We start from the raw sequence: 207030 nt of genomic DNA, 5'->3' as shown, positions 1-207030 counted from the left end.
GCCAGGGCCTTGAAATGCTTCTTACGGAGCCCCTCCTTAGTTGCCCTGACTGTGTGTTTGGGGTCACTCTCATGCTGGATGCACGACCCATCTTCAATGCTCTTACTGAGGGAAGGAGGTTGTTTGCCAAAATCTCACAATACATGACCCCATCCATCCTCCGTTCAATACGGTGCAGTCGTCCTGTCCCCTTTACAGAAGAGCACCCCCAGAGTATGATGTTTCCACCCCCATGCTTCACGGTTGGGATGGTTTTCTTGGGGTTGTTCTCATCCTCTAAACATGGTAAGTGGAGTTGATTCCAAAAAGCTCTATTCTGGTCTCATCTGACCACATGACCGTCTCCCATGCCTCCTCTGGATCATCCAGATGGTCACTGGTGAACTTCAAACAGGCCTGGACATGTGCTGGCTTGAGCAGGGGGACCTTGCTGCTCTGCAGGATTTTAAACCATGACAGCATCATGTGTTACTAATGTAATCTTTGTGACTGTGGTCCCAGCTCTCTTCAGGTCATTGACCAAGTCCTCCTGTGTAGTTCTGAGCTTTCTCAGAATCATCCTTACCCCACAAAGTGAGATCTTGCATGGAATCCCAGACCGAGGGAGATTGACAGTCATCTTGTGTTTCTTCCACTTTCTAATAAATAATCATAACAGTTGTTGTCTTCTACCAAGCTGCTTGCCTGTTGTCCTGTAGTCCATCCCAGCCTTGTGCAGGTCTACAGTTTTGTCGCTGGTGTCCTTAGACAGCTCTTTGGTCTTGGCTATGGTGGACAGGTTGGAGTGTGATTGATTGAGTGTGTGAACAGGTGTCTTTTATACAGGTAACAAGTTCAAACAGGTGCAATTAATACAGGTAAAGAGTGCAGAATAAGAGGGCTTCTTAAAGAAAAATTAACAGGTCTGTGTGAGCCAGAATTCTTTCTGGTTGGTAGGTGTTCAAATACTTATTTGCAGCAGTGACATACAAATAAATGATTAAAAAATCATACATTGTGATTTCCAGATTTTTTTTTTTTGTTTTTTTTTTTTTTTAGATTATGTCTCTCACAGTGGACATGCACCTAAGATGAAAATTTCAGACCCCTCCATGATTTCTAAGTGGGAGAACTTGCAAAATCGCAGGGTGTTCAAATACTTATTTTCCTCACTGTATATGCAGTCCATTTACCATTTAGCTCATCCAGAAAGAGTTACAGGTCTTGGCCAAGGATGGGGAAGCGTGGGATGAGCTATTGCCGCCGTGCCCTGGATAAGTGGTAGAAAATGAATGAATGAATCTTAGAAAGATTGTTCTAGAAAAAAATCAACATCTTTTGTTATTACATTGTGAGAGAGAAGTTAAAAATGACTCCCTATGAATTGACTGAAAGAGTGATCATATCTTTAAGAGAAGGGGACCAAAAGAGCCTGTTCCATAAAATGATTTAAATGTACCATTTTTAGTGTGAAGGGAGAAAAGGGCTGATCTTGATACAGATGATGCTGTAATGAAGTCTTTTCAAAGCACTGCGGCCTTTTTCCCCCCCAAAAAATATGTGCACCTCGAACTGTACACTAGGGACATCTGCTGGTCAAAACAGGGTATGAGCAGAAACAGAGACCATAAAGTCAACATTGAAGCTGTGAATTTCTCTGATGAAAACACTCCGCACTTGGTACTTATATGGACTAGAGAAAAGGTTATCACTTAGACTGAGGAGGCTGTGGGTAGTTTACGTCATCCATGCTAAAAAAACAACAAAAATAAATCCTTGGAGAGCCTCCATCCTCTGGTGGTTGGAAAACATCTTTATGAATCTAAAATGTTTTGAGCACAGTGGGTCAAAAGCCCACTTTCACCGATGAATATACTTATTTGACGAAGCCAGTGCATTCGCCAAATTTTTTTAGAGGTATTTATTGCTTTGTGTGTGTGCATGTGTTTTCTTTCTATTGAGTAAATTGTCATATTAGGTAATAACATTATATGATTCAAAGCTGCCAGCTTTATACAGGGTTCAGCACATACAAAGCAAACAAAACTACAACAATATAATGAAAATTATCCTTCGCATAAATAAAGAAAAATAAGTTGACACCTATTTATTGTTTTAATCAATCTTATCTATGTTTTGTAATATCAGCAAAGTATGTCTTTACAACCTTTGTACACATGTGTGCAGTTTTGGGTGTGTGCATGTGTGTGTCTGTGTGAACAACATAACCAGTGTTGGTGGTCTCAAGGCCCATATTTTGATGCCTTGGCCTCAGCATCGTCTGCCCTTGAACAATAAGCCGAGGCCAGATAGAGGCAGTTTGTTTTTACCTATTTTTTTCACTGTTTACTTACTTCCCACCAAAAAAAACAGCAAACATTTACACATATGATGGTCTATACGCACATTGCTTGTTTTCTAGTCACCACAGTACTACATGCATACACATGCAAACACTACGTCTACAAGTGCTAATGTGCAAATTTTTTACGAAATAGCCTTGTCATTACCCAAGCATTATTATATTCCTTCACCCGGGTAATGTATTAATGTCTGTCATCCCAACACATTGGATCACGACAGTACGCTAAATATTATATTAGCCTGAATCCAACTCATTTTACTATGGCTTGAAATTACACAAGAGTCTATAGGAATGGGCCGTTGCAACGATGATAGACCTTGTATACTTGGCCTCAGCCTTCGATGCTGTGGCCTTGAGATGTTGTGACTCAGTGTTGTCCTTGACCTCTGACTCGGCCTTTACATCACAGGGCAGGTGAACTCGAGTACAACACTGAAACATCTCTGGAGTTATGAGGTCACTGGACACATGCCACATTTTTGTGCATATACACGCTTTACACATGAGGCCCCAGATCTTTCAGGTTTCGAGTTTCAGCTCCCTCCAAAGATTTTTGAAGTCTCATGTACAAAGACGTGCGTGGATTTCCTACTAAGACATGGCGTACACCAAAACACAGAATCTGGCATAAGCACAAAAAAAATCAGATGTATCAAAGTGTTCATAGGCATGGATCTACTCACGTTCTGTTTGTACATCCCAATCAATGTCGAAATGAGTGCACGCACCAAGTTCCTCCCTTACCACACCCCTATTCGAATATGCAAATCCATGTAAATAGGCCCTGTAGGTGGGATTCCCCATGCCGTCACATCAGTCAACATGAACATAGAAAAGAAATTATACTGAGTGAGAGTCACAGATGACTGGAAGTAAGGTGGACACATGCAGGGATAGTTTATTTGCCACCCGTTAAAGAATAAATTGGAAATATGTTAGTGGGAGTGTGTGTGTGAGACTGTAGCCGCAGTGAGCTCACAGCAGCGCACACACACAGAGGATAAGAGAAATATGGCGCTCCGCGGCTGAACAGAAAACATATTTGAATGCTCACATGCCCAAATGTACCTGTACCGGTTTTCGTGTGGAACAATTGCATGAATAAACTATTAGCAAGCAGCCACCCATCACACACCATGCCAGCCTATATCCTGTTCCCAACTCAATGTTCAAAGAATGAAAATGTTTCCTATTAATAGAAACAAATTCATCATGTGATGGCGCATTTATAACAATATGTGTGCAGTCAGTAGCTCCGATTACATTCAGGAAACTGGCTCTCGCTAGAAAAAGGGGTGTAATGTTGGAATGTATCTGGATGACATACAGATAATTGTGTCCCACACAGCTGGCATGGCTCAGCGCAAGGTTGACTGGCACACTCCTGACCGATTGCCCAGCTCCTGCTACAGTGCCCCTGTTGCTAGGACGCCCAGCGTGGTCAGCACCTGTGTGGGCTTCTTGCCATATTGTGGTCTGGAATGGCCGTAGTTCTGCACACACCTCCAGTAACAGTGGCTTTGGTAATTGAAATCAGCTCATGAGCCATTTATTGTCATTTGCAAGTAAATCCTTGTGTTCTCTGAATACATGCGCACATTGCACTATTTGTAAAGTCTTCTAACAAAGCTAATGCAGCCATTGTTAGTGCCATTTTACACATTACTTTGCACATGCTTTTATATCCACCCATATAATTCCAAATATGTGGATGTGTTAATTGTTCATCAGTTTGTGTCTCTGGTGTGCACATCACTGTGAGAACTTCATGTTTTCACACTATTGATGGTTCCCTGTGTCACCATGTGTCAGCAGTGGCAAAATAGTTGTGAAAACGTGCATACGCCAGCCAGGATTTTTGCATGACACACTGCAAATTTTCAGTCATTTCACTTTTGATACATCTGAACGTGGGTGTGGAGATAGGCATATGCACGCTTTGTACATGAGGCTCCAGGTCTGGAGACTGGCTAGGCCACTCCAGGACCTTGAAATGCTTCTTACGGAGTCACTTCTTAGTTGCCCTGGCTGTGTTTGGGGTCATTGTCATGCTGGAAGACCCAGACATGACCCATCTTCAATGTGCTTACTGAGGTCGTTTGCCAAAACCTCATGATACATAACCCCATCCACCCTCCCTTCAATGTGGTGGTCTTCCTGTCCCCTTTGCAGAAAAGCACCCCCCAAAATGATGTTTCCACTCCCAAGCTTCACGGTTAGGACGGTGTTCTTTGGGTTTGTCTCATCCTTCAGACATGGCGGATGGAGCTGATACCAAAAAGCTCCATTTTGGTCTCATCTGACCACATGACCTTCTCCCATACAGTTTTCCAAAGGTCACTTATCACACAAAACCAGGAAAACTTCACTAATTGGTGCAATTAATTATGAACACATGACCATGCTTTTAATACCTTAATTTTATGAATTCTATTTAGTTTTACTTTCTCAGGTGACATGAGTGTGTTCACCAAGCTGGGCATCAAAATGTAACAGCAACAGTGAAAAACAAACAAACAAACAAAAAAAAAACTTCAAAACAAGTGGAACATGTATTTGTTTTTAAGTATGGACCACTAGGGTCTTGAGAATGTAGGTTTTTTTTTTTAATCAATCTTTATTCTCTGAATAAAATCCTGGTCGCTCTTTTGCATGAAAAGACCCCCAAACTGTAATATATTGCCAAAATAATGATCACTGTCCAACAAAAGTGTCTTTATTCACAGATGATCAAAAGACACATTTCCAAATAGGTGTGGAACTATGCTAACTTCCTGCAGTTTCATTGATGCCAGTTGTTGCACCATGCAGCAGTGTGGGAAACAATGTGTTAAATTCTGATTTTTTAAACAGGTCCATTATTTCACGTGCTGTCAAAACAAAACCAGAAGAAAAAACTGTTTGAAACATGCCTTCTGTAGTGCCCAAGCCTCATGCAAGAGGTTTTGCTGGAAGGGGTATAGTTTTATGTAGAGAATGTGTTGAAATAACTGATTTTACACAGAATGGACGGTGGCTTTAAGGATTTACATGCAATTGAAAACGTCGTATTAAGCATCCAAACATACCTTGAAATGAAAACAAATTGAGAAGATATTAAAGAGTTATTTAGTGTAAACCAAAATCAAGATGGCTGCCATGGGGGCATCTTGATTATTGGAGCACACCACAAATCTATATGAAACATCCTTACCACCCTAACATACTTTTAGTACCCTGGTCTGCTTGAGGTTTCTTCCTCAGAGGGAGTTTTTCCTTTCCCACTGTTGCTCTGGGGGTTAGCAAGGTTAGACCTTACTTGTGTGAAGCACCTTGAGGCAACTCTGTTGTGATTTGGCACTATATAAATGAAAATAAATTGAAATTGAAAAATTAACTGAGAAAATGAAAACAAAAGGACTGGGCATTTTTAAGATTTATAAGGCAGAAAATAAAATCAATATGGCCACCATGCATGTAGTAGCCATCTTGATTTATCAGTGGGATGTGAATTTAAAGGGAAATCATAGCAGGATGTGCATATAAAGGAATCATCCTAAAACCAACCTCAGCACACCCTAGAATAATTGACACATGAATTTTTTTTACTTATCAAGTCAAATTTGACAAACAGCTTTTGAAAGAATGTGAGTGAAGGAAAATCAGGAAACTCATGGTGACTCACCTTCAGAAAGCTTTATAGAGTAGGGCTATATCTGTACAGTTCAAGATTTCCAGCCCAAATGAGGATTCTGAAGCCACTGATCAAAATAAACGTTTACAAATTGCACCCCGTGAGAGATTGCACTTAGCATGCACTCACTGAACTGCACTTGCATTGCTGCTTCATTGTAAAGTGGTATGTGAGGGGCCCTAAATTCAATGAAGCATAAACATGCAATAAGTACTTGACCAATTTCACCTTTAAAAGACAGGTTACTTATAATGACTAATAATATTAGACTGAGCTCCGGACTGTACATGGGACGGATGGACACTGTGACCAAAATGACTTCCATCTCTGAAACCTTCAATATCCCAAAGTTAAATATATGTGAATAATAAATCTTCACAAATTCTGATTTGAGTAAAAAATATCACCATCTATGTAAATTAGCAATGAATGAAGAAAAATGATCTCCAATATCATAAAAAGAACAAAATCAATGAGCCTTAAGAGATCTCGTCATGAAAAACTAAATGCAATTTGTGAAAAATGCACAAATATCTGTTGTAAACACTGTGACTATGCAAAAATTATACATACAAATGATACCTTTTCCATACAAATAGTGAACAGTACCAAAGGAAAAAATGTCCCACAAAATGACAGAAATGGCTCATTGGTTGTGGGGACTTGACCACTTGAATTTTTTTTTCCATGGATGTCATTATAGAGTATGCTTGTGGGAGGTCTTCATCACACTTAGGTCAACTTTTTTTTTTAATCTTCCCACAGAGAGGAGTAACATATAGCATTATGGATGGACACTGTGGGATGGAAAAAAATATGCCCAAAATAAAAGGACTACAGTATCAAATTCCAAAAATGTAATGAAAAGTTATTTTTGTCACCTCTTTCGATCAACCAATCGGTGTTGTGGGTACTTCCACAAGTTTTAACATGTGTTTTTTATCCACTAAATGCAAGGTGACCTGTGTGTACAGTAAATTTTGGTATTTTTGCATTATGCTTCATTCCAGAAAAACAGGACGGACCAGCTGCAATTGCCCTGAAAGTACTACATGCCATATATCAATGGAAACTAGAAACAATAAGGATGCTCTAAATATCTTAATGATTAATAGGTGTACATCTTATTACTGTCCAGCTGAATTTACTTTTTATCAAAGATGTTGCATTATTTTGGAAAAATAATCCTATTTTTGGGTCAATTAATGCTCAGTGTGGGACTATTAAACACACCAGCCACCTGGATTTGTCTTGACAGATTCCTAGGAGCAGTGGCAAAACAATAAGGCCATTAACTTCTTTGAAAAATGAGTTTTGTCTGTTTCTGAAACTTGAAGGTATTTGGTTTTGATGCCCAGCATTGTGAAGATGCCCACATGTGAATGTCAAGCAATGAATTAATAATTCACATTAAAGCATTGTACACTTTCAAAGCTAAATTAAATCAGGTTATCTGTGCTGCAGCACAGATCAGTGCTGTGGATGGAATGCCCCTACAGACATCTCTCTGAGGCCCTCTAGGGGCTGCAATCAGTCATTTTTTGGCACAGAAAGTGAGAACTTGTGTGCAACAGTCTTCAAACTAACTTAAGCAGCAGTCAGGATTTACAGATTTATTTAAGAACAGTGCAGAACGTAAACGTCGGCTCTGAAAGCAGAATTCCATCGATGTGCTGAGGATTTCTCCATGCAGAACTTTAACAGAAATTTGCTGATCCCAAATTTGGGCACAAACTTTAAAATGGCAACTGAAATCAATTTCCAATCTTCAAAAATGTGCTCAGTTGAAATACTGTCTATGCCTGAACAATCAAAAATACAGAAAACTACATATAATCCCGAAATAGCACGGCGGCTTAGGGATCCAATGCATCCTGTGGCCTTTCTGTGTGGAGTTTGCATGTTCTCCCTTTGTTTGCGTGGGTTTCCTCCAGGTGCTCCAGTTTCCTCCCACATTTAAAGAGATACAGGTTAGGTGAATTGTAAACTTAATAATTGTCTAGGTCTCCCTTGTAAAAGAGATCTCAATCTCTGAGTTTAACCTGGTTAAATAAAAGTTAAATTAAAATAGCATAGCTTTTCCTTAAAAAGTTCGCTCTGACTAATTCAGCATTGATGTCATTTCCGTCTCTGTGGAACCCAGCCTGAATGTTTGGAGGTGGGGGAGAACATAACCATTAAAGTGCCTTTATTCGACATTAATTTATTTTCTGTGACCTGGAAATCTAAACAGAACTCAATTAAAATCTAAGTCAGTTTTCAATTAAAAGTATTAATCTTCAATTACTCAAACAAGATCGACCTATACAACAGCTCAGTAAAATTCAAATTGAGACATCCATTGTAAGAATGAATGACTGGGATTAAACCAAACCAATTTCTTTTGAACATCAATCATTTGTGGATAAAACATTACAATCATGATGATCTAAAATTTGAGCACTCAGTCCAACAGGAATGTGAGAATAAGCCTCAAACCTGCGTAAATACAGCTAGGAGACTTAGTTTAAAAACAAACAAACAAACAAAAAACAACAATAACCAACAACAACAACAAAAAAACCCCTGTACAATAACTACAAAAACTACAGAAAAAAAGTCCGGGTTGGACAGGCATTCCTCAGTTTGTACAATTTCTTACAGTCTTATGTAAAATACTGGCTGCGACCAGCCATAAGGTGATGGGTGGCGTGGGGTACTGACAGTCTGAAAAACACAATAATCCAGAACTGTGTTACAATATCTGCCTTAAGAAAGGGTGTGTGGTGGGGGTCTGGTTCTGTGTACCTGTAGGTAACAACAAATAGTTGCAATTTCAATGTGGATAAACAAACAACTAAGAGTCCAGTTTGAGGAGGCTGTAGGGCACAAGCAGCTGGTGAGGTCTAAGATGTCTTACGAAAGCCTTTCAAGATTGGGTAGATGTTTTCAAATGCCTCGTGGATCTCGCCTCTCACTTTGGCACCTGAACACAAAGAAATATCTGAGGACAATATCCCAGTAAGTCAGTCCTTCCTGCTTTGTTCCAACTTATACATTTTTTATTTCTAATTAATCTACTGGAATATTTTCAACATTTCTCAGTATAAACAGAAAAATAACAGCACATGCTTCCGGCCATGATCTTTTGCTGTGGTCAATATCTTTACAGGACACATTTAAGCTCATCCTTATATGCCTTTTTGTAAAATTAGTGTGTGACAGAGACAGACAGACAGGTCTACCATGCTTAAGAACTGAGGGAAAGCTGCTGGCAACCTTGGAGAGCTTCTGATCATAAAGCGTGGAGAACCATTATTTAGAATGGCATGTCAAATTTTGAGTGATATAGGAAATATAACATCAATCAGGTGCATCTTAGATGGAAATACCCTGAATCGGCTGATGAGGCAGCTGACAGATGCCAAGTGCATGCTGAGGATTGTGTCTTTCAAATGGGCAAAACAGTGTCTACTGTCCATTTACTGTGTCTGCAGTTATCAAGATGTAATTTGGAGTTTGTCCAAGTTTGGAGTTTTGAGCGCATAAAATTGTGGGTAGGAACATGCAAATAAGTGAGGTTTGCACACACAACACGATTTATCAATTTCAAAAGGAAACTTCATGGGTGCTGATAGAGTCTGTATTTTGCACATTTTAAACCTTGGCTTAAACTGTGCTCGAAAGACTTCTTGTACATGGAATATATATATATTCAGGCTTCTTTAAAATTTCTAATGATGTTCTTTAAACTCGCAGTGAAAAACAAAATCTCTACAAAACTAAAATTCTAATACAATTACATTTGTTCCACAAGTCTGATTGGTTAATGGTGTGAGATTTCAAACGATAAAATGTTGAGTAGATGGCAAAATATTTGACCGTTTCACATTTGAAGTGTAACTCCATGCCCTGACTGCATTGCTGCGCAGGTGTCAATAATGGCGCCCTCAGCTGAGAGCGACAGAAACTAGTGCAGCAACAATGATGCCGAAATGCATGGATTTAACTGGATTGATTGATGGATTTACATCAATGCAGCTGACAAGATGGAGATATCTGTGGGTCTGCTCACATGAAGACGCTGTTGCTACGGTAAGCTTTGACGAGCCGACCCCACACTTTCATAACGATTCGCCAACCGAATTACAGAAAAATAAATTGCGCAAACAATGGAATTGGATTAGAATGGGAATAATCCTGTTGTCTCTGATGATATGCATTCATCAGGCTTGGGGAGTAACGGAATACATTTAACAGCGTTATGTAATTAGGATACAAAAAAAAAGGTAACTGTATTCCGCTACAGTTATAGAAAAAAAGACGTATTCAGATTACAGGTATATTTAGTAAAAATGGGGATTAGTTCGCAGGATTACAATTTTAATGCAATTTATGATATTATCCAGGGTTCTAGCTAGCGCAAACTTACGTTACGGCCCGTTACGCTATAATTTTGGACCGTTACGATTTTCAATACAGCATCTGTAGTCAACCGTTTCTACAGCGCGACTCCAGTTTGAAGCGTGAATTGAAACAATGCTTCGATTCAATGGCTCGTGGCTCTTTGATTCGCTGCTCTTCAGAAGTGGTAAGTCCGCTTCTTCACCCCTCTGAAAGCCATTAAAATATCATGAGTCACTTTTGTGTGGATTAAAGTCACTAACTGGGACTCTGGTCTTGTTGCAGTCGAGAAACGAGAATCAGCCTCCGTTTTGTCACAGCTTCAAATGCTGCGCGGCTCTCTGACTCTGTCACTCTGAGACAGAGTCCGGTTGGAATTAATAACTTCAAAACGAATTGCCGCTTTAAATAAAATGACACCTCTTACAAACGTTGCAATACAGACAATAAACTACAATCGACTAAAACGTTTTTTCCTCCCAAAATGACACGTCTTGCATTCTTTATAAACCTGACCTGCAGCACAGCTGCAAGAGCTCAGCTCATAGGTATGGAAAGACATTCATGCCAATAATGTCTGAAAGGAAATGCTTTTGACAAAAACTAACAGATTTTATTTCTGTTTATGTCCAGAGATCAAGGATCCACCATGTAGAGTTTATTATGTCCAGAGTTTAAGGATCCAGTAACCAATTTCATATTTATTTACTTTAAGACTCAATAAAATGTTGTTCAATTTCAATTTAATCAGCTTATAAAGCGCCAAATTACAACAAAAGCCGTCTCAAGGTCCCTCACACAGTTCAACATAAAAAATTACAATAAATAAATAAAAATAAAAAAAATCAAATACCTCATTAAAAACAGAAGAAAAAGAATAAAACATAAAATAAAAACTACTCATAAGAAAGAGAATAAAAATAGGTTTTAAGTCTTGACTTAAAAATGTCCACAGACTCCGACTGCCTCACTGAGGGCCATCTACTGGTAACCCAGAATGAGACTGCCCACTCAACAAACTTCCCCAGCCTTCTGGACATGATGAAGGAACTTAATACCTGGCTACCTGTCTTTTCCCTTTGGGTACCCCTAGAATGGCCAATTTTTAGCTTAAATTCTCAAAAGCTGCCCCCCTTCCGCACCCCCCGCTCCCTCGACATTACCACTACGCTGTTATCTGTATATATTTTTTTTTCTTTGAAATGAAAACGTCCCTTTGTGAACAGCGACATGACGTCTCCTAACTGGGCAAAATACTGATGAAGTACTCGGATGTTAATGCATTTTCAATGGAGATCCGTGACTGGACACACTCAGAAAAATGCTCGCAAAATATGTGTTAAAAAAATGCCATTTTGACCTGGATATTGAGCCAGTAAAATTAAATTACATTAAATTATGTCAGGAGTGTATTAAACTTACTCTGACACACACACATTCCCAAATATTAGTGTTGAAAGTTACACGGATCTGCGCTGTTCAAGCTGCTGAGCTGAGGCGTCCTGCAGCTGCTGTTCAACGCAGCTCCTAAAACCATTACAATACATTTATATACATATTATATTTTTACACAATTATCCTTTATTGACCGAGTTTCATACATGAAGTCAGTGGTGTGTGTACAAATCTCTATGTGTGGGTGTGACTGTGAGCGGCACAGTCATTATAATCTCATTATTTTAAGGTGCAAATTTAAAAAAAAAAATCCCCCGTCTCGAACAATTTTAATCACAAACGACAAGTATTTTAACTAGACATTGGTCTAGCAGTGGAAAATATCAACTAGACATAAGTGAAGAGTTAATGGTCCGTATCATCGGGCGACACAGGTACGGCAGGAAACATCAGCTGTTTATCATCCAAATATCACGGACAAAGTGACAAGAAGAACCAAAACCACTTACTTATGGAAGGAAATATTGTCTCCCTTGTTCCTCCGTTTGTGGCTTTGCCAACATGCGCAGCTTTCCGGCATATTCCACCTGTTTCTTGAACGTCTATGCACGCAAATCACTAACTTGCCCGGAATTAAAATGGCGATCACGCCTCCTTATTGACAGTATTTACTTAATGGTTTTCATTATGCTTTTGTTCTTATTTTGAAAGTTCAATAAGTGGACTGATATGTTAAACATGGTGCGAATTTACTGAACAAGTAGTAGACTTTTTTTTGTTTTGTATATTGTTCTGCAAGCCACTTTTAATTACAAATTCATCCACACACGTCTGAGTTTTCGTTATCCTTCATTTGTTTGGCATTTTTTGTTGAAAACTTAGCAGGTGAACACTGGGTGTGTTTAAAACAATATTGTGGCGCTCTTAATTCATAATGTGAAGTAAAACAGAGCATGCCATGTAAAAGAAACAGTTTTATTTTTGCTTAATAAACTGTACTATGTGGTCAAGACTATTTCTATTTAGTTTCTTTTGTCTGTATTAGCATATTTGATATTGGAGTAATCCAGAAGTAATTGAAAGTAATCAAATTACATTACTTTAATATGGTACTTGGATTACATTACTGACTACATTTTTCAACAAGTAACTAGTAACTGTATCGGAATACATTTTTAAAGTAACCCTCCCAACCCTGGCGGACGTTCATGCTGGATTTTACGGTCGCAAATTGAGTTTTAAACAATGGTGAGCAAAAGTATGAACACCTTTAAATGTAACAACTAAATCATTTTTATAGTCAGTTTTCTTTCGAGAAGTCAAAGGATAGATACATGAACATCTCCAAGTCACTGGATATGTCTTGGATTTCTGTAGGAAATACAGACCGTATGGTTCTGTGTGGTGAATCTGTCTGGAGGAGGCAGTTCTCAAAACAGTGACCATGCGAGAAGGAGACTAGTGAGGAAAGACACCAAGACAACTCTGAAGGAGTTATCAGTTTTTGTGAAGACACTGTGCACAGCACTACTTTGGTCTGTTGCATTACCACTCATAGCTTCACAGTGGAGTGGAGCAAAGAAAGACTTTCCCCTGAAGACGACAAGAAATTTCAGCAACAGTTTGCCAGAAGACACAGGAGAGGCTCAAGCCTGGATTTGATCAGTTTTATGAGCACAGTTGGAAGCCTCTGATCCTGTTATTTATCATGATTAACTCCATCAGACATGCATGTCAATACAGTGACACTGGCTTTTTGCCTTCCCCAATATGGCTAAGCAGTGACTTCATTTTTCAGACCAGCCCCTCCTAGCCAGTTCATTCAGAGCAGCGAGTGCACGCGCCCACAGGCAGCAGTGCACGTGTTAAACAGCTACTAGCTGTGATGTTCAAAAGCTAGCCCTGTGAGTGGGACATTGCTGACATGGCCAGTTGCTGCAGAGACAAGATCAGCAGCAGCTGTCACAGCTGCTGCTTCCAGACACGTAACCCCTTAAGAGGTCACCATTAATACTCAGTATACCAATGAATTAAATCATGACATACCTGTAAGCACAACTTTGCCAGAAACAAATATGAGTAAGACGATTCTAGGTTTGATCATTCTGTAGATCAGCCCCGGAAACAGCTCTGGCTCATAACTGGAACACACAGGTAAGTTAATTAGACTCATCAGCAGATATGGACAAACATCATTTCTATTTTTGAGAGTATTTGAGATCTACAGGAGGACACGAAGGAACATGAAATTACCTGCTGAACTGTTTGTGTGTGAGAACCAGACCCTCTAGCCGTATGGGAAACCTCACATCACAGCTGCCCACCATGTTTTGAATCTTGAAGTCCAAGAATTTAGCAGGAAACCCAAGCTTCTGGACCACACGTGCATACTTCCTGGCTGCCAATCTCGACTGCTCCTCACTGGACAGATGTTGAGTCAATATGAGCAGCTACGCAAAGCTGAAGAACATGTTACAAAAAAGTGCAACTGAAACTAAATGGTGTACAGACCTCTTGGCTCCAGTGCAGACCATCTTTCCTGAACTGAAGATGAGTGCAGTGGTTCTGGGCTCTCGTATTCTCATGATTACTGCAGCAAAACGCTTTAAGGAAAAGAAGACAGCATTAGAAAAATGTTGTGACAAGCGTGTGCCTGTGTACATGTAACCTTATATCCAATGTCTGGACAACTTACATGTCAAGTTAATTGTCACGGGTAAACATACAGTAGCTGTGTCACATCATTACCTTTGGGTTGTACTCTGCATTTCTGGCTCTCAGGGCAATAGTTTTCAAATCCAATTTGCAGCCCAGATTCACAGTAGATACAATGTTCCTGCAATTGCAGACAAAAGCAGACTCAAACAAAAAGAGTGAGGAATTAAAGTGCCAGGTCATGGCATTCAAGCAGGTTGAATCAGGTCAACTGGACTAGTTTAGTTCCTTGAAATGTTTTGCTCTTCATCCACAAAAGATGAAGAGTGAAATGTTTTCAAGGAACTGAACAAGTCCAGTTGACCTGATTCAATCTACTTGAATTCTGCATGTTCTCTGAGCAATTCAAAATGATGCTTGGTTGTATTGACATCATGGTAATATACATCCATGATACAATGTCTAGTGTCAGGCTAATCATTTAAAACAATTACAAAAATATGTAGCAGTTAGATATTTAACAACAGAGGATTCTGTTCACGGTCAATTCCTGTTACTGCATTGTTATCAAGTGACTCCTCTCAAAAGAAGTGCCATAAAATTATACTTTTTTGATTCAGTCTATTGAATCTGAACCATACTGTAGCTGTGGCACTATTCCAGAGCTCTCGGAGGCTGGAGTGGCTGGTGTGACAGGGGTGACGGGAGTCATTGGTGTGTTGTAGAGTGGCGTGTTCCCAGGCAGTGCTGTGGTAGTTGTGCCTGTTACTGTCTGGGAATGGAAAAGCTGAGGAGTCTGACCTGATGTTCCTGGCAGACCTGGAAAAAGAAAGATTGAATCAAATATTAAGATGGAAATATGTGTAGTTTACATACATACACAGGAACGGCTTCATGCTCATTCCGTGGTCGTTTCAACCCTCCTTTGCATAGCCTCAATTGAACAAGGTGCAGCACCCACCTTAACCATGGAGGCAGTGCAAAGAAAAAGCAACACCCAGCTGGAACAACAATGGAGTAAGTACTAAAGAACAACTTTAAACTTGTCACCCCAACCCCTGGAGATTTACTTGTCAACATGTCCACAGTGACAAAAAATATTTATCATAATAGTTGCCATGAGATTAAGCTTCTGGTCTTAAAGAATGCTTTGGCTCCAACCTCATGACAGATGAGAATGTATATACTTCCATTTCATTTTCAAGTATGCATAAGAGACCCTAATTAGGGATATCCCAATTAAGTTTAATAATAATAAAAAAAAAAAAAAAAAACCCGATCCCAGTTGAAGTCCTTTAACACAGAGTCCTCATCTGATACTTGTATAGTCCTAGAAAGTACATTTGCACAGGTACACTAAAGTCGAGCCAATACATGTGTGACAACTGAACAGCACTACAGTGAATTTTGGGGGGGGAGGGGGGGCTTACCTTCAATCCAAGCTACTCCATGTTTTTAAATTTACTTTAAAAAATAAATAAATAAATAAATAAACAGCATTTTTTTTCCAATTACTCTCAGTGCATCATTGTGGTAGTAAAACCCAGCAGTAATACTGATTGCTCTATATCAAAGGGTGGTGTCTGTGCTTTTAATTGTTAAAAAACAGAAACAAAAAAAAAATCATCCTCATTATTATAGGCAAAAATGTCTTTAAAACTGATCTTTCACCCAAAAAGGAAGCTCCTGCCAACTCTTCAACCCTCCTCTGGTTACAGGCCTGTATTGTGCCAGTTAGCAGGAGGAAAACACTGATTAGACAGGACAATGAGAAATCTTAAGTATTAGTACGATGTGCACCATGTGATTGGTCAGACTGAAGAGTACCATGTCTCATAAGTCATGAAGAGACTTGCTACATACTTGAAAGGAAACAGACTAATTGTTTTTAAAAATGTGTGGTGTTGCTGCTGGTGCAAGCAGAGTGCGCTGATAGAGCAGTGCCTACAGCTCCATCGGAGGAGTGTTTATGTAAGAGACTGAGAGAACCCAGACTGTCGGTGTGAGACTCCTGTTTGCTAAATCCAACCAATCAAAAATTGCTTTGATCAGGTCCAATACAGAGCGCTGCAAAAGGATTAGTCTTAACTGCATCCATGTATACCTACACCTGTCTTTTTAGTTTTTTTGTTTTGCATATCGTCCCTCCCATTAAAGGTGTGACGAAAGATCCAAGGCAAAGATGTAAACAAATAAATAAATAAAATAAAGATGAGTCAGTCTAGACTACTGAGAAATCCTTGCCTCACTAGCATTATCCATAGCAAAAACAGTTTATGACAGTTGGCAGTGCTGCACTCTGTTGTTGTCTGGGTTTGAAATCACTGGTGCACAAAAGTACTAAGTTGGTTTGCTTCATAACAATAAATGAGAAAAAAAGCAATGTTAAATGTAAATACTACATAATTCAAGTTATTGCTGTGTTGTACCTGTATTGGCCTGCTGTGCTTGTTGCTGCTGCTGCTGTTGTTGCTGCTGCTGCTGCCTCTGTTGTTCCTCCAGAATAGACAGACTGTTGGTGTTCTGGACAGGCTGGGGTGTCAGGCCTGAGCCGTATGGCATCATAGGACTGAAGATTGGCATTCCTGGCGTCATGGCACCCTAAACAGGAATGAACCACCGTAAAGGAGGGAAAAAAAATTGGGATCTAGCAGAAAAACTTTTTTTCTGTTACTCATCCCCTTAAAAGGGATACTTCACTGACAGTCTAGGAAAATTAAAAACCACAGTGTATGCACAGGCATTGAAATTTATCAGCTCCAAAAATATGGCAGTTTCCTCAATGGTTATTTTAAAATAATAGATTTGCACTACATCTTCCAGTGATGTAAAGACAGCTGTGAATCACCCATACAGTGATGGCCTCTATGTTATCAGGTTGTCCTAAAAGTTCCCTAAAAAGCCTTCAGTTAATTCAAAATGCTGCAGCTAGAGTACTGACGGGGACTAGAAGGAGAGAGCATATCTCACCCATATTGGCCTCTCTTCATTGGCTTCCTGTTAATTCTAGAATAGAATTTAAAATTCTTCTTCTTACTTATAAGGTTTTGAATAATCAGGTCCCATCTTATCTTAGGGACCTCGTAGTACCATATCACCCCAATAGAGCGCTTCGCTCTCAGACTGCAGGCTTACTTGTAGTTCCTAGGGTTTGTAAGAGTAGAATGGGAGGCAGAGCCTTCAGCTTTCAGGCTCCTCTCCTGTGGAACCAGCTCCCAATTCAGATCAGGGAGACAGACACCCTCTCTACTTTTAAGATTAGGCTTAAAACTTTCCTTTTTGCTAAAGCTTATAGTTAGGGCTGGATCAGGTGACCCTGAACCATCCCTTAGTTATGCTGCTATAGACGTAGACTGCTGGGGGGTTCCCATGATGCACTGTTTCTTTCTCTTTTTGCTCTGTATGCACCACTCTACATTTAATCATTAGTGATCGATCTCTGCTCCCCTCCACAGCATGTCTTTTTCCTGGTTCTCTCCCTCAGCCCCAACCAGTCCCAGCAGAGGACTGCCCCTCCCTGGGCCTGGTTCTGCTGGAGGTTTCTTCCTGTTAAAAGGGAGTTTTTCCTTCCCACTGTAGCCAAGTGCTTGCTCACAGGGGGTCGTTTTTGACCGTTGGGGTTTTACATAATTATTGTATGGCCTTGCCTTACAATATAAAGCGCCTTGGGGCAACTGTTTGTTGTGATTTGGCGCTATATAAAAAAAATTGATTGATTGATTGATGGAAGTGCCATTTCTTTCAATAATGTGGAGGGGAATGACCTCAAGTTGAGCCATGACATCAAAGCAGTGTTCCATGGGAAAGTGGAGCGAGGGCAATGGAGGTACATGATCCATTTAAACAAGAAATTGATGTCAGCACAAGATGAGAGGGAGGCTTGTTGTCTCCATGAACCTAATATGGAGTGCATCTGTTTATATTTTCAGTAAAGAGAAAAAAAAAAAAAAAAAAAAAAAAAAAAAAAGATGCACACCCAAAGTTTCTTCAAAATGCATGAAATTTACTGCTGTACTATTCAACAGCCATTGTAATTATAGACAGTAAAAAGCCATATTTTGTTTGGTGTGTATTAAATAAAAAAAAATGTACAGAAAAAGATGCTTACCTATAAAGTGGTGTCAGACTAAATTTTTTAGTAGCAGTTGTGATGAAAATTCATTCTTAAACTGTTACATTACTGTAACATCTTTCTTAAATAAAGGTGCAATAAAAAAAACATTAAATTGAAAGCATAAATAGATGAGATAAATTTTATACATACAACATGTACTTAACAGTGAGGACAGCAAGACTGATTATGACCTATACTTGTCATGTTCAGATGTTTGTTTTTAATGTGATTACACAAAACGCAATGCAAAATTTTCAGCCAGAATCAGTGATGTTCCTGGGTAAAACTGTTAGTGATCCAAATAAAATCTCTACAACATAACTAAAATCACAGAAACACTCATCATAAAAACAAAGGGCCTATTACTCCAATGTATGAACAACAATGACCTGTGCAGCCAGTCTTGACGCATGTTGTAAAAACTACTATTAGAGTATTTATGTGGATTATTGTTATTATTAATAGTATTATTATTATGACGATTGGGAGGAAACAAATGGACTGCATTATATAGCGCTTTTCAACTGCATCAGACGCTCAAATCGCTTTACAACAATAATGCCTCATATTCACCCCAATGTCAGGCTGCTGCCATGCAAGGCACCCACTGCACACCGGGAGCAACTAGGGGATTAGTGATTCCCCGGTCAGGATGGGATTTGAACCGAGGAGCCTCTGGTCTCAAGTCCAACACTTAACCACTACACCATCACCTCCCCTACAGTGGTGTGCTAGCTGTTTTTAAATCACAGTTTGGCAGTATGAAACAGTGAGACTGATGCACAATGTTGATCTAAAATAGACTTATTGCATATTCAAAGCAAAACAAGCACACAAGAAAAGCCCAAATTGAATGTGCACAGTAAAACAGTCCCACAACACTGTGGTATAAAATTCATGTTCAAGGACAAATGATGGGAATGACTGAGTTGCGTGGTGCACACAAATGCAACTGAACCCCCCCCAAGTAAATGCACACATGATTATGTTGTGTGTGACACGCATGTCTGACTAACAACCGTGCCACTGTGTTAGGTATCACATCCCTGACATCTTGCAAACAAAGTGACGGGAAACATGCACCTTTTTAGTGAATTATGTTTAATTTATCCTATAATGGCCAAAAAAAAAAAAAAAAAAAAAAAGACAACAAGGGGGAGGTGATGGTCTAGTGCAGGGGTGGCCAAGTTTGGTCCTCGAGAGCCACATTCCTGACACTCTTAGTTGTCTCCCTGCTCCAACACACCTGAATCCAATGAAAGGCTCATTAAAAGTCTGCTAACGAGTCTCATTGGATTCAGGTGTGTTGGAGCAGGGAGACAACTAAGTGTCAGGAATGTGGCTCTCGAGGACCGAACTTGGCCACCCCTGGTCTAGTGGTTAAGATGTTTGGCTTGAGTCCAGAAGATCATGGGTTCAAATCCCCGCCTGACTGGAAAATCACTAAGGGCCCTTGGGCAAGGCCTTTAATCCCCTATTGCTCCCGGTGTGTAGTGAGCACCTTGTATGGCAGCAGCCTGACATCGGGGAGTGTCTGATGCAGATGGAAAAGCGCTATATAAATGCAGTCCATTTACCATTTAACAACGCCTTTATCAACCAGAACAGGCCATCCCTTGTTTAAGTATATGCCCACTCAGGACTAGACATTGACCATTTTTTGATAAGTTACTGGCCCCACCAAAAATTCTACTGGCCGAGGCATGCATGCGTGACGCGAATTACAGCCTCCAAAAATGTAAAATTTTGATGCAATTTCGTGCATTCTAAGGCTGAAGTTAATGAACATTAAGACTGCTGTGGGGTTTCCACATTGGCAAGCTGGTTACACCTTTAAACTAGCTTCAACAGCCAGGGTCTACCAGGACCAAGGATATACTATACTTACTTGTTGGCATACCATGGGTAAGCCCTGCATATTGTGCAAAAAACTTAATTCTTCCCTTCGTCATAGCAAAACCACGACCATTTCTGTGGCCATGTGGGAACAAAGAATCTCTTTCCTTTATTTTTCTCACAGAACCTGTCTCTCTCCCTTAAGGTGCGTTTACACATAGGCAAGACATGTTACAAATGTCATTTGTGTCATTCTTGGCGCATTCCTGACATTCTTAACGTGACTTAACCTATCTGAATAGGCTTCTTAATAGTGCGTGTTGGTGATATTCGTGATTTTCATGGAGCAAGTTTATGGCTGTCAAAAAAATCTTCCACTAATGTCACGCACCACCCTCATTTCACCTCATGTCGTGGAGGTCACAACTGAGCGTGTTCATTTGTCTTGATTAGTGGTGATCTTTAATAGAGCAAAACAGCGTTCTTCTCTGACGTACGCACAATTAAACCCTGCTGCACCGCATTCAGTTTCATTGCTGCAGTATGGTGAAGGAGGACAGTTATGCCAAGTCAGCTAAAAGTTTTATTCCAATGCTCCTCAGCGCGCTCCTGCAGGTGTTCCACCTGCTGCTGCTGTGCCTGATGTTTGCTGTCTGTCTTCTCCTCTTCCTCCTATCTGCACCACTCCATGGCACAGAGCCCAACTAAACATGCAGTCACAAAGTTCTTCTGGTGTGGAGAAAACTGGAGCGATCTGAATTGTTTAGCAGCTAATGGATGAATATGGGTGTGTGTGTGTGTGGAGACAGTTCACCTCATTCACAACGTGACAGAAATTAACGATGCGCTGTTACACGCGATAGCGCGCAACAACACGGAAACTTATTCTTGACGTAATGGTTCCTGATAATTCTCCAGCAACACGTGCCATTAATCGTAACGCGTGGTAACAGGTTGCAGCAGTTCCTGAGGAGACCTGATGCCTCTGCCCCGAATCATCACTAATGTGATGATTCGGGGCAGAGGCGTCTTTATGTTCTCTAATGCCATATACCAACACAGTGCAGAGTAGCTACCTATACTCTGTAAGTGAGACAGAGTATCTCGTCAATAGTTTTACATCCTCATTGAAGACAACTTTGGATGCTGTAGCTCCTCTGAAAAAGAGAGCTTTAAATCAGAAGTGCCTGACTCCGTGGTATAACTCACAAACTCGTAGCTTAAAGCAGATAACCCGTAAGTTGGAGAGGAAATGGCGTCTCACTAATTTAGAAGATCTTCACTTAGCCTGGAAAAAGAGTCTGTTGCTCTATAAAAAAGTCCTCCGTAAAGCTAGGACATCTTTCTACTCATCACTAATTGAAGAAAAATAAGAACAACCCCAGGTTTCTTTTCAGCACTGTAGCCAGGCTGACAAAGAGTCAGAGCTCTATTGAGCTGAGTATTCCATTAACTTTAACTAGTAATGACTTCATGACTTTCTTTGCTAACAAAATTTTAACTATTAGAGAAAAAATTACTCATAACCATCCCAAACACGTATCGTTATCTTTGGCTGCTTTCAGTGATGCCGGTATTTGGTTAGACTCTTTCTCTCCGATTGTTCTGTCTGAGTTATTTTCATTAGTTACTTCATCCAAACCATCAAAATGTCTATTAGACCCCATTCCTACCAGGCTGCTCAAGGAAGCCCTACCATTATTTAATGCTTCGATCTTAAATATGATCAATCTATCTTTGTTAGTTGGCTATGTACCACAGGCTTTTAAGGTGGCAGTAATTAAACCCTTACTTAAAAAGCCATCACTTGACCCAGCTATCTTAGCTAATTATAGGCCAATCTCCAACCTTCCTTTTCTCTCAAAAATTCTTGAAAGGGTAGTTGTAAAACAGCTAACTGATCATCTGCAGAGGAATGGTCTATTTGAAGAGTTTCAGTCAGGTTTTAGAATTCATCATAGTACAGAAACAGCATTAGTGAAGGTTACAAATGATCTTCTTATGGCCTCGGACAGTGGACTCATCTCTGTACTTGTTCTGTTAGACCTCAGTGCTGCTTTTGATACTGTTGACCATAAAATTTTATTACAGAGATTAGAGCATGCCATAGGTATTAAAGGCACTGTGATGCAGTGGTTTGAATCATATTTATCTAATAGATTACAATTTGTTTATGTAAATGGGGAGTCTTCTTCACGGACTAAGGTTAATTATGGAGTTCCACAAGGTTCTGTGCTAGGACCAATTTTATCCACTTTATACATGCTTCCCTTAGGCAGTGTTATTAGAAAGCATTGCTTAAATTTTCATTGTTACGCAGATGATACCCAGCTTTATCTATCCATGAAGCCAGAGGACACACACCAATTAGTTAAACTGCAGGAATGTCTTTCAGACATAAAGACATGGATGACTCCCATATTGGCCTCTCTTCATTGGCTTCCTGTTAATTCTAGAATAGAATTTAAAATTCTTCTTCTTACTTATAAGGTTTTGAATAATCAGGTCCCATCTTATCTTAGGGACCTCGTAGTACCATATCACCCCAATAGAGCTCTTCGCTCTCAGACTGCAGGCTTACTTGTAGTTCCTAGGGTTTGTAAGAGTAGAATGGGAGGCAGAGCCTTCAGCTTTCAGGCTCCTCTCCTGTGGAACCAGCTCCCAATTCAGATCAGGGAGACAGACACCCTCTCTACTTTTAAGATTAGGCTTAAAACTTTCCTTTTTGCTAAAGCTTATAGTTAGGGCTGGATCAGGTGACCCTGAACCATCCCTTAGTTATGCTGCTATAGACATAGACTGCTGGGGGGTTCCCATGATGCACTGTTTCTTTCTCTTTTTGCTCTGTATGCACCACTCTGCATTTAATCATTAGTGATCGATCTCTGCTCCCCTCCACAGCATGTCTTTTTCCTGGTTCTCTCCCTCAGCCCCAACCAGTCCCAGCAGAAGACTGCCCCTCCCTGAGCCTGGTTCTGCTGGAGGTTTCTTCCTGTTAAAAGGGAGTTTTTCCTTCCCACTGTAGCCAAGTGCTTGCTCACAGGGGGTCGTTTTGACCGTTGGTGTTTTACATAATTATTGTATGGCCTTGCCTTACAATATAAAGCGCCTTGGGGCAACTGTTTGTTGTGATTTGGCGCTATATAAAAAAAAATTGATTGATTGATTGATAGTGATCAGCAGCCAAGAATGTATTACTTTGTGGCATTCATGACGTGCCGTCGTTATGTGTAAACACACCTTTAATTCTTCCTCATCTGGCTTCCTCTTATGGCCAATTCCTTTAGCATACATTTTTCCTGGCTGTTGTCCGGGTTTGGATGGTTATAATTTAAACATATTAGAGTTTCATTCATTCAAGGCGCTCTGTTCTGTTTGCCTCTTGTTCGTTTCCTCCAGCTTCCTTCCCCGAGAATTTAAAAATGCTCACGAAGACTGCCAAAGATCGGTAACAGAAAAGGCAGAATACACGCGCCACTTCTTTAGAGTTTATTAGTAGTTTGCAAACCAACACAGTGCATTACTGCCACCAACTGTTTGGGTGTGAAGCATTAATGGGTTCTGACATATGCTATATTAAAAAAATACTTGTGGAGGGAGAGAAGAAAAAAAGTGGTGGAAAATAACTATATTCTCTTGAATAACCCTGTTCAATGCACGCTTCATGCATGGACAACATACATTTCTTTGACCTGAAATCTCATTTCCTCAGCAGAGTGTGCACAATACTCTGCGGGAGTGTGGCGCGAGACAAAAACAAACATGGTGGACTTGCTGAGGTTTGACATGGAGATGTAAAGAAATTCGACTTTGCCGCCGGGAAAAAAAAAAGGTAAAATAAATTGAATTTTGTCAAGATTTGTAGTGGTCCGACGAGCCATTATTTTATAAATTGTACTAGCCCATAGTGGCCCAAATCACCGCCAGGCAAGCAGGCAAACGGCAGTGTCGAGCCATGCCAGTTCTGATCTAGTGTCAACAAGGTGCACACAAAATTTAACAAGGCTTCTTTTGAAAAAAATCGGTGCAGTAAAGCTTCACCCAGCACCCCCGGAACCACACAGAGTACATTCAGGAGGGGAAAACTGTCCTCAAAACAACTGTTGAGCATTTCAAGTGAGAGTATTCCATGTTTTTAGTTTTGTGCAAATCCTTTGCTGTATAACTGCATGAAAAAAAAAAAAAAAACCCTGCTTAATGTGCCTGGATTTGAGACATACCATGACGTTACAACTTTGATTCATAGGGAACCACGAGAGAGATGTGCTATTACATGTATTTACGAAGATGCACCTGTATATCCCATCTTTCTGGCTAAAGCCATTGCTGACACAAAGCGCACTTTGTTTGCAGTTTATGGACGTGTGTGCTGAACAGACTGTGTCTACAGTCCGATACGACAATATTTAGAGACAATGTTTCATACTTCAAAATTACAGCCTGAACAATAAACAACCAATGCTGGGTGTGAAACATGGGTGTCATCACATCTGTTCATTTGGGTAACATTATTAAAACACAAATACAGATAACTGTTCCCAACAAATCTTGTGATATTCAAAAGCCAATATGAATGAGAATACAAAATATACATTAGAGTGCATAAGATATTACTCGTTACTTTGAGATTATTTTAGTTTGTAAATGAGTTTCATCGGTGGAGTATCTCTTTCACAAGATTCTAAAGGTAAACGGTACAACAGATTACGTATGCTCATCAAAATCAGAATTGGCCATTGCACCATTGAAGGGTCCACACGTAACACATGAACATTTCTGTCAGCAGTTACCTGAGGGGATGCCAGCCCCTGAAAGGCTGGTATGCTGTTATTCTGGTCCATATCTCCAGACTCTTTCGGATACCTTTGCTCGCTTCAACTACAGGAGACTGGCAGTCAAACAGACTGGGCAAATTTACACAGCAGCTGCCTGGATGCTGTGAGCCCAAATTCAATAATTATGTACTGGATTCTGCAGACACCCTCACGCCAATTCCTTATGACAGGTCTGCCTAAAAGGAAAGGAGAAGCAGTTGTTAACAGAGACAATTGTTTGTTTGTTTTTTTACTTGTAATTCCAGTATATTAAGGATGATTATATAACAGCCGAGTGGATCCTTGTCATTTGATTGGTGCTTTGTATGTCACATGAAATGGATTAATTCATCCTATTTGTGTTGCATTGCATTTAGAGTGCAACTTGGTTCCATTTAAAGTGCAAATTTGGTTCCATTGCACTCTACACACGCACACATCCTCGCCATTCAGATTTCACCTCATGAAATATTTGTTCCATTGAACTCAAACATTCATTATTTGTACACCACTGTATCATGGTTGGTCAATGACAGGATCATCCAAGTGACACTAGAGCAACAATTCATTATTAGTCAGCTATAAAACTAATCTGCAACTCATCTGAGATACACAGAATAGACATTTGTCTATACGCAAATTTGAACTGCTGCAGTAGTGGCAGTTCTGTGTTTGAGAGTAGTCCGTTGTAGTTTAAAAGAGATGAAATAACGAAGACCTAGATTTTTATAATCCATATTTTATATATATATATATATATATATATATATATATATATATATATATTAGGGGTGGGCAAACATAAAGAATCTTAATCGCATTAACTCAATGGCTTTCTGTGATTAATCATGATTAATCGCATGGTATATGTGAAACCCAAAAATGAATTCAAAAGCCGCTTAAAAGCACAGTTTTATCTGAAAATGTAAATGAACATTGCATAAATTTGAAAATGTAAATTTCAACTGAAACACACTAATGAAATCAAATATAAAACCACTGGCAGGTCATTTGTTATCCTGTTTCATATCAAAATAACAATATTCATGTCCATGACTAAATGTACTAAAACAAATACATCACAATTGTACACATACCACAATTTGATATGTGTACATTTGTGATGTATTTGTTTTAGTATATTTAGATTTTGTTGTGATTTGGCACTTTATAAGATGATTAAATTGAATTGAAATTGAACATTTTATTGAGTCTTAAAGTAAATAAATATGAATTTGGTCACTGGATCCTTAAACTTTGTACATAATGAACTCTACATGGTGAATCCTTGATCTCTGGACATAAATAGGAATAAACAAAATCTGTAGTTTTTGTCAAAAGCATTTCCTTTCAGACATTGGCATGAATGTGTTTCCATATATCTGAGCTGAGCTTACAGCTGCTGTGCTTCACTTCAGGATGTAATTTGAAAAGAAAACAGCACGTTTCATTTTGGGAGGAAAAAAAAAATGTTTTAGTCGATTGTAGTTTCTTGTCTGTATTACATTTGGAAAGCGGTGTCATTTTATTTAAAGCAGCGATTCATTTTGAAGTTATTAATATCGACCGGACACTGTCTCAGCCGTGCAGCGTTTCGAGCTGTGTGAACGGAAGAGAGGACAATTCTCGTTTCTTGACAGCAACAAGACAAGAGTCCCAGTTAGTGACTTTAATCCACACAAAAGTGACTGACGATATTTTAATGGCTTTGCGAGGGGTTAAGAAGCGGCTTGCCGTTTCTGACGAGCAGTGAATCAAAGAACCAACGAGCTACTGGATCGAAGCATTGCTTCAATGGTTCATGGTTTCAAAGTGGAGCCGCGCTGCAGAAATAGATTATTACAGACCAAACCCTGAATATCCGACTTTATTTGTACGTCCATATGACTCTGAAACTCAGAAAAATCCGTATCATTTACAAACTATAGGTTGACATGAAAACCACCGAAAAGCTGTGTTCACCGCGGGGACACGTTCGGCTATTCGAGATTATTCAAGATTTTTTTTTACCGATGACGAACGATGCGTAAAAAAAAATTTGACCGATGCAGCTGCATCGGTCCAAACCGGTCTGGATCCGGGCCTGATCCTGTAGAACTTTGTACCGAAAATGTCCATTCAAAAGTTCAGCGTCTTTCTGCATTTTGTTTTGTTGTGCATTGCATAGCCTGTACTTTTCTCGATCCTCGTGTCATTTTCTGTGTGAACTCAGCTATCAGCAGGAAGCAGCAGCATAAGCTCGCCCCCGACTGACACTTTCAAAATAAAAGGCAACGAGCAACAGTCATAAAAGGCTAAAAAAAACAAAAAAAAAACAAACAAAAAAAAACATGCAGAGTTAAGGGGAGGAACAAAATTGTCGGCGATAATGACCTCAATAATTAACGCAACGTTAGCGTGTTAACGTTGCCCAGCCCTAATATATATAGCCTCATAGTATATAATGACCCCTGATAAAAGGCACCAGTCATCACGCTGCAACAGTGGAGTTTGCGGCAGGTCACACCAACTGCCAGAGGAGTGAATTAAATGATTAATTTATAGTTTAAAATAGGTGAAGTAATGAAGATATATCTTTGTATAATGTATACACACACACATATGTATATATAAGCAGTGTTACCACAGTTATTTTGAAAAAGTAATCCAATTACTGATTACTTCTTGAAAAAGTTACTTTAGCGATTACTCAATTTTAAAAGTAACTAAGTTGGATTACCTGTTACTTTATTAGTTACTTTCAGCAGCTGCCGACTAAAGGGCCTTTCACACTGAAAGCATCAGAAGCTTCAAAAAATCGGTCTAAAAAGCATTATTTTCAATGAGACGCGTTGCTTTTAAGACACGTCAGAAGCCGAGCTAAAACGACACTTCTGACGGGAGTGCGCACTGCTGCTTGTCGGCAGGCTGACGCTGTCAAAGTTCAATCCAATCCAACTTTCGACGCACTGAGCCGTGACGTAGCTTTGCGCTGTCCAATAGGAACGACGCGTCGGGTCGAAACACGGAAGACTAGTGGCAGAAATCACTGATCTGTACAAAACATTAACGCGTGACAGGACTGCTCATTTATAGAGCAGTTTTCTGAAGAAAAATCATTGGAAATGTTTTGTTGTTGTTTGTTACCTCAAAATTCCTGATTACTGTTAAAAAAAGTTTAAAAAGTTATTATTGCCGTTAGCAGCTCTCCCTGCATCCCACAATCAAGTTTTATGTCTTTTTTTTCCAGGACAACCTGTGCTTTCGGAATATATATGTTTTTGTTGTGTTTTATAAGTGTAATAAAGGTTTACAATCAAAAATAGGCAATGAAAAAATAAAGCGAAAAATAATTTTCCATACACATTTATTCAAAACACACAGCAAACTATAATAAACAACTGTTTTGACACTTTATAAAGGTAATTTGAGGTCTTGTGTGAAAAGGTTCAAACAATAAACACAAATGCACATTTTGAACAATATATACAAAATGGTCTATGCGTTTTGTTATGGTAAACAGTGCTTTACGCAGAGAAAGCAACAGAGTTATCCAGTAACATTCACATGCAAACTAGTGGAGCCATTCTGACAGTTACACACTCTGTGTGAGCACGTGAGATTGTCATCAGAAGCTCTCCATCTGCTCACTTTCGCTGTGCGTAATGGCGCAGGGTGCACTGAGTATGTACTAATAGTATGTACTCATTGGAGCACCCAGGGGGCTATTCAAACGGGCCAACTAGTAACATATCACTCCTGAAAACGATCTTTGGCTTTTCACGTGAGGTAAATCTGCCCTACGATTGGATTTTGGAAAACCATGTGACGGTGAACCAATTGCGATTGGACACTCACATTGCGCACGTCATCACACAGCTTCTTTGTGTGCTACAGTTTGTGTAAAGAATGCTGATATGAGATTTTAAACATAACCCGTTAATTGCTATCAATCAAACAGCAAATAAGCTACTCTGTAGGGTTCTTATGTTTGCAAATCTGATTGTGAAGTCAGTGCCTCACCAGCCATGAAGTCACCGCACATCCCTGATTTTTTATATTATATATATATATATATATATATATATATATATATAAGAGTAAACAACGATTAGTTAAATATATACAATTACAGAAACTGTTCACAGTTATATACAACCCCTGGCAATAATTATGGAATCACCGGCCTCGGAGGATGTTCATTCAGTTGTTTAATTTTGTAGAAAAAAGCAGATCACAGACATGACAAAACTAAAGTCATTTCAAATGGCAACTTTCTGGCTTTAAGAAACACTATAAGAAATCAGGAAAAAAAATTGTGGCAGTCAATAACGGTTACTTTTTTTAGACCAAGCAGAGGGGAAAAAATATGGAATCACTCAATTCTGAGGAAAAAATTATGGAATCATGAAAAACAAAAGAACGCTCCAACACATCACTAGTATTTTGTTGCACCACCTCTGGCTTTTATAACAGCTTGCAGTCTCTGAGGCATGGACTTAATGAGTGACAAACAGTACTCTTCATCAATCTGGCTCCAACTTTCTCTGATTGCTGCTGCCAGATCAGCTTTGCAGGTTGGAGCCTTGTCATGGACCATTTTCTTCAACTTCCACCAAAGATTTTCAATTGGATTAAGATCCAGACTATTTGCAGGCCATGACATTGACCCTATGTGTCTTTTTGCAAGGAATGTTTTCACAGTTTTTGCTCTATGGCAAGATGCATTATCATGTTTAAAAATGATTTCATCATCCCCAAACATCCTTTCAATTGATGGGATAAGAAAAGTGCCCAAAATATCAATGTAAACTTGTGCATGTATTGATGATGTAATGACAGCCATCTCCCCAGTGCCTTTACCTGACATGCAGCCCCATATCATCAATGACTGTGGAAATTGACATGTTCTCTTCAGGCAGTCATCTTTATAAATTTCATTGGAACGGCACCAAACAAAAGTTCCAGCATCATCACCTTGCCCAATGCACATTCGAGATTCATCACTGAATATGACTTTCATCCAGTCATCCACAGTCCACAATTGCTTTTCCTTAGCCAATTGTAACCTTGTTTTTTTCTGTTTAGGTGTTAATGATGGCTTTCGTTTAGTTTTTCTGTATGTAAATCCCATTTCCTTTAGGCGGTTTCTTACAGTTCGGTCACAGACGTTGACTCCAGTTTCCTCCCATTCGTTCCTCATTTGTTTTGTTGTTCATTTTCGATTTTTGAGACATATTGCTTTAAGTTTTCTGTCTTGACGCTTTGATATCTTCCTTGGTCTACCAGTATGTTTGCCTTTAACAACCTTCCCATGTTGTTTGTATTTGGTCCAGAGTTTAGACACAGCTGACTGTGAACAACCAACATCTTTTGCAACATTGCGTGATGATTTACCCTCTTAAGAGTTTGATAATCCTCTCCTTTGTTTCAATTGACATCTCTCGTGTTGGAGCCATGATTCATGTCAGTCCACTTGGTGCAACAGCTCTCCAAGGTGTGATCACTCCTTTTTAGATGCAGACTAACGAGCAGATCTGAATTGATGCAGGTGTTAGTTTTGGGGATGAAAATTTATAGGGTGATTCCATAATTTATTCCTCAAAATTGAGTGATTTCATATTTTGTTCCCCTCTGCTTGGTCTAAAAAAGTAACCGTTACTGACTGCCACAATTTTTTTTTTCCTGATTTCTTATAGTGTTTCTTAAAGCCAGAAAGTTGCCATTTGAAATGACTTTAGTTTTGTGTCATGTCTGTGATCTGCTTTTTTCTACAAAATTAAACAACTGAATGAACATCCTCCGAGGCCAGTGATTCCATAATTATTGCCAGGGATTGTATATATATATATATATATATATATATATATATATATATATATATATATATATATATATATATATATATATATGCTGATAAAAGACAGCTGTCAATGAGCTGCCATTCATGCAACAGCTCGCCTTAGGTTAGTCATTTGCAGTTTAACAGGTAAAATGACAAAGATCTGGTTATGTATAATAATACAATTCATACATATATGCAGGGCTGTGAAATGAAAATTGTGAAATCCAAGGAAAATTTGCAGGGGGTCTGCCCCCCTCCGAGGAGCAGGGGTCTAGGGCCTTGTGGGACCCCAAAAACCAAATTAAATTTTCATCTACTGATACATATTCAACATCTCCTAGAAGAACAAATCTCAAAATCAGTGCATATTTAAATGATCCTACATTCAACCTTTCATTTGAACCGTCAATGATCATGTTGAAATAACAGAATATGACGTGGAAGTAGGACCCGGTATGATTTTCCTTTTAATTGTAAACCAAATTATGCATTAACTCAGAACAATTAAACTATATGAAATTCATGAAGACTGAAAAGTCTGTTAAAGTATTTCAAAAACCACAGCTAAAGCTTGGAGAATATTTTAAAAATCAGGGTAAAATATCAATAACATACTTTATAGTAAAAAAGCCACACATTCTTGTGTAAATTCCTGTAAATCCACTCAAAGCCACAATGTCTTTTTCCCATGAAAAAAGTCTACATTAATAAAAACTAATTTACATTGTTGTGTAAATTCATGTAGCCTAAATTCATTCAAAGCCACAATGTCTTTTTTTTTCAATGAAAGAAAGTCTAGATTAATGAAAGAAAAAAGGCACATAATCTTTTCTGAAATTCTGTTTGAACAGCACAATGTTTATTTTCCAGAGAGAGAAAAAAATTCTTACCAGTTCACTTTTCCCGTTTATCTTTCAGGTGTGTTCATGAAGCCAGCAACCATTCCACGAATTCTTGTCCTTATCAGACTTTTTCAAACCGTCTTTCTCGCCATCTTCGCTCTGTCTGATGTCACAGAGTGACACAGACATGCTGTAAAATTCTTCTTTTAAAAACTTGAAAGTTCTAAAAGTTTGCGATGTCATATGCTACATTTAGCTAAGCTTCGCACAGGAGCCACACATTGTCACCGCAGCAACCAACCAGCCCCGCTTTACGACAACTGTCGCAACAGCCAGGCTTTGAGTGGCATTTATTCTCCTCGAAACTCTGCGGATTCAGGGAAGCTGATTTGTATCTGTAACACACAGATCAGTGTCCGCAGACTTAGTAAACTTGCATGATGTTGTAAAAAAGCTTTGCGATAAGCATTTTAAAAACTCAGTAATGATCATGATTAAAGAGTACAACACTAACACCCCTGTCCACCTCCCCATGATGAAATCCGCGGAATCCCACGGACCCACTGAGTTTTCACAGCCCTGATATATGGCAAGTGCCAAAATAGTTAAAGTTGTCGTGGCAAGTGGCGAAACACTGGCATCTGCCGTGGCAGGTACAGAAAACACTGGCATCTGTCGCGGCACATAAAGATGCCACCGGAAGTGCACAGTAAACATACCACTGTCAGACAATGTACTTGCCCCTGCTCAAAGAAAGACATGTTCATTTCAACAAAGGAGCTATCCAACCACAACTTCCTTAATATTTTGTCCAATGAAGGTGGCTTAGGTGTCATTTTCAATTTAGCTTGCTCTTACTAAAAACAGATTAAACAAATATCTAGAACACTTCAGTTTTTTGTTGTCATCCCTGTGGATCGTGTTTTCACTGCATGCCAAATGCAGTCACGTGAGTCTCACCAGAGGGATTCTGCGCTCTCCAAAATTCTGTAATCATCATCATTCCAAATATTCTTAACACAATGCTGCAGAATAACTAGGATATTCTGAGTCGAGGCGTGCATCCCCGAAATCCTGTTGATGTGACAGGCTGTAATAAAAACCTGTTGGCCCTCACCAACGTGTGCATCATCACGCAAAAGTCATCTGAAGCCGAAATCTCGCAGCTGCAACAGAGGGACGAATGCTAACTTCCGCACTTAGCTATAGTAATTTTGTGCGTTTATTCGTAGTTCACGAAGCATATTTGCTGTAAAAGCGCTTGTTAATAATAGGCCTACAGCTATGTTTTGACCACCATAGACATGCTAGCATTTGCCGCCAAGCTAGTGTTAGCAACATTAGCCAGCATTAGCATGAACAGCCAGATAACAGGAACTTCATCCAACAACACAAACGACTTTATGATTTAACAAAAAAAAAAAGCATTTCCAGTCTGATTTATACTTACAGTTAGTGACTTAAAATGTAACGACGTGCAAATCGATACCCCGAACGAGTATGCTGAAGCGTCTATGTTGATAACTGTCAACTGAACCGAACCTTCGTGTCGAAACTTGGATATTCAGGTTCGTGTTTAAGCGCCGCAGGGGCTGCTGGGTAAGGCAAGGCAAGTTTATTTATAGAGCACAATTCGTACACAAGGCAATTCAAAGTGCTTCACAGCTTCATAAAAATTACAAGATACAGATAAAATCGTAAAAACATAAATATCATTTCAAAACTACATTTAAAAAGAAGAAGGCAAATAGATGACTCTCAGTTCTCGTACGCCAAGCTGAAAAGAACAGTTTTCAGCCTGGATTTGAACATTGTCACAGATGAAGCCAGTCTCACCATTTCAGGGAGTTTAGTCCAGATTTTAGCTGCATGAAACTGAAACATTGCTTCTCCGTGTTTAGTCCTGACTCTGGGGACCAGTAAAAGATCAGTCCTAGAGGATCTCAGGACCCGCAATGGTTCATATGGCTCTAACATATCAGAGATATACTTTGGTGCTAAACCATGAAAAGACTTATACACAAGCAAAGCTGTTTTAAAGTCTGTTCTCTGAGGGACTGGAAGCCAGTGCAGAGATCTGAGCACTGGACTAATGTGGTCATATTTCCTGGTTCTTGTCAGGACTCGAGCTGCAGCATTTTGGATGTTCTGTAGCTGTTTGACAGCTCGTTTAGAGAGGCCAGTGAGTACACCATTACAATAATCCAATCTGCTGGAGATAAAAGCATGGATCAGCTTCTCTAAGTCCGATTTGGATACTATATTTTTAATCTTAGCAATATTTTTTAGATGGTAAAAAGCTGCTGATGTTATTGATTTGATGTGACAGTTTAAAGTCAGGTCTGAGTCCATGATTACTCCAAGTTTTCGAACCTGATCTTTAGGCTTTAGAGAGAGAGACTCGAGGTGACAGATGACTCTTTCTCGTTGTTTCTGTGGGCTAAAGACAATGGTTTCAGTTTTATCTGAGTTTAATTGGAGGAAGTTGTTTTGCATCCACAAACTAATCTGTTCGATGCAGTGACAAAGTAAATCTACAGGTCCCAGTTCACCTGCTGTCAATGACACATAGCTCTGAGTGTCATCTGCATAGTTATGGTAGGATACATTATTGCTGCGTATCAGCTGACCCAATGGAAGCATGTACAAATTGAATAAGAGTGGTCCCAGGATAGACCCCTGGGGAACCCCACAGGTCAGCGCCACTTTGTTCGAGACACAATTTCCAATTTCAACAAAGTATATCCTGTCTTCAAGATAGGACTTAAACCAGTTTAATGCAGTACCAGTGACTCCCATCCAATTTTCTAACCTTTGTAGTAGAATCCCATGGTCCACTGTGTCAAAGGCAGCGCGCAAGTCCAGCAAAACCAGGACTGAGACTTTGCCTGCATCTGTGTTTACATGGATATCATTTGTCACTTTAATCAAAGCTGTCTCTGTGCTGTGGTGTGGCCTAAAACCCGACTGGAAAGTGTCAAAAACCTTATTAGAAAGGAGAAAGTCAGTGAGCTGTTTGTGAACCACTTTCTCCAGGACTTTCCCTAAGAAAGGCAAATTTGATATAGGTCTGTAGTTGTTCAAAGGTAAAGTCATACTAACCGTGCATTCCCAGGAAGCACAAGTAAACGCACGAAAAAAAAAATAATAAAACCCCAAACACTGGCATCCTTTTAATATGTATATGTCGCGGACATGAATGAGCGAAGCTGCTCAGCATCTCACCATGTCATTTCCGGTTTGCGGCTTCTCTGCCATCTGGTTGTGGCTTTTTATAACAATGTCCGGTTTGTGGCTTTTTCTCACTGAACTATATTTTTCTCCACTGGGCAGATTTTTTTGTTCCATTTCCAGATGTGCTTTCGTCTACCATAGAGCGAGCTTCATGCCGGTGCGCAGCGCTTCGCTTGTATCAAAAGCCGTAAATAGCAGTATTAGAAGTCACAGTTTATCTGTGTATTAAAAGTATAAACCGTTAACCGTTTATAAGGTGAGCTGTTATTATTATTACTAATATATGTATATGTCATGGACATGACGACCGAAGCTCTTCAAGAACCATCGCACCGGGATTGTGTACGCCTGCCCATCGGCACGATGTTTCGTGGTTCGCTCATACGAGCTGTTTCGCCGCGAGTTGCCCTGAGTTGTACTTACTCGCACTGTGTGAAGGGGCCCTTAAAGGTGATGACCATGCTTGGGATTTTATTTTGTGTTTATTTTTCGTGCAGAATAATAATACGAGCTCATTCAATGGTAGACGAAGCCACAAACCGGAAATAGCACAAAAAAATCTTGCGAGCTCGCTCAGTGGTTGACTGGAAATGGAAATTGGAAACGGCACAAAAAATCGTTTCCATGGGATGAGGTGTGCCACATTGCCCTGCTGATGTGGAGAAAAATAAAATAAAAACCACCTATATAATTAGTGAATATCACTGGGTTGATATAAATAATACATAAAAGGGGACACAATACAGAAACCCGTGTTTAAATAACCCCGGTTAAATAAAATAAAAAAAATACCACAGGATTCAAACACATGCTCTGATTACCAGACGGAAACTTTACCACTGCACCACAATCACTGTCTTGTCACAGGAGTGTGAAATGGCTAAAATCTACAAACAGATAAATGTATTTTCTAAAAAAATAAAAAAGAGCTGTGATAACTGACCAAATGACGTTTGGTATGGCATATTTCTGCTGTCACATGACTGAAAGTGGCATATTTGTCGCACTGTTGGCTTGTCCTGCGGTGTGCCGCTCACAGCTCTCATGGCCTGACGTGTGTCCTGTCAGACGTGACATTCAGATCACCTGCTGCATGTCCAAATGAACTGACGGTCCGTTTCTCCAGCCCGTTGCAAAAGCGATATATGTTTTTATTTATTTCCACACAAGCACACATGCGCGTCCGTCAAAACATGGGACGTGTACTGCAGCTGTGATGTCCAGAACCAGGGACGACTCAACAGCTGTGGGCAGCCAGCCACACCCGCTGTCCTGTCAGCGCACAGACCAAGATGTCACTCTGTGATCAGATGAGAGAAGCCTCGCCTGTGGGGGGCAAACCACATGCACAGATGTGTTGGGGGGGGGCAGCGGGGAGCGTGTGAAACACATGCACACATGTTGTGGGGGGAGCTGACACTCTGGCACACCACATGTGCACTCGGCAACTTCACAGTCGTGGGGGTACTTAGACAAATTTCACTGCCAGCTCGACAGTGATTGTCTGCAGACTGTTTTCTTGAGGATACTATGAATGGCCACATGTTTTCTAAGTGCCATGTGAGTGGTGTTAGATGTTTGTGCGTCACCTGGAATTTGGCCGACACCTGCTGCGAGAGGGTTTGATGGGCTCACACAGCGCACACTCTTTCAGCCGCTGGTGTGCGCAAGTAGTTGTAGGAACAGGTGTACGAGGCGTTGGAAGCAGCTAAGATTTTCTTGTTTTGCACACAATTCCTGCTTCATGCACACTTTATGCGCAAATCGACCAAATTTGCACTATGTATGAAGGGGCCCAAATATATGTCGCGGACATGACGAGCGAAGCTCTTCAGTATCTCACCATGTCATTTACGTCCTTCAGACTTTTTTTTTTTTTTGCAAATGCTTTGGTAGAGCATGAGCATAGCTAAAACCCCAGACCCCCGCTCTTTTTAAACTTTTTTTGCCTTTCAGCTTGTGGGTGGGTGGGGGGGGGGGGAGCTCTGCCCCCAGACCTCCCCACCTTTTTAACCATTTTTGTTTTTTTTGCCTTTCAGCTTCTGGGAGCTCCATTCCTTAGACCCCCCACCCCACCCCCCCCACCCCCATTACAGCCCTTCTAACCCCCTGCCACTTTAAGCATTTTTTAACAGTAACTGTAGATATCCATTAATATATTCAAAGTTTTCAGCTCGTTGACAGTAGCTGATCAGCATGGCTAAAACCTTTCAGCTTCTTTTTAAGCATTTTTCTTTATTTGCCTACAATATGGCCAAATTATCATATCGTAATATTGTCATATCAGCATGATACAGGATATGACTATGATTTCACACAAAGTGCAGCAACAGTGAAAATTAAGCATTCTTAAGCAAAACAATAATAATACCACACTTATTTTGCACTCATCATAAGGTTAGGATACAGTGCCCTCCAAAAGTATTGGAACACTTTGTATTTCACATATTATATGTTCGCTGACATTAATGAGCGAAGCTCTTCACTATCTGTGTATATATCATCAAACAATAATTTAAAATTGAATAATTGTTGCAGAACCTACCATCGGTTTGTAGCTTATTACGACAATGTTGTCCAGTTTGTGGCTTCGTCTACCATGGGCAGAGTTTTTTGTGCTATTTCCACTTTGTGGCTTTGTCTACCATTGGTTTGCAGCTTTTTTACGGCTTTTTATGACAATGTTGTCCGGTTTGTGGTTTTTACCCCTATGGGAAGATTTTTTTGTGCCGTTTCTGGATTGTTTTGTGCCATTTCCGGTTTGTGTCTTCGTTTACCATTGAGCGAGCTTTGTGCCGCTGCGTGAGGCTTCGATCATATCAAAAGCAGTAAGTCGCAGTAATATGTATATGTCGCGGACATGACGAGCAAAGTTCTTCAGTATCTCACCATGTCATTTTTTTTTTTTTTGCCTTTCAGATTTTTGGTGTGATTTCCGGATTGTGATTTTTTTGTGCCATTTCCGGATTATTTTGTGTGCTATTTCTGGTTTGTGCCTTCACCTACCATAAGAACGAGCTTCACGCCGGTGCGCGGTGGTTCTCTCATATAAACTTAAAGGAACGTCTCACCCGTGTTGCGTTCATAAACATTACACAAACCAAAACAAACACATGAAAAATAAATAGATAAAAATGCTGACTTTTGAACTGTTTACATGCCGTTTTTGTCTACAGTGTAACTTATTGTGGCTCTTTAAGCTCTTGTGCTGCTTCAAAAACAGCGTCTTCTTACCATTGATCTGCATCGAACACTGGATAGCTCATTGGCTCACACACTCCGTACAAACCGCTGAAGCAAAATGGCGGCCATCTTACCACTTGCAAGATATGTGGACTGCACACAATTTTTTTCCCTTTATACCTCAGTGTTGTGTGGATCAACTAGATTTCTAATGGATCCAGCACCCCTGTATCCGTTGTAGCGGATCCATGTTGTGTGAAACTATTTTCCTTCAGCCATCTTTGTTGGCCGTATGCACTATTTCCGGTCGGCGTGTAATATGAATTTGTTGTCTACTCACAAAATAAAATGTTTTAAAGATGACATAATCTTGTTTAACATATAATTTTTGATAAAATACAGTATTTTCTGAGTTCGATCCACACAACACTGAGGTATAAAAACAAAACACCCCTTGTGTGGGGAGCAATATGAGCGGATCAAGTTCGTTGGGGATGGCGGAAGGATCACCTGCGCCTCCAGCTCAGGTGATCCTTCCGCCATCCCCAGCTCACTGGATCTGGTCACATTGCTCCCCAGACTGGGGATGTTTTTTTTTTATTGAACCTTTTAGGCAGTATGGTAGACTCTTGTCCAATCAGAGATGGGTGCACGAACATGACGTCATGCATATATTATAAATTTGCGCAGTTACTTTTCTTTTTGTGGCTTCCGAAAGTTTTAGAGGCTAGATCAAATCAAATCAATTTTATTTATATAGCACCAAATCACAACAAACAGTTGCCCAAGACGCTTTATATTGTAAGGCAAAAGCCACACAATAATTACAGAAAAACCCCAATGGTCAAAACAACCCCCTATGAGCAAGCACTTGGCGACAGTGGGAAGGAAAAACTCCCTTTTAACAGGAAGAAACCTCCAGTAGAACCAGGCTCAGGGAGGGGCAGTCTTCTGCTGGGACTGGTTGGGGCTGAGGGGAGAGAATCAGGAAAAAGACATGCTGTGGAAGAGAGCAGAGATCAATCACCAATGATTAAAAGCAGAGTGGTGCATACAGAGCAAAAAGAGGTGAATAAAAAGAAACACTGGGTGCACCATGGGAACCCCCCAGCAGTCTAGGTCTATAGCAGCATAACTAAGGGATGGTTCAGGGTCACCTGATCCAGCCCTAACTATAAGCTTTTTCAAAAAGGAAAGTTTTAAGCTTAATCTTAAAAGTAGAGAGGGTGTCTGTCTCCCTAATCCGAATTGGGAGCTGGTTCCACAGGAGAGGAGCCTGAAAGCTGAAGGCTCTGCCTCCCATTCTACTCTTACAAACCCTAGGAACTACAAGTAAGCCTGCAGTCTGAGAGCGAAGCGCTCTATTGGGGTGATATGGTACTAAGAGGTCCCTAAGATAAGATGGGACCTGATTATTCAAAACCTTATAAGTAAGAAGAAGAATTTTAAATTCTATTCTGGAATTAACAGGGAACCAATGAAGAGAAGCCAGTATGGGGAAGCCAGTATGGTTGAAATATGCTCTCTCCTTCTAGTCCCTGTCAGTACTCTAGCTGCAGCATTTTGAATTAACTGAAGGCTTTTCAGGGAACTTTAGGACAACCTGATAATAATGAATTACAGTAGTCCAGCCTAGAAGAAATAAATGCATGAATTAGCTTTTCAGCATCACTCTGAGACAAGACCTTTCTAATTTTAGAGATATTGCGCAAATGCAAAAAAACAGTCCTACATATTTGCTTAATATGCGCATTGAAGGACATATCCTGATCAAAAATGACTCAAGATTTCTCACAGTATTACTGGAGGTCAGGGTAATGCCATCCAGAGTAAGGATCTGGTTAGACACCATGTTTCTAAGATTTGTGGGGCCAAGTACAATAACTTCAGTTTTATCTGAATTTAAAAGCAGGAGATTCGAGGTCATCCATGTCTTTATGTCTGAAAGACATTCCTGCAGTTTAACTAATTGGTGTGTGTCCTCTGGCTTCATGGATAGATAAAGCTGGGTATCATCTGCGTAACAATGAAAATTTAAGCAATGCTTTCTAATAACACTGCCTAAGGGTAGCATGTATAAAGTGAATAAAATTGGTCCTAGCACAGAACCTTGTGGAACTCCATAATTAACCTTAGTCTGTGAAGAAGACTCCCCATTTACATGAACAAATTGTAATCTATTAGATAAATATGATTCAAACCACTGCAGCGCAGTGCCTTTAATACCTATGGCATGCTCTAATCTCTGTAATAAAATTTTATGGTCAACAGTATCAAAAGCTGCACTGAGGTCTAACAGGACAAGCACAGAGATGAGTCCACTGTCTGAGGTCATAAGAAGATCATTTGTAACCTTCACTAATGCTGTTTCTGTACTATGATGAATTCTGAAACCTGACTTAAACTTTTCAAATAGACCATTCCTCTGCAGATGATCAGTTAGCTGTTTTACAACTACCCTTTCAAGAATTTTTGAGAGAAAAGGAAGGTTGGAGATTGGCCTATAATTAGCTAAGATAGCTGGGTCAAGTGATGGCTTTTTAAGTAATGGTTTAATTACTGCCACAAAAGTTGTAGTCTTACACACCTCTCTGCAGCTTCTCTCCCCCTGCCATCCCCTCATTACCCCATCCCCGTAGAGACGGTGCCTGCTCTCAGACCACCAATAACCAGTAAAAATCTATTTAAGCATAAAAATTCAAAAAGAAAAAACAATATAGCACCTTCAACTGCACCACAGACTAAAACAGTTAAATGTGGTCTATTAAACATTCGGTCTCTCTCTTCTAAGTCCCTGTTAGTAAATGATATAATAATTGATCAACATATTGATTTATTCTGCCTTACAGAAACCTGGTTACAGCAGGATGAATATGTTAGTTTAAATGAGTCAACACCCCCGAGTCACACTAACTGCCAGAATGCTCGTAGCACAGGCCGAGGCAGAGGATTAGCAGCAATCTTCCATTCCAGCTTATTAATTAATCAAAAACCCAGACAGAGCTTTAATTCATTTGAAAGCTTGACTCTTAGTCTTGTCCATCCAAATTGGAAGTCCCAAAAAACAGTTTTATTTGTTATTATCTATCGTCCACCTGATCGTTACTGTGAGTTTCTCTGTGAATTTTCAGACCTTTTGTCTGACTTAGTGCTTAGCTCAGATAAGATAATTATAGTGGGCGATTTTAACATCCACACAGATGCTGAGAATGACAGCCTCAACACAGCATTTAATCTATTATTAGACTCAATTGGCTTTGCTCAAAATGTAAATGAGTCCACCCACCACTTTAATCATATCTTAGATCTTGTTCTGACTTATGGTATGGAAATTGAAGACTTAACAGTATTCCCTGAAAACTCCCTTCTGTCTGATCATTTCTTAATAACATTTACATTTACTCTGATGGACTACCCAGCAGTGGGGAATAAGTTTCATTACACTAGAAGTCTTTCAGAAAGCGCTGTAACTAGGTTTAAGGATATGATTCCTTCTTTATGTTCTCTAATGCCATATACCAACACAGTGCAGAGTAGCTACCTAAACTCTGTAAGTGAGATAGAGTATCTCGTCAATAGTTTTACATCCTCATTGAAGACAACTTTGGATGCTGTAGCTCCTCTGAAAAAGAGAGCTTTAAATCAGAAGTGCCTGACTCCATGGTATAACTCACAAACTCGTAGATTAAAGCAGATAACCCGTAAGTTGGAGAGGAAATGGCGTCTCACTAATTTAGAAGATCTTCACTTAGCCTGGAAAAAGAGTCTGAAAGGCTCATTAAACATCTGCTAACGAGTCTTTCATTGGATTCAGGTGTGACAACTAAGAGTGTCAGGAATGTGACTCTCAAGGACCAAACTTGGCCACCCCTGGTTTACAATGGGCTTGAGCAATAACAGGTGAAGTTGCTCATAAACTTTAAGTTTATTAAATATTTGTTACGGCCACTCTTAAAACTTAAGTTACCTTTCTAATTTTATTACTGATACATTTTATAATTGATTTGGGTGAAATATACTCTTTATATCACAGGAATATGTCACAATGATCTGAGAACTACTTTTTGCGCAGGAATTCATCAAGCACATCGGCCTCGGGGGCGTAACTAACACAGAATACCCAGAAACTGGACAGTTGTTCGGCCATAATGAGAGCGTCCACTTTTAGCTTACCATAAGCTAAGCTAGTGGCGCTCATGAGAGTGTGCCATACTGCCTGAAAGGTTCAGGAAAAAAAATTCACGGACCGCACATAGATGGCTTATTAGAACGACAACAGTTTAGGGTAATAACCGAGATGATTCTCTCATTTCCTTCTTTTTGTTCTCAGTTAATGTAACCTTCATTCCTCCTAATCTATGTCTGCCACGATTAGCTATTTGATGTATTTCCTTTCTTTCTTTTAGTACTTTGACACATTCTCCTCTTCGATTTCTATTTAATCCACTAGATGGCGGATGCAGCCTGTGAGCTGTTGCCAGGCAGCCGCCATCTTGCTTCGCGTTACTCCGCGTCGTCAGACATCAGTTTAAATAGAAATCTATGATGTGCTGACTTAAACTTGGGTTAAAGTCCCGAGTAGGACAATGTCCTACAAGGACCCTGTTGTAATTGTGCTGTTTATTATTAGGACCCGAGTAGGAAAAGGTCCTACGAGGACCCTATCGTAATTGCCCTGTTTATTATTATTATTATTATTTACACTTTTCAAATCCAAATTTCAGCCCTTTCCCATGCTCAAAAGCTCACCAAACTTTGCAAAGTTGTCCGGTGACATCCAAAATTCCATATTTTGGGGGTCGCGCACATGGTCGCAGCAAAATGGCAAAATAGCGCCCCCTAGAAATTTTCAAAACCCCCCTTTTTTTTGTCGCAGCCTCACGAAATTTGGTACACATATTTACCATGCTGGGACGCACAAAAAATTCTCTTAACGTCATGGTGAAATGTCAACAGGAAGTCGGCCATTTTGATTTTAAATTTCGATTTTGAGGTAATTTTTGCCATTTTTGGCCATTTCCAGTACTTACATTTGAACGAACTCGTCCTAGGGATTTCATCCATTTGTCTTCAAATTTGGTACACATCATCATGACCCCATGCTGATCAAAACTTATCAAAAGAATTTCTGTAGGTCAAAAGGCATGGCTGCTAAGGTTTGTCAAACTTTGGCGAGCGTTTTGGAGCATGCTGTTTTACTTCGAATCGCTGTCACGCCCACATACTTCATCGTAGATCCTTCAAACTTGCTGAACATGATGAGGGCTCCAACCTGAACGCATAGTGCCCCCCGGTGGTAACAGGAAGTATCCTATTTTTCCTATTTATCCTATTTTTAGGTACTGATGTCACATAGTTAACCCCATCAACTTTATTCCACTTCTAAAACATGCAGAACAAGTTGGTAAATGTAGGCAATGATCGCCATGAAGTTATGAGTAACGGCGTCCATGTGGCGGCGTGCCGAATATCGCCCCTTCACCATGAAATTACGTTCTTCCTTTTGACAGCTTTAATTTTGTCATATCTTCATGAAAATTGATAAACAGGTCAAGCATGACAACCTCTTACAATTCATAGGGGCGTCGTCCATGGGCGGGGCAAAATGCCTTAATAGTGCCCCCTTACAACTTTCAAAAACCCCTCCCCATAGGGGTTTTTTGGAGTAGGGGGATGAAAATTGGTACACATGTGACTTGCATAACCGTACAAAAAAGTCTCTTGCACCATTGGTCTTCTCCAAACAGGAAGTCAGGCATTTGGAATTTTTGTGTAAATTTGGTGTGATTTCCACATGTTGTATTTGAATGAACCCCTCCTCAGGATTTTGTCCAATGTACTTCAAATTTCTTTCACATCATCCAGAGATGATACTGATCAAAAGTTATCAAAAGCTTTTCTCTATGTTGAAGAGTGTGGCCGCTATGGCGCTGCCATTTTGAACCTTCGCCATGGAACATCAAATCATAATAACTTCTTCATGCTTTGCCTGATTGACTTGAAACTTCACATGTGTGATGACAGTTGGCCCCTGAACACACCTGGCCCCTCTCTTTGTGCTTTGAGCACTCCCTAGTCCATGAACGATCAACTTGTCATAACTCTTCAGGCATTACCTGATTGACTTTAACTTCACGTGTAATGAGGGTGAGCCCCTTAACACATCTGGCCCTTCTGTTTGTGCACTGAGCGCCCCCTAGTGGATGAACAATCAACTTCTCATAACTCCTTCATGCATTGTCTGATTTGCTTGAAATTTGAAGTGTGTGATGAGGGTTGGCCCATGTATGTGCCTGCCCACATCTAGTCACAAGGGGACACGCTGGCCTGGGTAGGCAGCCGCATGGCACGAGGGCCCGTATATGACTGCTTGCAGTCCTAGTTGTTATTATTATTCTCACTTTTGAAATCCAAATTTTGGCCTTTTCCCATGTTCAAAAACTCACCAAACTTTGCAAAGTCGTCCGGCCGGATCCGAAATTCGATATTTTGGGGGTCTCGCACATGGTCGCAGCGAAATGGCAAAATAGTGCCCCCTAGAAATTTTCAAAAAACTATTTTGAGGTCATTTTTGCCATTTTTGGCCATTTCCAGTACTTACATTTGAACGAACGCGTCCTAGGGATTTCACCCATTTGTCTTCAAATTTGGTACACATCATCATGACCCCATGCTGATCTAAAGTTAGCAAAAGAATTTCTGTAGGTCCAAAGGTGTGAAGCTATGAATAATGGCATCCGTGTGGCAGTGTGCCGAATATCGACCCTTCGCCATGAAATTATGTTCTTCCTTTTGACGGCTTTATTTTTGTCATATAATCATGAAAATTGATACACAGATCAAGCATGATAACCTCTTACAATTCATAGGGGCGTCACCCATGGGCACGGCAAAATACCTCAATAGCGCCCCCTTGCAACTTCCAAAAACCCCTCCTCACAGGGTTTTTTTTTGAGTAGGGAGATGAAAATTGGTACACGTGTGACTTGCATAGACTTACAAAAAGTCTCTTGCACCATTGGTCTACTCCAAACAGGAAGTCAGCCATTTTGAATTTTCGTGTAAATTTGGCGTGATTTCCACACGTTGTATTTGAACAAACTCCTCCTAGGGATTTTGTCCAATGTACTTCCAATTTCTTTCAGATCATCCAGAGACAATACTGGTCAGAAGTTATCGAAAGCTTTTCTCCATATCAAAGGGTGTGGCTGCTATGGCGCCGATTTGCTTGAAATTTGAACTGTGTGATGATTGTCTGCCCCATATGCACCTGACCCCTCTGTTTGTGCTCTGAGTGCCCCCTTATGAATGAACCATCAACTTGTCATAACTCCCTCATGCATTGTCTGATTTGCTTGAAAATTGAAGTGTTATGAGTGTCTGCCCCTGTACGCACCTGCCCACATCTGGTCATAAGGGGATGTGATGGCCTGGGTAGGCAGTGGCGCAGACACGAGGGCCCGTATATGACTGCTTGCAGTCCTAGTTATTTGTTATTTTTGTAGAGAAATGCTCCGTATAAGCGGTGCTGCAGGTGGGTTAAGAGCAGTCTTTAATATAAATATGTTTAATATGATGCAAGCGTGCAAAGCTCTTATTTTTGCCCCTGATTATTTCCTATCTTTAACTTAACTTCATAATGAAATGAATTAAGGATCAGACTAGTATGTGGTGTCGTGGCAGACTTAGTGTGTTTGACACACTGATGGTGTTATTTTGTATCCTGCTTCACATTTGGGCTGGGACAAATTCATTCAAGTCTATTATATAAATAGTCTGATCCTCCTCTGTATTTGTTTTGACAAATATTGTCTGTACAAATATATGTGGGACTGAGTTTGAATAAATGTAACAGCACGGAAAATGCACATTTATGGTGAAATGTTTCTGTGTAGACTCTCAGTTGTCCAGGTGGTTTCCATAGTAGAGAAGCTTGAATCTTCGACTGGACTGGGTTGCTTGACGTGAGGACGTTTCGCTTCAAATCACAGAAGCTTCCTCAGCTAAAATTTTTGCTCTGGTAGTCTGACTTCTGTCTTGACTCTTGTAGAGAAGAATAAACCAGAAGCCAACAAAAGCTGTAGTTTTTTAACCTAACCAGACCCCACCTACCGAGAGGCTGACTGCTATAGGCTACTAACTAAACAATAGCTGTAATTAGCAACTATTGTGCTCTAGTTAGCACTCTCCTAATGACAGAAGTCAGACTACCAGAGCAAGAATTTTAGCTGAGGAAGCTTCTGTGATTTGAAGCGAAACGTCCTCACATCAAGCAACCCAGTCCAGTCGAAGATTCAAGCTTCTCTACTATTTATGGTGAAACTGTATTGAAAACTTTGATCATGCCCATTGATTTCTATTCATGCCTGGTTATCAGATGCTAAGCAAGATGGCGGCGCTCTGGCAACAGCCATCGGATGGCCCGGTCTTGCAAGTTTTGTCTAATCATCAGTAAGCTTATATATATATATATATATATATATATATATATATATATATATATATATTAGCAAAATTAAGTCTGGATTGAAAAAGACGTTCCCGCTAGCTTGGCTAACGGGGAATTCCCCTTTAGCTGACCTGGTAGAGTTCTGGTCTTTGGTTCGAGCAGTCCGGGGTTCGATACCACCACCGTCCCGGCCACAAAGGTGCTCCAGTCACACACACACACCCCCACTCACACATATATATATCTACAAAAAGATATAACCCTTTTATTATTGCTATCATTTCTAAGAAAATTAACCCAGGTTTCTGTTTTTCAGGTAAATCATAGGTAAAGCTCCAAAGTTTTACTTCCCAGCTTCAATGGATCAAGCAACAAGATATTCCATGCAGGAGAGGACAAAGATTCTAGAGACCTGTCTCACAACGAAATTGCTTGTCCAAACTCAACACAATTTCGGCGGGAACTTCCAGGGAGAAACGCTCGAACAAAACTCACACTAAAGCGCCTCGAGAACAAATTCAAGGAGACTGGAAGTGTGCAGGATAATGTTAAAGGGCGCAGTGGCTGGCCATGATCAGTCAGGACAGAAAATCACATTGTGACTGTGAGACAACACTTGCAGCAGTCTCCAAGAAAATCCACAAGATGTTTGTCCCAGGAAACAGATCTTTCAAGGAGTTTAGTTATGTTCATAATGCACCAGGATCTTCACCTGTTTCCATATAAGATACAGATTTTACAATTTCAGACTGATTCAAATAAGGCTGAGAGACTTGCCTTTGGGCAAACCATCAGTCAGCAAATCGAAGATCATCCTGATTTCTTGGACTTCATTTTTTTTCAGTGACGAGGCAAATTTCCACCTTAATGATAATGTGAACAAACAGAATATGCACTTTTTGGCTCAGGTTCAGCCTCATGAACATCACTATCGTCCACTTAGTGTGGAGAAAGTGACTGTTTGGTGTGCACTGGGTCGTACTGGCATTCTTGGGCCATACTGGTTTGAGGATGCTGATGGACATCCAGTAACTGTGAAAACAGAGTGATACATTGAACTAATGAGAAGAAAATTCATACCGGCACTGAGGCGGAAGCAGGGAGTGGACATGAACACTTAATTTATCAGCAGGATGGAGCAACACCACATTGCTCCATTGCTTCAATTGAATGCCCCCATCGTTACTTCCCTGGAGACAGGCTCATCTCCCGTTGTACGGACCAACCTTGGCCTGCACATTCTCCAGACATGTCCCCCTTGGATTATTTTCTGTGGGGATACCTAAAAGACAGGGTCTATGCTAACAATCCCCAAACTATTGATGCACTCAAGAACAACATTCGAACAGAGATCAGGAGAATTCCCCATGACATGTTGGACAGAGTCATTACAAACTTCAATGTGCGAGTAGCCACAATGATTCAGTGCCAAGGAGCTTGGATCGAGCACATTATTAACGATTGAGCTGTATTCGCAAAATGGTGGTATGCAAGGAAAAAAAATACACCACACAAAACTTATGTATCTGTAAGACAGGTCTGTGAAAAAAATAGTAAAGTTTTCATTTCAATAAAAAATGCTACTTTATCAAAAAGGGATACGTCTTTTTGGACCACCCTGTGTGTATATATATATATATATATATATATATATATATCATCTTCAACCGCTTTTCCAGGTTGGGGTTGCGGGGGCAACAGCTCCAGCAGGGGACCCCAGACTTCCCTTTCCCGTGCCACATTGACTACCTCTGACTGGGGGATCCCGAGGTGTTCCCAGGCCAGTGTGGAGATGTATATATTGGTACCATATCATCAACAAACGTGAACAAGAACAAAAATTGATGGATAACAAAAGTCATGATGGATAATGTACAACCCCTGGCAAAAAGTATGGAATCACCGGCCTCGGAGGATGTTCATTCAGTTGTTTAATTTTGTAGAAAAAAAGCAGATCACAGACATGACACAAAACTAAAGTCATTTCAAATGGCAACTTTCTGGCTTTAAGAAACACTATAAGAAATCAAGAAAAAAAGATTCTGGCAGTCAGTAACGGTTACTTTTTTAGACCAAGCAGAGGAAAAAAATATGGACTCACTCAATTCTGAGGAAAAAATTATGGAATCACCCTGTAAATTTTCATCCCCCAAATTAACACCTGCATCAAATCAGATCTGCTCATTGACATTGACCCTATGCCATGACATTGATCCTATGTGTCTTTTTGCAAGGAATGTTTTTGCAGTTTTTGCTCTATGGCAAGATGCATTATCATCTTGAAAAATGATTTCATCATCCCCAAACATCCTTTCAATTGTCCAAAATATCAACGTAAACTTGTGCATTTATTGATGATGTAATGACAGCCATCTCCCCAGTGCCTTTACCTTACATGCAGCCCCATATCATCAATGACTGTGGAAATTTACATGTTCTCTTCAGGCAGTCATCTTTATAAATCTCATTGGAAAGGCACCAAACAAAAGTTCCAGCATCATCAGCTTGCCCAATGCAGATTCGAGATTCATCACTGAATATGACTTTCATCCAGTCATCCACAGTCCACAATTGCTTTTCCTTAGCCCATTGTAACCTTGTTTTTTTCTGTTTAGGTGTTAATGATGCCTTTCATTTAGTTTTTCTGTATGTAAATCCCATTTCCTTTAGGCGGTTTCTTACAGTTCGGTCACAGACGTTGACTCCAGTTTCCTCCCATTTGTTCCTCATTTGTTTTGTTGTACATTTTTCAATTTTTGAGACATATTGCTTTAAGTTTTACAACAACCAGCATCTTTTGCAACATTGCATGATGATTTACCCTCTTTTAAGAGTTTGATAATCCTCTGTTCATTCAGTTGTTTAATTTTGTAGAAAAAAAAAAAGCAGATCACAGACATGACACAAAACTAAAGTAATTTCAAATGGCAACTTTCTGGCTTTAAGAAACACTATAAGAAATCAGGAAAAAAAATTGTGGCAGTCAGTAACGGTTACTTTTTTAGACCAAGCAGAGGGAAAAAAATATGGAATCACTCAATTCTGAGGAATAAATTGTGGAATCATGAAAAACAAAAGAACGTTCCAACACATCACTAGTATTTTGTTGCACCACCTCTGGCTTTTATAACAGCTTGCAGTCTCTGAGGCATGGACTTAATGAGTGACAAACAGTACTCTTCATCAATCTGGCTCCAACTTTCTCCGATTGCTGTTGCCAGATCAGCTTTGCAGGTTGGAGCCTTGTCATGGACCATTTTCTTCAACTTCCACCAAAGATTTTCAATTGGATTAAGATCTGGACTATTTGCAGACCATGACATTGACCCTATGTGTCTTTTTGCAAGGAATGTTTTCACAGTTTTTGCTCTATGGCAAGATGCATTGTCATCTTGAAAAAGATTTCATCATCCCCAAACATCCTTTAAATTGATGGGATAAGAAAAGTGTCCAAAATATCAATGTAAACTTGTGCATTTATTGATGATGTAATGACAGCCATCTCCCCAGTGCCTTTACCTGACATGCAGCCCCATATCATCAATGACTGTGGAAATTGACATATTCTCTTCAGGCAGTCATCTTTATAAATTTCATTGGAACGGCACCAAACAAAAGTTCCAGCATCATCACCTTGCCCAATGCAGATTCGAGATTCATCACTGAATAGGACTTTCATCCAGTCATCCACAGTCCACGATTGCTTTTCCTTAGCCCACTGTAACCTTGTTTTTTTCTGTTTAGGTGTTAATGATGGCTTTCGTTTAGCTTTTCTGTATGTAAATCCCATTTCCTTTAGGCGGTTTCTTACAGTTCGGTCACAGACGTTGACTCCAGTTTTCTCCCATTCGTTCCTCAGTTGTTTTGTTGTGCATTTTCGATTTTTGAGACATATTGCTTTAAGTTTTCTGTCTTGACGCTTTGATGTCTTCCTTGGTCTACCAGTATGTTTGCCTTTAACAACCTTCCCATGTTGTTTGTATTTGGTCCAGAGTTTAGACACAGCTGTCTGTGAACAACCAGCATCTTTTGCAACATTGTGTGATGATTTACCCTCTTTTAAGAGTTTGATAATCCTCTCCTTTGTTTCAATTGACATCTCTCATGTTGGAGCCATGATTCATGTCAGTCCACTTGGTGTAACAGCTCTCCAAGGTGTGATCACTCCTTTTTAGATGCAGACTAACGAGCAGATCTGATTTGATGCAGGTGTTAGTTTTGGGGATGAAAATTTACAGGGTGATTCCATAATTTTTTCCTCAGAATTGAGTGCTTCCATATTTTTTTCCCTCTGCTTGGTCTAAAAAAGTAACCGTTACTGACTGCCACAATTTTTTTTCCTGATTTCTAGTGTATTGCAATAGAGGGAAATTAACTTAAAATGGCAAAAATGCTGGGAGCAGGAGACTAAGGGTAGACATTAATTTTCAATTGCAAGTAAAGTGAGATTCAGTAAAAAATGTAGAAGAAGAGGGTGGAAAAGAAAGGATGAAGTCACTATCTTGAACAGTGCCCTCGTCCTTCTAGGAAAACACCAGGATGGACAATTTTTGCCATAGACAGTGCAGTAATGTTCTCATGTACTGTAATAAATATTCCAGAGAAAGGCAAGAGCTTCTCTCAGAATTTAGAAGAATAGGCCTGAAACAAGTTTCTGTATGAAATATTTTAGACATAAGGTCAAGTGGGAAGGGGAAACGATGGCTTTTTAAATACTTGAAACATGCTGGATTCATCGAGAGGATTTAGTATTGCTATAACGGACTGGTGCAGCAGGTGGCAGCAATGTAAGCGTAAGGATGCCGACTGCCGTTAAACGCCATAGAAGAAGAAGACGAAGACGAAGAAGAACTCCGTAGAACAAAGATGGCGTCGCTGAGTGACAAATCAGTCTGGGACGAAGTGGAGGATGGAATCGGGGAAGAAGTGTTAAAAATGTCCACGGAGGAGATAGGGCAGCGGACTCGGCTGTTGGACAGCGAAATAAAGATTATGAAGAGCGAGGTGCTGAGGGTGACCCACGAACTGCAGGCTATGAAGGATAAAATCAAAGAAAACACGGAGAAGATCAAAGTGAACAAAACCCTGCCCTACCTGGTGTCTAATGTCATCGAGCTGTTGGACGTGGATCCCAATGACCAGGAAGAAGACGGGGCCAATGTGGACCTGGACTCCCAGAGGAAAGGGAAGTGCGCCGTCATAAAGACTTCCACACGTCAGACCTATTTCCTGCCGGTGATCGGTTTGGTGGATGCTGAGAAGCTGAAGCCCGGAGACCTGGTAGGTGTCAACAAAGATTCTTACCTGATCCTGGAGACCTTACCCACTGAGTATGACTCCAGAGTCAAGGCCATGGAGGTGGACGAACGTCCCACTGAGCAGTACAGTGACATAGGTGGACTGGACAAGCAGATCCAGGAGCTGGTAGAGGCCATAGTCCTACCCATGAACCACAAGGAGAAGTTTGAAAACCTTGGCATCCAGCCGCCTAAAGGAGTGCTTATGTATGGCCCTCCCGGGACTGGGAAGACGCTCTTAGCCAGGGCATGTGCGGCTCAGACCAAAGCCACCTTCCTGAAGCTGGCTGGTCCACAGTTGGTCCAGATGTTCATTGGAGATGGTGCCAAGTTGGTGAGGGACGCTTTTGCACTGGCCAAAGAGAAAGCGCCATCTATCATCTTCATCGACGAGCTGGATGCCATTGGAACAAAAAGGTTTGACAGTGAGAAGGCGGGTGACAGAGAGGTGCAGAGAACCATGCTGGAGCTGCTCAACCAGTTGGATGGATTTCAACCCAACATGCAGGTCAAGGTAATGCTGCTGCCCCAATTATAACGAATGACCAACACAGATTAACCTATAACGAATGACCAACACAGATTAACCAACTCTATAATTCACTCAATAACTGATTAGTAGAATAGTTCAGACAACCTATAACAAACACAAGGCCCTGGGGGCCACATCAGATGACTAATTCAGTGTGGTGTGTGAGCAAATACAGTCAAGTATATTAGTATGTGGACAGTGCCATTTTTTTGTAATTTGAAGTGGCCATTGATATGCTACTGTATTTCACCAGTTCAAAGGATTATTTTTTGTACTTGGATACCTTGTGTGTGTGTGTGTGTGTGTGTGTGTGTGTGTGTGTGTGTGTGTGTGTGTGTGCACGCGCACGCATTATAGCTAATATATATCGCTGACCCTGCGCGTTTATGTGTGCATGTTTGTTTGCTATGCACAGCCACAGTAATTAAGCAATCGACACCAAACTTGCTATGGTCACTGGGGGCACCAAGGGGGAGGTCACTGGGGCCTTTAGGTTGAATGCACAAGTGCGCAAGCACACACACACGGTCAGCCTTATATATTAAGGGCTCACTGGAGCCCTTATTTTTGCAGTTCACGCGGTACTCAGGTCAGGTAGCAAGCATCACACTTTACTTACTACGTAGTAGCAGGTGGCTAGTGCACTTTAATTACAATACGAATGGGCCAATTGAAAAAACATGCACCTGAACTCGCATGTGGTGTGCGTTTTTTCAATTAAAATGTACCTGCTGTGCATGGCATGCTAGACCATTGCAGTGATATATGACATGCTATCACCTTTTAGCATCATTCACTTGAGTCTCATGAATGTCTCAAATTGCTCTATCAAAATTAATGATGACAACATTCACACAGTGCAGTGCAACTTCCTACACCTTAACTAAAGTGACATGAAATATACAATGACATGGCTAAAATTCTTCTCTATTACCCATAACAGGTAACTTAGCTAGTATTAGATATATTAGGGTGCATCATTTTCTCCCTTTGTCATAGATTTCTATGTCCCACTTTAAAAATGTCACATTCTAGAAAATCATAACAATTGTGAATTTTGAGGTGATTTGGTTAATGTTTAGGGGGGCAACAGTGAGATTCTCATTCTCCGCAAATTTATGTTTGCAATTTTTATGATTGATGGTAGACTAGTGGCATATATGATCTTCAGATAAAATACATGGATACATGAACATGATGTAAATAAAGTTCAAGACATTCAGTGACTTGGAAATGTTCATGTATCCATCCCCTGACTTGTCTGAAGAAAACTGGCAATTAAACTGATTATTTACAGGTATTATACTAAAGGGGCTGATTACTTATGCAACCCATCATCTTGGCTTTTATATTTTTAATTCTTTTATATCCAGTTGTAGAGATTTACTTTCAGTTTGAGTCTAAGGAAGATAATTTTAGAAATTTTTATATTGAGAAGCCTGATTTACTTTTTGTATTTGAAACGCCATAAACAAATTAAAATGCGTGAAATACCAAGGGGCTAAATACTTTTGCAAGGCACTGTACATAATGAGCACATTGTGATTACTTAATTTTGAATTGATTTGACAGTAGCAAAATTAAAGGCATGAATCAATAAAATTGTTTTTAATCCACATGCGCTTATTTCCAGTGCAGAAGGTTCCCAGTTCAAGTCCACCCCTGCCCATTCTCCATGTAAAATTGAAAAACTAACCTTTCTTCTAATTTAAGTGTAATGACAGGGAACATTGATTTATATTATCACAGTGGATCTTAGCATGAGACATTTGAATTAGCTACAGTAGTCTTTTTTATTATTTTGTTTCAGGTGATTGCTGCTACCAACAGAGTGGACATCTTAGACCCGGCGCTGCTCCGTTCAGGCCGTCTCGACAGGAAGATTGAGTTCCCCATGCCAAACGAAGAAGCCAGAGCACGTATCATGCAGATTCACTCCCGTAAGATGAACGTCAGCCCTGATGTCAACTACGAGGAGTTGGCTCGCTGCACTGATGACTTCAACGGAGCTCAATGCAAAGCTGTGTGTGTGGAGGCGGGCATGATCGCACTGCGCCGTGGGGCTACAGAGCTGAACCACGAGGATTACATGGAGGGAATCCTGGAGGTCCAGGCCAAAAAGAAGGCCAACCTGCAGTACTACGCTTGAGGACACTGCCTGTGTCTGTGTTTGAGTATGTAGACTGTTGTTGTTAGAGGTGATAACTGACTGGTAATAAAAGGCAATAAAATGCGATCTGTGTTGTTTGTTCCTTTTTGTATATATACAGTCTATGATGAGGACTGACCCTGAAAATACCTCTCACTGTTCATGGTGTTGCAGAGTACTGGAACAGCTCTTATAAATTAAAATCTGGTGAAGGAAAAATATGCAAGTAGTTGGAAAGCCAGTGAATGAACCCAAAGCTTCTGGGCTATATTTGAGTCAAGTCAAAGGATTATGAAGAATATCTTAATCCCTTATTTCAGAGTTCCTGCAGTTCGTGTACTAGAGAATTTGCAATGCTGTTGTAGGTGAAGTAGTTGCATGTACATGTGCTATACATTTTAATGTTCATACATTCTTATCCAGAGTAAGTGATCTTAAATTAGTCTGTGTACTGACAATTGTTTTCAACAAAATTGCTTGTTTTCTTACAAGGGCTAACATGCAGTGTGAGGAAAAACAAGTAGCACTAAAAATGGGAGAAAGTATAATGGGTTACTTTCTAACACCTTTTATTAATTTTTTGAATGAAAAGTAAAAAAAAAAAAAAAAGAACTTTTTGATGTTCACTTGAATGACCATACAATTGAAACTTGTCACCAAGTTACTTCAAACTGTAATGTGATTTCCCCCCCCAACTTGGGGTGGCAACTTTTTTTAATGTATGATTTATTGAAGGTTTTTAAACAAATAGAAATATTCATCCCCTCACATTGTAACATAACACACAGGACAGAGAACAATGAAAAACGTGAGGTGGGTGCTGGTAAAAATTCAGTGATTGGACTCCAACAATAACAGAGAAAGAGAAGAAAAAAACTCCCAATGTTCCAAGCAGTAATGTGCTGCACACACATTGTGCATAAGCTGCTGAGATGGAAAAAATACCAACAAAAAGGGGGAACTCAGCCAGGAAATGCAGGGTAAGGTTAGTGGGGCTTTCAGCTGGTGGGGGCTGTAGTCAGAGTGACCCAACATTCCCCAGGAAGGGATGTCAACATATTTTAAAAAACTGCAAGAGCCATGGAGGGAATGCTTATTTTTCTCTAGTTTCATGAAGGATGGTCCATCTTTTATTCTGTGGGTAGGAGACAGGATGAGAACTCTTCCAGTGCATCAAAATAATCCGCCTCGCAAACTGAAAAACATGATGAGCAAAATGGGATGGAAGGACACCAAATAATACAACCACAAAGTGCAGCTAAGGGTTAGGGTCAGATGGTGGATGTGATGGCTGAGAATGAGACAAAGACAGACTTCCAAAACAGGACAGGACCAAAACCTGTGAGTGAAATTAGCTGGTCCAGAGAGGACTCATCACCACCACTTCTAAGTTCCCTGGCAGCCCTGTCCTCCTGTCAACAAAAGTTCTGAAGACAGCACTGAATAAAGTTTAAAGGCATTTCTCCCCCACCAAGGAAACTAATGTGGCCACATGATGTCCTAAGGGTTTTTTAGCCAACCATCGTAGGCATTGAGGTGACACCCCTGAATAAATATTTAATTTTGAGATCTTGAAAAGTAGAGAAAGCAGCACCATGTGAAAGTGTATTTAAACTTGAAAAATGTTGTGGGGGAAACTACAGTTAAAGATACTATGAAAGAAACCAGTCTGAAAATTATGCATCACAGATCAATTTCATTTCAGATTGTTTGCATCTTTGCATCAGTGCCTGGTTCAAGGATTTACAGCAGGAGAATAAAAAACAAAACTAAAGCAAGTTTGCTGCTAAGAAAATGCCTAGTGCATGCAACACAATAAAGTGCATGCTGTATCGCAAAGTGATATTGCTGGGCTGACCTGTTTCTCGGTAGAAATGTTGGTTTGGAACTTCAAAACATTTCCTGATATAATCAGGCAGGTAATTAGTTTACAGTATAGTTAAACCATTTAAACTTGTACCACATATAAAGTGGTGGTGGTTATTGCAGAAATCTGCAAATCTGCAATATGGTGGCCAAGCGGCTCGGTGCACTTGTTTCTAGTTACAAAAAGTACATTAATCGATGGATTTGTGCCAGGGGGTCCAAAAATGGGGCGCTTTTTGTGACAGGGAAACAAATTTATTTTGTGACAGGGCACGAAATGTGGGATGATGGGTAGGGCTGGGAGAGCTATGGTTAGGGTTAGGGGAGGGTAGACACTAACGCTGGTTATGGTTAGAGTTAGAAGAGGGCTAAGATTATAAATAGCATAATAATAAAAAAACAAAAAAACATGTCACAAAAATCGGGCGCTTTTTGTGATGGGGGCACGAAAAAAACAAAAAACGTGAGACTGGACTGGGAAGGTTCCAATTCAAACTCAAAACCTGCCCATTCTCCATATAATATGGATTTGTGTCAGTAAAACCTGTGCCAAATCAATATGCAGATCCTCCTCAGAGCTGCTGTGGCCACCGCGAATGAAAACATTGTAGAAGCTGAAGGGATTTAGTTGGAATAGATGACTACATCCACACTGTTTGAAGCAATTTTGGACTCAAGCATACGCTGCATCCGGAAAGTATTCACAGCACTTCACCTTTTCCACATTTTATGTTACAGCCTTATTCCAAAATGGAGTAAATCATTTATTCCCTCAAAATTCTACTCAGAACACCCCATAATGACAACATGAAAAAAGTTTTTTTTCCCCAAATTTATTAAAAATCATCATAATAAAAAAAAACTAAGAAAGCACTTGTACATAAGTATTCACACTCTTTGCTCAATACTTTGTTGATGCACCTTTGGCAGCAATTACAGCCTTAAATCTTTTTGAATATGATGCCACAAGCTTGCCGCACCTATCTTTGGGCAGTTTGGCCATTCCTCTTTGCAGCACCTCTCAAGCTCCATCAGGTTGGATGGAGAGCGTCACTGCACAGTTATTTTCAGATTCAATTGGATTCAGGTCTGGGCTCTGGCTGGACCACTCAAGGACATTCACAGAGTTGTCTTGAAGCCACTCCTTTGATATCTTGGATGTGTACTTAGGGTTGTTGTCCTGCTGAAAGAAGAATCATCGGCCCAGTCTGAGGTCAAGAACGCTCTGGCGCAGGTTTTCATCCAGGATGTCTCTGTACATTGCTGCATTCATCATTCACTCAATCCTGACTAGTCTCCCAGTTCTTGCTGCTGAAAAACATCCCCATAGCATGATGCTGCCATCACCATGCTTCACTGCAGGGATGGTGCCTGGTTTGCTCCAAACATGACGCCTGGCATTCATACCAAAGACTTCAATCTTTGTCTCATCAGACCAAAGAATCTTGTTTCTTATGGTCTGAAAGTCCTTCAACTGCCTTTTGGCAAACTGCAGGTGGGCTGCCATGTGCCTTTTACTAAGAAGTGGCATCTGTCTGGCCACTCTACCTTGCAGGCCTGATTGGGGGATTACTGAAAAGATGGCTGTCCTTCTGGAAGGTTCTCCTCTCTCCACAGAGGAATGCTGGAGCTCTGACAGATTGACCATCTGGTTCTTGGTCACCTCCCTGACTAAGGCCGTTCTCTGTTGCTCAGTTTAGACGGGCGACCAACCCTAAGAAGAGTCCTGGTGGATCCGAACTTCTTCCATTTACAAATGATGGAGGCCACTGTGTCCAAGAAGCCATCGCCCACTGCTTGTCCCTCCTGATCCACAGCCACCGTGAGGCTCTCTCTGCAGCCTCGGATGCTGCAGTGATGGCCTTTCTCTTGCGTGCTCCGGTGATGCCCAGGAGGCTGTAGGCCTTGCAGAGTGACTTTCCTGCAAAGCCCCTTCCTCCAACTTCGACGGGAAGGCACCTTGCACGCCACCCCCGTCTGCGACACTCCTCCACCAGCTCAGCATACTTCTCCCTCTTCCTCTCACTGGCTTCCTCCATTCTCTCCTCCCAGGGCACTGTAAGCTCCAACATAATGACCTGCTTGGATGACTCTGAGAACAGGACAATGTCTGGTCTAAGGCTGGTTTCCATGATGTTTTCAGGGAAACAAAGCTGTTTCCCCAGGTCCACCCTTAACTGCCAGTCCGTCGCGTTGAACCAGGTCCTGCCTTTCCTTGCCCTCAAGTTTGTTGTAGTGGATTGTTGGAATGGTTCCCAGGCCTGCCCGGCCAATTGCCGCAGATTCCACAAGTTCTTTGTGACGCAGCCGTGCTTCTGCCTGGTCCACAGCCTCCTGTGCCTTCCACTTTCTGCCAGTCATCACCTCAATGCCTGCTTGGGATACTTTCAGATCCTTGGATTCCCTGTATTGGAGCACCTCCCTTGCTCTGGTAACCCTAAACTCCTCAGTAAGGCTGTTGATAGGGAGTGTCAGCTTGGTCTTATTACCGTAGAGGGCGATGCTGCTCAGGCTTCAAGGTAAGCCCAACCAACATCGCAGGTGGCTGCTGATCCTCCTCTCAAACCCTTCCACAGTAGAGATGGGAAACTCGTATATGAGCAGTGGCCACAGTATTCTAGGCAGGATGCCATGCTGGTATAACCACACCTTGAATTTGCCCGGAAGACCTGACTTGTCAACTGTTGTCAGCCAACTCTCCAGTTGTTCACTGGTTGCCCTAATGGAGGCGGCATCCTTTAGGGAGCAGTCGAAGGTTTTTCCAAGGCTCTTCACAGGTTTCTCTGTGACTGATGGTATACGGGTACCTCCTAGAGAGAAGTGGAACCAGTCAATCACCTTCCCTCTCTTCAGAACCAGCGACCTGGATTTTTCTGGCTTAAAGCGCATCCGAGCCCAGGTGGTTAGTCTCTCCAAACCTTGGAGGATCCATCTGCATCCAGGGAGTCCATGGAGGATATGGCTGCACATGGCTTCTTTGTCTGTGGGTACTTACACTTTGTCCAGCAGTCTTCCAGGTATGCACAACTGCACAATTGCCCTGTATTTCACAACAGCAACATGGAGACAAAAAGACTACGGTAATTATTTTTGGTTTCTGCTTTGTTTATGGCTTCTCCATGTCCCTCTTAGTCAATGTTTCATATCAAATGAGCCATATAGCACTTTTCCAGATTCTAAGTTACAATATATACTGGATATTTCCAAACGTAACTGTTTTGGACATGGATACTCAATCATCTATGCAGTATTTTGGCAGAAAGATCACTATCTCTTTGGAGGTAACAAGATCAAACAACAACACACCAAAGGAAAAAATTAAAGATATGTTTTATACTTTTTATTATTCATACTATTACTAAGTGGTGATATCCAGGTCAATCCTGGATGATTTGCAAACGTTCATGCTGGATTTTACAGTCGCAAATTGAGTTTTACGGTGATGTGTTAGCAGAGCTGGTAAAACAGATATTTGCGATCATAATCCAGCATGAACGTCCACAAATCATCAGACACAACAGGGTTATTCCCATTCGAATCCAATTCCACTGTTTCCATAGTTTATTTTTCTTCAAGTAATTCAGTCGGCGAATCGTTGTGAAAGGGTGTGGTCGGCTCATCAAAGTTTACTGGAGCAACAGTGTCTTTATGCCAAACAGGAAATTCTGTGAGCAGACCCACAGATTTCTCCATCTTGTCAGCTGCATTGAGTTAAATCCACGGTAAATCCATCAAACAATCCAGTTAAATCCACGCATTTCAGCATTGTCGTCGCTGCACTAGTGTCTGTCGCTCTCAGCTGACAGCGCCATTATTGACACCTGCGTAGCAACGTGGTCAGAGCGCAGAGTCATACACCAAATGTGAAACAGTCAAATATTTTGCCATTGTCTACTCGATATTTTCTGGTCTGAAAACTCACACAATTAACCAATCATATTTGCGGAACAAATGTAATTGGTTTAGAACACTGCATTGCTGGAGTCCACATGGATTCTGGCAGGTGAGTGACTGCTCCAAACTAGTTCCTCAGCTGGACTAAATCACTGAAAGAAGCCGTATTATTACACCTTAGTATCTCCTCGGAAAACAATTGTAATCCAACCCTTTTGACCTGTATCATCACACCCCCCTCTGCAACAGGACAGATTCAACAAAAAATGGCCCACAACTGAGTAGGTGTCCAGTAAAAAGGTGTGAAACATTTTCAGTAAACCATGCTAAGGTAGAGGTGGATGGTCTAGTGGTTAAGCGTCGGGCTTGAGACCAGAGGATCATCGGTTCAAATCCCAGCCTGACCGGAAAATCATTAAGGGCCCTTGGGCAAGGTCCCCTACTTGCTCCTGGTGTGTAGTGGGTGCCTTGCATGACAGCAGCAAAGCGCTTTGAGCGTCTGATGCAGATGGAAAAGCGCCATATAAATGCAGTCCATTTAAAGGTGATTTGGGACTCAAAGAAAAAAACTGAAGGGTGTTACTGGTGGTCTTTTGAACCTACAAAGTAGATCAAATTCAGCATCTGCTAATGGAACAGAATAGAGCCTTTATTGTCATTGTACATACATATACATACAACGAAATTTGTCCGCTGCATTTAATCCATCCTAATTACAGTTAGACACAATCCAACCACTAGGAGCAGTGGGCTGCCACAGTCCAGCGCCCGACCAACTCCAGATGTAGAGACGCTGCCTTGGTCAGAGGCAGAGAAAGCAGCAGACCCTAAATAAACTTGGTTTCGATTGTGGGAGGAAACCTGAGTGCCTGGAGGAAACCCAAGCAGACACAAGGAGAACATGCAAACTCCACACAGAAAGGACGGGAAGCGATCCCATGACGTTCTTTCTATGAGGCACCATAGTGCTAACCACTAAGCAACCGTGTCACCCGAGATTGCTCCAACTTGGACGTTTTGGTCTTGAATGAAACCTGGCTGTCCAGACACCCTCCAACAACCATGACCGAAAGGAGGCGGAGCATTAAATTACATAAAGTACATTCTAAAATGCACTCAGGTTAACTTGGATACTTATGGATTAGAATGTCTAATTTTGAAATGTGGTTCTGTTAGTTGAAATGAATTTTAACATAATTATCTTGCATAATCCACCTAAACACAATGTAACATTCATTCATTCATTCATCTTCTACTGCTTAGTCCAATTAAGGGTCGCGGGGGGCTGGAGCCTATCCCAGCAGTCATAGGCGGGGCACACCCAGGACAGGACGCCAGTCTATCGCAGGGCCACAAACAGACAAACAAACACAGACACACCCACACACATACACTTAAGGACAATTTTAAAGATTCCAATCCACCTAACCCACGTCTTTGGATGTGGGAGGAAACCAGAGCACCCAGAGGAAACCCACGCAAACACAGGGAGAACATGCAAACTCCACATAGAAAGGCCACAAGAATTGAACCCACGACCTTCTTGCTGTGAGGCAACACAATGTAACATTCTATCAAAATTTTGATGATTTGCTTAAAGGACTAAATCATAGATCGGAAAACATTGTAGTTGGAGATTTAATATAAACTGGCTGGACAAAAACTCTAAACAAAAACTTAAAACAGTTATATCCAAACATAAACTGCATCTAATAATTAAAAAGCCAACCAGAATCTCTAAGGTAAGCAAAACTCATAGACGTTATCTTTACAAACCTGACAAAGTGTCAAAAACATATAATTTAACAGGTTTACCAGACCACAATATGATGCCTACAGAGGCTCTCCTTCAAACAGAATCATAATTATGTGCCAACAGGAATTCCTAAACAAAAAGTCAATCAATTTAAAAATTTCATTGTATATATATATATATATATATATATATATAGGCATGTACAATGACAATAAAGGCTCTATTATATTCTATTTAATCAGTATAAATACATTGGACCATTTTTGTATCAAAATCAAATCAAATCAAATCAATTTTATTTATATAGCGCCAAATCACAACAAACAGTTGCCCCAAGGCGCTTTATATTGTAAGGCAAAAGCCATACAGTAATTACAGAAAAACCCCAACGGTCAAAAAGACCCCCTATGAGCAAGCACTTGGCGACAGTGGGAAGGAAAAACTCCCTTTTAACAGGAAGGAACCTCCAGCAGAACCAGGCTCAGGGAGGGGCAGTCTTCTGCTGGGACTGAGGGGAGAGAATCAGGAAAAAGACATGCTGTGGAAGAGAGCAGAGATCAATCACTAATGATTAAAAGCAGAATGGTGCATACAGAGCAAAAAGAGGTGAATAAAAAGAAACACTGGGTGCATCATGGGAACCCCCCAGCAGTCTAAGTCTATAGCAGCATAACTAAGGGATGGTTCAAGGTCACCTGATCCAGCCCTAACTATAAGCTTTAGCAAAAAGGAAAGTTTTAAGCTTAATCTTAAAAGTAGAGAGGGTGTCTGTCTCCCTGATCTGAATTGGGAGCTGGGTCCAGAGGAGAGGAGCCTGAAAACTGAAGGCTCTGCCTCCCATTCTACTCTTAAAAACACTAGGAACTACAAGTAAGCCTGCAGTCTGACAGCGAAGCTCTCTATTGGGGTGATATGGTACTATGAGGTCCCTAAGATAAGATGGGACCTGATTATTCAAAACCTTATAAGTAAGAAGAATAATTTTAAATTCTATTCTGGAATTAACAGGGAGCCAATGAAGAGAAGTCAATATGGGTGAAATATGCTCTCTCCTTCTAGTCCCCATCAGTACTCTAGCTGCAGCATTTTGAATTAACTGAAGGCTTTTCAGGGAACTTTTAGGACAACCTGATAATAATGAATTACAATAGTCCAGCCTAGAAGAAATAAATGCATGAATTAGCTTTTCAGCATCACTCTGAGACAAGACCTTTCTAATTTTAGAGATATTGCACAAATGCAAAAAAGCAGTCCTACATATTTGCTTAATATGCGCATTGAAGGACATATCCTGATCAAAAATGACTCCAAGATTTCTCACAGTATTACTGGAAGTCAGGGTAATGCCATCCAGAGTAAGGATCTGGTTAGACACCATGTTTCTAAGAATTGTGGGGCCATGTACAATAACTTCAGTTTTATCTGAATTTAAAAGCAGGAAATTAGAAGTCATCCATGTCTTTATGTCTGAAAGACATTCCTGCAGTTTAACTAATTGGTGTGTGTCCTCTGGCTTCATGGATAGATAAAGCTGGGTATCATCTGCGTAACAATGAAAATTTAAGCAATGCTTTCTAATAACACTGCCTAAGGGAAGCATGTATAAAGTGGATAAAATTGGTCCTAGCACAGAACCTTGTGGAACTCCATAATTAACCTTAGTCCGTGAAGAAGACTCCCCATTTACATGAACAAATTGTAATCTATTAGATAAATATGATTCAAACCACTGCATCACAGTGCCTTTAATACCTATGGCATGCTCTAATCTCTGTAATAAAATTTTATGGTCAACAGTATCAAAGACTGCACTGAGGTCTAACAGGACGAGCACAGAGATGAGTCCACTGTCTGAAGCCATAAGAAGATCATTTGTAACCTTCACTAATGCTGTTTCTGTACTATGATGAATTCTGAAACCTGACTGAAACTCTCAAAACATTGCCAAATCTAACAAAACCCATTTGACAAGTAGCTTGACAGAACACCAATTCTGTCCACTGCCCACACCATCCCAAAATGCAATATGGCTGCCTCTGCTCTTCCCGGGTTGAATTCTAAAAGTCTTCTGATTGGTTGAAAGTCCATTCTCGTGGTGCAAACTGCGCATCTGTGCAATATGCACCACTGTGGAGTATATAGCCAGTGCACCCTTGGGGGGGTACTCAGCCACTAGGCCTGTTTTTTTTATTAACAATCTTTGAAAATTTGACACCAGAAGCCATAAAATGGCACCATTGCAAAATCATTGAGTAATACAATTTCTTGACTTTTTCTAACTTTATAAAATTCTCCTTTCTGAAAGTTGTGTTTAAGTGCGTAAATGGACTGGCACCACAAAAGTGATGCCTTAGATCTTTAAAAAGATAGAAATCTGTAGGACAATGACAAGAAGAACAACCAATCAAAACTGTAAAATTCGAAGCTGCAGAAGAACATTTGGCCAATCATCCCTCTCAGTGCAAGGTAGCACAGTTGTGGTTCCAGCAGCACAGTGTCTTAGGAGTTAGCACTGTTGCCTCACATCAAGAAGGTCATGGGTTTGATTCCCACCTCTGGCCTTTCCATGTGGAGTTTGCATGTTTTCCCCGTATTCGCGTGGGTTTCCTCCGGGTGCTCCGGTATTTAAAGACATGCAGGTTAGGTGAATTGGAAACTTTATAATTGTCCAAGTCTCCCTTCCAAAAGAGGTCTCGATCTCAGTGGGAGTAACCTTGTTAAATAAAGGTTAAATTAAAAAAAGGTACATACCTTTGTAATTCTTTACCTTCAGAAATTAAATTGCAAAGAGAAATGAAGAGGTTCAGTGTTTAAAGTAACATTGGCTCAGGCAGCAGAAATGTGAACATTAATTTCTTTCAAGCCATTTTCATTGCAATAGCACGAAAGTAGAGAGCAGGCAACCACTTTCGAGCTGGCTGTGTGAATGGCCCTGCATTTTCTAAGTGTCCGCAAGTGTGCCATTAATGGGCAACACAAATGGCGTGAGTATGTCCCCCACCCCCCACCCCCACCACGAGCCTATAGTTGAGGTACAGCTGAGGTTGCGAAGGCTCAAACGGTGGCTGCAGTGCAGTGCGATCGCTGTCAGCATAGCGTGCACAGCTGGATGGCTGTCATGTCCATGATGGAACAGCTGACAGCTGTGGAACACCATGGTATATCCGGCATGTCCTGCTGGAGGTGGATTCACTGGCCAGCAGCAATCCCACACTACCACAACAGAAATAAAAATAAAAACCCAGCCCAGCTGCATGTCACAGCGCCACTGTGCCATCTGACTGGACAGGCACGTCACGTGACATGCGATCGTAACATCCACACGGTCCATCCATCATATGACTGCCTGAGTGGCAGTCACAGAAAGATCAGCATGGGCAGCTCAATTGCCCCACAGCCTGGAGTCGTGAGCCCATGTATATGGGCGTGTTGCTTGTCGATGATGTGATGTCCATATTGACATGATCACACAGGCACACACCCACTACAGTTATGTGTTTGTCAGGGGACCATGGTTGACATGTAATCATGGGTTAGATGTCATTTGAAATCAAGCAGAGAGGGAGCTGATCATGACCCATGGCCAATGAATGTGTTCCTCAGCTTGTTTGCGCCACTCCAGCTGAGCTGCCAGCTGGACCAAAGCTGGGCAACACATATGTCACATGTGCTCCAACCACTTATGTGCAGGGCATAGTGGTGTATGAGTGTGTCCATATGATGACATGGGGAAAATAAAAACAAAAGATCATGCTTAGCGCATGGTGATGATCATGCAGTCAAAGCTGCACTTGACTGCATGCTCATCGCTGTCATCGCTACGCAGATCTGGTGAACACATATCATGCCATGCAGACCATCACCTCTCAACACACCACCGCAGCGCGCATGTATCAGCGGTCTCTCCTCACATGATAATAAATAAAAACACATATCACCTTTGCAACGTGGTCACCAGTGCCTTAGTGCCCACTGAACACCATCAGCCAGCTGCCCCATGTGAACATATCCATTTGATCATGTTGGGCAGTGAGCCAAGTCTCACATCCACCAAGTGAGTGATAGTCCACATGACACATTGTCCTTCGGCATGCCGTGCGCTGGACAGCTGGACACGCAGAGCTGGCTGATGTGTTCATCATATGAGCGCATGACTTTATTCATGAAAATTCAGTAAGGTATATCTTATATATTATATTCCAATTCTAAGGTGGAACTATGCCAGTATACTAAGGTATCTAAATATCTAAAAAGGAAGAGTAAAATAGAAGAGTAGAGCCACGTAGGTGCCTGGTCTTGAGAAGCAGGGATGGTAGGTTGAAAAGCTTTTTTATCCCATGGGAACTCTCTTTCATGTCAGTACAGTACTTCCTTGTTTACAACCATGGCCATGGATCATGCACATAAAGGAACAGAAGGAGGAAAATTCTTGTATGTCCACTCTTTATAACAGGAATTAAATATTTTAACAGACAAAACAGAATCCATTTGTTTCGTCATTTCCAACACATATCATCACGACATCAGGCATAAATTACACATAAGAATAACTTTATTAATCCCGAAGAAAATTGTTTTGCCAGAATGCTGAAACAGTATGCTTTTTTGTTATTTCTTTTGTTTTGTTTTTTTAGTGAGAACAGAATCATTACAAGCAACATGATTGTCTTACATTTAAACAGTACATTCATTTTTCTTAGAATGTTCTGTGCTCTGTTGTGAAAGTGTAGTGACATGGAAACCACAACAGGGGGCGCAAATGAATGGTCAATAGATGAGCCAAAAAGTAACAATTTAATGTTGTGAAGGTGCACAACGAATATACAAACAATCTCAGTATCTGATAACAGTCAATCCACAATGGTGACGTATGGGCAGGCTCGAGGATAGAAGACGTCTGTCCCGAGAAGAGCCGGAACCACACGATTTCCGCCGCCACCGAACCTGGTGAATACTGGAGCCGCCAAGTCCCGAATTCCCAGGTGATCACCGTCCCCGACTGTCGGATCTGGTACTGCTGGCGAAGAGCAAAGACAGTCAAGTGTGGGTGTGTGTACACCCCGTAACAACAACGGTGGGCATGCCACCTCCACCTCAAATCACACACTCGTGCAGCTCCTGTTTAACCACTTATCTGACGTAGGACGAAACAGTCGCGACCCACGCCGGTCCTCTGGTTGACAGCTGCAACACAATAGCACTTGGAATCAATCAATATAGGCAGAGAATGTTACCTCCATAGAAGTACGATATCTCGGCAACGAGGTGGAGATGACGTCTGGTCTTTATGGAGTGAGATGATGTAGAGTAGATGGGTGACAGCTGTCAAGAGATAATGAGTGACAGCTGTCACCCCTGGCTGTGTCCGTGGCGGCAGCGCCCTCTCGTGCCTGAAGCCCGCACTTCAAGCAGGGCGCCCTCTGGTGGTGGGCCAGCAGTACCTCCTCTTCTGGCGGCCCACACAACAGGCTCATTATTTTGTCCTTACACATTTTCATTAATTTATGTACATTTGTACAAGTGATTGCTTCCACTGGTGTGTGAGCACAATGTGGTATCACACCTCTCACATGCTTGCACTGTATTCGTGCGCGTGGTCACAAGCGTGCACAAAACCGTTGCAGTGGGATTGTTCACGCCTGTCTGTCTGTGTGTCCCTCCCAACAGTGGCTGGAATTTTTCAGTTTGCTAATTTTTTATTCCGCCTGTAGCAAGGTGAAGCCCAGATTGAAAAGATGTTCCTGCTAGCTTGGCTAGTGTGAGAATTCCCCTTTGGCTGACCTGGTAGAGTCTTGGTCTCGAGTGCAAGCAATCCAGTGTTCGAATCCCACCGCCATCCCTGCCACAAAAATAAGTCATCCGGTCACAAAGTGGCATTGTCGGCAGGATGTGGCAGTTGACTGGGTAGTCGCAGAACATGATTAAATGCACCTGTGACTTTGGGACTAAGTAAAAAATGGGGGGGGGGGGGGGGGGGGGTGAAATATGTAGCAAGATGAAGTCCAGATTGAAAAAATGTTCCTGCTAGCTTGGCTAGTGGGGGAATTCCCCTTTGGTTGACCTGGTAGAGTCTTGGTCTTGAGTGCGAGCAATCCGGTGTTGGAATCCCACCGCCATCCCTGCCACAAAAATAAGTCCCCCGGTGGTCCCCTGCAGTTCGCCTACAGAGCCAACAGGTTGGTAGACGACGCTGTTACCACTGACTTCCTGTCCAACAGAAAGCAGCATGTGAAGCTGGGAGGCACATCTCCAATACATGGCCCATCAGTACTGGTGTCGATGACTGAACGGCCCCCTCTAAAAACTGGTCTGCCCTGCCTTCACTGGGCATGCATCTGAGACTGACTCTGACTCTCTACACCCAAAGTGATCAAAGGGAATAATGTGATTATTAACCATCAGATGACAAAGTAAAACCAGTCAGTTTTAAACAGAAACAAGGCCGTTTTAAAGGACATGTCGCATGTATTTTAAAGTCCCAGTTAGCAACACAGCATCAAAGTACTCATGATTGTAATTCTCCCTGCGCACATGCGCTCATAATTAATGGTTTCTGATGTTTTTTAGCCCTCTCCCAAAGCAAGGAAACAGGTGCATTTCCAAAAAACGTCTCACTTGGCAATTCTCGGCATTTCTCTGCGTGTGACGCAGTTAAGTGCAAAACACAAACATCCCAGACAGAGACAGATAGAGCAAAACAAATGAGGTTATGCCCAATAATGAAGCTTCAGAGCTTTTCTTTGAAAGCAGTGGCTCAGATTTACACAAGAGACAAACAATTTCAATTTATTAATTTATACAGCGCCAACTCACGACAAAGTTGCCCCAAGGCGCTTCACACAATTCATAGCAACACAAATTAATTAAAATCAAAATTAAAAGCAAGAAAAGCACAATAAAAAGATAAAACACAGTAGAATAAAAATAAATTACAAAGCAAACACAAAAACAAATTAATGATAAGACAGTCTAAAAAAGTGGGTCTTCAGTCTTGATTTAAAAGTCTCCACCGTGTCAGACTGCCTAATAATAGCAGGTAGATCGTTCCAAAGAGTCGGACCACGGTAGGAGAAAGCTCTATACCCCACAGACTTCTTGTTCATCCTCGGAACACACAGAAGCTTTGCGCCCTGCGAACGCAAGGGCAGCGCAGGTATGTAGGGCTCAACCAAGTCCGCCAGGTAGGAAGGTGCCAGTCTGTGAACAATTTTATAAACCAACAATAAAACTTTAAAATCCGATCTGGCAGAAACCGGTAGCCAATGAAGGAATTGCAGAATGGGAGTAATGTGGCCCAGTAACATTTCTTTTCATGGGGCCCAAAATCCCTGGTGGCACCCCTGCATGTACCTGACCTATGAATCTGATGCAGTCTGGCGTCCCTGATGACATCACAAATGCTTGTCAGTCATACTCATAAAGTCGACCGCCCTCTGTTGGCTGGCGGAGGTAATGATTGCCATTATTGTGACTGCATCTTAAGTATCATCCCCAAGTGCTCGTCTGGTTGAAGACGACAAGTATTTTCAACAGTCGATGGATATTGTCTCCTTTTCAGCTAGGGTCTCCATCCTTACCAGGAGGAGTTGTGGAGGGGAGGAGAAATTCTCCTCCGGTTGAGATGGGACTACAAACCCGTTAACACCCACAGCCTCCTCCTTTTCCATCATGGCTCCATCAACAGAGAGGCACGGATACTGGGGATGGCCAACCTCAGCGCTGGACTGGTGTGAAGAAAACTATGTCGTCTCGTTTTACATCACAGAATTTTGTAAGTCCAAGCACAACGAGTCATTTACAGTGAAAATGGTGAACTGTGAGCTCTTTTAACGGCGTCAGTACCGTAACCTGTGGACCTACAGACGGCCGTGAACACCGGCGGTAATGTCCGCCGAAACACTTCAATCTGAAACTCTTAACTTTTTCAGAGTCTGTCGGATTCTGGAACTTAAAGTGTCATGACGCTGCTGTTTGTGCCACATCTGCTGGTTTACTGCTGTGGACATGCCTGGACATGCAGATACAGTAGTGTTCAGAATAATAGTAGTGCTATGTGATTAAAAAGATTAATCCAGGTTTTGAGTATATTTCTTATTGTTACATGGGAAACAAGGTACCAGTAGATTCAGTAGATTCTCAGAAATCCAACAAGACCAAGCATTCATGATATGCACACTCTTAAAGCTATGAAATTGGGCTAGTAGTACAAAAAAGTAGAAAAGGGGGTGTTCACAATAACAGTAGTGTGGCATTCAGTCAGTGAGTTTGTCAATTTTGTGGAACAAACAGGTGTGAATCAGGTGTCCCCTATTTAAGGATGAAGCCAGCACCTGTTGAACATGCTTTTCTCTTTGAAAGCCTGAGGAAAATGGGACGTTCAAGACGTTGTTCAGAAGAATAGCGTAGTTTGATTAAAAAGCTGATTGGAGAGGGGAAAACTTATATGCAGGTGCAAAAAATTATAGGCTGCTCATCTACAATGATCTCCAATGCTTTAAAATGGACAAAAAACAGAGATGCGTGAAAGAAAACGGAAAACAACCATCAAAATGGATAGAAGAATAACCAGATTGGCAAAGGCTCACCCATTGATCAGCTCCAGGATGATCAAAGACAGTCTGGAGTTACCTGTAAGTGCTGTGACAGAAGACGCCTGTGTGAAGCTAATTTATTTGCAAGAATCCCCCGCAAATAAAAGACGTGCAGAAGAGGTTACAATTTGCCAAAGAACACATCAACTGGCCTAAAGAGAAATGGAGGAATATTTTGTGGACTGATGAGAGTAAAATTGTTCTTTTTGGGTCCAAGGGCCACAGAGTTTGTGAGATGACCCCCAAACTGAATTCAAGCCACAGTTCACAGTGAAGACAGTGAAGCATGGTGGTGCAAGCATCATGATATGGGCATGTTTCTCCTACTATGGTGTTGGGCCTATATATCGCATACCATGGATCAGTTTGGATATGTCAGAATACTTGAAGAGGTCATGTTGCCTTATGCTGAAGAGGACATGCCCTTGAAATGGGTGTTTCAACAAGACAATGACCCCAAGCACACTAATAAACAAGCAAAATCTTGGTTCCAAACCAATAAAATTAATGCCTTGCAGATGTGAAGAAATCATGAAAAACTGTGGTTATACAACTAAATACTAGTTCAGTGATTCACAGGATTGCTAAAAAAGCAGTTTGAACATAATAGTTTTGAGTTTGTAGGGTCAACAGCAGATGCTACTATTATTGTGAACACCCCCTTTTTTTTTTTACTAATAGCCCAATTTCATAGCCTTAAGAGTGTGCATATCATGAATGCTTGGTCTTGTTGGATTTGTGAGAATCTACTGGTACCTTGTTTCCCATGTAACAATAAGAAATATACTCAAAACCTGGATTAATCTTTTTAGTCAGATAGCACTATTATTCTGAACACTACTGTATATGTCGCCTATTGTAAAAACTCAAAAGACGCTATTTTCAGGAACTAAATGGACTATCTAATCTGCCACGACCCTGACAGAAGTTGAGTTGAAGGCAGAGCTGCGATCGGACATTAAATGGTGGACCTGGGCATTATTCTGATCGATGAATCGCTGCTGATGCTCTGAAATGACACATGCGCGGTGAAAGCAGGGCGGACCGATTTTTAGGGAGGATGTTCAGTCAGTGACACCAGATCCCCCCAAGGCTGCTTTCTTTCTCTTCTACTCTTCTCCCTGTACACCAACAGCTGCACCTCCAGCCACCAGTCTGTAAAGCTCCTGAAGTTCACAGACGATACAATACTCATCAGACTCATCTCTGATGGGAATGAGTCTGCCAACAGACGGGAGATCGATCAATTGATGTCCTGGTGCAAACAGAACAATCTGGAGCTCAATGCCCTCAAGACAATGGAGATGGTTGTTGACTTCAGAAAGAATCCAGTCTAGGCCAACCCCATCACCCTGTGTGACTCCTCAGTCACCATTGTGGAATCCTCCGTTACCTGGGGATCACCATCACCCAGGACCTCAAATGGGAGCTGAATGTCAGCTCTTAGCAAGCGAACACGACAGAGGATGTATTTTCTGTGGCAGCTAAGGAAATTCAACCTGCCAAAAACGGTGAATTTCTACACTGCCATTACTGAGTCCATCATCTCTTCCATCACCGTCTGGTATGCTGCTGCCACTGCTAAGGACAGGTGCAGACTGCAGCATACCAGCCACACAGCAGAGAAAGTGATCAACTGCAATCTGCCATCCCTACAGGACCTGTACACCTCCAGGGCCCTGAGGCTATGGTGCATTACACAAAATGTTTTACTCAAATATAAAACTTATGATTTTAGTTGACCTTCGACCTCAATCCTTTTGGGTGCTGAAAGGTATCCCCATAGAACTGTTATATGAGAACTTAGAAGAGCCTTCAATGATGATTGGATTCTTTTTCACACCCTTAAAAAGTTCTAATTTTCAATTTCAATTTCTTTTCATTTAAATCACAGAAGAGTTGCCTCAAGGCGCTTCACACAAGTAAAGTCTAACCTTACTAACCCCCAGAGCAGCAATGGTAAGGAAAACTCCCCCTGAGGAAGAAACTTCAAGCAGACCAGACTCAAAGGGGTGACCCTCTGCTTGGGCCATGCTATAGAAACAAATTACAGAACAATTTACAAAACGAATATACAGGAAATGCTGCTGGTGCACAGGACAGGAGGGTCTCCTGCCCTGTGTCCTCCTCCTGTCCTGCAAAAGGTTTTGCACATTTTTTCATCATGAAATCACCAAATGTCATAACTTCAAACTTTTGATAGATTATGGATCCTATCATAAAGCCCTTTAATTTAGTGTATTACACAAGTTTTACTCAAATACGAATTTGACCTACTTTAGGTCATCGTTGATCTCAAGGTAAATCCTGAAGGTCAAGGTCAATCACTTATCCCAGATAATGGCTTATGGGCAAGACTATTCTCTATATTCATGCCAAATTTAGAGGCAAAATTTCAAAAACTGTGACCAGACAAGCTGTTTTGGTGATTTTAGTGTTTGACCTTCCTTTGACCTTGATCCTTTTGTGTGCTCAAAGGTATCTTCATAGGGCTGCTATATGTGAACTTGCAAGAATCTACCATGTAAACTATGTGTTCCACAGCAAGCTAAAAAACATGCATACCAAGTAATATATTTTGCAAAACACTGTTTTTGAAAAGATAAACAAACAGGACAGAAAACATAACCTCTGCTCAACCGCAGAGGTAAAAATGGGAGTCTTTAAAAACATTATGAAAAACCCAGAGGCAGACTTTCTGCAAATTTGAACAGTGCTCATCATTTTATTTCTCAGAATGGAAAAACTGATCTTGAAGCAGATCTCCAGATAGCAAAAAAGGGCGTGAAATTACCAACACACAGAAACAGTTTACCCTTAACTGGAATAAGCAGGTTTGTAAATTTTGTTTATTTAATAAAAAACAAAACAAAACAAAACAAAAACAGGGGGGAGTCAGTGAAGGGGAAATTAGCTAGCTCAATGTACTGAACCTTATTCAGGACAGATTTTGATGTATTGGGGCCACTGGAACAATGAATATGGAAATTGCGAGAAAAGGGGAAACATTCTTTCTCTCCTCAGTCTTTCCTCAGCGGCACTGTCTGCTCTTCAATCCCCTCTTTTGTGATGATGCAGATCTTAAGGGCATCCCCAGTGTAGACATCCCTTTCGGCAGCTGAGATGTAGACATCTTTAACCAGCTGAATCGCCTTGTCCTGAGTCAGAGGAACTTCTTCTACACCCTCCATGTTCTTAAAACCAATCTGGAGATGGCAAATTAGAGACAGCAGAAAGAGTTAGGGACACTTCAAAGATGACATTTTACATTAGCTAGCTAAAAACGATTTGGTTTTTAGGAGGCAGGTGAGTTTGTTAGCTGCAATGAACACAAAGTTCCTGAAGGAGGATACAGGAAAACTTCATAATGAAACTGTAAAATCCAAGGTAAGGGGAAGCCAACACCACAAAAACGGATTTATTTCAGAGGTCTCAAATTTGTTCCAAAAAGGACCAAGAGGGTGCAGGTTTTCTTTGCAACCACCCACTCCACCAGTTAATGTCACTGATTAACTGATTCCACCTGCTCAAAGTGATGTTAATCAGTGAAATCACCTGGTGGAGTGGGTGGTTGCAAAGAAAACCTGCACCCTTTTGGCCCTTTCTGGAACAAGTCCTCTGTTTAAGATGATTTGATATTATGAATAAGGTGCTATTAATCTGCATTTTCTGCCATTTATCTGGGTCACAGTGGTTGAAGACCAACCAGCTCAACCTACACTACATCATCCAACTCTTCCTAGAGGATCCCGAGTTCTAAAGCCAGCTAGAAGATATACCCTATCGGAGGGGTTTGAGGCCTCCAGTGATCCTGGGACCTGCCGGGAGCATTATCTCCTGGTAGAGCCACCCTTGGAAAATTGGTCCCAAGTGAGGAGACAGATAAAAGGTGATTAAAGAAGACCCTTCATGATTTACACTAGGAACGAAGGAGAGAGTCACCTTGCCCAGATGAGGACAACTGGGGTCTCTTCCTGGAGCCAGGCCTGGGAGCACGCCTGCAGCCAGGTGCCCGATGGCGCAGTCTACAGTCATGGGGTGCTCTCGGGCTTAGCCCAAAAAACAATATTGTACCATCTCCATGTGGGAATTTTTTTTTTTTTTCAAAATAAGTTTGCAACCTTAAATTTTTTTTTTTAAATAAAAGAGCAGGGTGGTGGTCAAGTAGCTAGTAAATTTGATTCCACAGCAGAAGGTTCCTGGTTCACAACCATCCGTTCTCCGCCTAATCTAGAGATATGTGAGAAAGGGCATCTGGTGTAAAAAAATGTAGGTCTATAAGAGAGCTCCTTGTGGTGACCACAAGTAGAAAAAGAAATGAAATACTGATGAAGATTTTACAGCTTGTGGGAAAAAAAGCAAACTAAATTGTAATGAAACCAAGTTATCACATTAGCCCAATTACAGACAGGTGACAAAGGAAAAATGTGAATAGGTGAGTGGATAAACAATGAATGCCCCATTCCTCTTGGGGTCACCGACTGATTTGGCGAATATGAAAATGATGAGATTCACACATTTTATGTTACAGTCTTATTCCAAAAGCAGGGGCAGTGCCCAAGTGGTTAGTGCACTTGGTTTCAGTGCAGAAGGTTCGCGGTTCAAACCTCTCCCCTGCCACACTTCTCTATGTATTGTGGAGACACATCAGGAAGGGCATCTGGCAAACAGTTCATCTGGAAAGTATTCACAGTGCTTCATTTTTTCCACATTGTTATATTACAGCCTTATTCCAAAATGCATGAAATACATTTTTTTCCCTCAAAATTGTACACACAATACCACATAATGACAATGTGACAAAGAGTTGTTTATTTATTTAGCGCAAATAAATGTACATAAGTATTAGCCTTTGTCATAAAGCTCAAAATTGAGCTCAGGTGCATCCTGTTTCCACTGATCATCCTTGAGATGTTTCCACAGCTTAACTGGAGTCCACCTGGGGTAAATTCGGTTAACTGGACAGGATTTGGAAAGACACACACCTGTCTACATACATTAGTGTTAAGAATAATAGTAGTGCTATCTGACTAAAAAGATTAATCCAGGTTTTGAGTACATTTCTTATCGTTAGATGGGAAACAAGGTACCAGTAGATTCGGTAGATTCTCACAAATCCAACAAGACCAAGCATTCATGATATGCACACTCTTAAGGCTATGAAATTGGGCTATTAGTAAAAAAAAAAAAAAAAAAAAAAAGGGGGGGGTGTTCACAATAATAGCAGCATCTGCTGTTGAAGCTACAAACTCAAAACTATTATGTTCAAACTGCTTTTTTAGCAATCCTGTGAATCACTAAACTAGTATTTAGTTGTATAACCACAGTTTTTCATGATATCGTCACATCTGCGAGGCATTAATTTTATTGGTTTGGAACCAAGATTTTGCTCGTTTACTAGTGTGCTTGGGGTCATTGTCTTGTTGAAACACCCATTTCAAGGGCATGTCCTCTTCAGCATAAGGCAACATGACCTCTTCAAGTAATCTGACATATCCAAACTGATCCATGATACCTGGTATGCGATATATAGGCCCAACACCATAGTAGGAGAAACATGCCCATATCATGATGCTTGCACCACCATGCTTCACTGTGAACTGTGGCTTGAATTCAGAGTTTGGGGGTCGTCTCACAAACTGTCTGCGGTCCTTGGACCCCAAAAAGAACAATTTTACTCTCATCAGTCCACAAAATATTCCTCCATTTCTCTTTAGGCCAGTTGATGTGTTCTTTGGCAAATTGTAACTTCTTCTGCACGTGTTTTATTAAACAGAGGGACTTTGCAGGGGATTCTTGCAAATAAATTAGCTTCACATAGGCGTCTTCTGTCACAGCACTTACAGGTAACTCCAGACTAGGGATGGGTATTGGTAAGATTTTATTGATATCGATTCTGCTTATCGATCTGATTCCTTATCGATACCTTGTGAATTCTGTACTAAAAGTAGGCTTTACAGGTTTTCTATGTATTTCATTGAGTCTTAAAGTAAATATGAAATTGGTCACTGTATCCTTGATCTCTGGACATAAATAAAAAATAAAACGGTGTTTCGCTTTGAAGTTATTAATTCCGACTGGACTCTATCGTTCTAACTTGACTCGGCTGAGAGCCGCGCAGTGTTTGGAGCTGTGTGAACAGAATGGAGGACGGTTTCTTTCTTGCAACAAGACAGGAGTCCCAGTAAGTAACTTTAATCCGCACAAAAGTGACTCATGATTGACATATTCAGGGATGAAAGTGGTGAAAAACAAAAAAAAAGCTGAAACCAAAAATTATCCCCCAACACCACCTGCATGAAAATGTTTCAATTCTAGAAGCTCTGAAATGCAATCTGGGACTATTCCAGACGATAAACTGGAATGAGTGCAGCATCCATTTAGGTGAGAGAGAGAGAGAGAAAAAAAAGAACAACTTTCCTTATTCAAATTTATTCCAGAAGTATTCTGCTCTTACAAGGATGCAGCAGTTTTCTAGCTTTGCAGATCGTTCTGGAGGAAATCACTGAAGAAATTAACACATTGAAAATATGGTTTGACCGAAACAAACTGTCATTAAACTTAAATAAGACAGGGATGAAATGGAGATGTAAGAGTCACTAGGTGTTCCTCAGAATTGAGTGATTCCATATTTTTTTCCCTCTGCTTGGTCTAAAAAAGTAACCGTTACTGACTGCCACAATTTTTTTTCCTGATTTCTTATAGTGTTTCTTAAAGCCAGAAAGTTGCCATTTGAAATTACTTTAGTTTTGTGTCATGTCTGTGATCTGCTTTTTTTCTACAAAATTAAACAACTGAATGAACATCCTCCGAGGTCGGTGATTCCATAATTTTTGCCAGGGGTTGTATATTTTCTGTTGTGTTTCTATTCAGGTTCTTTTTGTCTCTTTCTCTAAAATTGTATATAATAATCATTAGATTATTAATATATAAACAAAAATAAATTTAAAAAAATATTACAATTTGAAAACAAATGCACCCAAATGTGATGACAGCTGCAACTGCTTAATGCTAACTTTTAACATTGAAAATGCCATAGACATGCTAACGCGTTAGCATCGCTCCCGTTTTTAAGTTATAAAATACATCTATCAACTGTTTCAGAACACCATAACCAGTCGGTTTAACATAAAAAAAGGTAAATAATACTCAGACGTATGCTCTTTAGGGTTTTAGCAGGGGAAAATTAAGCGAAAGAAAGAAAGAATACACTAAGCAATAGATCGAAGCACTGCTTCAATCTGCGAACCACCGCTTCGATTGGTTCAAGGTTCAAAGCAAAGCCGCGCTGCAGAAAAGTTGATTACAGACCCGCTGCAGGGTCTGTAATCAATGTAGAGAAATGATCATTTTCCTGACAAACACCCCCCAAAATAACGGCCACTCTGAAGGACTGATAACAGAATCGTTAAGCAAAAAGCTTATTGATGTCGGTGGATCGAATAATTTCTTAACGATACCCGTAAGGAACCGGTTCTCGATACCCATCCCTACTCCAGACTGTCTTTGATCATCCTGGAGCTGATCAATGGGTGAGCCTTTGCCATTCTGGTTATTCTTCTATCCATTTTGATGGTTGTTTTCCGTTTTCTTCCACGCGTCTGTGTTTTTTTTGTCCATTTTAAAGCATTGGAGATCATTGTAGATGAACAGCCTATAATTTTTTTGCACCTGCGTATAAGTTTTCCCCTCTCCAATCAGCTTTTTATTCAAACTACGCTGTTCTTCTGAACAATGTCTTGAATGTCCCATTTTCCTCAGGCCACGCCCTCACAAGACAACGTTACCCGACACCAATGTATGATTCCTGCTGTGTTCCATTGTTCCTGAAGTATAAATCACATAGGATTGTTTTTATACCGTATACACAATGCAGTAAAACTACACACTCAAAAAAAGAGCAAAGAAAAAAAATGCTGATTGCAGCTGCTGCTCCTCGCTCTTCTTCTCTCACAAAAGTGACAAAAAAGTCACACGGCAATATGCCTACAGGCACAACCTGTCGACGTGATGCCATCGCCGCCTCGCTTCACATCTCCCTCTCTCATCTGGAAAATACAGACTCCTACATTAGGATGCTCTTTATCGACTACAGCTCCGCCTTCAACACGGTCGTCCCCCACAAACTGTTAGCCCTCGGACTTCACTCCTCCCTCTGTGACTGGCTTCTCAACTTCCTAGCTGGCAGGCCACAGTCTGTCAGGATCGGGAGAAGGACGTCAGTCCCCATCACTACCAACATGGGGACCCCACAGGGCTGTGTCCTGAGCCCCATCCTCTACATCAGGGGTAGGCAACCTGTTCCAGAAAGAGCCATGAGGGTGCAGGTTTTCTTTGCAGCCACTGACTCCACCAGGTGATTTCACTGATTAACTGATTCCATCTGCTCAAAGTGATATTAATCAGTAAAATCACCTGGTGGAGTCAGCGGCTGCAAAGAAAACCTGCACCCTCATGGCTCTTTCTGGAACAGGTTGCCTACCCCTGCTCTACATCCTTTTCACCCACGACTATGTTGCTTCCCACTCCAACAACACCAAGTTTGCCGACCACACCGCCGTGATAGGACGCATCACTGGCAGAGACGAGGCGGCCTACAGGAGGAAGGTGGACAGTCTAGTGACATGGTGTGGAGACAACCTCACCCTCAACACAGACAAGACCAAAGAGATGATAGTGGACATGAGGAAGGAAAGGAGGCCTCACCAGCCGCTGTTCATCTGAGGTCTTGAGATAGAGAGGGTGAGGAAATTCAAGTACCCAGGGTCAACATCAGCAATGACCTCAGCTGGACATTCAACAACACACAGGTGGTGAAGAAGGCTCAGCAGCGGCTGTATCTCCTGAGGAGGCTGAGGAAATTTGGGATGGCACCCAAGATCCTCAGCAACTTCTACAGCTCATTGAGTCAGTCCTGACCACCTGCATCACTGTGTGGTATGGCGGCTCTACTGTGTGGGACCTCAAACGCCTGCAGAGAGTGATAAGGACTGCGTCTAAGATCACCAGGACCCCACAACCCTCTCTACAGAGCATCTACCACCGCAGAGTCCAGGAGAGCTGTCTCCATCATGAAAGACCCCACTCACCCCGAACATGGACTATTCACACTCCTCCCCTCAGGCTGCAGGTTCAGGACTACATGGCAAAGGTTGTGAATACTTATGTACATGTGATTGCTTAGTTTTTTTTTTTAAGAAATTTCCAAAAATCTAAAACAAACAAACTTTATTCACATTGTCATTATGGGGTATTGTGTGTGGAATTTTGAGGGGGGGGGGGGAATCCATCCATTTTGGAATAAGGCTGTAACATAAAAAATGTGGAAAAAGATCAGCGCTGTGAATACTTTCTGGATGCAGTGTAAACTATTAGTTAACTCATAAGCCTTTAATATTATCCCCTATCTGCACAAATTATATCTAATTATTCATTTTGTGGATCATGATTTGCCCTGACATTACAAATGTAAACATGTAAAACCTTCCTGATTGTTCACAATGTTGTTTGTACAACACTTTTTTTAAACCACACAGTATGCCAGTTTTCAGGCTCCGATTGGGTATCCTTTTGTTTTTGTACCAAAAACATACACAGTCACATATTGGCAATGGAACCTTAGCTATGTTGGCTTCTCTAATTTTTCACCATTATGCATCTGTTTCTGTGTAGGCTCTCAGTTGTCCAGGTGGTTTCCATAGTAGAGAAGCTTGAATCTTCGACTGGACTAGGTTGCTTGATGCGAGGACGTTTTGCTTCAAATCACAGAAGATATTGTTTAGTCACTAGCCTATAGCAGTCTGCCTCTCAGTAGGAGGGGTCTGGTTAGGTTTAAAACTCCAGCTTTTGTTGGCTTCTGTTTATTCGTCTCTACAAGAGTCAGACAGAAGTCAGACTTCCAGAGCAAGAATTTTAGCTGAGGAAGCTTCTGCAATTTGAAGCGAAACGTCCTCGCGTCAAGCAACCCAGTCCAGTCGAAGATTCAAGCTTCTCTACTACGTATTGTGCATCTGCATACATAGTAATCCTAACATGTCAGATTAGACGAACTGTATAGGATTCTGTGTCTACACAAATCAGAATCCCTTGGTAATCTGACTTTGGTTATCAAATTCAATGAGAAAATGTTAAATTGGGACATTCACAATAAATCTATGCTGTTCAGCCACAATCTCTCCAGTAAAAGTAAATCACGCAAACACTGCATATTTATCTGCAGATGTACTGACAATGTCTAAATTGTATTGGCCACACATCAGCCTGTCTATGAGCATTATTTACCTGGTTGTCGAGTAGTGGTTGTAGCATTGCACTGGCTGATCCTGCAGCCTTGTAGCTGTCTCTCTGGTACGAACCCACTGGGTCAAAGCTATATACGGCTCCCTTGCCTACATTACAAAAAGTAAACAATTAAAAATTCTTGTTACACTATCAGACTTATACTTTCCAATCTTCAATGAAACAGTGACAATTTTATACAAAATAAAGAAAATGTAAGTAAATAGCAGAGCATTTAATATCTAATCACAAGTCAGAATGCAGCTACAACATCAACATACAACTTTCTTGTTTACAGATTCAGTGGATTTAAAAAGTGCGATGCATGCATTCACTCATCTTTGTAACACTAGTTTTGTACTGACCATCTTTGTCCAGTCCTCCAATTATGTTGTAGACATAGTATGGGAAAAACCTTCTGCTGTACAGGATAGTGGACAACATAGCCGCAATGGCTTCACTGGTCATCGTCTTATTGTGGGCGTGTTTGTACATCTGTGAAAGGTCCAGACCCATTATGTTCTTCAGGTCTTTTCTAGCAACATCTGACAATATGAAACACACATAGCCCAGCAAAGAATGGAAGGTAATTAAAACAAGGTAAATTTGTGGCAAGATGCCCTTGGATCAAGGATGAGTTGAGTAAATTTTAGTTTTATTTTTAACCCTTTCTTCTTTATTCCAAATCTGTCACAAAGATTTGATGAGAGGGTGCCTGGAATTCTGAACAGCTCCCCTCTGTATGTTTGCAGAGGCACAGAATGAGGCATGTGCCCTCCTAGTTTCACACAATGCACCATCGAGATGAGACAAATAAAACAGACAACCTATTTCACCAGGTCGTATATCTTGTGGTATAGTTTCTTTTCACTCTTGTCATTTCTCAGAATTCACTTGAGCATCATGTTCATATAGACGCCATGTCACAGACATGTATTCAGCTTTGGCACAAGCACAGGCAGGAATCCAAGACAGCTGATAGAAGAGTGAAAACACAAACTAATGCATTAGCCCACCTTTATTCTTGCATCAATGATTTTGGTCAGAGTCAGGCAGTCACCATGGAAACCACAGCAGCCAATGACAGTTTTGTCTGACCTGCAAAGTGAAACAAATGATGGGGGGGGGGGGGGTAGTCAGAACAATGCCCTTTTCACTCACCAATGATTTATGTGAGGATTATAAATAATTTTTTGAAGACTCAAGTGTAATGTGGTCACAGCAAACAACATCAAACAGACTTATGATTGTAAGCAAGTTGAATGCATCCATTTTTGTTCAATAAAACGTAGTGAGGACATCTGACAAACATTAACAGCAAAAACATAAGATAAATGTTAAAAAAAAGTGGGATGAAACAAAAGTAAAAAAACAGATCACAATAACAACAACGCTGCAAAACAACCTTCAGTTCTTTAATATGAGTCTTTATAGTCTTCCAGAAATAATTGGGATAAACAATATTATTGTCAAGTACATCCATTTGAAGAGCTATGAACTATTATCTCTTAACACAATGAGATTTTGCATCTCCCCTGAAAGGGATGGTATCTGTCTCATGCAGCTGGGTGAACAAAGACAAAGTGCAGATACAATGTCTTACCCAAGGTAACTATTGACTTTTGGGTAAGCAGTTCAACTTCTGAACTTTGATTTGATTCAGTGCCAGTAACACAGTATATAAAATAAGTAAGAATAACTAACAGGGAAAAAAAAAAAGACATAGACCTCATGTCTGGTCCCTGTGTCCCAGAAGAACCCCAACACATTTAATGACTACAGTCCCGTGGCCCTAACATCACATGTTATGAAGACACTGGAGAGGCTCATCCTGAGGCACCTCCACACAGTCACTGAATCATTGCTAGACCCCCTGCAGTTTGCGTACCAGCTCAACAGGAGACTGGAGGATGCCATCACCTTCATGCTGCACAGAGCTTACGCTCACCTGAAGGAGGCAGGTAGCACTGTGAGAGTCATGTTCTTCGACTTCTCCAGTGCGTTCAACACCATCCAGCCTGCCCTGCTCAGTGATAAGCTATGGGACATGAAGGTGGAGGCTCCACTGGTGGCCTGGAATACCAACTATCTCACAGGTCTCCCACAGTATGTAAGGCTTCGGGACATTACATCTGACACCATCAGGAGCAGCAATGGGGCACCACAGGTGACGGTCCTTTCTCCCTTCCTGTTCACTCTCTACACCTCAGACTTCAGGTTCTGGTCACAGTCCTGCCACCTGCAGAAGCTTTCAGACAACGCAACTATTGTGGGCTGTATCGGCAGTGACCAGGAGGCTGAGTACAGGAGTGTGATGAACAAGTTTGTGAAGTGGCACAGACTCAACCACCTGCAGCTCGACATATCTAAGATGAAGGAGAGGGTGGTGGACTTCAGAAGACCCGTCCAAATCCAGTTACCGTCAATGGAACAGAATTGGACAATGTGGACTACAAGTACCTGGGTGTCCACACAGACAACAAACTGGACTGGACTGGAGTGTAAACACAGATGCTGTGTATAAGACAGGTCAGAGCTGAATGTACTTCCTCAGGAGGCTCAGATCTTTCAATGTCTGCAGAAACATGCTGCAGATATTTCATCACTCAATGGTCTCTAGCGTCATCTTCTACACTGTAGTGTGCTGGGACAGCAGGCAGTGGTGGGCACAGTTCCGCTAATCCACTAATTATTGAAGCTAATGTTTTCATTATCGGATTATCTTTTCGGATAACTCTGAAAACCATCATCGGATCAATTATCTTCTGATAAATTCTGATCCAATTATCTTATGGTTAAAATTTTAACCAAACTAATTTCAGACAAGTTATTTAAATTATCATTATGTCTGAAGTTTTTAAAGCTGTTGCTTCCGATAAATTTTTGGGTGGTTTATTGGTTTCGCTTTATAAAAGATAACTTTTTGGTTAGCTGATTAGCTGTTATCGAAGCTAACTTTTTGGTTAGCTGTGCCCACCACTAACAGCAGGCTGAAGGCAGCCTATATTGAACAAACTCAACAAGCTCATAAGGAGAGCTGGCTCTGTCCTGGGGGTTGAGCTGGAATCTGTGGTGGAGGTGTCAGAGAGGAGGATGCTGTGGAAGCTGCTCAGCATCATGGACAACACCTCCCACCCCTTGCATGCCACACACTGATGTCCTGTCAGAGCACCTTCAGTCATAGACTGAGACCACCGAGGTGCACCACAGAATGCCACAGAAGGTCTTTCCTACCTGTGGCAATCAGACTGTATAACTCCTCCTTCTGCAGGATGAATACATAAACAGTTATTCAACTTAAGTGCAATATTAATCAAACATCTAGTGCAATATATCTTCCAGTCATTTAGCATAAATATGTTGTACTTCTTGTACTTTAGCATTTTAGGCACTATTCTAGGCTTGCTTTTTGTACTTGTATTCCAGTTGGCTTTGTTTTCGATTTAACTACTAACGCTTTCTTCAATTGTGTATTTAACCATTGTTTACAGTTTCTGTACACAAAATAACTTCCTTTGGGAAAATAAAGTTGATCTTTATCATATATATATATATATATATATATATATATATATATATATATATATATATATATATATATATATATATACACACATATATATATATATATATATATATATATATATATATATATATATATATATATATATACACACACACACACACACACACACACATACATACATAAGAAAATTGGTTATCACAGTAAAACATACAATTAACTGATATTTTGTTTGGCCTTTGTAAGCATTGATCTAAATTTTAACTTTTCTCTCCTTTCTTTCCCAAATTACTGGCATTCATGGTCCCAATTATATGGAGCTTCTTGCTACCTGGTCATAATTAGTGTGCACAGTTGGCTAGGCTAGACCCGAGCTCTTAATTGTTTGTACAGATAAGTGACTGAAACCCTACCCTTCCCTTCCCTGGGGTCAGGAGGACGTGTACAGACCATTTACACAGTTTCAGGAAAGGGTGACTGACGGGAAGAAGAGTGCACATTAGTGGCATCCCCTGCCATTCAGACCAAGGGGCAAGACAGGTATTTTTCCCCCACAACTACCACAGTTGCACTGACACTGACTCCCAAGTCCTATTTACTGTGCTGGGACCTGCTAGAGACTGCAACCAAATAGAAACTGGGATGAAGAGACACTGCAAAATAAATTTTCACAGGAAGGTAAAAGATTTTAGATTATTTTGATAGTTAGCCAATGAGGCACCATAAGTAAAAATACCATGGTGGAAAAACCTATGTTATAAAAATTTATTTCTATCCAAAATATGTCAAGTGTCGAGTGTAAATCACTCAAGCAGGGAAAGTAATTACACTCTCCTTTAGGGTTTTGTTGTTCTGACAATTGCTCGGGAAAATAAAATATCTGAAGGCTCGACCTTAGGTTATAATGCGAATAAATGTGACGTGGGAAATGACAAATGTGTGATTGATGGGCAGATGCACACTTACAGCTTGTAGCATTTGGTGGTGTCTCTGCTAAGGATCGAGTAGCCGTCACTCAGCCGGGTGTCTGAAGCTACAATGACAAAGTCTTCCCCTGCAACAGCTAGTACAGTCCTGCGGGTGATGAGGGGGCAACAAAAATAAGACATTTCTACAAACCCACTCATTTATCAGGCACTTGATAACAAGGGCGACAAATACGAAACCGAAAGAGTGGAAAACTATTTGCACATCGACATGAGACGGAGGTTAGCCCGACACACAGAAAACATTATTTCTTTTCACTTAGTTTTAAAAATATGCAGTCTTTCTTTACTAAGTATCATATTAAGTAAGCTCGTTAGCTAAACACTGTAAAGCTAAAGACTAGCTACCAAGCTGACTCGCCAAGTTTCAAGTCCCACTCACCCTCCATTGTAGGTGTATGGTGAGAATCGATGCTCTGCTGGCCCAGTGTAATGATAATCTTTCATTTTTTCCGTGTCTCCAACCATTTGCAGAAAAGGCATCATTGTGAAGTAAACAAAAATTCCCTGGCTAACTGCTAAACTCGCTGTATCACTGCAATATGGCAGCTTCTTCCTTTACTCTCATGACATCAGCGTATTCAGCTGCCGTCTGAACGTTACTGCCACCATCAGGCTGTTGCTTATAGCAACAACGGCCTTTTTCTTTAAATTAAAACTCAAGTCAAGGCTTGTTTTTGATTTGTCCGAGCTTTGAGTTTTGTGTGATCTTTGTAGAATTAATGGGGGCACTAATGGCAATACTTGAATAACTGAATGATGAATCTTGGTATGTGGGTTTGCAATTCTTCTGGAGCCAGACAAAGATCAGAGCTTTCAATTCTGTAGATGGTTAAAAAACAACAAAAAAAAAACAACTGAAACTTTGTACTTAAGTGCTGTTACACTGCTGAAATAATACTGAATTTCAAGTAGTGTGTTTAGTAGTACTTAATTAAAAGTACAAAGTACTCTTTTCAAAAACTGCTCATAGTACGAGTTACATTTTAAGCATTATTTAATGAATTATAAATAACCACTGAATGACATCAGAGATCCATGTAGGAAACAGCTATTTTTTTGTAATAAGACACATTTCTACCTTATTGATGAAGTGTATAAATACAACCTCAATTCCAATGAAGTTGGGACGTTGTGTGAAATGTAAATAAAAACAGAATACAGTGATCTGCAAATCCTCTTCAACCTATATTCAATTGAATACAACACAAAGACAAGATATTTAATGTTCAAACTTATAAACTTTGTTTTTGTGCAAATATTTGCTCATTTTGAAATGGATGCATGCAACACATTTCAAAAAAGTTGGGATGGGGCAACAAAAGACTGGGAAAGTTGATGAATGCTCAAAGAACACTTCATTGGAAACAGGTGAGTGTCATGATTGGGTATAAAAGGAGCATCCTCAAAAGGCTCAGCCTTTCACAAGCAAAGATGGGGCCAGGATCACCACTTTGTGAACACCTGCATGAAAAAAATAGTCCAACAGTGTATAATTGCAAGGAATTTAGGGATTCCATCATCTACAGTCCATAATATAATCAAAAGATTCAGAATCTGGAGAACTTTCTACATGTAAGCGGCAAGGCCGAAACCCAGCATCAAATGCTGTGACCTTTGATCCCTCAGGCGACACTGCATTAAAAACCAACATCGTGTAAAGGATCTTACCGTGTGGGCTCAGGAACACTTCAGAAAACCATTGTCAGTTAACACAGTTTGTCGCTACATCTACAAGTGCAAGTTAAAACTCTACCATGAAAAGCGAAAGCCATACATCAATAACATCCAGAAACGCCTCCGCCTTCTCTGGGCCTGAGCTCATTTGAAATGGACAGACGCAAAGTGGAAAAGTGTGCTGTGGTCTGATGAGTCCACATTTCAAATTGTTTTTGGAAATCATGGACGTCGGGTCCTCCGGACAAAAGAGGTTAAAAAACCATCCAGACTGTTACCAGTGCAAAGTTCAAAAGCCAGCATCTGTGATGGTATGGGGCTGTCAGTGCCCATGGCATGGGCAACTTACACACCTGTGATGGCACCATCAATGCTGAAAGGTACATCCAGGTTTTGGAGCAACACATGCTGCCATCCAAGCAACGTCTTTATCAGGGACGTCCCTGCTTATTTCAGCAAGACAATGCCAAGCCACATTCTGCACGTGTTATAACAGCGTGGCTTTGTAGTAAAAGAGTGCGGGTACTAGACTGGCCTGCCTGCAGTCCAGACCTGTCACCCACTGAAAATGTGTGGCACATTATGAAGCACAAAATACGACAACAGAGACCCCAGACTGTTGAACAACTAAGTCGTACATCAAGCAAGAATGGGAAAGAATTCCACCTACAAAGCTTCAACAATTCGTGTCCTCAGTTCCCAAACGCTTATTGAGTGTTGTTAGACGGAAAGGTGATGTAACACAGTGGTAAACATACCACTGTCCCAGCTTTTTTGAAATGTGTTGCAGGCATCCATTTCAAAATGAGCAAATATTTGCACAAAAACAATAAAGTTTATCAGTTTGAACATTAAATATCTTGTCTTTGTGGTGTATTCAATTGAATATAGGTTGAAGAGGATTTGCAAATCATTGTATTCTGTTTTTATTTACATTTTACACAACATCCCAACTTTATTGGAATTGGGATTTAGATCAAACTCAGGTTATTTGTGTTAACAAATAAAACAGGAATTTTGGCTGTTAAAAATGCTAAAAATATTTTTGAACTTGTATAAACAGCATGAAGTTTTCCCAGTGCACTACAAAAAGCTGGGCACTGGTGTTGCAGACTGAATGGTCCCCCCAGCCCGACAACCGACTATAAATTGGGCCGATACTGGCTTCCATTTTGGAGTGAGATTTCCCACTCCTGAACGAACAATAGGAGAGCAGCGGTCGTGCCACATCAAAGTAAGACTGATGAATGGGCTGATGTCAGCGTCTTGGCTGCCAACCAATCACAGGGTAGGGTAGAGGAAACCTGTATCTGCCCCAATTCAGGGCCGGTTGTCAGGCTACCCCCCCAACTAAAAACTGGTCCGCCCTGCCTCCACTGTGCATGTGACATTTCAGAGCTCAGACTGACTCTCTTCACCCAAAGCGATCAAATGGATTAATGGGATTATTAACATCAGATGACAAGGTAAAACCTTTTAAATCATTCTAAAGTCAGTTTTAAGCAGAAACGAGGCAATCATCGGTGACGCTTTGAAATGACGGAGGCGCAGTGAACGCAGTAGGAGCAGCTGTCATGGCTGTACTATCCCTTCATCTTTTATTATGAAATAATGCTGAATTTATGTGGAAATGATTGTTGTACAAAAGCTTCAGAAATCTGTCACTGAGATAAATGACTAGAGTGCAGTTTTAAGCAGAAATGAGACAATAATCGGTGAAATACTGCCGAAGCTCTGAAATGACGCATGCGAAGTGAAGGCAGGGCGGACCGATTTCCGATTTTTAGGGGAGACTGTTCAGTCGGCGACATCAGCCTTACACTCATGGATGTGCCAGCATGTCTTGGGACAATTTACTTATTGAACTTTGGTTGCATGCAGTAAAAGGCCAATCCAAATTCACGTGAATCTGTGAAGGGAAAGGACGAAGCAGTCAGGCAAAGGAAGAGCACTGTAATTGCATGTGCTGTACTTGTAAAGGCATTATTCACTTAGAGTGAGGCAAATAAGTATTTGATCCACTGTCTATTTTGCAAGTTTTCCCACCTACAAAGAATGGATTGGTCTGTATTTTTTATCATCGGTACGCTTCAACTGTGAGAGACAATCTAAAACAAATATAAATAAAAAATCAGAAAATCACATTGTATGATTTTTAAATCAATTTGCATTTTATTTTATTGCATGAAATAAGTACTTGGTACAATAGAAAAACAGACCTTAATATCACTCATCACTCATCTTCAACCGCTTTTCTGGGTTCGGGTCGCAGGGGCAACAGCTCCAGCAAGGGACCCCCGACTTCCCTTTCCCGTGCCACATTGACCACCTCTGACTGGGGGATCCCATGGTGTTCCTAGGCCAGTGTGGAGATATAATCTCTCCACCTAGTCCTGGGTCTTCACCAGGGTCTCCTCCCAGATGGACGTGCCTGGAATACCTCCCTTGGGAGGTGTAGAGGAGGCATCCTTACCAGATGCCCAAACCACCTCAGCTGGCTCCTTTCAACACGAAGGAGCAGTGACTCTACTCCGAGCCTCACACGGATGACCGAACTTCTCACCCTATCTCTAAGGGAGACACCAGCCACCCTCCTGAGGAAGCCCATTTCGGCTGCTTGTACCCGTGATCTAGTTCTTTCGGTCATGACCCAACACTCATGACCATGCTCCAATTTTAGTAAAAAATGCTGCAAATTGTTGACTGAGCTACTTGGATTAATAAATGTAATAGTTATGACTGTGTTGAATGCTTGGTCTCTAAAGGTCAAATAATGTTGACGTCCACTGAATTCTATGACGTGATTTGTTACCCTGTAACATAACTAAGCATGACACATGGTGCAAACTATTCCTTTTTGAAACCCTATTAACCAATAATTTGCATACCCTTTAAACAAAATTGGAGCAACTAACTTTTGACACCTGTACAAACTGAAACTTGTCACTATTCTTATTTTCACCCCATAACTCTATAGAATTCAGTCATAAGTAGTCCAAATTTTACATTTTTGGAATCTTTACAATCAGACAAATAATGTGGTATAATTTTCAATATGACTGAATTTTTATATTTTGATCCCTATGTAATTCTTCAAATGACCCCTAAGTAGCCGCCTACTGAAAATTCAAGTGGCCCGCCGGTTTTTCAAGAGTGATATCTAAGGTGTACGTTTGCCAAATTTGGTACTTGTATCACCATTTGAAGGATTCCTCTGTAAATATTCTGTTATGTGCTGCACTAAGATGTCTTTGGTATGTGGAGGATCCTTATGCACAGCTGGCATGACTAAAATAAGTAACATCACTTGCATTTTTTGCGAACATCAGCTACATTACAGCCTCGTGGCATTTCTCTGGATATTATCCAATATACAGGTGCCTCAGTGTTGAGGAGCTGCATAAGATCGACAGGAGATGTTTGTGACTGTGGCAGATAGATAGCTACTGTAAAAAGGTGGGGTTGGACCGGTTGCTTGCCACCAGTGTACCATCACAGCCACAGAAGCATATAAGTGTCTTGGTGACTTTCTTCAGTCGAGTTCATGCATGGTCACTCAATTTTTTTTTTCTTTTGAAAACTACGGACTCCAGTTACCATACTGTTTGTTTTACTTATTGACTGTCATGAAGTCCGAGGCATATTCGCTGACTTGGAAATGTTCATCTATCCACTTTTTTTGAAGAAGAAAATTGACTGTAAAAAAAGATTACAATGTGCACAAATGGCTGTAATTCCTCAATGGTTAATGCAATGCAGTACTGCAATATGCTAAATTAAAAAAAATCTGACACGTTGGTTCACAACCCCACCAGGGTGAAGTGTGTGTGTGTGTGTTTTTTTTTTTTCTTCCTTGGACTTCCTTGGATTAAAGTATTACATAATCATCAATGAAAATAAATTATATAGTCTTTCAGGTGGCTTTTATTGTAAAAAAGAAAAAAAAAGAGGCAAAATTCATTGGCTACTGAATCTATAAAAAATATTTCTTGAAGCAACTATTTGCAGTTTTAAATGTGCATTTCTCATTGGTAATATTAAAGAAAATACAGCAGAGTGCAACACACACAGTTACATGGGAGAAGAAATACTAATTTAGCAACAACTACACACATACTGGATCAATTTTCAGTAGAAATGTCTTTTTGGACACTACAAATTTCAGTTTTCAAACATTATACTTTCATATTCAACAGTTGAGTATCAACAACCATCAAGGCGATACAGTCGTGATCATAAATATCAACACCTACATTTCTAGTGCAGAATTTAAAATATGTTCAGAAATAAATGCAAATAAAACAATTATGTCTAATTAGAATTATATAATAAAATGCCCAAAGTTCATGAACAACAAAAAATGCTTTCATATAATGAAATAAAATATACAGACAAAATGTAAATGAGGCCAAATAATTGGCACCCCTGTTTTAGTTCACATTAAATTATTTTCACACAGTTAACCATAAAGGAATACAAAGAGTAAGGTACGTCTGTCTCGATCAAGTAGTCCTAATCCTCAGTGACTGACTACCATACAGCTTTATGGTGCAGTGAAACAGAGGACTTTAATCGAATAAAACAAAGCTTTTTTTTTGGGGGGGGGGGGGGGGGGGGGTAGTGGCCTAATAATTAGAGGGGCAACTTCGTGAGTGTAAGTTCAATTCCCAGAAGAGACAGGTAAATCAAGGTGCAGCTGAGTGCTTGCATGGCAGAACCATGTCACTGGAGTGTCACATGTAACGCGAAAGTGCTTTTTCAGCTGGAAATGCAGCAGAGAAGGTGTACTATACCCAGTTTCAATCACATCTACAGAAGCCCATAAGTCCTTCAGAGTTGTGTCTTGGTGGCTTACCTCACTAATCTCCTAGCATCATCACTCAGTTTTTGTCAACTGCCTACTCCAGACGTACTTACCATGTCAAAGCCATTCAACAAATATGAAATCTTCAGATTTCCATCCACAGACTTATCTAAAGAAAACTAGTTGTAAAAGTGATGATTTACATTCAAAGTGTCAATAACTCTGTCACATGTACATTTTATGTCTGAATCTTTATTTCACTATGAGAGTTTATATGGTTCAATAACTGGACATTTTATTAAACATATACAAAACTGTTTCAGTTGCATTTATGTCTGAAAATTTTTTAAGTTTTGTACTTCAAATGTAGGGGTACCAATAATTCTGATAAGGACTGTAACAATCTTTCTAAAAAAGGACAAATTCTGTAAACAGCAAAAACAACCTGAAAAACGAAGTCGTGAGGTCCGAGCTGACTGTGGGTTAATTTGTCCACAGTGAAGTCACCAAAAAGACTGCACAGGCTCACAAGCACCATATTATCAAGAAAAACAGTATTATTATTAAAACCAGAGTTGTCATTATTGGTTTAATCAAGTAAGTAATTAAAAAAAAAAAACAACAGATTAACACATTCCAAAATGAGTAACTTTTTGCCAACCCTGGTTGTTTCAGTAGGACAGGAACAAAAGCACCATTAGTTCACACAAAACAACTACCCAGACAAAGTATCACTGGTGGTGACAGTAATCTTATAGGTATGTGACAAATATGCGATCCACTGATTTACTGACAAAGAAGCCCTGACTCTGATAGTGGTAAGAAAATTCTTCAGTGCACCTGATTTGGATGAATTTAAATTCAGCCAATACAACTATTCACACATTTTTCACAGTTGCATACATTAATGTGTACAATTCCACACAAGTTGTCATAGTAAACACACATATACACAATCAAGTATATTTTAGCATACTCGTATGCCTACATTTGATGGTGATGTGGTCAGTGCACTTCCTTCTAAAACACAAGATTCCCAGTTCAAGGCCACTCGTGCTCACTCAGGACATCTGGCAAAAAACTTGTGTCAAACATGCGGATCCCTATAAAATCCCCAGTGGTGACCCAAAATGTAGAAAGGGCCAAGCCAAAAGAACTCACTGTTAACATACATTAAACGAGTTTGATTTTTATTTTTTTCACTTTTGTCACCAAGTGTCAATCAAATTATAGAATATTTAAGTGTGTTTGCAAATTAACATGTCAACAAAATGCATCTGGTAGCGCGCCTGAAATCTGAATTGTAGATTGGATAGTTAAACGTACTAGGCAATTTCTGAAACAATGGAAATGGTTGCTGGAGTGACAAAAATATGCCAAAACTCATGACTGGTCAAACTAAGACTTGAAGTCAGTTGCTTTGAAGATTGCTACACTTGCACCCCTATTTTCTTAAGGGTTTTAGAGCAAGACTAGACAACGAAGAGAAACCACTTTGATATATCTCACATTTCTCCTTGCTCCATTTCTGCATGAGTGCCATAAAGTTTCATAAAGTTTCACTGCTGCACCACCAAAAACATTGTTGAAGAGCAGTATTTGGATTTAATGTACGGAATGTTCATCGTAGAAGGGCCCACCAAATCAGCATCCACATGAAGTATAACTCAGGCATTGAGGTGAACAAGAATAATGATGATGTTAATCATTTCTGAGTTGACTTGGGCTGCTTGGGTGTTTTGGCTCCTGTTTTCTGCTTGGGTGTGCTGAAACCTTTGTTGCAAACCTCACATATCCAAAGACCTGAGGAGACATACTGTTCATAAGTAACCACAGAGGTCAAGCAAATGTAATAAAATGTGCATCTGTCAAGAAGGACCAGTAGCTCCTGAAATACTGATACTGTAAATGGACAAGTATTCAAGCACGTATTGACATCTGAATCCTCTCTGATTTCAGCCAGAAAAAAAGAAGTTAAAGAACGGTTCTCCCTGAACTGTCACAATATCGTCTTACCATACAATATATGGACATGATGGGATCATGTTACCCAAGCTCCATGTTGGCTCTTGTGGTTACATGTGTGCTTGTCTACATAAGAATATTAGCAAACTGGTAGTTACAGGGTGCCAGATCAAACAGCAGAGTTTCACTACCACTGTACAGTTATAGATTTTGGCACAGCATCTATGCCGAATGATTTGGTGGAAAAAAAAAATCTCATCTGAGACATGTTTTGCTGTTATTTAAGCCCCTGTCATACATAGCCCGAATGTGCAGGAAGCAGGCCAACACGGCAAAAATGGTCATAATCTGGATGCAGTCGGGAGGAAAAGAGGTGTGGTCAGCCATGTCAGAAGGCAGACAGACTGCCTCGTGCACACCTGTCAGATCGCATCCAACGCATATGTAGATGACACAGACTGCTGTCAGATGGCCATAAAAGGCGTTGAAGACTGCCCGATGTCCAAATGTTTGGATGGCAAACACGGGACGGAGTGGGAGGGAGCACTGTGTTCTCCCTTTGCACAGGATCTGTACTGGACATCAAAGAACAACCAACATATGAACTGGACTCACTCCCATTCAATCACTCCTTTGCTCATCATCTTTTTCCCAGGCTCACTGACCTCACGTGTGTGCGTAGAAGTACTGACATGAGGAAATGATCGCTCAGTGTGTGTGTGTGTTTTCATAATAAGCCGCTACGTGTGCGCATGTGCTCAGCTGTCACTTGAGAGATTTTGATGCTGAATTTTACTGCCAGCTAAACTTTGCTGCGTGTGCACACACCCATGTGCGTGCACATGCAGCGAACCTTTGCTGAGAGTCAAAGGACACCTTTGCTTAAACATTTGCAGTGAGCTTTCCCACTATTCGTCAGACACAGCATTTCTAGCAAACTTTAATCCCCCCCCCACAATGCAACACTACATCGTGATTTCTGGTTGGTTTATCACATAGGATTTATTTATGGCATTGTCGTTTCCAGCATTCCACCACAGACTGTGGTCCTGGCTCCTAATGCACTGCGAAATGCTCCTGGAGGTGAGATTCAGGTTTCATATGTTGTCATGGCAAAACTGTTCCACATCATGTTTGACATAATTAAATGTGATTAAGCAATAATTGCAATGAGATCCGTTCAGCTCTGAGCCTGTGGTGTGATGTGTGACAGAGTGCGCACCTGCCCGCCAGCTGCCACAGATCTGATGGGCACGATATTTCACATTATGTCACCCATGGGGAGGAATATTATCTGTACTGTAAGGACTATTATGGCTATAACAGCCTGTCCAGATCTGCAGCACCGTGCGCTGTGCCACACACTGACCCGCAGTGGACACGGTGCTTTCCCTTCGTTTGCGTTGTGTTCACATCCCCTGCACATGGATGGCTGTGTGCCACATACAATGGCTTGCAAAAGTATTCAACCCCTTGGTATTTCACACATTTTAATTTGTTTATGGCATTTCAAATGCAAAACGTAAACCAGGCTTCTCAATATAAGAATTTCTAAAAATCTAATTTCTAAAATCTTTCTTAAACTCAAACTGCAAGTAAATCTCTACAACCCGATATAAATTAATTAAAAATATAAAAGTCAAGATGATGGGTTGCATAAGTAATGGGCCCCTTTGGTATAATACCTGTAAATAATCAGTTTTATTGCCAGTTGTCTTCAGACAAGTCAGGGGATGGATACATGAACATTTCCAAGTCACTGAATATGTCTTGGACATTATTTACATCAATTTTAAAGAAATACAAACTGTTTGGCACTTTATGGTAAATCAATGTGGAGTAGACAGTTCTCAAAAACTGAGTGAGTGTGCAAGAAGTGGAATAGCGAGGAAAGCCACCTAGACAACCCAGAAGTTATAGGCTTCTGTGGCTGTGATTGGAGAAATTGTGCACAGTGCAAGTTTTGGATTTTATATCCCTAGTTATACAGCTTCACAATGAAGTCGAGCAGAGGAGGATTTTCGTAAAAAGAAGACCCGAAAGTTCACCTACAATTTGCCAGAAGGTACATCTGAGATGCAAGCCAAGATTTGATGTTTTAGTGAAAGAAAACCCTCGTCTATACCACTTCATCATGAAGCTTTATAACTGGAGATACAAAACGCAGAATTTGCACTATGCACAATTTCTTCAATCACAGCCACAGAAGCCTAAAATTTTTTCTGGGTTGTCTTGGGTGTTTTGATGGCTTTCCTCATTGTTCTCCTTCTTGCATAGTCACTCAGTTTTTGAGAACTGTCTACTCCACACAGATTTACCATAGAGTGCCATATTGTTTGTTTCTTCATAAATGATGTAAAAGTTCAAGACATACTGAGTGACTTGGAAATGTTCATGTATCCGTCTCCTGACTTGTCTGAAGAAAACTGGCAATTAAACTGATTATTTACAGGTATTATACCAAAGGGGCTGATTACTTATGCGACCTATCATCTTGGCTTTTATATTCTTAATTAATTTATATCAATTTGTTGAGATTTGTTTTCAGTTTGAGTCTAAGAAAGATAATTTTAGAAATTTTTATATTGAGAAGCCTGATTTATTTTTTGTATTTGAAACGTCATAAATTAAAATGTGTGAAATACCAATGGGCTGAATACTTTTGCAAGCCACTATACATATCAACGATCAATGGTTCCTTTGTGCTCTGGGGGTTGGGGGGGCAGTGGAGGTGGACATTATAAGAGGATAAGTGGCACGTGCAGGTCCTGCCAGTAGGCTCTGCCATGCCCGATCCATCTCATGCGCTCAAATCATTTCGGATCCTGTTTATGCTGCCTTCAGAATATGTAAATTGCGGTCAGATGGCGCTACCGCCATGGAATAGGTGTCCCATCTCAATGGCGCCCGGAGGGTTTTGAACATGTGCATCACACTTGGGGCCGCCAGCCGATTTTGACCGTGTGAACTTTCGCAGGTGGCTGTCAGAACGTTTTGGAACTGAAACCTGACACTTTTTGGATGTGGACCGATTCGTCATTCTGCATGATTCTGGCTGTTTGTGGGGGTATTATAGTTGTTTCTTGTGTGGTCTCGCCTGATCTTTGCATCTGAATTTCACCGTGAGCAGGGCATAGGCAGCTCCAGCATAGGTGTGCACTCAAAATAACAGCAACACTGAATCAGGTGAGGTGAAGATAGTTTGTTACTCGAGGCGAATGTGTGATTTTTTCCCCCAGCAACTGCATAATTCCAGCCACAAAGTGTTGAAGTATGTGTCAGAATGGACTTTGATAAGAACATGCCCTCCACAGTACCAGTATGAGAACCTTTGAGTTTAAGCTGAATGAGAGAGGCAAGGTAATTAACAAATTACCTAGTATGTTGACTTTGTTTAATGCAACCTTTCAAGAGTATTGCCTTTTGCAATATTTTATATTTAATAAATTAAGTGTGTAATTTAACAGGCCATGCTGAGGTAATTTTATTTTCTGTCTTAGTTTATTTTGTGTTTGACTCCTTTTTGACATTTCAAGATTTTTTTCCACATTCAAATTCCAATGTCTGAGTATTTGTAAAAATTAATAGTTCGCTGCTCTTTGAAAGGCTGTATTTGCTTAATCATTGGCAGAAAAAGCCTTAAAATGAAAATATCACTTATACCAATTATTTCTGGGATAGAACAACAAAAATAGTTATCATGACAGGTCTAGGTTGATAGATGAACTTAAATCCCAAATACCTATGTATGCAACATTTTATTGTTAATTATGTGGCTAAGACCACGGAACATGTTTCTATAGCTCCCACATCACAGCAGGAGGACAAAAAAAAAAAAGTCAGATCAGTAAAATAAGTGAATGACTGCAGGTGGGGGTCAGTGTGTAAATATCTGCCCTTTACTCTACACCCAGCCTCCTGTTTGGTTGCAGATGTAATGCCAGTCGGGGCTACAGCTAAAGAGTAACGTGGTTGTGATTAAGATGCAGCTCTCACGCATGTCCACTCACCAGTTGGTATGGAGCCCATGCCCACGCAGAATGTGTGGAATCCTCTGTCACATTTGTCACAAAACATCATCTCATCCTCATTGTGCGGCTGCTGGCATATGGTGCAGGACTTACACTCCATACATTGCCACAGGTATGTCTGGATCACACACACTAGCTCCTTGCTCATATCCAAGCATGATGGGTGGCCTAATTTACAGACATAGAAGCACATGCACAAAAGACAGCATGCATGTGCAAAACCAAAAACAGAAAATAAATACACAACACATCTCAAACGGCAGCTATCCAGACAGATGCAGTCTTTTTAACAGGCCACAGTCACACACGTGTCTAAACACATATCCCCCTGAAATTCATACAGCACAGAGATCAATCTGTGGAACTCAATGAGTTACCATTCTTAAGATACAACAATATACAGGTTTTCAGTCTTAATCTATTAATCAACCCTTTGTCTCCGTTTTCCAATGAGATTAAAAGGCACAATAAGGAATATCTGAAAATAAATAAAATTTTAACTAGCAGCTAGGACTGTCTACTGATACTAACAACCAAAGTCTATTTAAATAAAATCCTAAAAACTGCAGTCAGGTGAAGAAATGTAATGACATTCTTCTGAGCCACTGAGCATTTGTAACTACAGAGTCGGTATAATACATCAGAAGCATAAATTATTTTGTTTTGTTTGTTTGTTTGTTTGTTTTTTAGGATACCAACAGCATCAATCTGAAATCATTCACCTGAAAATACAAAATGTGCACAACAACAGTAACAGTACCCCCTCACCCGAGGACAGTGCTAAGAGGCAAATACTAAAGAAAGCATGGTTTCTATTTTCTTGATTTTAAATAAAAAATTTTAAACAGGTAAACAAGACACGACCATAGATTACTGCTAATTTAAAGGGACTGTATGGACTTACCACTGTTATCACACTGGGAGCAGTGAATGAGAGCCTCTGGTTTGCCTTTCTTGTTGGCTTCTTTACCCTTCTTGCAAATGCCACATATAGCATTGGGAATGACCTTAGGCTGCAAGGGCAGAGTAATGCTATAAAAACCAATCAGAAATGGGTACCCTATAGTAATGGACAGCACAGTGGATCAATATGTGTAACACGTGTGGCATAAACAACAAAAGGTCTGCACCTCAAATGAGACAAGGTTTTTCTAACTTTAGGGACGGTATCAAAGCTGATACCACTGACCACTGAGTCACAACGCACAAAACTGAAGATTCAGAAACACACCCTGACATGAGTGTGTTAAAGGAAGGTTTGCTAAAGCAACTGCTACAAGAAAGGCAGGCATAGTGCAGAAGGTTCTTTTGTAAGCATACTGCAGCACCTGTGGCCTGAAGAAGAAACAAAGTCAAAGTCGACTAATACAACCCCTGGCAATAATTATGGAATCACCGGACTCGGCGGATGTTCATTCAGTTGTTTAATTTTGTAGAAAAAAAAAAGCAGATCACAGACATGACACAAAACTAGTCATTTCAAATGGCAACTTTCTGGCTTTAAGAAACACTAAGAAATCAGGAAAAAAAAAAAATTGTGGCAGTCAGTAACGGTTACTTTTTTAGACCAAGCAGAGGGAAAAAAATATGGACTCACTTCATTTAAGAATGGCTTTGAATAAAAATACACATTTTTAATTAAATACAAATTTGTACACTGAAATGGAGTTCTTTGAATCCTTGTAGAAGTAGATTCTAATGAGCTTCATTTGTAATTTTCACTGTTTGTTGAACATACTGACCTCAAGTATCCAAGCCCACTGCATTTTGTGATATTTGATATTTAATATATTAATGAAATCTTGGTTCTTATGCTACAATGACCATTGGAATTTATGGAAAATCGGTTCATCCGAACGTGTCACTCAAATGCATCATGCTACAAAAATGTGACATTTAGTAAGAACTATAGATCACGATACCAAGTAAATTAATGCAATTCAAGGATTACAATAGCTATAAAGCAAATTCATTTCTTCCCATGGTCACTTTACAGATCATAAACTGCAGATTGAACAGAGGTATTGTGTGGAAGTTATTTGCTCATTTTGAAATGGATGCCTGCAACAAGTTTCAAAAAAGGGGACAGGGGTATGTTTTACCACTGTGTTGCATCACCTTTCCTTCTAACAACACTCAATAAGTGTTTGGGAACCGAGGACACTAATTGTGAGTGCAATGATTGGGTATGACAGGAGCATCCCCAAAAGGCTCAGCCATTCACAAGCAAAGATGGGGCAAGGATCACCACTTTATGAAAATACTGCATGAAAATAGTCCAACAGTTTAAGAACGATGTTTCTCAATGGTCAATTGCAAGGAATTGAGGGATTCCATCATCTATACAGTCCATAATATAATCAGAAGATTCAGAGAATCTGGAGAACTTTCTACACGTAAGCAGCAAGGCCGAAAACCAATACTGAATGCCCGTGACCTTCGATCCCTCAGGTGGCACTGCATTAAAAATAGACATCATTGTGTAAAGGATCTTACCGCGTGGGCTCAGGAACACTTTAGAAATCCATTGTTAACACAGTTTGTTGCTACATCTACAAGTGCAAGTTAAAACTCTACCATGCAAAGCGAAAACCATACATCAACATCCAGAAAAGCCGCCTCCTTACCTGGGCCCGAGCTCATTTGAAATGGACAGATGTAAAGTAGAAACGTGTGCTGTGGTCTGATGAGTCCACATTTCAAATTGTTTTTGGAAATCATGGACGTCGTGTCCTCCGGACATAAGAGGAAAAAGACCATCCAGCATCTGTGATGGTATGGGGGTCTGTTGGTGCCCATGGCATGAACAACTTATACATCTGTGATGGCAACATCAATGCTGAAAGGTACATCCAGGTTTTGGAGCAACACATGCTGCCATCAAGCAATGTCTTTTTCGGGGACATCCCTGCTTATTTCAGTAAGACAAGTCCAAGCCACATTCTGCACATGTTACAACAGCGTGGCTTCATAGTAAAAGAGTGCAGGTACAAGATTGGCCTGCCTGCAGTCCAGACCTGTCGCCCATTGAAAATGTGTGTTACGAAGAGCAAAATATGACAGAGACCCCGGAATGCTGAACAACTGAAGTCGTACATCAAGCAAGAATGGGAAAGAATTCCACCTACAAAGCTTCAACAATTAGTGTCCTCAGTTCCCAAACGCTTAGAGTGTTGTTAGACGGAAAGGTGATGTAACACAGTGGTAAACATACCACTGTCCCAGCTTTTTTGAAATGTGTTGCAGGCATCCATTTCAAAATGAGCAAATATTTGCACAAAAACAAAGTTTATCAGTTTGAACATTAAATATCTTGTCTTTGTGGCGTATTCAATTGAATATACAGTACTGTTCAGAATAATACAACCCCTGGCAAAAATTATGGAATCACCGGCCTCGGAGGATGTTCATTCAGTTGTTTAATTTTGTAGAAAAAAAGCAGATCACAGACATGACACAAAACTAAAGTCATTTCAAATGCCAACTTTCTGGCTTTAAGAAACACTAAGAAATCAAGAAAAAAAAATTGTGGCAGTCAGTAACGGTTACTTTTTTTTTTAGAGCAAGCAGAGGGAAAAAAATATGGACTCAATTCTGGGGAATAAATTATGGAATCACCCTGTAAATTTTCATCCCCAAAACTAACACCTGCATCAAATCAGATCTGCTCATTAGTCTGCATCTAAAAAGGAGTGAGCACACCTTGGAGAGCTGTTGCACCAAGTGGACTGACATGAATCATGGCTCCAACACGAGAGATGTCAAATGAAACAAAGGAGAGGATTATCAAACTCTTAAAAGAGGGTAAATCATCACGCAATGTTGCAAAAGATGTTGGTTGTTCACAGTCAGCTGTGTCTAAACTCTGGACCAAATACAAACAACATGGGAAGGTTGTTAAAGGCAAACATACTGGTAGACCAAGGAAGACATCAAAGCGTCAAGACAGAAAACTTAAAGCAATGTGTCTCAAAAATCGAAAATGCACAACAAAACAAATGAGGAACGAATGGGAGGAAACTGGAGTCAACGAACTGTAAGAAACCGCCTAAAGGAAATGGGATTTACATACAGAAAAGCTAAACGAAAGCCATCATTAACACCTAAACAGAAAAAAAACAAGGTTACAATGGGCTAAGGAAACGCAATCATGGACTGTGGATGACTGGATGAAAGTCATATTCAGTGATGAATCTCGAATGTGCATTGGGCAAGGTGATGATGCTGGAACTTTGGTTTGGTGCCATTCCAATGGGATTTATAAAGATGACTGCCTGAAGAGAACATGTAAATTTCCACAGTCATTGATGATATGGGGCTGCATGTCAGGTAAAGGCACTGGAGAGATGGCTGTCATTACATCATCAATAAATGCACAAGTTTACGTTGATATTTTGGACACTTTTCTTATCCCATCAATTGAAAGGATGTTTGGGGATGATGAAATCATTTTTCAAGATGACAATGCATCTTGCCATAGAGCAAAAACTGTGAAAACATTCCTTGCAAAAAGACACATAGGGTCAATGTCATGGCCTGCAAATAGTCCGGATCTTAATCCAATTGAAAATCTTTGGTGGAAGTTGAAGAAAATGGTCCATGACAAGGCTCCAACCTGCAAAGCTGATCTGGCAACAGCAATCAGAGAAAGTTGGAGCCAGATGAAGAGTACTGTTTGTCTCTCATTAAGTCCATGCCTCAGAGACTGCAAGCTGTTATAAAAGCCAAGGTGGTGCAACAAAGTACTAGTGATGTGTTGGAGCGTTCTTTTGTTTTTCATGATTCCATAATTGTTTCCTCAGAATTGAGTGATTCCATATTTTTTTCCGTCTGCTTGGTCTAAAAAAGTAATCGTTACTGACTGCCATAATTTTTTTCCTGATTTCTTATAGTGTTTCTTAAAGCCAGAAAGTTGCCATTTGAAATGACTTTAGTTTTGTGTCATGTCTGTGATCTGCTTTTTTTCTACAAAATTAAACAACTGAATGAACATCCTCCGAGGCCGGTGATTCCATAATTTTTGCCAGGGGTTGTAGTAGTGCTACATGACTATAAAGATTAATCCAGGTTTTGAGTATATTTCTTATTGTTACATGGGAAACAAGGTACCAGTAGATTCAGTAGATTCTCACAAATCCAACAAGACCAAGCATTCATGATATGCACACTCTTAAGGCTATGAAATTGGGCTATTAGTAAAAAAAGTAGAAAAGGGGGTGTTCACAATAATAGTAGCATCTGCTGTTGACGCTACAAACTCAAAACTATTATGTTCAAACTGCTTTTTTAGCAATCCTGTGAATCACTAAACTAGTATTTAGTTGTAGTTTTTCATGATTTCTTCACATCTGCGAGGCATTCATTTTATTGGTTTGGAACCAAGATTTTGCTTGTTTACTAATGTGCTTGGGGTCATTGTCTTGTTGAAATACCCATTTCAAGGGCATGTCCTCTTCAGCATAAGGCAACATGATCTCTTCAAGTATTTTGACATATCCAAACTGATCCATGATACCTGGTATGCGACATATAGGCCCAACACCATAGTAGGAGAAACATGTCCATATCATGATGCTTGCACCACCATGCTTCACTGTCTTCACTGTGAACTGTGGCTTGAATTCAGAGTTTGAGGGTCATCTCACAAACTGTCTGCAGCCCTTGGACCCAAAAAGAACAATTTTACTCTCATAGTCCACAAAATGTTCCTCCATTTCTCTTTAGGCCAGTTGATGTGTTCTTTAGCAAATTGTAACCTCTTCTGCATGTCTTTTATTTAACAGAGGGACTTTGTGGGGGATTCTTGCAAATAAATTAGCTTCACACAGGCGTCTTCTAACTGTCACAGCACTTACAGGTAACTCCAGACTGTCTTTGATCATCCTGGAGCTGATCAATGGGTGAGCCTTTGCCATTCTGGTTATTCTTCTATCCATTTTGATGGTTGTTTTCTGTTTTCTTCCACGCGTCTGTTTTTTTTGTCCATGTTAAAGCACTGGAGATCATTGTAGATGAACAGCCTATAACTTTTTGCACCTGCGTATAAGTTTTCCCCTCTCCAATCAACTTTTTAATCAAACTATGCTGTTCTTCTGAACAATGTCTTGAACGTCCCATTTTCCTCAGGCTTTCAAAGAGAAAAGCATGTTCAACAGGTGCTGGCTTCATCCTTAAACAGGGGACACCTGATTCACACCTGTTTGTTCCACAAAACTGACGAACTCACTGACTAAATGCCACACTATTATTGTGAACACCCCGTTTTCTACTTTTTTTTTTACTAATAGCCCAATTTCATAGCCTTAAGAGTGTGCATATCATGAATGCTTGGTCTTGTTGGATTTGTGACAATCTACTGGTACCTTGTTTCCCATGTAACAATAAGAAATATACTCAAAACCTGGATTAATCTTTTTAGTCACATAGCACTACTATTATTCTGAACACTACTGTAGGTTGAAGAGTTTTTGTAAATCACTGTATTCTGTTTTTATTTACATTTTACACAACGTCCCAACTTCACTGGAATTGGGGTTGTAATATCAAACCACAGACCATGGCCACATCACAAAGTTGATGTGAAATCAACAGGAATTAATATAATCAATGAGATTTTTGTCCACTTTTTACATTTCAGAATGGTTCATTCAAAGGTAGAAAATACTGCAGCAATATGAAATGCAAACCATGGCGAATGCCATTTTAATTCTCAGTACTGAGAACTAAGAAAATGAACAGCCAAAAATGGAGCTCAATCAGGAATTTATGGCAGTGAATAATATATATATATATATATATATATATATATATATATATATATATATATATATATATATATATATATATATATATACATACATACATACATACACACACACAGTGTGTGTGTGTGTGTGTATCCCAAAGATTGACTTTTTATCCCTGCTGCTGTGAAAAGGACTGCACTCAAAGAGAATTTCATTGTACAGCAATATCTAATGACAAAGAATAAAATTTTTTCAAACAACAAAACAGAGAAAACATTGGCTGAAGTTTCCCATGTGCCTTCTGACAAACCTGACCTGAAACTTTGCTTATTGTTAATAAATAAATACATTTCTTCTCTTTTCCACTCTACCATGAAGCTGTATAAATAGTGATGCAACAAGTAAATTAGAGCCCGACCAAGATATTGGCCGGCCAATATTATCAGCCGATATAAGCCCTTTTCAAAGTACTCACTATCGGCCGAAATTCTGCCGATAAACGCCGATAATTTCTCATAGAACAGTTACTGAAATAATGTTTGTGTAGGCAATGTAAAATGTCCTTGCACCATTTGTCCAGTAGATGGAGTTCTGACTCCATTCAACTGAGAACTGCTTACACCCCTGCTTAAATGTGTTCATCACCGGCCCCCGTAGTTCGCCGTCACACTGCACTGATCGGCTGACAAAAGCATACATGTTTATAAGGATGTTGTTTGTAATAATAATAATAATAATAATATGCGATTACATTCACCCCACATTTCTCCCGTTTCAGTTCAACTCAGTTTGATTAACTCAGTTTATGTAGTAATGTGTCAAATGTGCTTCACTGCGTCAGTCACGCTTTTTATTAAGCCCACATTGTGTAGACCTTATTTCTAGCATGAAAAACATCTTCACTGCTCAGAGGTTGAAACATTCAGATTCACTGGTCGTCTGGAAGGGTTCTGGGAATTACTGCCGTTCGCCATTAACCCTCTGGGGCCGACGCCGTCGTATACAACGGCTGGGACCAAGCTTTACTAAATTGTAAATAACTTTTTAATGATATGAGATAGAAACTTACTTTTTTTTTTTTGCTGAAAAGTTAACTCCGGAGTTTCGATCCACTGTCGGCCATCTTGGTACTCCTCATAGAAGATGTGTGATGATGTGCGATTTTAACATCCACACAGATGCTGAGAATGACAGCCTCAACACTGCATTTAATCTATTATTAGACTCAATTGGCTTTGCTCAAAATGTAAATGATAACCAGATCCTTACTCTGGATGGCATTACCCTGACCTCTAGTAATACTGTGAGAAATCTTGGAGTCATTTTTGATCAGGATATGTCATTCAAAGCCCATATTAAACAAATATGTAGGACTGCTTTTTTGCATTTACGCAATATCTCTAAAATTAGAAAGGTCTTGTCTCAGAGTGATGCTGAAAAACTAATTCATGCATTTATTTCCTCTAGGCTGGACTATTGTAATTCATTATTATTAGGTTGTCCTAAAAGTTCCCTGAAAAGCCTTCAGTTAATTCAAAATGCTGCAGCTAGAGTACTAACGGGGACTAGAAGGAGAGAGCATATCTCACCCATATTGGCCTCTCTTCATTGGCTTCCTGTTAATTCTAGAATAGAATTAAAAATTCTTCTTCTTACTTATAAGGGTTTGAATAATCAGGTCCCATCTTATCTTAGGGACCTCATAGTACCATATCACCCCAATAGATCGCTTCGCTCTCAGACTGCAGGCTTACTTGTAGTTCCTAGGGTTTGTAAGAGTAGAATGGGAGGCAGAGCCTTCAGCTTTCAGGCTCCTCTCCTGTGGAACCAGCTCCCAATTCGGATCAGGGAGACAGACACCCTCTCTACTTTTAAGATTAAGCTTAAAACTTTCATTTTTGCTAAAGCTTATAGTTAGGGCTGGATCAGGTGACCCTGAACCATCCCTTAGTTATGCTGCTATAGACTTAGACTGCTGGGGGGTTCCCATGATGCACTGAGTGTTTCTTTCTCTTTTTGCTCTGTATGCACCACTCTGCATTTAATCATTAGTGATTGATCTCTGCTCCCCTCCACAGCATGTCTTTTTCCTGGTTCTCTCCCTCAGCCCCAACCAGTCTCAGTAGAAGACTGCCCCTCCCTGAGCATGGTTCTGCTGGAGGTTTCTTCCTGTTAAAAGGGAGTTTTTCCTTCCCACTGTCGCCAAGTGCTTGCTCACAGGGGGTCGTTTTGACCGTTGGGGTTTTTACGTAATTATTGTATGGCCTTGCCTTACAATATAAAGCACCTTGGGGCAACTGTTTGTTGTGATTTGGCGCTATATAAATAAAACTGATTGAATTGATTGATTGATTGATGTGCGCAATGTGAGTGTCCAATTGGAATTGGTTCTCTGTCACATGGTTTTCCAAAATCCAATCGTAGGGCAGATTTACCTCACGTGATATGGCAAAGATCATTTTCAGGTGTGATATCTTACTAGTTGGCCCGTTTGAATAGCCCCCTAACTGCTCCAATTGCATTTTTGCATTTTTTGAACTTGAAAATTCTTCTCTGTTATAAAGTTAATCAGTATGAGGACAAAGCTTCAGCTTTTAGCTCATACCTTTTTTGTTAAGGGTCATTTTCATAAAAAAAAAATAATAGCCGATTTATTGATGATCGACATTTTTTTTTTCATCCAAATATCGCTATCGGCCTCAAAAAATCCATATCGGTCAGGCTCTAAAGCAAATGTTTTGTTAAGCAGTTTTACTAAGCCACAGTTTCCTGTAACACCTTAAGAGATGTCATGCATATCTTGGTGGCTTCCCTCACTAATGTCGTCCTTGCACGGCCACTTGGTGAACTGCCTATTCGAGATGTATTTACCATACAGTACAATACTTTTGGCAATGACTGATGCAAATGAAGTCAAAGACATTCATTATTTTGCAAATGTTCATGTATCATCCTTTAATAATTGAATAATTACATGTATTTTTATTACCTCTAAAAATGGAGGGACTATGTATTAAAATGGCTGTAATTCCTAAACAGTTATTGTGAAATTTTTGTGAAACCCCTTGAATTGAAGCTGAAAGTCTACACTACAGGAGTACCATGATTATTTCAACTCCATTGTGGTACACAAGCAAAATTACAAAAACTGTGTCACTGTAGTGTTACTTAGGTACCTGACTGTCTGAAATTGTATTTTACAGTATGCCTTGTATTTTGATTTTGTAAGATCTAAATCTGCCAAGATTGTATGCTAATGAACTGATGTGAGCTTGCTCAATGTAGTACAAACCCATGCATACAAGACAACTTGCAGCTCAGCTTGGCAAAAATGAGAACCAGGTCAGAAACCCTTCATTTCCACAAGATAACATTATACACACACATAGAACCCAAGCCAAACATCTGTCTGATATATTTAGTGAATAACAGTACAGCTCATGGTGTAAAAACAAAGCATATAATAGCAACATATACACTCAACATTAGGGATAAGTGCATTGTATTTCAGATATAAATGTTAAAATTATCTAATGTTAAAAGCAACTAGTTTTAAAGGGTAGCACAAATTATATACTGTTTACATTTTCTATATCAGAATAGCAAAACATGTCTTTTGAAAACAAAGGAAAACTAGCAGCCAAAACATCCACTTACTTGTCTTTGAAGTTATCAGTATTTGACAAGTGGGGACACACAAGAGGTATATTGAAGACATTCAAAACAAAAAGTCAAAAATTTAAAAGTTCAATTTGTCTTCGCAGAAAAAGTGTGGAAGTGCAGTGAAAGAGGAACAAACTGTTCCTATAAAATATCATTATTGCTCACAGTCTTACATGAAGAACAATGCCATGTGGCAATCATAAAACCAAAAACTGAAGAAAGGACCCCTAGTTGTGTATGCCTGTGTGGGATCATGTTATCCAAGGTGAAAAATGTTGACAAAACTCTAGAAGAGTAAAAAGTGGGGAGTGAAAAGGCTAAGGGGGTTCAAGGAGGGATGGAATAAGGGATTGGAAGTGGTAGAAAGAAGAGGAGGGTGTAGAAAAGTGCTGCTGCTGTTGTTGGAGAAAAGTTCAGGTGGTTTTGTCGTCTACCTTGTACCCTGGGGTGGAAGATGCTTTAAGGGAGACAGAATAGCGCTGGGTGCTGTCTTTGTTCGGTGTAGATGTCCTATCTTTGGCCTTGGACTTGTGCCCCTGCCCACCTCCTCCCTCTTGGCTTTCTACATCTGATGTGTTGCCCGAAGAACTTTCCTAGAGATAAACAACAGATGAGGGGGACAGCAGGCAGAAGGTTTGATACAGAGTGATGTACACATACACAAGGGTGCCGATCAGAAAACAGATTTTTTTTTTTTTTTTAACTGAACTTTCTTTTAGGGAATGAGAGGTAATGCTCAAGTTTATTTCATACATGCTTTTCCACACTCTGGCCAAAATCCTTCTGCTCTGCTCACATATACATATATGTGATCCCACTCAGTCTTAAAGACAACACAGCTCCTTTCGGGAAGGCTCCGTAAAGTCCTGGTTATGGATGGCAGAATCTTTTTTTCTCACCGAAATTCCATAAATTACAGCACGCATGTGAACATTACTGTCTTTGCCAACATAAAAATCCAATTTTGTTGAGGCATAACTGATAGACTACACTCTACAGGTACTGTAGGATTTAAAAGAAGCCCTACGAGTTTCCTTCCTTGCTATTCCATGACTTTTGTGCCCTTGCCCCATGCATGCAGCTGCCTCATGACAATGTGGATATACAGTAATGATGCTCAAGTACCTGTTAATAATAGGGTGATTCTTAGACTACGGGCACTTTTATGTCCCTTGATCATATTTTATGAAAAAAAGAAAAAAGGGGAAATTTCACACTTTTATAGTTATCTTTACAATGAAAGTGTTTGAAGAAATTTGTCCTAGTAGTCTATGATGACTTTTTCACCTTTTTTCAGCATCATTATATGCAAATATTGCCGTTTTGTGCTTGTCCCACACCCAGACTTATGATCTTCAATGATAAAAATGAATAGTAAACAAATGTTTTTTCTAATGTTTTAAAATATCTCTGAATAAAATATCAGTAAAATAATGAAAACATAACTGGGGTATTCAATGTCATACAACTGTTGTGCTTTTTTTTTTTAAACAAAATGTAGTTGTCCCACACTATTGCCGTAATTTCCACCACAACAATAATGTCCCTTTAAAAAGTTTGTATGAAAGATTGTGTGGGTAGTTTCTATGGAGATAAACAGTAACATCAGAGCACATGTATATAGCGCCAAATCACAACAAACAGTTGCCCCAAGGCACTTTATATTGTCAGGCAATGGTGTGGTGGAAATTACATTTACAAGGCCAATAGTGCCCGTAGTTAAAGAATCACCCAATAACAACAACGTATGGAATCCTCAATCCATGCAAATCACAATATTAGTACAGTGAACTAGGTCCATACTACGTATTATATTTTACCCATAGTAATGTCTTACAGATGAATTCTTGTTCTTTTTGTCTCCCTTGCCATCCTCTGCATCATCTGAATCAGGCTCAGAGTCCATCGCAGGGAGCTCAGGATCTAAGGGAGGCTCAAATAAAGCAGTGTTCAATGGCAGGTATCGTAGCTCATTGGGAGAATACCTGTAATGTGCAACACAATGCTACATCAGGGTAACTCACTCATAACAATGCAGAATGCTGGGAGATCAATCAAAAAACTAATTTTTGAAACAAAGGATTTAAGAAAGTGACATTCAACACAGAAGATTAATATTGTCAGTGAAAGCATTTATTCCAGTGTGTAAAGTATAGTACCTTTTGTAGTAATCTTGGAACTGCCCTGGTATGAGAGCCACTGGGTATGGCCCTGTTTTTGTCAGCTCTGGAGCGAGCACCTTAAATCTACCTTGGGGTACCTGGATTACCTAACAACACAACAGATACAGTCCATCTCAAAGCTACTCAAAGGAAGCCTCTATTTTACAATAACAGCTTTGAATCTAACTGAAGAGAACAAAAATATGACAAAAAACTAACAATTGAGCTCCACAGTGTCCTCATCCCCAATAAAGAGTGTGTATACATGTATGTACAATTTAACTTATTTACACACATACAGGAAATAAAGTAAAAACAACAATCATCTTCTGACTGATTTTTTTTTTAACGGCCAAATCATAAGCTGTTCACCATCTACCTTTTTATAGAACCTCTTGTGATTGTGTCGTAGGATTCAAGGAAAAACAAGATGGAGACAGATAAGAACACAATCAAAATAAATAGAAATCTTTTAAAATACAAAAGACTAAATATGAACTGTGTTTCTTTTTCCTGGTCAAAAAAGGATGAGCAGAAATTCAAAAAATTGTCTGATTGTTTTTCTTCATATTTAGAATAAGATAATAAAAAAAATAAAATCACTGGCAAACACACACACACACACACACACACACACACACACACACACACACACAATTTTCTCTTATTCCAGACATGTAAGTAGGGTGAGGTCAAAAAAAAAAAAAAGAGAAACTGTCAGACTGTGAGCACCAGTGCTAGGGAGGGTGTGGGAGGAGTTTATGCTCCCACAGGTGGGGGGTCTGGGGAGCCTCCCCCCGGAAAATCTTTTGAAAATGAGGTACCAAATGGTGCATTTTGAGCACAATTTTGAGGATAAACAGAACAACAACAACAAAAAAATCCATATTTTCACACAAAAATTGTGTATTTTACATATTTACACAAAATGAGGGTTGTGGTACCAAGAAAAAAAAAAAATAAATAATTAATTTCCAATCCAACAACCTTCCATTCATGACAGAAGTCGAGGCACAGTGAGGACACAATTATGCAAAATTTGAAACTGCACGGCAATGCATGTAAACTGACTGAACAATAGTCAATCAAAACTGATTTGACTCAAATCAACACTCAGAATTTAACTGTTTCATATTGTGTCTTACAGTGGGGAGGTTTGGTTATTTTCACTGCAAACAAAGTTTTGCTTAGTTGTAATATAGCCTGGCACACAGACAGCCTGGGGATGCTTAACATGCCAGCATGGGGAAGGGGGCCTACTGATGAACACAGTGACAAGACTAGGGTTAACATTGGATGAACATAATATGAACTCCCTCCCACCACACTCCTCTGACTAGAGTCCATTTGTACAGAGAGTTATGACATGACAAGCTGAAAAAATACGGTCACGTGACTCATGGAGCCATCTTGGGGCCAAATTCGCGTTCACTTTTTAGCTATCTGCATGTATAACGAGTTTATTCACTGAAAACGCCGGGTTGTTGTGCATATGGATGCACAAATAGACACAACAAGGGCTTCAAGATGTACACATTCCCTTCAGATCCCAACAGACGTAAAATCTGGAAAAATAAAGTCAGCAGTGTGGGATGGAAGCCAACGTCATCATTTTCATGCGGGTGTGTATGTATGCGTTTGCATGTGTATGTGATTGTTCCTGTACATGGATCTGTTGCTGGTTGTGGTTAACTGATTTAAAAAAAAGAAAAGGTGAAAAAGGTAAATTTACTGTGTGCATCAACCAAGAACCTGTGTGTGTGTGTGTGTGTGTGAGTGTGCATGTGTGTCTTCATGTGTTATGCTTGTATGTATGAGTTTACCGTCTCTGAAAACTCGTTAAATTTACTTTTTAAAGAAAAACAAAGTGTATTTTTAAAGCCCCCTCCTATCCCCTTAACTGAAACAGTTAATTACCTGAGGCCAAAATATGGGCATCGGGTATTGCGACAGCCTTGCGTCCTTCTGTTTGTCTGTGCTCAGCCTGAGTCCAGTCCTGTTACTGCCAGGGTCTTCAAGTTCACAGGGAACATTTTTGGGACACTTATGATGGCCCTTTTCACGTAACGGAAACGGGGGCAAAAACTTTGTGGTCGATATCAGCAGAAAAGCCAAATGCATTTTGGTGGAATGCCTCAAACCAGCCCACCTGGATCTGGTCCATCCCCCTCTATGGGGCCGCCCGCCCACCCACACGCTTAAAAAAACCTGTTCACACATAAATGTCAGCCACTCAAGCTTACACTGTGCTCCCTGCCTGACATGTTAATGAGCCAAGGCGCACATCCGTTTTCCCGGCAGGCCCCTGCCCGGTGATGTTCTGCTGATTGTTTCCAAAGATGTGTGGATAATATGTATCAGTCACTGCATTGTGCCAAGCTCAGACAACTGTTTTCACCCGCTGTTTATACCCCCGTCACAGATAGCCGGAATCACGCAGAATGGCGTCAGAATTATGAATCAGCTCACATCCGAAAAGTGGCAGATTTCAGTTCCAAAACATTCTGACAGCCATCTGTGGAAGTCCACACAGTTGGTCAAAATTGGCCAGCAGCCCTGAGTATCATGCACATGTTCAAACTACTCCGTGCGCCATCAGGATGGGATCCAACGGTGGTCCATGTGTAATCTGAGGACCATATGACAGCAATTTACATATACTGATGGCAGCAAAACGGGATCCGAAACAATTTAAACGCATACGAGGGAACCTCAAGATGGATCTGGCACGGTATGCCTGCATGTGCCACGTATAATAATGTCCTCCCCCACCCCCACTCAGAGCGCAAAGGAACTGTGGAAATGTATGTGACACACTTCATCATGATAACAATTATGAATTATCATGTACAGTGAATGTGAATAGCGGCTATAAAACCGAAAGCACCATGCGCTACTGTGCGCACGCCACCACAAATCTGAACAGGTTGTTACATCCACAACAGACCTTACAGTACAGATGTTGCTCAATGCTGTCAATGTTGCCCTTACCATGAGTGACTTAAGTTTCATGTTGGTACCATGAGTGAAATGTGTAGTGGCTTTAATGTCTTCAGCCACTGTCTGTCAAATTTAAAGCACCTACTTACAGTGGCTGCGTGTGCGTGCAGCTTCGATCAAGGACAAACAGCATGGCAAACAGCTGACATTTGCTGTTTGCCATGCTTATATATTGGGTCAAGGATGAATGGCGTCAAAACGGAACACTGATAGGACTAACAGTTTTGGAGAAACAACAAATATTAGCCAACATTACTGATTACATTTTGGACTCATGTGCCTTTCCAGCAGGGGGCAGTAAATCATCTTTATATCAAAAGCGTGAGTGTAAGTGCATATAAATTGTAAATACGTTAAAAATACATGGATGACACAAGAACGTGAAAACGCTTATTTCCATTGTGCTCCATTTAAAAAATCAATGACAAAATAGAAGTAATAATAAAATTAAAAAAATAATAGTGTGTACATGATAACCTAAACAATTTATAAATACATTAAGACAGTAAATTAACATTTCTGGATTGACACACCATTCCAACTCATTGCTTAATCTATTATCACCCTTGAAAAATGTCAGCTACTAATTTTGTAAACACTATCCAATCTAGAGCCCGTAGATACCCAAAGGCAATACACTAGTGTGTATGTGTATTATATACATGTTTGTTTGCACTGGTGTATGAATTAAACAAGCGCAAATTATAAAGAAGACAATAAGATCTTAATATGGGTGTAAATTTGCATCTTTTTTTAAACCAAAATTGGAGCCACTTTAACTTTTGACCCCTGTACAAACTGAAACTGACCTTTGTCACCATTCTTGCTCCTTTTACCTCATAACTCCATAACATTCAGTCACTGATTATCCAAACTGATCAGGCAAATAATGTGGTGTAGTTTTCAATATGATTGGAGCATCTTAATTTTGACCCCTGTGTAATTCTTCAACTGACCCCTACCTGGCTGCCTATTGAAAATTCAAGTGGCCAATCAGTTATAAAAAAAAAAAAAAGAAAAAAAAAAGTGTAAATGTCTATGGAGTATTTGTGCCAAATTTGATGTTTGTATCACCATTTGCAGGATTCCACTCTAAAGATTCTCTTATCTGCTGCACTATATATGCGATATAAGATGCTGCTCCTTACTGTTTCTCAATTTCCCTCAAAAGTATTGGAACACTAGGTATTTCATACATTTTAATTTGTTTATTTCATTTCAAATACAATTTTTTTTCTTCTAAAACTATCCTTCTTAAACTCAAACTGAAAGCAAATCTCTACAACTTGATATAAATGAATTAAAAATATAAAATCCAGCTTCCCGATGAAGTGGTGTAGAGGAGGATTTTCTTAAAAAGAAGACCCGATAGTTCAGCTACAATTTGCCAGAAAGTACATCTGAGATGCAAGCCAAGATTGGATGTTTTGGTCAAAGAAACGTTTGTATTTCTTCATAATTGATGTAAATAAAGTCCAAGACATATTCAGTGACTTGGAAATGTTCATGTTTCCATCCCCTGACTTGTCTGAAGAAAACTGACAATAAAACTGATTATTATTTACAGGTTTTATCAAGTTAGAGATTTGCTTTCAGTTTGAGGAAGATAATTTTAGAAATTTTTATTCTTTATTTTTTTGTATTTCTTGTATTTAAATGGCATAAACAAATTAAAATGTGTGAAATTCCAAGTGTTCCAATAGTTTTGAAGGGCACAGTATCCTAACCTTATGATGAGTGCAAAGTGAGTGTGGTATTATTACTGTTTTGTTTGAGAATGTTTAATTTTCACTGTTGCTGCACTTTGTGTAAAATCAGTCATATCGTACTGATATAGTATAGTACCATATCACCCCAATAGAGCGCTTCACTCTCAGACTAGAGGCTTACTTGTAGTTCCTAGGGTTTGTAAGAGTAGAATGGGAGGCAGAGCCTTCAGCTTTCAGGCTCCTCTCCTGTGGAACCAGCTCCCAATTCGGATCAGGGAGACAGACACCCTCTCTACTTTTAAGATTAGGCTTAAAACTTTCCTTTTTGCTAAAGCTTATAGTTAGGGCTGGATCAGGTGACCCTGAACCATCCCTTAGTTATGCTGCTATAGACTTAGACTGCTGGGGGGTTTCCATGATGCACTGAGTGTTTCTTTCTCTTTTTGCTCTGTATGCACCACTCTGCATTTAATCATTAGTGATTAATCTCTGCTCCCCTCCACAGCATGTCTTTTTCCTGGTTCTCTCCCTCAGCCCCAACCAGTCCCAGCAGAAGACTGCCGCTCCCTGAGCCTGGTTCTGCTGGAGGTTTCTTCCTGTTAAAAGGGAGTTTTTCCTTCCCACTGTAGCCAAGTGCTTGCTCACAGGGGGTCGTTTTGACCGTTGGGGTTTTTCTGTAATTATTGTATGGCCTTGCCTTACAATATAAAGCGCCTTGGGGCAACTGTTTGTTGTGATTTGGCGCTATATAAATAAAACTGATTGATTGATTGATATGACAATATTGAGATATGATAATTTGGCCATATTGTACAGCCCTACTGTCTTTGGCCATATTGTACAGCCCTACTGTCAACTAGCTGAAAACCTTTATTAATTTACATCTACATAAAAAAAAATGCTTAAACTGGCAGGAAGTTAAGAGAACTGTAATTGGGGGGGTCAGCTTAAAGGCAAAAAAAGGAAAATGCTTAAAAATAAAAAGGGGGGGGGTCTGGCAGGGGGCAGAGCCCCCTCAGAAGCTGCCAGGCTTCAGCCATGCCAATGCTCCCCTGAAGCATTTTACAGAAAAAAAAAAGTCTGAAGGACCTAAATGACATGGTTAGATGGTGAGGAGCTTCCAGGCATGTGAAAGGCAAATAAAGAAAAATGCTTAAGGGGGGGGGGGGGGGGGGGGGGGGGGGGAACAAAGCTCCCCCAGAAGCTGAAATGTTTTAGCCATGCTAATGCTCCCCTGAAGCATTTACTCAAAAAAAAAAAAAGTATGAAGGACATAAATGACACTGAGATGCTGAAGAGCTTTGCTCGTTCATGTCCGTGACATATACATATTAATTAATGTAAATAGCAACTGCATACTTATAGCTATGTACACACAATAACAAATCTAGCACCAAAATTAGGACTAGAAAAACAATAGACTAGAAGATGGGCAAAACATTTGAACTACAATTCACATTAATAACAAATGAAAGGGTTGAGCTCTTCTTTCTTTAACTGACTGAATAAAATTACTAAGTATTTTAAAACTTACCTTGTTTCTTTTGGCTAACCTTGACCTATTTTAAAAGGTTAAAAGGTCACATTCTATTTCCTATTTTTATGCTCATACAGTAGATGGTATTTTAACATTGTGTTATATTTTAAGTTACAAGCTCTACTTTGGTACATGTAGTATGTTCATTATTCTCTCCAGGCATAATGAGATAATATCAGTTATCAAGTTTTTCAATGAATATGGCTTTACACACCCTGAAGAAACCCATACACCCTTCGGCCTCAGGGTGTATGGTTTTCTGAAGGGTGTAAAAAGTCATATTCATTGGTAAAACAACTTGATAATTTTATCATATACCTATAACTGATAACTGTTGTATAGTTTTCTGAAGGGTATAAAAAGCCATATTCATTGGTAAAACAACTTGATAACGATTTTATCATATACCTATAAATGATAACTGCTGTATGGTTTTCTGAATGGTGTAAAAAGCCATATTCATTGAACAACTTGATAACGATTTTATCATATACAGTGGTCCCTCGTTTATTGCGGGAGTTACGTTCTAAAAATAATCCGCGATAGGCGAAATCCGCGAAGTAGTGTTATTTTTTTACAATTATTATAGATGTTTTAAGGCTGTAAAACCCCTCACCACACACTTTATACACTTTTCTCAAACAGGCATTAACATTTTCTCACTTTTCTCTCCTGTGTAAAGTTCAAACCTTAGTAGAAAAAAATAGAACGTTTTCCTATAATTATGATGGCTTTTAGAACTAACAAATTTAATTTTAACGATCAACCTACGAGGTTGGACACGTAAGAAATTATTTCACAGTTCTTCTGACCGCGCCTCTTCGTCGTGGCACCGCTCCGCTGTCCGGATTGGCTGATTACTCTGGTAGTATGAAAAATATTACCCGTCTGCGAAAAGGGTGTATTGCTATTTATTCTTTAGTGTTTTATCCAATCATATTGGCGTATCATTTATAGGTATATGATAACACAAATTATGTGGCTGCGATACTACGTGTGCTCTGATTGGCTGATTACCGGTCGGATATTTTCCCGTTCATTGTTTCGCCATCTCACGGTCCATGACTTACATGACAGGTCAGTTTAACACACCTCGTGAAGTATGGACAACAAGACAACATCAGGGCATGGCAGAAGTTCATCATAGGTGCTACACCTCTGCTAGATAACCCTTTCAACTTGGGAGAACGTGTCATCATATTTGCTTGTGAACACGCTGAATTGGCACCATCCACATCCTCGCTAGCCATTATTTATAAGCGCTGTGAGATGCTGGCAACTCTGCTGGCACCGTGGTGCATTCTGGGAAGTGCAGGGGGATTACGGTAAACTTTAAAGTACAGAATATCCGGACCGGTTACCATGACAATTGGCCCACAATGTACATTTTCGTTACAAACCAGGAAGCAAAAACGATTGAAGAAAAAAAAAAAAAAAACACTACTCAGACATGAACATACTCCATAAATATCTAAACAGTTGTTCATGAAGGTGAAGCAAATGGGTCTGACTATATATACACACACACACACACACACACTAGTGTTCAGAATAATAGTAGTGCTATGTGACTAAAAAGATTAATCCAGGTTTTGAGTATATTTGTTATTGTTACATGGGAAAAAGTACCAGTAGATTCTCACAAATCCAACAAGACCAAGCATTCATGATATGCACACTCTTAAGGCTATGAAATTGGGCTATTAGTTAAAAAAAGTAGAAAAGGGGGTGTTCACAATAATAGTAGTGTGGCATTCAGTCAGTGAGTTTGTCAATTTTGTGGAACAATCAGGTGTGAATCAGGTGTCCCCTATTTAAGGATGAAGCCAGCACCTGTTGAACATGCTTTTCTCTTTGAAAGCCTCAGGAACATGGGACATTCAAGACATTGTTCAGAAGAACAGCAGGTGCAAAAAATTATAGGCTGTTCATCTACAATGATCTCCAATGCTTTAAAATGGACACACACAAAAAACAAAACAAAACAAAAAAAAAAACAGACGCATGGAAGAAAACGGAAAACAACCATCAAAATGGATAGAAGTATAACCAGAATGGCAAAGGCTCACCCATTGATCAGCTCCAGGATGATCAAAGACAGTCTGGAGTTACCTGTAAGTGCTGTGACAGTTAGAAGACACCTGTGTGAAGCTAATTCATTTGCAAGAATCCCCCGCAAAGTCCCTCTGTTAAATAAAAGACGTGCAGAAGAGGTTACAATTTGCCAAAGAACACATCAACTGGCCTAAAGAGAAATGGAGGAATATTTTGTGGACTGATGAGTAAAATTTTTCTTTTTGGGTCCAAGGGCCGCAGACAGTTTGTGAGACGACCCCGAACTCTGAATTCAAGCCACAGTTCACAGTGAAGACAGTGAAGCATGGTGGTGCAAGCATCATGATATGGGCATGTTTCTCCTACTATGGTGTTGGGCCTATATATCACATACCAGGTATCATGGATCAGTTTGGATATGTCAAAATACTTCAAGAGGTCATGTTGCCTTATACTGAAGAGGACATGCCCTTGAAATGGGTGTGTCAACAAGACAATGACCCCAAGCACACTAGTAAATGAGCAAAATCTTGGTTCCAAACCAACAAAATTGATGCCTCGCAGATGTGAAGAAATCATGAAAAACTGGTTATACAACTAAATGCTAGTTTAGTGATTCACAAGATTGCTAAAAAAGTAGTTTGAACATAATAGTTTTGAGTTTGTAGTGTCAACAGCAGATGCTACTATTATTGTGAACACCCCCTTTTCTACTTTTTTTTTACTAATCGCCCAATTTCATAGCCTTAAGAGTGTGCATATCATGAATGCTTGGTCTTGTTGGATTTGTGAGACTCTACTGGTACCTTGTTTCCCATGTAACAATAAGAAATATACTCAAAACCTGGATTAATCTTTTTAGTCACATAGTACTACTATTATTCTGAACACTACTGTATATTATATATATATATATATATATATATATATATATACAAATTATTAACCTCGCTTGGTCTGTACGGGGACATCAGACAACACGTCGGTCTGATATTTCCCCGTACAGACGTCGTGGTCTGTTAAAAATCCTTTGCCATTAGTGCTACTATCATGGATAATTACATGTATTCTTAGTCATCAATCTCACTTCTTATTTGCTGCTCAATTTTTCAAACAATCCAATATCCCTTTACAGGCAATCTGTTATTGGCACTTATACTCATATACCTCTCAAAACAATTTCATTAAACAAAAATTAAACAATCCCACCCCCCCCCATGAAAAAAAGCAATCACTCAAAGTACTCCCTAACCTGTTTCATGTTCATGTAGTGACATTGCATTATACATGCATAGTTATAGTGCACTGTGCAAGCGTTGCTTCAGTAGTTCTGCATAATTTACCCCAAAATGGCAGCGTACGAGTATTTTCAGTTGTCACTACTCTCTGTATAAAAGGACTCTGTTACGAGCCCTCCCCTCCTCTCCGTGCAACAGCAGTTGGTTTAGACCACACTCCCAAAGAAGAAACCAGCATTTAATCTGTAAAATAAATCATTAATTCTGAATGTAACAGCAGTAATGAACACTTTTCTTCTTTATTCAACTTTGTTCTGAAATTTGAGACTGAATGAAGATGCACTCGAGAGAGACAGAGAGAGAGGTGTGCATCTATTCACTCTGACACAACACAGAGATGAGTGAGAAGGAAAGTGCACAATTAGACAAATGGGTTCATGTATCCTAAAACAGTCAATCAGAAAAACACCTCTGCTGCCGCACAAAACATCACTGAAATACGTTGATTTTTCACCAGATTTCATTCTAAATGTGGCTGAAAATTAACATGTCAAGCAAGTGAGGAGATGACAGCACCGTTCACTTGCCAGTGTCGAGAGGGCAAGTGTTACTGTAGAGCTCTGGCCTTTTGGCAGCCCAACTGTTGGAAATCCATTCAACTTTAATCCCTGCACATACACATACATACACGTGTGTGTGTAAAGATAAATTAATTTGAAGGTTTGTAGCTAAGGTATATGTAAACATATTGCCTCAATACAAACAACTGCACCTCAGGGAACCCCTCTGTTAAACTCCTTAAGTTTGCAGATGACACCACCATCATTCGATTCATCCAGGATGGTGATGAGGCTGCATACAGATAAGATGTGGAACAGTTGGTCCTCTGGTGTGGTCAGAACAACCTGGAGCTGAACTCGCTCAAGACTGTAGAGATGATAGTGCACTTCAGGAGAAAACCCCCATCACTCTCTCCCTCTCCATCCTCGACAACACTGTCTACTGTGGACACTTTCTGGTTCCTGGGATCCACCATATCCCAAGATCTGAAGTGGACCTCCCACACAGACCTCATATATACATAGATCAGGAAAAAGGCACAGCAGAGGATGTACTTCCTCAGACAGCACAGGAAGATCATCATCAGCCCCAGGAACTGCTCATCAGCTTCTACACATCCATCATCCAGTCTGTTCTGTGCATCTCCATCTCTGTTTGCTTTCAGGTCTGCAGAAAAAAAAATCCCATCCTGTCTATGGCTGATTCTGAGACTTTGATTCATGGATTTGTCTCTTCTAGATTGGACTATTATAATGTTCTATTTTCTGGCTTACCGCAGTCCAGGATTAGGGGTCTTCAACTGGTTCAAAATGCTGCTGCCAGACCTTTCACACAAAGCAGAAAGTCTGACCACATTACGCCTGTTTTGGCATCCCTGCACTGGCTTCCAGTTGCTGCAAGATCGGATTTTTAAGTACTGTTATTAGTTCATAAAATTGTTCATGGACTTGCACCTCCCTATCTGGCTGACCTGGTAAGCCCCTATGTACCAGCTCGGGCCCTGTGTTCTCAGGGTGCAGGACTTCTATGTGTTCCCAGGGTGAATAAAAAGTCTGCCAGTCACAGAGCTTTCTCCTACCGTGCCCCAGCTCTGTGGAATGATCTCCCGGCACACATTCAGCAGTCGGATACTGTGGAGACTTTTAAGTCACGTTTAAAGACTCGTTTGTTTTCCCTGTTTTATCAGTGTTATGATGTGTTTTTATTCTTGTATTCTTTTATGGTCGTCTTTTTATTGTGTTTTAAATTTTTAATTCAGTTTTTTTTTTTTTATGTTGTGTGAAGAGCGCCTTGAGACGATTTCATCGTGAATTGGCACTATATAAATTAATAAATTTGATTTGAATTTGAAATAATTGGAACCAGCCTGCCATCCATCCAAGAATGATACCGGTCCAGGACCAGGAGGCGAGCTGGTAACATCTCTACAGACCCCTCACACCCTGGAAACACACTGTTTAAACTCTTCCCCTCTGGTCGATGTTACACAGCTCTGTACATCAAAACAACGAGACACAGGAACAGTTTCTTTGCACAGGCCATCACACCGATGAACAATTTAACCTGTCAAAAATATACCTCATGTACAAGTTAACTTCAATCTGTTGTCTGTTTCAGATATTTTTTTTTCTTATTGCACATTTTATTACTGTGAATTATTCAGTGTTTAGTGTATATTAATATAGGCTGTACAGAGAGCATGCAGCTCAAATTGAAGTCAAATTCCCTGTAATCTGTGCATAAAGGCTATTCCATTCCATTCAACCATGTATTTTGTTCATCACAAATTTGTCATTCTATTCCTGTACACTATCATTGTTTAATAAACCAAGTATTTTCTCAGGTTTGTCTTACATGTGTCTGGAGATCAAAGTAAGCTCTCCTGTCCTCCATCCGCTCCCTGTTGAAGTTAATGTTGAATTCTGCAGCTTTTCTTGCGGCTTTCTTTATGTACTCTGGAACTTTGCTCGCTTCCACCTTCTGAGTGTTCTGCTGTTGCATTTGCTATGAAAGGATATTGTGCAAAACCTTTGTTAGAGGAGTAAGTTAGCATCCATTAATGTAATTCTTGAAAAATAAAATACTCCATGCATCATCAAGTTCTAAAAGTTTACTTAACTGACTTTCCAATATTTCCTCACCAGAACTAAATTAAAGTCTCATTAATTTAAGTGTATGTGTGAGCACTTACTGAGTACTCTTTAGCTATTCTCTGTCGCTCTCTCTCCTGTAGTATAACCGAGTACTCAGCATGTTTGGCAGGATACTCTTTTATCATCAGATCTATCACCTCGTCGCTCCGCAGGGCTGTTAGTCCTGGAAACAATTAAAGACCATTAATAACTGTTTTGAATCAAGCTCACTGATGACATGCAGGCCAACTGTAAAGGCCCCCTGACACGAGCATGTCTGATTCACGTACTAGCACGACCTGTGTCAAGCTGGAGAGTAAACTTGTCTTTAACGGGTGCAGACAGGACGTGAGAGGGGTGCCGGTGCGTGTTATTGCACACAGAGAATTTTGAAATGTTCAAAAATCTTTCAGGTACAAATGTCATCCTACGTGGCGCGATCTAATCACCAACACGATGTGCAGCTCGTCAATTGGAGTAAAGAAGTGAACAGAGCGAGTGGTGACGTCAGCGGATCGCATCAGAGCGCAGCTCGTTTGAACGATTATAACAAGATGTTAAATCTGTTATAAACATACTTCAACAGCTGGACACAAGAAGGAAAGAACACACAACTGTTTTATCAAGCCATGACAATGTAAACGTGACAAATAATTACCTTTTTAGACAGCTCAAAATGCTTTCTGCAGCTTGTTAGGCGCACGCATACGGCTGAAGCTGTGTGCTACTGCATGAATCAAAGACATGCTCATGTCAGGGGGCCTTTAGTAAGAACACTGATTGATTGTTTAAGGCAGTGGTGTCCAAAGACATTCCAGAAAGGGCCAAGAGGGTGCAGGTTTTCTTTGTAGCCACTGACTCCAGCAGGTGATTTCACTGATTAACTCATCCCATCTGCTCAAAGTGATGTTAATCAGTGAAATCACCTGCGAGAGTCAGTGGCTACAAAGAAAACCTGCACCCTCTTGGCCCTTTCTGGAATGTCTTTGGACACCGCTGGTTTAAGATATTCAGAAAACCCACTCAATCAACTGCAGGCATGAGAATAAGACATCCTGAAAATCGGCCTGTGGTCTGGGGCCTGCTGCAGGAGCTTCTGGGTTTTAGGCAAAAATCAGACCCATTGTAAGCCTTATCTTGGCAGCCAAGCAGATGCTTGAAAAAAGTAAAGAATACCTTGTCCAGATCGGCCTAAAAAAAATCTGAATATAAAATATCAGGAATTCAGGAAAAATCCAGAAAATTCTCATGCCTGAGATTAAGAAACTAGCCTGGGTGGTAAGTGGTCCTACCAAGAGTGCATTGTGTCTCCGTAATGACGTTCTGTTCACGCAGGTAAAGCTTCTCTTTGTGGGACAAGTCTCTCCTCTCCAAGTCTTCAGAGTTGGGGGGGGGGGGGGGTGTCAGAATCCAGCATCAATACTCAAAGTACACATTCCAACTAATCATTTATTCTTACATTTAAAATATGACTGAAAATAAGACCATTAGAACTGTTGCCTGGCAGTACACAATATAGCATTTCATGCATGTCAGCTTAAGAAATTTAACTATTTTAGCTTTTTTTTTGTAACTGCAGTCTTACCAGGATACTTCCTTTTGAAGGATGTTACCCCCAGATACTCGCTGACCTGCTCCTGCAGCATGTAATACTCTCCTGTATCATCAGGTGGCCACTTGTACTCTGTCAGGTTCTCTGCTGGAAAATATGTAGGGCTGAAAAGTAGAGCAGTCACAAAGAGGGCCGAAGATCAAAACCATTCCAAAGATTAATCTTCAGTACTTCCTTATGACTACACAGGAGAACACAGAGGGGAGAGATGGACCCTCAGGTTCCTCAGTGTAACTGTAAATCAAACTAATAATTCTTACATTAATTCCAAATCAAATTGCCAGTATAACAGAAAGTACTTATATAACACCATTTATTTTTCCAGAGGAGAGGAACAAGCAATTTATTGGCGGAGGCAAAACCCAATATTGAAGCATCATAGCAGCTTTTAATGTTAACAAAAAAACACAACAGTGTGAGAGACCTCTGTGTGTCAACAAACAACCCCATAAAGCAATTTAATACTAAAGTAGAATTTTGCCTGTGGGGGATCCACAGGTTCTAGACTAGTTAGTGTTTATAAAATAGGTAGCTGACATTTTTCAAGGGTGGTAATAAATTAAAGTTTGTATAATGAGTTGGAAGTGTGAGTCTAGAATGTTTTTATAACCTTAGACCTCAACAATTTTTAGAAGAACGCAACCCTTTTATTTCATGTTCATTGTGTAATTTTTTAATGTTTAAATGGACTGCATTTATATAGCACTTTTCCATCTGCATCAGACCCTCAAAGCGCTTTACACATCAATGCTTCACATTCACCTCGATGCCAGGCTGCTGCCATGCAAGGCGCCCACTACACACCGGGAGCAACTAGGGGATTAAGGACCTTGACCAAGGGCCCTTAGTGATTTTCCTGTCAGGCGGGGATTTGAACCGAGGATCCTCTGGTCTCAAGCCCAACACTTTAACCAGTCAACCATCACCTCCCCTAACAGAGACTCAGATGCTGCCTTAATGTTAATTTACTGTCTTAATGTATTTATAAATTGTTTAGATTCTTGTTATCATATACCAGGCATGGGAACAGTCTGGAAGGAAAAAGACTGGTGGGGGACTGTGAGGGGGAGGCAATTTTAAATTTGTCACACTTTAATGGCACACTTTGTCACACTATTGTGATGAACTTTAACAGATGAAAAGATGATTTTATGTTTCTAAAAAATGCTCTCATTTATACCTTTGTTTAAAATCTTGGCCATGAATGACAATCGATAAAAAAAGTATAAAAATTTATTGTCACCAGACATTCAAAATAAATGTTTGTCAATAACAATGCTTTTTACTCTTAAATTCATTTTATTAGGAAACGGAGCAGGCCGCGGCCTCAACATCTAAATTCTGGGTCTTTTAGTGAAGCTTAGGGCTAGTGGCCAGTGATCATCTCAGTATTTCTTTTGCTCTTCTTGTTGCTTAATGCCGACAAATTATACTGCATTTGTTGTCTTTCTGATGCCTGATTGTTTTTTTGTTTTTTTTAACTCTCTGAGGTGCGACTCCATCCAGGACTGGGTGTGGTGTCCGTTTCTGCAACCATCCTGTCCTGTGCACCAGAAACATCTCTATATTAATTTTGTGAATTGTTTTGTAATTTTTGTCTGTAGCATGGCCCAAGCAGAGGGTCACCCCTTTGAGTCTGGTCTGCTTGAGGTTTCTTCTTTGGAGGGAGTTTTTCCTTACCAATGCTGCCTGTGTGCTTGCTCTGGGGGTTGGTAAGGTTAGACCTTACTTGTATGAAGCGCCTTGAGGCAACTTGTGATTTGTCGCTATATAAATGAAATAAATAAATTGAATGAAACCAAATAGCCAGGATAGTCAGTCCAATGTACATTTAAATTCAGGTAAAATCCATTCAAGACCACACTACAAATGATGTTTTTTTTTTCCAATTAAAAAACCAGGTATGTTGATTTTCACTCAGTCCAATGTAAAATCCAAGTTGACACCATCTACAGTACTGAAAGGAATAACAAAAACAATAAGGTACAGCGTTCTACCTAGTTTGTGTAGTATTTTACGCTTATTCAGTAATTTATGTCGAATGCTGGTGAAACGTGGGCCCCACCCATGTCCCTTGCTGATGTGTTCAACCATTTTTTTCTATCTTCTTAGTTCATTTGTATTTTTCTTACCCTCTTAGTTCATTTTTTTAATAAGTACTAATTTATGTAGCAGGATGAAAGGGTCTTAATGATTTTCTGCTAGTGTTTGATTCCAGCCAATTAGTGTGGGAGAATGCTTGTCCGTCTCTTGCTTGCTGGAGATTTGTTGCAGGTGTTTTTTTTTTTTTTTTTTTTTTTTTTTTTTATCTTTAGGTGTTTGTCAGGCGGTTTCACTTCTGCATTTCTGTGAAGAAAGATAGGTGCTGGCCACGGCTGTTAGTTCTTTGACATGCGTGTGCTGTCAGGTGCTTATTTTAATGATTTTGCCGTATAGAGACCTCTGTGGGAGTTACTGCTGGTTGTGCACTGCTTGGCACTTGTGGTGCCATAAGGCTGTTGGACACTCCGGGCGGGGTCGATTCCTCTGTTTATTGCTGTGCTGTTTGGGAATGACAGAGTGGTATATAGCGTGTGGCTTGGTCTCCTCCTCCAGCCATTCACATGCCATTTATGTTTGTGTTCTTTAAATTACAGGTCTGCAGGTAAAAGGACTGAAACGACATCCATGCAAGCTTTTCTTTGTAATCTTTACCGATTTCTCAGACACACTTGCCATCTTCATCTTTTATACTTTCCAGCACATTTTCCTCATAAAAAAACTGTCCTAACTTTTTTCACTTTCCGCCATTATGCATCCCATCATATGCAGTTCTCGCATGCAGGATCTCGCACAAGAGACGTTTTGCAGGAAAAGTAAAGTTTTTACTGCTTAGGGTAACCATGTCCTGCCATGAACTACTCAGCCTTTGTTTCGTTAACTAGCTTTACTAACATTTGCAGACACAAACAAATTGTGGGACGAGGTACTTATCTATTTAGCATAGCAAGTCTTTTTCTACCTACTACTGGTGTCAGGGACTCAGCACTCTCCTAGACTGAGCACCCCCCTGCCTTCACTGCAAATGAGTCATGTCGGAAGGTTAGCAGTGATTAACAGATTATTGCCTCGTTTCTGCTTAAAAGTGACTTCAGAATGATTTAAGAGGTTTTACTTTGTCACATTATTAACAATATAATCACATTATTCCCTTTGATCGCTTTGGGTGTAGAGTCAGACTCAGACGTGCTGCTGTCACACTCTGATTGCTCCCCATCTTTAGTTACGTAATAATGCTGAATTTATGTGGGATAGGTTGACCCAAAATACCAAATGACAAATGTCATCTCCCTAGTTTCTGCATGATCGAAGCCATACACATGCATGCACACAGAGGCCACATGGCTATTGTAATATAGATAGCAGCAACTCATAAGAACATCTTAAGGACTAGAATAGACTGCAGTTGACACTACAGGAATGGGACATGTCTTTTGTTTTTAAATAGGTATTTAACAAAATGCATGATGACAACCCACCCAAGCTCTTGACTGAAGGTGTCGCAACTTCGGGAGCTGTCACCTGAACCCATCCTCCTCCTCTTGGGAGGCTGGCTTCCATCATTTGATGACTCTTCTATAATGTCCTCCTGCAGAGTAAAATAAACACCTATATTTAACAAATGTGTCAGTAAGATGCCCAGACAATGCACTGTGACAAGCTTCAACTTGTGGTGTATTTTTTATTATTTTTTTTTTTTTTTTACCAAAGACAAGCAATGTGCTAACATCAAACATAATGATATGCAAATGCCAGAAGATGATAATGTTGTTGCTGATAACATTTAGCAGATGTTCAGAAGGATAAGTATATACTCTTTTTGCAGAGACTAGTTAATGGCACTTAGAAAAATACACCTGATATATTCAAATGTTGAATGCAAAAACATATGCTGTGTGAAAAATGTATGCTGTTTTTTAAAAATGCCATGAGACAAGAAACTGAAATTAAAAGTGAAAATTTAAGTAATGAACTTAATCTTTTAGAAAGGAAAATGTAATTAAATCAAACATATCAATGGAAAATTATGATGATTTGGGTTTTTTTCTAAGATTTCTTTAAGGAAACCTCTGTCAGAGGGCCAAAGCAGGAAGAAAAACTAAAACAAGACCTGCACCTGCAAAACACTGAATGGTGAATTTCCATGACTCAGAGTTGAACTCAAAAGACCTGGGTACAGCCCCAATTCCAATGAAGTTGGGACGTTGTGTAAAATGTAAATTAAAAACAGAATACAATGGTTTGCAAATCCTCTTTAACCTATATTCAATTGAATACACCACAAAGACAAGATATTTAATGTTCAAACTGATAAACTTTGTTTTTGTGTAAATATTTGCTCATTTTGAAATGGATGCCTGCAACACATTTCAAAAAAGTTGGGACGGGGCAACAAAAGAATAGGAAAGTTGATGAATGCTCAAAGAACACCTAATTGGAAACAGGTGAATGTCATAATTGGGTATAAAAGGAGCATCCCCAAAAGGCTCAGCTGTTCACAAGCAAGGATGGGATGAGGATCACCACTTTGTGAAGAACTGCGTGAAAAAAAAAGGTCCAACAGTTTAAGAATAATGTTGCTCAACATTCAATTGCAAGGAATTTAGGGATTCCATCATCTACAGTCCATATAATATAATCAGAAGATTCAGAGAATCTGGAGAACTTTCTAAAGGTAAGCGGCAAGGCCGAAAACCAACATGAATGCCCGTGACCTTTGATCCCTCAGGCGGTACTGCATTAAAAACTGACATCATTGTGTAAAGGATCTTAGCACGTGGGCTCAGGAACACTTCAGAAAACCATTGTCTGTTAACACAGTTCGTCGCTACATCTACAAGTGCAAGTTAAAACTCTACGATGCAACGCAAAAGCCATACATCAACAACATCCAGAAACACCGCCGCCTTCTCTGGGCCCGAGCGCATTTGAAATGGACAGACACAAAGTGGAAAAGTGTGCTGTGGTCTGATGAGTCCACATTTCAAATTGTTTGTGGAAATCATGACATTGTGTAATCCGGACAAAAAAGGAAAAAGACCAGATTGTTACAAGCACAAAGTTCAAAAGCCAGCATCTGTGATGGTATGGGGGTGAGTTAGTGCCCATGGCATGGGCAACTTACACATCTGTGATGGCACCATCAATGCTGAAAGGTACATCCAGGTTTTGGAGCAACACATGCTGTCATCCAAGCAACGTCTTTTTCAGGGACGTCCTGCTTATTTCAGCAAGACAATGCCAAGCCACATTCTGCACGTGTTACAATAGCGTGGCCTTGTAGTAAAAGAGTGCAGGTACTAGACTGGCCTGCCTGCAGTCCAGACCTGTCGCCCATTGAAAATGCATGGCACATTATGAAACACAAAATATGACAACGGAGACCCCGGACTATTGAACAACGGACGTCGTACATCAAGCAAGAATGGGAAAGAATTCCACCTACAAAGCTTCAACAATTAGTGTCCTCAGTTCCAAAACGCTTATTGAGTGTTAGAAGGAAAGGTGATGTAACACAGTGGTAAACATACCACTGTCCCAACTTTTTTGAAACGTGTTGCAGGCATCCATTTCAAAATGAATAAATATTTGCACAAAAACAATAAAGTTTATCAGTTTGAACATTAAATATCTTGTCATTGTGGTGTATTTAATTGAATACAGGTTGAAGAGGATTTGCAAATCACTGTATTCTGTTTTTATTTACATTTTACACAACGTCCCAACTTCATTGGAATTGGGGTTGTACTTTCCAAAAAAGTGATCTCACCAAACCTGGATACATCCACACGTGTTTTTACTGGTGTAAGACTTGCTATATTTAGAAAAGACCACCCTTGTGGGGTGGAGAAATTACACTCTTCACAGTTTTTAAGATGAACGCAAATCAGTGTAAACAACAAAACATGTATAAAACGTGTATATAAACACAGAAAAGTGACTGGCTGTCACTCCCGCCACTCAAAAAAAAAAAAAAAAAAAGGAACACATTGAAACAGAATGTGATGCTTTAATCTCTTAAAATTAGGGATGGGTACTGATAAGATTTTATCGATATCTATACAATTATGGATTCTGCTTAAAGTAAAGTCTTAAAGTAAATAAATATGAAACTGGTCACTGTAGCCTTGATCTCTGGACATAAATAGAAATAAACAAAATCTGCTGTCAAAAGCATTTCTTTTCAGACATTAATGGCATGAATGTCACGCCATACGTCTGAGATGAACTCAGACAGTTGCTGGAATCTGCAGGTCTGCAGCCATACAGTCTTGGGCTTCTGCATGTCAGCGCAGGATGTCTCATTTTGTGAAGAAAAAAAAACATCTTGATCGATTGCAGTTTATTGGTTGTATTACAACATTTGGAAAGAGGTGTCATTTGATTTAAAAGGCGATTCACTTTGAAGTTATAAATTCCGAGTGGACTATCTTTCTAACTTGACTCAGAAGAGAGCGGTGGAGCGTTTGGAGCAATGGAACGGACGACGATTCTCGTGTCTTTCTCGCAACAAGACAGGAGTCCCAGTTAGTCACTTTAATCTGCACAAAAGTGACTCACGATTGACATATTTTAATGGCTTCGAGAGGGGTTAAGAAGCAGAGTTGCCACTTCTGAAGAGGAACAAAGCAAACAACCAACAAAGCAGCGGATCGGAGCACTGCTTCATTGGTTCAAGGTTCAAAGTAGATCTGCGCTGCAGAAACGGTTGATTACAGACCCTGCAGCGGGTCTGTAATCAACGCAGAGAAATGATCATTTTCCCGACAAACACCCTCAAAAACAATGGCCGCTCTGAAGGGCCGATAACGGAATTGTTAAGCAAAAAGGCTATTGATGTCCGTGGATCAAATCATTTCTTAATGATACCTGATAAGAACCGGTTCTCCATACCCAACCCTATCAATACCTCTTGTGAGTTTTCTCTGTACTAAAAGTAGGCTTTATAGGTTTTCTGGATACTTGATATCTGGACATAAACTGTACATGGTGGATCCTTGATCTCTGGACATAAACAGAAATAAACAAAATCTGTACTTTTTGTCAAAAGCATTTCCTTTCAGATATTAATGGCATGAATGTCACTCCATACCTCTGAGCTGAGCTCATCTGGCTGTGCTGCACGTTGGCATCAATGTAATTCATAAAGAACGCAAGACGTCTCATCTTGGGAGGAAAAAAAACTTTTGATTGATTGTAGTTTATTGTTTGTATTACAAAATCTGGAAAGAGGTGTCATTTGATTTAAAACGGTAATTCACTTTGAAGATATTAATTTTGACCAGACTTCAGCTTGACTCGGCAGAGAGCAGCGCAGCGTTTGGAACTGTGCGAATGGAACTGTGCGAATGGAACTGAAGACAATTCTCGTTTCATGCCTGCAGCAAGAAAGAGTCCCAGTTAGTGGCTTTAATCTGCACAAAAGTGACTCACGATTGACATTTTTAAATGGCTTTGAGAGGAGTTAAGAAGCGGACTTGCCACTTCTGAAAAGCAGCCAATCAAATAACCAATGAAGCAGTGGATCGGAGCACTGCTTCGTTGGTTCAAGCTTCAAAGTGGAGCCATTACAGAATTGGTTGATTACAGAATCGTGGCAGGGTCTGCAATCAACGAAGAGAAATGATCATTTTCCTGACAAACACCCTCAAAAACAACGGCTGCTCTGATGGACCGATAAGGGAATAGCTAAGCAAAAAGGCTATTGATGTCAGTGGATCCAATCATTTCTTAATGATTCTCAAAAAGAACCGGTTTTCCATACTCATCTCTACTAGGAATGGGTACTGATAAGATTTTATCTATCAATGCCATTATCAATCTGATTCTTTATCGATTCCCTTATTAATACCTACTGTGAATTTTCTGTGTACCAAAAGTAGGCTTTACAGGTTTTCCATGTCAACAACATTTTACAGAGTCTTAAAGTAAATAAATATGAAATTGGTCACTGGATCCTAGATCTCTGGACATAAATAGAAAAACAAAATCTGTAGCTTTTGTCAAAAGCATTTCCTTTCAGGTATTAATGAGAAATTTAACTCCATAGCCTCTGAGCTGCAGTCTTGCAGCCGGCTGCACTATACGTCTAGATCAATGTTAGATAATATCTGTGCCAATTCCTTATTCTATTATTTCATGTTAGTTACCAAGTATTTTCTATGCTTAAATGGTAATATTTTTAATGAGTTTTAGTTGTCTGTTTGAGTATGTATGTCAACTGGTGTGAACTGGTTTTATCTGATCAGAAACAAAGGAATTAGGGTCCACCATGTACCAAACAACTTGTCTGAAGACAAGGGGTGGAGCTTCCCCTCAGTCTGTGGGGAGTCAGCAAGATTAGGTTTGTGAGACTAAAACCAACCCACTGTACCACCTATATTGTCTTGTATAAAAGCAGCATGCCGGCCATGTTCGAGGTCTTTCAGAAAATGGAATCCGTCCGTGGGCTCTGTCTCTGGGGACCTGGGCCTGGTTTTCAGTGTGACTTTCAATAAATTCAAACTGAGGAATATCACTTTCGTTCTTTGTAAGGATCAGTATATTACAAAAAGAACCGGGAGGAATAACATCAATGTAATTCGTAAAGAACAGGGAACATCTCATTTTGGTCTGATGTAGTTTGCTGTCTGTATTACAACGTTTGGAAAGAGGTGTCATTTGATTTAAAACGGCGATTCGCTTTTAAGTTATTAATTCCGACCGGAATACATCTTTCCAATGTTTGAATCCACACAGTTAGTGCCACAAAACAGATTATATTATTATTATTTCCTTTACCTGAGGGACAGTAACTTCAGTTTACGAACCGGCGAAGTGGGTCCAGCTCAGGCCAAAGAACCATCATGTGCACTACCCCACGAAAAGTTAGTGAGAAAAGAATAACAACTCCGGTGTGGAATGGAGGACAATTCTTGTTTCTTGCCCACATCAAGACAAGAGTCTCAGTTAGTGACTTTAATCAGCACAAGCAGGAACCGGTTTTTGATACCCATCCCTAATCCTCACTTAGTACCAAAAGTTAAACCAGTGATAACAGTAGGAAAAAAATATTAGTATTAAAAGGAACCAGAGAAGAAGGACCACCTGAATTTTCTAGACAGGAAGAAAGCAGTGCCACACAAGAAGTTATGGGAGCAAAAATAATAAAGGGGGAAGGGTCACTGACCCCAGTGGAACAGTATCCCAATCGCGCTACAATGAAACTTTGTATGAAAATGTGGCAACTGAAATCACCTGGTGGAGTGGGTGGTTGGACAGAAACCCTGCACCCTCTTGGCCCTTTCTGGAATCAGTTTGAGACCTGATTTTAATCGCCAAAGCCTCAAGTTTTATCAACTAATGTTAGGCTAGCCTTTAGCTGCAGGATGCTGACTCAGTCAAGCTGTGTGAACATTTTATATTTGTAATTTTTTATTATATTTTTACCAAATAAAACTACACAGTTTTTAAATGGTTACTACTCTGACTACAAGAAAAGTCTCAAATTTAAATAACTTAGATTTTTTTTAGTTAAAAACTTTAAAAATTATCCAAAGTAGACCTGCATTGAAATAAATGTGGTCAGATTTCAGAAAGAAATAGCTGATATGTATTTATAAGACCCTTGTGAATGCAGTAAAGTAAATCTGTAAGCCCAAATTTGTAATTCAGCGGAGAAATCTCTGTTTAAAAATGACAAATTTGCAGCTAAAATTTAGCCCTCTGTGAAAACAGTTTGTACAGCCGTATCACTTCCATGACGTCAGGGACAAGACGATGCACTCCCGCCTTCAGTCCGATCCCGCATTGAAATTGATTTTATCTGTTAGTAATGTTACTTATACACGTCCTGGTTTCAACATCCAAAAGTAAGCTGCAATGAATGTGAGATACAGATCTGTGTGCTCAAATCAGCAACGACATCGAGAGCGGGCGCCGTTCTTCCTCTCCCGCTCTCTGCCTCCGCTACACTCGCTGTTTTAATGCGAAGCGGCCGGTACACCTGTTGCTGCAAGGACAGACTTCTTGCGGCAAAATCCACAGCACCGCACGTCTCGGCAATCTGAGCCCCAGAGCTCCATGGACGCTGAGAGAGGTTTATATATTTTTAATGACTGGGATTCTTTGCGGGTCTCGCCTCCATATCCCGCGATGGTACCGGAGGCAAAAGACAGTAGATTTTCATTGTGACACCACTCAATCAAACGGGTGTATGAAAAAGTCCCCCAAAATAATTTTCAAGCACAAATAAAAGAAATGTGTACTCACCAAACGTGCCGCAAGACAATATGAAGTTTAAAAAAAAGTAGATCCTTCCGTATAAGACAAGAAAAAGGTGCAGATGCAAACTGACGTAAATCCACAAATTACAATTGGCGCAATGCATGCTGGGAGAGGGTCTTGTCCGTGACGTCTCGGCAGCGTCCATGATGAGAGGGACAATTTGCGGAGGGCTAAATGTTAGCTGTAAATTTGTCATTTTCAAATGAAGATTTCTCCGTTGAATGACAGATCTGGGCTTGCAGATTTACTTTACTACATTCAGAAGGATCTCGTGTAAATGTAAGTCATTTTTTGTTCAAAAAATCTGACTGCATTTTTTTCAATGCAGGTCTCCTTTAAAGAAAATGGCACAGCACTGCTTTGTGTTTCTTTTTGTTTTTAAGAAATATATTTCTTTACTTATCCCACATGAGAAACATTTCAACATTTGCTGTGCAAAGACTCTTGTACATCCAGATGCACTTCAAAAACTTCCAATGATGGAGCTGAACACCAAAACCTAAAGTCCAGAAGGAAGAAGTGAACATCTCTGCTCTTCAAAATGTGAGGAAAGTGTCTCCCAAAACTCCACCAAGAAGTTGAAGCTGCAGAAGAGACCATCATCTGAAGCAACAACAACAGATAAGTTATGGTTTTAATTTACAGATCAAAATCAAAGATTTCTAAAGAACTTGTTTTTTTGTTTTTTTTTTAACTTAATGTAAGAAACATTTTTCAATTTCAAAATGAACAGTAATCAGAAATTAATCTTGAAGTAAAAAAAAAAAAAAAAACATTTGTAAGGATTTTCTTTAGTAAACTGCTGTGTATAAATTAGCAGTTCAGATGTTCCTCTGATGCACATTTCTACACGCTTCCATGTTTTGGCATGATGCCTCTTTCTTTTGTTTACACCTGCAGTGCACACCACGCGGCTATGTCAGGCTAAGTTCTCCCCTATGCTGTGAAAAAATCTTGATGAAAACCCTAAGAAGACTCAGCCTATGTTAAGATGTTCAAATGAAAGTGGGACCAACCAAGACAAGCATTTTCCTTATTGTGCCTTTCAGCTTCTGGAGGGGCACTGCCTCCAATACTCTCCACCTTTTTAAGCATTGTTCTTTTTTGCTTTTCAGCTGCCCCCCCATTACAGCCCTCTTAACCCCCTGCCACTTTAAGCATTTTTTTTATGATGTAAATTAATATTCAAAGTTTTCAGCTAGTTGACAGTAGGGATGTACAATATGGCCAAATTATTGTATCTCAATATTGTCATATAAATTGTCATAAATGTCACATATAGATGCTGTCCATATTCTTGAGTCGCTTAGGTGGGTAGGGAGAGTTCCCATGAGATAAAAAAAAAAAGCTTTTAAACCTGCCATCACTGGTTCTCAAGACCAGACACCCAAGTGGCTCTACTCTACTCTCTCTCTCTTTTTTTTTTTTTTAACTGAACACTAGCAGAGTTCCACCTTCACTTTCACTTTATTTATTCAGTGTCTCCAAAGGAGCAACGAGCTGTACAGCAATGGGTATATAGAAAAGCACAGAAAAAAAAGAAAAGAAAAGAAAAAAAAAAAACCTTAGATTTGGAATGTATAATAGAAGATATACCTTACTGAATTTTCATATCAATATGATATATAATATGACTATGATTTGACACAAAGTGCAGCAACAGTGAAAATTAAACATTCTTAAACAAAACAGTAATAACACCACACTCATTTTGCACTCATCATAAGGTTAGAACACTGTGCCCTGCAAAAGCATTGGAACACTTGGAATTTCCACACATTTTAATTTGTTTATGCCATTTTACATACAAGACATAAAAAAAGAAGAATTAAAATTTTTAAAATTATCTTCCTCAAACTCAAACTGAAAGCAAATCTCTAAAACTTGAAAAAAACCTGTAAATAATAATCAGTTTTATTGCCAGTTTTCTTTAGACAAGTCAGGGGATGGAAACATGAACACTTCCAAGTCACTGAATATGTCTTGGACTTTATTTACATCAATTATGAAGAAATACAAAAGTTTCTTTCACCAAAACATCAAATCTAGGCATTCATCTCAAATGTACTTTCTGTCAAATTGTAGCTTAACTTTCAGGTGTCTTTTTAAGAAAATCCTCCTCTGCACCACTTCATCAGGAAGCTGGATTTTATATTTTTTAATTAATTTATATCAAGTTGTAGAGATGTGCTTTCAGTTTGCGTTAAGGAAGATAATTTTAGGAAAAAAATGTATTTGAAATGGAATAAACATATTAAAATGTGTGAAATACAAAGTGTTCCAATACTTTTGAGGGAAATTGAGAAACACTGAGGAGCAGTGTGTGTTGTAGTCTTACACACCTCTCTGCAGCTTCTCTCCCCCTGCCATCCCCTCATTACCCCATCCCCGTAGAGACGGTGCCTGCTCCCAGACTACCAATAACCAGCAAAAATCTATTTAAGCATAAAAATTCAAAAAGAAAAAATAATATAGCACCTTCAACTGCACCACAGACTAAAACAGTTAAATGTGGTCTATTAAACATTAGGTCTCTCTCTTCTAAGTCCCTGTTGGTAAATGATATAATAATTGATCAACATATTGATTTATTCTGCCTTACAGAAACCTGGTTACAGCAGGATGAATATGTTAGTTTAAATGAGTCAACACCCCCGAGTCACACTAACTGTCAGAATGCTCGTAGCATGGGCCGGGGCGGAGGATTAGCAGCAATCTTCCATTCCGGCTTATTAATTAATCAAAAACCCAGACAGAGCTTTAATTCATTTGAAAGCTTGACTCTTAGTCTTGTCAATCCAAATTGGAAGTCCCAAAAAACAGTTTTATTTGTTATTATATATCGTCCACCTGGTCGTTACTGTGAGTTTCTCTGTGAATTTTCAGACCTTTTGTCTGACTTAGTGCTTAGCTCAGATAAGATAATTATAGTGGGCGATTTTAACATCCACACAGATGCTGAGAATGACAGCCTCAACACTGCATTTAATCTATTATTAGACTATTGGCTTTGCTCAAAAAGTAAATGAGTCCACCCACCACTTTAATCATATCTTAGATCTTGTTCTGACTTATGGTATGGAAATAGAAGACTTAACAGTATTCCCTGAAAACTCCCTTCTGTCTGATCATTTCTTAATAACATTTACATTTACTCTGATGGACTACCCAGCAGTGGGGAATAAGTTTCATTACACTAGAAGTCTTTCAGAAAGCGCTGTAACTAGGTTTAAGGATATGATTCCTTCTTTATGTTCTCTAATGCCATATACCAACACAGTGCAGAGTAGCTATCTAAACTCTGTAAGTGAGATAGAGTATCTCGTCAATAGTTTTACATCCTCATTGAAGACAACTTTGGATGCTGTAGCTCCTCTGAAAAAGAGAGCTTTAAATCAGACGTGCCTGACTCCGTGGTATAACTCACAAACTCGTAGCATAAAGCAGATAACCCGTTAAGTTGGAGAGGAAATGGCGTCTCACTAATTTAGAAGATCTTCACTTAGCCTGGAAAAAGAGTCTGTTGCTCTATAAAAAAAGCCCTCTGTAAAGCTAGGACATCTTTCTACTCATCACTAATTGAAGAAAATAAGAACAACCCCAGGTTTCTTTTCAGCACTGTAGCCAGGCTGACAAAGAGTCAGAGCTCTATTGAGCTGAGTATTCCATTAACTTTAACTAGTAATGACTTCATGACTTTCTTTGCTAACAAAATTTTAACTATTAGAGAAAAAATTACTCATAACCATCCCAAAGACGTATCGTTATCTTTGGCTGCTTTCAGTGATGCCGGTATTTGGTTAGACTCTTTCTCTCCGATTGTTCTGTCTGAGTTATTTTCATTAGTTACTTCATCCAAACCATCAACATGTTTATTAGACCCCATTCCTACCAGGCTGCTCAAGGAAGCCCTACCATTATTTAATGCTTCGATCTTAAATATGATCAATCTATCTTTGTTAGTTGGCTATGTACCACAGGCTTTTAAGGTGGCAGTAATTAAACCATTACTTAAAAAGCCATCACTTGACCCAGCTATCTTAGCTAATTATAGGCCAATCTCCAACCTTCCTTTTCTCTCAAAAATTCTTGAAAGGGTAGTTGTAAAACAGCTAACTGATCATCTGCAGAGGAATGGTCTATTTGAAGAGTTTCAGTCAGGTTTTAGAATTCATCATAGTACAGAAACAGCATTAGTGAAGGTTACAAATGATCTTATGGCCTCGGACAGTGGACTCATCTCTGTGCTTGTTCTGTTAGACCTCAGTGCTGCTTTTGATACTGTTGACCATAAAATTTTATTACAGAGATTAGAGCATGCCATAGGTATTAAAGGCACTGCGCTGCAGTTGTTTGAATCATATTTGTCTAATAGATTACAATTTGTTCATGTAAATGGGGAATCGTCTTCACAGACTAAAGTTAATTATGGAGTTCCACAAGGTTCTGTGCTAGGACCAATTTTATTCACTTTATACATGCTTCCCTTAGGCAGTATTATTAGACGGTATTGCTTAAATTTTCATTGTTACGCAGATGATACCCAGCTTTATCTATCCATGAAGCCAGAGGACACACACCAATTAGCTAAACTGCAGGATTGTCTTACAGACAAAGACATGGATGACCTCTAATTCCTGCTTTTAAACTCAGATAAAACTGAAGTTATTGTACTTGGCCCCACAAATCTTAGAAACATGGTGTCTAACCAGATCCTTACTCTGGATGGCATTACCCTGAGCTCTAGTAATACTGTGAGAAATCTTGGAGTCACTTTTGATCAGGATATGTCATTCAAAGCGCATATTAAACAAATATGTAGGACTGCTTTTTTGCATTTACGCAATATCTCTAAAATCAGAAAGGTCTTGTCTCAGAGTGATGCTGAAAAACTAATTCATGCATTTATTTCCTCTAGGCTGGACTATTGTAATTCATTATTATCAGGTTGTCCTAAAAGTTCCCTAAAAAGCCTTCAGTTAATTCAAAATGCTGCAGCTAGAGTACTGACGGGGACTAGAAGGAGAGAGCATATCTCACCCATATTGGCCTCTCTTCATTGGCTTCCTGTTAATTCTAGAATAGAATTTAAAATTCTTCTTCTTACTTATAAGGTTTTGAATAATCAGGTCCCATCTTATCTTAGGGACCTCGTAGTACCATATCACCCCAATAGAGCGCTTCGCTCTCAGACTGCAGACTTACTTGTAGTTCCTAGGGTTTGTAAGAGTAGAATGGGAGGCAGAGCCTTCAGCTTTCAGGCTCCTCTCCTGTGGAACCAGCTCCCAATTCAGATCAGGGAGACAGACACCCTCTCTACTTTTAAGATTAGGCTTAAAACTTTCCTTTTTGCTAAAGCTTATAGTTAGGGCTGGATCAGGTGACCCTGAACCATTCCTTAGTTATGCTGCTATAGACGTAGACTGCTGGGGGGTTCCCATGATGCACTGTTTCTTTCTCTTTTTGCTCTGTATGCACCACTCTGCATTTAATCATTAGTGATCGATCTCTGCTCCCCTCCACAGCATGTCTTTTTCCTGGTTCTCTCCCTCAGCCCCAACCAGTCCCAGCAGAAGACTGCCCCTCCCTGAGCCTGGTTCTGCTGGAGGTTTCTTCCTGTTAAAAGGGAGTTTTTCCTTCCCACTGTAGCCAAGTGCTTGCTCACAGGGGGTCATTTTGACCGTTGGGGTTTTACATAATTATTGTATGGCCTGCCTTGGGGTAACTGTTTGTTGTGATTTGGCGCTATATAAAAAAATTGATTGATTGACTGATTGATATAGTGCAGCAGATAAGAGAATATTTAGAGTGGAATCCTGCAAATGGTGATACAAACATCAAATCTGGCACAAATAATCCATAGACATTAACTCTTAAAAAAAACTGATTGGCCACTAGAATTTTCAACAGGCAGGCAGGTAGGGGTCAACTGAAGAATTACACAGGGGTCTAAATCAGGGGTGAACAACATGTTACACAAAGGCCCAAGAGGGTGCAGGTTTTCATTGCAGCCACTGATTCCACCAGGTGATTTCACTGATTAACTGATTCCATCTGCTCAAAGTGATAATCAGTGAAATCACATGGTGGAATCAGTGGCTGCAAAAAAAACCTGCACCCTCTTGGCCCTTTCTGGAACAAGTTGCCCACCCCTGGTCTAAATTAAAAGATGCTCCAATCATATAGAAAACTACACCATATTATTTGTCTGATCATAAAGATTCCAAAAAAGGTATAGTTGGCCATTCTGCGACTGAATGTTATGGAGTTATGAGGTAAAAGCAGCAAGAATGGTGACAAAGATCAGTTTCAGTTTGTACAGAGGTCAAAAGTTAAAGTTGCTCCATTAATTTAGCTACAGCTGTAATTGTGCTGAATGTGACACTCGTATCACCATTTGAAGCTTTGTTTCACTTATCTGCTGCACTAATAAGACAACAGAGCATGAACCAGATGTTGTCTGTTAGCTTAAACATGTGTCCATAAGCCAACCCAAATTAAAGGAGAAATGCTGCTTTTAACAATCTGGACCTCATTTTTGGCATAAAATACGGTCGTTTACTCACCAATATAAGTTTGGTGTGATTAGAAGTCCATAGTTCAAATGACGTCTTCAGTTCAAATCTGGAGCAAACATTTTTCTTCTTCTACTAAGGTGGATTAGAACTTTTTGTGGTATACAGCACAAACTAATGGACAGGAGGAACCTAGTAGAGTCAATGTGACTCACTGATCTGAAAATGCAGGTCTTTCAACCAGACATGCAGTGCCGTGACATGTCAATCATCTGTGTTCAATCAGATTTCAGGGGAGTCAAGTGAAACCCTGGCTTCCACTCTAGCTCCACCCATGCCAGGAAGTGTTTGACATTTGACATTGACATTTCCTGTTTCACTGTGACTGATAAACTGGCACTTCCTGCTTGAGTGTGAGCTTGCCACTGAGTTCCCGCGAGATTCCATGGGATCTCGTCTGTAAATCCAGGAAGTGTCTATCCAAGAAGTGTTTGACATTTGAACATTTCCTGTTTTACTGTGGATTTGAAAATTGGCACTTCCTGTTTAGGATGCCCTATATCATGCGTGAGCTTCGCAACGCTTCGCTCATATAATGGTTTAACAGCTATGGAGTCACTTTTTTTTTTGTACTTAAAGTTTTAAGTGACTGCAGTACAGTTACAAAGGTAGATGGTCACATATTTTGGAACTACAGGAAGTGTTTAAGATCATCACTTCTAGTGGTAATTTTGGCTCTACATTCGCCCTAGTGAGATATCCCATAATCCTTTGCATGCCAGAGAGTAGCTGCAGTCTAAACAACATGGCGAAACCAAATGACAACAATTGCAAATGAACACTATACTACCAAAATGTAAATTTTCATGTCTTTTGTAACATTTACAAGAAACTGCATGGATGAGACCCTGAAAACTAGCTAAAACAAATATTCCGTGTATACTACATTTAACCTGCATGGAACTTCATAAATGCAAACCAAATTTCAGACATTTTATATATATTATTCTGGAACAAACAGGACACAGAGTGTTGTAAAGGACAACAAGCAGGGCTTTAAAGAGCGTGACATGAACAGGAAGCGATCCGGCTCACAGCTATTCCCATTGAAAATAACGGAGAAACAACCTGAGCTTCTCGCATGTTTACATAAAACAAACACAATAACATCTACAAACCCAGATAATATGTTCACAACAGTTTGAGGCAAAATATACAAAGAGTTTTACCTAGCAATGTTAATGCTGTTGTCCGTGTGCAGGGGTTAAATTGCAGCCTTATCAGAGCATCTCAATGCATTTCTGGGCCATACTAAAATATGAAATGGGGCGAAATGGGGACCGATAATCATGAAATGAGGGGAAAAATGTAAAACTAGTACAGAGTTAACAAGACTGACTCCAAATAAGCAGTTTTATGTAATTGTTTCGCTTTTGTTTTTTGGGAGATGCGCTCAGTACATGTAGTAGGGGCAGGTGCGCCATCTGACGTTCAAGAGATGAAACTTCAGTCAATGGGTCAGTCTGTTTCATTTCATTATGTTTTACCCCCATTTCATTGTTATCAGTCCCCATTTCGCTAAGAAAATTAAAGTACAAGGTCTATTAGAAAAGTATCCAACCTTATTTTTTTTTCAAAAACCATATGGATTTGAATCACGTGTGATTGCGTCAGACAAGCTTGAACCCTTGTGCGCATGCGTGAGTTTTCCCACGCATGTCAGTTGCGTCAATCGCCTGTGAGCAGGCTTTGAGTGAGGAGTGGTCCAGCCCCCTCGTAATTGTTTCATTGCCAGGAAATGGCGGAATGATTTGGGCTTTTTTTCCAATGAAACGACGAGAGGGGTGGACCACTCAAAGCCTGCTCACAGGTGAATGACGCAACTGACAGGCGTGGAAAAACTCACGCATGCGCACGAGGGTTCAAGCTTGTCGGACGCAATCACACGTGATTCAAATCCATATGGTTTTTGAAAAAAATAATAAGGTCGGATACTTTTCTAATAGACCTCGTATGTAATTGAATCATATTTGGAGTCAGTCTGCTCCGTATCACTACAATTTACCCCTATTTCATTGTTATCAGTCCCCATTTCGCTGCATTTCACTTAAAAATTATTAAATAAAAGTACTTAAATGAATCATACATAACCATATTTGGAGTCAGTCTGGGTCAGTCTGCGCATTTCGTTACATTTTACCTCATTTCATGATTAACAGACCCCATTTGCATTTCTCAATGTTATTAACATCTCACAGAGTGGCGACCTCTGAAATTTTGCAAGATTTTGTGGGATTTGAAACCTTAACAGGACGAATAACAACAAATGAATAAATAAAAACAAGGTGTGTACAGCCAGCATCACGTGACCTAGACTGACCAATCGGAAGCGTTACGCACGAATAGAATTTGGAATTAGAATTAATACGGCATTTTACGGCGTTTATGGAAATATTGCGGACCCGCTCACTCACCTAGTCCATTATACTGTACGTTTTACGTAACAAAAAGTAATTAAGAAAAAGAATCAAATTTAAGAGGCCCTAACAGACAGACGAAGACAAAGACAAAGAAATGAGGCTAATTTCACCAACAATGAACGATGTAGCGGTTAGCCACCGTGGCTAATTAGCGAACAGTTAGCGACGCAAGCTGCAATTCAGACATACAGGAGAAGAACAATATGTTATTCGTGTTCTGCACAAAATACAACTGTCACCTTTATAGACTGTGCTCCTGGAGTAGCAGGATTGCTGTCGCAAAGCGGTCTAACAGGGAACACAGCAGCCATAAGTACTGTTGCTACTCAGCTGTTTAAGGACAGAAATCAAGGAGCGACTTCGCGTACTGCCACCTAGCGTTGGGGAGTGTCATATATATCGTTCGTTGGGGAAGGTGATCCCTCCGCCATCACTCACAGGATCCGCTCACATTGCTCTCCAGACTCGTGGTGTTTAATTTTGTCACACACACACACACACACACACACACACACACACACACACACACACACACACACACACACACACACACACACACACACACACACACACACACACACACACACACAAAATATAGCAGTGTCACGAGAATAACAGGTATGATGATTTCATGTTTGTGGAGAACACAGCACTGTAATAGTCTTTAACAACAACATGTATTACCCTTTTCTGAACAGTTAAAATGTAACATGTGTTTGGACTGCTGGTAATATGAACCTAAAAATGCCATAATTTCAGGACAGACATAACAAAATGTTAACTAATTTAGTATTTTAATATTTTTCTGAATTTAATATTGTAGCTGTGTTACTATGTACCAGGATTTCTCTTTCTGGAGCATAGAGGTGATGCTGTTACCAGTGGGAAGTAGTGGGGTTGATGGAAGGTTATTAATGGTGTAATAAAAGTGTTGTAATGAAAACCCTAATGCATTGGTGTTCAAAGTATTCCAGAAAAAGCCAAGAGGGTGCAGTTTTTCTTTGCAGCCACTGACTCCAGCAGGTGATTTCACTGATTAACATCACTGTGAGCAGATGGGATGAGTTAATCAGTGAAATCACCTGCTGGTGTCAGTGGCTACAAAGAAAACCTGCACCCTCTTGGCCCTTTCTGGAATGTCTTTGGACACCACTGCCTTAAACAATCAATCAGTGTGCACCTCCACTCCACATAATTCACCAACAACCTCACTTAACTGAAGTCATTCTCCAGCTCCACCCACATAACAACAGAGCATGTGAGGAAGGAGCTAAGGTGGCTCAAGGCGAGAAAAGCACCAGGCCCTGATTGCATCAACTCCAGACTATAAGGACTGTGCAGATCAGCTCTGTGGAGTTCTTACATATATTTACAACCTGAGCCTCAGGTTGGAGCAAGTTCCACTCCTGTGAAAAACATCAGTTCCTAAGACTCCACACCCTAGAGAGGCCAACTACTTCAGGCCAGTGGCTTTAACCACACACATGATGAAGACCTTGGAGAGGATAATAATAATAATAATAATAATAATAATAACCCTTATTTAACCAATTCCATTGAGATCAAAACCTTTTTTTCAAGTGTGGAAACCAAAATGATAAATATTGTTTTTCTGTTGACTAAATGTTCTGTTTGACCACTTGTGACCCCACGCTCAGTATGCAAAAACATCTTTAACTTTACAGCATCTGAATGACCCCTGGGTACACCTGATAAAGTCATCCCTTCAGCATTATCACACAAATGATCTTGGAGTGACAAAAACTGCTGCGAGCAAAATAACTTCACATTGTGATCAATCACAATGTAGAAGAAAAGGCACTGTCATAAATCAAAACATCTTCACAGTAGGACTTCGTTCACAACCTCCAAGTGACTTCTGATCAGCACCATGATGAAAAGACATTCTCTCAGATAAAAGGCATCTGATCACCACAGTACTGTAAACCACAAACATTGTGACAAAATCCATCATTCTTGTAGATAGGACAATCATTTAATTTTTCAGGTGGAACTCTGTTTTAACAACCTGTTTTTTTAATTAACTCTGTGTTTATGTTGATAGATGTATTCTTTAGACACTGTATGTATGAATGCCCATGCCCCCCTGACATATGCATAAAAGCAGAACACAGAGAGTCACACTTCACACTGTTCCAATCAGAACAACCTGTTTAACACAGTGTCCGAAGCTTCATATTAAAGAGCCTGTTATTTTGACAAATGGTCAATGTCTTGACTCTTTCTTTCCACAGACAGCCTGAAAATCCTTTCGCCTCCACACAAGGCTGACCTGGCCAACAAAGGCAGCAGCACACATCATAGTGGACAGGTTAATATCAACATGAGAACATTGGTGATAAATAAAATACAATCAACTTGGTCATATATCATTGCACATGAAGTAAAGTCTCAAACAGATTTGGATTAGAAACATAGGCATTGAGCAAAAGAATCCCAATTGTCATCTCGTAAAATAGACCGGAAGATGTTCAAGGAAGTCAGTCTGAGCAGTTTTAGTTCAGATTGGAGAACGTTCCAGTCAGAGGGAGCTGAAAAACTAAAGGCATTCTTTCTCACTTCAGACATGAGGTACATTAAAACATCATGTCATTCCAGCACAGAGCATAACGGCTTTCAGATCTCTGGACCAAACTGGATAAATAGGTTGGAACCAGATCAATAAGAGTTTCTCACCCACTTCTGACACCTGGTGAACAGGGATATGGACCCCCTGCAGTTTGCGTATCAACTTAGCATCAGTGTGGAAGATGCTATCATCTACCTGCTGCACAGGTCACTTTCACATCTGGAGCACTGTGACAGTCTTGTTTTTTGACGTCTCAGTGCCTTCAACACAATTCAGCCATCTCTTTTCAGGGGGAAGCTGGAAGGAGCTGGAGTAGACTGTTACTTGGCTGCATGGACCATTGACTACCTCACCAACAGACCACAGTATGTGAGGCTTTGCGACTGTGTGTCTGATCTTCCTTCCTCTTCATGCTGTACACATCAGACTTCAGCTATAACACAGACAGTTGTCATCTCCAGAAGTTTTTGGATGACACAGCCATTGTTGGACGTGTGTCTGAGGGGAACGATCTGGAGTACAGGGAGGTCATCACCAACTTTGTGGCCTGGTGTGAATAGACCACCTGTGCATCAATGCCAACAAGACAAAGGTGGTGGTGATTGATTACAGAAGGTAGGCTCCTCAGATTGTGCCTGTAAACATCCAAGGCTTGGATGTAGAGAATGTGGAGAAGTAATAATAATAATAAATTTAATTTATAATGATTTCAATTTTTCAATTTTCAATTTCAATTTATTTTCATTTATATAGCGCCAAATCACAACAGAGTTGCCTCAAGGCCCATCACACAAGTAAGGTCTAACCTTACTAACCCCCAGAGCAGCAATGGTAAGGAAAAACTCCCTCTGAGGAAGCAACCTCAAGCAGACCAGACTCAAAGGGGTGACCCTCTGCTTGGGCCATGCTACAGACACAAATTACAGAACAATTCACAAAACGAATATACAAGAAATGCTGTTCGTGCACAGGACAGGAGGGTCTTCAGCACAAATACCACACCCATCTCTGGATGGAGCTGCACCTTAAACAGAGAGAAAAAACAGAATCAGACATCAGAAAGACAAGAAATACAGTATAATTTGCCACCATTAAACAACAAGAAAAACAGGATACTAAGGTGATCACTGGCCATAATTTACAATGAATCTCAAAGTGCTACAGTAATTAAAAGGAAAAATTGATTAAAAACAGAAACAAAAGTAGGCAGATTATTAAAGCAATCATTAAAGCAATAGGGGAAGTAAAAATTTAAAAATCAGTTAAAACATCAGGTAAAAAGAAAAGTTTTAAGGCCCCTTTTAAAAGATTCCACAGTCTCTAGAGCCCTCAGATGAGGAGGCAGGGCATTCCATAGGTGAGGGCTGCACAGAAGAAGGCATGGTCTCCTAAGGTACGAGACTGATTCATAGGAGTGAGAAGAATGTGAGTGTTTGAGGAGCGAAGAGAACGTGCAGGACAGTGAGGGGTGAGGAGTTATGTGAAGTATGATGGGGCATTACCGTATAAACACTGAACAGTAAGCAGTGAAATTTTGTACGTGATCCGGGCAGAAATGGGAAGCCAGTGAAGTGAACGAAGGATGGGAGTGATGTGCTCATGCTTACGCACTCTCATCAGGACCCTGGCGGCACTGTTCTGGACATACCAAAGTCTTTGTATATTGCAGGAAACCCAATGAGAAGTGCGTTGCAGTAGTCCAGTCTGGAGGAGACAAAGGCGTGGATGAGCTTTTCAAAGTCGGAAAGGGAGAGTGTGGACCTAAGTTTAGCTATGTTATAAAGGTGAAAAAAAAATCAAGTTTTACAAATGTGTTTTATATGAGATTCAAAGGTGAGTTGTGGATCAAAAATGACACCAAGGTTGGTCACTGTAGTGGAAAGTGTGATATTTTGACCAGAAAAGGCAATGCTGAGGATTTTGTGTTGTTGAATTTGATGGACAGGGCCAACTTGGATTGCTTCAGTTTTTGAACTGTTAAGATGGAGAAAATTTTGCTGCATCCAAGCCTTAATCTCCTCCAGACAGGCTGTGAGAGTGGAAAGAGGGGTAGCTAGAGAAGGAGAGGAATCAGAGGGTGATGGAGATGGAGATGAAGCAAAAGCAGATGGGGTCTCAGACACACTGCCACACAGATACAACTGAGGATCATCAGCATAGCAGTGGAATGAGACCCCATAACTGCTGATGATGCATCCAAGTGACACCATACAGATTAAATAGAAGGGGTCCCAGGACTGATCCCTGAGACACCCCACAAGAAACTGGATGGCTCAATGATCTGGCACATCCAGTGGAGACTAATTCCAATCTCTCCGACAGATAAAATCAAAACCAATCCAGGGCAGTGCCAGTGAACCCTACAATGTGCTGTAGTCGGTGGAGCAGGATAGCATGATCAACCATATTGAAGGCTGCTGACAAGTCAAGCAGAATGAAGTACAAATATCTGGGTGTTCACCTTAGCAACAAACTGGACTGGACACACAACACAGGTGTCCTGTACAAGAAGGACTAAGGTCATCTTCACCTGCTGAGGAGACTGAGGTCCTTTGCTGTGTGCAGGACACTGCTGAAAACCTTTTATGACCCTGTGGTGGCATCACCCATTCTTTACGCTGTGGTCTGCTGGGACTGTGGAAGTTTTGAGAGGGAAAGGAAGAGACTCAACAGATTAGTCAGAAGGGCTGGCTCTGTCCTGGAATGTACTCTGGACCCCATAGAGGTGGTGGGTGAAAGGAGAATGTTAGCTAAGATGACATCAATTATGGACAACCTCTCTCACCCCTTTCATGAGACTGCGGAAGCAGTAAGTAGCTCCTTCAGTAATAGACTGCTGCACCCTTGGTGCAAAACAGAATGTCTCTGCAAGTCATTTATTCCAACTGCAGTCAGACTGTATAATACCTCAAAATGTATTTAGTACCATAACCACTTGCTGATTTTACACAATTAACTATTTCTACCGCCACCTTTTGTGCTTTATTACATGCACATGGTAAATGGTAAATGGACTGCATTTATATAGCGCTTTTCCATCTGCATCAGACGCTTTACAATTATGCCTCACATTCACCCCGATGTCAGGGTGCTGCCATACAAGACGCTCACTACACACCGGGAGCAATAGGGGATTAAAGGCCTTGCCCAAGGGCCCTTAGTAATTTTCCAGTCAGGTTGGGATTTGAACCCATGATCTTCTGGACTCAAGCCCAACACCTTAACCACTAGACCATCACCTCCCCTACGTACATCTGTGCAATTTATCCTGTCCAATAATTTTACCATATCTACTTATACTCATTTATGGGTGATTCTTAGACTATGGGCACTTATGATGTCCTTTGATCATATTGTATGAAAAACAGAAAAAAAGGGGAAATTTCACACTTTTATAGTTATCTTTACAATGAAAGTGTGTTAGGAAATTTGTTCTAGTAGTCTATGATGACTTTTTCACCTTTTTTCAGCATCATTATATGCAAATATTGTCGTTTTGTGCTTGTCCCACACCCAAACTTTTGATCTTCAATGATAAAATGAATGGTAAAAAAAACATTTTTTCTAATGTTTTAAAATATCTCTAAATAAAATATCAGTAAAATAATCAAAACATAATTGGGGTATTCAATGTCATACAACTGTTGTGATTTTTTTAAACAAAATGTAGTTGTCCCACACTATTGCCGTAATTTCCACCACAACACTAATGTCCCTTTAAACAGTTTGTATGAAAGATTGTTTGGGTAGTTTCTATGGAGATAAACAGTGACATCAGAGCACATGAATATAGCGCCAAATCACAACAAACAGTTGGCCCAAGGCGCTTTATATTGTAAGGCAATGGTGTGGTGGAAATTACATTTACAAGGCCAACAGTGCCCATAGTTAAAGAATCACCCTTATATTCTATTTTCACATAATCTGTTCACATCAATATTTATGCACCCACCAGCAAACATTGTAATATACTTTAGTCACCTTTCTTTAATGTAAATATTTATTTTCTTTACTATTGTACGACTCTTGCTGCTGCAACAAGTGATTTTCCCTGCTGTTGGATCAACAACGTTTATCTTATCAGATCCATGGTGTGTGAAGGCACAAGTTTTTGGCACAAGTTTTACACCAGATGCCCTTCCTGAGGCAACTCCACATTACATTGAGATATATATATCCAAGCGTGCACATTGAAGCAGTTGGCAAGAATGCATGTAAATAGATACCAGGAAAGAGAGAAAGCACACTGGATTTTCCTTCCTCTGTTCCATGTTCTGTGTGTAATTTCAATAAAGCTTATGAATTAAAACAACAACAAAAACCACAGTGTCTTCAAGCAATTCTGCATTATAAATGATAGAATTTATAATGGTACAATTCAATTCTAAGTACATACGTATAGTTTTTTTGTTTTGTTTTTAACTGTGTGTCCTCCTTTGACTGAATTTGTGTAAACTAACCATGCTCAGATCATGTCAGTGTCCTTTTGTTTTCTGTTTTTGTCTAGTCATTGTCTTGTTGTAGTAGTTGGTGACCCCTATGTAATGTAGTCTGTTGTATTGTAAGCTCCTGTGATGTTTGTGTGTTTTTACTGTAAATTGTTTAATTCTTATAGTCTTTCAGGGACTACAGATGGAAATTAGCCCATGACTATAATCTGACATATTTACACTTTATGTGTTCATTAATATGTGTTGTCCCTTTTAAATAAATGGGAAAAAAAATGAAAATAAGAATTATCACATGATAAATCATAAGGACATCAGTCATTCATCATTGTGAATACCATAACATCCACTTCCATTTGGTGTAGTACTCTCAATGATTCTTATGAGATTTTTTTATTGAAAGGTGTATTCATCTGTATATGTAATAATGAGTTTACAATACACTTCTGTTTGCTCTGTAGAGCAATCCAAGGTCAGACAGGAGGTGGAACAGTTGGTCCTCTGGTGTGGTCAGCACAACCTGGAGCTGAACCTGCTCAAGACTGTGGAGATGACAGCAGACATCAGGAGAAACAACCCCCCCCCCCCCCCCCCCCCCCCCCACCACCACCACCACCACCATCCTCAACAACACCATGCCTACTGTGGACACTTTCTGGTTCCTCAGATCCACCATCTCCTGGGATTTGAAGTGAACCTCCCATCCATCTCTGTTTGGTTTATTTTATTTGCACATTTCTACTGTGAATTATTCAGTGTTTAGTGTATATTTATACATGCTTGTACAGACAGAATACAGTTCAAACTGGAGTCAAATTCCTTGTATTCTTGTAGATACATGGGGAATAAAAGCTATTCTGGTTCTGGTATCTGAATTCAAACTCCCCTTGAAAAGAAACAGGAAAAGTAAAGTGAAGTCAGTTAAGTATACACATCACCTGACCTACAGTACAGTACTTCAAAAACTTGAAGACATTTGTCCAAGTGCTGCATTCTTTTCTCTTGTGCCAAAACTGGATCCAGACTAGACAGCCTCTGAGAGTGACGATGATACAAATCTGCCAGAGCCAATAACTGCATTATGCTTCTGACTTTTTGACATACGCTTCTTGCTCTCTTTGGTGAACTTCCCAGTACCTGTTCCTCGTTGTTCATGATGTTCATTTGGTCAAGTGACATGAGTAATGTGGGCTTTGACTGAAAAAAATGGGTTACAATTGGAAATTGAGCCAAAATTGAAAATATCTGTCTGGATTGTTAGTGTCTGGAGGACTGGACTGGACATTCAGACAGACTGGTTGCAATTTTGGCTCAATTTCCGATTGTGACCCTATTTTTTCAGTCAAAACCCATATTACTCATGTCATTTGATTAAATGAACACCATTCTGACCAAAAATTTAATGAATTTTTTTTTGTCGGCCGAATAAGTGTCTGGACTAGACTGGACAGAAATCCAGACAGATATTTGCAGTTATGGCTCAATTTCTGATTGTGATCCAATATTTTTCAGTCAAAACCTATTTCACTCGTGCCTTTGAATCAAATGAATGTCATTCTGACCAAAAATAAGCTTTTTTTTTTTTTTTTTTTGGCTGAATAAGTGTCTGGACTGGACTGTAGAGAAATTTAGACATATTTCAGTCCAATTTCCTATATTATGCTTCTCTGTGGATCAATTGGATGTCATTGATACCAAAAATTATTATTATTTTTGCCGAATAAGTGTCTGAATAAGTAACTAGTAACTTCACTAAAAAAAGGCCGATTTTTTTTTTTTTTTTTTGATTGAATAACTGAATAAGTATAACTTCGCTCTGGTTCTAAACCAATCTGATTTAATCTAAATATACAAAGTGTTTTCGGTTCCCGACCAGGATTTCTCAAGAAACGTCCCTGCAGTTGATAATGCAGCAACTGACTGACAGTATGATATAACCCTGAGACACCTGTCAAAACCTACTACTGCTACTGCTTCCTGCCAACCGCGGAAGTAAAAAAACGAAAAACAAAACAAAACAAAAGCAACCACGTGACAATATTTACGACATCACGAGAAGTATCCGTGTGTGCGCGCGCGCGTGCGTTTTTGCTTTATTGGAATAAACGAAAAACACATTTCCATCGTAGTCATCAAAAATATTACATCATAATTTATGCTTCAAACATGCTAAAGTAAGCAGCTCCCCCTACTGCAGCATACATATACTGCAATTCTCAGCCTACTGAGTGCACTTTTATTTTGAAAGCACAAACTACGGAAAGTCGGAAGGTAACTCAGCTGGTGTACGCGGATATCACAAACAGGAGTATATTCGTTTGCTAACTTAGTGAGGTGTCCTGCTGGCATTTTCTATTCCATCACTCCCTTTTGTTGTGTGAACGACACAGCGGCAATGTCGGAGTCGTACGGTAAGGAGAACGTTTTGACAGCTGGCCACCATCAGTATGTTCATGTCGTCACAGAAACGGGGCGAGGCAGGTGTTTCGAAAAGCGTTTTCGTAGTGAAGCTAAACACCAGCTGACAGGCTAACCTTTAGGCTAGTTAGCTGGCATTTTAAGGCCATGCTCGCTTTAATCTTCTTGTACCTTAATATCAGCACAACGGCAATACAGTGTAGTTTGCAGGGTTTGTCTGATTGGATGTGCTCGCATCACGGACAGGAGGGTCACAGATCTGACGGCTGGAATGATGGAGCAGGCTTCAAAGTCTGAATAAGAGTGTTAATCATTAACCGCCGTGGCTTGTATGTTGTGTTTTCTTGAGTCAGGGATGGTGATGTTTGAAGTTGAGCTGGATCCCACTGCCATTTACGTACTTTGTGGTCGATGTCGTCTGCAAAGCCACTTTTATAATCAAACAAACACAATTACGTAACAGAAGCTTGTTCTTGATCAAACCAAATGCCAGAATGCGACTTAAGTGACTTTGATAGTGACATGTTGGAGGTTTAAGTATCTCAGAAACTGCTTATCTCCTGTTTGTTTACACACACCAGTCTTTTGGAGCAGTGGTGTCAAAACTGGCAACTTGAAAGTAAGATATAACCCATGAGTTAGAAGATTATGGCCTGCAGAATGCCTTATTGCTGTATAATAATTTTCTCTCTTTTTTTTTATATATTTATCAAAAAAAAAATTCTGTGTTCTACTGTTACAGAGTAGGATATCCTCTTCAGCTGTGTAGGAACATTAAAGTTCCTTTGACTTTGGATTAAGTGCGGTGCTACTGGACAGTCCAGGGCACAGTAGAGATATACCATTTGGTGGTTTTTGAAGTGTGCACCTAAACGATTTTTGAAAACATTCACATTTGGTGTATCTATTTGTCTCTGTGATAAGATATCCTACCAGGTTACAATGCTGCATATACATCTATGTCTGTCTGTCTTTGCTATTTCTTGCTTCAATTTTTTTCACATCCAACTGATTGTGTAGTGATCATCCATTTGGTGGAACCCTGGTTTGACTGTGCATTCTAGATGATATATTTGTAAAACATTTATCAGGTCACTCCATAATCTCCCATATAGGAATGTTAGTAATCTAAGGCCACGAGGGCAAGTCTGCAGTGCTGGGGACCCTTCTCATTGCATGATGCTGTATTTTCTGTATTTCTTCAGTTGATTTCCAGAGGTAGGGGAACCATACGGGGGCTCCATATTCAAGATGAGACCTGATTAATGACTTGTATAGATTGAGGAATGTATCTTTGTCCATGAACTCAAATGTACGCTATAATATCTCCAACATCCTACTGGCTTTCTTGGTGAGGAGCTCTCTATGGTGGTCAGATGAGTTCTTTGTAATTACTCTTAGGTCTTTTTATTCTAACTTCTCTTGTAATAGCACATTAGTGTCACCACTCTGCATGTACTATTAATAATCTGGGTGGTTTTTTCCTAGTTTTAGGACTGTGCACATTTCTTTGGGTGGAATGCCATCTGTCATACTTTGCCCAATTCCTGTAGTTGTGTCATTTCCATTTGCATTTGTCTGTAGATGCGGTTCTTTGGCATCATCTGTGACAGTTTCAGTGGGCAGATGAATTTCTTTGGCAAGTCATTATTACATAGTGTGAACACAATATTGGTCGAAGCACAGTTAATCTTGGGGAGGCTAAACCTTTATCGCACCATATCTTCATAAATATGATTAACAGCAATGTTTCTGTGTAGGCTCTCAGTTGTCCAGGTGGTTTCCATAGTAGAGAAGCTTGAATCTTCGATTGGACTGGGTTGCTTGACGTGAGGACGTTTCGCTTCAAATCACAGAAGCTTCCTCAGCTAAAATTCTTGCTCTGGTAGTCTGACTTCTGTCTTGACTCTTGTAGAGAAGAATAAACCAGAAGCCAGTTATAAACCAGAAGCCAGAATAAACCAGAAGTCTGGTTAGGTTAAAAACTCCAGCTTTTGTTGGCTTGTTTGTGAGGCTGGGGAGCATCACATCCAGCACATGGACAATCAGCACTGGCACCCCTCAGGGGTGTGTGCTCTCTCCACTGCTCTTCTCCCTCTACACAAACAACTGTTAACCCCGCTCTGTTAAACCCCTGGGCGCGTATCTGCAAAGCAACTCAAAGTCATCCCACAGAGCTCCTAACTTAGCCTAAAATTTCCTGGCAAGGAACTCGAGCCTAAGAGTGAGCCAGCAGGTGTCTGAGAGCAACTCCTGAGCAAAGAGGGGACCCTGCCTCCTCACAAAGATGAGTCTTTGTGAGGAGGCAGGATTTACCCTGTTGCTAGGTGTGACGCAGTCCTCTGTGATTAGTTATCACGGTAGTGATGCTCAAATGAAGCAGTAAAGCAGTATTGAACCACTTTGCCAATTGTATTGAACATGGGTTCATTCATTCAAAGTTTAATTTCAGTGACATCTAGTGGTGAAATACTAGACTATACTGTCAAAATATGTTCAGCTGATTCAGTAGACATATGTTGACTAGTATCTGGGATTGAGAGAAGGTGTGTAGGAAACAAAGTATGTGCAGGGAAGGTGGGCTGTGCTTGTGTAACTCAAGACAGTCATGAAATTTGGGGATGGGAATTCAGAGGTTTTTATTGAGCAATAAGAGTTTTTCCACTGTTTTTGGACTCGGGTGATTTCTTTTTTGCTGACAACTTCTCCAGCATTTGAAAAAACAAGAGCTCACAGGAATTATACTTCGGATGCCACAATTGAAGTTCAGAGATACATGACTGATCCTCCCTTGCAAAGATCGGAGGATCCTCTGGTGTACTGGAATGACCACAGAAATGTTTACCCACATTTATTCTTGTTGGCTAAACAGTATCTATGCAGCTGTCTAACTTACAAACTGCTACATTACTACCTTTTAAGTTGCTTGTTTAGTAATAACCCTTACCAAAAAGTAGTACATGCAAGTATGTTTCAAGTATACTTTTTATATACTTATCAGTACTATTTTTTTGGTAAAGGAAAGTACTCACCTTATCAGGACAGTGTTCAAGTGTTTTTGAGAATAGCTTCTCTTCCTGGTTGGCTCCATGTTGATCCAAAAGCAGTGATGATGATAACAACAACTCCGACAACAAACCCACATGTTGTGTGTTGTGATGGGTGCCTTTAAGGTGTGTTTGGGGGTGCAGAAGCTTCCTGAAGCAAGTCTCGCGTCAACGACTCATCTCGCGATATGAAGCGTTTCATTCAGGACTGAAGCAGTCACTGCTTCATACGTTCTCGCTTACGTCATTTGCTCTGCCGCAAAGCAAGCTTTAAAGCAGTGGTTCAAAGAGAACGCAACTTCGAGTTTGAAGCAAGGATCGGAGCTTTGGTGTCAGACTGACATCACTATGTCACGGAAAGGGAAGGAGAAATCAAAAAACCAACGTGCTCTGCCCTCCTAGTCATGAATGGACAGTGAAATCAACAGATCATATAACCTGAACTGCATTAAGACGTGTAATCTTGAGTATAACTTTATGATGGTGAAACCCAGCAAAATTAAATTAATTGTTAGATAGCTTGAAAATGTTTGAACGTACCTCATTCACATGCAGAATATATATTAAAAGCGTGCATGTGTGAGTTTTAGTACGTTCATTGTGAGTACATAATTGTAAATACGTTAAAAATACATGCATGACACAAGAAAGTGAAAACACTATTTCCATTGTGGTCCATTTAAATCAGATGACAAAATAGAAGTGATAATAAAAGAAATAATAATAAATCATTTTAAAATAATAATAAGTGTGTGTATATGATTAAAAAACCTAAACAATTTATAGATACATTAAGACAGTAAATTAACATAAAATAATTACGTAGATCAAGCCGAACCATGTTAGTGACTCACTGTCATCTTACATACAGTGACTATCTTTGCTTCCCCTCTGTCTTTTGCGCCATCTTCTCTGCTTAAGACACTCTTAGGCTTCTTAAAAGTCCTCCTCCCTACTCTTACCTTAGGAGCTCTCTTATGGCCTAAAGTGCTTTGCAGAGAACTTTCATCTTACCAAGGGAAAATTCTAAGAAATATCTAAGAATTTGAAAAATTCTTAGATTTTTCTTACAATAATGTCACTAGGAGCTATTTTTAGCCTTAGGCTGTTTCATGGATACGGGCCATGAAGTTTGCAGAAGACACCCGATCATTGGATTCATCCAGTATGGTGATTAGGCTGCATACAGACAGGAGGTGGAACAGTTGGTCCTCTGCTGTGGTCAGAACAACCTGGAGCTGAACCCGCTCAAGACTGTAGAGATGATAGTAGACTTCAGGAGAAACCCACCATCACTTCCACCTCTCCATCCTGAAGAACACTGTGCCTACTGTAGACATTTTGCGGTTCCTGGGATCCGCCATCTTTCAAAATCTGAAGTGGACCTCCCACATAGACTCCATATATACATAGATCAGGAAAAAGGCATAGCCAAGGATGTACTTCCTCAGACAGCTCAGGAAGATCAACCTGCCCCAGGAACTGCTCATCATCTTCTACATCATCCAGTCTGTCCTGTGCATCTCCAAATCTGTTTGGTTTCTCTCTGCCTCCAACATGACAGGCACAGACTTCAACGAACTGTCAGGTCTGCAGAAAAAAAAATCATTGGAACCAGCCTGCCCTCGATAGAGGACTTATACCAGTCCAGGACCAGGAAGCAAGCTGGTAACATCTCTTCAGACCCCTCACACCCTGGACACACACTGTTTAAACTCTTCCCCTCTGGTCGATGTTACAGAGCTCTGTACATCAAAACGAGACACAGGAACAGTTTCATTCCACAGGCCATCACACTGATGAACAATTTAACCTGCCAAAAAAACTCCCTAATTCATATATCTCATGTATTGTTTAACTTCAATCTGTTGTCTGTTTCACACATTCCTTTTTTCTCATATTGCACATTTTATTTTACTTACACATTTCATTTGCACATTTTTTTTTTTTAACTGGGAATAATTTAGTGTTTACTTTTATATTTATACAGGCTGTACAGAGAGAGTGCAGCTCAAACTGAAGTCAAATTCCTTGTAATCTGTGGATACTTGGTGAATAAACGCTATTCTGATTCTAATAGCATCACCAGATTTTTTTCTTTTTTTTTTAAGAGTACATTCAGGCAGAATACACTCCTTAGGCCTCATACAAGAACCACTTGTACAAACCAGTTCATCTGTAAATGACTTGTACAAGTGAATTAAGAAAAGTTGACACATTTGCCCATTTTCTTATATTTAAATTTTTTCTTTTTTGTTTCTGGTTGTATTATTGACTGATAGACGGCTAGCCCTGTGTCATGGTGCAGCTTCCATCATGCTTGTCAGTGTCCATTTATTGTGATATCTCAAAAACGGACTTTTTTCTAATTTGGCAATGGCAAGGTCTTAAAAAAACAGCCAATTTTGGGTTTTTATCTGATAACTTTCTTTGAATTTAACAAGGGCACAATATTTCAATATTTTGTTTCTCTTTCATCCCTCAGTGAAGTAGTGAAACACACAAAACCTACAGGTTGTCCTTTGGATGTTGTTCCAGCTAAGGTGCTGAAGGAGGTTTTTAATACTGTTGGACGGGTGCCCTAACTTTTATTAACAAGTGTGTTAGCTTAGGGTCGGTTCCAACTGCTTTTAAACATGCTGTAGTTTGACCCCTTCTTAAAAAACCTCACCTTGACTCATCAGTTTTATCCAATTTTAGACCTGTGTCTCATCTGCCATTTCTGCCTAAGGTTTTAGAAAAGGCTGTTTTTATACAGTTAGTTATTTTTAGAAAACAGTCATATATTTGAAAAATTCAAATCCGGATTTAGATCTTGACACATCACTGAGTTGGCACTTTTGAAAGTGGGGAGGTGATGGTCTAGTAGTTAAGCGTTGGGCTTGAGACCAGAGGATCCTCGGTTCAAATCCCATCCTGACTGGAAAATCATTAAGGGCCCTTGGGCAAGGTTCTTAATACCCTAGTTGCTCCCAGTGTGTAGTGGGCGCCTTGCATGGCAGCAGCCTGACATTGGGGTGAATGTGGGGCATTGATGTGTAAAGCGATTTGAGCATCTGGTGCAGATGTAAAAGCGCTATTTAAATGCAGTCCATTTATCATATACCATAACGGCATCACTTTCTCGGTGGATGCAGGGAATTCTGCTGTGCTGGTCCTGTTGGACCTCACAGCAGCCTTTGGTACTGTGGATCATACAGTACTTGTTTCCCAGTAGAATATTTTATTGGCATTCAAGGTACTGCGCTTAAGTGGTTTAGATCATATTTGGCCGAAGGTTTTCTGTTATGATTGGTGACCTCTCCTCATCGGCTGCTTCCCTGTGTTGTGGAGTCACACAGGGTTCTATTCTTGGGCCCATTATTTTTTCTTTGTAGATTTTGCCATTGGGGTCAGTTATAGCTCAGCACAACCTATCCTTTCATTGCTACAACAAATGATCTGCAGATCTATCTGCCTGTGAGGACTAGTGGAAGCGATGATTTGTTATCATTATTTATTGTATTCATGATGTAAAGCTGTGGCTGTCCCAAAACGTTCTTTATCTGAATGATGGTAAAACTGAGACCATTGTGTTTGGACATTCTGGTATGCTGAATGCGGTAACGCCAAACTTTGGTGCTCTCAATAATTATGTAAAACCAGCTGTCAAGAGTTTGGGAGTGATATTTGACAGCTGGTTGAGGTTTGAGCAACAAACATAAACTCTGTTGTCAGAGCAAGTTTTTTCCAGCTTTCTCTTCTGGCTAAAGCATTTCCTCAGTAGATGTGATCTTGAGACGGCCATGCATGCTTTCATCAGCTCTAGACTTGATTACTGTAATGCACTTTATACTGATATTAACCAGTCTTCTCTTGCACGACTCCAGTTGGTGCAAAATGCTGCTGCTTGTCTTTTAACAAAGGGTCATTCCATGTGAATCACTGACTTGGGATTCTCCTGATTTATTTAAAGAAGTACCCACATATGTTTGATGAACACATGCAAAAAATATTTCTGCTTAATTCCAAGTAGTTTTTTAGATAGAATTTTTTTAATCAGGGTACCCCAATCCTATTTTACACTCGTGAATGCAGTTTGATCTTTTTTCCCCCATTTTTAAAAGGCATTATTTCAGCTAAAAAATGCAGATATAAAGTTCAAATTTGGAATAGCCCTATTTTGGCACCCCAGATACAGTAGTCAATTTCAAAAATGGGATACAGAGCTAATTTTTCATTGGTGGCATCACAAAAATGGCAGTTTTGTCCATTCTTGCAAAAAATTGCAAAATTTCAAAGGCCTGTACTAAAGAAGGGATTCAATGGATATCTTAATATTGTAGAATACACATATCTGGGGTAGTTATGTGTGTAAAACCTTGTGGTCATAACTTGAAGGGTTTTTGAATTATTGACTCTTGAAAATCGAACATGATCGTAGAATGTCAAAAATTGGCCTCCAGTCTCTTTATGATTTGACCATGTGGGCAAGTGCTCAGCCACTTCATAATTTTTTTTTTTGTGGAGAGCATATTGATATACCAACTTTATGTCAAATTTTTTTTATGTAGCTCAAACGCCTTCATAGTGAAAAAGATTTGCAAAGTAGGGTACCATACCATGGCGTGAACCAATTTTGAACCTGTATTTGCATATTCAGAAAGCAATATATCAGCTCTGAATGGAAGCGTAAAGCTCAAATTTTTATTTACAATATTTGGCACCCCAAAATAATGGATCAGCTTTGAAAGACAGACTGAGCTTAATTTTTTCTTTCATGGCATCATAAAATTAGCAATTCAGTCATCACGCAATTTTGTTAGAAAGTTTGAAGAGCTGTAAATTACTGACATTATCCTGCTTAACTGTACAGTTTGAATTGCTGTAGCCTAACAATAAAATTCATATAAACTGCCCTTTCATTGCTATTGTATAAACAGTATAACAATATCAGTGTGAAATTGCAAAACCACTTGGCACATATTCTTTCGTCCATCTGTCTTTGAAACTTCCCTTGCCTTTTGTTAACCTCTGATTTGACCCATCCATTCTCTTTCATGTATATTTTTTTTCCTGGGAATGTGTTATCTAAGGTTTTAAATAAAGTAGTGCATTGCCCGTACGGGCTGTAGATTGGGTAGTGTTTATAAAATAGGTAGCTGCATTTTTAAAGGGTGGTAATAAAGCAAAGTTTCTATAATGAGTATGACTAGCGTGTGAGTCCAGAATGTTTTTAGAACCCTAGACCTCAACAGTTTTTAGAAGAGCTACTCAACCCTTTTATTTCCTGTTAATTCTGTAATTTTTTAAATGTTAATTTACTGTCTTAATGTATTTATAAATTGTTTATGATCTTATCATATACACACTATTGTTTATTATTTTATTATTACTTCTATTTTTTCATTTGATTTTTAAGTGAACCACAATGGAAAGAAGTGTTTTCACTTTCTTGTGTCATCCATGTATTTTTAACGTATTTACAGTTATGTACTTATTAAATAAAATCACGCATGCACGCATGCTTTTAATATATTTACGGTCCCCTGCTGGAATGGCATGTGAGTCCAGAATGTAATTATCACTATCCATTGTTCAGTGTTGTTAGCTTATATCTGTAGTTTCTCCAAAGATATTAGTCCTATCAAGGTTCTGTTTTGGTGGCATTCATCCTTGACCCAAATTACATAAGCATACCAAGCAGCAAACGGCAGGTCTCCCCAGTTTGTCCATAATCGAAGTTGCATGCACAGGTTTTTGTCTTTTCTGCTTTCTGCCGCAAGCAGGTGCTTTTATTTTTAAACACCCACAGATGTGGCAGAAGACATCAAATGCGCTACACTTCCCACTCTTACAGCAACATGGCACTTAATTAAACTGACTAAACCAATTGAACTACAAAAACACAATAAATCAATAACACTAACAATACTGTTGAAGTAACATGAAGAAAAATAACATGTAAAACCCCAAAACTCTGAACTCTCATGGTGCATGTTGCTAGCTAATATCGCTAATTTTTCCAAAAATATTAGTCCTATCAACTTTCCATTTTCACCGCGTTCATCCTTGACCCAAAATACATCAGCATAAATGATCAAAGCCATATACATGCATGCATATGCACGCACGCAGAGGTCACTTGGCTATTATAATATAGATAAAAGCAATACAATACAAAAATTTACTTTTTTTTTTCTAATCTGATATTTAACTTGCTCTTGTCGTTATGGGGTTGCAAACTGTATACTTTTATATCTTGTGTATATACACTGCATGCATTAATAACATCATCATCTCTCTGTTATATCCTCAGATTTTCTGTTTAAATTCCTGGTGATTGGAAATGCTGGAACAGGCAAATCCTGTCTACTGCACCAGTTCATAGAGAAGAGATGTAAGTCGGAGTGATTTTTGCACATCATTCATTAGTGACTGCTTGTTTGTTTTGCTTGTTTCAATTAATCTGTCCCATATTGCACTTGACTTAGTGCACTTGTCACCGACCTGCTCTTGGAAATAACCCTGCTACACATTTCATATTCCATTCTGTTTTGCCCATCACCAATTATTTAAGTCTGGTGTGAGCACACCAAGCTGAAATAATTAGCTGTAAGTGGAGTAGACAAAGAGGAAAACATGTAGGACGGGCCATTTCCAGAAGCAGGGTTGGTGAAGACTGCATTAGTGTAATAATTCATAAATACAAGCTACAAGTGAAAGTACTGTCTGTGTTGTCTTTCCACATCATGTTGTAAATGATGCAGTGTTTTGCAGCTTCTGTATAATAATGTAATTGTAATTAATGCTGCATTGCAACTTGTGTCATAGTAAGTGTTGGAACAAAACATACATTAACACATGAACATTTTATGTGTGTGTGTGAATGGCATCGAGGGAGTTTGGAAAGATCACAATGGCTGGACTCTCAGAACCTGAGATTGGCCAGCTTGTGGTGGGTGGAGAGGAACTACCTACTTTTGGTGTAGTCTCTCCATTGGTTGGTATACTGTAGCACTTAATGTAGTGTACAGATTCTATTAGAAGCTGTCAGATGTTACTCTTTGCACAGAGCGAAGTATGAGGCTCAGACTTTGGTATTAGTTGGATGGCTTGTGTGTTGTCCTGGTGTACACTACAATAGCCAGGAGTAACATCTCATTGCTGGGTACAAAGTTTCAGCCCCCAAGGATCTAGTAACTACAGTGAATTCAGAATGCATTTACGTATTAATTTTTTCCCTTAAAATTCTACTCACAACACCCCATAATAACAACATAATTTTTTTGTTGCAAATTTATTTAAAAATAAACTCAGAAATCACCTGTATATAAGTATTCACACTCTTTGCTCAATACTTTGTTGAAGCACCTTTGGCAGCAATTACAGCCTCATGTCTTCTTGAATATGATGCCACAAGCTTGGCGCACCTATCTTTGGGCAGTTTTGCCTATTCCTCTTTGCTGCACCTCTCAATCATCAGGTTGGATGGGGAGCGTCAGTGCACAGCCATTTTCTGAGCTCTCCAGAGATGTTCAGTTGGATTCAGGTCTGGGCTCTGGCTGGCTGAGCCTCTCAAAGGCATTCATAGAGTTGTCCTGAAGCCACTTCTTTGATATCTTGGCTGTGTGCTTAGGGCTATTGTCCTGTTGAAAGATGAACAGTCACCTTATTCTGAGATCAAGAGCGTTCTGGAGCAGGTTTTCTTCCAGGATGTCTCTGCAGGGTTCTCAGTCGGATTTTTTTTCTCAGCGTAATGGGATAGGAAAAATCACCTTAAGAAGCTGAAGGTTCGGGGAGTGTTTAGACTTCTACGCCATGGAAGCTTTTGCTTTATGAGCTTATAAAGGTCCTTCTTTGGTGTTTTTTTTTTTTACTTCAAAATGTAGAGTAATCAGAAATTAATCTTGAAGTTTAAAAAACATTTGTAAGGATTTTCTACAGTAAACTGCTGTGTATAAATTAGCTTCTGTGCAGTGACACACATTTCTACACTCTTGCATGTTTTGCTCTGATGCCTCTTTCTTTTGGCTTTAAAGTAAGGCTGTAACAAATATTAAAAAACAAACAAAAAAAAAAACCGAAGGCTTTGCTTAACAAAATTTGGCCCTAAAATGCAGGCAACAGTGTTTCAGAGAGATATAAATGTAAATTGTTACTTTGGTCACGGCCTCCCTTATGATACTCACGCCTGGAGTGCTGCTGCAATGCTGTGCTTGGACTGGAACGCTGAGACTCGCTGGGATAAGTTCTCCCTGAGGGAATGGAGGACGTCTCATTTTTGGGAAAAGCAGCTTTGGTCGGTTGTAGTTTGTCTGTCTGTTTGAGAATTTTGTTTCTCATGGTCTGAGAGTCCTTCAGGTGCCTTTTGGCAAACTCCAGGTGGGCCGCCATGTGCCTTTTACAACCCCAATTCCAAGCCACATTCTGCATGTGTTACAACAGCGTGGCTTCATAGTAAGAGTGCGGGTACTAGACTGGCCTGCCTGCAGTCCAGACCTGTCGCCCATTGAAAATGTGGCACATTATGAAGCGCAAAATACGACAACGGAGACCCCGGACTGTTGAACAACTGAAGTTGTACATCAAGCAAGAATGGGAAAGAATTCCACCTACAATGCTTCAACAATTAGTGTCCCCAGTTCCCAAACACTTATTGAGTGTTGTTAGAAGGAAAGGTGATGTAACACAGTGGTAAACATACCACTGTCCCAGCTTTTTTGAAACGTGTTGCAGGCATCCATTTCAAACTGAGCAAATATTTGCCACAAAACAATAAAGTTTATCAGTTTGAACACTAAATATCTTGTCTTTGTGGTGTATTCAGTTGAATATATGTTGAAGAGGATTTGCAAATCATTGTATTCTGTTTTTATTTACATTTTACACAACATCCCAACTTTATTGGAATTGGGGTTGTAATTAGAAGTGGCTTCCATCTGGCCACTCTACCTTACAGCTGATTGGTGGATTGCTGCAGAGATGGTTGTCTTTCTGGAAGGTTCTCCTCTCTCCACAGAGTTGCTTGGTTTGTGTCCTGGCATGCACTGTCGTTTGTGGGACCTTCTATGTAGACAGGTGCCTCTCCAAATCATGTCCAATGAACTAAAGTTACCCTAGGTGGACTCCAATTAAGTTGTAGAAACGTCTCAAGGATCATCAGTGGAAACAGGATGCACCTGAGTTCAATTTTGAGCTTCATGGCAAAGGCTGTGAAAGGCTTTTTAAATAAATTTGCAAAAAAAAAAAAAACCCAAAAAAAACCCAACAACAAAATGAGGTATTGGGGAGGGGGGAATTTCATCCATTTTGGAATAAGGCTGTAACATAAACTGGAAAAAGTGAAGCACTGTGAATGCTTTCTGGATCCACTGTATGGTGAAATGGCTCAACAATACTTGACCTTGCAAAAAGAAAGGTACTATGTGTTGCTGGATCATGGGTGCAGGATCCAGAGTCGCACCACTGGACATGTTCCACCAGTCCTGGTGGTGTAACTGAGATCCTGTTATGTTCAGTTCTGCCAACAGTTCAAACAACAGGATTAGGACCCAAAATGCATGGGGGCAGTTGCCAAAATGTAACTGCTTTGTTGAAGAAATGCAGAGTTCAATTGGAGGAAGAGAGAACAATGGGTCAGGTGACACCAACTAGTGGGGAGAATTTACTAAGACACAGGTACAGACAAAGCAAGTACTACAACTCGGAGGACCAGAGGTACAGCTTGATATTTGTAATCATCTGGCAATGCTTGGAAGGAAATCTGTTTAATAAGTAGCCTGGTGATAGAGGTGCAGGTGTGACAGCTGCCACAGGTGTCCATAATTAGCAATCACTTGTCCACAGTGTCACTGGCAGGAGCAGAGGAGGAGAGAGAGGGGGAAAGAGAGACAGACAACACCAAAGCACAAAGGAACTCAACAGATCCTTCGTGTTTTTGTGGGAAGAGACTCCTGCAGAACTTTAGGGCCTACAATGGTGTCTAATCTGTGAACTCTGACCACATACATGTAGCTTCTCTAGAAACATTCTGCTGGATAGCTGTTTGACAAAGTGAGCTATGATTGCACTGAGCGTAGACAAGGAGGCATTTGTCAGAGGAATCTAAACAGGTGACACACTGCTCGCATGACCCTTAGCCTGCTTGGAGAGGAAGCAAAGCACTGTATTCCCCCAAAACTACACCTCTTCTGACTGCAGTCACAGCAAGTGAGGACATGATTCTGTTGAAATATTCTGATGTACTGTCCCATTGCACCAGCTACTTTGAGGAGTTATGTAAAGCCGATCCTCCTGCCAAAGTCTTCGACATCTCAGGTGCCAGCAGTTGCTTTTTCCATGGGGGAGAGATAGTAGCTTTCATCCCAACTGACTGGAAGAAAGGACTTTTTTTTTTTATCTCTGGAAAGGAAAGGGTGATCACCAGGATTGTAATAGCTGCAGGGTTGTTCCACCGCTCTATGTACATAGAGAGATATTTACAAGGGTCATTGTCATTAGGATTCATGTGCCAGCTGCATGCCACTCAGTGACCAGCTCAGTCTAGTTTCACACTCAGTGACCAGCTCAGTCTAGTTTCACACTCAGTGACCAGCTCAGTCTAGTTTCACACTCAGTTAAGTATCAATTTCACCAGGGTTTCTTTGTGATCTATAGTGACTTTAGCAAAATGTTTGATTTGGTGGATCGGCTGCAATTTGTGGGAGCCCTATTAATAGCTGGACATCATAGCTGGCCTAAACACAGGTATTTTGAATGGAGACAGAGTCTCTGACTTTTTTGAATCAAATTTTGGCATTTGTCAGGGATGTGTTCTAGCTGTTACTCTGTTCAGTGCTTGCTTGTGTAGCAGATATGATTATATAATGCTACAGGGAAAAAAGGAAATGGAAAAAATTTAATAGAACTGGTAGGCCAATATCAGAAGTTATAGACTCGACTCTGGGAGGTGCGATGCAATGAATAAAGAGAGTGACAAATACCTTCTTTTAGTGGCTGTTGCCTTATTATTGAGAGTTCAAGAATATATTTACAATTCTGCAGATATTATACTAACAAACATTGAATAGTTCAGACATGTTACCCAGGTTTCACACAGCTCTTTCATTACAAAGTGCACTGGTGTTATAGTTCATTCGTAGATCACAAAATATCTTCCACCACAATATCAATCAACAGCAATACAAAATAAAGTTCACTGCATTTTCCAATAAATCCACCATTCTGACAGTAAAGTGCATTTCTTTCTAAAAGTCCATAAGCACCAGTTTTAATTTGTGCAAAATCGCAAGAGTCCAGAGCACAGAATTTGTGCAAAAGTAATAATTCATATGCGCGGTACAATTCAACGCAGTCTTCAAGGTTGTGCAATAAAAACCCGCACAAATGAGAGGGGGAGAGGTTAGGCCATCCAGCCTCCTGCCGCACTGATGGATTGGAAAAGTTCTTTAAGTTGTTGCTATTTCAGGTTCGGGCTCAGCTCGCCATCATGGGGTACCCAAAAGGACCTGGCCTACATGTAAACAACAGGACCACAGATCACTAAACAAATACTACTAGCTAGCTTCTTCACAAATGTCATTCCAGTTCAGTGTACACATTCACAACATCTCCATTAATAAAAGAAAAATGCATAGTAAAGTAACAACATGTAAACATTCAGAGATTTAGCCGATGCGGCTTGTAAACACATCCTATAAACTTTGGCTACAGTTAGTATTAAAATACACCGCTTTGAATGGGCGCAGCTAACGCCCAGCTAGGCAACATGCTAACCATAGCACCAACAAACAGACTCACCAATTCCTCTCAGAGATCCCTCACAGCGAAACCCGATGTTCTAGAGGCAGATATAGTCCGAGGCCTGAAAGAGGCATGTAACTTAATAAAAATGTACAAAATAATTTAAATAAGATTAAAAATTACCGAAGCATACCTGTTGGAGCCATACGCTAACTTCCTCTCCCCGCATCTGCAGTGGGAGGAAGCGGAGGACTTACATACTCAACTGAAGCGCATGATTGGCTGTACGCAGTACGTGCGTGATGACGTTACATGACAGACACATTTTAGGTCACCCACACAAAAAAAATGAAATTCATTTATATTTATAATAAATATTTTTCCTGTGGGTTACATTTGCAATGAGTGTTTGGTCGGACTGCGACTTGGGTGCATTTGTTGGTGAGGGAAGGTTGGTGATGACGCTGTAAATCCATGAATTCCCTGATTGCAAGGCTTGAGAAGATGAGTTAGGAATCAGTATGTCTGGGTTTGTGATTTGTCCTTGATCAAGACTAAAATCAGACTTTCAATGCATTCCTAGATTCAGCCATTTTCACACTTATTTTTTTTTTTTAAATGTGTTTATAAAATATTTGGATGAAGCTAACCACATTGTATATTTTTTCCTCTGCATTTATGAATGATAGAGAATGAATAAAGTCCAAACAGTAATTTAGTTAAAATAATGTAATTTATTATTATTTTTGTTTCATTGTGTTTTTTTTACAGTTAAGGATGAATCTAACCACACTATTGGTGTGGAATTTGGGTCAAAGATCATCAGTGTGGTCAACAAAATGGTCAAACTACAGATTTGGGACACTGCAGGACAAGAAAGGTTCAGGTAAGAATAACATTGAAAGAGCCAAGGGGGAAAAACCCTGAAGTATTTAGTCGCATAACTTGTTTACTTTGTTTTATCTCCACACACCTGGGAAGTATTGACCTAACTGTTAGTGAAATAACTTGGGACAGTGAATTATCCTAATGCTAAGTTGTCATTGAGCAAGGTCCTTATTCCCCAAGTTGGTCCTGGTGTAACAATATAACTCCCCCCCCTGGATATCCTAGGATATCCCCCCCACAGAAAGACAACAGCACTGATTAAAGCTTACCTGAACCTTGACAAGGCCCAATCAGGATAGAGCAACCCTTTAAACTCTATTTCTCATGGATGTCTTATGGTCCCAGAGAAAGCACAGTTTGATTGACAGTGAATGATATTCTTTCTGTATCCAACTATAGCTATCTGCATTATTAGTATTTCCGATTCTACTCTATTCCTATTCTGTTCAGTCATACTGTACATATATATGGACCTGATTGACACCCTGAAATATTATAGAACATCTGTCCATGATGGGGTGGGGGGTAAGATGTCCCCCCCCCCCCCCCCAATATCTATAATTCTGTACAATGTATCACTAAATTCAGCCCAACATAACTTTGGCAGTATTAAATGATGATGTAGCAACCCAGGCCAGGATATCTTATTCCCCACCACATCCTTACGTGGGAAGGTCAGATAATACATGACCAGGGAAAAATTATAGATGTGAATTGAGAGAATTTACACAAATGAGGGGTCAGTCACTTCATAATGGAGGATCTTGCTTCTATAGCCAACCTTTGTGTATCCACAAGTAGATATGTGTTCAAGATGGGAAGAGGTTTTCTATCAAATGGCTTACAATCAGTCCAGGGCAAGACCGCATCATCGAGACCTCTAGTATCAATGTTGTTTTCCACTGTATAAATCTAGATAGGATGAAATGGGTGAGAATTCTGCAGCAAACTTGCTTTGTAGGGGGGGGCAGAGATATCCTAGGACAACTTACCCCCGGGAGAAGATATCCTGGGGTGAAGGTAAATTGGGACACCGGTGTGAAGCAGAGCAATGTACAAAGCATCTATGTAATTTTTTGAGCATGTGGATGAAAGGGTGAATGTCAGTCATCATTGCAGCATTCCCATTCACGCATTGGAGTGCCTGAATCATGCTCAAAAATGAAATGCACATGAAATTATAATGCTGTTTGCGTGCATGCACACAGATATGTACGAGCATAATTGCATCCCATCCACAATAATCTAATTGTAGGTCACAATAGTCATTAAGGTGTAAAATATTAAGTACATCCTCTGAAATTTGAATGTTTTTAAAACTACATTTTTCCTTGCACACTAATTTGCACTGCAGTCTCATGTTGTACAGTTGTGAGACCCATTTCAGCCACATTTGCTCCACTATCATTTGGAAAAAAAAATGTTGATGAATCAGTCAGAGCATATTCTGGGTATGTTCAATAAACGTGTTGAGACTCCAGCCACTGTACTCTCACTGTCTGCTTGCAGAAAAGGAGTTTTCTGTCGCTCCTTTCCAGTATGGCGGTGCATAAAGACGCGCTCGGTAGACGTATTTGCCAAAGGTGCAGTGCACAAAAAATATAATGCAATGCTAAAATACCCACACCCATATGAGCATTGTCTTCTTTATAATTTGCAGTTGTTTAAATAATTACTAAGTTGCAATTGTCTTATGTACATGTTCAATAAAGCCGCTCAATCAGTCATAAACAACATATGTCTTAACGGCATTTGCAGGAGGTTGTATGTGTGTGTCTTGGCGTGCACGCTGACATCCACAAAATGTCTCGTAAATCACTCCAGAGGTATTATTGGGTTACAAAAACAGCTTTTTCAGTTTTAAAAGTGTTTGTTTCGCTAGCTTGTACATAATATATGACAAAGAGGTTATTTACACACAAATGAAATGGAGTTTTACAGTTAGCTAGACCAGCCTGTGACGTCGCCATGCTAACGTCTGTGAGACGTTAGCATGGCTGCCAGCAACCGCGTGCATGTTATGTGCATGAGAAGTGGAGATGGACAGTTAACCTGGACGTGGAAATGTCCTCCCGCTGGCTATCAGTCTGTGAGGAGTGGACAGTGGACATGTCCTCTGAAGTGGAAGCTTGGCTCGCCTGTTCTTCCGTGGTTTTGAAGCTTCACTGTGATGAATAAAATCTATCAATCCAGATATGTACTGTTAAAAGGATTTGTCGCCCTGAGGTGTAGAATTGCAGAGGCTTATTGTACAGTAGCGCACTGTTGTGTAGATTTACAAACAGTTGCGGTGTGTTGTGTAGACTTGCTTAAAAACTGCATACTTTCTGCATCAAGTGTTATATTCTGAAAAAATTAAACATGTTTAATTTCTTGCATCCTCCTCGTATAGCTCTCAGCATACTGCTGCATAGGGGAGCAAAAACTCAGCGTAGAGCTGTTTAAAGTGGGCGTAGAGCTGCTTAACCCGGTGCAATACGCAACTCTACGTTTGTGCCGGTGTTGCTGACTGAACAGTTCCCACTAAAAATCGGTCCCCCTGATGACACGGTTTACGGATTAACACCTCGTTTCTGCTTCAAACTGCACACCATTCATCATCTATCTCACTGAAGGATATCTCAAGCTTTTGTACAACAATCATTTCCACATAAATTCAGCATTATTTCATCATAAAATGTGGTGGAAGCATTCAGAGCGCTGCAGCTAAATGAGCTGCTAGCTGATGCGTTCACTGCACGTTGGTCATTTCAAACCATCACGGAATTTCATCGAGTTTCTGCTTAAAACGGCCTCATTTCTGCTTAAAACTGACTTTAGAATGATTTAAGAGGTTTTACCTTTATCATCTGATGGTTATAATCCCATTAATCCATTTGATTGCTTTGGGTGAAGAGACTCTGTCTCAGACGTGCTGCTGTGGTCCAAAATGATGCATGCGCAGATGCAAAAGGCGGACCAATTTATTTTATTTTATTTTTTTAGAGGCAGACCGTTCGGTCTGCGACACTGGTGTGAAAGGGGCTTTAAAAATGTTTATTTCTCACTAGCGTTTGCATAACATATGAGAAACATGTTATATAAACACATAAACGGAGTGGTTTTAGGGACACCAACCACTGATGTCACAGTGCTGCTTTACTCTGATTGGCTGTCACCCCCGCCATTCAAGAAAAAAAAAATATATATATAGGCAAAAATAAAGTGAAATAGACAGAAACCTTGAAGCTGCATGAAAATTAATATGCAGACAAATCTTTTTTTTTTTCCGTAGCGTAGAACAAAGAACGAGGTGTATCTGTTTTCCGTTTCTTAGAGTTGATAATGACTTAGTGGTTTTGATTTGCAATTTTACTCCTTGTTTTAATTGTTTGAATTTTTTATTCTTTTTGTCAGTTTTAATTTAATTGCTATTAGTTCTAACAAATCTCTTGTATTTTGTACAAGAGATTCCGAAGTACGTGACGTGCCATGACGTGCAGTGGGCTGCCATGCTGGCACGGAACGCCACGTCATATGGGATTTATATGTCAGGGGGGCAACACTTTTGTGAACTAACACTGGGAACTGACAGCTCTCGCGTGGTTGGTGTTCGCCCAGTGTTGTGAAGGTCCAAAGTTGGGTTTTTATTTTTATTTCTGTTGTGGCAGCTATATGTCATGATAGGTGTATTCCAGTTGTCACATCCCAGTCAGCTGTGTGGTATGGCAGCATGCTGGGCCTGTGACATGCATCGACTCGTCGAGGGCCAACAGCATGATGTGCGCATCACCGCCATATTGGATGGGTCTCTTTACAGTAGGCTAGCGCCAGAGTCAACCGTAGTCAATGGAGAGTGAGCAAATATGCTGGTATTTTGTACTGTTTATGGTTGCAATAACCAGTGCAGTATAGAAACCAGATCGCGTGGGATTACTTTTCACAAGTAACATTGAACAATAATTTTGGCTATTTTACCATTTGTAATATTATGTCATCGTAACAAATGGTACTTATACGTGTAATTTTATTACAACATGAACTGGTACTCTCTCTCACCAGTGTGTACATGCTCCTATATTTAATACAAGGAGTGGGAATGCTACACTGTACAGTGCTTTGAGAGACTGTAAAAACCCTTTTAACTCTTGTTTATTCTGTTCATCAGGTCAGTGACTAGAAGTTACTACAGAGGAGCAGCTGGAGCGCTGCTTGTTTATGACATCACCAGGTAAGTACTTCAACTAATCAGCTGAAATGGTTTTTGGCTGCCTCTTGAGGTCCTTTTTTTATTTTCCTCTTTCCCCACTTCTACACTGGGGCCAAAAAGTATTTAGTCAGCCCCAGATTGTGCAAGTTCTCCTACTTAGAAAGATGAAAGACGTGTGTAATTTTCATCATAGATACACTTCAACTATAAGAGACAAAATGAGGAAAAAAAAAATCCAGGAACCACATTCTAGGATTTTTAAAGACTTTATTTGTAAATTATGGTGGAAAATAAGTATTCGGCCATAACAAAAGTTCAACTCAATAGTTTGTAACATAAGCTTTGTTGGCAATGACAGAGGTCAAACGTTTCCTGTAAGTCTTCACCAGGTTTTCACACACTGTCGCTGGTATTTTGGCCTATTCCTCCATGCAGATCTCCTCTAGAGCAGTGATGTTTTGGGGCTGATGCTGGGCAACATGGACTTTCAACTCCCTCAACAAATTTTCTATGGAGTTGAGGTCTGGAGACTGGCTTGGCCACTCCAGGACCATGAAATGCTATTTACGGAGCCACTCCTTCATTGCCCGAGCGGTATGTTTGGGATCATTGTCATGCATCGTCAATGCTCTCACTGAAGGAAGGAGGTTTTGGCTTAAAATCTCCCGATACATGGCCCCGTTCATTCTTCCCTTAACACGGATCAGTCGTCCTGTCCCCTATGCAGAAAAACAGCGATGTCTCCACCCCCATGCTTCACAGTAGATTTGGTGTTCTTGGGATACAACTCAGCATTTGTCTTCCTCCAAATATGACGAGTTGAGTTTTTACCAAAAACTTCTATTTTGGTTTCATCTGATCACATGATATTCTCCCAATCCTCTTCTGGATCATCCATATGCTCTCTGGCAAACTTCAGATGGGCCTGGACATGTACTGGCTTAAGCAGGGGGACACGCCTGGCACTGCAGGACTTGAGTCCCTCTCTGCGTAGTGTATAGCCTTTGTTACTTTGGTCCCAGTTCTCTGCAGGTCCTTCATCAGGTCCCTCCGTGTAGTTCTGGGATTTTTGCTCACCATTTTCATCATTTTGACCCCATGGGATGAAAGCTTGCGTGGAGCCCCAGATTGAGGGAGATTATCAATGGTCTTGTATGTCTTCCATTTTCTTACAATTGTTCCCACAGTTGATTTATTCAATCAATCAATCAATCAACTTTTTTCTTATATAGCGCCAAATCACAACAAACAGTTGCCCCAAGGCGCTCCACATTGTAAGGCAAGGCCATACAATAATTATGAAAAACCCCAACGGTCAAAACGACCCCCTATGAGCAAGCACTTGGCCACAGTGGGAAGGAAAAACTCCCTTTTAACAGGAAGAAACCTCCAGCAGAACCAGGCTCAGGGAGGGGCAGTCTTCTGCTGAGACTGGTTGGGGCTGAGGGAAAGAACCAGGAAAAAGACATGCCGAGAAGGGGGGCAGAGATCGATCACTAATGATTAAATGCAGAGTGATGCATACGGAGCAAAAAGAGAAAGAAACAGTGCATCATGGGAACCCCCCACAGTCTACGTCTAAAGCAACATAACCAAGGGATGGTCCAGGGTCACCCGATCCAGCCCTAACTATAAGCCTTAGCGAAAAGGAAAGTTTTAAGCCTAATCTTAAAAGTAGAGAGGGTATCTGTCTCCCTGATCTGAATTGGGAGCTGGTTCCACAGGAGAGGAGCCTGAAAGCTGAAGGCTCTGCCTCCCATTCTACTCTTACAAACCTTAGGAACCACAAGTAAGCCCGCAGTCTGAGAGCGAAGCGCTCTAATGGGGTAATATGGTACTACGAGGTCCCTAAGATAAGATGGGACCTGATTATTCAAAACCTTATAAGTAAGAAGAAGAATTTTAAATTCTATTCTAGAATTAACAGGAAGCCAATGAAGAGAGGCCAACACGGGTGAGATATGCTCTCTCCTGCTAGTCCCCGTCAGTACTCTAGCTGCAGCATTCTGAACCAACTGAAGGCTTTTTAGGGAACTTTTAGGACAACCTAAAAGAGATATTGCGTAAATGCAAAAAAGCAGTCCTACATATTTGTTTAATATGCGCTTTGAATGACATATCCTGATCAAAAATGACTCCAAGATTTCTCACAGTATTACTAGAGATCAGGGAAATGCCATCCAGAGTAACGATCTGGTTAGACACCATGCTTCTAAGATTTGTGGGGCCAAGTACAATAACTTCAGTTTTATCTGAGTTTAAAAGCAGGAAATTAGAGGTCATCCATGTCTTTATGTCTGTAAGACAATCCTGCAGTTTAGCTAATTGGTGTGTATCCTCTGGCTTCATGGATAGATAAAGCTGGGTATCATCTGCGTAACAATGAAAATTTAAGCAATACCGTCTAATAATACTGCCCAAGGGAAGCATGTACAAAGTGAACAAAATTGGTCCTAGCACAGAACCTTGTGGAACTCCATAATTAACTTCAGTCTGTGAAGAAGATTCCCCATTTACATGAACAAACTGTAATCTATTAGACAAATATGATTCAAACCACCGCAGCGCAGTGCCCTTAATACCTATGACATGCTCTAATCTCTGTAATAAAATTTTATGGTCAACAGTATCAAAAGCAGCACTGAGGTCCAACAGAACAAGCACAGAGATAAGTCCACTGTCCGAAGCCATAAGAAGATCATTTGTAACCTTCACTAATGCTGTTTCTGTACTATGATGAATTCTAAAACCTGACTGAAACTCTTCAAATAGACCATTCCTCTGCAGGTGATCAGTTAGCTGTTTTACAACTACCCTCTCAAGAATCTTTGAGAGAAAAGGAAGGTTGGAGATTGGCCTATAATTAGCTAAGATAGCTGGGTCAAGTGATGGCTTTTTAAGTAATGGTTTAATTACTGCCACCTTAAAGGCCTGTGGTACATAACCAACTAACAAAGATAGATTGATCATATTTAAGATTGAAGCATTAAATAATGGTAGGACTTCCTTGAGCAGCCTGGCAGGAATGGGGTCTAATAAACATGTTGATGGTTTGGATGAAGTAACTAATGAAAATAACTCAGACAGAACAATCGGAGAGAAAGAGTCTAACCAAATACCGGCATCACTGAAAGCAGCCAAAGATAACGATACATCTTTGGGATGGTTATGAGTAATTTTTTCTCTAATAGTCAAAATTTTGTTAGCAAAGAAAGTCATGAAGTCATTACTAGTTAAAGTTAATGGAATACTCAGCTCAATAGAGCTCTGACTCTTTGTCAGCCTGGCTACAGTGCTGAAAAGAAACCTGGGGTTGTTCTTATTTTCTTCAATTAGTGATGAGTAGAAAGATGTCCTAGCTTTACGGAGGGCTTTTTTATAGAGCAACAAACTCTTTTTCCAGGCTAAGTGAAGATCTTCTAAATTAGTGAGACGCCATTTCCTCTCCAACTTACGGGTTATCTGCTTTAAGCTACGAGTTTGTGAGTTATACCACGGAGTCAGACACTTCTGATTTAAAGCTCTCTTTTTCAGAGGAGCTACAGCATCCAAAGTTGTCTTCAATGAGGATGTAAAACTATTGACGAGATACTCTAACTCCCTTACAGAGTTTAGGTAGCTACTCTGCTCTGTGTTGGTATATGACATTAGAGAACATAAAGAAGGAATCATATCCTTAAACCTAGTTACAGCGCTTTCTGAAAGACTTCTAGTGTAATGAAACTTATTCCCCACTGCAGGGTAGTCCAACAGGGTAAATGTAAATGTTATTAAAAAATGATCAGACAGAAGGGAGTTTTCAGGGAATACTGTTAAGTCTTCTATTTCCATACCATAAGTCAGAACAAGATCTAGAATATGATTAAAGTGGTGGGTGGACTCATTTACTTTTTGAGCAAAGCCGATAGAGTCCAACAATAGATTAAATGCAGTGTTGAGGCTGTCATTCTCAGCATCTGTGTGGATGTTAAAATCGCCCACTATAATTATCCTATCTGAGCTAAGCACTAAGTCAGACAAAAGGTCTGAAAATTCACAGAGAAACTCACAGTAACGACCAGGTGGACGATAGATAATAACAAATAAAACTGGTTTTTGGGACTTCCAATTTGGATGGACAAGACTAAGAGACAAGCTTTCAAATGAATTAAAGCTCTGTCTAGGTTTTTGATTAATTAATAGGCTGGAATGGAAGATTGCTGCTAATCCTCCACCCCGGCCCGTGCTACGAGCATTCTGACAGTTAGTGTGACTCGGGGGTGTTGACTCATTTAAACTAACATATTCATCCTGCTGTAACCAGGTTTCTGTTAGGCAGAATAAATCAATACGTTGATCAATTATTATATCATTTACCAACAGGGACTTAGAAGAGAGAGACCTAATGTTTAATAAACCACATTTAACTGTTTTAGTCTGTGGTGCAATTGAAGGTGCTATATTTTTTCTTTTTGAATTTTTATGCTTAAATAGATTTTTGCTGGTTATTGGTGGTCTGGGAGCAGGCACCGTCTCTACGGGGATGGGGTAATGAGGGGATGGCAGGGGGAGAGAAGCTGCAGAGAGGTGTATAAGACCACAGCTCTGCCTCCTGGTCCCAATGCTAGACAGTCACAGTTTGGAGGATCCAAAAAAATTGGCCAGATTTCTAGAAATGAGAGCTGCTCCCTCTAAAGTGGGATGGATGCCGTCTCTCCTAACAAGACCAGGTTTTCCCCAGAAGCTTTGCCAATTATCAATGAAGCCCACCTCATTTTTTGGACACCACTCAGACAGCCAGCAATTCAATGAGAACATGCGGCTAAACATGTCACTCCCGGTCTGATTGGGGAGGGGCCCAGAGAAAACAACAGAGTCCGACATTGTTTCGACATTCACACCAACCTGCTTGATTATTGTAGATTCACTCTTCCCAGCCTGGTGCAGGTCTACAATTTTCTTCCTGGTGTCCTTCAACAGTTCTTTGGTCTTGGCCATGGTTGAGTTTGGAGTCTGACTGTTTGAGGCTGTGGATAGGTGTTTTTTATACAGCTAACGAGTTCAAACAGGTGCCATTAATACAGGTAACAGGTGGAGGACAGAAGAGCTTCTGAAACAAGTTGTTACAAATGCTTATTTGCCACCATAATTTACAAATAATTTTAAAAAAAAAAATCCTACAGTGTGATTTCCTGGATTTTTTTTTTTTCTCATTTTGTCTCTCATAATTGAAGTGTACCTATGATGAAAATTACAGACCTCTCTCATCTTTCTAAGTAGGAGAACTTGCACAATCAGGGGCTGACTAAATACTCTTGGCCCCACTGTAGCTCATACAAGAGACATTTCACTTTAATGACTTCTCTCTCTGATCACTTGTCAGTCGTGAAACTTACAATGCTCTGACCACATGGTTGAGCGATGCCAGGATGTTGGCCAGTCAGAACATTGTCATTATCTTATGTGGGAACAAGAAGGACCTTGATGCTGACAGAGAGGTTACGTTCCTGGAGGCTTCACGCTTTGCTCAGGAAAATGGTAAGATAAATATTTTGTGCTCAAATGATGTTTGTTTTTGTAAAAAAAAAAAAAAGAAGTGGGAAACTTAACTATCTTAGTAAACTGAAGCTTAAAAGCATTGCTTCTTAGGAAATTTTTTTTCTTCTAGAAATTCAGTTGTTCTTTTTCTTGAGCAGTTTTCTGAAACCTTTTCAGATCAAGGACCACTTCAACAAAAATAAATAAATAAAAGTCTCAGGCCACATCGTTCTGCTTACCACTCCAACAGTACATTGCATACTATCTATTGGACATTATATAATGGCTGAGTGGATCCATGTCATTTGATTGGTGCTTTGTGTGTCACCTGACATGGATTATTCATCCCATTTGTGTTGCATTGCATTTGGCGTGCAAATGTGGTTCCATTTACAGTACAAATTTGGTTCCATACAATTTGTACCATTGCACGCGGCAAACCCCACCCACGCACACACTAGTGGGTGCGGCGTTTAGCTAAACATGGCGGAGTTTGTTTTGATGATGGGCAGCAATTTGAACGAGCTAATTGACGGTGCTAATTCTTCTAACACATGCAAAAAACAATTCCACTATGCCATAAGCCATCTGGAGGCATAAAGAGCTGTTAGGATGAAAACCTGTATATTCCCAACTTTTTGTGAGCATCCTCTCCACAGGTCCTGAATGAATTCAGATCAGTAGTGGTAGGACAAATATATTTATTCTGAAATGGATATAAATAAAGTTATTATTCTTCTCCATTTCACCAGAGAATGTAGACATTTTTAAAGAATTACAAAATTCTAAACTTAGATCAGCTTTCTTATTTTTTTATGTTGTTACTTTTCATGATTTTGACACTTTTTTAAGTGAATGATACTGTTGTAATTTGATTAACAATTAAGTGTTAATTAATGTCATTCAGGACCCCAGACAAACGTTCCTCCTTTTCTTGGCTAATTAAATTATTTTTAAAATGGAAAATAAAGTAGTGTTTGTTTCTTTTTTATATCTGTTCCTGATTCCAAAAAAGAAAAGTCCATGGCCTACAAACCATATCCAAACCAAACCATGTGTCTTTTGTGATTTGTGACATCCCTAATACTGATAAAATATCATATTTAAAATGTAATATTTTCTAACTTATAGTGAGGAAAATAAATATTGAACACCCTGCGATTTTGCAAGTTCTCCCACTGAGAAATCATGGAAGGGTCTGAAATGTTCATCTTAGGTGCATGTCCACTGTGAGAGACATAATCTAAAAAAAATAAATAAATCCAGAAATCACAATGTATGATTTTGTTAATAATTTATTTGTATGTTACTGCTGCAAATAAGTATTTCAACATCTGTGAAAATCAATGTTAATATTTGGTACAGTAGCCTTTGTTTGCAATTACAGAGGTCAAACGTTTCCTGTAGTTTTTCACCAGGTTTGAACACACTGCAGCAGGGATTTTGGCCCATTCCTCCACACAGATCTTCTCTAGATCAGCCAGGCTACTGGGCTGTCGCTGAGAAACACGGAGTTTGAGCTCCCTCCAAAGATTTTCTATTGGGTTTAGGTCTGGAGACTGGCTAGTCCACTCCAGAACCTTGATATGCTTCTTACGGAGCCACTCCTTGGTTATTCTGGCTGTGTGCTTCGGGTCATTGTCATGTTGGAAGACCCATCCACGACCCATCTTCAATGCTCTAACTGAGGGAAGGAGGTTGTTCCCCAAAATCTCGCAATACATGACCCCGGTCAGCCTCTCCTTAATACAGTGCAGTCTTCTGGTCCCATGTGCAGAAAAACACCCCCAAAGCATGGTGCTTCCACCCCCATGCTTCACAGTAGGGACGGTGTTTTTGTGATGGTACTCAGCATTCTTCTTCCTCCAAACACAGCGAGTGGAATTAGGACCAGAAAGTTCTATTTTGGTCTCATCTGACCACATAACTTTCTCCCATGACTCCTCTGGATCATCCAAATGGTCATGGGCAAACTTAAGATGGGCCTGGACGTGTGCTGATTTAAGCAGGGGAACCTTCCGTGCCATGCTTGATTTTAACCCATGACGTATTAGTGTATTACCCACAGTAACCTTGGAAACAGTGGTGCCAGGTCTCTTCAGGTCATTGACCAGCTCCTCCTGTGCAGTTCTGGGCTGATTCCTCAACTTTCTTAGGATCATTGATATGCCATGAGGTGATATCTTGCATGGAGCCCCAGTCCGAGGGAGATTGACAGTCATGTTTAGCTTCTTCCATTTTCTAATAATTGCTCCAACAGTTGATCTTTTTTCACCAAGCTGCTTGGCAATTGCCCTGTAGCCCTTTCCAGCCTTGTGGAGGTCTTCAATTTTGTCTCTGATGTCTTTGGACAGCTCTTTGGTCTTAGCCATGTTAATAGTTGGAGTCTTACTGATTGTGTGGGGTGGACAGGTGTCTTTATGCAGCTAATGACCTCAAATAGGTGCTTCTGATTTGGAATAAGAAGTGGAGTGGAGGTGGACTTTTTAGAGGCGAACTAACAGGTCTTTGAGGGACAGAATTTCTGCTGATTGGCAGGTGTTGAAATACTTATTTGCAGCAGTATCATGCAAATAAGTTATTAAAAAAATCATACATTGTGATTTCAGATTTTTTTTTAAAATTATGTCTCTCACAGTGGACATGCACCTAAGATGAAAATTTCAGACCCCTCCATGATTTCTAAGTGGGAGAACTTGCAAAACCGTAGGGTGTTCAAATACATATTTTCCTCACTGTAAGTGTTTCTCGAACTGTTTAGAAATTACTCCAAAGTCTAATAGATTGCAATATACTGTTTGAGTGGTAAGCAGACTTATTATTTTTGGATATATGGGGAGTTAGGTGGTCCGTGAGATTGTGCTTTAAGAAAAAACTGCACATATGTATATAAAACTGAAAAAAGTGAGTAACTACTATATCAACAAAAATAATTTGTAAATGACATACCATGATGTGAGCTTGCAGGCAAAGATTATTTAATCCATCATTCATTGTGTACATTTTCAGTGAGAGTCACGAAACACTATACAGTTGGGTATATTTATTTAAAATGTAGTCATCTTAAATATAAATGAACAGCACCTTTGCCTACTTTTGTAACCCCAGAAACCTTTTAGGCAGCTGTTCTTCTTGGTAGGTTTTTAGGTGTGGGTGTTTGTTTACAATTTTGACTTGATTCTACATGCATATGTCAGAACTGATGTTCTTAGAGACCAGTGCACTAACAGGGGAGAATGTTGAGGAGGCCTTTGTGCAGTGCGCCCGGAAAATACTCAACAAGATAGAGTCAGGTAAGACCTCCTGTTATCACTTATAATCTATAGTCTCCGAATCCTTGCTTGTTCTAATAAGTGTCGTACTACTTACAGAAAAGATCCAAAGTGCTAAAGCAGTGGTGCTCAACCCAGTCCTCAACTATCACCTAAAGGGCCCCTGACACGAGCATGACTTTGATTCACGCACTAACAAGACCTGTGTCTTACTGGAGAGTAAACCCGTCTTTAACGGGTGCAGACAGGACTCGAGAGGGGCGCCGGTGCGTGCTATTGCACACAGAGAATTTTGAAATGTTCAAAAAATCCTTCACGCATAAATGTGGTGTTGCGTGGCATGATCTAATCACCAACACGACGTGCAGCTCGTCAACTGAAGTGAACAGAGCGAGTGGTGACGTCAGCAAACTGCATCAGAGGGCAGCTTGTCTGAAGGATTATAACAAGATGTTAAATCTATCAAAAATACACTTTAACAGCGGCACACAAGAAGGAAAGAACACACAACTGTTTTACCAAGCCATGACAATAATTACCTTTTTAGATGGGTTAAAATACTTTCTGTGGCTCGGTATGTGCACGCATGAACGGCCGAAGCTGGAGCGGTCATCTGTGATTCAGGAAGCGATTAGAGCCATTTTCAATGACCAATTTGCAGAGAAAATGATTAATACGACACAAAATAATTATTTTATATACACGGTCCAGCGCAGAGCATGTGGCAGGCGGTGGAACAAAGAACGGCGTCCAGCTGTGGTCACAGCGGGTGGGATCGTCACAACAACAGGCATGCAAGTGCATGAATCAAAAGTCATGCTCGTGTCAGGGGGCCTTAACCTACACATTTTTCATCTCTCTCTGCCCTACCACAAGCTGATTAGCTTATTCGGGTGTTTATTCATACTTGATTGGCTGCACACTTGAATGAGCTAATTGGATTGTGGCACAGGAGGTAGAGATGGACAATTTGTTGGTTAGGTGGTACTTGAGGATGAGTTTGAGAATCACTTTCCTAAAGTTAAGAAAAACTACAAAGACAAGCTCGTATAAGCCTCCATGCCAGCTGAAGCGTTGTTCCAGGAAAAGAAATTATTGCATGAGGATGTTTAGAGTCAGGAACTAGTGGAGTGTAACGGCTTTAGTCAAGGCCACAGACAGACACAGAGTCATGGCTAGTCTTATTACTCCCAGGAATTTTCAGTCACATTGTATTCAGTCATACCAAACTCCTTGACAGTCTGTAATGTGATATCTATAGCCCGTTTCACACCGGGCCCACTTCGAGTTGCTTCCTGTTGCGTCATGACGACGCAGGAATTTCTGCGTCAGGTGCGCGCAGCAGGGGGCAGAGAGGAGGTGAGGACGCAGCCTGCAGGTTATCTGCACAGAGAAATCAACGTGCACAGTTTGGCTGCAGCCGGACTGTGCACTTTGATTTCTCTTCTAATTTATATTTGTTCTTGTGCACAGCTGCAGGTCTGCGCTCTGAGTTCTGTTATATTTTATCTTTCCTCCTTTGACCGCGAGAACCGTCTGTGAGTAAATGTGGAGATGTCCTGTCTCTGGCCATCAGTCTGTGAGCAGGACTTATGGATTTTATTTACACACTCTTGTGAGAGTCTTCTCTCACAAAGGAGCAGGAGCAAGGAGGAGCAGCTGCTGCAATCAGCTTTTTTCTTCTTTTTTTCTGTGCTCTTTTTTGAGCGTGTTTTTTCCTGCATTGTGTACATGGTATAAAAACAATCCTGCGTGATTTATACTGTGGGAACAATGGAACACAGCAGGAATCATAAATTGGCATCGGGTAATGTTGTCTTGTGAGTGTGTTGCTTCCAGTCATGCTGAGTACCGTCCTGTTGCTCTGACTTGCGCTGAAAACACTTAATTTCTGCGTCGAGCACAGGACGCAAAAAAAATTAAACATGTTTAATTTTTGGCGTCCGATTTGCTTCCTCCTTTGTGTCCCTTGTGCTGTTGTGGCGTCGAGATACATCGTCTCGGCACTGAGTTGCTTCCACGCGGCGGCGTCATGACGACACACTACGCAACTGGAAGCAGCCCCCGTGTGAAAGGGGCTTATGGCTGACTGAGCAGCTAAGAGTTGGTAATTATAGACACACCTCAAGGCCTCCCAAGGGAGCACAACTAATGAATACCTAACAGCTGTCTCTTAGCTGTGTTAAGTGTCTCCCCAGCACTTTGATATGAATAACTATGATGTGGTAGACTGGCTTACTGCTGAAACGCCATTAACTACACTATGACCAATTTGGCTCATCACTAGAGCCCATGGACTACAGGCAGAGCAACTACAACATGGCTAAATCATGATTAAAATAATGCATGTCATTGTTCAGTGACATGCACAAATTTAATTGTCTAGCCCACCTCTCCCACTTTTTTCAGCTTTCTCACACTGGTTCTTCTGATTTGTTGCGGCGGCTTATTCTCCGTGTATCACTGCGTTCAGTTACTTCATTCACATGCATTTGTTCATTAGTACGTTTCCTAATATGGTCTTTCTGTCCAGTCATGTGGGGTCAGTCCTAGCTGTAGACTGGGAATCAATTCCAGTCATGTGCTTTAGACTTGTTTCCACCTAGAAGACATTTGCATTTTCCCAGTCCACTCAGTTGGAAACTGGTATCAGCCTTGGCTTGAGGAGTAAACTGCAATAGATTGGGGTCTAATCCAGCGGGAGTTGGAGCTTCTTATCTGCTTCACGCTATGGTATTTGGGGCTAAGCACCAGTTCAGTGGACCTCAGGGCCTGCATAGAACTTGTTTCGTTTTGTGATTCATTATAACTTGCCCTGGGGAAAATGTCAGTTACTTATTATGAAGTGCATTCTGAACTATATGGTCAGTTGTTATTTTGAAAACCATTAGACTCCGGATTAAAGGAAAATCATAACACAACCACAATCACATGCTCTCTATTGTCTAGGGGAGCTGGATCCAGAAAGGATGGGGTCGGGTATCCAGTACGGTGATGCTGCTTTACGACAGCTCCGTTCTCCTCGTCGTGCTCAACCGCAGGGCACCCAGGAGTGTGGTTGCTAGTGGATGTGATCAGTATCTCACTCACACACAACAAGGTGAACAATTGCTGTAACATTTTTTTTTTCTTTTTTTGTTGAAATGTTTCCCTGCTAAGATGGTGAAAAGTTTCAGATTTTCAGTCCCTTTGGTGTTGTAACATAAAAAGACTGACCCAGTGCTTCTGAGCAACATTTAGTGGTGACTTGAAGTTTCCTTCAGTTATGTGGTACTGGCTCAGTTTGTGCTCAAGACAGAGTGGATAACAGCATCACAAGACTTTGGTTATGATCAGGATTATTGAATAGATCGTGTGAGTTGCTTTTAATTGTACCCCTACTGTATGTAATGTGCTCAGCTCAATGCACTTTTGCTCAGCACTGGAATTTGTGCTTGGAGATTCAGGCTTATCTTCCTCTATCGCTGTTTGTGTATGTAGTTGGTTTGAGAAGACCAGGACAACAGCCATGGGGGACCTGCACAGTGTTGGGTTCCGGTTCCTTTGCTAGTGACTCCTCGCTTTTGACCATCACCCTTTGCACAGAACCTTGAAACCCCTGGTTGTAATGGATGTACTGTAGAGAACTGAAAGGCATTCAAGCTCTGAGCATCTCTGAGGTATCTGACCTTTCAACAGCTCCTCTATGATTGGACCAAACCCTTCACAGTGCTCCAATCAGGATTTGAACTATTTATATGTATGTAAATGCCCCCTCTCTCATCTTAACGCTACTTCACTCGCCATTACCTTCTTTCTTCTCTGCATAGAACATTCCTGCTGTCCAAGCTCACCTCAACTTCCTTATACTTGCCCTCTAAAACTTTACTGTCTTAACTAGTTTACCATTATCTGCCCTTTCCATAAGTCTGTTTTTGCTATACATCGTTTAAAAAAACAAAAAACAGAGAACACCAAGCCACCATTCTTCTGTGCAAACATGGAGTCAAAAAACAAAACAAAAATCACACTCTACAGGCTGTGTCCCAATCCAGAGGCTGCACTGTTCTTAGACTGTATCCCACAAAGGTCTTGCGTTCAGAGACCCTGAAGACCGAACCAAAATTTCTGGTGTCCAACAGTGCATCCCATGGACCATTTTGCATTTGTGTGACTAACTTTTCCTGCCCTACCCTCTGTAGCAACCTTTACAGCTGCATGTGTCAAGCTAACGTAGTGGGTGTAGTCCATTGTTTAGTAATAATTTTTCAGTACTTATTTATACTTATAAACATTACTTATGTACAATTATACATATTGAGCCTGAAAGTGTCTTTTTTTTTTTTTTTTTTTTAATCAACTGTTTTATCTTGGAAGAAAAAAAAAATAGAGCAGTAACTCATGGGGTTGTTTCAGCCACAAAGGAAACACCTGCTGTGTCTTTTGTTTTCCAGGGAAAGAAGGCTACATATGTCAGCCTCATTCCAAGGAACCTTTGAAATGAGACAACCTAGTCGCATCCATACATATGCAGCCAGTGAATTCAGCCTTAGAAGGGTGCATCCCCTAAATTGAAACACAGCCACGGTCTTAAGACTGAAGACATTTGAAACCAGATTCTGTATGGGAAAACAAATGCTCATTGATTGGTACATTTTACTGCAGTACAATTCATGTCAGTTTAGAATGAACCAAACAGAAATCCAAATGACCTAATCGGCCTTCTCTCTAGTCTACCTGTCATCAAATTAATGAAACATCTGCCGATTGGTTGAGACTGGCTGTTACTCACAGTTCATACTGCCACACCCTTTGAATATTAGCTCAGAAATTTTTAAACAAAATAATTGAGGACATGGATGTTGGGGACGCGTATATGATTAGAACTTTTTAAATCCAACACCACTTCTTTTGGAAAAATTAAAGAAGGCATACTCTTTTAATTTTGGTTCATGTCCAGTTGACTTGTATTGACTTGTTGGCTTTGCACTATTAATGACACAAACGCCACTCTTAAACTCAGCTCATAGGAATATTTATGAGTTTGGGTGATTATTGTCCCTGTCTTTTGCTACCGTGAGGGTCTGAGAACACAGTGAGAACAAAGCACGAGTTTATCAGTGAGTTATAATGGAAATACAAGTAACTCTGAACCCATTCAGTTCTGCTGCAGATCCAGAATTTTTGTTTTCTTAAAGTTTGATGAACATTGCAAGATCAGACATTTTCAGAAGTTTTGATATTTTTTCACAAAATTAATACATTGATTCTCATGAAAAAAATGACGCAGATGTATCCCGTGATCCATAGGTGTATTTTTGGTTCCCATCCAAGTGTAGGATCCAGATCTGGTTCACAAAAAATGTATTTTGGAAAATGTTGCCCAATAGAGCCGACTGATGTTTTTTTTTTTTTTTTGGCATGCTGTTTTTGTTGTTTTTCAGCATGGATCTGCAGTTTCATTTGGCACGTTTTACCCCAGCTCCAGATGTACAAGGAGATTGGGGCACAGGTAGGCTTTGAACCCCAGACCTACTTGCTGCGAGGAAAGAGAATTTTGGCACATTTTCAGTATGGGCTCTTTTGAGTGTATGTGTTATGAGAAAATTATTTTGAAAATGCTAATTAGTTCCATGGGCACTTTTTAATTTAAATGTATCTTAAATTAAAAATAATGACTATCTTTTTTAGTGGTGTACTATTTTGCACTGTTAACACATGAATTGTAGTGTATGAGCCAAAAAAAAAAAATGAAGTGGAACAAACTGTGAGAACAGTCTCTGGTTTCAAAGTCACTCATTTCCCCATCTTCAACATGTCCATATGCATGTCACATTATTTTCCATACACGTGCACACATTGTCTCATCCCATTTTGGCATGTTTTGGGTTGACTTTTGAGGAGTTACTGCTCTGTCCATCATTGTTTATGGGAATACGTAGCCTGATTTCTGACTGATGCCTAACTGCCTGCTGTGCTGTAGAAAATAAACAATGTGGCATTTGACTCTAGTACAGCACATGCCTGTTGCACCTTTTATTTAAATACATTCTGTACTAATAAATTGTACTGCCATTGTCCAGCTATTGTACTACCCTTACCTACTCACATTTGGTCTCATTCTGCACACTCTGCAGGCATTTTAATCTCAACCTTAAGCCCTGCTGCTCCCACTTCACATTCAGTGCATAAATCCCATCTTTCTCTTTTGCCATCCTTCCCATCGCCACATTTTTTTCCACCTCTGCCCTCCCCTTCTTCCTCTAATCGTGAATTCCTTCTTTTCTAAACCTCTCCTCGACTGCATCATATACACTGTACACTGTTTCTGTATATAGAGACTGACGCATGTTTTCTCAAACATAATATTGTATTTGAATATGAAGAGATATGTATATTGAAGCAGACCTCATGCATTTCATCATCCACTATGTTATTATCATTTTGAAGATTACACTGGCTTGTTTGCATGTAGTATGACACGGATTTTTAAAGTCTACACACTCTTGGGGTTTGAAATATTTCTATTCAATCAATGTTAAAAAGAAATTTTGCTGTGATAATTGATATATTAAAAAATTGTGTGTGGGGGAGCAGATTTCAAGCATTTTCCTGTTGAGCCAGTAAAGGTGAGACAGGAAATCAATAACAGGGAGAGACATGCAGCAAAGACTTGCCCCGGCTGGGATTCATTCCTATTTATTTTTATTATGTGCTTTAATCTCATGGAGAAAAATGAATCTTTACAACATATTCAAATAAAATTGCAAAACTCAAAGTAATTCATTACTAATACACATCCCTTTTACCATAAGAGCCAGTCACTGATTTAAATAAACTCTTGGAGTTCATTTAAATCGGTCATTAATGACTAGTAACAGTGTTTTTGTGTGGTAAAGCAATAGACTGAAAATGAAACCTAAAATAATGGTTTCCTTATGGTGAGATTCCATTATGGCATTGTCAAAAATTTGTTTTCAGCTCTTTGGCAAAGGGGATTCACCCTTGCCCTCTACTGTGATCAGGAATACATATGATTCTTTCTTTTCTGTTCTTTTTTCTTTTTTTAATTGACTCTTTTTTTTTACTTTTTGGGGGGTGTCTACTTTTAACCCTTTGTGTATATCACTTGACTGTGAGACACAGACAAAAATATACAGCAGGTAAAATAAGTATTCAACACATCACCACTTTTCTCAGTAAATTTCAATACAATTTATTGAACTTATAGAGTACCAAATCACAACAGCGTCGCCTCAAGGCGCTTCACTAAAAAACAACAACAAATTAAACCAAAAGATCAAAGAGCGTAATTAAAAGCATAATAAAAAAGTAAAAAAATAAAAAAATAAAAAGAATAAAAAGCATAGTAAAACAATATGTTAAACATATAAAATAGAAAACAAATGTGTCTTCAATCGAGTCTGACTGCCTCACTAACGCAGGGACGCAGGGAGAGCATTCCACAGGACCGGCGCACAATAAAAGAAGGCTATATTTCCTGTAGACTTTTTATTCACCCTAGGGACACAAAGTAAGCCTGCGTCCTGTGAACGCAAAGCCTGGGCCGGTACATAGGGTTTAAGTAGATCAACCAAATAGGACTGTGCCAGTCTGTGAACAGTTTTATAGGACAGTAGCAGAACATTAAAATCTGATCTCGCAGAGACAGGATGCCATTGAAGAGATGCCAAAATGGGAGTAATGTGGTCAAACTTTCTGCTTCGTGACAAAAGTCTGGCAGCAGTATTTTGAACCAATTGAAGACCCCTGATTCTGGACTGCAGTAACCCAGAAAATAAAATATTGCAATAATCCAATCTAGAAGAGACAAATGCATGAATCAGGGTCTCAGCATCAGCCATAGACAGAATGGGATGAATCTTCGCTGTATTTCACAGATGGAAGAAAGCAATTCTTGTAATATCTCTAATGTGGAAGTCAAAAGACAGCGTGGGACCAAAAACTACCCCAACGTTCACTTTGTCCGTATGATGTATGACGCACGAATCCAGGCCAAGCGCTAGCTGGTCAAATGAATGCCAATGTCTCACTATTAAATAATTTCTAAAGGTGCTATTGACATGAAATTTTCACCAGAAGTCGGTAATGACTCAGGTAATCCACAAATGCAAAGAAATCAAACCATTGATGTCCATAAATTGTGTGTACTAATGTGAAATAGCACAGGAAAAAGTATTGAACACCTGAAGAAAGGGAGATGCAAAAAGACATGGAAAGCCAAGACACAAGCTGAAATCTATCAGTAATTAGAAAACAGTCTCAGCCCTTGTCAGTGTACATTAATATTACTTGGATCCTTCCCAGCTGGTGGCCTATAAAAAGGTAAAAGGAAATGGCTCTCTTAAGATCTTCGCAACCTTATTGTTGCAAAATATATTGATGTCATTGGTTACAGAAGCATATCTAAGCTTCTGAATGTTCCAGTGAGCACTACTGGGGCCATAATCCTGAAATGGAAAAAACATTTCACCATGAATGATGACCAGGTGCTCCTTGCAGGATTTCTGACAGATCAGTGAAAAGAATTATTAGAAGAGTTGTCCAAGACCCAAGGACCTCTTCAGAAAGACCTTAAATTAGCAGGTACAATTGTTTCAAAGAAAATGATAACTAAGGAGGCCATGGCCTGTATGCATGCTCACCATGCAAGACTCTGTTGCTGAAGAAAAAAACATGTTGAAACTTGTTTAAACATTGCTGCACATTTAGACAAGCCTGTGAAATACTGGCAGAATATAGTCTGGTCAGATGAGACCAAAATTGAACTGTTTGCATGCCATAATACCCACCATAAATGACACTGCACATCACCCAAAAACCACCAAACCAACAGTGAAGTTTGCAGGTGGGAACATCGTGATGTGGGTCTGTTTTTAAGCATCCAGCACTGGCAAACTTAATATAATTGAAGGAAAGATTAATGGAAAAATGTACAGAGACGTTCTTAATAAAAATCTACCGGGATGATGAAGATGAAGTGAGAGTGGATACTTCAGCAAGACAGTGTTCCCAAACACAGCCAAGGAAACCCTCAGTTGGTTTCAGAGAATGAAAATAAAGCTGATAGAATGACCCAGCCAGTCACCTGACTTGAATCAAATAGAAAATCAATGGAAATAATAACTAAAGATCAGAGTTCATAGAAGAGGTCCACGGAATCTTCAAGATTTGAAGACTTTCAGTGAAACAATGGGCCAAAATCACACCTGAGCAATGCATTTGGCTAGTGTCTCCATACAGGAGGTGTCTTAAAGTTGTCATTACCAACAAAGGCTTTTGTATGAAGTATTAAATACATTTCAGTAAGCGTGTTTAATATTTGTTTTCCCTGTGTCATTCCATTTTATTACACATATCTTAATGTCTGTACTTGTTTTTGTTTGTTTGCATGTGTGGATTACTTGGGTTGTTACAGACATCTGGTGAAAATGTCATGCCAGTAGCACATTTAGAAATATATTTGAGTAAAATAGTGACATATTCAATACTTATTTTACCTGCTGTATATAGTTTTAATATGGTAGCAGCAATTTTCTGTTCCCTTTTGTTTTACCTCAATTAAAGGGGTGACACACAGAACCATCCCAACAGTGACAATGATTGTGAAAACTGCAAACAAAAACTTTGTTTTTTAGACAAAAACAAAGACTCTAACAAGGACAAGTGGGAGACATGACAGAGGAAGAAAATCAGATCATGCTTCATAGAGGAGGTGGTCGGGTGGGTAGCAGTAATCACATTAATATCGTGTGAAGGCATGAGTAACATGAATGTATGTGTGTACACGTGTCTGCACGTAGTCTAAAAAGTCAAAAGAAAACTGATGTTTGATATTGTGATTGTCTATGCGATGGGTGAGTGAAAAGTTCTGAGCCTGACCAAAAAGAAACCACAACTTGAATTAATGTACTCATAAGGCTTTATTTTTCAACATAATCCCCATGTAAGTCCACACTCTTTTCCAGCATCACTGCAGTGCCTTAATACCGTTCTCATAGAAGGTCTTATCCTGGAGCTCAAGGAAGTCATCCACTACAGATATGCCATCATTACCATTATTATTATGAGTTCCAGCAAGATACCTTTTTATATTTGGAAACAGATGGAAGTCTGAAGCAACCAAATCAGGGGAATAAGATGAGTGCGCAACAAGTTCAAAGCCACATCCATAAATGGCAGCCATTGCGATGACTGACGAGGGGACTGGAGCATTGTACTGGTGAAACAGAACACTTTGTTGGATTATTCTACACAGCTTCTGCTTTATTTTCTCCCGCAGTTGTCACAAAAAGGAAGTATAATAGGATCCATTGATGGTCTGTCCCTTCTGGTGATAGTCCACCATTATGATGCCCTCAGCATCCCAAAAGAAAGAAGCCATGACCTTTTCAGCAGATGAGACAGCTTTGGCTTTCTTCAGTGGGGGAGAACCCACATTTCCATTGCTTCTGTTGTTGCTTGGATTCTGGTTCGAAATGATAGACCCAAGTCTCGTCCACGGTCAGGAATTCTTGCACAAAGTTATCCAGATCTGCCTTCAAAAAAACAAAGATTCTCCCTGGATATCTGGAACCTCGTGCGTTTCTGAATGGCTGAGAGAAGCCTTGGGACCCATCGTGCTGAAAGTTTAGTCATTCCCAGTTCTTCTGTCAGAACTGAATGAACTCTCTCCTGGGAAATGCCTACAGTACTGGCTTACTCTTCTGTCAGCGGGGACCATATCATGGCTGTTCTGGATCATATCGGCCATGGTGGCAGTTCTTATTAGTCCTCAGCTTGCTCTGTATTCGATGCTTGTTCTACCACTCTTGAATTCGGTTCACCAGCTTTTAACTGTAGCCTAAGTTGGAAAATCCTCCCTAATGTCATTACTATGTCCTCATGGATCTCATTCGAAGATATGCCCTTTTTCAAGACCTACTGAATCACAGTGTGCCCACCAGCTTTGTCCATTTTGCTAATCTGACACACCTTACTCACTTCACTGAAATATTGTCTGCAACATTGAACCCTGTAAGTCAAAATTTCACATATTCTCAAGAGAAATGATTTCTTTGAATGCGAAAGATGGAAAACCATGCCCTACTTTTTCTGGGTCAGGTTCAAAACTTTTCAGTCACCCCTCTTCCATGCTGCAACAAAACTAGCTAGCCCCATGACCCAAACACAGCCACAGGGAGCCCCATAGTCATCACAAGCACCGGAGAGCCTGAAGCACCCCTGCGAGAGAAGGCATGCACAACATCAGCACCTATCCCCACTTGTGGGTGGAGAATAGCCACTGGTACTGCAGACTAGTTCCAGCCCTAGTGCAAAATGTAAAAGATGGTGTATGTATGTTCCCTTTGGGCTACTGTATCAACATGGTGGTGCAACATAGCTGCATCTGTGAGGGGGCCTGTCCCTCGTAGATCATTCTAAACTTATGAAAAGACATGGATTCATCATTGCAGGTAATTTTATACTAATGAACAGATGGATATGAATTCTATATTCCAGTTTTGTTGATAAACGCCTACAAATCGTACATACTGTAACTTGAAATTTGCATCTAGATCATTACATTTGCAGTCTGTTCTTTCAGCAAATCTGTGGATAAACACATTTGTGTATCAAAGCAACATCATTCACACTCACCAAAGTGAAGCTTTGGAGTTGCTGTCAGTGTTTTGGTGGCTTTGTGGACAGTGACATTGCATATTGTTTTTGGTCTATAATCAATGGCTTAAATGACCTCCAGTTCTATTCAGTGACATGAATATTCTTATAGTCATCCCCTGACTTGTCTAAAATAAAGTGGCTTCGAAAGTGCTTATTTAGATGTCTTATGGTAAATGGGGTGGATATTAAACAATCCATTTTGTTGACATTTAGCATACTTATTAAAATAGACCAAAACCTTTTTTGATGTGATGGGGGTGGGGGTGGGGGGAAGTGCCCAAGGGTATATATATTTTTCATATCCACACCAGCAGTACTGTTTGCACAGTTCTATTCATTTGGGAAGGGGTTAATTATAATGAATAAACATAGTTGTATGGAAGATGCTGCACATCATTCCCTTAGATGAAAACAAAATCAATCTGAAGTTATCTGAAACTTATTTTATATCATTTGAATTGTGAAAGCTACATGTCATCTTTTACTTTACAGCTGCATTCATCACTTAAAAAAGTCACTTCATCTATTGACAATACAGCTGTTTGTCCAGCTTAACTAAATGCCTGCTCTCTCTCATTTAAAATTCTTGTTTCCATGAAGGTCCGAGTGACAGCAGCCAGTTCTGCAGCATCTCAGTGCAATGTGTGTTTGACTTTATTTGGCCCCATAAATACTAGGGGTGCAACAACAATTAAAATAATTAAAATAAATACAAACTGTGAGTTCTGCAACATTGACTGTGAATCATTTTACCGTGTTTAGATGTTTGTTTTAAAAGTGAATGCACAAAATGCAGTGTAACAACTTTAGGCAAAATGCTCAGGTTGTGGAAACTAAAAATGGGAAGCCACTTGCTGAGCATTTCTTGTGAAATTATTCCATTTTTTTCATTTTGTGTAAAGGATCATTGAGGTACAAAAATCTTTGTGTATGTTTCGAACTGCTCACAGTCATTCATATGTCCTTTGCATTGGGTCTGATAAGAAATAGCTCTCCTAGAAGGCACTATACAGGCAAAAATGTTTGATGCAAACATGGCAACGGTCAAATTAGTAGTAATAATGCATCTACTGCAAAAAGAAAAGTGCAGGAGATGTTGAAGATGAGGTGGTTTAGGCAGCCATCAAATACATTAATAGTGTGTGTGTGTGTGTATATATATATATATATATATATATATATATATATATATATATATATATATATATATATATAGCTAGGTGTATCTGTAAGCCTTCAGAAAAGTGACACAAATACAGTAGGGGAAAATAAGTATTTGATACACTGCAGGTTTTCCCACCTACAAATAATGGAGAGGCCTGTAATTTTTATAGGTACACTTCAATTGTGAGACAGAATAAAAACAACAAAAAAAGAAAATCCAGAAAATCACATTGTATGATTTTTACATTATTAATTTGCATTTTATTGCATGAAATAAGTATTTGATACAATAGAAAAACAGACCTTAATATTTGATACAGAAATCTTTGTTTGCAGTTACAGAGCTCAGACGTGTTCTGTACTTCTTGACCAAGTTTGCACACAATGCAGCAGGGATTTTGGTCCACTCCTCCATACAGACCATTAAGGTTTTGGGATTGTTGCTGGACAAGACTGAGTTTCAGCTCCCTCCAAAGATTTTTCTATTGAGTTCAGGTCTGGAGACTGGCTAGGCCACTCCAGGACCTTGAAATGCTTCTTACGGAGCTACTGCTTAGTTGCCCTGGCTGTGTGTTTCGGGTCATTGTAATGGTGGAACACCCAGCCACGACCCATCTTCAATGCTCTTACTGAGGGAAGGAGGTTGTTTGCCAAAATTGTGCAATAAATGACCCCATCCATCCTCCCTTCAATATGGTGCAGTTGTCCTGTCCATTGCAGAAAAGCACCCCCAAAGTATGTTTCCACTCCTATGCTTCACGGCGTTCTTGGGCTTGTATTCATCCTTCTTCTTTCAAACACGGCGAGTGGGGTTGATAACAAAAAGCCCTATTTTGGTCTCATCTGACCACATGACCTTCTACCATGCCTCCTCTAGACCATCCAGATGGTCATTGGTGAACTTCAAACGGGCCTGGACATGTGCTGGCGTGAGCAGGGGGATCTTGCGTGCCCTGCAGGGTTTTAAACCATGACGGTGTAGTGTGTTACTAATGTAATCTATGTGACTGAGGTCCCAGCTCTCCTCAGATCATTGATCAGGTCCTCCTGTGTAGTTTTTGGCTGATTCCTAACCTGTCTCAGAATCATCCTTACCCCACAAGGGGAGATCTTGCATGGAGCCCCAGACCAAGAAAGATTGACAGTGATCTTGTGTTCCATGTTCTAATAACTGCACCAACAGTTGTCTTCTCACCAAGCTGCTTGCCTGTTGTCCTGTAGCCTATTCCAGCCTTGTGCAGGTCTACAATTTTTTCCCTGGTGTCCTTAGACAGCTCTCTGATCTTGGCCATGGTGGACAGGTTGGAGTGTGATTGATTCAGTGTGTGGACAGGTGTCTTTTATACAGGTAACAAGTTCAAACAGGTGCAGTTAATACAGGTAATGGGTGCAGAATAGGAGGGCTTCTTAAAGAAAAACTAACAGATCTGTGAGAGCCAGAATTCTTGCTTGTTGGTAGGTGATCAAATACTTATTTCATGTAATAAAATGCAAATTAATGATTTATATATCATACAATGGGACTTTCTGGATTTTTTTTATATTCTGTCTCACAGTTGAAGTGTACCCATGATAAAAAAATAAATACAGATCTCTCCATTCTTTGTAGGTGGGACAACTTGCAAAATCAAAAGTGTATCAAATACTTATTTTCCCCACTGTATAGATGAAATGGACGGAGAGTGCGGAGATGAGAACTGAGAAAGAACTCTTTTGGCCTCTAATGGTTTCAGGAAAGCTGACAGTAATATACTGTGATTTTAAATGTACCGTGACCTTGAAACCATAATTAATACCAAACTGTGTCGGAGGTAAACCACTGCACCCCTAGTAAATTCTTTTTTGTTTTCAATGTTGGCCCAAAAATGATTCTATTCTTTAAAATGACGCTCACCTCATCTTGTATTAAGGCACATCCTGCAGTGTTTTTTCTGATATTGGCTGACTGCTCAGTTTCAGGTTTTGGTGTTATTTCATCCTGTTTATTTGCTATGTTTTTCTTGTCATTATGAACATCACAGAATTTTAATTTATTGTGTATGATGAAAGCAGCCGTTTTTAAAATAAAAACTTGCAAAGATGGCCTTGGCTTTGAGGGTTTTTGTTGTTCTATTGGAACCTTTTCCCCTTTTTAAAAAATAAAGTTCTGCACTGCAGACATCTCACACAGAGAATTGTTACTGGTTTTACTATAGACTGTGAAAATCACAGAAAAAAGACAAATGCTGGGTGTATGTGTGTATATGAATATACGAGTATAGTCGGGTAGCCCATGTAACTAATGTTGGGGCCTGTGCGAAATCAGTGCCAAAAGTGATTTATTCCCCCCCCCACCCCCCCCCCCCCCCCCCCCCCTAAGATAGTTGCTATGGGTATCAATATTCAGAAAAGTTTTGGTGGCAATTTTACTTTGATATTTTTTTTATTTTTTATTTTTTTTGGGACGCCCTAATACGTGTGCCCATCTTTCGGGTTTGATATTGATTTCTGGCATGACCATTTGATATAAATGATCATTTCTCAAAAACTATTCACTGGAAATTTATGAAATCTCCCAAGCTCTTAGCTCCTGCTACCTGTGAGTGGTTCACCAAATATCAAGTCAATATCTTTTATAATTTCAATTTTATTCATCAAAACATACATAATTTCTCCCATTGAAATTGTCAATCGAGTGAAGCAAATACAGTATTCAAACATCAGCATCATGGTACACATGGTAGTTTTCGAAGTTGTCACAGTCCTGACATTTGCAGTGCTGTGCATGGTAGGTTATTTTTGTGGTATGAACAGTTCACTTTTTGTTTGCATGAACCTTTGCACCCACATTTCACTAGCTCCAGTACAGCATGTGGAGCTGGGTTTTCAAGACATTGTACTGGAACAAGGTTCCCATCCTCATCAATCTTCCATCCATTGCCCTCTGGGATCAAACTGTTAGGTTTTGGTTCCCCATAGCTTTTATCTCTCTTGGACATGAAATTGGCACGCTGTATATGTGGTTTGAGAGTGCCTAGTGTTGGAGGAAGTTTTTCCCCTTCCAAATTCTTAACCTTGAAAAGCTCCCATCGGAGTTCAGAAAGTGTGACACATGAACTTCTACCAGCATAAAGCTAAAGAACATTTCACTGCATTTACAATGTCAATGTCACACGTGCTTGCTAAGGTCCGAATCACCTTCTGTGCAGTCAAATCGAAAAGAAAAACACTGGCGTTCAACTTTTCGAAGGCAATCTCTGTGATACCTCATTTCATATGCAGCAGCATCACCTGCTTCCTGTAACAGTGACAGGTTTGCACGAATATGGTCATTGTGGGTTCTTGATTTGATGTTCATAAAGCTCATCCTCATGGAGTCAGTTTGGACAAGATGCAAAAAGTCATCACAGGGATTGTCACAAAGAAATGCACATGATCTGCTTTTTGGCTCAGTTTGGGTGCTTCTCTGAGCCCATCCAATGGCAGAAACTTCCTTGTCCGTTGAAGATGGACGGCCAACTTTTGCTGGACGAACATGAGTCATTTGACAATGATTCATTGAACCTTTTTTCAGTTCTCTGCAGCATACCTTTATGGACTATAACTTTGTAACATTCTTTGTGATAGTGCACTTGTGCTAGTTTGGAGGATGTAATGCTGCATTTACACATAACGACGACAAGTCACGAATGCCATGAAGTACACATTCTTGGCCGCTGATCACGAATGTGATGATTTGGGGCAGAGGAATCAGGTGTCCTCGGGAACTGCTGCAACCTGTTACCACGCGTTACGATTAATGGCACTTGTTGCTGGAGAATTATCAGGAACCATTACGCACGGTCAAGAATAGTGTTCCGCGTTGTTGCGCGCTATTGCGTGTAACAACGCATCATTAAGTTCTGTCACGTTGTGAACGAGGTGAATTGTCTCCACATACACACCTATATTCATCCAACCGAATTCAGATCGCTCCCATTTTTCAGAAGAACTTTGTGGCTGCATGCATAGTTGGGCTCTGTGCCATGGAGTGGCGCAGAGAGGAGGACGACAGAGCAGATGTGTGGCTTCATGCGGCTGTCGTCTCGCGCATTTTCCCAAACATCAGGCACATGCAGCTGGTGGAACACCTGCAGGAGCGCGCTGAAGAGCACTGAAATTAGACTTTTAGCCGACTTGGTGTCGGCAATCAAACTGAATGCGGTGCAGCAGGGTTTAATTGTGCGTGCGAGAGAGAAAACTGAGAGACCTTATGTTAAAAACTGATTTATGGCCCTGTCAGCCAATCAGAATCGACTGTCACTAAGCCCCGCCCCTAATCCCCCCCTTAAGACATCACAGCCAATCAGAATCGACTACGTCACTAAGCCCCGCCCCTTATGACGTCGCCCAATCAGAATCGATTACGTCGCTGTCCCGCTCCCTAAGCCCCGCCCCTAACCCCTCCCCTAGTCCCGCATCCAAGCCCCACCCCTGGCTCCTCCCCTAGCCCTGCCCCAAGCTCCGCCCCACCTCCCCTAACCCCGCCCCTAGCTCCGCCTCCAAGCTCTACCTCCCCTCCCACCTGGGTATAATATTTTAATGTCATTTTATTCCATGAATTAAAGAACGATAAAAAAAATACCTAGATCTTTTTTAATGTATTAAAGAATTAACTAATTCTGAAATAATTAAACATAAATCAGTGTCTAATATTTAATACCCATTTAATATTTTTTAATTCTTAAATTAAAGCGCGTCCTTTTATGGTTTTTAATGCCTCAATTAAAGAAGGATTAAAAAATACCGTATCTTTTGCACAATTATGGGAGGTTTTCTTCAATTAGTGATTAAACACGAATGTTTTAATACCCCTTTAATATTTTTTAATTCTTAAATTAAAGAAGGTTTAATCGCACGCTAAAGACGAGAATGTGGAGATATTTTACTGCTAAAAACACACGAAGATACATCGACGTCCTGCCGTCTTTACTCACGGCTTATAACGAGAGTTATCATAAAAGCATTAAGATGAGACCGAATGAGGTTAATGCTCGAAACGTGGATCAAGTGTTTCAAAATTTGTACGGGGCATCCACCCTATGCAGGAGGCCTGTGAAGTTTAAATATAAGGTCGGAGATATAGTCAGGGTCTCCAAGCTCGGGAGTTTTTGATAAAAAAAATATGAACAAAGTTTTACGGATGAAATGTTCACGGTGTCAGAATGTATACAACGTGCGCCACCCGTTTATAAATTGAAAGATTATGACGGCGAGATCATTGAAGGTTCATTCTATGAACCAGAATTGCACAAGGTTAAAATAGCAAAAGACAGACCGTATCAGGTTCAAGAAATTATTCGTGAACGTTTTACCAAGGGGAAGAAATTTGTATTTGTCAGATGGAAAAATTGGCCCGAGAAATTTAACTCCTGGGTTCCCGCGGACCAGCTGATGGCCATATAAATATGAGAACATCTATCTTCAACCGACATATGAGAAACACGGATTTTATATGACTCTGCCTTCAAACGCCAGCCTAAAAGTATTCCCGGACAACACAATTTCATGCTACCAGGTGGACTTGGCTCGACACCTGGATCTAGAGGGTGACTGGGATGTGGCGCTGACGGAAATTTCTTATCTGCACACCTGGTTAAATATCCCGGAAAAGCCTTGCTGTACGTTTCAGGTGAAGAAAATTACGGGCTTACCGCCCAAGAACAAACTCGCTGTTCACTCGCAATTTTTTGACACGGGATATTACGATAACTTTGAGGTTATTGCAGCGCGGATAAACCCTCGTTTGAAGACTATAGATCCGAAGCTGACTTTAAAATATGACGATATCCAGTAAAAGTTTCTGTGGGAAGGAGACGGTACCTGCCAGGTATATTTTGAAGCTCCCGACGGCGTACATGCTGTGGATACAGCCTAATCAATGGCTGAGATGCGGACCAGGGGTCACGAGCTCTCCCCCCCTACCCCGATATAAAAGCGGGCATGTATCACCTGTTCTGTTATACAGACGTTGTACAGCCTCAGGCGGTGGGTGACACGTTTGCTCCTCTCCTCCGAGCGTTCGAAATTGGAGGTCGTTTCGGGGAAATAATTACAAAGAAATTCAATCCCGCTTATTACATCCCGGTCTCCAAAAGACATATTGAGACGATACGCATCGAAATCAAAAGCGATCAAGATCGACCGGTGAATTTCAGATACGGTAAAGTGGTCGTGACATTACATTTTAAACCGGCGGGATAAAAAATGGCCGGGGCAGCGCACAAAGCCGACATTTATAGATTTGTACCTTACTATGAAAATCAAGTCGGGAACGGCTTCCACGGCGCTCCTGTTATGTACGGGCGCGGGCTCGGGAACATATTTTCGAAACTGTTCAAATTTGTGTCGCCGCTGATTAAACAAGGATACACGATCGCCAACCTCACCTGAAAAACGCAGCTCGAAGCATCGCTTCCGACGTAGTGAGCCGCGTTGTTGAGAGGGCCGGACGGAGTCAGGAACCTGAGCAACAGCGGGGGTCCAGAATCATGGTGCTCTCAAGAAGGCCCCGGAAACGCCCCCCGGGGAAACGGATCAAAACGGTTAAAAAGCGAAAGACCCCCGGAAAAAGCAGAACAGTTCGAAGGAAGCATAAGAAGAGGAGGTTGTCCGGGGATATTTCTCTTAAAACAATGTCTCTTTTGCGAAATAATTCCCCCGAATGCACCATGAGCTTATTGGATTTATTCGCCGTCCCCGGGACCCAGCTGTCCATCGAGCAAAGCCAATACGTTGAGGTCAGCCCGTTATCAGCCCTGACGGACACGGGCCCTATCGAGTTTTTTATCCCCGGAGGCGGTGAGAGGTATTTAGACCTCAATAATACGCTGCTTTACATGCGATTGAAAATTACAAACGCCGACGGGACTGACCTGGCTAATGACGCCCGCGTGGGGGTAATAAATTACCCTCTCAATACGATTTTCTCGCAAGTCGACGTGACTCTGGGTGACCGGCTAATTTCCCAGTCCAGCGCGACGCACCCGTACAGGGCGATGATTGAGACGCTGCTGAACTTTTCGCCCGCTTCATTGAAATCGCAGTTCATGGGCGGATTGTTTTACAAAGACACCCCGGGTCAGCACAATTAGACCGCTGTGGATGACGCGGGCCGAATAAAGGCCTCGTGAGCAGAGCGCGCTTTAGCGCCGAATTGCATGAATTTCAAGTTCAGGGCCCGCTGCACGCGGACATATTTTTCTGCGAGAGGCTTCTTTTGAATAACGTTGATCTAAGAGTTAAATTAATTCGAGCCAGCGATGCTTTCTGCCTGATGGGGCTGGCGGCCTCCACTTTCAAGCTGAAAATTCTGGGCGCGTCCCTATTCCGTTAAGAAAGTCACCGTATCCCCTGCAGTGAGATTGGGTCACTCCGCAGCTCTCATGAAAGGGAACGCCGTGTACCCGTTATCACAAATCAACGTTAAGACTTACGTGATCCCCAGCCATTCCAGGATATGCAACCAGGAGAACCTGTTTTTAGGAACCATGCCCAAATATGTGGTTCTGGGTATGGTGAATCACAACGCATTCAGCGGGAGAAGAGATCTGTCCCCGTTTGAATTTGCACACTATGACCTGGAGTACCTCGCACTCAGTCAAAACGGGAGACAGCTGCCGGCTAAAGCTTTCCAGCCTGAATTTAACAACGGACTCTCTGTCAGGGAGTTTTACAATCTCTACACGGCAACCGGGCGACACCTCAAGGACCTGCCTCTCTGTATAGACCGGGAGGATTTTGCACACGGCTATGCGCTGTACGTCTTCAATTTAAACCCGGAGGAGGACAGCGGCGCTCTGAGCCCCGTCTCCACAGGGACCCTGCGACTTGAGATGAGATTCAGAGTCGCGACTCCGCATACCACCACGCTGATAGTGTACGCGTGTTACGATTCTCTTCTGGAGATTAATTCCAAGCGACAGGTCCTTGTGGATTTTTACTGATGAACACCCTGGAATTGGACGCTGTTATGAGGGGCTTAATAGGAGACCTGTTCGCCGGTGTTTTCGCGTCTGACGAGTTATTCCGGATCAAGCCGGACCCTCCCGTATATTTCATTGTAAACACCCACCCTAGACATTTACCGGGGGAACACTGGTTAGCGCTCGCCATTGAAAAAAATGGTTGAGCCACATTTTTTGACTCGTTCGGCCTCAGCCCGGACTTTGAATACTACCCTAAAAGCATCCTGCGATATCTGGAGAATCTCCCAGATGTTAAAAACATTCTGTATCACAACAAACAGCTTCAGCACGAGTTATCGGACGTATGTGGACAACACTGCGTGTATTATCTGTATAACAGAGCCACTGGGAAGTCGTACCAGGACATGGTGTCTTTATACACCGAAAATACTATCGCAAACGATGATTTGGTTTCTGATTTTGTGAAAAGATATCGTTATTGCCTTAAGAAAAGCTGCAATACCTCCTGTAACCAGCTAGCAGGGCCTTTGCATGAGTTTAAATATTGTCACGGCTTGTGTTAACCGGCGTTCCTATTATTTTATGTTTTTCCGTGTGAAAATGTAACCCCCGTCTTAGAACGCTCTCCCAATCATACCTTTAAAGTTTTATCGCGTTTGCATAATTTAATACCCCGTTATTAAGCGTAGAAAGAAGCGTTGACCTTTGATTTTTTTATGGTTTTTTTGTGAAAAAATGCTTCGGATGTGTAGAAAACGCTCTCCTGATCATACCTTTAAAGTTTTATCGCATTTGCACGCTTTAAACCCCCGTTATTAAGCGTAGAAAGAAGTGTTGACCTTTGACCTTTGATTTTTTTATGTGTTTTTTTTCGCCTGAAAATGGGATGGATGTGTGAGAGCGGTCTCCCGATCATACCTTTAAAGTTTTATCGCGTTTGCATAATTTAATACCCCGTTATTAAGCGTAGAAAGAAACGCTTACCTTTGATTTTTTTACGTGTTTTTTCGCCTGAAAACAGGATGAATATGTAAGAGCGGCCTCCCGATCATACCTTTAAAGTTTTATCGCATTTGCACGCTTTAAACCCCCGTTATTAAGTGTAGAAAGAAGCTTTGACCTTTGATTTTTTTTATGTGTTTTTTTGTGAAAAAATGCTTCGGATGTGTAGAAAACGCACCCCCGATCATACCTTTAATGTTTTTAGTTTTTTGCATCGTTGTTATTAAGTAGAGAAGTGTTGAAAGTTGTTTTTAAACCATATGCCGAATAAAAGTGATGAAGGCCGGAGATGAGTTTCAGTCGGTGTTTTATTAGTAACAATATACAAAAACGTGTCTGACTGCGATGTATTTTAAAAAATCTTGATCATAATATCCAGTCAGTTTTTAATTCGACACCCTCCTTTTATGGTGAGAAATCTTCCCAGCGTTGGAAGTCTTTTTTTTTTTTCTTAAGTTTCTTCCTGGCCCGCGAATCGGTTAAAAGAAGGGTTTCATCCGGCGAGCTGCTCCATCCTTTTTTAAGCTTCTGAAACTGCTTGTGGGTTTGATACGCACGCCACCGGAATGTTCCGCTCCTGTAAAATATTGAGGAACTTCACCCAGCCTGTAGGGGGGCTTGATTTCTTGAACGAGGATCCTAGATGTTTCATAAGATCTATGGCGTGAGACCCCCTCACGACTTTCCCCTTGTAAATAAATTCCCCCGACGGACTCCAGCGCGTATCACCCATCGACAATTTCCTCATAATATATTCAGCGTTTCTACGCTCTCTGGAGGGGATATTCTTCAGGACCTCTGTGACAGTCTCATCCAGCTCCTCCTCCTCAGGTTGCTTAGTGACGCGAGTCTCTTGCGGGTGTGAAACGCGTGATTCGAGTTCCCCCTGTTTGATCAGGGTTAAATAGCGCTGCAGCAGAGCCTCATACTTTTTAATTTTTTTATAAGGGGAGTGAGTACGTTCCTCCAGCACGGGCCGCATTCGCGAGTCTAAATCATTTTCCGCCGTTTGATGTTATTTCCGCTCGGCGGAACGGAATGTCCGAGTTGAAGCATCTGTTTTTGAGTCAGTAAAAACATCTTTTGCGCCGCTTTGAACGCCATTATCCTCTGGGTACTATTAGACTCGTTATAACAGGCAGGGCCGCGGCGAGCAGAGGCAGGAGAAAGCCGCCCGTCTGAATCAGCGCTCCCCGCTTCCTTTTGTAACTGGTTTTTCTGTCGGCCAGAAGACGTAAAACTCTTTTTCGTCTTTTTCAAGGCACGGAATTGAGAGTCGCTCAAGGCGATATTCCCCTTTAATATATTCAAAACGATCTCGGATAAAGTTTTCAGAAGCTCCGGCCTGCAGGTCTTCAGGCTGTGGTGATGCTCCCTCGCCCCGGCTCTGATTAACGCTTTAAGAGCGGGGGCGTTCCTTTTTAAAAGAGAGCTCATATCCGTTTATCTTTCTGTAAATAAACCGCGTGCCACTCGTGCAGGAGTAATCCCGATCTCAGTCTGAACTGATCTGGACACTCCTGCGTGCAATCCAGTAATAAGTACCCGTAAGGTATGCTCGTAGCATCATCAAGAGCCTCCAAAAAAAATTTTCTGCCGGGAAACATTTGCTGAGCCAGAATGTTCATCTGTAACTTGTCTCTGGGGTTTTTAAACAGCACCATATAATTACAATTCAAACTGATGGTTCGACTGTATTTCCCTTTATGAAACACGTTCTGTGTGATCATGATGACGCTCATATTCCGGTGATGTCTGTACTGGGTGAAAGTTCTTACAACTTCAGGATGATCCGTTGCTTGAAAGATGAGATTGTCCAAAATAACCAGATGGCTCTGACCTTCAGGGAAAAGGCTATCATCCAGAAATGAGTCAGGGAGTCCTCTTACAAATTTAATATTTTTATTCTTCAGTTCAGAATACAGAGGTTGTTCAGACGTATACAGCCATACAATGCTGTCAGGCACATATCTCATAGCGTGGCTACAATTTTCCAGCAATGTTTTCACAAACACAGTCTTTCCCGAACCACTCGGTCCAACGATGAGACAGGAGAATGGGAGCTGAAGTCTGGGGTCAAACTCCACCGTATTTCCCAAGTGAGACATGTTTCAAAATCCGAACGGTTCGGTTTCCCCGTCCTTTAAAAGGCGCCGCTTGTCATACACCACCCTGAAGGATTTTTGAAATGACACGTTTGTCAAACTGAAACTGTTTTTATGACGTTTAATTCCCTGATGCAGTGTTTTGATAGATGCAGTGAGGGCGGGGTCTTTTATATAACCCTCGACCAGATCTTTGACGCTGTCAAAGTTTATTTTCTGACAGCTCTCGTGGGATTGAGTGATCCCCTTCACATGCATGACCCTTTTACCTCGTACGGTTTTATATGCGTAACTTTTAGGCCCCGCAAACTCTGTGATGACGTCGCCGTTCAACTCGTCGGTGAGCTGCCCCAGATAATTACCGGTAGGCAGCGGGGTTTCACCCCGCCTACAAACGTAAATCAGGTTATCAGTATCATAATACAGAATCCTGTCAGGATTTGCCACAGCCTCCATAAAACCGTACAAGGTCAAACGCGCGTACGCCGTTGTAAACGCTGCGATGAAAATATTGACGGCTTTACCCGGTCGGCTGACGTACCGCGGGCCGTACCTCCATTGAACCATAGCCACCTGATTGCTGAGGAATGTTAGATATGTGACCTCGTACTCTTCAGAAAACAGATACCTGAACAGATCGTCAGCGTTTTTAACGAGCGCGGTCTGCGTCAGATTTGACCTCTGGGCGAATTTCCCCCGGAAGGAGTTGAGGCAGATCTTAGCCATCTGTCGTTTTGCCGGATTGTGACTGATTTTTTTCTGGGTCTAAACGAATCTTCTGATTCAGCCAGTAGTCCGTGATATATTTTTCTCTGCTCTCGGGGTCTTTATCAAATTCGGGAGGGAAACCGGAGGCTTCCTGCTTGTGTTTTAAGAAGGTGTTTATGTACCCCTCAAAGATTTTATCACTTTTTTCCTCAAAATGCCAGACTTCAAAAATCTTAGCTACAATGTAGCCTGTATCCAGAACTTTGTGGAATTCCGGGGTCGTCCAAGTCCCAGACAGAGCTCTCTGCTGCTGACTGTGTGCACGCTCCCGCTTGATTATTTTCATCAGCGCAGGTGTGACACAGAGTAAACACCAGTTTACCGTGAGGAGTTCTGTGTGGGAGGACGGGGAATTTTAGCCCCTGGGGCGGATACACGAGGGCTTTGATGAGCCCGAAATAAGTCCTGGGGTCTCGGAAATTTCTCTCGATAATTTCCGGATGCCCCGTTGGATATGTGAAATTTACGTTAACGTAAG

At 40.4% G+C, this 207030-nt stretch overlaps 5 protein-coding genes across 6 annotated transcripts; 2 read left to right on the top strand and 3 right to left on the bottom strand.

Moving 5' to 3' along the window:
- Positions 1–8272: 8272 nt before the first annotated feature.
- On the bottom strand, positions 8273–33453 carry tbp (TATA box binding protein). 2 transcript variants are annotated; one of them, XM_034187613.1, is made up of 9 exons: positions 33331–33453; positions 25191–25411; positions 16880–17051; positions 15092–15269; positions 14544–14631; positions 14307–14398; positions 14049–14216; positions 13842–13936; positions 8273–8982 (listed from the first exon to the last, which is right to left on the bottom strand). In XM_034187613.1, exons 2-9 carry the CDS (start codon positions 25239–25241, stop codon positions 8903–8905), a joined length of 924 nt encoding a protein of 307 aa, XP_034043504.1. In that variant the 5' UTR covers positions 25242–25411; positions 33331–33453; the 3' UTR covers positions 8273–8902. The 2 variants fall into 2 exon arrangements, with proteins under 2 accessions (XP_034043504.1, XP_034043513.1); XM_034187622.1 differs by having other exon boundaries at positions 15092–15260.
- An 18095-nt stretch (positions 33454–51548) lies between these two features.
- psmc3 (proteasome 26S subunit, ATPase 3) lies at positions 51549–54817 on the top strand. Its single transcript, XM_034187603.1, has 2 exons — positions 51549–52557; positions 54386–54817. The coding sequence occupies exons 1-2, from the start codon at positions 51613–51615 to the stop codon at positions 54722–54724; spliced, it is 1284 nt and encodes a 427-aa protein (XP_034043494.1). The 5' UTR covers positions 51549–51612; the 3' UTR covers positions 54725–54817.
- Positions 54818–73779: 18962 nt separating this feature from the next.
- Positions 73780–86200, bottom strand: psmb1 (proteasome 20S subunit beta 1). The gene is made up of 6 exons (XM_034187591.1): positions 86001–86200; positions 85599–85706; positions 82126–82207; positions 81475–81604; positions 81113–81219; positions 73780–74037 (listed from the first exon to the last, which is right to left on the bottom strand). Exons 1-6 carry the CDS (start codon positions 86102–86104, stop codon positions 73852–73854), a joined length of 717 nt encoding a protein of 238 aa, XP_034043482.1. The 5' UTR covers positions 86105–86200; the 3' UTR covers positions 73780–73851.
- A 5002-nt stretch (positions 86201–91202) lies between these two features.
- phf10 (PHD finger protein 10) lies at positions 91203–144157 on the bottom strand. Its single transcript, XM_034187584.1, has 12 exons — positions 144050–144157; positions 128029–128138; positions 124484–124614; positions 124191–124274; positions 122958–123082; positions 122621–122770; positions 110664–110773; positions 110342–110489; positions 108939–109097; positions 99000–99108; positions 98075–98263; positions 91203–93902 (listed from the first exon to the last, which is right to left on the bottom strand). The coding sequence occupies exons 1-12, from the start codon at positions 144119–144121 to the stop codon at positions 93805–93807; spliced, it is 1485 nt and encodes a 494-aa protein (XP_034043475.1). The 5' UTR covers positions 144122–144157; the 3' UTR covers positions 91203–93804.
- An 8968-nt stretch (positions 144158–153125) lies between these two features.
- rab4a (RAB4a, member RAS oncogene family) lies at positions 153126–186709 on the top strand. The gene is made up of 8 exons (XM_034187571.1): positions 153126–153259; positions 162612–162692; positions 168809–168923; positions 173073–173135; positions 178477–178631; positions 181829–181924; positions 184853–185003; positions 185384–186709. The coding sequence occupies exons 1-7, from the start codon at positions 153244–153246 to the stop codon at positions 184966–184968; spliced, it is 642 nt and encodes a 213-aa protein (XP_034043462.1). The 5' UTR covers positions 153126–153243; the 3' UTR covers positions 184969–185003; positions 185384–186709.
- Positions 186710–207030: the final 20321 nt, after the last annotated feature.

The sequence above is a fragment of the Thalassophryne amazonica genome, chromosome 2 (assembly GCF_902500255.1).
Source record: "Thalassophryne amazonica chromosome 2, fThaAma1.1, whole genome shotgun sequence".
Taxonomy (NCBI): domain Eukaryota; kingdom Metazoa; phylum Chordata; class Actinopteri; order Batrachoidiformes; family Batrachoididae; genus Thalassophryne; species Thalassophryne amazonica.
Note: the sequence above shows the minus strand (reverse complement) of the source record. Positions and strands in the feature narration are given on the sequence as shown.

What these genes read in the sequence shown, in the direction of transcription:
- rab4a (XM_034187571.1), top strand. An exon ending in CCAGTTCATAGAGAAGAGAT is followed by an intron (nt 162,693 to 168,808) that starts GTAAGTCGGAGT and finishes TTTTTTTTACAG; the next exon opens with TTAAGGATGAATCTAACCAC. An exon ending in CTTGTTTATGACATCACCAG is followed by an intron (nt 173,136 to 178,476) that starts GTAAGTACTTCA and finishes ATCACTTGTCAG; the next exon opens with TCGTGAAACTTACAATGCTC.
- tbp (XM_034187613.1), bottom strand. Translation starts at nt 25,241, where the DNA reads ATGGACCAGAATAACAGCATACCAGCCTTTCAGGGGCTGGCATCCCCT. An exon ending in ACACACAAACAGTTCAGCAG is followed by an intron (nt 13,937 to 14,048) that starts GTAATTTCATGT and finishes TGTGTGTTCCAG; the next exon opens with TTATGAGCCAGAGCTGTTTC. An exon ending in TGGCAAAGTTGTGCTTACAG is followed by an intron (nt 8,983 to 13,841) that starts GTATGTCATGAT and finishes CTTTGTGTTCAG; the next exon opens with GTGCCAAAGTGAGAGGCGAG.
- phf10 (XM_034187584.1), bottom strand. Translation starts at nt 144,121, where the DNA reads ATGGCTGCTGTGTTCCCTGTTAGACCGCTTTGCGACAGCAATCCTGCT. An exon ending in TTCCAAGATTACTACAAAAG is followed by an intron (nt 110,490 to 110,663) that starts GTACTATACTTT and finishes TGCACATTACAG; the next exon opens with GTATTCTCCCAATGAGCTAC. An exon ending in CATGGGCTCCATACCAACTG is followed by an intron (nt 93,903 to 98,074) that starts GTGAGTGGACAT and finishes ATGTCTCCTCAG; the next exon opens with GTCTTTGGATATGTGAGGTT.
- psmb1 (XM_034187591.1), bottom strand. Translation starts at nt 86,104, where the DNA reads ATGATGCCTTTTCTGCAAATGGTTGGAGACACGGAAAAAATGAAAGAT. An exon ending in TGGAGGACTGGACAAAGATG is followed by an intron (nt 81,220 to 81,474) that starts GTCAGTACAAAA and finishes TTTGTAATGTAG; the next exon opens with GCAAGGGAGCCGTATATAGC. An exon ending in AACCACTACTCGACAACCAG is followed by an intron (nt 74,038 to 81,112) that starts GTAAATAATGCT and finishes TGCCATCTCCAG; the next exon opens with ATTGGTTTTAAGAACATGGA.
- psmc3 (XM_034187603.1), top strand. Translation starts at nt 51,613, where the DNA reads ATGGCGTCGCTGAGTGACAAATCAGTCTGGGACGAAGTGGAGGATGGA. An exon ending in AACCCAACATGCAGGTCAAG is followed by an intron (nt 52,558 to 54,385) that starts GTAATGCTGCTG and finishes ATTTTGTTTCAG; the next exon opens with GTGATTGCTGCTACCAACAG.